Source organism: Dromiciops gliroides, chromosome 1, assembly GCF_019393635.1.
Source record: "Dromiciops gliroides isolate mDroGli1 chromosome 1, mDroGli1.pri, whole genome shotgun sequence".
NCBI lineage: Eukaryota > Metazoa > Chordata > Mammalia > Microbiotheria > Microbiotheriidae > Dromiciops > Dromiciops gliroides.
Window position 1 is genome coordinate 419,684,373 of NC_057861.1, and position 248,688 is coordinate 419,933,060.

Below are 248,688 nucleotides of genomic sequence, written 5' to 3' on the forward strand. Positions count from 1 at the left end.
ATCCTGGAGAGTGGCTCGTACAGATAGTGACAGAGCCACGGCCCGAACCCGGGTCCTTCTGCTTCCAAATCCAGGGTTCTTTCCATTCTACCACACTGCCCAATACCTCCCAAATCAGTCCTTTCAGGACTCTGACTCACACATTAGTCTCATCTTGTGTTTTTATACTTATTTACTTAATATTTAATGAATAATTTATTTCTCTATATCTAAATAATTTTATATCTATTCTCTCTCTCTCACCCTGAAAAAGTATTACAAAGGAAAATGGAAGAAATACCATGGATTACATTTTCTATTACTGCCTTAGATGGTCCTCTTACTCTTCTAGCCAGTTGTTTATCTTTTCTTTCCCAGTCAATTTCTCACTATGATTCCTTAACAACATTTCAAGGGGGTAAAATCCTTCCCCTTAGAATTCCTTCTAATCTCCCTCTGAGATCTGTGATCTTACTTTATATTAAAACCTCTGCCCAGGGGGCAGCTAGGTGGTGCAGTGGATAGAGTACCAGCCCTGGATTCAGAAGGACCTGAGTTCAAATCTGGTCTCAGACACTTGACACTTACTAGCTGTGTGACCCTGGGCAAGTCACTTAACCCTCATTGCCCTTCAAAAACAAACAAACAAACAACCTCTGCCCAAAGGACACCCAAGTCCATCATTCTTTTCTTTTCTTTTTTTCGGGGCATATGTGTATATGTGTGTATATAGGTGTAAAACCATACTATGCATATTTCCATTTATCAGTTCTTTCTCTGGAAATGGATAGCATCTTCCTTTATAGGTCCTTTGTAATTGATTTGAATATTTAAAATATTCAAAATACCTTAGTTATTCAATTATTCTTTGAAAAATATTGCTGTTGGTGCAGCTAGGTCATGCAGTGGATAGAGCACCAGCCCTGGATTCAGGAGGACCTGAGTTCAAATCTGGCCTCAGACACTTGACACTTACTAGCTGTGTGACCTTGGGCAAGTCACTTAATGCCAATTGCCTCACCAAAAAAAAAAAAAAGAAAAAAGAAAAAGATTGCTGTTAGCATATCGTGTTCTTTTGGCTCTGTTCATTTCACTCTTCGTTATTCCATGTGAGTCTATCCATGTTTTTTCCAAAATCAACCTGCTCGTCATTTCTTACAGCACAGTAGTATTCCATCACAATCAAAAACCATGACTTGTTCATCCATTGCCCAATTGATGGGCATCCACTCAATTTCCAGTTCTGTGCCACCATTTGGTATATAACAGAAGGCACCTTACTATATACATGCTGGAGTATGGCTACAAGGTGGCATGAAATGGATTATGGACAGGGGTAGGGGGATTGGGGATGAGGAAACTCAAGTCTGAATGAACTTGAGAATACTAGAACTGGGAGAGGGAAGTGCCTCTTTTTTCCTGGATACCCTCTGAATCATCTTAAGAGTGAAACCTATGGTTCAAGCTCCTAAAAAGAAAGGATATGTGTGGTTCTGAAATGCTTTTGTTTCTAGAAGGGTACATTATTAACTAAGATAAACTTGATCATAGCCTCAAAGTATACTATTTGAGAAGCAGGAACAAAAAGGTTTCCAACTTTTTGATTTAGAAGTTATATGACCTAGTAATGAAGGTGTATACTAATGCCCACGCTGCAAGTAAATGTCCATGAAAGAATGAAGAATCAACTTAGCCATTAATTTCCCATTGTATAATCATCATTCTCTGATGAGAGAGATTTTTCCAAATGACTGTGGCAATGTGAATTTGGTCTAAGGTGGGGGAAAGGAGAAGTTGGTTGGAAGGGAATAAAGTTGGAATCACTCCATAACCCGATTGACTTACTGGGAAACAGTATCTAAAAGAAAGTAAAAAGGAAGAATGGCTAGGACTTGGCAAGAGTCTGATTTGGAAAAGCAAAGCACATAGGAATGAAACCTCAAGGTTAGAAGCATGGATGACTAGGAGAATTGTGTTACAGATAGACATAAGAAAGTCAGAAAAAGAGTAAGTTTTGGGAGGGAAAGCTGATAAGTTCAGATTAAGTAAGACTTACTAACTTGAAGATGACAATTGGAAATACAGGTATAAATGTCCAGCAGGCAACTGAAAATAAGGAACAGTGATTGTGGTTGGAAGCATATTGTTGAAACCTACATAAGAGCCAAAGGTTAAGAGTCATGAGATCCTTGACCATATAAAGGAGGCTTTAGGGAAGGGGAGGGAGCTAGACCTATGATTTTGATGATATAGGAAACTCTAGATGAGAAAAACACTTTTCCCACCATCTGATTAGTATCTATTCTAATTACTGTCTTAGAGAAAAGTGTAAGGCGTGTTCAGAGAGAACTAGAACCTCTGGTGTGAGGGCTTGCCAAGTTCTTTTTTGGGCTGCTCATCCACTTTTGGTGTCCATCTTTACTAGCATTCACCTGTGGCTCCAAGATGCTGTAGCATGTGTGGCTACACCCCATAAATTGTCTCAACAAATGGGCTAAACCAGGTTGAGGATAACTGACAGGTATTAAACATGTCAGTGAGTTAGGGGGATAATGAAGTTCCAAGCAAGTACCGGAGCTTGAGGGGAGAGCAGAATTGAGTTTTTAGTGGACGAGTTAGGATTGTTTGGGAAGGTGCTCATAATGAAGTATTTAGCATAGTGCCTGGCACATAGTAGATACTTAATAAATATTTATTGACTGACTGACTGAAGGAGAAACTAAAGATTCAAGAAAGAGAAGAAACAATCAAGTCCCAGGAAAGAAAGGAAGGAATGAGGTCAATAACACTGGTGGAGAGATTATAGATAGGAAGAACTATGTCTCATCTGCAGTTTGTGAGGACCACAAAATATTAAGAAGGGGAAGAAGATATTATAAGGTTGACAGGGTAGACTTCGTATTAATTAAAAAGGAGGTAAAATAATTTCTGCTAGAAGATACCATGAGTGGGGCTAAAGGGGAGAAGAAAAGGTTTTGAATAGCCACCATGTGAAATTTGACAAGGAATGCTAAAAAATATCATTGAGCATCAACAAGGGTCCAAGTGAAATTGGATAGCACAAGTTCATCAGACATTGAATGAATTGGCTTTTGTCATTTTCTTCCACAAAAATCAGTGACCTAAAAGAAGGAGCAGACAAAAGCAAATGGTTGTGGTGACCCAACATTTAGGACAAGTATGAGAGGCAGAAATATTATTCGGCAAACATTTTAAACACCTTTCATGTATACTTTGCTGACAATGGAAGAAATATAAAATCATATAAGACGTGGTTCCTTCTCAGGGAATAAACTTAATTTTTTTAAATTTTAAATTGGGGGGGGTAGGCAATTGGGGTTAAGTGACTTGCCTAGGGTCACGCAGCTAGTAAGTGTTAAGTGTCTGAGGCCAGATTTGAACTCAGGTCCTCCTGACTCCAGGGCCAGTACTCTATCCACTGTGCCACCTAGCTGCCCCAGGGAATCAACTTAGAAATGGGGCAGTCCACAAATAACTATAATGCAAAATCAGAGAGAGTACGTACATTAGAGAAATAAAAACCAATTAGTCAGGTTTCATAGATTTAGAACTGAAAGGGACCTGAGAGACCATCTACTCTAACTTTACAGATAAGGAAACTGAAGTCTAGAGAGATGAAGTGACCTGCCTAATATTACACAGATGGCTTGAATTAGAATCCCAATTCTCTGAGTCCAAATGCAATATACTTTTCACTGCTCTGTTGCTATTACCATAGGACAGGATCAGGGCAAGCAAGCTTCATGAAGGTGATGGCATTTGAGTTGGACTTTAAAAGATGGGTAAAATTGGAACAGCACAGACTTGGGTGGAGGAAGAGGGCAGCAAGAGAGGGGTGTTCCAAACATATGGAGCAATGTTAGAAAAGGTACCAAGGTTGAAAAGAATTGAGGATTATGTACAATGGCATGGAGTTCAGTTTGGCTGAAGGGAAGAGTGTTTGAAGGGGAGTGGTATGAGGGGTGTCTAGAAAGGTCAGGCAGTGTCTGTCAGGCAGTGGAGAGCCTTGGATGCCAAGCAAAAGGGTTGGAATTTTATAGGAAATCACTGAAGGTTTTTTGAGCAGAAGGGTAATATGATAGGCCTAGGCTATATAGGTTTATAAAGGATTTTCTCATCCATCAAATACCCTTTTCACCTCAGAACAATCATGGAATGTAGGCTCTATGGTTATTATCATTCCCACTTTTCAAAAAAGACAAAGCTTCAGAGAGGTTAAGAGACTTGTTCATAGTCAGACAGCTCGTTTCAGAAGCAGGGTTTGAACCTGGGTCTCTCCTGACTCCAAGTCCTGTGCTAACACAAATGAAAGGACAGTGTTCAATAATGGCAGTGAATCAACCATCTGGGGAGGGCAATGGACATTAGTGCCTACTCCTTTTTTCCCTAGAAAATGGAGAGGAATCATTCACCGATGAATATTTAGGAGCTTCCCCAAGTGAAAAAATATTGTAGGGATGTTGTAGGGAATGCAAAGAAACTTAGGACTTGGACACAAGCCTTAAAGAATCACCATTCTATTACTTTCGATAGATAGATAGATAGATAGATAGATAGATAGATAGATAGATAGATAGATAGATAGATAGATAGATAGATAGATGGATGGATGGATGGATGGATGGATGGATGGATGGATGGATGGATGGATGGATGGATGGATAGATAGATAGATAGATAGATAGATAGATAGATAGATAGATAGATAGATAGATAGATGGATGGATGGATGGGTAGATGGATGGGTAGATGGATGGGTGGACAGACAGCAAATAGTTTGATAGATGGATGATATATTAGATAGAGAGATAGATCATAAGCTGTTTTAAGCTGTTTCATTTTGCCCATATCTAAATACACCTATTTCAGTACCTCAGAGGCTCTGCAATCTTGTTGATATAGGTACTTTCCAAGTCTAAGCTGTGCAGACAGCAATCCACCTTCTATCATTTCCATTCATGTCCTCCACGGCCTCTCTCCCTCCTGCACTGGAAGCCTTGCTCAGACCTAGTTACAGTATGTGTATCCCAATATAGCACTCAGTCTCTCCATTTTATCTCTTGTTTTTGCAACATGACTGACCCAGCATTTTTTTTCTAATTGTACATTTTCTAAATGAATATCTTTTAGGTTAAGTATTATTTGTAAGTTGTCCATGGTAATATGATAAAGCCTACTTATGCCTATCATGCTTCATCTCTCCATTGCTTTTTGACTGACCCAACATTTTGGTTCTTTTTAGAGATTGTGGTGCTCCATAATTCACAGATATGTGATATCCCTGGGACAATGTTTATGTTAAAAAGATAGCTTGTGTTAGGGGGCAGTTGAAAGCCCTGCTGTTTCCCAGATTCAAACCACTGTACTCCATTTTCCTTGCTTAATTATGAGCCCAGTCCATTGGTAGTACTACAAATGCTGAAAAATAGGAAATGGATAAAAGCAAAGACAAGGATCAAAACTTAATGACCATTAAATTACATAAAACAGTCACCGTAAAGAGGAGATTTTTCTCAGTCAGCAATTGTTTTTTCTGCATGGTAGAGATGTGGTATCCAAGGAGAAATGCAGTTGAGATTACAAAATCCTTTGTAGAACACAATGGAGGTAAAGATTACAATCAGTATATCCTAACAAAAACAGTGAAAAGCAGTGAAGGGGAAAATGAGTTTGCAGAAAGATCGGCAGGAGGCCCAGCTAAACCAGATCATCTGAAGAGCAATTATAGATGAAACTAGAAGTTTTTTTTTAGGAATATAGAAAATGGAGCAGATTTGCCAGAATTTATAGTCATTTATTCTCATCACTGGTAACACCAGAACCACCATATTTGGACTCATTACCTAATGTGTTATGGGCCCAGTAGGAACCACTACCCTTACCATTTATTATATTTTGTGTGCAGCATTGTGTTGTAGTGGATAGAGGCCTTGCCTAGGCATTAGAAAGACATGGGATCAAATCCTATTCCTGTGAACTCTGGGAAGTTATTTCATTTCTCAGTACCCAAGACAACACTAAGAAAACCATAAGTCTCAAGGCACCAAATGACACAGTGAAGAGATCACTGGATCTGGAGTCAGAAAGACCTGAGTTCAAATCCATCCTCTGATACTTAGTATCCATGTGACCTGGGCAAATCACTTAACTTCTATCTCACTTTTCTAAACTGTCAAATGAGGATCATAATAGCACCCACCTCCCAGGTTGTGTGAAGATCTAAATGAGATAGTATTTGTAAAACACTTAGCACAGTGCCTAGCTCATAAAAGGTACTTAATACTTATTCCCTTCTTCTCCCATAAGGAATAGAGAATGTTCATTCACCAGGCACAGGTCAGATTACAAGTATAATAAAAATGCATATGTGTATCACAACCCCCTGTTAAACTGTAAACTGAAGAGAGAAGGTACCACATCTTCCCTAAGTTTTGCATCTTCCCCAAAACACAGTAAGTTCTTTGTGTTTCCCTTCTATGATTTCAGAATCTATTATCTTTGTCTGTGTGGGTAACCCCTTTCTCAGTGAAGATTTCAATGCCCCTTTGACTTAGCAGATGATACATAACTTTTCATCACCCTGCAGCCAACTTAGTAGGAAATCTTTGCAAACTTAGCTAGGCTAGTTATCAGAGAGCAGACACAAAGCCCATCCCTGAGCTTGTGTCTCTTGCTCTTCCAGCTTGGTAGACCCAGCCAAAGCTTGTGCCTGTCCATCATAACCTTTGAAAACTCAGATGAGAAAATTAACCTAAAGTAGAAAAGTACTTCCCAGGGTCATGCAAGCATGACAACAGGCTCGTTATGTCACTCAGAATCTTCCCATCCGGTGGTTTCTGACAGGCTAGGGACACTACTTCCTGCCCAGTTGAGCCAAGTATAGTCTAGGTAGAGGGCATGGACATTACATGAACAGGTTATGCCTCTACGGCTGCCCCTGGGCTTCTGGCACAGAAAGTTCCCCTATCTCCACAGCATTAGACACTCAATGCATTATGGGATTTTTTTATTGCCTCCCTGAGTGTTGAACAGTGAGTGGCCCCTGCCAGGGAAACTTGCCAGCCGTGCCCCAGAAGCAATTGATTCAAAATGGCAAATCTTGCCATTCTTATAATTTTCTTAAAACCCAGTATCCTTATTTGAAATAACTTTGGGGTGTGCTTCACTAGTATGTAACAATCAGATACAATATGAAATAAATGGCATCAGACAGACACTGGCAACTTTAAGTATGGAAAGAAAAATATTTGCCTCCGGCAACTCCCTCTTTTGTGTTGTCCTTGTTCTTAAGTTAAAAAAAAATCATGAAGCTCTTTTTGAAAAAACTACTCTTCAGATCTTTGGAAAAACCAAGAGCATCTTTACACCAAAACAGAGAACACTTGTTGTTGTGCTGTCTTCTAGCTATTGTCCCTGTTATGCACACAGCAAACCCTACACTCTGAATGCTGTTCATGGGTCCCTGTGAGACAAAAATGCTCTTTGAGCCCTTGTCTGGTTTCTTTTTTACCCCTACTTTTTCTTTCAATACCACTTCATTAGGGTTCCAGGAGAGCTGACTCCCCGTTTTTCCCCTCAGACAGAGACATTCATGGCAGCCCACAAATCACTCTATAAGAAAGAAGACAATTTGACACCCTACTGCTCTGAGTCTTGGCTGCCTAAAGAAAATGCCTCTTAGAGCTTATTAGGTTTATTAGGAAACGAATGAGGAATATATATGTGTGTTTGTGTTTGTGTGAGTATGTGTGTGTGCGTGCGTGCCTGTGTGTGTGTGTGTGTGTGTGTGTGTGTGTGTGTGTGTGTTTTCCCAGGACAGACTTTAGGGACAATCCATGGTATTAAAGATATGAAGCTGATTTGGGGAGAATCAGTTATTTCTCCTCTGTGTCTGCTGCATTCCTCCTCTCCTAACTACCTCCGTAACCTTGTAAATCTGGCAGGCTCTGGACATTTTGCATGGTGAAGAAAATCAGTGTTTTGCCTCAAGCAAGGAACATAAATGTTGCAACACTGACTCCTCCTCTAATGGAGAAAGAGTGAACAAGTGCATGAGAGTAGTATTTCTCACAGAGCTGTCAGGCTGGATACAGTGTAGTCAGCACTGTAGTACATAGATATATTCTCATTCTCTCTCTCTCTCTCTCTCTCTCTCTCTCTCTCTCTCTCTCTCTCTCTCTCTCTCTCCTCTCTCTTCTCTCTCTCTCTCATCTTCTCTCAAGATCTGCCAACTCTTCGTGAAACAGTTTTTACCCACAATGGATTTTCACGTCCTTTTTCAGGAAGTGTCCCTGGATTGATATGTCTCCTGCCCGACTTGGTTCTCTGGCAAAAGTGAGTACCGTGTGGCTAAACCTGTTTGGAAAGCTGTGTTGACCTGTCTTGGTGCTGCTAGAATGTGTCGGGCTGTAAATCAGGCTATAGGTTTTGCCGTCTGCATGTGTGTAGGGTGGGAAAAGGACTGGAAGGTGGTAATGGGTCAAGGGCTACTGAAGAAGGAAAAAAAGCCAAAAGGGATTAAGGTCTTAGCGAATGAATGCATGCCTGATGCAATTAATTCTCCAAAGAGCATGTGGGGAAAACAAGTGCTCTGACCACAGGCTGGGCATCATCCCTTATGCTAAGGCACTAAAAATAACCTGTAACTGAGAAGGTTTGGTTCCCCCTCACATACACATATGGCTTTACTACTGCACACAGCTGCATTTTAAAAAGGTATCTTCAGATGCACCCGGAGAAGGAATTTCTGTTGCATTGTGAGCTTTTCAGGGTATAAATGATTTTGTCAAAATGAAAAGGATGAGGGGGAACAGAAGGGGTCCAATGGTTTAAGGCTGATTGACAGTGACAGACTGACTTCCAGGACCACTACATTCCCAAGCATCACAGGGCAGGTAGTGACTGCAGAGTACCTACCTGTAGGAAGTCACATCATTTGACTAACTACAAAAAGTTTAGTTACCTGGGCTCACGTACCTGAGGAGTGCTACTTGAGAAAGACAATGTGTGGGGGGAGAGCGGGGAGAGAGAATATCAAGTGAGTATCTTGCAAATGCTAAGGAGAAGACTGTCTAAGTAAAAAAAAAAGCTGGAGAGGGAATGTGAGGGAATGGGGAAGAGGTAAAGAAAGAGGGAGGGGGAAAAGGGAAAACAAACTCACTTAGCTAGACAGCTAGACAGCAGCAGCAGCAATAGCAGGAGAAGAGATACTGGAGTAGCAGTTCTCTCCTTAGGAAAATATCCTTTTACTGACCTCTACCTGTATCCAGGGGAAGCAGTCTGTGCTGCTTAAATAACAGTCTCAACTTAGGGTTTTCTGTCAGGGCCTGAAAGTGTGTAGCAAAACAATAATTCATAGAAAAACTGTGCGAGGTGACTGCAGATGGATTCATTCATCTCCATTCATCTGGCTGTCTGGCAGAGAGCCCTGTTCTCATTCTCACTGTAATACTCCCTGGGGATTCATTATAGCCCTAGTGCTGCTACTCCATGACTTGTGTAACCTTAGACAAGTTGCTTTACCTCCCTTGGTCTCAGTTTCCACCTCTGCAAAATGAGGGGGGGTAGACCATATGATTTTCAAGGGCTTTACGAATTTTTAATTATGTGATTCTTTGTGGAGCAAAAAGAGTGAGTAGAGATGGAGAAGCTGTCCAAAACTTCAGCCTTCCATTGGAAGACCTACATGAGACATACCACTCTAGCCATCCAGTGGATGACTTCATTTTTTCAATTGGCTCATTGCTCTCTTGGCTATTCAAGGCAGTACTGGAGGTGGGGAGGAAGACAGGGGTGGGGAGGGAGAAAAATGGGCAAGATGTGCTATCTCTAATACCTAAGCCTGTTGAGAGTAAGTGATTTGCTCCTGAAGGAACCATAGTAATTTTTGCCTACTAATAATCAAATGAGATAAGGTATATAAAGTTGCTTAAAGCTCTGTATCGATGCTAGCTATTTTTAAAAATGGATTTCTAAGTTCATTGGCAAAGGGAACTCCTAGTTTAGAAACTCCTTTCACCAGAGCAGATCCGCACCCATTGTCCCATTTACAGAGACCTACCAAAGGCCCTAAGAGGTTGTTCTAGTCCATTCGTGTGAAAGACATTTTTCTGGGTCTTTCTGACTTGGAAGCCAGCTCTTTCTCCCCCAAACCACTCTGCCTCTGACATAGCTAAGGCTGGCTGAGTTTTAAACAGCTCCTTGAGGTCTTTCTACCACATCCTGGTATTTCTCTTTAGTTTAGTTCAACAAACACATCTTAACTCTGTGTACTTAGGCATCTATACTGTTCTAGGCACTGGGAATACAAAGATGAAAACAAACTCCAATCTCAAGGAGGGGAAATAAGACATACACTCAATTGTCATACATCTCCTGGGATCAAATGAGATAATAATTGTAAAGCACATGGGACAACGCCTGGCACATAGTAAATGCTATATAAATGTTAGTTATTATTATTTTCATCATTAAAGACAGAACATGATAGACAGAGGCACCATGGTACAATGGAAAGAGAACTATCTATGAATTTCAAGGACCTAGGTTCAAATCTTCCCTTTGCCACTTATTTCCTGTGTGATCTTGATCAAGTCACTTAATCTCCTGGGACTCAGTTTCCATATCTATAAAATGAGTGAATTATACTTAGATGGCTTCTTGCACCGCTTTCAGACCTATGACCTATAAAGGCAAACTGTCAAAAAGAAATACCGTGAGAAGACTGGGGAAGGAGAAGTCTCTTCTAGCTGAAATGCTTCCAAGAGGAAGTGGGACCCAAGAAGTCCCTGAAGGAAGAGATGCATTTCAACAAGAAGAGTTGCTGGGAATAAGTCCATTCTAGGCAAGGAAGCCAGAAAACCACCAATGTAACTAGGGAGAGGAGCAGAAGAGCTGCCAGTCACCTAGATTAACGTATTTGACAGCATTAACAAAGACTGAAAGATAGGAAGGAGAGAAAATGAGTAGTCTACTAGGTAGATAGATGGCCTACTTGCCCTGGAGTCAGGAAGACCTGAGTTCAAATCTGGTCTCAGGTACTTACTAGGTATGTGACCCTAGGTAAGTCATTTAACTCTGTTTGCCTCAGTTTCCTCATCTATAAAATGAACTGGAAAAGGAAATGGCAAACCACTCCTATATCTTTACTAAGAAAACCCCAAATGGGTTCATGAAGAGTCAGACAACTGAAAAACAACCAAACAACGTTCTGGTTCACTTTGCCACATGCTAGAGCAGGAGCCAGGGTCTAGCTGCTGGAGGGTAGGGTTTACACAGATAACAGTATCCTTTTGGAACTCTATAAGCTGTCTGCAGGTAATCTCTGGGACTCTGTTTAGTGGGTCCCTGCTCTGCAATCAGTTATACCACTATTGTATACTATAAATAAATACCAAATAATGATTATTTTATAATTTTTTATCAACCTGCCCTGCCCATGGAGACTACACTGAAAGCAGAATGAATCAAATTAGCATCCTGAACAATTTCCTTAGCATATATTATTATTATTATTCCTGAGCAAGTAGGTAGGCATGTGGAAAATAGTGAAGCTGATGCTGTCTCAATTGTACCATGTCCCCTTTGCCATGAAAATGGGAATTTGTTATTGTGCGTCATTAAAATGAGCCTCAATTGTCATCAATGATCTGACTTCTCACCACATTTGCAGTCCTATTTTCTGGTGTCTCAAACCCAGATACCAGTTCAGGGAATTGGGATTAGAGAAGAAGGCCCCAACTCAAAGCTAAATTTGTAAACATCCAATGGCTGCCACTACAAATGTATCTATAGCTTGGCTTCAAGTTTCACCATCTTGGGATGGAATCTAGTGCTAAATTCTCCCTTGCTCCTTCTGGCTCTGTCTCCCTCACCACTCTACTCTTTTGAATTCTACCCCCAAAAAATGAAGCACTGACAATTTAAGCAAAGTGTTTTGCAAACCTATACACAGATGTAGTGTATAACAATCTGGTCTTGGAGTCAGGAAGAACTGGGTTTAGATTCTGCCTGTAATATTAATTCCCTGCCTAACCACAGATAAGTCATTTGCCTTCTTGGTGCCCCAGACAATGCTCTAAATTTCTAGGTTACACAGCAGGTAGCAATCTGCATTGTAGTTTCTTCACTGAGAGTTCCCTATAACAATGAAATCACAAGTCTGGACTCTCACTCTCTCCTCCAAAAAAAAATGCTACATAAATATCATTGGTATTATTGTAAGTAATAGTAATAACTGATATTTAAGTAGTGCTCTAAAGCTTACAAAGTAATTTCCTAGGAATCAATGTAAATTAACTGTATTATTATCACCCACCCACCCCACCACCAATTTACAGAAGAGGAAACAGAGAGGAATGTTAAGTAATGCCCATATAGCAAAGTTCAACAGAGCCCAGGTCTGATGTTCTTTCCACTATACCATGAAACTCTCAGTCATACCACCCTTACCAAATAACCATTAGCACCCCTCCCTGACCTTTGTGACTTTTGATGGTATTAACCATCCTTCACTTCCTAGATAATCTCTCCTTCTGGGTTTTAACTTTCAGGGCACTACTTCTCCTATTTCTTCACTTATCTGCCTGACCACCCCTCCTCATATTCTTTTGATGGATCATCATCCATCTCCTACCCCCTAACCATAGGTGCCCACCAAGGTTCTCTCCTGAACATTATTATCTCTACAATTTGCTCTCTTGGTGTCCCCGTCAGTGTCCAGAAATTCAATTATAATTTTATGCAAATTATGCCTGCATCTACATAACCAATAATAATTCTCCTGAAGCGATATCATCAAATATCCACTTAGTATTTCCACTGGATTTCATATAAACATCTCAAATTCCAAACATCCAAAATCAAACTCATTGGCATTCTCTAAACCTTCCCCTCCTCCAAACTGTTCTATTTTCATTGAGGATACCACCATTTTGCTGATCACCCAGGTTTTTAACCTCCACTCTTCCCTCTCTCTTGACTACCAAGTCCAATTAATTATCAAATCTTACTGATTTTTACTCCACAACACCCCTTACATCTGTCTCCTCTTCATTTCTTAAACTACTCGCCTAATACTGGCCATCATGTCTCACCCAAACTACTATAACCTCTTAATTGGGCTCCAGTTTTCCACTCTCCTTCCTCTAATCCATCTACCACACAGATGTCTAATGTCTAATTAACACTTCTAACAAAAGTCTAACGATGCTACTCTACTGATCAAAACTCTCAATTTGGTTCTCCATTGTACTTATAATAAAACATAAATTCCCACATCCATCCACAATCTGACTTGTATTGATCTTTCCAGCCTTATTGTAAACTGCTCCCTTTCATAAACTCTTCATTCCAGTCAAACTGAAATCCTAAATGTCTCCTGAGCTCAACATTCTATCTTCTTCTGGCTCTATCCCTTTACTCACCCTGGCTCCCAAATCTCTGGGTGTTCCTTTCTCACTTTCACCTTCAAGACTCAGCTGAGAATGCTTTTCCTGTGTAAACTCTTCCAATTGACAGGCACTCTCCCTCCTCAATCTGTCTGGTACCAATTTATCTGTTTATATGTTCTACCCACACCTCCTGCCCCTATACAATTCAAATGCCTTAGAGGCAGGGACTAATTTTGCTTTTAGTTTTATATTTTTCAGTGCCTTAAACATAGTTGCCGCTTATTAAATGGTTGTTGAAGTGAGAACTATCTTACTTACGAATCCTGAATTCCCCCACATACATCCTGGGCTTTTTACTCAATTTAGCTACTCACTTGATTTCCTATGCCTAAAATGCCTTCCTTCTCTCCCTTTGTTATATTTCTATTCAGTGCAACAACTGTGATAACTAGGGCTTTTTGCACCTAGAACAAAAGTCAGGAAAGAAAGGTGCTTTATGTTGGATAGGGGGAAGATGGATAAAAGGAAGGAGTATTGAGGGAAAATATGGACTTCCCACCTGAGATCAATCTGGTAGTTTCTAGTTAGACCATGAATGGCAAATCCAAGGATCCTGAGATGATGGGCACAGAGATAGTGGGAAGTCTAACATCCTTATCTACCCACCTGCCTTTCCTTTTTATCACCACCATCAGTACACAGTTGTGATCCCAGTTACCCACTTCTTCCTTTTTGTGCTGGTGAGATCAGACCCAAGCATTAGGTAGCAAAAAGCAAGAACTCTCATCTTTCCTTGTCCCCCATGTGCAGATGTGACTCTATGTACCTCTTCCCTCCTTTCGACCTTCAGAGAAGCCCAATTATAGGAGTAATGGGAACTGAAGTTTGGTAGGGTCCAAGCTTTCTCTTGCCCTACCTTGTGGTAGTTTGGCACTGAGGAACCACTGTTCTGAGGATTCTCTGGTCATGGCCTCACCACCCTGACTAGGCACCCTAGCACTAGAGAAGCTCTTGGAATTGTCTGGGGTCAGAAAGGACAGATTCTACCCAAATCTAAAGTTTAATCTCTAATGGGTAACTTATGCTTGCTCTCCACTCCCATGCCCAGGTAAATAGCCCAGCCTTAGCTTGAAAATTGGGACCTCCCATTATTTCCATTCTTCTCCAAGCTTTACTTGGGTGGGAAGATGCCTGACTCTAACTTCCATAAACCTTGGTGAAGGGAAATTATATCCTACAATAGGGTCAATTCAGTGGCTAGGTAAACTGAACTCTCCTGAGAAACTTAATTGGTGGTCTGATCCTACCATCACCTTCTATGGACTGTTGTGAGTGCATGTCAGGGAGGAGATAAGACATTGAATTAACTATTAGAGAGCTCCTTAAATTCAATAGTGCCTGGGGAAAAGCCCCAACTGTCCTACCCTGGTTAGAGTTCTGTTCCTATAGAACACACATGCTACTTCTTCCAGGAAGATTTTCTTTTTGTCAATAACAAAAAAGAACTTTGGTTTATAGTGTTATACTTATCATGTAATATTTTTAATTATAGTTATCTGCATTTGGGTCTTATTCTTGTACTAAACTGTTAAGTTCCATAGAATCAGAGACTATGTCTTATGTAAACTTTATGTTATAGTGATTTGGAATTTAGCTGTGATTAAATCCTTGTGCTAAAGGTAGGATGGTTCCTGCTACAACTGGAAGTCTTGGTCTTGAACCCAAAGATCAAGCTACAAGGTTGCCTTGGGCCAAGGATTGCCTTTGAAATGTTATTATTACTATGCCTTCTATCTCTCCTGTGTTTTGAAGGATATTTAGACCTAGTTGTTGAGGGAAAGTACTTTGTAAATAAACTATTAAAGTTCTATAAAATGAGTTCTTACATGACTCCTTTTCATGGATTCCTCATAAATCAGTGTTTCAAGCTTCACAAACACATGGCATCATTAGAACATTGGGGTTTGGGTTTGTTTTGGGGGGAGTTTGTTTTTTGTGGGGTTTTTGCAGGGCAAGGAGGGTTAAGTGACATGCCCAGGGTCACACAGCTAGTGTCAAGTGTCTGAGGTCAAATTTGAACCCAGGTCCTCCTGAATCCATGGCTGGTGCTTTATCTACTGTGCCACCTAACTGCCCCCATGGTATTTTTAATGGATTTGTACATAATAGGAGGCAATTTGGACTTATAGAAGGCAATTACAGAATTCTCAAATGCAATTTCTGGACGTAACTCCTTGCTGATATGCAATCAGAAGAGATCTGTTGATCTGGGATCCATATATCCCAGGTGTAGTTATAGCTGAACAATTCCAACAAACTGGCCATCCAATTATACAACATAGTCTAAACCATTTGGTTTTTCTTGAGGAATGAATCTTGGAAACCAACAATCCCTGAAAGACAATGGAGAGATATAGTAGGTGCAAGTATGCTGAAGCACATAGCCAACAATGATCCAAAAGGATGAAGTGGTTTGGTGTTAGGGATTTTTATTTTGGTTCAGACATGTGATTAATTGGTGTGGAGACTTTCCATAATAGAAATTTCCTCCTTGTATACGTTGTAATCTTCGAGCATTACCTGAGGCACTGAGGTGTTAAGAGACTTGCCCAGGGTCACATAACTAATATATGTCAGAGGCAAGAAGAATCCAGGTTTTCCTGACTCTAAGACTATTATTCTTGGCGCAGTGCAATGATACATGTAAGTATAAGGGATATCATAAAGGAAATCTATTATTGGAAAAGGAAGTTGGCTAATCATGTAACAGAAGTGAAAGATAACAGATGGATCAATCAATCAATCTACAAGCACTTATTAAGCACTTACTATACGCCAAGCACTCTGCTAAGCACTGGGAACACAAAGAAATTTAAAAAAACAAAAACATAAGCAACCTGGATGGTACACTGGTCACCAGAAACTATAAAAAGGGCTAGAAGAGTCTCTCCAGTTTATTGGACAGCTTTTCTGATGAGATTCTATCGACAATAATTACATAGCATAAGCTAATGTAAACAGGTTGCAGTCCATACTGAAGGGGGCAAATACCCATATCAAGAAAATCATAGATCTATTTAAGTAATAACATGGAAATAAATACAAATGACATTTAACATTTTATCATTAGATGAAGTCATAAATTTCTGGCGGGGAAATGTGTTAAACATGGGAAAGAGGAAAAAGTCTTAGCTTAAGTCTGATCTGAATTTAGACTGTAGGTTTAAATAAACCTTCCTAGGAGTCAGATTGGTAGGTAATTAGTTAAAACAGGAGTACTTACTTTTTTTATATGAATGGCCTTTGTCAGTCCAGTGAAGCCTATGGAATCCTAAGAATAGTGTTTTTAAGTGCATAAAATACATAGGATTATGAAGGAATTCAGTTATGTTGAACTAAAATCATCAAAACACTTTCTTTAAAAAGCAGGTTCACAGACCCTAAGTTAAAGCAAAGACAGCACTGAATTGTCAGGAAATGATGAGGTAATAAGTATTAGGTCAGTCTTATCACAAGATAATTTAAAGACTTTGAGAGCTGTTCAGAATATCTATATCTCATGCTAAATCAGGGCTTGGCGATCATAATTATATAACAATAACAACAGCAACAATAGCATTTATAAAGAGCTTTAAGGTTTGCAAAGGACTTTACATGTGTTATCTCATTTCAGTCTCACAACAGTCCTATGAGTTAAGTGTTATTACTATCCCCATTTTACAGATGAGGAAACTGAGGCTGAGGAAGGTTAAGTGACTTACCTGGGGCCACACATCTAGAAACTGGAGAAGGCAAGATTCAAACTCAGTCTTCTTGAGTCCAAGGCCAATACTCTATCCACTGTGCCATCTAGCTGTCTAATAGGCAAAAAAGTAACATCAATGGCATAATAGGCCCTAAAGAAAGTGAAGTATTATTCATTCTAGATTATATAGATATGAATTATTCACTTTCCAGATTACCAACTTGCATTTCTAACTAACCTGGCTTCCCCACGATGTCTACTCATGCATTACTCAACTCAGTAAATAAATGATAGCATGGAGTTTCATCATCATATGATTAAAATGTATATTCATTGAGAGAATTTTTTTTTGTTTTTGTATACCAGGCATCTAGCACAGTGTATGGAATGTAATAAGTACTCAATAAATGCTTGTTGACTAACTGCTCCTTTCTTTCTCCCCTCCCTCCTCCTTGAGAAGACAAACATTTTGATTTAGATTATACATGTGTAGTCATGCATATTTCCAAGTTAGCCATGTTGCAAAAGAAAACACAGACCAAAAACAAAATAAAATTCCCCCCAAAATAAAGTTTTTTAAAGTTTTTTTTTTCAATACACATTTAGATTCCATCAGTTCTTTCTCTGGAGGTAGATAGCATTTTTCATTATAAGTCCTTTTGGATCACTGTATTGCTGAGAATAGCTGTCATTCACAGTTGATCATTCTATAATATTGCGGATACCGTGTACATTGTTCTTCTGGTTCTGCTCAATTCACTTCACATCAGTTCATTTAAGTCTTGCCAGGTTTTTCTGAAATAATATTGCTCATCCTTTATTACAGTTCAATAGTATTCATTCACAATCACATACACCAGCTTTTTCAGCCATTCCCCAATTGATGGGCATTCCTTTGATTTCCAATTCTTTGCCACAACAAAAAGAGGGGCTATAAATATTTTCATACATATCAAAATTTTCTTTTTCTTTGTCTCTTTGTAATACAGACATAGTGGCGATATTCTTAGGTCAAATATTATACACAGATTTATAGCTCTTTGGGTATAGTTCCAAATTGCTTTCCAGAATGGCTGGATCATTTCATAATCCCACCAACAGTGCATTAGTGTCCCAATTTTTCTACATCCTCTCCAGCATTTGTCATTTTCCTTTTCGTTCATGTTGACCAATCTAACAGTTGTGAGGTGAAACCAAAGAGTTGTTTTAATGTGCCTTTCTCTAACCAATAGTGATTTAGAGCATGTCTTCATATAATATGGGCATTATTTCTTATTCCAAAAACTGCCTGTTCATATCCTTTGACCATTTATCAATTGGAGAATGACTCCATCTCTTTCATTTTGTTGATGAGGAAAGTGAGGCTCAGGAGACAACACTGATAGAGTTAAGATCAAAATCCAGTATTCTTTTCACTATATTACACTACCTCTCCCTCCTATAGGTGAACCTTTCCAGGAGGGTAACTCTTTGAACACTTCAATAAAAAGGTCCCTTGAATAGGGTCCAAGGAGGATCCATGTCACATTGCATCCCTCTCTTCAGCATATAGCTTCACAACAAGGAGGTGACCATGTAACTTTAATGTGTTAAGCTAAAGAGTGAAGTAAAACTGTCTAGCAAGCAGTTTGGGTTTTTACCTCAAAGCCAAATATGTAGCTTTTGGATTAGTCAATAATAGCTCTTCTCCATTATCTGTAATAATTGGATGTAAGTACATCCTCAAATTTTCTGTTTCCTGGAATCTCAGACTTAGAAGGGTCGTCTAATAATCCAAGCTGCCTATCAAGGCAGAAATCCTGTTTACAAAATCTGAGCATAGTATGGTTTGTAGGCTTTGCTCAAATATTTCTCTTAACAGGGTGTTCACCCTTTTACTAGTCAACCTATTGAATTTTTAGGTAACTTTAAAATTTGGCTCTGTATTGAGCCAAAATCTGCCTTCATGTAATTTCCGCTCGTTTGACAAAGATCTGCCCTCTACATGTTCATAGAATAAATGAAGTCCTTCTTTAACTTGACAATCTTTCCTTCAAATATTTGAAGAAAGCTATCACATCCTCCCTGTCTTCTTTTCTACAGGCTAAAGATCCCTAAGGGCAGCTGGGCAGCTCAAGCTCAGTGGATAGAGTACCAAACCTAGAGTTAGGAAGACTCAACTTTCTGAGTTCAAATCTGACCTCAAACACTTACTAGCTGTGTGACCTGGAGCAAGTCACTTAACCCTGTTTGCTTCAGTTTTCTCATCTGTAAAATGAGCTGGAAAAGGAAGTGACAAAGTACTCCAGTATCTTTGCCAAGAAAACCCCAAACTGGGTCACAAAGAGTCAGATATGACTGGACAACAACATTCCAAGTTCCTTCAGCCACTCTTCACATTTGATGCTTCCAAGTACCCTTCCCTTTCTAGTTGCCCCCTCCCCCAATTCTGTATGAACTCTATCTTATCAATGTCCCAGGGTCCCACAATTACTAAGTGTCTAAGACTGGACTCGAACTCAGGTGAGGCTGATTCCAGGCCCGGTGCTTGATCTACTGTGCCACCTACCTGCCCATATTGATAATTATTTACATTTAAATTAATTTTGACACGTAAAGTATAACAAAATTTTAGTTAATCCAAGTCTCTAAAAGAATATTTTGTTTGTTCAACCCCACTTTTCCTTTTATGTAGTCTTCATGCTTCTGCCTTTTAAAAATTTGCATTATTAGGGGCAGCTAGGTGGCACAGTGGATAGAGCACTGGCACTGGAGTCAGGAGGACCTGAGTTCAAATCCGACCTCAAGCACTTAACACTTACTAGCTGTGTGACCCTGGGCAAATCACTTAACCCCAATTGCCTCACTAAAACAAAACAAAACAAAACAAAATTTTGCATTATTTCTTATAGATGTTTCCAGATTTCTTTGTTTTTGTCAAACTTGTTCTTCTACATTGTATTTTTACATTCCATTCCACAAAAGATCGTGAGTTATCTAACTATCCCCCATCAATATTTTAGGTCGTTTGTAGGGTTTTTTTTTAAATTACATATAAAACTGTTATAAAAATCTTTGAACAGAAACCTTTCTATTCTTGATATAATTTTAAGTTTCTATTATTAGCAATGGAATCATTGGGTTAAATGAAATGATTGTTTTCATGGGAAAGGAAGGAAATAAATATTTATATGATGCCTTCTATGTTCCAGGCACTGTGCTAAGTACTTTTTGACAAATATCATCTTATTTGATCTTCATAACAATTCTGGGGGGTCTGTGCTTTTATCCCCATTTTATAGTTAAGGAAACTGAGGCAAACAGAGGCTAAGTGACTTGCCTCTGGTCACACAAATAGTGTCTATGGGGATCTGAATTTCAGGGTGTCTTCCTGACTCCAGGGTCAGCCTTCCATCCACTTCACTGCCAGCCTCCTCCATTTTTATATCTTCTGCAAGATTTTAGAAGGTTGTTCTCCAAAAAATTCCTCCAGTTCATAATTCACCAGCAATGAGTGAAGGTATCTATTTCTCCATAACCCCATCACCAATGAATTTTATTGTTTTTAGCTATTTTTGCCAATTTGATGGGTAAAGCCTCAACGTTGCTTTAATTGACCTTCCTTTGTTAGTAATTTGAGCATTTTAAAGTGATTATTAATAATTTGTGATTCTTCTTTTAAAAACAGTCTGTTCAGTGGATAAAGCACCGGCCCTGGATTCAGGAGCACTTGAGTTCAAATGTTGCCTTAGACACTTGCCACTTACTAGCTGTGTGACACTGGGCAAGTCACTTAACCTTCATTGCCCCGCAAAATTAATTAACTAGTTAATTAATTAATTGAAAACAGTCTGTTCATAGCAAGGCTGGCATTTAAATGATGGAAGGCAGTGAAAAGCAGAGTCAGAGTTCTCTATGCAAGGTTGAAAAACATTGAAGTTTCTCACCAACCCTGTGAGGCCAGTGTGAGCATCTGTGATGCCAAGATGAGACTTGAATTGCCTACTTCACAGATTTAGAGTAAGGAAAATCATTACATAAATATGAGTCATTATTCTTCCCCTGTTTACATAGAGGAAATTAAGGTTCCATGGGGTTAAGCATCTTGCCACGGGTCTCATGGCTCCTAAGTAGAAGAACCAGTGTTGGAACTCAGGCCCACGGACACAAAGGCTAGACTTCTTCCTATCACCACACACTTCTCTTGCTCTGGATCCTATACTTTTCTTGTTCTGCTTACTTTTGTTCTACTCACGCAGCCTAAAACTGTAGCAGTTTTTCTTTAACCAGACCCAAGTATTAAGGTTTATATTGAACTTCTAGTCTGCTCAAATTGTTTCCAAAAGAAGTCCTACTAAATCAGGCTTTTTCCATATCTTGTCATTATAATTAGACTTTTTAAACCTAAGTGAAGAGCTGTATAATTATTTGCATATGTACAAACACATATTCACTTTGGATATGACTGAACAGCAACATGTACTGTAGATGTGTGTGTGTATTGTTTATATATATATATATATTTTCTGTAGATGTGTGTATTGTGTGTATATATAGATGTTCTATAGATATATGTTTATATATACATGTTCTATTGATGTATAATATTGTGTATGATATATATCATAGATGCATGAATATATGTACATGTGATACATGAGTGTATAGAGATTGTTGAAGCTATATGTGTTATATATATAATTGTAGATGTATGTGCCGGCATATATATGTTACTGTAGATGTGTGTGTGCATATATAAACATCTACTATAGGTATATGTGTGCACATCGATGTGTTATAGATATATGTGTATATTCATGTATAGTATGTATGTGTATATATAAATATACATGTATATTGTATATGTACATATGGAGACTTGCCGTGGAGAGCTCCACCATGAGGAAAATGCCTCAGAGGCATTGTGGCTTTTCCTTGGCGTCAGGAAATGACGTTTGCTCATGGGTGCTGTCTATCAAGTCTACCAGCCAATCAACTGGAGGAGCCTCCTATGGTCTGGGAGGAGACAGGAAGGAGGAAAGGGAGCCTGCGCAGAGAGCGCTGGCCCTTTTTGGCTTCCTGACTTGATGGTGGTGGCGGCAGAGGACTTCACAGGAAATTTGAGGAAAGATAGGAATGCCAGGCTGTTAGAATTCTGTTCTCAATCTTTTTCTTTCTATTTTCCAATAAACCCTTAAAAACCTAAACTCGTTTTATCAGTGATTTTTAGTCAGTTTCCCCCAAACTGGGGGAACACATTAGAATCCACATTTAGAATCTTAAATTACACAGTATGTATGTATTTGTTATAGAGCAGGGCTGGGATCTCCCAGCGAGCAAGCCTCTTCTACTAATACAAATTGGCACCTTGCCCTGCAGCTTAAAGTCTCAGAGAGGTACTTGAGACCCTGAGACCCCATCTGGTGACTTGCCTAAGATCACCCTGCCAGCATGTGTCAGAAATAGACCTTGAATTTAGGCCTCCTCGACCCCAAGCCTGGCTGTCCATCCACTCTGGCACATGGCCTTTCTTCCTCCACAGCCCTAACTAATTTCATCTTATTAGATTTGATTCAAGATTCTGGCCTTTTGTGGTTATTTTAAACTCTGGATGTATCAGCTAATAGATTTACCATCTCTTCCAGCTGTGGTTCATCTTCAAATTAGATAAGCATGTCATCTATGTCTTTGATTTTCATGGAAATTTGAGTTTGCAAGAGAATTCTTTATTCTATTTACTGCAGATTTGTTGCATCTCCTATGACCTAGGAAATGAAGTGGCCTTGGGTGGTACAAATGATCAGAGGGAGAATATTTTTTTAAGTTCCTCAAGACAGAATCTCGGACCTGAGGGGACGAGAAACTTTCAAGGTCCTACCCCCTCAGTTTGCAAATAAGAAAACACAGACCCTGAAAGGTGGTATTACTTCCTCATTGTCAGTCACGTAGATTTGGTTCTAATTTCAATTATTTTATTTACTAAAATAGGATATATCGCAAGTTTTTCCCTTTCCTATAGACTTAGAGCCATTTAATGATGAATTTACTTCAAGCCAAGCATATTTTTTTCTTCCATTACTGGCCTTTGGCGATCAAATGCGAAAATGTATATGGAAGCATTGGGTGACCATAAAATGCTCTCTAAAACATGTTTTCATCAGCAATTATCATAAATAACAATAAAATAAATTCAAAGAAGAGCCTAGAATGGCCCTGGCCAAATATAAACAGAAACAAACTGGTTAGCACCCTTTTTACTCTGGGCCTTCTTGCTGTTTTCTGCACTTTTCCTTGCTACGTGTAAGATAATAAATTTCAGAGGGCCCTCAAAATTCAAGGCACTATTATCATTTCAGCTAGATAGAACACAGCATCTGCTTCATTTTTGTTGAGGAGGATTCAACAATATTGCCAGAGGTCAATGTGTCCTAGGAGATTTCTAAAGGGTCCAGAAACCAATCCCAGACGAAAAATCCCCCCACCCTCCATGACCCAAAGCTGCCCCTTTGTCCAATCAAGAAATCTCAGGTCCAACTGCTTGGAGGCACCAAAAGGAATTTAATTATAAACTCTATTTATTTTCAAAGGTCAGTGCGCATTTCAATTGTGTACATGAGGCCTTGGGCATTTGGTGCATGCTAAAAAAATGTTGTGGGGAGGGTCAATAAATTTAAGCAAACACTGCTAGGTCCTTTCTAAACCTCAAACAAATAACAGCTCACATTCATATACTACCTTAGAAGTATTTTTCTCCCTACAACCCTGAGAAAGCAGTAGCAAAGCATTATTTTTCTTATTCATGATAATTGTATATCACTGAGGAATAATATGGTACAGTAGATAGAGTATGGTTTGAGGTCAGGAAGACCCAAGTTCAAGTGTAGCCTCTGACATATACTGACTATCCCATCCTAGGTAAGTTCCTTAACTTCTTGTTGCCACCAGGAAACTGTCTAAAACTATAAGTACATATAATTATGGGGACCTGTGATTTCATTACCATAGGGAAACTCCCAAATGAAGAAACTCCCTGTACTAATGCAGATTGGCACTGTCTCTGCAACTAAGAGAGACAGAGACAGAGAGAGAGGAGAGACAGAGAGGAGAGAGAGAGAGAGAGAGAGAGAGAGAGAGAGAGAGAGAGAGAGAGAGAGAGAGAGAGAATCATAACAGAAAAGCAGTGTGCAGTGGTGAATAGAGAGACTCAGGCTTGGAATTAGTTGAGCCCTTAGCATTAAATCCCTGACTGATATAAGAATACAAATAATAATAGCTAACCTTTATATAGCACTTTGAGATTTGCAAAGTGCTCAACACACATTATCTCATTTGATCCTTAAAATTACCCTGTTAGGTGGATGCTATTATTTTCCCTATTTAACAGATGCTGAAACCCTGACAGAGATTAAGTGACTTGCCCAGGGTCACATTGCTAGTAAGTGTCTGAGTCAGTATTTGAACCCAGGTTTTTCCGACTCTAGTCCCAGGTGTTCTATCCACTCTGTCCCCAGCTTCCCCCCATATGTCACATCTATCAATAACTTAGCCTTGACACTGTAGAAAAAGAGAGAAACAGAACACTCTTGTTTTCCTGGCTTAAACATTTACTTCTTGATCCTAAATCCATGGTGGTCATTAGTAGTTATGGAAACAAAGGTTTCCATAACTACTTGTTAGCTACTTGAACTGATCTTCAGTTAGGAATGACCAGCAGCCACACAAAGAATAAGAAAGAACAGCAAAGAATGAGCCCAGAATGTGTGCAGTCTATACCAACCGGAAACTGAGGTCCAAAGTCAACAACCCAGTCAGGAGAACTAGCAAGTACCCCATCTTAGGAGGTCAAATACTTATAAATGTGGCCTCAGGGACAATATCCTGGCTGGTTATATTCCTGCCATTGGGACCTAATAATTTAATTTAGTTACTTGGTTTAAGAAGCTCTTTTCTCCCAACAGTCTTCTGAGGTAAATAGCCCTTACCTCACAGAGTTGAGGGTTACATTGGTCCCTGTCCTCCAGAATAAATGCTCACTAAAAAATGAGGTCAGCAGCTCTGTTCTTTTTCACTAGGAAAGGGCAAAGTCAAGCCTTGCAAAGTACAGAGTAATACATATTCACTTCCTCCCATGTTCAATATAACATCAATGAAATGAGTTAACAGAGGTAAAGTGCTTTGAGAACCTCTAAGCTCTATATTGGTGCTAACTATATGCTATTGTTAATCAATGAACATTTACAAAGCACCTACTATGTACCAGGCACTGTGCTAGGTGCCAGAAACTCAAAGATAAAAACAGCAACAAAAACAGGAATAATCACCTTATACAAAAATAAGGTCAAAATGGGTTCAAGATTTAGACATATAGGGTGATAACATAGATAAATTAGGAGAGGAAGGAATAGTTTACCTCTCAGATCTATGGAGAAGAAAACAATTTATGTTCAAACAAGAGATAGAGAATATTATTGTAACGATTGGAATGACGCCACCTGCTGGAGACTTACTGAAGAAGAGTTCCGCCCATGAAACAAAGGTCTTTGAGGACAAGACCAGGAGTCTTTTCTTTGGCGTCAGGAAGTGACGCGGACTAGTGGGAGGAGGAAGGAAGAGACTGGCGCTCGCTCTGGGGCTCTTTCCTGAGGACTCTGGTGGAGAGCGGAGCTAGAAATGTGCTCTCCCTTTAATAGATAGGAATCTAGGCCTTTCTCTCTCTTTACCAAATTCTTATTCTCCTTAATAAATGCTTAAAAGTCTAACTCTTGCTAAAGCTTATAATTTATTGGCGACCACTCATTAGATATTTTAGACAGTTTAGCTAGAATTTTAACCCTTAACATTATGAAATGCAAGATGGAAGACTTTGATTACATATTGTCATATTAAAAAAAATGCTCTAGATCACTATTGATCAGAGAATTACACATTAAAACAACTCTGAGGTACCACCTCATACCTATCAGATTGGCTAATATGACAAAAAAGGAAAATAAGAAATGTTGGAGAAGTTGTGGAAAAATTGGAACACTAATGTATTGTTGGTGGAGCTGTGAGCTGATCCAACCATTCTGGGGAGCAGTTTAGAACTATGCCCAAAAGGCTATGAGAGTGTTCATACCCTTGGACCCAGTGGTACCACTGCTGGGTCTTCTTCCCCAAGAGACAATAGAAAAAGGAAAAGGACCCATATGTACAAAGATATTCATAGCAGCTCTCTTTGTGGTGTCAAAGAATTAGAAATCAAGGGAATGCCCATCAATAGGGAAATGGCTAAACAAGGTGTGGTATATGAATGTAATGGAATACTATTGTGCTGTAAGAAACAATGAGCAGGAGGAGTTCAGAGAAAACTGGAAGGACTTACATGAACTGATGCTGACTGAGAGGAGCAGAGGCAGGAGAATATTGTACACAGTGACAGCAACATTTTTTGATGAACAATGGGGATAGAGTTGGCTCTTCTCAGCAGTGCAATGATCCAAGACAATTCCAAAGAACTCATGATGGAAAATGTTCTCAACATCAAGAAAAAAGAACTGTGGATTCTGAATGCAGATTGAACCAAAAAAAAAAAAAAAACCAGGAGCAGTTCCTGTCCTCGAGGAGCTTGCATTAAGGGGAACAACCTGTGCTTATGTACATGCCTTTGAAAACAATACATAAACACAAGATAATGAGAAAGGGCACGATTTTGCCAAAATAAAGGGGAGAATGTGGGAAGGTGACAAAGGGTCATTCCTCTTCTCTGCTTATACAGGAGGTTGTGTGGGGGCCAAATTTTAATTGGGAAGTATTAGCTAGGTAGCTCACCACAATATTGGGGTATGGAAGGAGACCAACAGCCTCCCTCAAAAACAGAACAGGGTTTATTAACAAGAACAAACTTAAAAACACAAGCAAGATCAGTAGAATTAAGGGAAAGGAAAAAAATGGGGGAAGGGAAACAATAAAACCTGAATAACACCACCACCCAGGAATCAGCTGAGAATACACGACTGCATCCTGTCACTTTCCAGCTTCAAGCTAGAATGGCAAAACTTCTCCCTTCTCCTTCCCAGCAAACCCCAGTTTGACCAAACACAGCCCCAAGCCAATTGGCCGGCAGCCCTGACTGACAGTCACATGACTGCCCTCACTAGGCTTCCAGTCATTATAATTTTGCCAGGCCCATGTAGGTATCAGCAAGTGATGATGATATGAGGTGCTAGCACCATGATGATGGCTACAACCAGTGGGTGGAGCACCATGCCATTGTGGAGGCACAGCACCTGAGCCCCAGGCCAGTGCCTACCAAGGTTTTTTAAATTCTAGCCAAAAGAGGGGGTCATAAAAACCTCAAATAACAATTAATTCTTTATATTCCCCCCTTTGTTTCGTCAAGAAACATGGGGTGTTTCCTTGATGGAACAGTTGACAGGAGTTAGCAGTGTATTTAATTTAAAGGAAAGAGCCCAGTTCAATTGGAGCCTGTAACATGAAAACAGTCTCTTTAACAATCAAGTTACTTAAGTGCTTTGAGATCATCACATAGGAGGAGCAATGAAAGAAACATTATTAGGAAAGAACCAAGTCTATATTAGCTAGTTGAATGCTGACAGTGATTAGTTTCTGCTATCCACAATTCCAACATATTTAAATGAAGGCTAATCAGGTAGTAGAGAAAATAGCAGTATCCCAATGTTCAATGCATCCACAGGTCCTCACATGATTGCTTCCTGGCCCTAACTCCCTTTGGGCTCAGTTTCAGGACACAGATGGATCAGGAGAGAAGAAAGGAGGAAAGCCTCCTTCCTTTCTCATGGTGTCTACAGATGACTGGGGGCTAATTATACTATCTCACCACATTTTCCCTACCTGAGAGAATATATCCTTTCCCAGGAAAAAGGCCCTCAGTCTACATGACCTAATGACTAATTCTTAGAGAAGTGCTCAAAGGGTATAGAGTTCAAATGGTTTGCCCAAGGATACAGAGCTAGTAGATATCAGAGGTGGGATTTGAACCCAGATCTTTCAGACTCCAAGTTCAGTACTATACACTATGCATTGCTGACAATGCCTTTCTCTCCATATGATGTCTATGTATGTGTGTATATAAGTAAAGAGAAAGGAGGAGGGAATCAGAGGTGGGGAAGGGAGAGGAAGAGAAGGGAGAGAGGGGAGGGAGGGAGAGAGAGAAAGAAAGAAAGAGAGAGCTACATAAAGAGATAGAAAGATATGGGTAGACTGTGTCTGTCAGATCAACAAACACTTAATATCCATGTAACACATAACAATCCATGTTTTCAAGGAATGGATTTACTGGAAGTGAAGGCAGTAAGCCTCATGTAAATAAATAGGAACCTACATGATAGATGCAGAATACAATGATGGTCATCTTGAAGGGGAGGGCTCAAGTGAAGGGCATAGGGCATGGAGGGGTAAAGACTGGGAAGGTTTCCCAAAGAAAGTGGCATTTGAAATGAGTCTTGAAAGAAGCCAGAGATGTCAAGGTGTAAACGTGAGGAGTGAAAGCATTCCAGGCATGGGGAACATCTAGTCCAAAAGCAAGAGGGTAGAGATGAGTGTAATGTACAAGGAAAAGCACATGGGTTAGTATCACTGGAGTGTCTACAAAGGAATAAAACATGAGAAGACAAGACTAGGGATAGATGTAAAGAGCTTTATGCCAAAGAGAAGCCTCAGTATTGGTTTCTGGTGGCAGGTAGCCATCAGATTTATTGAATAGGGTGATGCTAAAGTCAAACATACATTTTCAAAAGTCAGTTTGTCAGCTGTGCAGAGGATGGGTTGAAATAAGGAGAGATAGGAAGATGAATTAGTTACAATGGTCCAGGGAAGAGGTCATGATGGAGGGACTCCTCCAGAGTTCTGACTGGGGAGGAAAAGAAAAGGGATATATGCTAGATATGCTGTGAAGGTAGAAATAGTAAGACTCATCAACTTGCTGAATCTGTGGCTTAGTCACGCTTTACCATATATTACACTGAAGAGGCAGTATGAGGTAGTGAAGAAAGCAGTGTCTGAATTCAGGAAGATCCAGTGTCATCTGTCTTATTTACTGATCTGTGCATTTGACCTCTTTTCTTACCTCTCCCCAGCACAATGTAAGCTTCTTGAGGGTAGGGACTACTTCATTATTTTTTGCCTTCCTGTGTTCTGTTTGTATTCCAGTGATGGGTGCAGAATTGTCATTGTTGTTCATTCATTTTGGTTGTGTCTATCTCTTCCTGACCCTGTTTGGGGGTTTTCTTGGCAAAGATACAGAATTGGGTTGCCATTTCCTTCTCCACCTCATTTTACAGATTAGGAAACTGAGGCAAACAGGGTTAAGTGACTTGCCCAGGGTCACACAGCTAGTAAAAAAAAGTAGGGTCTGAGAAAATGGGGAATAGGATAGATTACAGAGTAATAATGGTTATTAAATGATCTAGCATAATATTAATTTCTCTCACAGCTCTAGCTTTGTGGTTCTAAGAGGACCTTGTGAGATAAGTACAATAAATTGATTATCTATATTTCACAGGAGAGAAAATGGTGGTTCAGAAAAATTAAGTGTTTTATGTAGGCTCTAGAGGTAGTAAGTACCCGTGGAAAGAGTTGAACCACCACATTTTCGTGAATTCATATACAGTGCTCCATCCGCAATCTTATATTGCCTCTCAAGTGAAATATATGGGAAGGTGTGATAAGAGGAAAGAAGGGATTCAGATAAAGAATGATAAAAATTTAGAGGTAGGCAGCTAGGTTTTGCAGTGAAGACAGCACCAGCATGTATTCAGGAGGACCTAAGTTCAAAACCCCCCTCATATACTTATATGACCTTGGGTAAGTCACTTAACCCTGTTGGCCTCAATTTCACCATCTGTAAAATGAGCTGGACAAAGAAATGACAAACCACTCCAGTATCTTTGGCAAGAAAACCCCAAATGGAGTTACAAATGAACAACAAAAATAATACATAAAAAGAGTAAAGTAAAATAGTGCTTGCAATGTTTTGAATGCCAAGTTAAAGAGTTTATGTTTCATCTTAGAGATGATGGGAACAACTATCTTACTCTTTGTCATTTTCTCCTCTCTAGGCCTATTTCCTCATCTATAAATGAGGTGTTTGGACCCAAATGACAGCTAAGGTCCCTTACATATTTAAATTTAGGAATTTTTATATCTTATTGCTGTGTTGCCTTAAACCTCAGCTCCTTCCAATCCTTCACCCCACGATGTGGGGAGGGTTAGAGAGATGGTGTGTCTTTAGACTCAGGTAGAGAAGGTGGCCCATTCATGCAAGTTTTGATTGTCTATGCCATTCATGTTGAGAGTTTCTATAGGCATTTGCCTACAAGTGTAAATTTTACTTGATACAGCAATGACCCATGTGAAATGCCCAGCCATAAGTACAAGTGGTGATGGTTATGATATTTGTACAATCTTGGTCATTTCCATGAAGAGTTTGACTCTAGAAGAGATAGAATAAAAACACTGGACCCAGTGATGCATCACTGTGCCTACATTATCATCATTGTCATTATTGCATTAACCAAACTTTGTTGAGATCTTGGTATATGCAGGATGTGGTGCTAGGCCTGAGGGATTATCCTGGAGAGGCTTACAATGTACATAAAAAGAGAAATAAGAGTACAAGGAAGCATGTGCTTAGTGCCAAGGGAGTGATACTGACAATAAGGATTAAAAGTTTAGAGAAGAATATGAGCATCCAGGGCAGGTGGGCCAGTGAAGGCTTTATGGAGGGCCTTCAGAAAGGAAGAAGCATGCCTTTCTTTTTTGTTTATTTGTTTGTTTCATTTTTGTGAAGCAATGAGTGTTAAGTGACTTGCCCAGAGTCACACAACTAGTAATTGTCAAGTGTCTGAGGTTGGATTTGAACTCAGGTACTCCTGAATTCAGGACTGGTGCTTTATCCACTGCACCACCTAGCTGCCCCCAGAAGCATGACTTTGAAGGCAGGGGACAGAGAGGGAAAGGGTGAGTCACAAGCAAATACATGGAAGCAGGAAATACATGTGGTGTTTCTGGAAAACAAGTCTCAGCAATTTCGTCCAAGCAGAGATTTGTGAAAAGATGTAGCAGGAGATAAGGTTAGCAAGAACTGCAGGCAAGGAGATCCAGAATCTGGATTTCTGATCCCAACTCTGTTACTTACCACCTTGTCAGTTCAGAAAGTCACTTTAAAAAATCTATGCCTCAGTTTCCTCATATGCAGCATGAAAGAACTAGAGTAGATAAGGCAGCTGTGACATTTAAAAAGTTTAAGAGACATAGTTTCTGAGTGATTTAATCATTTTATTAATAAGGCTAGCATGTTTATTAAGAAAAAAGGGTCACTGGCACTCCAAAATGCCAAAGACCCCTCATGGCTGTGGGCTCAGAGTTTATATGGCCTTGGAAGAACAGTTGTTCTTGGGGGTGGCAATCAACTCTGATTGGTTAACAATTAATAAGAAAATAAATATTACAGTGAGGGGCTGGGCTATATTCCAATGAGAGTCTTAAGGGACTTGGATCACTCAAGTATTCATCAAAAGACTTATCAATTTCCATTCCTCCTGTCTGACAAAAGGGAGAATCCACATTTTCCCAGACCTGTCTGTGAAAGATTCCCCATATGGGTTGATTTCTGTGTGTATGTGTGTGTGTGTGAATTGGGGTTAAGTGACTTGCCTAGGGTCACACAGCCAGTAAATGTTAAGTGTCTGAGGCTGGATTTGAACTCAGATCCTCCTGACTCCAGGGCCGGTGATCTATCCACTGTGCCACCTAGCTGCCTCCATATGGGTTGATTTCTAGGTGAGAAAGTAGGAAAATGGAAAACCCTTGGTCCTGATTCAATAATTAGTTAGGGTTTTGGTTTTTTTTAATACGAGAGAGAAATAATCATTTCTCTCATAGCCATGGAGGAGCAATGGATAAAGAACTGGACCCTGGAATCAAGAAGACCTGAGTTCAAAGCTAGACTCAGGCACCAGCTGTGTGACCCTGAGCAAGTCACTTTACCACTATTTGCATCAGTTTCCTCATCTCTAAAATGCTAATAATTGTAGTATCTGCCTCTTGGGGTTGTCTTGGGAATAAAATGAGTTCATATTTATAAAATGCTTTACAAACCTTTAAGAGCTCTATAAATGCTAGGAATGTGATGTAACAAATGCCAAATCTAGGTGTCAAGGTAAGGTAGAGCCCGGTACTGGGGAGTCCTGTAACTGTAATAACAAACTTTTAGATTTTATTCTGAGGGCAGTGAGGATCACTTGAAGGTTTATAGAATATATACACTTATATATCATAATTCAAAGGCAGTTGCTGCTGATGAACAGATGTAACTGAAAGGACATATAACCTCTTCCATGCCCTCAATACATGCAAAAGCAAAGGGACTTTACAATCATTTCTACCAGACCCAGCAACTCAAGTTTTATAACAACCTGTATTCTGCACCCCACCATCACCCTTCACTGCCCTCCCCACCCCCTCCCAACACACTTTTTAAATTAGTAAGCCAAAGGGAGTTTAATATTTTCTGTCTGTGAAGCAAGTTCGTGGCTAAAATGGAATTAAGAGTTAGAACTCTCAGTTACTGATTGATGCCCTTGGTCTAACTGATTGTTTATAACTTAATACCACATTCCCTATGTGGATTGCCACATAAGGAATCCTGGAGAAAATCAATAGATGGGATGAGCATTTTGTAGTCTGGTTGCGTCCTGGGCATTTAGCATGGGACCTAGCTATGGTAAGCACTTCAAAAATACTTGTTGATTGATTGATTGGTTGGTGTGTTGATGGTCTCTATGATTGATGTTACTAATGTCCATAAGCTACCTAAATCAGCACGGTGTGTGTTCTACATGAACCTGGCCTCAGGCTTTCATTTGAAAAAGATCTTAATGTGGCATAAAAACAAATAGATAAGGGGGTAGCTAGGTGGCACAGTGATAAAGCACTGGCCCTGGATTCAGGAGAACCTGAGTTCAAATCCAACCTCAGACATTTGACACTTACTAGCTGGGTGACCCTGGGCAAGTCACTTAACCCTCATTACCCTGCAAAAAAAAAAAAAACAGTAGATAAGAAAAAAGTCACACAAAATCATACCTTCACTTTCAGGGTGTGAATAGCTCTTATTCCTATTGATATATCCCAAGCCAGTCCCTTTCTGATTCTGGCTATGGTCTGACATTCCAAATCAGACTAAGCCAAGAGTCACAATGAAAGACATCTTCTGGAGTCATTTGGACAAGTGACTAAGCGCCTTTGGATCTCAGTACTCTCCTCTATAATATTGGAACTTGGGGAGAGAATAGATGTCTTCTAAGGTCCCTTCCAGATTTAAATCCATGCTCCTACAAGTCATAAGCATGAAGTTATAGCTTTCAGAAGTCTCTTCTGCACAGATGAGGAGAAAACAAAGTGATGTGTGTTTGTTTTGCAACTACATTATAAAATAAATTGTTTGCTTGGTTTATTAGGGAAGATCTATATCCCTTCCAGGGGTAGAGTGGGTGAGTTTTATGAGACTCTAGGAAAAAGGGGACACCATGATCAGTTATGCTTTTATACTGAGACAGAGTATGTCACTTTCATCCCACCTCCACATGGTTACTCCAGTTCCTCAGTCTCTGAGTCAACTATTTACTTGAAGAGCAGGTTCCCCCCCCCCCAGAGGTTTTATAGTGGCTGAAAAGTGACTCTCTATTCAGGTCCAGCTAAGCTCCTGATTTACCTTTATGTCTTCTTGCCTCTTTTTCTCCTTGATTTGGGCACAGGACCAAAGAAAATAATCCAAAGCACTCATGACACTATTTGTGTCTAACATCAAATAGATTTTAGCTAAGATGGAAGCTTGGTAGCTTGGTCAGAAATGTCCCAGACACTCCATGCTTCTGCCATTTTGCTCCTAAAATCTCAATTTGGACAGTAGGAAAGCAGGTTGCCAAGAGCTTGTATAGTTATGAGATGAAAAGATAAAGGTTAAGCTTCACTGCCATCCCTGTCTTAAATTTCCCAATTATACCACACATCTTTTGGTTAGCCAACACATTGCTTTCCTGTCTCACTGATTTCAAAAGCAATTAGTTCTGTTCCTATTCATATACCCTTATAAAAATGTATGTGTGTGTACATATACATACATACATGTACATGTGTACATATATATACATACACATACACATACACACACATATATAATTACAATTATATTCTATAGGGGCCAACATCAGGTAAAATGTTACTAAGGCAACTTGACTGAGAGTTTACCCATACTATTGGGAACTCTCTCAACCTCAAGGAGCCATTTTGATTATAGGATAGCTAAGGTGGTAAGAGCCCAGAAGGAACTGAGCTATGAGAGGTTGCTCTGTTTTGGAAAAGAGCCACCATTAAACAGGATCCAAGAACTTAGGTGGTAGGCATAGACTATGGATGATCTGGGTGAGGCCCAGACCCTAATCAGCATATAATCAGAGATCCATAGGATTTAGAGTTGAAAGGGGTCTTAGAAATGTAGTCCAACTCCAGCAGACCCAGAATATTTAAGAGAATTCCCCCAGATCACACAGGTATTTAGTGGAAGAACCAGAAATTGAACCTACACCCTACTTGATATGGTAGAATCTTAGGGAACCACGGTGGTTCTGTCTTGAGATACCTACAATGCAAATTGGTTTAAGTTCCCTAATCTAATATATTCATGTATATATATATATATATATATATATATATATATATATGTGTGTGTGTGTGTGTGTGTGTGTGTGTGTGTGTACATATATATGTATGTGTGTATATGTGTGTACATATATATTTATATATGTATGTACATATGTATAGTGATATTTAAAATCTAATGTGTGTCCTTACCTGCCCCCCCAGTTTGGGGGGGGGGTGGAACTAGCTAAGATTTACTGATAAATTCAGCAACAGTTTAGGCTTTTAAGTATTTATTAAAGTGTATTAGAAGTCAGTGAAGAGAGAGAGTAAGCACAGGTCTCTGAAAGAATGGAAAAACCTAGCTCAGATCTATGTGGGATGGACAGAGAGAAAACCCACCTTCACCTAGAAGCTCATGCTTCCCAAGAGAGAGAGTGCTAGCCAATTCTCCCAAAAGCCCCCTGTGGAACAGGAAGCAGGGCAGTCCCCACACATAGCTCCAAGCTAATTGGCTGACATGACATAAAGGCAGTTCTATGAATAGAGGCAAGTTCCAGTATGCCAGGCAACTTCCGGGATGCTAGTCACATGCTTTCTCAGCAGGGAGTAGCACCCTGGTTCTCACAATATATATACATACACATACACATACACATACACATACACATACACATACACATACACATACACATACACATACACATACACATACACATACACATATACATACACATACACATACACATACATATACACATGACCTCATGGCACTTGGGTATTTTTCTCAGAGCCTATTGAGTAACCTCTATTTCTTCCATGCTTGTGGAGCACAGAATTGGGAGAAAGATCACAGGCAGATGGAAGAAAGGAACATGGTGACCAATTATGACAGAGCCATCTAGCATATATTGCCCATATTGGGGCCATCATTAAACAGGATCCAAGCATTTAGGTGGTAGGCATAGACTATGGATGATCTGATTAGACTGGTTAGAACATCCACGTGTAAACCTGATTCAACTCTACCCTTCACAAAGCCAACCTAGACCTGAGTCAGCTTCTGTAGGCAGCCAGGTGGCACAATAGATAGAGAAATTGATCTAGCCACAGGAAGATCTGAGTTCAAATCTAGCCTCAAACACTTATTAGTTATGTGACTGAGTACATTACTTAAACTTTTTCTGCTTCAATTTCCTTATCTGTGAAATAGGGATAATATTTATAAAATACTTTACAAATTTTAAAGAGATGTATAAATGCTCATGATGATGATGATGATATAATTACAATGAAGAAAGTAGGAAGGGTCTACTAGAAATCCAGCAGACTGACTAGCCTTAGTTCTATCTACTGAAGAATCAGTATATCAGAGGCTTGCCAACTGAGCACATTCTAAATTGTTTTCATAGAGATTAAGGTTCTAAGTGGCCTGAGGAAAGTAGATCACTCCATTCTCTAGCAGTGAAACTGATTGTTTGCCTAAGTATTATTACTTCTGTGTAAACTGAGAGCTTATCTGGCCTAGTACATAGAGTACAGAGTTAGGGAAGAGATCTCAGAAGTGTGGAAAACCTGGGATCCATTACTGCTTCTGATACGTACTGGCTATGCAAGTCCCCTCACTTCTCCAGACACCAGACAGTTCTCTTTAAGACTTAGTTATAGGGGGGTGGCTAGGTGGCACAGTGGATAAAGCACTGGCCCTGGGTTCAGGAGTATCTGAGTTCAAATCCAGACTCAGAAACTTGACACTTACTAGCTGTGTGACCCTGGGCAAGTCACTTAACCCCCATTGCCCCCCCCCCAAAAAAGACTTAGTTATACACAAGTTGATTAAAGAAAACAAAACAAAACCAAACAAGACAAGACAAAGCACCCCAGGGATAAAGAGATCTCTCCATTGAATTACAAATGACATGGAAATATTTCTTGACTTCCTAGTTCAAGCACCATAAAAGGAAGAGATGCTGCTGCTCCTTTCACTCCATCCTCCAAACCAGATCCTATCTATGTACTTCACACCCCTGTGCCTCCTCTCCATTCCACTCAACTACTTTCTCTGAGAACTGTCATTGTATTTGCCTTAAACATCCCAGGTCATCTCCAGCCATCCTGATATAGATCTGTCCACTGGACCCAACTGGCTCTGGAAGAGAGAGTGACCTTGCACAGCCCTCCCTCACTTAAATCCAATTCACTGCAAGTCATGACATCACCCCAATATCATGGTCCTCTTCAACAACAAAGGACAAACAACAACAATCACATTAACACTAACACTACCATTGTCTCTAGGAGGGATATGTTAATGGATTGCTCTGTTGGTCCACTCTTCATCTTTGTGATTTCCCAGACCATAAATACATGATTTCTAAGGTCCCTTCCAGGTCATGCTGGCTCCTCTTCTTGGCCATCACTCTCCTCTTTGAGGTGTCTCTTCCATTGGAATCTAAGCTCTTTGAGGACAGAGATTGTCTTGTTTTTCTATTTGTATCACCAGCACATAGCACAGTGCTTGAGACATCGTAAGAGATTAGAAAATGCTTTTCATCCATCGATTCATTCGCTCATGCATCCATCCATTATCAAATCATTTATTCTGGTCAGTAGTTTTCTCACCTATACATGAGGTGACCTCATCTTCAACCAGACCCACTATTTCTAACCAAATGTGGAGGAGTACAGAGGCCAATTTGTTTGTGTCAGATTGCCCTTTGGCAGTGATGGGGCCTATGGACCCCTTTTCAGAATAATATTTACTTTCATTTATAATTAAAAGAAATGCTAAATTTCAGGTGAGGGTTAGTGAAAATAAAGATGCTTTTGTTTCCCCTATCCAAGTTCATTAACCTCCTGAAATTTATCCATAGACCTTTTGGGTGTCCATAGAACCCAGGTTAGGAACCCCCAATTTAAGTTCATCCAAAACAACTTTGGACTTGAGGCTTTGAAATAAACATAATCCACCAATCTCTGCAGGAAGAATATGTTCTGCTGTCTTTTTCTATCTAACTCATCAAGTTCTATAAGTTGGTACTAGATAGATCTTTTGTTATTTTATCTCTTGTGCTTTTTCCAAGTGCAGGCAGCCTCACATTTTTAATACTAGTTGAGATTTTTCTCAGAGTTTATGACACTTCAGTTAGATTTGAATAGCCCTTAATGCTTTTATTAATTTAGAGCAGAATTTATGTGTCATGTCTATTTGTAGAGATATTTGTGAAGAGGTTTGTTCCTACTAGAGATACTTTTCATCCTCCCAAGTATCATTTCTATCCTCATTTTCAGAATTAAACCCACTCTTTTGAGTAAACTCCCATTATTCCAAGTAAATATGTAGGGCAAGACATCCAGGGGACAAGGTTTCCAGGCCAGACATTGGAATTCAAAGAAATAGAATGATCTCGTAGCCACAAAGAAGACTTAAATGAGCTTTCTCTTTCTATTTCAATGCTGAAGATCTAGGACCAATGCCAATCAAATCATTCAATTATAACAGGGGTCTCCAACCATCTGATCATGACCAACTTCTTGCTTTATAAAGGTTAGAACTGACTGGTTGTGCCACACATTACTGCTAACAAAACCTTTCTCTTTAACTCATGGACATTTTCTGAAAAATTCATGGGTATTATCTACAGCCCCTTTTGACCCCTGTCAAAAGCTATCTTCCTCCCTCTAAAATTATTGACATATTTCAACTTCATTCTATCAGCAATGCACTCCCAAATCTAACCCATAGGGGAATTATTTGTATAGGCTGTACCTTGACAATCTTTATCCCCATCATATGAATTATCTTTGGGAATAAGCAGAGAGACTAGTTTATGGAAATATGATGATGATGATGATGATGAAAATAACTAAGTAATCATAATATCACATCATTTGAGAATTTGAAGGAATTTCAGTGATTGTCTAAGCCAACTCATACATGAAAGGAATTCCCACCGAAGCATACTAGCTTTTAATTGAAGACCTTCAAAAAGGGGTCACACCCTCCATGGAGGCAGGCCATTCCATTTTTTTACATCTCTAATTGTTAGAAAGTTTTTCTTGATATCAAACCAAAATTGACCTCTTTGCAACTTTTACCCATTTCTCCCAGTTCATACTACTAGGGCTAAACCAGATCAATCTAATCCCTTCTCCGCATAATACCTTTTCGTATATTTTAAGACAACTTCCATGTCCCCTCTGAGTCTCCTCTTTTCCTTAAACATCTCCATTTCCTTCCATTGATCCTGTTATTACATAGACACTTTGAATTCCATATTGCCCTCCTCTTAACACTATTTGGCTTCACAATGCCATTCTTAAACTATGTTGACTTGAAAGGAAAACAATCATCACTTCTCTATTCCTGAGGATTTGCTATGCCTCTCTTAATGCATCCCAAGATGACTGCTATGCCACCCTGCTAACTCATATTGAGTTTGTAGCCCACTAAAAAAAAAAAACAATCTTCTTTCAGAATAAATCCTTACTACCTATACCTCCCTTATCTTGTACTAGAATAGTTGATTCTGTTTCTTACCCAAGCATAAGACTTTACTCTATTGAATTTCATCTTATTAAATTAAATCCTATGTACCTGTTAATATCATTTTGGATCTTTTCTCTATCAACCAGTGTATTAGCTATCCCTCCTAGCTATGTGTCATTTGCAAAATTTATGGGCATGTCTACCATACTTTGGGCCAAGGAACTGATAAAATGTTAAGTGGCAAAGGGCCAAGCATAGACCTTAGGAATACTTCACTGGAATATTGAAACTGAACCATTACTAGCTAATCTTTTAGTCCAACCATCCAATCAGTCCTGAATCCCTCTAATTCTTTATTATTGTCTAATCTACTTCTCTTCATCTTTTCCATAGGAATAGTATGGGACACATTACCAAAAGTTTTGCTAGCCTAGGTAAACTATATCCATGGTATCCTTTTTATCTTCTACCTTAGTAAACCTGTCAAAAAAGAAAGTCAAACTCACTGACTGGAGACTCTCTTCCCCCCACCCCCTTTTTTTTAAAAAAAAATCACAACAATACTTGCTATTCTCTAATCTTATAAGCACATTTTCGATGATTATTTAAATATCATTGAAAGTAATTCAGCCATCACAGCTGACAGATCCAAGGATGGAGTTCATCTTGGCCAGGTAACCTGAATTCATCAAGGGCACCCAGAACCTCCCTTGTCATCTTGTTATGTCATATCCAGTACAAAAATAACTTCTTGGGACAAAAATCCAAAGCAAACAAAGAATTAAGCAACTTTGCCTTCTATCTTTTGTCAATTATTATCATCCCATATGCTCCTCCCCCTCCCAAAAGATCTTGTACCAACTTTGATACTCCTTTTTACTCTCAATATTGCTTTTAGGGGGCAGCTAGGTGGCACAGTGGATAGAGCACTGGCCCTGGAGTCAGGAGTACCTGAGTTCAAATCCAGCCTGAGACACTTGACACTTACTAGCCATGTGACCCTGGGCAAGTCACTTAACCCTGATTGCCTCACACACACACACAAAAAAAACCCAAACAACAAACCAAAAATAATATTGCTTTTAGAAAGTGCCCTTTTTGTTGGCCTTAATTCCCTTTGACAGCCTCAGCTGATCCCCTCAACTGCTATTACCCTCCCTTCCAAACTGCCTTAGATAAAAAGCATTTTTATTTGTCTGTATTTATTCTACTTATACAGATGTTGTATGTCTTTATATATGTACTTAACGTCTCCTCCACTAGAATGAGAGTTCCTTGGGAATAGTCATTGTTCCATTCTTGTATCTGCATTCCCAGCACTTACCACAGTCCCTTGCACATAAGAGGTGTTCGATAAATACTTCTTGATTGATGGATGTAAAGATGGAATGGGAGCAAAAGTGATTCTGCCATATTGGAGATTTTCAAGGAGATATTATATGAACATGTGTGTCTCTTATAGTGGGGATTCCTTTTGGGTAGGGGTTCAACTAAAAGGCTGCTGAGGCCCCTTCCAACTCCAACATTCCTAAATATTCAAATAAAATAAGAGCTACTATTTATATGAAGGCAGCTAGGTAGTAGATAGAGCGCTGAGCCTGGAGGAAGGAAGGAAGGAAGGAAGGAAGGAAGGAAGGAAGGAAGGAAGGAAGGAAGGAAGGAAGGAAGGAAGGAAGGAAGGAAGGAAGACCTGAGTTCAAATCCAGCCTCAGACATTTCAATAGTTGTGTGACCCTGGGCAAGTTATTTAACTTCTATTTGCCTTAATCCAGTAGTGAAGGAAATGACAAACTACTAAGATCTTTGCCAAGAAAACCCCATGGACATTATGGTCCATGGGGTCAAAAGAATCAGATATGACTAATCTATAGAACACTACAACATTTATAAAGCACTTTAACCTTTGCAAAGTATTATATAAATTATATAAATAGGTGCTACTGTCATCCCCATTTTATAGATGGGGAAATTTATGCTGACAGAGGTTAAGTAACTTGCCCATGGTCACACAGCTTGTGTCTAAGTCCAAATTTGAACTTAGGACTTCCTGACTCCAGGTGCTGTACCCTATCTACTTCATAACCTGGCTACTAGGAAAGAATCAAGAGACCTCAACAGAGTTTGAAGGCTCCATTGAGTAGGATGAACAAGTCCCCAGGGCAGGAAAGACTTTCTAGGGCGAAATGAGAACTCCACTCTTTTTTCTTGAGTCTTTTCATCTCTCCTACCACTCCCACCTTCTCATCTTGGAAAATCACTGAAAACTGCTGCCCAAGTCACAGGTTAAACTCCAGTTTACTCAGCTTCTCCAGCCCTGGTCTTTAGAAAACAGGTCTGTTCTTTCCTATAGAGAGAGCTAGAAGCAAGGCAACAGACCAGAAAAGAGGCATTGTTTGATTTGTCATTCCAATTACATGGAGAAATAGTTTTAAAGTTTCTTTTTAACCTAATTACTCAAAGTAACCTAATAATTCCAACAGACCCTTGTGTACTAGAGTTCTCATTAGTGTCTAAAAATAGTATCAAGATACGTTGGATTTAAATTATAAACATCTCATAAAAATAAAATGAGTCAAACTGAACTTCCTCCACCTACATTCTTTAGTTACACCAATGACAATGATCAATTTAAGAGAAGTGACATTTATGCTAAGAAAAGGTGTCTCTTTTTCTTTTATTTCATACATATAGTGTTCAGCCATGGGAGTTTAAAACTTGAAATGGAATTGATTAATTGCCCAATTGCAGGTTTTAAAGTTGGGGTGCATTATGCCCAAATGAAGGAAAGTGTTTTATTTTTTTATCCTTTACTCTTTTATAGGTAATTCTCTATGGAGATTGGTTTAGATTAATTGAAAGAAGTTAATTCATTTCCTGGATCTGGCCAAATCATTTATTTAGTAATTGATTTTCCAGGAAAGTATTCATTTCCTACATGGAAATGTGAATTAGGTGCCTCTTGTCAATTTCTAAACTAAAAATTTAAGAAGGAAAACATGAAGAAATTACTGCTGCCAGAATATAACTTGCATCTATTGACTGAAGCAACTTTGATAGCATTAGTTAATCAAGACAAGTGGAAAAACCAACTTCTTTCTCCAGATGGTGTACAAATAGCTCAAAACAGCATTCTCTTCCCTCTCCCCCAAGAAAAACAAAAACCCACCTCAAAATTATGCCCAACTCAAAAATACAAGTTCTTCATGGGATAGATTTGGTTAAATATTCAATAAGTAAGAAAATTCCAGCTGAATTTGGTGGTAGGTCCTATCTTAAAACATCTAAGACTCTGAGTAGCATGGCCAAACAATGCGTACTCCCAAACACGTTTCACATAGCGTTGCCTTGGTAACATATGGTCCTGGGCACTCACTGCTCTGATCTTTTGGCTCCCACAGAGCTTCACAAGCCCCAGAAGCTGCCAATCAGCTTAGTGGTCAGAATGCTGGTTAGACAGATACGTGGCAGTAAGACAAAGGAGCAGAACATGGCAGAATCAGCTGCCAGTGACAGAAAAAGAAATGAAAGGAAAGGGAGATGCTAAACCCAGGGGAAAGAAAACTAACAGGGGGTACATATGTCAGAAATTGTGCATTTGTGCTCTCAGGAAATGGATTTTTATGCCGTCCTTATACTTAGCAAGATAGGCACTATCAAATCATAACAGGCCAGGGCTCCATTCCTCCTCCTTCAAGGGCACCAGATCATGCAGGAATATATAGCAGAGCACACTGTCACTGAAAGCTGCCTCGAACCACTTCTTTCTAGAGGCAAGAAAAGCAATTGGCCCCTCCAAACAATAGCAGCCTACTTCGAGTCACTAAGCAGAGGCAAGAAATACTCAACCCACAGGAGCCAAAGGCAGCCAACAAGTAGCCAGATTATCTGATTGTCAGTTTCACTTCCATGGCTCCTGTGGAAAGGAAGGGGTGAGTCAAAAATGTAAATGAGAAGTCTAAATGTGGCTTCACTTGAAATTTTGTTGTATATAGGATCTCCCTATGCCTAATGGTTACAAATACCTCAAAGTAGGTAGTACACACCTGTCAACTTCTGTCCTAAACAAAGGCTATATCAACATGACCTAAAGGTAATGCAATCAATTAATTTCTTTCCTTATTAAGTATAGTCAGACATACTGGATAATTATTTCCACCACAAGTTGATGTAGGCATCAACTCTAAGCCCTTAAAAAATGAGTTCTCTTAGTTTCACTCAGTGCCAAGAACTGTTCTTGAGCATTCCTGAAAGATGCTGAAAGAAACAGGATCATGAGGAGCTAGAAAATTTAGCAACTCTATAGAACAATTCATTCTTAAATACAGACTTGAATAGGGATGGCTCTAGCAAAAAATCCAAGTAAAAGTAATTAATTTTCAGAGTCCCTGACTCTCTTTGTTTAATGTGTCCCTGAGGAGAAGGGGTAGCCCAGTAAGGGAGAAAGAATATGAGAAGTAGAGTCAAAGGACCTGGGTTCAAATCCCAGCTCTGCCAATTACCACTTGTATGACTCTGGGCAAATTGCTTAACCTCTCTGGGACCCAGTTTCTTCAAATGTAAAATGAAGAGGTTGGACAAGATGACTATGAAAGTCTCTTCCAGCTCTAAACTATGACCTCATGATACCAAATTACTCTCAAGTTAGTAGAAGTTACTAACATCTTCTCACTATAGTGCTTCAGAATTTTGTTTTTACTTAACCTCATCTCCTTTTCTCAGGCACCTATCAGCATAACATTTACTTAAGAACCTTTTAAGTGACTAGCTAATTGAGGTGATAAACCAATTCATACTAGAGTATCATAGGGCACTGATCACATGCCATATGGCCTCATACAGGTAGGCATAAACAAGTAGTCCCAACATAGGTATATGTGTTTTGTTTTGACTTTTTTGAGTGATTATAGACCTTATATTTATTATTATATTAGAGAGAGGGAGAAAGTTTCCTCTTTAACCCACTCCCAAGGAGAGTAAGTTTCCAGTACTACCGGTTTCCCCCCCTTGTTTCTTCTATATCAACTTTTCCTTTTATGCCTCATTTGTATGAGATAATTATTCCTTTTTCTCTCTCCCTACCTAGTTTTTTAGAATTATTCCATCATATTCAGTTCAGTTCAAGCCTTTCATTCTAACTACCCAAATAATCACAGTTATGAGTACTGATAATATTTTCACATATAAGAAGTAAACACTTTGTCCTTATTGAGTCCCTTATAATTGATCTTTTCTCTTTACCTTATATTTCTCCTGGATGTTATATGTAGAATTTTCCCTTAAGTTCTGAGGTTTTTTGTCACAAAAACCTGAAAATCTTTCAATTCACTAAATGTCCTTTTTTTCCATTCAGGATTATACTTAACTTTGCTGGGTAAGTTACCCTTGATAACCCCAACTCTTTTGCTCTATGGAATACAGTATTCTAAGACTTACAGTCCTTCAATATAGTAGCTGCTAGGTCTTGTGTAACTCTTATTGTAGCCCCATAATATTTAAATTGGGTTTTTTCTTGTTGCTTCCTATATTTTCTCCTTAACCTCAGAGCTTTGAAACTTGACTATGATATTCCTATAAGTTTTCCTCAGAACTTATGCATCTAAATGAACATTGCCCCCTCCCAAATAGTGACACTGGAAGGTCATGCACTTATTGTAGCTACGTTGTCATAAATCAGAGAACTCACTTCTGGAATGCCACTTTGGAAATTGCTTTCAGAGCCATTTTATGAGTCACATAAGAAAACCAGTCTTATTACTTTGATTTCCAACTATATTACAGTTAAAGGATGTCCACCGTGGCATAGAATTGAATCACTGTTAGCACCCCTATAACTCAGATCCCCATCTTGGCCTGTGTCAATGTTGCCAGTATTTCTATGAGCTACTTTGCAGATCGAGATGTGGCAGAAGGCTGAATGTTTCTGTATACCCCAGAAAAGACTCTAGGTTTCCAACAAAGGGTTTCTTCATTTGGAGGGTTATAAAAGAAGACACCAGTAGTAGCACATACCACGGGTTACCACCCTTGCCAGATACCGATCAGAAGAGCTGAGTAGGTGAACATACTAGAATCCCAAATTGGAGAAATAGGCAGGGAAGCTCTCTAAAGGTGACTGAGCCAAAAAATGAACCACATCTTTCACTACCACTTGCCCCATATTCAAAGCCTGCAGGTGAGCTAGTACTGGTTGGATAATCTGCTATTTGCAGGAGGGAGGAGTTGGGAGGAGAAATTCCTGTTTCTCCTAAACCAAAGCCAAGGTAAATGGCTCAATGATAGTTAAGTATCAGTGACAAAAGTCAGCGATGGTGAATGAGATCCTGTTCCATGAAGAAACATTCCTATTAGCTTCTAGGACCGGAGACATAGGCCTAGGTAAACCAAGTAACTATCTAGATCCAGATAATAAAATGGAAAGAAAAAAATGATGATGATTTTAAATGAGAAGAGAAGGGAGGGAAGGAAAGAAGGAAGGAAGGAAGGAAGGAAGGAAGGAAGGAAGGAAGGAAGGAAGGAAGGAAGGAAGGAAGGAAGGAAGGAAGGAAGAAAGAAAGAAAGAAAGAAAGAAAGAAAGAAAGAAAGAAAGAAAGAAAGAAAGAAAGGAAGGAAGGAAGAAAGAAAGAAAGAAAGAAAGAAAGAAAGAAATTAAGAAGGGGAAGAAAGAAAGAAAGAAAGAAAGAAAGAAAGAAAGAAAGAAAGAAAGAAAGAAAGAAAGAAAGAAAGAAAAGAAAGAAAGAAAGAAATTAAGAAGGGGGAAGGAAGGAAGGAAGGAAGAAAGAAAGAAAGAAAGAAAGAAAGAAAGAAAGAAAGAAAGAAAGAAAGAAAGAAAGAAAGAAAGAAAGAAAGAAAGAAAGAAAGAAATTAAGAAGGGGAGGGAAGGAAGGAAGGAAGGAAGGAAGGAAGGAAGGAAGGAAGAAAGAAAGAAAGAAAGAAAGAAAGAAAGAAAGAAAGAAAGAAAGAAAAGAAAGAAAGAAAGAAATTAAGAAGGGGGAAGGAAGGAAGGAAGGAAGAAAGAAAGAAAGAAAGAAAGAAAGAAAGAAAGAAAGAAAGAAAGAAAGAAAGAAAGAAAGAAAGAAATTAAGAAGGGGAGGGAAGGAAGGAAGGAAGGAAGAAAGAAAGAAAGAAAGAAAGAAAGAAAGAAAGAAAGAAAGAAAGAAAGAAAGAAAGAAAGAAAGAAAGGAAAGAAAGAAAGAAATTAAGAAGGGGAGGGAAGGAAGGAAGGAAGAAAGAAAGAAAGAAAGAAAGAAAGAAAGAAAGAAAGAAAGAAAGAAAGAAAGAAAGAAAGAAAGAAAGAAAGAAAGAAAGAAAGAAAGAAAGAAATTAAGAAGGGGGAAGGAAGGAAGGAAAGAAGGAAAGGAAAGAAAGACATGTGCAAAGACAGACCTGTGCTGGAAACCAAAAACAGAATAGAGGATGCTTTCTTTCATTGGGGCTAACAATGCATTAGTGGAAAAAATGCTTACACAAATTGCAGTAATATACAATAAATCATTTGTGCATAAGAGAGGTAAAAAATTATGTCTTTCTGCTATAACAGTAGTTGCAAACAGTCTGAGATGTTGTGGGGTCGGAGGAATGGGTAAAGGGAAGCCATAGAAAATCTCATCTAAATCTCTCATCTTGTAGATGATAAAGCATGACACATAGAAATGAAGGGATTGAGCAAGGTCACCCAGCTTGTAAATATCCTGTCCTGTGACTTGAGCTCAAGCCCCTGACTCCTAGTTCAGGGCTCTTCCTACCCTACCACACCATCATGAATATGCTTGCATGAAGCCATAAGCAGAGCTATTCACACTAATTGATTGTACCCAATATGGAAGCTGTGTTTCGACTTTAGATGTTGATTTTCTATCTTGTAGTTTGGGGTCACTTTGACCACACTCAAATTCAACTCCATCAGATCATTTCTGATTCAGAAAGGCCTCGGTGATTTGGATGAGTACCAGCAAATGTTTTTGAGTTTAGTGATGGCAAAGGGCAACATGTAAAGTTTTGTTTTGTGTTTTGTTTTGTTTTTTGGTGGGGAGAGTAATATATAAATCAAGTCCCAGCACTAGTCAGTGGCCCACTAGAATCCATGTTTCTTCCCGCTTTCCAGGGCAGTGTCTTTTTCTACCTTCATCCTTAGGAAAATTTCTTCTGCCTTGAAGAAAAGTCAACTGTGAACAGAGTAAGACATTGGAGCTCAATATTAAAGGAGTACCAGGACTGATACAGGTAGAATAAGCTGTCTTCAGAGGTAATGAATTCCCTGTCACTAGAGATATTCAAACAGAAGCTGCATGGCCATTTGTCAGCAATGTAACCAGGAGGCACAATGGATAGAGCACAAGACCTGAAGTTAAGAAGATCTGAATTCAAATTCAGATTAAGACACTTACTAGCTGGATGACCCTGGGCAAGTCACACAACTTTTGTCTGCTTCAGTTTTCTCATCTGTAAAATTGGAATAATAATAATAGCCCCTTCCTCCCAGGGTTGCTGTAAAGATCAAATTAATAAATATTTGTGAAGTACTCTTCAAATCTTAAAGTACTATGTGAATGGTAGCATTTGTATTCCCAATGTGATAGAAGGGGAGCTTCTTGGTCAGGTACAGGTTGGACTAGATGGCTTCTGAGGTCCCTTTTACTGTTAGGTCATGTAATCCTGTGAAAGTGTGGTTATAGCTCCAGGTCCTTATTATCCTGTATCCCATGCTTGGAGTGAGAATTCAATCAATGCGTGTCATACCTAGAAATCTAAGCTACAGGAAAATCACAGTCACTTCAAAGGCTTGTGGATTTCTCTTTGGACAGAAAGGTTGATTTCCAATGTTCTGGATGCTGACAGATTCCCACCAAGGCAATCCCTAGAAGAATGGTCTTGGAAATATCAGGGCTTTTATAAAGACCTGTTGAATGTCATCCTTCCACTCCTCACAGTTACCCCTCTCAGAGAAAAGACAACCAGATTCCCCTTTCTAAAGTATAGCTGGACTGGACTCTTCTCACTAGCCAGACTTTGGCAGGAGGTCCAGGATTTCAGAGAGTCTGATATTGCACCAAGTGAGGGCTGTGTCTAGTATCATGAGGCCATCAAATCAGTCCCCCAGTGGCATCAGCAAGTAGTAGGTAGCCAGGAAATGAGAAGCATTGTCAAGGCAGGTGGTCTTTCTCCTCCAAAGGTTAGCATTGGCAACTGAGACTTTGCCTTTATGAAATAAGTTCCCCCATAAATAGCAAATACTGTGTTTTGAGGATCTGGCACAAATTAGGGTTGACAACAGGGAAAATAAAATGCTCCAATAAATCTCCTATTTTGACTTTGGGACTGAGTCACAGCGCCTCTCTGGTGAGAGAGTCATCTCAATGTTATGAAATTCAGAGCCTGACCATTAGCTGTGGCTCATTTCTTAATGCATTTTTATCTAGTTTTGACATGGAAGGAAAATTGGGTCTCCTGGAGCTTGGGATGATATAAAAATTAAATAACAATAGCTGTGCTGCCAGTATATAGGACAGAGACTCTATGCTTCCACTATTTGGGAGAGATTTGTTCAATCTGAACTCTAGTGAGCTAGCAGCCTTATTCACATCTCTATATGTCTATTTCTGTGGATAGTTGCTGCCGCTGAGCTTTCCCACCAGAAGAGTCATCTGGGTACTTGTCCATGATAGAAAATTCTACTGGGAACATGGATTTTATTATGTAGAATAAAAATATGTCCAGCAATGGGACATTTTACCCAATTAATCACTTGTAAACTCATTTAGGAGATAGAATCATGCTCTTTTTACTGAAGATAAAAGGAAAGGAAAGGAGGTGTAGAGGAAGGAGCTATAGTCTAAGAGTCAGGAGGACTAGAATTCAAATCCTCCCTCTCTGGTAGTTACTAGCAAAGTGACCCAAGGCAATTCATTCAAATTCTCCTGAGCCTCAATGTCTTCATTTGCAAAACAGGAATTATAATACCATCTATAGTACCTGCTTCATGGTTTATAGTTCTGAGGCACAATTAATTATATAAATAAAGGTCTTTCAGAGTTTGGAAGCACCATATAAATATTAGCTACTAAAGGGTATGTTTTCATGTAGGCTTAGGAATTGTTGGAGTTGGTTGGGAGGAGGTTAATTAAGAAGCCATGTCAAATCAACAAACATTTATTAAATGCCTACTATGTGTCAGGCAACATGCCAAGCACTGGGGATACAAAGAAAGGAAAAATTTTTAAAGTCCTACTATCAAGGAACTCACAGTCTAATTGGGGATAGAAAACTATACACAAACAAGTTATACACAGGGTAAATTAGAGATAATCTTAGGAGGAGGCCACTAGCAGAAAGGGGAATATGGAAAGGCTTCTTGGAAAAGAGAAAGAGATGATCATTTCTGAATTCTTTCATACTACTTGTATTTGACTATGAGGAATGTGCCTTGTTATTGTTTGTTTTTTCAGACATGTGTGACTCTTTGTGACCCCATTTGGGATTGTCCTGGCAAAGAGACTGGAGTGGTTTGCCACTTCCTTTTCCAATTCACTTTACAGATAAGGAAACTGAGGCAAATAGGGTTAAGTGATTTGCCCTGGGTCATACAGCGAGTGAATGTCTGAGACTAGATTTGGACTCAGGTCTTCCTGATTCCAGGCCTGGCACTTTATGCCCTGAACTACCTACCTGCCTTTTGAAACACATAGTACACCTGAAAAAGCCATGATCTAGGAGACAGGACAGATGAATCTTCATCATAGCTATGTTGCTACCTAGTCAACCAGCCTTCATGGGTTTCATATTTCTCATCTTTAAAATAAGGGGATTAGGGAGTTGCTCTCTTCTAACTCTTTTTTTTTTTTTTTGGTGAGGCAGTTGGGGTTAAGTGACTTGCCCAGGGTCACACAGCTAGTGAATGTAAAGTGTCTGAGGCTGGATTTGAACTCAGGTCCTCCTGAATCCAGGGCTGTTGCTCTATCCACTGCACCACCTACCTGCCCCTCTCTTCTAAATCTTAACAGTTTTTGATCCTATGATCCTTAATCCAGGAGAAGAATGCCTCCAGAGGGACATTAAAAGTATACTCTGAAGCCTTATTTGCCTAGAATCTCAGAATGTTAAAGTTGGGAGGGAGCTTAAAAGCTATTCAGTTCAACCTGCTCATCTTGTATAGAAGAAAGAAAAAAATTACTTCCCTACAATCACACATTGAGTTAATAGCAGAAAACTAAAGCCTGTCTCCTACCTCCCAGTCCAAAGCTCTTTCCATTATGTCTGTTTCTGGAATCCATAGAAAAGCCAAGCCTTACACATGTTGACAAAGTTCCAGAGGTGCATGGATAGTCTGTGCCCCAAGAAATACTTTATGGAGGTCATGTTAATTCTCTCTGATGTCAACCTCAAAAATTATTGGACTGTGGATAAAATACTGGCCCTGGATTCAGGAGGACCTGAGTTCAAATCCAGCTTCAGACATTTGACACTTACTAGCTGTGTGATGCTGGGCAAGTCACTTAACCCTCATTGCCCCACAAAAAAAAAAAAAAAATGGAGTCCTCAAACATCCTAGGTTCCTTAGAACTCCATTATGTTACCTGTTTTTTATTAATTTCTCTACCCCTTCCTATTGAAAAGAAATGTATTGATAACTTTCATTTTTATGTCACCTTTATTTCCAAACATGTTCCTCCCTACTGCAGAAAGTCTTCCTTTGAAACACAGAATTTTTTAAAAAAGAAAAAATTCATGAAATTACTCAATGTGTCAACTGAGTAAATCTCTGCAAGAAAGGAAGGTACATTTCTCATCTCTTCTTTTTTTTTCCTCATATCTTCTTCAAGGCTAAACTTGATCATTATAATTTTATAGAGCCTATTTTTAAGCATATATTTTTAGCCTGTAATAGATAAAGCAAATTCTAGATATTTACTTTCCATTGAGTAAAGTCAATGTGCTTCCTTTAACTACTCTTCAGTTGTATATAACTCTTTGAGACCTTTTTTGGGGAGGTTTTCTTGACAAAGATACCACAATGTTTTGTCATTTCCTTCTGCAGCTCATTTGACAGATGAGGAACTCAGGCAAACAGGGTCAAGTGACTTGCCCAGGGTCACACAGCTAGTAAGTATGTGAGACCAGATTTGAAATCATGAAGATGAATCTTCCAGATTCTAAGCCCAGTGCTCTATCCACTGAGCCACCTAGCTGTCTGTGCTTCATTTAATCTATCTGAAAGTTACCTCTTCAACTTCAGGAGGTTTCACCTAATGAATAAGTTTTATAACAAGTCTTTATTTAATCTATCCTTTTTGGAGGTTTTGATCAAAGTTCCTCTCAGTTTGTGTCTTTCAAATTTGGAGTTCCAATCCTTTTGGTTTCCAGTCCTTTGTGTCTCTTTTTTTTTTTTTTTTAGTGAGGCAATTGGGGTTAAGTGACTTGCCCAGGGTCACACAGCTAGTAAGTGTTAAGTGTCTGAGGCCAGACTTGAACTCAGGTACTCCTGAATCCAGGGCTGGTGCTTTATCCACTTCGCCACCTAGTCGCCCCCTTTGTGTCTCTCTTACATAAGACAATGCCAAAAGCTCCCATGTCTTGCACTACACCCCTCTGTTTAAATTCACTTCTCTGAACCTTCTCCAATTCTATCATGACTTTCTTAAGATATAGCATCCTGAGATATTCATGGCATCCTAAATTTAGGTATGACACAATTTAGCAAAAAGAATTTTCCCCACTATTATGATCTCAATTCTCTTCCTCAATGATATCCAGAATGGTGCTGACCTTTTGGGATGCAACATGCAACAGTGCTGAGCCAAAAGGGTGAAAGTGATGAGGGAAAAGGGTAGGATCAAAGAGCTGTTGGAATTAGGAAAATCACTTTGTGAAAGGGAAACTTTGACTTCCACAATAGCCCATGGTGCTGGCAGCTCATGTTTCTAATAACTCCTTAAAACTTTGGCTGTGACCACAAGAGAGGACAGTAGAGTGTTGACATGCAAAAGAACAAAAACAACATCCTGCTTCACTTAGGAATTCCTATACAGTGCAACACCCAAGAGCTATGACTGGGATGTAGTCAGAGAAAGAATCAGAAGGGATCTTAGAAGTCATTTTTTCCAACGTTCATTCTGATACATATGAATCTCTCCTACAACCAGACCAGCAAGCAAGTCTTGACTTTTGATGAATTCCATGAGGAGCATTTAATTAAACATACCAATAGGAAATCCCTTAGGTGCCTAGGATTAAGCCAACTGCAAATTCTGATCTAAGTATAGCCGGAAGAGGTGAATGACTGTGAAATAATCAATCAGCTGAGAATATTCAGCATGAAGAAGAGAAAACTTAGGGGGACTATGATAGCTGCCTTCATGTATCTGAAGTACTATCTTATAGAAGAGGAATCTGGCTTTTTCTGTTTGGTTCTGAGAGTAAAGAACTAGGAACAATGGGTGAAAGTTACAAAGAGATAGATCCAGGCTTAATGTAAGGGAAAATCTCCTAACAACTTGGTATTCAAATACAGAATAGCCTTTCTCAGGAGGGAATGGAATTTGACTCCAAAGCCAGAGTTCTTTCTTTCTAGTACATACTACTGGATGCCAGTGAAAACAAAAAAGAGGGACATTAATTCTAAGACAATAAAAAAGAATAGTCGATAGGTCTTGATAACAGACTTATTATAGAGAAGGGGTCAAATATAACTGCAAGATTTTGACTTGCATGGCAGTGCCATCACAATGAGTAAGAGGGGAGTTTTTTGTGGAGCAATGAGGGTTAAGTGACTTGCCCAGCATCACACAGCTAGTAAGTGTCAAGTGTCTGAGGCCAGATTTTAACTCAGGTCCTCCTGAATCCAGGGCCAGTGCTTTATCCACTGCACCACCTAAATGCCACCTAGGGAGAGAAGCTAATTTGGAAAAAGGAAAAGATCAGATCATTGAATCTTAGGGCTGGAAAAAACCCTTTGACACAAAACACACACACACACATACACTCACACACACAAACACACACAAATCCCATCTATAATATAGCAGGAAAGTGGGGATCCAGCCTTTCTTTTGGTGATGAAGGAGAACTCACATTTCAACATCAAAAGGTTATTGCATCATATACTTAAAAGGCTGATGAAGCAGCCAATAAAGTCATCCTACATGACTTGCACATGCTTCGCAGATTTTCTTTTACTAATCTCTATTAATCTCTGTTAATCACACGTCAGTAAACCTACTGATATTCTTGCCTTGCTTCTTTGCCTCAGGATCAGCCTATTCAGAATAATACATTGCAAGGTCCCTATTGACCCTCACAGATCATTTCAGCTAACTATAGTCATTTTACAACATGGAAGCATCCTCATTGTCATCAGCAGGGTGTGTGTGTGTCTGTGTGTGTCTGTGTGTGTGTGTTTAAATGCTGGATTAAAGCTGGCATTGTGAAAAGGTGAATAAAAATCGCTGTGTGTGTGAGAGTAGCCAGCAGGAGCCCTGGCTGAGCCCCTCCAGTTTAAAGGACCAATTTATAGAGCAGATAAAGCATGACTTTATAGACAGAAGGGAAGGAAAAGCACCTTTTTGTTGATGTTTATAGCAGGATATATTGTTCTGACAAGTCATACTAATACATTCCTTTCATCATGTCCTAGTTAATCAGTCAACAGACAGATATTAAGCACTAACTATGTAGGAGACACTGTGTGGGATGCAAAGAAAGACATAACCATCTCTGACCTCAAGGAGTTCACATTCTGATATGCTAGAAAGCATGTTAAATAACCAGGTACATACAAGATTTATACAGAGTAGATGGAAGGGAATATGAAGGTAGAAGGCATTAACAGCTGCGTTACCCAGGAAAAGCCTCTTTCAGAAGGTAGGATTTGAACTCAAAGATACTTAGACACTTAGAGGTACATTTTCAGGCATGGCAGACGACCAGTGGAAAGGTCCAGAAATGAGAGAGGGAATGTTGTGTTTGAGGAACAGTGTGCTGGATTGTAGGGTCCCTAAAGAGAAGGGAAGTGTAGAAAGATGGGAAAGGTATGACAGGTCAGATTATGAAGAACTATAAATGCCAGAGCCCTACTGATCCTAAAGGTAATAGGGAGGCAAAAGAGCTCATTGATCAGGGCAGTGACGTGGTCAGACCTTCACTTTTGGAAAATCCTCTCAGTAGCTGAGTGAGGGGTGGATTAGGCTGCCTAGGAGAGACATAGTGATCAGGATTAGGAAGGTAAGAATTGTTCTGTACTTTTCTTTTGTCAGAGCATAGCTGGGGCATGGTGTTCAGTCGTCCAGGCAGCACATTTTAGGAAGGACGTTGATAAGTTGGAGAGTATTCATAAGCTGGCAACCAAGATACTGACAGACCTTGATTTCGTTCCATATTAGGAACAGCTGAAGGAACTTTGCCAGTGCCCTGTGTTTATCCTCTTTAGCACTTTCTCTCTTGGTTAGAAGAAGGGAAAGAGAGGTGACAATGGAAGAACAGATCTTCACAGGCAGGAGACAATTGCTGGTAAGTCAGCTCCAGACAGGCCAAATGATCCTACTGCTTCTAAAAGACAATATCAACTCTGTTTTGCCTTTTAAAGCTTTTAGCAACCTGACCGCTATCTATCTTTCCATCTTTGCAATGTGTTACTCCCTGAACTCTATAATCCAAACAAACTGGCCTTCTATCTTCTTCATACATAGAGCTCGATTTCTTATTGCCAGATCTTTGCCTTGGCTGTGCCACTAGCTTGGAGTCCACAACCTTCTCTACCTCTACTTCAAAGAATAGGTCACTTTCTTCAAGACATTGCTCAAGCACCTCCTTCTATATGAGGTCATTTGCAATTCTGCCAACACAACCCTTTCCTAAAATGCCTTGTATTTGACTGCTTTGTGTTCATTTTGTGTTTAATACCTATATGTTTGCTCTGAACATACTTATATATGTACATGCTGTTGCTTCATTAGCCCCTTGTGAGTAGAAATTATTCTATTCTTTGTAGTTGTATCTCCAGTGGCTAGCCCATTGTCCAGAGCAGAGTATGCACTTAATAAATGTTTGTTGATTGGGTAAGTGAAGCATTTGCTGGATTGGGGTGGGGGGACGCACTGGAGGCAGAAAAATCAATTAGAAAGTGAGTGCTGTAGTCTAAGCAATAGGTGAAAAGTACCTGAACTAGGGTCGTGACTGAGAGAAGGTTACAAAGCTTTTTTGACAGTGGGAAAGATAATAAGTTCTGTCTTAGATATGATGAATCTGAAAAGCCTACTTCAAGCTCTTATTTCATTTTGTTTTGTTTTAAACTAGTTGGCCCATAGTCATCGTGTTCATTTATCAAAGTGGGCATGGAGCTAAGTCACTTTTTTTTTGCTGAAAAAGGTCAACCGTAGTTCTCTAGTAACTAGTGGGCACTAGAGCGGTAGTACCTAGTAATCCACCTCGGAGTTCCTCTATTCTCCTCTCTCCAATTTCTGGCTCTATGCTTCACAGGAGTAAGGTAAGCTCCATGATTTTCATAGAATAAAAGGAAATCTCCCAGAATCATCGGATTTTTTTTTCTTTGACGTGCATTCTCTTCCTCCATTCCAATTACCCCAAATTCTCTTCAAATTCTCCAGAAAATAATTATGTTGAATTATCATTTGGGATGATGCCTTCAGCACAAGCACCAGTTGATCCAGAACAGGGCTGCAGCAAGTCCAAGCAGCCCTTCAAATCATTGTTTCCTGTGAGAAATCACAGAACCTATCCATACCTTGAATAAATTATATAATGCTAGCATTTTTAATAATAATAATAATGCTTCCTGAGGCCAACATTTTTTTCTTCAGTGAAGGAATATGGGCCAAGAACCAAATTCCAGTCCTCACTTGAAGGGTCAATGTCATACCACAACAGCCTTTGAAATATGTATTCCCCAAGGGACGATGAATCAAAGTTGCCCCATACAACATTTCCAAGAAACACATTTGTCCTTCTAACTGGTGATTTTACTTATCAACAAAATACAAATAATAGCTGTGTTTTTCTCTTTGGTGAGATGCAACCAATCATCATGGCCCTCAAAAGCACAATGGCCTTGGCTTTCTCATTCTGAATTCACAACAGTGAGTGAGTAAAGAAATGAATAGTTGAAGGGAAAAAAAGAGCAGCCACCTGTTTGAGACATCACAGTATATCATCTTCTGACTTCTGGAAATAGCTCATATACTTACACAAGCAATTATAGGAAAAGGCAGAGTTATATTAAAGCACTTATTTTCATTATAGTCTTCCCTATTTGCCTCTTACGAACTGTTACTCTCTTCAGACAAATAAAATAATGTGGGACTTAGACATAATACAAGAGACAAAAGCCTAGTAACTAGGACGGGGTACAGGGCTCCATCCCTGATGCCTTGATTTTTTTTTTCCTTTACAGAATCAATGGTTGGGTTTTTTTGGTTTTGTTTTGTTTTTGTTTTTTATCTTGAGTAATTCAATGGGTCAGTCTTCCTGAAGAAGTCATTTCTCCCACAGGGATGTGCATAAATTAATGTATACGATTCAGTGCCTCCATCTTGCACATGACATAAGAAGCACATGCCTAATGGAAGGAAGTGGCTGTCTTCAAGCTTTCCACAGCAATATTGCCCTTTGGAAACCCAACCACCAGGGAGATACAGGCTTAGAAAAGCTTTTGAAAACCTATCACATGAGTGATAATAAAATCAAGAATGTGCTCATTGAGCAATACTTCCCATCCAAATATTTGAGGAGGAATTAAGTCTAATCTCTTTGGGGTCACTTAAATCATTAATCTTTCTGAAATTGAAGGAAGGCATAGATGAGGCCTTTGCCTTTATCTGTAGTCAGCAGCTTTTTAACCTGCTTACATCCTTTATTTCCCACATTCTATACATTGTTTTATCTTCATAAAATCACTACAAGGCAGAGAGTGAAGGGTTTTATTATCCCTCTTACTCCTGAATCTTTAAAGTCTAGAATATTTAGGGATTTAGGATTTGCCTAACTTAGTGGCTTCGTCCTTGGTCATGTTGGGCCCACTTTTTAACATTGCAAAATTTCATAGACCTCTACAGGACATTAGTTTTACTATTAGCATTCTCTAGTTGAGAAAATAAAGAATGGTAAAACAATATTATGGACTGAGTCAGTACTTCAAGACTATGTGATTTCAATTGTCTAAAACTTAGTAGAAAAGTCTAATCTAGTTCCTGGAAGCTCAGAGACATTAAATGACTTATGTCACTAAGTGGAAGGGGCAGGATGTGAACCCTGGTCTTTCTTCATCCAGGTTCACCCTTTATAGCAGGAAAAGCCCAGAATTTGGGATCAGAGGACCTGGGCTCTGAGCCCAGCCCTGCCACTTGATACTTGTGTAATCTTGGACATATATATCACTTCATGTGTCTAGGCCTTGGTTTCTTCATCATTACAAAATAAGTAGGTTGAACCAGATGACCTCCAAGATTCTTTATCTATGATGTTCTGCCTCTCTTTGACTCAATATTGCTTTTAAGTGGATTTGTATTCTATAAACAATACAAATACTTTTGTTCCAAGGCGATGTTGTACTTGCCAGTCATTTCCAAACCATGCTGCCATGTGTACCCCCATTCTAGAACCCCTTTTTGTGTAGTTTTCACCCATTACAATATAAGATCCTTGAAAACAGCTTGCATTTTCAGCACTTCAGTCCAGTCTCTGTCATGCTGTTGTTGTTATTGTTGTTGCTGTTTGTCCTTTGGTCTCAAAGAGGACCATGACATAGGGAAGTGATGTCATGACTTGCAGTGAATTGGATTTAAGTGAGGGAGGGCTGTGTCACCAACCTCATTCTCTCCTCCAGAGCCATCTGGATCCAGTGGCAAGATAGATAGATATCAAAATGACTGGAGATGACCCAGGATGTATAAGGCAATTGGGGTTAAGTGACTTGCCCAGGGTCCCACAGCTAGTAGGTGTCTGAGAGTGAGATTGAATTCAGGTCCTCCCAACTTCAAGGCCAGTACTCTATCCACTGGGCCACATTGCTGCCCATCTGTCATGTAATAAGTGCTTAATACTTTTTCACTCACATACATACATACATACATACATACATCAAAACAGCATCTAAATACGTTTTTAAATTATTTCACGAAGTTTTTGATATGCATAAGAACTCCAAGACACCTATAGTAGAACTTGAAGTCCAAGGGCTTAGATTTGAATATTGATTCTGCCATAGGCTACCTTTTATGATGTTAGGAAAATTATAATTTCCATGAGCCTCGATTTCCTCATTTATAAAATAAAGGGTAGAACTAGATCAGATCTAAATGTGTAATCCCATGACTTTGTCAACTCTGAATTCCTCCCTCTTAGCCCATAGGTTGGAAACTCCTGTCCTAGGCTATTCAGCTAGTTACACAGTGACTTTCCTAAGTTCACACAGATAATTAGGGACTAAAGATCTTGGTCGGGGCAGCTAGGTGGCACAGTGGATAGAGCACCAGCCCTGGAGTCAGGAGTACCTGAGTTCAAATCTGGCCTCAGACACTTAACACTTACTAGCTGTGTGACCCTGGGCAAGTCACTTAACCCCAATTGCCTCACTAAAAAAAAAAAAAAAGATCTTGGTCTACAGATTCCTTGTCCAGTCGTCTTCCTCCCACTCAGTGTTAGTACTATGAGAGGAAGGTTCTGAAGCCCCTGTGGTGTGATGATATGTGAAGTTAGGAAAGACATTGGTTTCAAATCCTGCCTTGGACATTTGGTATTTGTATGACCATATATAAGCCTCAGTTTATTCATCTGTAAAATGAGGATAACAATAATACCCCTTTAAAAATCTTTCTAGTATTTTTTAGCAATAAATGGCAAGATAACCAGCCTTTAGTTTGAAGAATCCACCTTATTCCCCTTCCTGAAGATTGAGACTTTTTAGCTATCATAAGTGCTTTATGGCACCTCTCTGAATTTCTACAATCAGAAAATAAACTACAATCTTGTTGTTATTCAATCATGTCCAATTCTTTTTGACCCCATTTGGGGTTTTCTTGGAAAAGATAGTGAAGTGGTTTGCCATTGTGGTTTCATCACCATGAGGAACATGGTGTATGGAAACTCCTTCTACCAAAGAAGATCACGGTTTTGATTTACTGAATAAGTCCTAGGGAGTCCTAGGTAGGGACTGAGAGTTTAAATGACCTGCACAGAGTTGGACAGCTAAGTGTCCTAGGTGTGATCTGAACCCAGGCTTTTCTGATGTCAAGTCCAGCACTCTGTCTGCTAGGCCATTCAACTACATAATAAAGATAATATCAAATAATAACATCTCAGATTTATCTTTTTTTTCTGCACCCCTCTCCCACCTGGGCTACCACCACTTAAGGTTTCTTCCTAGTTTCCAGCAGGGGTAAAACAACTGAGTTCCACCTCAGTGCCAGCAGAGACGCCTATAATCTCCCCCTGGCCAACCACTGAGCCCTCTCACCAAAGTGTGAGCTTAGTTCCAGAAGATGCTGGTGCAGCAGCTGATTCAGAGTCTCTGAAGTTCTCTTTCTCTGGCCCAGCCTTCCTGGGGCTAGATCTGTGTTGGTGCAACCTTGGGATTGGGTTCCACTCCCACCCCAGCACAGCAGGCCCATCATGCTGACCTTCTAAACTGTTTTTGGCTGGAAAATAATCTCACCCCATCCTTTTGTGGGTTCTGCTGCTCCAGGAGTTGTCTTTTGGCATTAGTTGAAGGGATTTGGAGGGATTTGGGGAAGAGCTCCAACAAATCACTTCCTGACCTCTATCATCTTGGCTCTGCCTCAATGAACACCCACTAACACTTTCAACCTATTCATGGGATCAATAAGGAGAAGATATTATTGGGCTCATTTTCTAGATGAGGAAATGGGGAAACATGGTATTCCCATGATGTTTGATCATATACTTGCTGATAATGGATCATTGAAATTTATTTCAAGTGTGAATAATCCTGTAACCCCAAGTAGACTGGAAGTTCACCAAGGACAAAGACAAGGACAGGGACAGTGGTTCCTATTCTATAAATCCTGAGTTGGTATTGTAGGGACCAATTTTTAATATCTAATAATTTCCAGTAGAATTTAATTCTTGACAGTAGGTTCTGTTTCATTTTGGTTTTGTGTCTCTAGGGCCTCAAACATGGAAGGTGATAAATAAATATTTCTTGAAATAAATTTAATTAATCTAATTATTAACTTGAATCCTAACACAGTAGAATTGTCCCAACCTCTTAGGCAATAGAAGAAAGAAAGCATCTATACCTTCTGATAGCTCAGTTCTGAAAACTTTCAATCATCAAGCACATTACAGACAATGTGCTTTTGCCAGTACTGACATGATAGGAACAGGACATGTCCAAATGACAAAAGGAAAGAGCTGAGTTCAATTCTCTGGTGCATACTGGCTGTGTGACAGTAAGGACAAGTCCCTTAACTTCTCAGTTTCCTAAGCAACTCTGTAACATAATAAATGACAAATACAGTTTAAGAATTGAGCTTCCTTCACCTAGTGCTCCCTACACCTTGAAAATCACAGGTCTTATTTAAAAAACAAAACCTTGACAGCAAGCAGGGTTTCTGTAAGGAAATTGCCACTTAGAGTGTGATAAATGTGAATGCTCATTCATTTTACTCTCCTGCATGGCCCACTGACTGGCCATTGTCCCTAACTGCTTTGCATTGCTCTCCACTAAATGACTATGACAGCTCAGCAGTATAGCTACCCTGACATTATATGGTGGAACCAAAATCAAGAATTATCCAGGAACCACTTTATCTTAGAAAATCACTTCAGACCTGGAATTCAGATCTCATCAGTACCCTTTGCCCCACCCCAGGTCCTCTCCCTCTGATTGAAGGGTGGAGGGGCCTTCCCAGAACCAAGAGTACACCAAAACCAGCCATCTCTTCATTTCCCATCCAGCCACATTCCTCTCTACTTTCCATCAGCTATCCACCACCTGTCTTCCATTTTACCTCTCCCCTTTTCTCAGCTTCCTTTTGTATGTTGTCTTTTCCTATTAAAATGTAAGCTCCTTGAGAGCAAGACTGTTTTTTGCCTTTCTTTGTATCCCCAGCCCTTAGCAGAGTGCCTAGCAGATGAAATGAGGAAGACCTGAGTTCAAATCCAGACTCAGAATTGGGCAAGTGACTTAAGCTCTCTTAGCCTCAATTCCTTCATCTGTCAAATGGAGATAATAGCACCTACTTCACAGGGTTGCAGTGATGATCAAATGAGATAATAATTGTAAAGCACTTAGCACAGTGCCTGGCAGGCAGATAGATAGATAGATAGATAGATAGATAGATAGATAGATAGATAGATAGATAGATAGATAGATAGATGGATAGATGGATAGATGGATGGATAGATGGATAGATAGATTAGATATAGAAATGGATATAGTGATATTGATAGAGACAGAGACAGGGACAGAGACAGAGACAGAGATAGAGATACAAACAGAGACAAAGACAGATAGAGAGATAGAGATAGAGATAGAGATAGAGATAGAGATAGAGATAGAGATAGAGATGGAGATGGAGATGGAGATGGAGATGGAGATGGAGATGGAGATGGAGATGGAGATGGAGATGGAGATGGAGATGGAGATGGAGATGGAGATGGAGATGGAGATGGAGATGGAGATGGAGATGGAGATGGAGATGGAGATGGAGATGGATATGGAGATGGAGATAGAGATAGATAGAGATAGAGATAGAGATAGAGAAATTCTTCTTTGCAAACCTTTAGGTTACCTCATCCCCATTTAATAGGAGAGGTAGCCAAAGCTCAAGGAGATAAACAGACTTGCCCACAGTCACACAGTATTTAAACTTGAACTTGGCCCTCGGTTTTTTTTATCTAACCCTCTTTATCCAGGGCTGGCATTGACCCAATACTTGTAAAATCAGAACTTCCCCCCATCTGTCCACACCCAGGATGACTTTGTTAAAATAACATTTGGATTAGTTAATTGAGGTTTCAATAGCCTTCTCTGTGGTCTAGGAGCCCATTAAATGAAATTAAATGTTCTCTTCCAAAGAGTACATACAGAACAGAGGGTACTCTTGGTAGGTGTTGGGCAAGACAATATGTAGACACCAAACCAAAAGCGCATCCCTTATCCTTAGGGTTTTAATATGCTGAGAATGACAAACATTTTCCTACTAACACAACAAATGTGGTTGTCAGAGGAGACTGAATGCTCAAAGCAGCTCATGACCAGTGCTGAATTGAGGACCTCCTGTGGCCCAAGCATCACCTCTCTTCCCATGGCCTGCCCTCCACTGTTAGCTGATTACAGTGATGCACTTGGCTAAGATGGCATTATCTCCCAGTCTTCCCCCTTCAAACTTGGAGATTTAATACATGAATTTAGTCATATTAGAACTTTCTAGGATTATATGCATATGTACCCTCATTCTCTTATGATGTCCTCTTTATTTCTTTTCAACCTCCTTGGGGAATTCCCTACTGTCTTAGATCTCTTCTTCCAATCATCTTCCTATAGTCTTTTACTCAACAGAAACCTGCCTCTCTACAGTTATTTTGCTTGCTCAACCACCATATTCACTGCTAGTTACTCTGCATCTCCTAGTGTCTAACCAACTGAGCTAGATGAGGAATCAGCATGTAACTTACTCCTCAATGTCACTTTTTTTTAAAGTACTTTTTTTTTCTTTTCTTTGTGTGTGTGTGTGTGTGTGTGTGAGAGAGAGAGAGAGAGAGAGAGAGAGAGAGAGAGAGAGAGAGAGAGAGAGAGAGAGAGAGAGAGGCAATTGGGGTTAAGTGACTTGCCCAGGGTCACACAGCTACTAAGTATCAAGTGTCTGAGGCCGGATTTGAACTCAGGTCCTCCTGAATCCAGGACCGGTGCTTTATCCACTGTACCACCTAGCTGCCCCCTTTTTCTCTATATCAAAAGAAGGGTCTGTCCACTTTTAGTGTTTTAGGCACAGCATCCATTGTGCCCCTAGGCATGTTTAGAACAAAGGTTAACTGTGCAATTAATAAGAATCCATAGACATCTTGCCTGTCTTATTTTTTGTTTAATTTAATTTTTTGTTACATTTTAAGTTCCATACTGTCTCCCTCCCTCCCTCCCCATCCTGCACTAGAGAAGGCCACCATTTGACTCAGATGTGTGTATATGTGAATATATATATACATATATGTATGTGTGTATGTACATATCTATGTAAAACAATACTATGCACACTTCTATTTATCAGTTCTTTTTCTTGAAGTAGATAACATTTTCCTTCATAGGTCCTTTGTAGTTGATTTGAATATTCATAATACTAGTAATCACTTAGTTGTTCAGTTATTCTTCTAACACTATTGCTGTTAGAAGTTGTATACAATATTACCTTGTTTGTGTTCATTTCAATCTTCATTATCTCATACAAGTCTTTCCATTTTCCCCCAAAATCAATCAACTCATCATTTCTTTGTCTGCCTCTTAAACTGACTTCCTTCTTCTACCAGAATCAACATCTGTGTCCCAACCCCCTCTCTTGCTTAGGGTTAGAAAATCCCCCTTTTAATCATAATTGTCGCCTTGAATGCTATATTCCAAAGAGCTGCAAAGAACTTCATGTGTCTGATGCCCGTTGGCTTCCCTCAACCCTCAACATCTTCTGGACCTGCTGTGCAAATGAATGTGTATAGTAAGACAAATAGTTTGTCAACAAACATTTATTAAGGTCCTACTACATGCCAACTGCTGTGTTAATCTCTGGGGACACAGAGAAAGGCTGTCCTCACAAAGCTCATATTCTCATGGGGGAAATAATATGCCTATAACTGTGGATATGTAAGATATATACAGTATAAAGGACAATGACCTAGAAATGAAGGTACTATCAGCTAGAGGACAGAGAAAGGCATCTTATAAGGTGGGATTTAGACTGAAACTTGAGGCAAGCCAGGGAAACTGGAAGGTGGAAGTGAGGAAGGAAAATATTCCAGACATGGGAGATAGCCCGTGCAAAACATGGGAGGTGGTAGGGGAGATGGAGCGTCAAGGGTGACAAACAGTAAATCAGTCAGTGTAACTATATAGCAGAGTGCCTGGTTGTTGTTGCTATTCAGTCCAGTCAGACTCTTTATGACCCTGTGAACTATATTGTCCATGAGGTTTTCTGGCAAAGATACTGGAATGGTTTGCCATTTCCTTCTCCAGTGGATTAAGGCAAACAGAGGTTAGGTCACTTGCCCAGGGTCACATAACTAGTGAGTATCTGAGGCCAGATTTTAACTCAGGTCTTCCTGACTCCAAGTCCAGCACTCTGTCCACTGAGCTACCTAGCTGCATCAGAGTGCCTGGAGAGGGTAGTAAAGTGTAATACAAAAGAGTAAAAAGTAAGAGGTTATGAGGGACTTTAAAAGACAGAGAATTTGATTTTTGATCCTGGAGGTAACTAGGAGACACTGGGAGGGGAGGGGTTGGAGGTTGGAGGTGGAAAGGTCAAATCTGCATTTTAGAAAAATCATCTTGACAGTTGTATGGAGAATGGATTCAATGGGAAGAGACAAGGCAGGGAGACCAACCAGAAAGTTATTAAGTAGATGACAACCAAATACTGGCTCTTGGCTATTAAGAAAACTCAATTCTCTTATTACTACTTGTTGAATAACCTTAATAATGTTCACAGTAATCATAATGACTTAAAAGAACAACTCTTTAACCACATGCCCTTAATGCTGAGGCTTAGAGTAGAAATTCTGTTCAAGGCCATAACAAGTACTTTGTCAGTACGAAGCCCCATATCATGAATTACCTTAGCTCTTCAAGTCCTGCTACTTTATCTATAAGCCAAGTTCTCCTGCAGCCTCTACAACTCATAAGCAAGCAGATGTAGAAGCTCTTTCAAAGCCCTGCCCACCCCTTCCTCTCTAGGATACTGTTTTGGTCATATTACAGTGGAAAGAGCAGGCGCTGGTTTCAAATCTCACCCTTGGGCCCAGTCATCCCTGGGAGAGGAGGCTTCCATTTCCTCATCTTTATAATGTGGATTAAATGACCCCTTAGGCCTCTTCCAGTTTTAGATATATATATGTGTGTGTGTATGAACTTCCTAGAGGATGAGAAGAGTTGACATAAATTCTGAAGGTTCCTCACAACTGGAGAAGTCATTTAGATACCACACAAAGTTTGCAATTGAATATGCGTGCCTTGCTTTGTGTAATGGATGCCCAGCTAAAGTGCCACTCTCAACCTAAAGCCAGTTGTAATCATGCCAGGTCATCAGATTGTAGCAAAATCTTTTCCTTCTAAACTATCTTATGTATGTATATGTTTGTATGTACACGCAGAGCTGTGATTTCATCAGGAATAGGGAGCTCTGGGCAAGGGGGGAATCTCTACCAATGAAAGGTCTGTAACTGTTTTATAATTTATAGTCTTAGAGAAGGTTACCTGGTCCATTACTGGGGTATGTGCCAGAGGCTGACTTAGACTTGGGTCTTTCTGAGTTCTCTGAGAACAGGCTCTCTACACCTAACTGAAAGTAGAAGGGGCATCAGAGATTATCTACTCCAGCTCTCTCATAGATAAGGAAACTGAGTCTCAAGCAAGGTAAGTGATTTGTCAAGCTATACTATCTAAAATCTATTGAGTGGTTTCCAATAAATTATAAGCTTTAGCAAGAGTATTTAAGTGTTTAAGTATTTATTAAAGAGCATTAGGATCAGAGAGAAAGGTAAAAATCTAACTATTTCTAAGAGACCCCATCATCCGACCTGCCATGGGGACGTCAGGAACAAAAAGGACACAATGCCTCCTGTGAAGCTGGGAACATCTCCCCCCCCCCAAATTGCACTCACAGCTCCAAGCTCATTGGCTGGTAGCTTTGATAGATAGTACCCACAAGCAAATGTCACTTCCTGACACCAAGGAACTGACCACATGGCTTGCCCTCAGACATCTTCTCCTCATGGCGGAGCTTTCCTACATTAACTCTCCAGCAGGTGGCGTCATTCCAATTGTTACATAAGTGATTTATTTGCCAAATGCCACAAAGATAGTAAGTAGTAAAGTCTAGGCTCAAATTAATTTCCATTGACTCTAAATTAAGCATATTTTTTCATTGTATCAGACTTCCTCCCACATAATTTAGAACTTAATTTAGGTCAAAATTTGGGGGAGGCATGTCCTTTCCCCCATCCAAATTATAAGTTTTTCAAGGTCAAAGATCACACTTTATAATTCCCTTACGTATCTATTGCCATGAACCCATTCATTTACTCGCTAGCAGTTAATATTTTGCCACTGATTTCACTAATGCCCCCAAGTTCTGGAAATTCTTTTCCCAATGGGGAAAAATTATAGAAGGCTAAAAAATATACCAGTAAAATAAAAAATCTGATTGTCCTCTCATCACTATCCCCAAAACTGGCATTACTACATAGCAAGGGAATAGGGGCCAAAATTTGCACAGTCTTTCAGGACTCAACCTTCGTGCTATCTCTAATCTTCACATTTTCTGCCCTCTAGTCCATTATTAATTTACACACAAATTCCCAAGGTCCTGGAGACACACTGACTCACTTTCTTCTATTCACAGAGTCACAACTGGGGCTCCAAGTTCCTAGACAGCCTCATTCTTGCCACATAGGGATGCTCTGTTCTCCCACTCCCTCTCATTCACAATGCTGTGCTCCACATCTACCCTAAGCTCCTCCTCAAAAACCACAACTCTCTCTTCCCATACATAAATTTCACATGCACAGATACTAGCATCTACCCCCCAACCCACATAGTTACAAGTATCAAGAGAAATTTACTAAACATGGCTGCAAAGTTGGAGACAAATGTATTCTGGCACAAACTATGGGGCACAGATAGTTTGTCCTTCAGTCTGGGTGTCCCCAGGTCTGACATCCATAGTTCCACAGAATCCAGTGAATACCCAACAATTGGTTCTTGAGAAGTTTTGTGTTCATCAGTTTGGGTACAGGAAGGGGGAAGGAGGGAAAAGGGAAATTGAATTCTATTTTAAAAGTCCTAAGGGATCTCACAAGACAAATTCTTTCATAAAGGATTATCCTTTGTGGTCAAAGAATCTTTCTCCCTTTTGTATTTTCATTCCCTACTTTTAACACAACCCAGAGTACACAATGAGGTTGATCCTTTACCATGTAAGTTTTGTAAGTATGAATTTTCTTTAAAACATGACCAACTTGTTATCTCAAAATATTTGCTCAGAGTTAGGGTCAATGCTTACTAGAAGAAAGAAACCTGTTGATTGGAGGAAAGAAGTCTAGATCTTGTTTCAACTCTTTTTTTTTTTTTTTTTTTTTTTTTTGCTGGGCAATGAGGGTTAAGTGACTTGCCCAGGGTCACACAGCTAGTAAGTGTCAAGGTATGATATCAGATTTGAACTCAGGTCCTCCTGAATCCAAGGCCAGTGCCTTATCCACTGCGCCACCTAGCTGCCCCCTTGTTTGGGTATCATTCCAAGTACACTGACTTAATCTCCCAGGGAACTTAAACACAGGGCTGGTTTTTGTTGTCATAGAGAAAGGAGAGAAAGTGAGTTATTATCCTTTACTAGAAATACAAAGTTTTTTGGGGTTTTTTGGTTTGGTTTTTGTTTTGGGATGTGTGTGTGTGTGTGTGTGTGTGTGTGTGTGTGCGCCTACATATGTGTGCGCATGCATCCAGCAGACTAAATTGTGTTGTGCTAAATCCTGATCTGGGGAAATATGATGAAGAGAAGGCTAATGAATATTCAGTCACTGATTTTGTTGGGGAGAATTCTTCTAACAGCCTTTTCAAATAGGACTCCTTTTTTAATATAAAACCATTCACAGATCTCAGGTGGTTGAAGTTATAGCAGTAGCAGTAGCAGTAGCAGTAGTAGTAGTAGTAGTAGTAGTAGTAGTAGTAGTAGTAGTAGTAGTAGTAACAATAATAATAACTAGAGGTTATAGAGTGCTGTAAGATTTACAAAGCAATTTACATATATTATCTCATTCTATTATCAAGAGGTAGATGCTATTATTATTATCCCCATTCTACAGATGAGGAAACAAGTTAACTGACATCTATTGATTGAGAAAATATGAGATGACCAAAAAAGGCATGGTGACTTTAGTAATGCTTTAAAATGAAATTGCCTTACTGTTAATAACAACAGCATCTACACACATTTGGGAAAAAGCAGCACATACAGACATGAAAGAAAGACGAATAAGAGGCAGGAACCGACGGGCAACAGAGAGCGCAGTTTTCTGATGTCCTCGTTGCAGCAGGAGCTGCGGCTCCTGTATCAGACTGCACAACCACACTGTGGCCTGTGGCTCTTCAAGGAGCTGATCCATGGTCATTAGAGACTGGTAGAAGCCTACTACTACTACTACTACTACTACTACTACTACTACTACTACTACTACTACTACAGAAATGAGTTACCAGCAAACTACTGTTGGGACTTTTATTCAGCCTGTTGATAATTTATTTGCACCTGTATCATAATCTGTATCCTTATCCATTCAAGAGGAAAGATTTGAAGGAAGCTGAGGTACAAAGAAGACATGAACACTGACATAAGGATGAAATGGAAGAAGTTACCAAGTCAGAAGTAGGGAAGAAATAGCTGCCACAAATATGAATGGTGGAACTCCTTGGGATATTGTCAGAAGCCCTAGCCATCTTCCCCTCACCCCCTCCCTCCCTCACCCCCTCCCTCCCTCCCTCTCTCTCAGCCTGCTAGTGGGGGAAAACCCTATAAGTTAGTACCAAACCAGCATCATATGCTCTTAAGCAGGTAAAATTATGAAGCAAACAAGGTTATCTAGAGGGTCTCCAAACTCTGAGGACCTTCCTCTCCCAGAATTCTTTCTTTCTTTCTTTTTTCTTTCTTCTTTCCTTCCTTCCTTTTCTTCTTTTCCTCTTTCTTTCTTTCCTTCTTTCCCTCTTTCCCTTTTCCTTTCTTTCTTTCTTTCTTTCTTTCTTTCTTTCTTTCTTTCTTTCTTTCTTTCTTTCTTTCTTTCTTTCTTTCTTTCTTTCTTTCTTTCCATTCAGTCACTCATTCATTTGTTTGACTAGCTTAAAAAGGCCAAGGTTTCCTACTGCATCAAGAGCCATTTCCAGTCATCCAAATGTGTATCTTGCCACTGGACCCAGAGGGCTCTGGAGGAGAGATAGAGACTGGTGACTTTGCACAGCCCTCCCTCACTTAAATCCAATTCACAGCAAGTCATGACATCACCTCCCGATGTCATGGTCCTCTTCAAGAATGAAACAACAAACAACAACAATCTAGGGGGTCCCCAGCCTTTCTGTTTCATGCCCTTCAGTCCTCTCTCCAGAAGTCTCCTCATCTACTGGTTTCCCAATATCTTCAAGTTCTCCTCTCTGTTCTCTCTCAAAACTAGCTTTTAGGAAAGTGTCATAAGTGCATTCATACTGAGATGTGTATTACTCTTTTTTTTTCTCCCAAAGTTCTTTTCAATAGGACTTAAGGGGCAAAGGGATTGGAAAAACAAGTGGTGGAGGTCCTTAGGTATTCCTCTTTAAAGAATTACACCCTCTGGCACACAATTTAATTAGAATAAAATAGTCTTTTATTTGGGTGCTTAGAGAAAGTGACCAAGAGGGAAATCTAAATTTCCCTTGAGGGGAGGAGATATTTTAGAGACATCTTGATCCCCCCCACAGAAGAAAGGTAAAAGCTTTTATAGAGGATAGATGGTCGGGGGTGGAGGGGGACGCATGGGGTAACCACCTGACTATGGAAAGTTGCCTTTGAGGGTGGGGGAAACTGGAATGAGGGGAGCTGGTCTTGATTTCTGGAGTTATCTCTGTCTCCTGGCACTGATCAGGCAGCAGTCATGCCTAATGGGCTCATATACCTTACTTCTCAAGTATGTCCATCCTGATAGCTTAGCTTCTTTCTCAAGGAGTGTTATCCCAGGCCCATATCCTTAGTTTAGCTTCCCAAGGAGAGTTACCCCATATCTATATCAGGAATAAAGCCCTAATTGCGGCATCGCATTTGAAATTGCATTTCAGACAGTAGCGAGATGAGTAGGGTACATGTGTCTGAGTGGATAAAAAGGAGAAGGAAGCCATCCTTGTAACTCTGAAACCACTTCACAACATTGACTGCCGGCTGTTGCACTATAAAGACCTCCAGGTGTTGTGTAAGCCCAGCTTCTAGGCAGGGTTAAAATAAGCTTCACAATCATTTGATATTTTCTGGGCAAGTTTCTATATCAGCCATATGTAAGACTCAGTACTGGCCAGAACCACTAGGATTTCTCTACTTTGCCCAAGGTGATTTTGAAAAAGAAGAAAGGCTGTGGGACATGGGGAAGAGAGGGTGGGAAGGAGTGGGGAAAGAGAGGGAAGAAACTGAGCAAAGGGATGTGAAGATAAAGCAGGAGAACTTTGCAAATTTTAAGTGGAGCAGCAACCACTACTAACAACTCTGAAGCTGTTTCTTTAATTCAGTTACCTTTAGGGGAATAGAAATGATGTACCCTAAGAATTCTGCCTATATGCCTTGCAGAGCGATGGGTTTGAAGTGCACTGGGGAAGAAGGGAGGAGGCAAGGACAAGAACTTTGTTGATGCAGGGTGGCATGAAAGGGCTTTCTCTTGTTTTCACCTCTGCTGTTAGTATGAGGAAGAGAAGATGGGGTAAGGAATCAGCATTGATCCTAAGCTCAGAAACAAGATCTTCCTTAGAAATGACTGCTTGAAAGCCAGACCCTCAATAGGAACAGCTCCAGACTTGCAGAGAAAACATCTTAACAGACAGCAGCCATATGTTTGTCTCACTTATGCACATGTGACTTTTTTTTTACCCCCGATGTTGAAGGAAACAAGTTTTGAAAAGGGACAAGATGGTTTCAGTGCCTGCCTGAGCTGCAAATCTGGTGAAAGGCTTCCCTTAGAGGGGGCTAGTCATCTGTTTTTCCTTCTGTAATTGGGTCACTGGGCCTTCAAATTGCTGCAAAAGTTTTCAGAACTCAGTAAGTCCACATGTCTGACTCTGGACCAGAGTTGCTCTGAGAACCTACTCCAAGTGACCCAATTTATAAGTTAAATCAAGCAGTTATGCTTCCTCCCCCTCCCCCCCACAGTGGCTGAGGGGGATGTGATGAACACAAAGAGGAGGTGGGATTTATTAATGAAAACAAAACAGGAAATGAAAGCAAGTGTTCTTTTATCAGTCAAAATGCTTTCCCATTTAGAAAATGGGTGTCTCCAAATCAACCACAATTAACAAGTTTAAAAAAATAAATAAATAAAGGGCAGGCCCCTAGACAAAGGTTGCAGGGAAACTGGGGACAAGGATCAAAACTGACTTAATTAAGAGAAGAAAAAGAGGGACTGAAGATGCAATGGAATATGACCTTGATATTCAGGGCAGTTGGATGAAGAGGCTTCTCTGTCTGTAAGTGTCACACAGGAGCAGAGCTCGATTCTAATGTCCAGGAAAACCCCTATAAGTTATCACCTTTCCAGCTGTACAAGTAAGTGGGGGAAAGGTCCCATTCAATCAACAACACCAAATGGCAAAGGTCTCTGGGTATTTGTGTTGGCAGGTCAAGCTGATCTTAATAGTTGACAATATTTTCCCTTGGACAAATTACTTCCTGCACTGGGTGGGAAAAAAGGGTAGAGTCATGAGGAGCAAAGTCCCTAATTAATCCATGCTAAGAAACAAGGTCCCCTATAAGGAGTGGACTTATATTAAATTTAATTCAACAAATATTTATTTTTTTAAATTTTTTTTTATTTTTTCAGGGCAATGGGGGTTAAGTGACTTGCCCAGGGTCACACAGCTAGTAAGTGTCAAGTATCTGAGGCTGGATTTGAACTCAGGTACTCCTGAATCCAGGGCTGGTGCTTTATCCACTGTGCCACCTAGCTGCCCCTCAACAAATATTTATTAAGCACTAACTATATGACAGGCATTGTGCCAAGCACTGAGGATACAAAAATCAAAATGAGATAAGAAGTTTGCATTATCTTAGGAAAACAGTGGGGCACTGATGGACAAGTGAAAAATATATAAAGAATAAATACAAAGAAATGAGGGGTGAGAGGGGAGGATTAACAACTGGACCATTGAGAAAAGGCCTTTTCTAAGAGTTGACACTAGAACCAAACCTTGAAGGAAGTGGTAGGTTCCAAGGGGTAGAAGTGAGAAAGGAGAGTGCATTCCAGGCACGGAATTAAATTAATTAAATGCCTCATGTTGACTTTCATAGATAAAGATGATAGCACAAACTCTCCATCATTAAGGCAGGTAATTGTATACAGAGCCTTTTTCTGCAGGATAGACCCTACCAGACTTCAGACCTTTCTGACCTTGCTTCCTAGAACCTGAGGTCATGCCAACATGGGCTGTCAGAGTAGTATTTTAGTGGAGGCTTACTTGAACTAATTACTTGAAAGAGAGAGAGAGAGAGAGAGAGAGAGAGAGAGAGAGAGAGAGAGAGAGAGAGAGAGAAAGATCAACTTTTATAAACCTCAGGAGACCATTTCCTGAAAGCCTTTTTTATCCAATATATATTAAGGAATGGGACTAACCAATAGCAACTACCTGCATGTTTTTTGTGTGATTAAGGACCAAAGTCAATAAGTAACATAAATGACATTTAAATTCTTCTTAAGGCATCTGAAATGTTAGTTTATATGAAGAGCAATGATTTTGACATTCTAACCATCCTATTTAAATAATTCCATTCAATAAGAAATTATTAATTGCCCCCTTTGTACAAGGGGGCTTTATTAAGTGCTAGGAATACAAAGACAAAAAAGAAATAGTCCCAGCAGTCAAGCAGCTTAAGTGAAAGAAGTATCCATATAGTGGCAGAAGGAAATGGCAAACCATTCTACTTTATTGTTAAGGAAACCCCAAATGGAGTCACAGAGAGTCAGTCAGCCATGAGTGAAGTGACTCAACAACAAAAATTCATGGAATCCCTCAAACATCCAGTCTACCTAAAAGCCTGCCTCTAAAATTCTTAGCTCTATTCTTTGGGCCTTTCTTCATTTTTTTACAACTATGAATTCTATTTAAAATTATATAATTTTTGGTTTAATTCACATAGTAAAATATGGTTTATCAGATAAAATGTATCATAAAGTTGATTTTTATTAAAAAGTAAAAGTGGATTTTATATATGTATGTATGTATGTGTTTGTGTGTATGTATGTATATATATATAAAACACATTAAGGCAGGCATTATGAATAGTGTTCCATAGTATTCATCATTCTATACCCATCCATCCACCCTCTTCAACTCCTTCTTGAGGCAAAAAGCCTGCCTTTACAAAATGGTCAGCCAAGGTCGTGGGGTATATGTCACTCTAGAGCAGAATTGTGCTAGATTCGAGGCTTGAACCTTGGCTCTGCTACTTACTACTATGTCATTTATTGCATATCACTTCACCTAACTGGGCCTCAGTTTTTTCATCTGTAAAATTGATGGGGTGGGGGTGGAGTGGATAAAGTAATATCCAAGAGTCCTTCTATTTCTTTTCTTTTTTTTTTTTTTTTAGTGAGGCAATTGGGGTTAAGCGACTTGCCCAGGGTCACACAGCTAGTAAGTGTTAAGTGTCTGAGGCCAGATTTGAACTCAGGTACTCCTGACTCCAGGGCCAGTGCTCTATCCACTGTGCCATCTAGCTGCCCCAAGTTCTTCTATTTCTAAACCTGTGCTTCTAGGAACTAGGTTATAGTGTCAATAGGGACTTTAGAAGAGAGATTGGACCCATGACCTCAGCTTCTTAGAGCATCCTTTAATAAGCAGAGCAAAAATACAGTCACAGATCTAGCAGTATTTTCTAAGGAATTAAAACAAGGTGCCTTTAAAAATAGATATCCTGGGGGCAGCTAGGTGGTGCAGTGGATAAAGCACCGTCCCTGGATTCAGGAGGACTTGAGTTCAAATCCGGCCTCAGACACTTGACACTTAACTAGCTGTGTGACCCTGGGCAAGTCACTTAACCCCCATTGCCCCGCAAAAAAAAAAAAAATAGATATCCTTCCTCTCCTATGAAACATTAGGCCTTAGCCCTTCATGCCTTCATCTTCAAACAACAGAGAGGGTGAGGAAAAGGGATGGACTACAGGCTGGATTAGCTAGACTGACCAGATCATAGGAATTAGCAGTTAAGTGAGAATCTTAACAGTTATACAAAAACCAACCTCCTTATTTTCCATATAACACCTTCATGCAAAGAGCTGTTGGGGATAAGTGAGCAGAGGAGAGAAAATGGAAACATCAACTAGAAGAATCATGCCTTGATGGAAAATTCAAGCCACACCATAAGGTACTACAATTCATGGGATCCAGGCAAAGTTAGGACTCAGGAAGCCTGGTAGTGATTCAGGGAGGCAGCTTTAGGATTAGATGGGAGGTGCCCCAAAGCTGAACCTCAGAAAAAATGGTTGTCTTATATGATCAGCCCACAGTTTTCCTACGTTTTTGGCTAAGGCTAAGTATATTGGACAGATCCTTCTTGTTTCCATAGAATGTAAACTCCTTGAGGGTTTTTATATCAGCCCTTAGGAAGCCCAGTAGCTAGTTGTTGTTTAGTGGTTTCAGTCATGTCCAACTCTTCGTGATCCCATTTGGGGTTATCTTGGCAGAGATCCTGGAGTAGTTTGCCATTTCCTTTACCAGCTCATTTTACAGATGAGGAAACTGAGGCAAACAGGGAGAAGTGACTTGCCCAGGGTCACATGGCTAGTAAGTGTCTGAGGTGAGATAGAGGCCCAGCACACTATCTAGCTGTCCCTAACAGTTAGTAGGTGCTTAATAAATGCTTATAGATGAACTGATCAAATCCACTCACACCCTTCAGCCTATCGAAGAGCCCCTTTTCCCCATACAAGATCATAGATTTAGAACTAAAAGGAACCTCAACAGTCATCTCAGCTCTGACAGGGTCATTTGTCCTAAAGATGAGGCCATTCAGCCTAGAATCGTTTGAGTGACTTTCTCAGCCACCTAGGTCTCTAATGGCAGAGCCAGGATTTGAGCACAGGTCCTTTGAGTGGAGGCCTAGATCATGTGGGATGTTCATTTTAACCCAACCACCAATATTTGAAACATGAAGGTGAGAGAGTATTACAGAAACCACATACTGCTAAAGAATATTACTGGGGCCTCTCCCCTCCAGCCCCTAGGGATGGGCATGTGGAGCGATGAACAAGGTTCAGAGCACTAATGAGAAAGAGGTTTATAAACATGCTGGAGTGATTGCCTCAGCGGCTGCTGGCAGCTGGCCAGCTGCCTGTGGGAGTTCCTGGCCTATGCTCTGTGTATCAACATTGGCATTCTGATCTGAGAGATTCAGAGTTTCAGTAGAGCCAGGGAGAAGTATTCCAGAGGAAATGGAAACTTATTTGATAAGTTTCCTGTTCTACTTTTTTCTTATAGTAGCCCCTGTCTTCCTCTTGCCCTGTATTCCCTTTCTTATTCAACCCCAAACTCCTGGCTAATTAACAAAAGAATGATGTTGTTCTCCTCCTGAGCAGAGAGAGCTTTACCAATAGGGTATTGGATGAATCAATGCCAAGTCCGGTTCATGTTTCAAAATATGATTTTGCAAGGGCCTCTAACTATGTCTGTCTCAGATAACCTTCCATAAGAAGAAATGGGATCTAATTGCTTGCCACCTCGGGGAGGAGGGAAGGGAGGGAGGGAAGGAGGGATAAAAATTGGAACTCAAAATTATAAATACAAATGTTTATTACATTAAAAAAAGAAGAAGAAACAGGGTCCTCTGTGTACAAATTGCATTGTACCACTATGTTATTCTGCAAGAGGTAAGGGCAGCCACAATCATCCTTTTACTGCCACTCTGGCCAGCAAAAAAACAAAAACAAAAACAAAACAAACAAAAGCAAATCTAAGTTTTGTTATTTTTACTAGAAAATAAAGTAGGGTAAAATGTGCCACCAAAACCTGCACAGGCTCCTTCAAGCATCTTTGAGGGAGGCTATACCTTAAGCATCCTTTGTGCAGATATAGGTTATATTTGAGGAAATTAGGGAGGGAGAGGGCACAAAGGAGATGAAGATGAGCAGGTAGGTGGAAGAGAAAAAGAATGCCTACTATTCTCAATCAACCAGCAAATGATTACTGCATCCTCACCTGCTGGTCTTGGAATCAGGAAGGCTTGGCTTCATAGACCATATCTGACACCTGTGTCACTATGCACAATGTCCTCCCAGTTCTGCTCACTTCACTATATATCAGCTTATGAGCCTTCCCAGGTTTTTCTGGGATCATCCTTTTGTCATTTCCTATAGCACAATACTATTTCACTGCAATCATATACCCACAGCTTCTTCAGTCATTCCTCAATTGATGGACATTCCCTTGATTCTCAATTCTTAGCCACCACAAAAGAGTTGCTATAAACACTTTTTGTACAATTTTTCCCCCTTTTCTCTTTTTCATGATTACTATTGTTAACTGTTCCCCTTCCATCCTATTCCCTTCCTCATGATATTTATTCTCTTATCCATCTTCTTTCATCCTATCCCTCTTCAAAAGGGATTTGCTTCTGTCTGTCCCCTCCCCCACTCTGCCCTTCCTTCTTTTGCTCCTCTCTCTTTAACCCCTTCCCCTCCAATTTTCCTGCAGGGTTAGAGAGAGTACTCCACCCAATTGAGTGTGTATGTTATTCCCTCCTTGAGCCAATTCTAATGAGATTGAGGTCTTTGAGCCAATTCTGATGAGTGTTAGGCTCATTTACTGCTCAGATTAAATAGATTACTCTATCCAGTTGGGTGTGTGTGTGTGTGTGTGTGTGTGTGTGTGTGTGTGTGTGTGTGTGTGTGTTAATCCCTCCTTGAGGCAACTCTGATGAGTTTAAGGTCTTTGAGCCTTTACTGATGAGTGTAAAATTCAATTACTGCCCTGCTCCTCCCCCATCTCTTCCCCCACTCCATAACCCCTTCCCTGTTTCTTTCATGTAGGATTTCACCTCATGCTAAGTCTGCCCTTCGCCCTCCCCCAGTGCATTCCCCTCACCCCTCAATTTAACCCTAAAGGTGTCATCATGGGGCAGCTAAGTGACACAGTGGACAAAGCATCCACCCTGAACCCATGTGGATCTGGCCTGGGCACCTTAAATGCAGGTCCTGGGAGGAACTAAGCCAAGAAGAGGAAGGGGATGTATAGTATAAAATGGTATCTGTTTGTTCCAGACATGATTCTGCAAGGTTCCAAATGATTTATCATGTGCTCTGAGAACATCATTCAATCCTTTCCTCCTTTTTGACTAAGATGTACACATCTTTTTACAGCTGCCTTGGGGTGATGGGCCCTGTGTTTCATTCATATCATAGGGGAATTTGCTTAAATGCTTTCTGAATCCATTATCATCCATTTTACTGTTCCAGGAGCATATGTCGGCTGGTATTACAAAGGTGTCAATCCCTCTAAGCAAGTTTTTCCCATTGAACATTAATTTAAGAATGCCAGTCTCCTGACATGTATGGCCTTAGCTTTCTTGACAGCTTTATGCTTCTTACATCTTGTCTGGAGGTAGGATAATGATAGTGATGATGATGGATGATTGGGAGATGCAACATAGCAGCTTAGTGAATAAATACCTACCTCATAGTCAAGAAGACCTGGATTCGAATCTTGCCTCTTCAAACACATACTGCATTGTCCAGTCATTTAACCCCTCTCAGTGCCCTGAGCCATTCTCTGAGACTATAAATTGCAAATCAGTTGCTGATCTGCATTAGTAAATGGAATTTCCTCAACCAGGAATTCTCTCCATCTCTGAAAACACAGGTCTAGACACTAAGGAAAAATGTTTTTTTCTTAATATTGCTGGGAAGAGGGCAGGCTTTTGTCAGGAGGAGCTGACTGTCTTTGGGAGCCCAGAGGAGCTGGTGCCCAAGGCTAGAGGAGTGGTCCCCTGTGAGTGGATGTTTCCCAGCCCCTGCTGTCTCCTGGACTGCTACAGATCCTCTCTGTGTCACCTACCTGCTAGACTTGGAGGAGGCATCTGAAACCGTGCCAAGCAGTCCAGGGACTTAGCTGTGTCTGCTACCAGGGACTTAGGAGGGGAGAGACAGGCAAAAGGCAAATAGGTGCTGTTCTCTGAGGGCTCCAGATCTCGGTTTCAAATGCTTCAGGTCCCCTTCCATCTGCATTCTGATAGGTCCCAGGGGAAAGGGCTGTCTGTCATGTAATCTTCACTATAAATGCAGTTTCTATCTCATAGGCTCATGGCTGTCCCTATGCTGACAGCCCATAGAATACTTTAGTCATGCATTAAAAAACATGTTCTTGATCAAATGATGTAGCATGTAATGTGCTTTGCAAATCTTAAAGCACTATATTAGTGCCAGCTATCATTCTTTCTTTTAATTGCTTGGGTTTTCTTCTTTTTGCCCGACCTTTTTTTGTCCTTGTGCAGTGCAGAGTTCATTCCCTTGCCCTAAAACCTCAATAGCTCCCTACTACCTCCAGGTTGAAGTATGAACTCTATAACCCAGACTTCAAGGCCTCTCGATGTAGCTTTCTTTTCCCCCACTCTCACCCCCAAATACATTTCCCACCTCTCTCTAGCACACACCTCAGTCCAGCCAACACCTTTCTTTGCTGTCATTGAGCAGGTCGATTCCCACCTCCCTACTGATCTTCATGACCCTCCCCCGCAATGTCCTCTCCTGATTTCTCCCACCCTTCAAGTATTCTGCACCCTTTGGAAGTTCCACCTCCTACCTAGTGACATCCCTGACTTCTCTAGACCAGTGATCACTCCCTCCTCCAGTTCCTATAATAAGAACTGGCATTTAGATAGGCTTTCAAATGTGCAAAAAGCTCTGCATGTATTAGCTCATTTCAGTTCAATTAAATTAAACAAGGATTTATTAAGTATCCATTATTTCAAGGCACTGTGCACTGTGCTAGGGATAAAAGGACAAACATGAAAAACAGTATCTGACAGCATATTATCCAGGGGGCAGGAGTGGATATACATGAAGTAAACACCAAGTCCTTTGGGAGGGAAGAAAGTGCCAGTAATTAGAGGGATCAGAAGAGCTTTATGGGGGGGCAGCTAGGTGGTGCAGTGGATAGAACACCGGCCCTGGATTCAGGAGGACCTGAGTTCAAATCCGGCCTCAGACACTTAACACTTATTAGCTGTGTGACCCTGGGCAAGTCACTTAACCCCAACTGCCTCACACACACAAAAAAGAGAGAGATTTATGGAAGAGGAGGGGCTTAAGCTCAGCTCTGAAAGGAGCTAGGGATTCAAGGGGGCCAAGACAAGGGTAGAGAACATTCCTATCATGGAGGATGGAGGGGTGAAAGAGAGTATAACATATAGGCAACAGCCAAGAGGCCAGTGTGCTGGGGAGGTAGGGTATACGATCAAGAGTCATGAAAATGTGTGGAAAGACAGGCTGAAGCCAGACCCTGAAGGACTTTAAATGCCCAGGAGAGGAGTTTCTAATGTATGTACTGAAGCCACTGAAGTCAGACCTGGACACTTGGAATGTCGTTTCCCAGATGAGGAATTCCACACAAGTACCTTTGTGGAAGATGCATCACAGAGGGAAGAGATTGGAGGAAAGATGACCAGCTAGGAGGTCATTACAATAATCCAGGTGAGAGATGATAAAGCACTGGACCTGGAGTGGAGAAGAGGAGATTAATATAAAAAGTGGTATGGAGATAGAATACATAAAAGTGTGCTACAGAAATGTCAGTAACAATAATTTACGCAGTCACAGAACTAGTATTAGAAGTGTGACTTTAGGGGGCAGTGGATAAAACACTAGTCCTGGATTCAGGAGGACCTGAGTTCAAATCCCACCTCAGACACCTGACACTTACTAGTTGTATGACCCTGGACAAGTCACTTACCCCTCACTGCCCCCCCCAAGAAAAGTGTGACTTTAACCCAATATTTCCTATCTTCCAGCATTCTATCTGCTATATCAGTATGTCTTTTGTGCCTGTTTCTCTGACATTTATCATCTGTACCAATCATATGGATATTTACCACATACTACCTTACAGTGTCATTTAATTGTTTCTTGTGAGTTTGTCTTGTTTTCTCGAAATAGATTGTGACATTTCTTGAGAGAAGGGATTGTGTCTTAATCTTTTTGTTTTTGTAATCCCTGCATAGTACCCAAAGTATACTCAGTAAACAACATGCACTGAATCAAACATCAGGATGAATAATTTTCTCAGTGTCTTTGTCTCTGTACTCTTCAATAGCTATTTTCCAGGAAGCCTAAGGGTTAGTACCATTATTTTGCCAAAGGGAACTGTGATTTAATTTTAGTCTTTCTCTTAAATTACTGTAGTTATGTGTGGCAGTGCTTTTAGAACAGGGTTAGTCCCAAGAAGAGTTGAAGAGTGTCTTACTGCCTTGATGAGTCATCTGCTTCCTTAATGATTCATTACAGCTCCCTTTCTATAACATCTTCTGGTGGTAAGGATGTCATTTAATACAACTTTCCATGATGAAACCTGAGAAAAGTTGTGATGATCATTTCTACATGAAATGACTACTATGGGGAATGTCTGGGAATCGTGTGCAGAGAAGACTTCCCTTCCTGTTTTGAGGCAAATATAACAAAGAAGCCTGAACTAACCACATGTGTAATATTCATGATGAGAGACTTTTAATGAAGTGGGAGTAATCTGTAAATGTAATGTAAAAACAAAACACATCAGTAAAGGTGAAAAATTTTTAAAAAGAAGTCTGTGGGGGCAGTTAGGTGGCACAGAGGATAAAGCATTGGCCCTGGATTCAGGAGGACCTGAGTTCAAATCCGACCTCAGACACTTGACACTTACTAGCTGTGTGACCCTGGGCAAGTCACTTAACCCCAATTGCCTCACCAAAAAAGAAGTCTGTGGATGTGCATAAACATCACAATAAGCTCTCTCACAACCTCTGTTTCACCTTGGACTGAGATGTCTTGTGAACTTGAGAGCTTATTGAAAGAATGAAAGCAGGGATCATCAAATGTTGTTTTTTAAAATGTATGTTTCCCAAAATGAGTCAACAACCAGATGAAGGCATTGCTATTCATTTTTCTGAGCTGGACCATCTGTTTCAGCAGAATTTTTCAGATGATATTGTAGGACCACTTTTTGTGTGAAGTGTCGCATCTTAACCAGATTCTCTTTGATTTTTAAAACAACCCAAGAATAAGCCCTAGCTACTGAAAGGAGCAGCAAGACTTAGTGGAAAGACACTATACTCCAAAGTCAGGAAGAACTAGGTTTGAATCCAACCTCAGATACTTGCTAACTTTGTGATCCTAGAGCAAAGTCACGTAAATCTAGATCCCCAGTTCCTTCACCTGTAAAACTGGGACGATAATAGCACCAACCTCACAAGGCTGTTGTGAAGATCAAATGAGATAATGTTATGAAAAACACTCTGCAGACTTTAAAATGCTATTTCTGAGCTATTAAAATGCCCAGAAATTTTTTTTCTTTTTTTTCTTTTAATTTTGTTGAGGCAATTGGGGTTAAGTGACTTGCCCGGGGTCACACAGCTAGTAAGTCTCAAGTGTCTGAGGCTGGATTTGAACTCAGGTCCTCCTGAATCCAGGGCTGGTGCTCTATCCACTGCACCACTTAGCTGCCCCACCCCAAGTAATGTTTTCTAATACCAATGAGGGTAAAGTACTCTTGCCAAGAGGGTCAACAGAACACGGTGATTAAATATCCCCACAATCCATCAATTCCTTCTGGATTCACAAGGTTTTGCATGGGCACAACAATACTCTGCAGATCTGAGGAATGCTATGCACAGATACTGCATGGCAAAGTTCCACCCTGAGAGATGTAATGATTGGAGTGACGCCACCTGCTGGAGAGTTACTGTAGGAAAGCTCCACCATGAGGAGAAGACATCTGAGGGCAATCCATGTGGTCAGGTCCTTGGGGTCAGAAAGTGACATTTGCTCATCGGTACTGTCTATCAAAGCTACCTGACAATTAGCTTGGAGCTGTGTGCGTGTGGACAGGATGTTCCCAGTTTCACAGGAGGCTTGTGGGAGGAAGAAGGGGCGAGGCTGGCTCTCTTGCTCTCTTTCATCAGGACTCTCATGCAGAGTGGTGCAGAGATGTGGGCTTCCTGAGATAGATAGCTGAATCTAGTCCTCTTTCTCTCTCTCTTCACCAAATTCTTATTCTCCTTAATAAATGCTTAAAAGTCTAACTCTTGCTAAAGCTTCTAATTTAATGGCAACCACTCATTAGATATTTTAGACAGGCTAGCTAGAATTTTAGCCCCTTACAGAGAATATGCTGGTCATATTACATCCAAATGAAACCCAAGAACTTTCATTGCAGTTCATATCACTTAGTGTAAGGCAATCTTGACGTGACAGCAAAACTCGGGGATTTTGCATTTAAAATTCCTCAAAAATTGAAGTATTTTCCAAAATGCTCATAAATAGACCAAAGTACAAGACAGAGGTCAGCTCTGACTATGGTAGATCAACAATAAGGAGAAATATCTTTCTCTTTCTTTCTTTTTTTTAGTATGACAAAAGTCTTTTATTGCATTCTCATGAGGTTGGACACCCACAGGTAAAAACAATAGATGAGTGTGAGCACTAAGAGTGCACACCCTGTATTTATCCCTAAGCTCTAGCGGTAAGTCCTTCCACTGAGTCATCATAGGCTGATTAGCTTAGCTTCACAAGAGAGATATCTTTGGTAGTAGTTTCCCAAGGGATCCTTTCTCAAGGACTTTCAGGCCACCATGCAAGGTTGTACCCAACTGATATTGCTGAAAGTTGTACTGAAAATGGACAGTATGGTTCTTTCCTGGAGAAGTTTCCGTTTATTATGACAAGGGGGAGGGGAGGTATAACCAAAAAGATTTGGGGGAAGGAACTGATTCAATTCACCAGTGGTTTATAACCGAGGCACTAATGCTGCAAGAACAGCCTGAGGAAAGAGTATCATCAACAAACGTCCCCCATATTTTTCAGACAATGGGAGTTTTCAAGCACATGAAAGTAAATAAAATCTTACACTTGGGTTAAAAAAAGTCACAAGTACACATTGAAAGTAGGCATGGTTAGGTAGCAGTTTGTCTGAAAAAGGTCTAGGAGTTTCAGTGAACCACAAGCTTAGCATGAATCAACATGGCAACCAAAAAGAGCTAGTATGATTTTGGACTACATTGAGAGGCAAAGTGACCAGGAATAAAGAGGCCATCATCCCTCCAGATTCTACCCTGGTCAGCAACATCTGGAGTAATAGGTTAAGTTCTTGCTTGATATTACACCTTTAAAAAGGATTTTGGTCCCCTGAAAAGCACCTAAAGGAGGGAAGCAGAACAGTGAAAGGCTTCAGATCCAAGCCATATGAAGATCAGTTGGAGCAACTGGGTATGTTCAGCCTAATCTGGGGGAAGGAGGAAGGAAAGGGAGAGGACATATAAGAGTAATCTCCAGGTATCTGGAGGGTTATCTAAGTTACCACTCCCCTCCATCCCCCAGTAACCAAGCTTCTTGGATTTTAAGTATGAAAAGATTGACCTTGGAACCTAGTTTTCAAGCTTAATTAGACCAGATAATATGTTTCTTCTCCTCCTGAGACACAGCCTGTCCTCCCCAGCAGAGACCTTGTCGAGGGCAGTTTCCTGGGGTCTCTATCTCCCTTTCATGGAGTGGTGTCTGCACCCCTTCCCAACTCAGAATAGCTTTGATGCCCTCTGTCCAAGTCCTAAGGAGACATCTTGTTCAAAGATTATAAATATATTCTTGCCTACAAGTCTAGAAGAATAATATTAAACAAGGGACTGCTAGGTGGTACAGTGGATAGAGCACTGGCCCTGGATTCAGGAGGATATGAGTTCAAATCCGGCCTCAGGCACTTAACACTTACTAGCTGTGTGACCCTGGGCAAGTCACTTAACCTCCATTGCCTTGCCAAAAAAAAAATCTCTTTGAACTTTGGGGCAGCTAGGTTGCACAGTGGATAGAGCACTGGCCCTGGAGTCAGGAGGACCTGAGTTCAAATCCGGCCTCAGACACTTAACGCTTACTAGCTGTGTGACCCTGGGCAAGTCAACCCCAACTGCCACACTAAAAAAAAAAAGAATAATATTAAACACTGATCACAAGGTTGAGTTGGCATAGTAGGTAGGGCACTAGGCCTGGAGTCAGGAAGACCTGAGTTCACATCCAGTCTTAGACCTTTACTAGCTTTGTGACTCTGGGCAAGTTATTCAGCAGCTGTTTGCCTCTTTCCTCAACTGTTAGATGGGCATGATAACAGTGCCTACTGTTGTGAAGATCAAATGAGGAAATAATTCATAAAGTGCATAGCTCAGTGCATGCCTAGCAGACAGCAGGCACTTAATACTTATTCCCTTACCTTCCTTCATAAAATTTAGAAGTGAATGGAACCTTGGGGATAATTTAGTTTGGTCCTTTCATTTTGGAGATGAGTCTTTTTGTTTGCCTCATCACCTTATAGATCAGATTGTAGCACCTCCACTGAAAATATTAACATGAGAAGCGTCCCTAGACTCATCTCTTTAGGCAAATGGTAACTTACCTGTTACTTTAGGCTAATTGTTTTATGGTTAACTACATGGAATCTGACATTGGCCTAGATTTTGAACTGAATATGGAGGAGGTGTCAAGAAGAGAAATTGCTTGAGGATTTCAGGTTTTCCAAAGCTGTCAACATGAGTTCTCATCCAATAAAGGATGCCTTTTCTAGGTAAATATTTTTGCTCCAGAAAGCAGTCTTCACATATCTTGGCCATAATGCATGTAGTACATCTGTAAATCGTGTATATGCAAACACTGCCTAGGAGCAATGCCTGGTGGCCTGCAATCAATTCTAATTTTGAAATTCTGTAAAGTGATATGACATATGCCAGGCCCCACAGTATAACCCAGCAAAGCTGCCTACCTCTTTTTTCCATGAGAAATAACCAAGAAGTTTTGGTCAAACGTCCATGTTAATCTTACAAAGCCTTTTCAAGGGAAGAATTTCTTGATCCTAATAGAGTCCTTCACAATCCTTTTTCCACATTGGGCCACTAGGTGGCACAGTGGATAGATAGAGCACTGACCCTAAAGTTGGGAGGATCAAACTTCACATCTCACCTCATACACTTTGTAGCCGTGTGACCCTGGGCAAGTCACTTAGATCCAATTGCCTTAAACATCCAGGACCATCTCCAGTCATCTTGATAATCTATCTTGCCACAGGACCCAGATGGCTCTGGAGGAGAGAGTGAGGCTGGTGACTTTGCACAGCCCTTCCTCACTTAAATCCAATACATTGCAAGTCATGACATCTGTCATGATCCTCTTCAAGAACAAAGGACAAACCTTATTCCACCTCTGTTGTTTGCTACCCATGTGATGTTGGACAGGTCACTTAATCTCCCTAGGTCTTAGTTTCCTCATCTTTAAAATAACAGATTTCAATGAGGTCATTACCTCTGAGGCTCCTTTCATATCTAGATCTGTAATGGCATGATCCTAAATTGACTCGATGGCAACCTAGTTCTATCTCAACCATCTACTGCAAGAATCACAGGTCTGTGTCATTGTTTGCAAGACTATATTTTCTGAAAATGAGTCTGCATTTAAAGAAATTTGTGATAGGGCAGCAAGTGGTACAGTAGATAGAGCATTCATCTTCCTGAGTTCAAATCCAGTCTCAGATACTTACTAGTTGTATGACCCTGGGTAAGTCACTTAACATTGTTTGCCTCAGTTTCCTCCTCTGTAAAATGAGCTGGAGAAGGAAATGGCAACTCCCTATGGAGTCATGAGGAGTCAGACACAACTGAAACGACTGAACAACAATTTGTGGATAGGAACATTATCCAAACTGGCAACATCCCATTTCGATATCCTCAAGCATACTGGTAAAAAAAATAGATGTGAGGCATCTTCTTACCAATGTAACTGTTAAAGTGGAAATGTGGATTTTGACTCCTATTTGTCAAAGACAGAATCAGTCCCATAAAAGTAAATTCCATTGCTGATTATAGGGTTGCATTAAGTAAGGGGCACCATAGAGTGTTATGTTTATTTGTCAGAAATCATGGTTGCTTTGAGTATATTTGAGGTTTTTGTTTAACAGTCTGAGTTTCTATAGTCAGATGCCACTGTGATTTTTGGTTTGGAATAGCTGAGTGATTTTGGAGCAATGGTGTATTACTCTCTCTGTTAAAGCCTATTCACTCCTTGCCCTTTTATTGCTAGTACATAACACAAGGTAGCCTGTTCTTTTGGATATGGGACCAGTCTTGGAGTAAGGAAGACCCAGGTTGAAGGCCTGCTTCCACACCTAGTTCCCCAGCCACCTCTAAAATGGACTTACTGATCATTTGTCAATATGCATATATGGAGGGAATTTACACACTGGGAGTTCCCTGTACAATAGATGACTTTGATAGCACAAATACTTTCTATCAAAACCATACTTCCTTTCTCCCTCTTATCTTATTCAAAATAAAAACCTTATAAAGATACTTCTTTCACACATATTCCCCCTTCTCCCACCCCCCCCCCACAAAATTCTGCATTAATTTGCATTCTTCACTTTCCAGACTTGTATGAAAGTGATACTTGTGCTAAAAACATCACTGTACACTCTAACCCTATACATGTGAGATGGCTTCATTTTTATACATAGAGAGCCGGAAGAGACCCCAGAGGCTGTCTCACCTAGCCCCCCTTCCTTTTATCAATGAAGAAACTGAGGCTCAGAGGGGTTCAGTGATTTATCCAAGGTCAAACAGGAAATAAATGGCATATTTGGGATTTGAACCCTGCTTCTCTAACTCTAAACTCAGCAGTCATTCCAGAACTTGAGGTAAGATGAATAATTAACAAAGGTTGTGCCTGTTATCAGGTTGTAAAGGGATGACGTTAGAGTTAGAGCATTCTGAATCTCACTGCACAAAGTGTAGAAAAGTGAGCCTTCTAAACACAGGTAAAAGTGCCTTCTAAGCACTCAGGTAAAAGTGATGTGGCAATCCGGGACCAGAGAAACTGGAGAGGTGACAAAATGCAAGAGCCCCTCAGGTGAGAAAAGGTTTTCCTCATTTCGCTTTTTTTTGTGAGTTCCTCCCCTCCTCTTTTCCTCTTCCTTCTCTGAGCTTGGGAAAAGGTGGGGGCGGGGAAGGGTGAGACTGTAGACTATAAGGCTGTGCTTAGGAACGTCTTTAGGGAAGTCAAAGATTTTAAGAAGGGATTTTCCAATGAAGCTTGGATGACCTGACCTGGGACCCTATTCCCAGGCATTGGGAGTTTAGGAAAGAAAATGTTATAGCCCAACATTTGTACTGAAGACCAAAAGGGCAGCCTGATAAGCAGCAACTGTGGCATAATCGATCGATGCAGAACAAAGAGTGAGTTGGGAGATAAAGCTAAGGAAGCATGGATATAGGAAAATCTCTGGAATCAAATGAGAAGAGAAGCCAGACAGAGGAAGTGAGAGAAGCAGTGCAGCTCACTCCCCCACCCTCACCCCAGTCATGGGAGGAGAGGAGGGAGTGTTTTGAATGGGCAGGGAAGCAGAAAGATGAAGAAATGCGGGTTATGGTCAGAGACCAAGGCTGAGGGCATTCCAGGCCATCCTCAAGGCAAGTGGGAGGATGAGAGCTTGGAGAATCAGGACAAGCACTAAAGAGTATAGAACGGGGGAAACCCTAAGCAAGGGAAGCAAACCTCTTCCCTTGGCACCGCTTGTGGCCAATGGAAGCACTCAACTCCTTGAAATTGTGTTCATCTGAGAGCTGCTGAAACTATCTTGTTCCCTTCTGTCCGCTGACATGGCATGGTGCCCACCATGCTGATTTCTTTTCCTGCCCATGCTTCCTTTTAGAGTAAGGGAAGAGGGGACCATTTCCAGGAAGAGCACTTAGCAAAGACCCACTTAAAAACTTTATAAATTGCCATTCTTCCACTCTCCCCTCAGTGGTTGCCTTGGGCAGTCTGTTCCTCCAGATGCAGCCCTCCAGGTCCCTGTTAATCCTCCTTCTCCTACCTACCTTCATCCTGTGGGGAATATACATGATGCAGTTTATCTCTCTTGCAATGCTCAGCATTTACTCTGGATGTCTCAATGTGGATGGGTTCAGAGTCAGGAGCCAAGTCATAAAGAGCCCAAAAGGGAGAGAAAAATCCATTCTGAAACAAGGGAGGTAGTAAACAGAGACTTCAGCCTCAACAATGAAAGCTGTCTTTCCCCTCAGTTAACTAGGAAACCGTTTTGGTAAAGACAAAGATTAAGGGCCTTGTACACAGTAGGTACTTAATGTTTGTTGAATTGGATTTAGTTTGTTCTCCCTTCCTCTCCCACCACTCCCCTCATGTCCCACAACATGCCATTGCAAATGACTTTATTCTTTGCTCTCATTTTAAAAGTAACCAGGAAGGACTGTGTACAGATGATGGGTATGTACCTTGTAGAAATGGGTCCTAGACCAAGGTCAAGTGGCAATGTTCTTTAGAGTCAGCATATATATTACTCCAGGCCTTCAGTGATTCTATAATCACCCTGATGTGGGTTCTTCCACCAATGGGGTTCATCACAGCCCATCAAGATCTTTTCTATTTGGCTGACTCTTGTCTATGTCTTCCTATCAATCCTCCACACAAGTCCAACAGACACATCAGGAAGCTTCCTTGATCTCCCAATAACTGGTGGCTACCAAAGCCACCCAAGGGGTCCATATGTTGTTCCCTCATTGTTCTTATGTGAAAAACGCATCTCTTTTTACTCTTATGTTTATATACTCTCATATTTACTCACAATACATTGTGTTATTTCACACAACTTTCTCTTTGTAATATACAATTCATAGTCACTGTAAATCACTCCATTGCCCTTTGGGTCCTGCAATTTGCACTTGCTCTGGATTCTGAGGTCCAGGTTCAAATCCCATCTATGCTACTTACTACCTGTGGAACTGTTAGCAAATTAATTAATCTTCTTGGCCCTCAGTTTCCTCTTCTGCAAAGGAAGGGGAGTTGACCACATGACTTTTGAGGTAGCTTCCAGCTCAAGATCTATGATACTTGGACCTATGATTTATCTGAGATTCCATATTCCTTGATTCACAGTCATATAACAACAGCAGAACACTGCTCTTAAAAATATAGGGTTTGGGGGAACAGCTAGGTGGCACAGTGGATAAAGCACCAGCCCTGGATTCAGGAAGACCTGAGTTCAAATCTGACCTCAGACACTTGACACTTACTAGTTGTGTGACCCTGGGCAAGTCACTTAACCCTCATTGCCCCACAAAAAAAGAGAAGCATCTCTCTATTCATATATATTTCCTCTCAAGCACAAAAATATAGGGTTTGGTTTCAGGGAGAAGTTTGAGTTCATTAGCAACACTATGCATGTCCTAAATGTAATTCATTCCAATTGCTTTCTTCTATTCAATCTGGAGCCCAATTTGTCAACCATCTGAGCATCTGGATTAATCTTATGGATGATCCACCCAACTGGACAAGAGGCATTCTCCATCTACCTGACTTTTTTTTTAATGTAGATAAGCCATAATCTTTTAAGTATTCTGGTTCTCATTAGGAGACTCTGTAATGATCCAAGATTTGATGCGATCATCATGATGTCATCCTCAAACAGGATCCTGTAGAGGGCCTCACTTCCTTGTGTGTTTGGATTATGTATCAAACATCCTACATGACAGTCATGACAATTAACCTACAGCAAGCATTTGTCTCCCTGTTTTCTGCCTCACTTGTTGTTAATAATTAGGAAATCATCCAAGTTATCTTCACATTTATATCAGTCGAGGAACTTCATATGACCTCAACATCATGTTGGGAAATGTCTTCTAAGACAACGCTTTGCTCTATTGAAGCAAATACATTTTTATAATCAGCATACAAAAAGCAATTAATTGTGTAACTGTTCAAATGTTATAGAATATTTACACATGCCTCCTTGTTCTTTTTGATGTTTTTATTAAGTGTGAGAGACCCCCTAAGAGAGAGGACATCCTTAAGAAGCTATGGATTCAAGTCATAATTTCTGTATGACCCTGGACAAGTCATTATATTTCTCAATGCACTCAAACAACTTTTTAAGACTTGAAATTATAAAACAGTTGCTGATTTACATGGGTAGAGGATTTTCTTCACTGGAGATCCCCTACACCAATGAAAACATAGGACCTTTGCCTCACCCAAAACAAAACAAAATATTTTTAATGGCTTCCCTATGTATAAGCTATTCTCATGAAGATTTTATAAGAATGAAAAATCAGGAGGCAGCTAGGTGGTGCATTTGATAAAGCACCAGCCTTGGGTTCAGGAGGACTTGAGTTCAAATTTGACCTCAGACACTTGACACTTACTAGCTGTATGATCCTGGGCAAGTCACTTAACCCTCATTGCCCCGCAAAAAAAAAAAAAAAAGCAGGCCTATTGTTAGGTAGTTATTGGTACCTTTGCAATATCCCATTTCTGGGCAATAATAATTTCCATGATTTTTCAAATAATTCTGTTTATTCTCTTTCAAATGTCTTGAGAATTCATTCCTTAACACCTTCAAAATGGTGTTACTTACAGTGCAGCTCTGCTCTTTTTATGCTCTGTGTAGTCCAGCTACTCTTCCCATATTGGTTCTCCTTAATGCCATTTATATTTCTATAAGTAGCACATTGGGAATGTTAGAGTTTAAATAGATGGGTTCCACCATCTGTACTGGAGAAAAACATGTAACAGAAAGCTGCAGAGATCTTCTTCACTTTTTATTCATTGTCTTCCTTCCAGTTTCAGACTTAATGGATCTTGAGATGATTTACCCCATTATCTATAAAATGAGTTGGGTTTTTTTACTCCACCTCTTCTGTTTTATGATATAGTAGTCTCTACACATACACACCTTACACACATACATACACTCTTCTTTCTCCTTAAGATTTTACTTATCAGACCAGTGCCACCCGTTCTCTTCACTTGGTAAATTATAATGACTATCTTATCATGGAAGTTGTTAAATGTCTATAGAAAAAAGCAAGAGTTAATATTGATGTCTATTACTTTAGCCATTTCACATTTTTTCCGAGTGGTTAGCTTGTTTAAATAGGTAAACTTGGGTTGTTTTGAGCGCAGGCCAAATCTTATCATTTGTACTCTTTTTTCCCCCTAATTCAGTGTTGATTTTAATTTGAAGAATTCCTTTTGTCTTAAAAATAAATCAGTGGTTTGACTTTACAGAGCCATCTGATTTGGAAATGACTCCCACATTGATAACCAGTTATTTCCTATTTGCTAAGGTATATTCTATAATTTTGAGTGGGGGGGGGGGAAATGGTGTGGGTGTGGATGTGGGATTGGGTGTGAGTGTGCACGTGATGTTATTTGGTGTCTTCCACATCCAGTGTCTCCTGATGTTCTACTTGAAGTATTCATTCTATATAGAAAAGACTTCTGGGTAGTCTATAAGCTTCTTTCATTTCTTAACCCTGAATAATATTTTCAAACTTTTTTTTTTGCTGCTCTCACGATTTACATTGCATTTGCCTTTGCACTGCATTAAAATATATAACTATAATTTATAAAGCACTTTAAGATTTACAAAGCATTTTACTAGCATAAATGGATTTGTTATTTTAATTACAAGAATCTTAGTGAAGTCTTTATAAAATTTCTATATTTGATCCTCTGCAAGAGACATTGGTACATAAGTGGCACTTTTTGGTTTTGCTCATCATCACAAGGGAAACTAACCAGCTGACCCATGAAGATGCTTGTTGCCATTGGACTCAAAAATAAAACCAACTTCACCAATTCCTTTATTTGTATCTTCATAGAAAACCTGTCAGTCTTCCTTCTGCTTCTCTACAATTTACTTTTGTCTTAATTTCTAGCAAGAATGTCAACCTTATATGACTCATTTCCTCCAATGGGATGCTGACTTGTTGGCCATTCAACAAAGGTCTCACATGTTAGCAAACCAAGAGTTAATTCATGATCATAGACAACTATAACAACTGAGTGAATTGTAACACTTTCTGTATCCTTTCCTGACATTCTCCACTATTTTGCCAAAGATATTTGATGGGGTTTTTTTGTTTTGTTTTATGAATTACCATGACCAAAGGATTCATCATTTAGTGTTCAGCCTAGAAATCATTAAAAAAAAAATCCTCTTAGTACTTAGCTACAAATGGTCCTCAGAAAGAAACCACAGTCTGTCATTGGGATTATACTTAAAACCTTTCCAACATGGTACACTATAGCAGACTTTGTATTTCATCTGACATAGTCTTCCAGGGTTGTTGTGATGATCAAATGAGCTAATATTTGTGAAGCATTCAACACAGTATCTAGTAAGTAGCCCTTAATAAATTGTTCTTTCCTTTCTTCCTTTTTTTCTACCTTCCTTCCTTTCCTTCTTCCTACTTTTATCCCCAACTCTGGGCACAGTACAATAACAACATTCAATGTCTGTCCACAATTGACCAGATTGTACAGATAATCCATACAACTCTCCCTCATGGTCTAGAGAAATGGAACTTTCTGATAGTTACATAGCAGATTTTCTGAGGCACCTACCCCATTGTTCTACTGTTCATTAGGGGCAACTCCCAAGTATTGGAACATTTCAGGATGCTGCTCTGCACCTAGCCAAAGGCATCCCCAGAATAAAAGGGTCAGACACAAACCGTGGCCCTCAGTGCTAAGGAGATAGCTGGTCTTTCACAATACAGTTAGCATCAGACTACTTCTACTGCAACATGCTTGTTTTTAGGATATTTCAGGCCATAAAAAGAGCCCAAAGAGGAAAGAACTCCTTCCACACTGTTTTCTGAGTTCAAAACTTTGGGAGAAAGATTTTGTCCCTCTGCCCTCACAAGAAAGCAGCCTGACTAATTCCCAGTGGATTTGCTATTTGGGTGCTGTGCAGATTAGAATTTCCATCTCATTTCCTTATTCATTAGTTTTTTTGTTTTGGTTTGGTTTGGGTTTTTTTGCTTTATGCATGAGGTTGCCTATGAAAATTAAGAGCATCATTTTGCATTTGGGAAAGGTAGTTCAAGGGAAAGTATGGAAGGATAGTTTGAAAAAAGACCTATTTTGACCTGGGATTCCTGTCCTTATACCCTACACACCCCAACACTATTTTCCTCTTACTTTTTAGGCTTGCTATTTATTTTCTTCTTTTCTCTCTTTTTTTTCAATGTCTACATACTTTTTTCTTCTGTCTTTCTCAAACCCAGGTAATCAGCACAAAGGCATCCTGGGCAACTTAATGCCAGGCTACCAGGGGAGCAGCTGTTGACTTAGAGAAAGGATTTAGTTCACCTTGATTCACCTTTGTATCAAGTCCTTTAAAAAATAAATATGCAATGTTGATCTTGAGCCTGGCTGGTTAAACAGACCAGGTGGCTGAGGATGAATTCCAGGTAAACTATAAGGAGTGGAAATAACAGAAGGCACATTGATGATATTTACAGAAGTGGGTATTGAAAAGCTAAGCAGGGTCTCAGCAGGGCACACCATGCTGGGCTGACACAGCTTCTTTTTCACTTGGCTGGGCAACTGATGGCTTTTGGTGGCCGGCCCAAGAGACTACAGTGGCATTCACCTAAGGGGCAAACAGGGCCATCTTTTGTGCTGCATGTGATACTTAGCTGAGATGGTAAACCATGAGCCAATGGAGAAGAGATGGCCAAGAGAATGCTTTATCGAAGATGAGGTTTTCATTGGGCTGCAATCTCTTTAGGTACATTTATTTACCATCCAATGCGGAAGTTCTAAAAGTCAATTACAAGGGTGATACAGATTGGTATCTGGCACTTCTGCCTCAGGCTGAAGTCTACTTGCACACTGCTCAGATTCCAAATGGCTATCAGAAATCCCTACTTTCCAAGAGAGGCTGATGCTGGGGAGTAGCTTTATATTCTAATGAGGGATGGAAGTCTAAGAAAAGGTGAGCTCCTAGAGATTGGGAGAGTTTTCATTTTGTCTTTGTATCTTCTGTGTCTAGCCTAGTGTGTAACTGAGTAATATCATGGAAGGAACACTGCCTCTGGAGTCAGAGAATCTAGCTTCAAATCCTGTTGTTGATAATTACTATCTGTGTGACCTTAGGCAAGTCATTTAATCTTCCTAGGCCTTAGTTACCTCATCTTTAAGTGGAAAGAGTTAGACAAGTGGCCTCTGAGGTCCCTTTCAGCTCAAGATCTAGAGTCCTCTGTAACTTTTCTCCCAAGGGCAGTTAGGTGATGCATTGGGTAGAGTGCCTGGCCTGGAGTCGGGAAGACCTGAGTTCAAATCTGACCTCAGAAAAAAAAAATCTGACCTCATACACTTACTAGCTGGGTGACCCTGAGCAAGTCACTTTAACCCTGTTTGTCTCCATTTCCTCATCTGTAAAATGAGTTGTAGAAGTAAATTGCAAACCACTCCAAGTATCTTTGCCAAGAAAACCCCAAATGGGGTCATAATGAGTTGGACTTAATTGAAAATGACTAAACAATAACAATAACAACTTATCTCCAGGTTCTAAAGATTCATTAATCCAAGCTCTCCATTTTATTGACCCTGAGAGATGAATTAATTTGCCTAAGGTCACATACCAAACTTAAGTCAAGCCCAGAACTAGAGCCCAATGAGTAGAGCTAATGCCTAGACTAATATGTCTACCACATTCTGATATTTGTGTGTGTTTGTGTGTGTATGTGTGTGTGTGTGTGTGTGTGTGTGCATGTGCTGATTTTACCATAATCCTTTTACTTGCTCTATATAGGTTAGATTTGGGTTATACCCAGTTTCAATCTAGCACCATCACCAGTTTAGGGGTGGGGAGATTGGGTGACTGGTTGTTAGCTGAGTTTTTAACATAGGATGCATGAATATTTTTTAAATTTATTTTGATAACTATTTCAATATAAATGGTTTCCTTGGCAATTCTATTTTAAAAACATTATTCTAAGAAGGGGTCAGTAGGCTTCACTGAACTTCCAAATGAGTCCAAGACCAAAAAAGTGAGGAGCTTGTGTTCCAGAGTCTTCACTTCTTTTTTTCCACATCTGGGAAGATGGAAAATGTTCCTCCCCACTCCAGGTCCTAACTCATTCCCAAGCAGTGGACATGATAGTAATTGGGGAGAGGCCTGGAGATAAGGGTATAATGGATTCTGTCCCAACTTATTGTTAAATTTTCAGTGTAAGAATTTACACCTCAGAAACCAGCAAATTGTTTTATTGATTGCCTAGGCTTACAAAAGTGATGGCAAAAATGTAAATAGTGAACATTAAACTTAAAAGTATGTCTTGCACACAATCCCGCCCCCCAGCCAGTTATTAAACATTTGCCTGCATCTCCTGGTTTCTTTCCCTCCACCCTACCTAATCTGAAGGTGCACATGCATATATATGTGAGACCTTGGGCAACTCACTTAATGTCTGGATTTCAGCTTCCTCAGATAAAAAAAGAGAAAGCTGGACTCAATGACCCTGAAATATAAGCTCCTGGGGTCCTTTGATGGGTTATACAAGCCTCCTTGTAACTGGCATTTTTGCTATCACCAGATGACTGAGATTTTAATTATTAACTACCAAGCGCACCAGGATTACATCTTACCTAGAAGGCTAGACAAAACCAGAGACATATTTCTAAAAGGATTTTGAAAACCAGAAATGTCACTCCTTAGCAGGTAGGATAGATCAAGTACTGCTGGGTCTGTAAGAGAAGCCCCTGCCTAAAGAGGTAGAGCAGGGCAGAGGAAACAATGGTTTGGGAGCTGACAGTGGTTCCTTTGGAATTTCTTCCCCTGTTGCCACTTTGGACTTTGACCTCTCCTGTAACTCTGCATAAACTTAGCAAATGTCGTTGGAAGGGTTTCTCACTACAGAGGACATTTCCAGTTTACTTTACCCTCCAGGTTCAGGAAGACTTCACCAAATTGGACTAAGTGGGAGAAAGGTAGCCTGGAAATAAATTACCTGATCACCTTCAAACCAATGAAATAACCTTTAAATAGATAACAATATTCATCTATTTTAATGAATAGATAACTGTGAGTTTTACCATTAAAGAAAATGAGGTTCAGGAAAGTGAAATGACTTGCCCACGGTTACACAGCTAGTAAGTGTCTGAGGCCAGATTTGAACTCGGGCCTTCCTAACTTTCAGGCCAGACTCTCTATCCATCTTGTCACTTAGTGGCTCTAATAAATGGTGTTTTCATTCATTCATGGCACTTTATGCTTCTTCACATGTCCCTGTATCTGAAATTATTTGAACAGGAAGGGGGAGGGGAGGGAGGAAGTTTAAATTTTGCTAGCATTATTAATTTACTTTGCAAATCTTTTCTTCAAGAGGCAATGTGCTACAGTGACTAGAAAGTTTCACTTGAATTGAGGAACACATGGTTCAAGACCCACCTGGCACACACTGGCTGAGTGACTCTAGACAAGTCACTTAACTTCTCAGTACTCTTGGGAACTCTATCAGACCATGAATTACAGAGAAGGTTCTGACCTGCATTGGTAGAAGGAGTTTCATCATCCCTAGATTTCCTTATACCATTGAAATCACAAGTCCAGCCCCTGTATTCTCTTCACAGAAAGTACAAAAGAAAACTTCAGCTCAGTCCTTGCCAGAATCACCACAAATTCGGAAATAGTGAAGTCTTCTTTAATGAAGTTTTCCTGTATGCTGTGCTAGGAAGATGGTTTCATCATTGAGACCCCAAAAGGACTAGTTTTCCCAGGAGGAAAAGAAAAAGAATGGGAGTCATTCTGCAGTATTCCACCATAGAAACCCCAGAGACAAGATAATGTGAAAAAAAAAACTATAGGATGGGAGACAAAGAACTTGGGTTTAAATCAGGCATCATTAGATACAATTTGCATAACCCTGAACAGTTACTTAACTTTTCTGGGCCTCAGTTTCCTCATCTGAAGATGAGGAAGATGAACTAAGTAATCACTAAGGTTTCATTTAGCTTTCAATAATAAGTTCATAGTTCCATTTTTGGAAGATTCCTTAGGGGTCATCTAATCCAACCCCCTCATGAAGATATAGAAACCCACAGAAGTGGGTGGGAGAATGTGCCATACAAAGGGAAAAGGGCTAGCTCTAGAATTTGAGGCTCTGGGTTCAAAAACCAGCTCTGCTTCTTGCCATCTAGAGGACCTTGGACAATAGCTTAAACCTCTTTGGGCCTCAGTTTCTTCTACCTCCAAGTCCCTTCCATCTCTAAGTCTATGACCTTAAGATTAATTTAGTAAAACTGTCTAGAATGGGAGCAACTAAGAATCCACTGGGGGGGGCGTGGCTAGGTGGCACGGTGGATTAAGCACCGGCCCTGGATTCAGGAGTACCTGAGTTCAAATCCGGCCTCAGACACTTGACACTTACTAGCTGTGTGATCCTGGGCAAGTCACTTAACCCCCATTGCCCCGCAAAAAAAAAAAAAAAAAAAAAAAATGAATCCACTGGTGACAGGGGGAAAGTGAGTGAGGTACACATTCCTCATCTCCCTCACGCTGTGTTTCCATGGAGAACACTTGTTTGAAGTTTGAAATTAGTTCCTGACTGATTTAACATTCTGGACATTTCCCAGTCTCTATACTTCAACCATGAAAGAAGTGTTAGTGGCAGGGAAAGAGGGAGGAGGGAAGAAAGCTTGGAACATCCCACTTAGAACAACTTGGAGACATGTTAGCAAGTTTGTCCCAATGAAACCTTATTGCTTGGGAAACCATAGACATAAAATCACTTGCTTATTGAGCAAAACCTTTCCTAAACATCCAATGGAATTGCATCATCTCCTTTTCTAAGTGAAATGAAAACGCAAAATGATCCATTTTCATATGACAAGATGAGCTTATTCTTCACATTCCCAATATCTGTGGCAACGAGAAAGCAGGCAACTGCCTATGGTCTCTCTGGAGACTTGGGGATGTCAAGCATGAGCATTTAAATTGTTTTCTGTCCTCTTGGATCCTCTATAAAACCCGATTTTTTTTTTTAGAAAAATGCTAAGAAATGTCCTGGTTCAGTTCTGTGCTTCAGGGCATAATTCAGTTGCTTGGGCAATATGTACTAAGAGGACTCTTCTAATCATCCTCATATGGTTTTCTCTGAGGACACTTCCAATTTGTGCCTCTTTCCTACCCAGAAATTCAAAGTGGGTGGAAAACATGGACCAAGAACTTTCAAGTATGAGACAGGATTTTGCTGCTCTGGGTTACTGTTTGTTTCTTCTCTTTTAAAATTTTCTTTATTTTCTTTTCCAATGTTGTCTTGCAACACTTGCAGCTATATCTGTCTATAAAGACATCTAGTCTCTAGCATTAACATGAAACAAAGGGCGGGGGGGGGCGGAGGGCGGGGAGGGAAGAATGAGCACATGGTTTTAATATTCAGAGGCACTATTTCCTGGATAGAACTTGTGCTGCTGTGTATCTTTAAATTGGTGATATCTTTACTTCTGTTTCCCTAGCTCTATTTCTTTTCTTTTCTTTTCTTTTTTGTGGGGCAATTGGGGTTAAGTGATTTGCCCAGGGTCACACAGCCAGTAAATGTTAAGTGTCTGAGGTCAAATTTGAACTCAGGTCCTCCTGAATCCAGGGCCAGTGCTCTATCCACTATCACCTAGCTGCCCCAGTTTTCGTAGCTCTAAATTGTAAAGTTAACACTTCTCTTAAGCCTATAGATAGCAAGTGGTTAGTGCTTTGGGTCTGGAGTCAGAAAAACCTGTATTCTATCCCTGCCTCAGACTTACTAACTGTGGGACACTGGGCAAGTCATTTAACTTCCGCCTGCTTCAGTTTCTTCATCTATAAAATGAGGATAATAATAGCACCTACCTTGCAGGGTTACTGGGGGGATCAAATAAGGTAATATTTGGAAAGCACTTAGTATGGTGCCTGGCAAATAGTTGGTGCTTAATAAATGTTTCTTTCCTTCCTTCCTTCCTTCCTTCCTTCCTTCCTTCCTTCCTTCCTTCCTTCCTTCCTTCCTTCCTTCCTTCCTTCCTTCCTTTCCTATCCTTTCCTTTCCTTTCCTTTCTTCCATGGACTGAAGGCTTGATACAACAAGGGCTGAAGTTTCTAGGACCAGGGAACAAGTAAAGCCCAAGACTAGAACATCCCCACATGAAGACGATTAGAAGTGGGTGGCTGGTCATACAGAGGTGGATTCAGTGGTGAGAGAGAAGGGATTAAGATAGAAGTTTGCAGGGCAGCTAGGTGGCGCAGTGGATAGAGCACTGGCCCTGGATTCAGGAAAACCTGAGTTCAAATTCGGACTCAGACACTTGACACTTAACTAGCTGTGTGACCTTGGGCAAATCACTTAACCCCAATTTCCACCCCCCCCAAAAAAAAAGATAGAAGTTTGCAAGTGGATCAGAAATAGGAATGAATATGGATATCAAACAGAATCCTAGGACTGAGTAAAGATTTTTAGTTTGGGGGTCAGGATAAAAGGCTTTGATGCTAAAAAAAAAAATTTACAAGGCTTTTTGTTCTAGCAAGTTGAACACCTTTTAGAAATGAATAAACAATAAACCTGATGGAACATTATACTGTTTATACCTCTCTCTAGTTATATGACTATAACATTGTGGCATGTTTTCAAAAACATGACATCCAGCCGATTTCCTTCTCATATTTTCATCAAGAATATCTCAATGTATTCCTAGGATATTCTCATAAAGATTTTTATACACCTGAGAAAACAGCCATATAAGTACATATTTACTGTATGTTCTTAGACCATTTAAAAATTTGGTAAAAACATAATCTATGTTCTTTTCCATCTCTATTATTTTCATGAAGGATATCTCACTGTATTTCTAGGACATTCCCATAAATATTTTTATATAGATGAAAAAGAAGTTATGTAAATATATACTTGCTGGTATGTTCTTAGACTATATTTTTTTTAATTTGATTTAAAAACAACATAATCTATAATCTTTTCCATTTGTTTTGACTCTTTGAGAAAATATAAAAAGTGTCCCCAGATACTTTTAAAAGCCCTCCAACATGCTTTTCTTCAAGTCCAGCCATTTTATGTGACTTCATCTTCTTAAGCATCATTGCTACTTTCTCACATGATACACTGAGTATCAAAGAGGTCCAAATGTAACAGTTTCATTGAAGGGACTTTGTAGTTTTCTATACCACAATGATATGAATACCATGTGATGTACAAATAGGAGTCTTTGAAAAACCTCACCATCAGTAGGGAGTCCTCCTTCTGTTTGAACTTTGTTGCACCATCACTATAGATTGGATCCATTTTGCATCCATTTGGTACCCTCTTTTTCTTTGGATCTGTAAATACTCTTGAATTGCCCTGGCCAAACTCTCTTCAGGCTCATTCTGTTCTCAACTATTTTGCCTTTTTTTTTTTTTTTTTTTGCTGAGTCAACACACTGTATCCTCCATCATCCTTCTACAGGATGTTTTGGAAATGACCATGTATTCTAAAATCACATTGCCCTTGGCTGTCATAGCTGGCCTTGCTACTTGACAAAGACATAAAATGTTTGCTTCCTGAGTCTGTTTCTGTGCTCTTTCCATCTCCTTCTTGTGGCTGCTATTTTGTTATAGTTAAAACTTCTCTAAGAAATTGTGATGGTCAATGCTTCTTCATCTCCCACTTTGTGGAGTAGATCATTTGCTTATATTAGTACATAGCTGTCCTTTTGTACTACATGTAGGCTGTAAAGAGGTGAAGTTCTGACTACACATAGTCAGGAGAAGCCACAATGACTGCTGCTAGATGCATAATCAGCCATTTCCCATGTGTTAAGATAAAACCAATTTCATTTTTTATCCATGTCATTGGATACTCACCACATCCTGTGCCTTTTAATTCTCTTACTGATTAAAGTATCCTTGATGGAGAGGCATAAATCTTCTAAAGCAGACTACTTGCATTTGTTCTATCATTAATAATCCCGAACCATATTTCCCAAGTTATTTTCAACTTTCCTTCCTCATATCCATCATTACCCTAATCACCAAGCATGAAGGTAAAGGGTGATTTAGGTTCATCATGGAATTTTTTTCTCTTTCATCCTTCATGCAAAGCATGTTGGTGTGTCAGTCACATTTATCATTATGACTGTATCTCTGCTTATATACATTATGGATACTGCATCATGAGATGACCAAGATTTCCATAAAACGCTGTTTCTTGGCACCTTTGGCACAGAATAAAACCAACTCTACCAATTCCCTTTTCATTTCTTTAGAGCTAATCTGTAAGCCTTCCTCTTGTCCACTGTTTCAGTTAAAGTCACAACATAAGAATGGGTAGTTCAATTCCTTAAGTTATGCTGTTACCTCACTGGTCTTTAGACAAAGATTGAACATTGAGTGTCTGCAATTTAATGTATTTCTCTAGATGATCTAAGAAGCTTGTGACTCCTAGAAGCTGTTGCTCTTTTCCTCACTATTCTATAAATCTGTGACTACATATTTAAAAGAGCTCTGCATAGGACTGAGTGTCGTTTTGTATTTTAGTTGATTTCACGGCTTACCATGGCCAAAACAAATTTCATCTGTTTATCAAACCTCAGGTAATGAGCTTCTCTGCACTTATCTGGGCTGGCCCTGGGACAACAGATACTGTCTATGACCCGGCCCATACCTGAAGCCTTAACAGGCCAGTAGAATCTATCGATGCTTGTATTCTACTAATAGAGTTCCAAGCCTGGGCTTGGAAGACGCTTTCATAATTGATACAAGAGGACTTTTTAATGCATTACTGTTCTAAGGCACAAACAAAAAAAGGTGAGGAAGGAGAATTATTCCACACTATTCTACCATTTCAAACCCCAGAGACAAGGCAGTGTGAGAATGTGTTGAACTTGGAGTCAAAGAAGCTAGATTCATTGCTGGCATTACTAAATCCTATCTCTTGACTCCAAGTCCAGCCCTATTTTCCCTTCATCATGCTGCATATGACCCTGATGGGATAACAGCTCCAGCCAAGGACAATAGCCATCAGTTAAATAAACAGAACTGCCGGCATAAGCATCATTTTAATTGTCTGATTGTAATCAAATACCAACTGGTTTCTGGATGTCCAGCAAACAGTTTCCATTGGTAAATAACAATTGGATGTTTCAGGTCTTTAAGTATATATAGGCTGTTCTTTCTTCCCACCAAGCAGACCATCCGCAGCTGTCATGTGTTATTGGCTAAGATGTTCAATTCATTGCAGCAAGTGTTTGCTGAAAGTCTACTGAGTGTTCAGCACTAAGCTACCCTGATAGAAAGAAAGAAATTGAAGATAATCCCTCCTCTCAAGTAATTTATGATTCTTAGCTGGAGAAACAGAATAGACATTCAAGACTACAGCCATAACAACAGTTGTCAAATAATGATATAAGGCAACATGGAAAAAGTACCAAATTAAGTGACCCATGTTTTGAATTTGAATCAGGGATTAGATTGGGGGGAGTAATGTGAACTTTAGTAGCTGGGGGGCAGCTTCCTTGAGGAGGTATCTAAGTAGTCTAAATAGTTGTATCTAAAAGAGTTGTATCTAAATAGAGCAAGGTGATGTGGAAGCAGGTCAAGCATCAATGCAAGAGCCATATGATGACCTCAGTGGTAGCTTTGTAAATGTTTAACAACTGGCTCTCCGAGGGGAAAGATATGCCCACCACACACTTTTTTTTCATTTCTTTTTTTTTTTTTTTTTGGTGAGGCAATTGGGGTTAAGCAACTTGCCCAGGGTCACACAGCTAGTGTTAAATGTCTGAGGCCGGATTCGAACTCAGGTATTCCTGAATCCAGGGCCGGTGCTCTATCCACTGCGCCATCTAGCTGCCCCCCACCACACACTTTTAAAGCTTATTCTTTATTATTAACATTTTCTGTATCACTTTCTTAAGTCTAGACAATCAACAAAATACTAAATGAAGCCCTAATGTGTAGTAAGCTAATTTCAGAGGTGTAAATACCCACACTGGTGGCTAGGTGGCACCATGGATATAGTTCTGAGTTTAGAATCAGGAAGACTTTATCCTCCTGAGTTCAAATCCAACCTCAGACATTTACTAGCTGAGTGACCCTGAGCAAGTCATTTAACCCTGTTTGCCTCAGTTTCCTCATCTGTAAAATGAGCTGGAAAAGGAAATGATTGCAAACCACTCCAGTATCTTTGCCAAGAAAACCCCAAAATGGGGTCACAGAAAGTGACTCACACAAAGTCAGATGCAACTGAAATGATTGAACAACAAATGCTCACACTTAAAATTTAACAATTGGTTCTCATGAGCCAGTTTGAGCTAGTTCTAGGACACCACTGCATATATGAAACAAAGAAGAGATTTCCCAGATTGAAGCAGAGGGTTTACATTAGGGAAAAATAAGGGATAAGACTGAAGAAGTATGGAGGGCTTTGAAGTCAGGGCTAAGATGTTTGGACTTTATCCTGAAGGCAAATATGGCCCAGTGAAAGGTTTTGAGCAGAGATTGTTCAACAGTGAGGCGACAAAAAGAGAGAAAGGATTACCTTGAACAAAAAGCCAGAGCTGTTCAAGTGATCTGAATCTGATAAAAAAAAAAATAGGCCTATTGCTAAAGTGTTAGGGATTGCTAGCTCAAGAGAAGGATAAATATTTGGCAAACACGGTCTCACAGCTGGTTTCCAACATGAGATTAGAATTCACTGTCAGCATTTTTATTTTGCAGCTGAATGTAAGAACAATACAACCCAGTCCCGTTGTTGATATTGTGGTTGTTATTATCAATATTCAAATCAGAAATACATAACTTTTCCCTTAAACTTGATTATTAAAAAAGTGTAGCTATATTCTCATGTGTTAATCTTACTATAACCATTAACCAAAATATATTCTACATGAACACACTTCCAACTTCATAAAGTTAATAGGAAAATAGGATTCATTAGATAAAAATTCATCATGCAATCTCTGACACATAATGGTTGTGTGATGCTGGGGAAATCATCTAAACCTCTCAGGAGGCAGAGTAAGCAACTTCTTTTGTTTGTTTGTTTGTTTTTGTTTTTCAGGGCAATGAGGGTTAAGTGACTCGCCCAGGGTCACACAGCTAGTTAAGTGTCAAGTGCCTGAGGCTGGATTTGAACTCAGGTCCTCCTGAATCCAAGGCCAGTGTTTTATCCACTGCTCCACCTAGCTGCCCCGTAAGCAACTTCTTAAGGCTCTAACTTGCAGAGAGTAAAGACCTGCACTGGGAGAAGAAATCTCTTCATCTGGGAGTTCCCTATACTAATGAAACCAGAATTCCGGCCCCTAGCCTCTTCCCTATCACCTTATAGCAAATTTTGTCAGAATGTATCTCTTCATATTACATGAGGTGTACCACTAAGGGCAAAACATTCTATGAGTTCTCCTTGAGAGAGCGAAAGGCATTTCTTATACTAGAACAAGGAACTAGACTTTCCTGGAGACTACATTAAGTTTTTCAAGCCATGGAGGCAGAACACAAGGCCCTGAACTTTTTAAAAGAAAGGGATGGAGGTAGAGAATAAGCTACAGAGAATTTACATATTTGTGTTAACACCTGTAATCCCCATCTTCCCTGAGCATCTTCCCAAATTTTAAGAAAGGGGAATGTGTTTTTGGAAGGGCTTTGCTTTGATTACGTGGTGATTCGAGAGAGCAAGAAACAACAGGACAAGGGGCAGCTAGATGGCACAGTGGTTAAAGCACCGGCCCTGGATTCAGGAGTACCTGAGTTCAAATCCGGCCTCAGACACTTGACATTTACTAGCTGTGTGACCCTGGGCAAGTCACTTAACCCCCATTGCCTTTAAAAAAAAAAGAAACAACAGGACAGATGAAGGACATGGTGCTTGGTAGGAGAGTTGGAGGAGGCATCAAAACAGAGAGAAGAAACAGGCTGGAATAGGAAGGAATGAGAAGATAAGAGATAAACAGCAGAAGGAAGGGCCAAGGGAGTAGATAAGAAAAATGAGTTATAATTCATTTAATATGTTGAAACAGTAATTTGGAACTTGGAACTTGTGAAGGAAGACTGTCATCATGGAAGAGAGCAAGGAAGGTGATTTGGAAGTTCTGATAACATACAATGTTGGCTTGAGAAGAATTGAGGACTGATGGAAGGAGCCAGAGATATATTTATGGTAACATAGGTATTATATTCTGAAAGGGTTAGCATTTCCTCTTCCCTATAACACTGGCACTCAGAAGTCTTAGAATTTACAAGTCCAAAAGGATGTGTTCTAAAAGGTGGCATTCTGGCTCTCCTTATCTGAGAAGACTACACATTCAAAATATGCAAATAAGACCAAATAATCTACATAGCATAAAACCAGATACTTTTCTCAGATATCTCTGAACTGCAAATTCTTAGCTTTTGAGAATGAGAGAAAATCAACCAGACTCAAAATGCAATAATAATAGGTCATAGAATAAACTTCAAACTTCCCTGGAATTTTTCAAGAGCAAACAAAGGTATTTTATGCTAATATCCTTTTTCTGTATTTATTTCTTTATCTGTTTTCTGAGCAATCTTTCTTTTGTCTTGGGTATTTATTAATTACTTTAGTTAAAAAGGCAAGATACAGAAGAGGAATAAAGTAACAAAAATTGCTAAGAGGAACTGTTTGGTTTAGTAAATTGGTTTAGTAAATTTATCATCAAGATCTCAGACGTTGCACTTTGTATTTGTGAATGGCAAAGTCCTCCTTTCTGTTTCCCTCATTCCTTTTTCCCCCAGCTCATGATTTATATTGCTCAGGCCAGGCCTGTCACCTCAGCTTCTGAATGAGCCTCTCATCTGACTTAAGATGGGCCCCCATCCTGTTCTATGTGGAGCCCAGAGTAGGCTCCTTCAACTTCCTGTCATATCTCAGGGTATCTGTGTCCCTGACCCTCTACTGAAATATGTCACTCATTGCCTCATCCTTTCCTTCCTATCTAAAAGATATTTTGTTCTTCAAGAGTTTCCTACTCAAACTAACAACCAGATGGGAATGAGATGCAGTAGGAATAAGTCCCCAGGGGATTGGAGTAGGAGAGGGCAGATGAAAGATAGGAAAAAGATACAGACCATGAAGATGAGTAATGGGATACTAAAGACAAATTTTGCCTACCTCATAATTTTTCTGATAGAAAAACAGAGACAGAGAGAGAAGGATGAGGAGAAGGAGGAGAAGGAGAAAGAGAAAGAGGAGGAGAGAAGGAAGGAAGGAAGGAGGGGAGAAGGGGGAGGGAAGAAGGGAGAGAGGAAAGAAAGCAAGAAAACAGTTTATTTCTAGTTCCTACAATATGGCACCCAGTAACATCCTTAATTTGAAAGTAAAAATATATTCAGCAACCCTTAATTTCACTGTGCCCTAGACAACAAAGCATGTTTCCCCTCTTTCATGATAAAACTCAAGTTCACCTTAGAAATCCAGCATCTGGAACACCCCCTTCTTACACACAAGGCTTAAAGAATAGCTATTCCTGAACAAGCAGTTTTCTGATGAAGAAATCAAAGCTATCTATTGTCATAAGAAAAAAATGCTCTAAATCACTATTGATTAGAGAAATGCAAATCAAAACAACTCTGAGGGGGCAGCTAGGTGGCGCAGTGAATAAAGCACCAACTCTGGATTCAGGAGGACCTGAGTTCAAATCCGACCTCAGAGACTTGACACTAGCTGTGTGACTCCGGGCAAGTCATTTAACCCTCATTGTGCCACAAAAATAAATAAAATAAAACAACTCTGAGGTACCACCTGACACCTATCAGATTGGCTAATATGACAAAAAAGGAAAATAATAAATGTTGGAGAAGTTGTGGAAAAATTGGAACACTAATGCATTGTTGGTGGAGCTGTGAACTGATTCAACCATTCTGGAGAACAATTTGAAATTATGTCCAAAGTGCTATAAAGCTGTGCATACCCTTTGACCCAGAAATACCAGTATTAGGTCTTTTTCCTAAAGAGATCACATAAAAGGGAAAAGGACCCACATGTACAAAAATATTTATAGCTGCTCTTTTTGTGGTGGTAAGGAATTGGAAATTGAGGGGTTGCTCATCAATTGGGGAATGGCTAAACAAGTTGTGGCATATTAATGTAATGGAATACTATTGTGCTGTAAGAAACAATGAGCAGGCAGATTTCAGAGAAACATGGAAGAACTTGCATGAACTGATGATGAGTGAGATGAACAGAACTAGGAGAACATTGTATACAGAGTATCATCAACATTATATGTTGATCAACTGTAATAGGCTTGATTCTTCTCAGCAATACAACAGTACAAGATAGTTCCAAAGGACTCATGATGAGAGTATTTTTATACTCTCCAAATCCAGGAAAAAAAGAACTGTGGAATATGGATGCAGATTGAACCATACAATTTCTTTTGTTTTTGGTGCTATTGTTTTTCTTTTTTGAGGTTTTTCCTTTTTGCTCTGATTCTTCTTTCACAGCAAGACTAATGCAGAAATATGTTTAATGTGATTGTACATATATAATCTTTATCAGATTACTTGTTATCTTGGGGAGGGGGAGGGAAGGAGAGAAATTAGAACTAGAAATCTTATAAAAACAAATGTTGAAAATTTTAAAAAAAGAAATATAAGGCAAACACACACACACACACACACACACAAAGAATAGCTATCCCAAGTTCAGGGTATTCTATGGCTACCTACCCTCTCCAATCACAATACTCACTAGCCCTTTTGGGGGCAGGGCAATTGGGGTTAAGTGACTTGCCCAGGGTCACACAGCTAGTAAGTGTCAAGTGTCTGAGGCCACATTTGAACTCAGGCCCTCCTGACTCTAGGGCCAGTGCTCTATCCACTGTGCCACCTAGTTGCCCCTCACTAACCTTTCAGACTTAATTTTTTTCTCTAGTCACTTTGAAGACATTAGCAGTCTAAAGTAAAATCACTTAATGAAATAGCCCAGTAAGAAGATTTGCAACAGCACATCTCACTTCTCCCCTTCCTCCATTAACCAACCTTTTGTCTCACTCTCTGACCAATCTACAATCAGGGCCCATACATGTAGAATATGAGTGGATACATGTGAAGCAGGCAAGGGCAGGGGGGAGATAAGGGGATATCACAGCAGGTATCTTGATTGGGGTCTTTTTGAAACCAGACAAATGGCAAAGGTGCTTGTTCTCTTAACATCAGGGGCCCAATTCACAGAGCTGCCTATGCTCTTCATTTTAAAGTGTTTGAACAGGGGAAAAGCCAGTTCTGTTTTCACCACATTACTGTTATTATCTTAGGAAATGCTTTAGCAAAACCCTGAGGAGAAAAACACAAGAGTAAAGAAGAGTTAAAGTAGGACCATCTTTGTATTACAAAAAATAAATTCTTCGCTTGACAGAAAGACTCCCTTCTCCTCTGATTCCTTTAAGTAGTAGTTCCTATAGAAGGGGTTTCTTTACAGACAATGACATAACTAGGGTATCTTGATCTTCAGATAAAATTTCAAAAAGTTCCTCCAACCTCCCCTTTTATAATGCAGAACAAATAGTTCTCTTGTCCTCACTCTACTCCCACAGTGTAGAGGATACTTGGATATTATTTGTATTTATAGAGGAAGGAAAAAGAAGGACTCACCAGAGACTTTCTTTCTAGGGAAGACTCTTGCTTGTTCTCCACTGCATTAGGCATAGTTCTCATAGAGCCCAGAGTCACTGGCCTAATTAACCCTCTAGGTATGAATATCGGATCTTCAGTTTATGTGTACCCCCTCCTAAATTAGGGAGTTTAACTGTAAGATAGTATTTGGTAGAGCTTCCGATGCCTTTTTTCTGTAAAATAACCTTTCAGCAAGATGGGGGCAGGGAGCTTTTTGTCAAAGGTCTAAACTGTGTTAGTTCCCTGTGCCTCCTCTAGTCTCCCAGCCCTCAGACCTTGTAAGGTTGCTTGGATAGAAGCTACAATGATGTTTATAAGTCATTTCCTACTTGGTAGATAGACAAGAGGCAGAGAAATTCGAGGCTAATGCAAGGTCGATTCAAGCTCTAAATCTATGATTTTCTGCTCAGATTGGAATACACTGCACATGGAAAGTCAGTGAGAAATAAGGATAAAATGTTCTTGAATTTCTAATGAAAGTCAATGGGAATAAAGGATTGAATCTACAAAAAAAAATCAGGAACACATCTATTGTATAAATATTCAGAGCAACAGAGTATCTACTGAGCAATATCACTGCCCCTCTCCTTTGAGAGTTTCCTTTGTATAAATATAAGATAACCAACAAGTGACCAGAACCAATGAAAAGGGAAAGGAAAATGGGGACAAGAATTTCTGCCTTCATTCTATTCTGGTCACCACATACCAAGTGAAGTCCTTCTTTTAAGAGGCCAAAAGAATAAATAGCCCAGGACCATAAGAATTTGGTCTTATCTAAATTTTGTATCTCACCTAGTACCTGATATAATTCTCTGCACACAGTAGGTGCTTAACATAGTGAATTGAATGAATAAATGAAGACTGACATCAACCCCAACGCATTATTTCATTAGGTATTCTCTAAATTCTTTGCTAGAAGTTGGCAGTAACAAAGGGCATCCAATCCCCATGGGCCCCAGGCCACTGTAAAGAGCTTTCAGAGAGAGCAGCCCCTCATGATTCCTTCCTTATCTATCTATCTATCTATCTATCTATCTATCTATCTATCTATCTATCTATCTATCTATGTTTGTTTGTTTATTCATTTATTCATTCATTCACTTGTTTGTTTGTTTTGCTTATTTATTTACTTAGAGTTTTGAGTTCCAAATTCTATCCCTCTCTCATTCCCTTCCACCCTACTCTCCCCACTCCCTGAGGTGATGAGCAGTCAGCTATAGGTTTTATTTATTTATTTATTTAAAGTTTTTAAATGGCTCCTTCCTTAATAGAAAAGTACAAAAAGAGCATGATGCTTCCCAGACAAAAAGGCCCCCTTATCTTCCTGATCCCAGTGAGCACAAGGGGCAGAAGAAATGACATCCCTAGGTCTGGCCCTGAAGTTCTGGATGGGTTGATGTTTTAGCAGGCTCACTGCTTCCCCCATACTTATGATTCTAAAAATAATTCAATCACATGTAATGTGTAATTTAGAAGTTAGCAGACTGTCGGAGGGAAACACTAGAACGGGGAAGTGGATTGAGATGATGGGTTATAGTTGTGGTACTTCTTCCCCTCTGGGTGTGTTTCATCATTTGTAAAGTGGGATTGATGAGATGGCCTCTGAAGGCTCTTCCAATCTTTCCAATCATTCTAGGTAGTGTTTTTGTTTTGGTTTGTTTTTTTGGTTTTTTTAGTGAGGCAATTGGGGTTAAGTGACTTGCCCAGGGTCACACAGCTAGTAAGTGTTAAGTGTCTGAGGCCAGATTTGAACTCAGGTACTCCTGACTCCAGGGCTGGTGCTCTATCCACTGCGCCACCTAGCTGCCCCATAGGTAGTGGGTTTTGAGGTTCAGTGAACAGGGCAAGAGTCAGTTCACAGTATTATGACTAGCTAAATATTGAGTTGTCTCAAGTTTCTTAAAGTTTGCTGCTATATATATGGGTGTATGTATATATATATATGTATGCATATACACATAGTATATATTATATGTGTATTATTTATTATATGATATATAATATAATGTATATATAATACACAGAAATATAACTAAGAGAATATATACATACATATACATTTGCATATACACACATATGTGTGTGTGTATATTTGCTTCCAGTGGGAGAAACCCAATGTAATAAAGTCTCTAGAACATGAAAGGTATGAAGAATGGGTACACCTGAATGGTGGGCTCCTTTGGTTGAAGCCAAACCTGTGGTTTTGTGGTTTGTTGTTGAAGCCCATATTGGATTTTAGACCCTACAAGATTTAGGGAAAGATAAGAAAATTCTTAAAATCATGATACTCTTACTAGCAAAAATAATAATTATTTTACGTATTTGAAACACACATGCATATATAACACATATATCATCCTTAAATTTTGTCCAATTTTGTTCCTTGAAGTCATTAACAAGACTGACATAATGGATAGAGGGCTAGAAAACATAGATAAAAGTAAGTGAGTTCAGGGGCGGCTAGGTGGCGCAGTGGTTAAAGCACCGGCCTTGGATTCAGGATTACCTGAGTTCAAATCCGGCCTCAGACACTTGACACTTACTAGCTATGTGACCCTGGGCAAGTCACTTAACCCTCATTGCCCCGCAAAAAAAAAAAAAAAAAAAAAGTAAGTGAGTTCAAATCCTGACTCTAACATTTAGTAATTCTGTCACCCTGAACAAGTCACTTAACTTCAGTTTCCTCATCTGTAAAATGGAAATAATAGCACATGTCTCCGAGGGTTATTGTTAGGATCAAGTGAGATAATATGTATAAAGTACCTTACGACCTTAAAGTACTATAGAAAGCATAACCTATTGAATTTGGAGACATATTAAATTCAAGTTCACAGGAATTCTCTGGGCACATCCTTCAGTGGGTGAGTGACACACATTAATTGCAACCACCAGTTTCCCATGCCAAATCTGAAACAACTGCTGGTTTTTAAAATGGAGCCATGAAAAAAAAAAATGAAGCATTTAGCCAATTTCTGAGATTTACCTCTTTTTGCCTACATTTTGGAGAAAAACTTGGATACAACAAAATATTCAGGCATTCACAGTATCTATCATTTCCGAAATTGTCATCATTTGGAAAGTTTCAAAGGCTTTGAAAAGAGCATCCTTTACCCATGCCAAACATTTTGACTGTGGCCTGCTTTTCACTAGTCAAGCCAAGCCGAGTGTTGAGGCATTTATTCACATAAGTCCAGCCAACTCTCCCCTCACCATGAACAAAGAGACAAATTTCAAAACAAGAAGCTTAAGCCTCAGGGACTTGAGCATTTACAGGAATGAATCATTCAGATAATTGCTTCAATTCTCTACTTGAATTTGATAGTGTAAATCTAGTCAAGGGTGCTAAAATAAAATGCTAACTAATAATGTAGGTGAGAAACTGAATGTGAGTATTAAAGATGAGCAAAATGTGTTAAGAAAACTGGGGGATGAGTAGAACACTGGGCTGTTAAGGGTTAAAATTCTAGCTAAACTGTCTAAAATATCTAATGAGTGGTCGCCAATCAATTACAAGCTTTAGCAAGAGTTAGACTTTTAAGCATTTATTAAGGAGAATAAGAATTTGGTAAAGAGAGAGAAAAAGGCCTAGATTCCTATCTATTAAAGGGAGAGCACATTTCTAGCTCCGCTCTCCACCAGAGTCCAAAGGAAAGAGCGCGAGAGTGAGCGCCAGTCTCTTCCTTCCTCCTCCCACTAGTCCGCATCACTTCCTGATGCCAAAGAAAAGACTCCTGGTCTTGCCCTCAAAGACCTTCACTTCATGGGCAGAACTCTTCTACAGTAAGTATCCAGCAGGTGGCGTTATTCCAATCATTACAGGGCTTCACATGTATGACCTTCCATCAGCAGGCTAACTACTTTGACATGTTATTGTCAGGGCTGATAGATTTGTACCCAGACATCTGTGCTTTACTGCCCTATTCCCTTCTGGCGAACAATATGGATTTTCAAGGTCATTGAATGTTCTGGCTGGAAGGGAACTTGCATATTATCAAAGACAACCTCCATATTGTACAGATAAGGGAACTAAAGCCCAGAGCAGAGACTAAACACAGCTAACTTAGTCACCTAACTGGTTAATAGAAGTAGAGGAATAAAGGAAAGAAATAAACATTTGTTAAGTGTGCTAAGTACATTAAAATATTATCTCATTTGATCTTTGCAACAACCCTCTGAAGTAAGTGCTATTATTATCTTCATTTTACACTTGAGGAAAATGAGGCAAGCAAAATTTAAGTGACTTGCCCACAGTCACACAGTTATGAAGTGCCTGATTCTGGATTTGAACTCATCATCCTGACTCCAGTCTCAGTGCTCTATCCACTGTGCCACCTAGCTGCCCCATGGAATAGAACCCATCTTTTTGTTCTTTCTTTATATCATAATGTCTTCCTCAAATAGCCTCCAGGTTTAGTGATTCATAGAAATGTTCTAAGAGTAAAACTAACTAGCCCATAAAAGATGAAGTGAGCCTGCAACTTTGACTTTATTAAGAGACCATGCTGGAAAACAATGATCCAACTAGCCCAGATAAAATACTAAGTACATTTACCTACACATGCATCCATTGGAACAGGCATGACCAGTTATCCTACCTTGTAACTGATTGTAAATGTCCATATGTACTTATAGACTTACCTCTGTGGATAGGTTGACTCATCAGAATAGAATAAATGCCTAGACATCAGGAGTCCCAAATGTCCTTCCTGTTTCTGCCACCAACACACTCCATGATGTTAATACTGTGAGCTCATTTGCCTACTGGTAAAGGAGGAGGATTATGATTTGTATGTTAATCCCAATAAAATCCTATGATTATAAAGGTGCTATGGAAATATTCATTCGTCAGGTGAGCAAACATCTTCCATTAAAAAGGATTAAGAACGATAATCCCAGGTTTCAGCTCCCTGCTCCTTTGGATGATGTATGTTTCAAAGTGTTCATTACTGACATATTTTGTCTCACCATGTCCCGTTCCCTTCCCTCTTCTAATTCAAGAGCTGTTGACATTTTTTACATTATGGCTGCCTTTGGCAGTCTCGTGAAAATTATGGTTCCCTTCTCAGAATTATATTTTTAAATGCATCACAAAATATACAGGATACACAGGAAATTGATTACATTGAAATCCAGTTATCAAAAATATTTTTTAAAAGTTCACAGGCTTCACATCAAGAACCTCTGCTTTAATTGTTTCTCTCTTTCCCTAGTCACTGAAAATAACAATTACTTGTCAACTACAGCCCTTTCCTTCTATCTTTCTAAAGGCAATTTTATGGGTGACTCCATTTTCTGGTTAGTCCTCCCTTCCTTGGCCACATGTCAATCACCATGCGAACTCAGAACTCATCAATGGTCACCCTTAATCTCACCGATGTACATCTGAGTTTCATGCCAGCTGGAGATTCAATCCTTATTCTGTCTGCCCATTCTGTCTTGTATCAGTGCTTGTGAAATGAGGTCACTTTTGCAATGCAACCTGAATGGATCCATTCAATATGGGTCATCCCAGTCCCAGTTTAAGTGATCTTTGAAAATGACTAAGTAAGAAATGCCTTGCTGGTAAACTCAGACATAACCCTGGGTTGAATTTCTAGCATCTCTGTGTTGTGGTGGCTTCAGTTGCCTTCAGTTACAATAGGTGAGAGAGTGAATGTTGCTTGTTAACATGGTTTAAGTGGAAAACACTAAGAATGCCAAAACCTCCATGCTAAGATCACTGACTGTATTGTTACAATGAAAGGAAATACTTGGATCTGTATATAAATAACTTCACATTCATGTGGTGAAAAATACACCACATTCCTTGGGTTGCAGCTCTGATGGGCCTGTTCTTTAGACAAGCCTGATTTGTTTTCTCACTGGAGATAACAGCCAAGAGTTCCCTTAAGAACCAAGGGCTTCCTCTCCTGCTACCATTGTTTATTTGTGTCTGGAGGCCAGAAGCAGTCCTTCCATGTCCTAATTTTAATGCAAGCAGATGCAGTTTTGATGTTTTCTTACTTGGATGACAATAGGGACAAACCACCAGAAAAAAAAAGATAGATTTGGGTTTTTTTGTTTGTTTATTTTTTTGTTGTTCTCTCTTGAATGAAGTACACACCCAAGAGAAAGGGTTCAGTCTTTCAGAAGCCAGGGTCATAAAGCTCTCTTTCATGTTGGTGGAAGGCTTGCTTCACCTTCAAGGCCTCCAGGAGGACCAGAATGAAGGCAACCCAAACACCAACAGAGATGATGGTTCTACATAAAATCATGAAGTAGGATTTGGGTGTCTCTAGCACTCTTTTATAGGAACCCCTTATTCTTTTCTAGTTTCCGACCTCACTCAACTTTTGTAAACTTTTGTAAACTGTCACCCCTATTAAGCCTACCAATCCTGAGGCCTCTCAGGAACCTATTAGATAACTGAAGGGTTAAACTGATAAACTAGTGTTTAATATTCATATTAAAACATTAATGGTTGCTGGTGACTTACTATTACATTTTCTGAATAATTCAGTTTCCTTTTTAAAGAGATCATCAGGGGCAGCTAGGTGGCCCTGGATTCAGGAGGACCTGAGTTCAAATCCAGCCTCAGACACTTGATACTTAGTAGCTGTGTGACCCTGGGCAAGTCACTTAACACCCATTGTCCTGCCAAAAAACAAAACAAAACAACAAAAAAAGAGATCATCAATATGATTACTAAAAATGCTAATTCAATCTTGAGGCAGCATGGTGTAGTGGAAAGAGTGGTAGGTTGGGGATTGGAGGGTCAGGATTCAAATTCTGATTCTGCCTCTTCTTATTGCTTTTAATCCTTTAGCTAGTTATTTAACCAATCTGAGGACCAAGTCCCTTATCTGTAAAAGGAAGGGGTTATTATTTTAGGTCTACATGGTTCATACCCCTTCCCTAAATAATGGCAAGAATTTTAAGACACCTGAACTTTATATAGTGTCCTCATTGAACTTAAAGGAAGTTCCTAAAATTATGATACCTTATGCACTTAAATTAATTTTAAATTAATTTTTTCCTAAGCAAGTTTAGTTGGTTGTATTGATGTTCAATATCAAACTTTCAATAAATTTTTTTTCAAGTCTCTTAATAATAGAAGAGCTATGGGGCAGCTAGGTAGTACAGTGGATAAAGCACCAGCCCTGGATTCAGGAGGACCTGAGTTCAAATCCAGCCTCAGACACTTGACACTTGTGTGTCCCTGGGCAAGTCACTTAACCCTCATTGCCCTGCAAAAGAAAGAAACAAAGAAATAGCAGAAGAGCTATGTGGAGGCAGGGAGAGGCCTAGTAAAACCTCTCAGTAACTCATATTTTTATAACAATTCATGGTTAAACAAAGCAATTTCAGTACAACAACCCTCACAAAACAACAGAATGATTATCAATTCCTCCCAGGTGTCAAGATGGGACTCATTTGGTAGGTCCATTGACCATCCCCACCTTTTACTTCCATAACCTCTTTTCAGAACCACACAAACTAACCAATTCAGGCCCCTAATCAACTTATTTTTCTCCATGGAAGATATTTTCTTTTTTGTTCTTATCTTTTATGGCCCCAGAAAGGGCATACTATTGACCCAACTTAATTATTTAGAAATCAACCAGGGGCAAGAGTGGTTTATATAGTAGATTGTTTGTCTCATTACTTAGTAAGATCAACGGCAGCTGCCATTGATCTCCGGGTTTAAACATTGTCAAGTTGTGGGCAGCTAGGTGGTACAGTGGATAGAACACTGGCCCTGGAGTCAGGAGTACCTGGGTTCAAATCCAGCCTCAGACACTTAACACTTACTAGCTGTGTGACCCTGGGCAAGTCACTTAACCCCAATTGCCTCACAAAAAAAAAAAAACACATTGTCAAGCCGCATCACAATCAGTAGGCCATCCTAAGTCCTTCCACATTAGATACTCTGTCCATAATTGAGGCCTTCTTCAACAATAATATTACCAACGATGATGATGATGATGATGATAACATTTAAATAGTAACCAAGGTTTGCACATCACTTCACAATATGTTTTCAAAGGTACTGATAGTTACTCTCTTTGTAATACTGTTGGTCACTTAATCTCTTGGAGCCCCTCTTTCTCCATCCAGAAAGTGGGGCTACCTAACTCACAGCACTACAGCAGTAGGGGGGAAATACTTTGTAAAGTGAAATAAATTTAAATTATTATTATTATTAATTGTTATCATTTAAAAAGGGGGTTGTCTTGGGATAAAATGAAGGACTGGCAGAGACATAGTAAGATGGTTAAGTAGAGACAAGATGGCCATTTGTCAAGAACAGTGTAGATAAGAGCCATGATTTGGGTAATGTCTATACTAGATATTCTCTAATTCTGAAATTTTATGAAATTATAATTAAGTAGGTAGAAACATATTAGGAGATCTCAGTTAGGATGCAACTCCTAGGAGAAATAGGAGGAGGAAAAAAAAGAACAAAAATAGCAATTCTCAGGGGCAGCTAGGTGGCACAGTGGATAGAGCACCGGTCCTGGAGTCAGGAGTACCTGAGTTCAAATCTGGCCTCAGACACATAACACTTACTAGCTATGTGACCCTGGGCACACCCCAATTGCCTCACTAAAAAAAATAAAATAAAATAACAATTCTCATCCTTTTTACTGTTACTATAGTGACTAACTGGTTAGCTCTTTGAGTTAGAACATTGTGCTAAAGAACCTAAGTCTTTGCTTCAGTCTCTATATAGGCTTTTTTAGTCTCTACAGATGGTAGGTTTAACCTTGACCGCTTTTTCTCTGGTCTATATTAAACCTTACGAATGTACTCTGATGATAGTTAAAAGTATAATTATTACTCCTCTAAGTCAAGACCATCATCTCTTATCCAATCTCTGCCAGGAGCAAAAATGCCAGTGCATGGGGCAGTATGATATAGTATAAAAGAAAATATACTTTGAGTAAGAAAACCTGAGCTTAAGTCTTGTTTCCAACAGTTATTATTTTTGTGATACTGGGCAGGTCACTTAATTTCTTGGAGCCTCAGTTTCCCCATCTGTAAGATGTAAACAATATTTTCACTAATTTACTACATTATTACAAATAAAGTGCTTTTGTCATGTGAGATAAATATGAATTATTCATTGTTATTCAGGAGAAAGTTAGATTGTAGAATTGTTGGAGACATTCTTACCTCACCATTCTACAGAGAGCTTAAGAAATCTGAGGATTTAGCTAAGAATAAAGAAAACCTCCAAGGTCTGGTTACCTCACATCTTCCTTTAAGAACAAATACTAGCCACTGGTGCTTAGGTATGAAAGTCAGAGGCTATTTCTGCTACATCCTACTTGTTTTTTGCAAATAAAAAGTTGCAAATGTAAAGTTTTTAAATAATAATTTTTAATCTTAGGGAAGCTGAAAATCTAAGGAGAACCTACGTTGTTTTTTTTTTTTTAATCACCATTACAGAAGGATAATTAATGAATGAATGCTATAGATGATAAAGATGATGGTTAAGGTTGAGTAGAGTCGGAAAAAAGACTACTTTAACATTTTTAGTGCCCTCCCAAATCCAACATAAAGTTCCTTCAAATGAGGACAAATGACTTTCAAAATAACACCAAGGTTGAGAACACCTTCAAAACCAATGGATTTGGATGAGGCCAACCAATCAGCTTGAAGCAGTCAATCACTCTCACTTGATTCAATCAGTCTAGATTAATCTCCAGGTGGGTCTTTGAGTATCTGCTAAATCCCATTATTTCATCACAATTGCAATATGAATCAATGAATTGGGTATTTTTGTTTAATTGTTTTTCTTTGTTACAAAGAAGGTATTTTGGGGCGGCTAGGTGGCACAGTGGATAGAGCACTGGCCCTGGATTCAGGAGGACCTGAGTTCAAATCCAGCCTCAGACACTTAACACTTACTAGCTGTGTGATCCTGGGCAAGTCACTTAACCCCAATTGCCTCACTAAAAAAAAAAAAAAAAAAAGAAGGTATTTTGTGGGACAGGGAGGGTAAGAAGAGGTTTCCCCACCATTGCTGGAATAGGATCCTATAGGACAGTAGGGTTAGAACTGAAAGGGTTGGGGGGCAGCTAGGTGGTGCAGTGGATAGAGCACCAGCCCTGGAGTCAGGAGTACCTGAGTTCAAATCCGACCTCAGACACTTAACACTTACTAGCTGTGTGACCCTGGGCAAGTCACTTAACCCCAATTGCCTCACTAAAAAAAGAAAAAGAACTGAAAGGGTCTTTGAATCCAAGTCCTTCATTTTAAAAATGAGGAAACCAAGTCACAGAAAGAGAAAATGTCCTACATTCAAACAGCTAGAAAATGACAGAGCTGGGCTTTGAACTGATATCTTTTGACTTCCAAAATCCAATGTTTTTTCCACTAAACCATGTTGCTAAAGACATCAATGAAATATACATTATATATATATGCATATGCATGTGAGTGAGTGAGTGTGTGTGTGTGTGTGTGTGTGTGTGTGTGTGTGTGTGTGTGTGTGTGTGTGTGTGTAAGAAAGAGCACCAGGGAATATGAGATTCCGGGGAAAAAGCTCACAGTCAACAGAATGTAATCTTTTGGTGGTAAAATATAGTAAGGGAGAAGGGGCGCTTGACTGTCACAATTTTATCTCAACTAGTCCACATTTAATATCAGTTTCCTCACTTTGTTAGGGCATTTCAATATTTGTTAGTAGCATTTCAATATTCTAAAAGCTACTTTGTGCTTCTGATACCTATGCAGTGATATACATCAAAGCTGAGATTCTATATCTGGTACTTCTGGGGAGCAAGAAACTTTCTCTTTGGTTGTTGTTGGTGGTGGTGGAGGTAGTGGTGGTGGTGGTGGTGGTAATCTGTCATTCTCAAAGAGGACCAATGACATCAGTAGGGTGATGTCTTGACTTGCAAGTGAATTGGATTTAAGTGAGGCAGGGCTGTGCAAAATCATCAGCCTCATTCTCTCCTCCAATCCAAGACACAGGTAATGACTATTGACAATGGCCCTGGGTGCAGCAGGAGATCTTGGCCTTTTTAAGCTCAGTTTGTCTTAGGCCACACTCATTCAGTAGTTAAAGGCTAGGTAAGAATTGAGGCAAAAGATAACCTAGTTTGCCTTTATGAAAGAATCAGTCTGGGAGGGGAAGACCCTCAGAATTTCTGGCCAGAACAGAAACAATTGCTTTTTACAACTGGGACAATTAACTCTTTTTGTCTCTTGTAGCTTTCATTTATGATTTCTTGAAACATCGCTCTGAAAAAAAATAGGCTTTGATAAAGCACATTGGGATTCACATGGAGCTACTACACTATGCCTTTAAATACAAATCACTGGCTCTCACTGTTTGACCAATAATAGGTCCCAGCCCAAGCCTCACTTGCTCATTGTTTGGGTTTTGATGGCTCAGCATGAGTGTAAATAGCAATTCTATTTGGAAAAATGAGCCTGAGTTCAGCTCTAACCGAGACAGGGAAAGCCTCCCTTAACCCTAGGGCACACTCAAAGAGATAATTATTCAGGATTGGCTCGACACTGGACTCCTCAGTTTCCCAGAGTTCCAAGTGGCACCTAGCAAGCAGAAGGCAAGGTGGTCAGTCAGGATCCTAGAGGACTCGATGTAGTTAAAAATTGGGTCTCTCAGGGGGTTCCGTTCCAGGCACTGATAAGAAAGACTGATTCTAGACCCCAGACCTTGAATTTGTAAGCTTTTAAGTTCACAGAGGCTGAGCCAACCATACAGAGCTCAACTTTACAGATTTCAGAAGAACAATGGGATTAATTAGCCCTGACAATTTCAGGGAAAATATGAGACTGAATTACCTCAAGTATCAAGCCTATGGAACTACAAGATCAGGCAATGAGCTTCCTCTGCCACCATCATACTCCCAGAACCATCTTCCCTAGGTCAAAGGAGAGAGAGGGCTTCTCCAAGGTGTGCCCTTGTCTCACCTACAACCAAGGGACTGAGGCAAGATGAAAGTGCTTAAGGGAGAGTTTGAAATGTGCTCTATGGTATAAGAAGCACATATGGTTGGCCCAACAAATGTAAATTTATCCCAGAAAGGGACACCTAGAAGCTGAGCAGTGGGATTTCTTTCAAATCTATAAGATTGAGGGCTTTATACCAGCATCAGTCAAAATAAAAAGGAAATAATCTCAAAGCTAGTTAAGTCAGAGTAGCCATGAGCTAAGCTTTGCTCTGCCCCTAGTCCTGAACTGCACTAGGGAATGTGGCCAGCCTTTTCTTTAGGCAGTATTTTGGGGGAGGTTTTGTGTTTTGTTTTATTTTTGTTTGTTTTTTGGAGCATGAACCACAGCGGCCCACTAGATGATGGCAGCAAAGAGGAGCTGGCATAGTTTCGATGGGAATAGCCTAGGAGAAAAGGAGAAGTTCTTTGTCTTGATCATGCTTGAGTCACTCTCTAATGACAAGTGGAAAGACCTAGACAACTGTAACTCTTACATGACTATAATAAAATATACTAGGAGGATTAAAACAACTAGGTTTGTTCCCAATTACTATGGCAACACAGGAATGATATTTTGGAAGGGTAACTATAGTCATACAGTGATGCTGATAGAAAATTGGAAAAAAAAAAGATGGGTTGAGTGTGGTGGCAAATGTCTATAATCCCTGCTATTGGGGGAGGCTGAGGCTAGTGGATCTCTTGAACTCAAAAGTTCTGAGCTGCACTGGGCTAAGCAGCTCAGGGTAAACTGAGATAATATGTGTAAAGTATTTGGCAAACCTTAAAGGAAAATATAGCTGACCACTGCTGGTTTTATTATTATTATTATTATTAGCATTATTAGCATTAGCATTATGGTCTTTAAAAGCCCACTAGGGTGCTGAGAGATTAAATTACTACTCAGAATTACCCAGTCAAAATGAGTCAAGACAGGATTAGGTCTTTCTGGTCACCCTTGTCTCTTATGCCATGTTGGCCTATGAAATAGAGTGTGGAATTTTTTTAAAACTATTTTAATTCAGAAGGAAACTTTTACAGAAAGAAGAAACTAGTATTTTTTCAGATACATCTGTGTTTTAATCTCCTGTAAAATTTTTAATATGTAATATTTTATTTTTCTCAAATTACATGCTAAAACAATCTTTCAACGTTTTTTTTAAGTTTTGAGTTCCAAATTTTATCCCTCCTTTCTTTCTTTCCCTCTCCCTTCCCTGAGATTAAGCAATCAAATATAGGTTATACATGTGCAACCATGTAAAACATTTTCATATGAGTCATTTTGTACAAGAAAACTCAAATAGAGGGAGAGAGAAGATTAGCATGTTTCAGTATGTATTCAGACAATATCAGTTCTTTCTCTGGAGGTAGATAGTATGCTTCATCATTATTCCTTTGAGACTGTCTTGAACAGATCATTGTATTACTGAGAATATCTAAGTCATTCACAGTTCTTCATCATACAATATTTCGGTTACTGTATACAAACATTCTCCTGGTTCTGCTTGCTTCACTTTGCATCAAATGATGTAGTCTTTCCAGGTTTTTCTGAAATCATCCTGCTTGTCATTTCTTATAGCACAATAATATTCCATCACAATCATATACCACATCTTGTTTAGCCATTCCCCAATTGATGGGCATCCCTTCAATTTACAATTCTTAGAACCACAAAAAGAACTGCTATAAATATTTTTCTACAACTAGGTCCTTTCTCCTTTTTTATGTCTTTGGGATATGAATCTAATAGTGATACTTGCTCAATCAAAGTTTATGTACAGTTTTATGGCCCATTGGGCATAGTTCCAAATCACTAAGAAAAAACTAGTATTAACAGCTGTGAAAATATCTTAACTGACTAGGCCTAAATCTGACTGGGGGGCCTAATCTGACTGACTTTTGACTGGCTGGCTATCTGACTGCTATTAATTTAGTATGGGCCATTTAAAAAAATTCTCCACACTGCTCCGCTCCCAAATTGATAAGCAAAAGATTAAGAAGCCTCTTAACTAAATAATCAAATCAGGGTTTATTTATAAAAATAAATGTAAGAGATAAGAGTAAAGAAATGCAAATTATACAACCTGTCTGCTTTTAATATAATAAAAGCCGTTGCCACCTCTTGTCTATGGGTATACTGGCCGCTACCGCCTCTCTCTCTCACTTTCTCCAACCTCTTTGTACCATCCCCCTTTTCAGTCTCCTTAGCATCTTTGTAGCAGCCTCCCTGTCTATCTTCTCCAACCTCCCTGTGCTGACCGCCCCCTAGTATATATCTTCCTTCTCTCCCCTCAAACCTCGGGCTCCCTGCGCACCCACACATGCCAAGTTAATCTGCTGGCCGTGCTAGCACTGTGACCATGTGGGGCTCAAGTGTCCCATGCGTACCACACCCAGGGCTCCAGGGGCCCATGCCCCCTGCTGCACATCTGGGACCTCTGCATGGGCTATGAGCCTGGGATCTCTGGGATAGATCCCCTCAGGGTAGTGGGAGCTGGGGATTTCTCCCCCAGTCATCTGACCTGGCATCCAGTAAAGCCCATGGGGCTTTTTGGCTCAGCTGAAGTGGAGGGGGAGGGGCACCAGCCCCTCTTACACAGAAAAAACCCCTGAGGGCCTAAGGCTTTTTAATCTCAGCCCAAAGGCATGGTACCCAAATCAAAATAAATTCCTACACAACTGAAGTATAAGCATAACTTTAATTCACTAATTCAGTCATTGTTGTTCCTTTGTGAATATTGTGAAAGTGGTTTTGCTTTATTTTTTACTTATGTGAATTTATGACTATAGATGTGAGGCCAGTTGTATGAATCAGAGCTTCATGCTCTCATCTAAGGACTCTATGAATGGGCCAGTTAGTTTTACTAACTTCCACTGGACTTCACATGAAAAAATATTGGCACCAGTCACAAGGATCAGCAGATATGTGGGTGAATCAGTGTAAATCTATCACATTATTTGAAAACCACAGTAAACCACAGAAACTCAGTTGAAAAAGACCTCAGATATTATCTAGGCTAACCCATAACTAAACAGGACTTCTCTCTAAAAAGTACTCTTGCAAGCTGTCCTTTAGCCTCCATTTGGAGACCTCCTTTGAGCAGAAATACCCTTCATATGTGTTGTATGTAGCTGTGCTCTGGAAGGCTTATTGATGATGTTTTTTTCTAGCTAAGAGATAGAGAATGGTATACAATAATCGGATAACTCAATCCATTTCTAGTTAGAATTCATTGTAAGGAAGTTGTTTTTTTCTTAGATTTGGTAATGATAAAATAATAATAATAATAACAAAACCAGCCATCTGTATATCCCTTTAAGATTTGCAAAGTACTTCACACATTGTACACATATTATTTTCTTACATTGGACCTAGAAAAACCTACCTCCAGATTTTTCTGAGATCAGCCTGCTCATCATTTCTTACAGCACAATAGTACTCTATTACATCTATATAATGCAACTTGTTCAGCCATTCCCCAATTGATGGTCATCCTCTTAATTTCCAGTTCTTTGCTACCACAAAAAGAGCTGCTATAAATATTTTAGAACATGAAGGTCGTCTTCTCTTTTTTATAATCTCTTTGGGATATAGAAATAATAGTGTTATTGCTGGGTCAAAGGGTATTCACTGTTTTATAGTGATGCCAAACTGTTGACAGGAAACCACACTGATTCCTTTCTATGTTTGTAAGGATCAGTAACATTTGAACCATTTGGGTCTCCATTTTTGTTATCTTTCTTTTCAAGAACTATTGCTTTCACCCAGTCTGGGCAACATGGTATTGTTTTTATCATCCTAGACTTGGAGCTAAAACTTTTGTCTTTTCCTTCAGGAAGTCTGAGTGCAACAACATGTCCCAAGGGACCCTCAAAAGATGTCACCAAAACCAATAAAAAATATCGCCGGCTCTTCTGTGGACTCTTTCTGGAAGCTAAGGATCTCATTATCAGTTGACTTTCCTGTGAATAGAGCAAGCCAGCAGGGAAGACTAGGAATACTGGACACAGAAGATGGCATTAGCCACCCATTGGGACAAGGTGTCTGCTGTGCCATAAAACACTGGCTAACAATACCCAGAGCAACATAGGCAGGAAAATAGAGAAAAGAAAAAGAAAAATATCACTAAGCCACAATCTATCCTCCAAAGAACAGAGAAATTCCCAGGATGCAACATAAATGGCAAATGTCAAAATTAAGCCATGTGAATGGAATGAAAATCATACCTCTTTTTTGGCTTGTTATGTAATTAGAATCTTATCCTTGAGATCACCTGGTGGTAAATTCTGTATCTTCTGGCTGGGCAGTTTTGTATTCACTGCTTTCTCTTAAGCCTAATTTTCTTCAGAGATTCCCTTAATCTCTCATAAGAGAAGCAGTGAGGCTAGGTGATAGATACCGCCAGTGGAGAAAATCCTGACAGGCCACGCTCTGGAGTTGTGGTTCTATGAGATGAAAGAATGTTCCACAGGAAGTCCCCTTTAAAGCCCCTTATCTCGACTTGAATTACAGCTCTTCCATAAAATTACCAAGTAACAAATCAGTTGCTTGGTTATCCACCCCATCAGAGATTGGATCAGAGTAGCTGTGCCCTGGAAAGCTATTGATTTTGTTTTTCTAGCTAGAACAGAAAATAATATTAGACTCTTTCAGAAAGATGGTAGTTGGTTACTCATGGAGACTTATTTGTTTTGCCTCCTCTGTAAACAAATAAGTTGAAAACTGTTTCTGGCTGAGTTCTCTCAGCAAGTTGGTGCTTGGTTCTGTGAATCTATCAGTACAGCCTTTCTCCTCTCCATAAATGCAAATTGCAATCTATTCTCACTGTGTATTTCTTATCTCTGTTTTCCTCATAGAGAATCTATCCAGGGATCGGTCTTTTTTTTTTTCAGGGCAATGAGGGTTCAGTGACTTGCCCAGGGTCACACAGCTAGTTAAGTGTCAAAAGTCTGAGGCTGGATTTGAACTCACATCCTCCTGAATCCAAGGCCAGTGTTTACCCACTGCGCCACCTAGCTGCCCCGATCAGTCTTTTTTTTATGTTGTTATCCATCATTTTATGTAGCTGGTCTTTTCCAGTTATACATGTCTTTGATAATGTCTTTTGTAATAATAACTGATTTGTATATATTATGTACAAAATTTGTAATTACTTATAAAATACACACATAATGTATTCTATATTGCATATATAGTATTCATACATATTATATGTTATATTAAAGGAAGGCAGGCAGGCAGAAAGGAAGGAAGGAAGGAAGGAAGGAAGGAAAGAAAGAAGGAAAGGAGGAAGGGAGGAAAGAAGGAAGAAGGAAGGAAAGAAAGAAGGAAGGAAAGAAGGAAGGAAGGAAGGAAGGAAGGAAGGAAGGAAGGAAGGAAGGAAGGAAGGAAGGAAGGAAGGAAGGAAGGAAGGAAGGAAGGAAGGAAGGAAGGAAGGAAGGAAGGAAGGAAGGAAGGAAGGAAGGAAGAAAAGATAGTGAAACAAACCAAGGAACAGAAATGCTATTTCTGGACAGTTCCCATTTCATTAGAAATACTATTGGAACATTATATTTCAGTTTGAAACAGAACAATCATCAGTCCCTGCTGAGAAGGAAAGAATGAACTAGCTGAAAAGAACAAATGGTGATGACAATAAACAGACTCCAGGTCAGGGTGTTAGACTTGGCAATATGCTTAATGGGTAACTTTGGCCATGAAGTAATTCTTTGGCTTATCCATTCAGAAAATGGCACATTACTCTCCAGGGCATTTGCTAAATAGGGCTAAGAGTTAGGAGCACTTCAGTGTTTGAAAGCAGTCCTAGGACAAGTAAAAGGAAACCCATGGAATACATTGAAAAAATATGAAAATAGCTTTAAGTCTATAGAAAAAAGCAGCAGCATATGCTAAAAGAATCATCATCACCCCCATCCCAAAACTTTTTAGGTGACATCACAGAGGGCAAAATTACCTTCCTTGAGATGATCATCAAACACAGTCTATTGAGCAGGATGGAACTGATATGTATGCCTTTTTTAGATCAAATGTAAATGCTAGGAAATCAATCAACAAACATTTGGTAAAATCAAAATATCAAGTCCCTTTGCCAGGCTCTGTTCTAGGTGCTGGAAATAAAAATACCAAAATAAAATAATCTCTACCCTCACAGAGTTTATATTCCACTGGTAGAAAAAAAACATAAACAAAAATGTATACAAAGCAAATGTATGGTAAATTCAGGAGAAGGAATCACATTCATATCATTGTTATCACTGTTTTTAGTGAGACCTTTGCCAAAAGGAGGCCAAAAAATACACTTTTCTAAAACTACAAGTAAATATGTCAGTAGACCCAGAAGAGATAACTCAAAATCCAAAAGTATGAGTATCTGAGCCTTTTGAGACAAAAACATAAACTAACCAGTATGCAAAATGTCAAGACAAAGTTCTGTTTCCTAAAAATTATAGTTGTTTTGTAGCCAGTTGATTTTACATACTCAGTCTGATTCAGTGTTGGTCTTTTAACAAGCACCTGGGGGCAGGTAGGTGGCACAGTGAATAAAGCACTGTCCTTTGATTCAGGAGGACCTGAGTTCAAATAAGGCTTGACACTTATTAGCTGTGTGACCCTGGGCAAGTCACTTAACCCTCATTGCCCCACCAAAAAAACAAACAAAAGCAAAAAAACAAACAAACAAAAGCACCTGTCTGGAAAAGTCCTAAACATTACCCATAGAGTCACCTTCATAAATGCAGGCCAAATAAGTATGCACATATGTGCATTTTTACACATGTATGCATGTATATTGTATATATATTTCATATATTTACATAAATGTACATGTATAAACATTTGTAACTTGCATTGGAATATCCATTTTGGCTTTCTGAATCTGATATTTTTATTATGATTTTAAAATAAGAATATTTCCACATCACAGTTTCAGCATTAGAAGTCACCTTAGCAGCCATCTAGTACAAACTATACCCCAAAAGTAGTCCCCATTACAACATTCATAACATATCGCCATCCTGTCAATTCTTGACTACCTCCAATGAGGGAGAACTGAATGCATCACAGAGCAGTTCATTCTACTTTTGGATAGCTCCAATTGTTTGGAAGTTTTACCTAAATTGAACCCCAAATTTGTGTTTTTACAGACAAGCTGAAACATCCAGAAAATGGTTATGATGAAATGAAAATTAATACAACATCTTCTTTTGTTCTATTATCAGTAATGATGTTTGGGGAATCAGCCTACCTTATCCCAAAGAATATTCAATCATTATCATGGCAACCTGTAGAATAGCCCACACTATTCCATATATAAAACAAAGAGACAAATCATCTAGCTTTTTAGTGACAATATATGCACATATTATATTATATACATATATAATCAAAGGAAAGAAGGAAGGAAGGAAGGAAGGAAGGAAGGAAGGAAGGAAGGAAGGAAGGAAGGAAGGAAGGAAACCATATAGGATAATATCAATTCCCAAATATTCTTTAAGAGCCCCGCTCCTTAGCTTAGCACCATGGGCACATGGTCTTGTCAACTGGGAAATCATTGAGAGATTGTGTTACATGATGTAAAGCAGAAAGTTGGACCAATGCTCCATTTCATTAAAAGTCAGAATAATTGCTCAACAGAAAATAATTTATAGGAGGCTCCAAATGGCCTATGATGAATATCAGTGTTCGTTAGATTTGCTGGATTATTGTTCCATTGACCACTTAATTTACATAGTACTTAACCAAAACATCTGGAACCTTTAGAACTGAAACCTCAACCCCCCCCCAAAAAAAAAGATCCTTAAACTGCCATTAATCTAGTGAATTCTCCCTTGTTTCCCCAGTCTTCCTCTATATTGCAAATATAACTATATTTGTCATATGGTTCCTATGAGACTCTGGGAACAATTCTGTCCTTCCTCTGCCATAATGAGTTCATAGACAGGTCATATTATGTGATCATCTCATTATTATTTAATTCATCTTAAAAGAAGCACAATATGTTGGGGTTTTATATTTTCTACCCAATCCTAAGTAATGAGATACATTTGGTTTTCTGGTTTTTCTTAATAACTAATATATGTTGAAACATAAACCAAGCCTCCTTTTCAGAAAGTCACATAATAATTTTAATTTCTTCTGTGTTGTGCTTGCAAAAAAGCATGTTATAATTTTTTCCATCCCAATTTTTGGTTTTATCACTCTGTTTTGGTAACCATTTGAAGAAAACTACTTTCCTCAGTTGACCTTGAATACACCTTATAGACAAAAGCACTCAACTAATTTGAGTTTTGAGTCCATTTGAGAAAAAGACTGCTAAAACATAGCTTCTCTGGTCGTCAACATCCCCACAAAGTGAAAAATGGATGAAGTTTGTCTGAATTCAATTTTGGCTTACAAAAGAACATTCTTTTTCAAATTATGGCTCATTTAAACATAAACATCCCCCCCACAAAAAAGGGGGGGAAGAACAGATTATGTTGAACCTACAGACAATAGGACTCTGAGGTGCATGAGGGCATAGACTGTGTTCTTGCCTAGAACAGAAGCATAGATTTTCAGAAATCAAAGGAGCCTCAGAGGTCATCTAGTAATGGCAATCCATACCTGAAAATGAAGCTCAAGAAGGTTCAATGGCTCCCTGCTGCCTCTAGAATAAAATCTGTTTGGCATTTAAAGTCCTACACATTCTGGCTCCCATCTCTCTTCCTAAGCTGATTTCACATAACTCCCACCCACACGTTCAACATACCAGCCAAACTGGCCTGCCAGTTTTTAATCCCTATGACATTCCAAGTCCCACTTCCTTGCCTTTGTACAGGCTGTTCCCTATGCCTGGAATTCTCTCCTTCCTCACCCCCAGGCTCTTGGAATCCCTTGCTTTCTTCAAGGCATTGCTCAAGCACCAGGACGTGCAGGAACCCTTCCCTGAACCCACATCCTAAAGTCATTAGTGTTCCCTCCTCACCAAAATAACAATAACTATTATTACTACTACTATTATTATTCTACATACACATACACATACACATATATGTATGTACATGTTCATGTGCACACACACACAATATACATACCTGTAGATATATAGACATATATGTGGATGTGGATATAGACATAGACATAGACATAGATATATCTCCCTTCATATTCATTTTATGTTTACTTATTGGTGTCCATACTATTCCCCCTGACCCCAAGTAAAAGGAGGTTTCTCAGATTATTGGGTTGCTTCTACCTTCTGCACAATACAAAGCGTCAGATTGAGTGATAAGTAATATTTCTGTAGTATGGTAAGTGAGCACAACTTAATACATATGCCAGGGTGGCATAGTGGGGAGAAAGCTGGCCTTGGGATCAAAAAGGCCTGAGTTCGAAATCCTGCCTCTGACACATACTGGCTGGGTGACTGGACAAGTCATTTCTCAGTGCTCTAGGAAATTCTCTAAGACTATTAGTTTCAAAGAAGGTGCTGAATGAATGGGCAATTACAGGTACAATCCAAAAAGAATGTTTGGACATGATAGACTTACAGTTAGAAGGAGCATTAGAGATGACCTAGTCCCACTGCCCTATTTTACAAATAAGCCCAGAGAGTTTATTGACTTGTCCAGGGTCACATAGATAGTAAGCGACAGAACCAAGTTTTGAACCCACGTCCTCTGTCTCAAAATCGAGTGCGGTTTCCACCATGCCAAAAGAACTTGGATTATTATACTATTTTATTATTTTAAAAGCACCTCAAACCATAGGCAACATAGCATTTGTCTCAAATTTGCTCTATCCCCCAATTCTTCTCAAATGTATATACAATGTTTGGCCAGGGGCCTTATTATACTGTCCAAGTCTATATACTATTTTCCTGAGTAATTTAGGTGCCTAGAGGTAAGGAACCATGTCTTCCCAAAGCTATAAAAGGTTTACATTGTTTGGGACTCTGGCCTACATTGGACAATCAGAGCTCTGTGAGCTGGAAGCGATTTCAGGAAACCTCATTCAGTCCCATTCAATCTGATTTAAACAGCAATGTTCTTGGACAGAAACAGAGACCCATTTTTTGGAACATATCTTTCAATTTAACAGACTTCAAAGAGTCATATGAAGTGGTTATGTAGTCAAGAAAATAAAAATGAGCTTTATTTGGGATCTGCAGGTGTAATTTGATGGAGTAGATGGGGTAAACTGAGTACCGGGCCTGAAGTCCAAAAGACTTCAAATCTAGCTAGGGACACATAGCACTGTATGATCTTGGGCAAGTCACTTAATCTCCATCAGTCTCTTGTTTCCTCCTATAAAAAAGGCACACAATAACCCCACCCCCCAGGGTTGCTGTGAGGTTCAAACGAGATACTATTTGTAAACACTTTGGAAACATCAAAGTGCCATACAACCAACTGCTAGCTATTGTCATTGTTAATATCTCTTCATCATCTCTCACTCTAATAGCAAGTTTTATAGTTCGCAAAATTTTTAATATGTGATTTCATTTTCTTCTCACACCAAGCCAGTGAGGTGTGGAGTATAAGTACCATTACTTCCATTCTAAAGATAAAGCAGCTAAGGCTCTGTGAGACTAAGATCACACAGCTAGTTAAGAGCTGAAACTGCGATTCAAACCAAGGCCTTTTGACTCTGCACCCAATGTTTTTCTAGTGCGCCATCACATCTCACATCATCATTATCACATACTTACTGAGCATGGACAAAATTCAGGGCTCTTGATTCACCCTGAAAACTGTGGTTGGGGGAAGAAACTAAGCAATAAAATGACTTTCCCAATGATGCCTGCTGCCCTTCCACTTTTTAAAATGTTCAGTTCATTACAGAAAGTTTCTATCCACTTTTGGTAAGCATGTTGTCCAAAATTAGAATCTAGTCTCAGCCCTGGCTACCAGGCTACAAACCTTGATTGCCAGTTTTCCTGGCAGATCCTGGCTTCCAAGTCCCTTGTAGGAGGGGCAAAGAGTAGATACTCAAAACAATAATGTGCTTAGGGTCTAGAGACCACACAAACATACACTAAACAAAGAAACCAGTTTGCTTTAGCCAAAACACTAACCTCTTCCATTGAAAAAGGGCCCCTTCCATTCAATCTTTATTCATCAGCTGTTATCATTTAATGAAGGAAATATTAATACCATTGATGCCTCAACTAAGGAAGCACAAACAGAAGCCTTCTCTAACTCTGGGAGCTGTAAGGAGGATATATTGCATCTGGCCTTTGCTCTCTATAGTTAGATAATTAAACACTGTTATATATCTGGGAGGGACAAGATTTGACCTGGGGCTTGCCCATATCCATACAAATTGTAAGCCTTGTTACTGTAGAATACTACTGCATGCTTTCTTATCTCTTAACCAATTGCTTGTGTTGTTAACAAAAATAAGTATTAAATGGGAGAGATAAATACATTAGATACATACATAATTTTAACCTGAAAATAAGACTGTAATCCAATATTGTAATTTACTTAAATGAGATACTTCCAGCTTGGGCCACACTGTGGTAGTGGAAGAGGAGCTAAGGAAGAAAATTCCTCTTTTCTTCCCAATTTTGTTTCTTCTCTTCTTGAAAGACTCTTGGGTCAGCTGGATACTCCAGTACCTGGTATTGGAAAAATAGACAGACATACTATGAGGTGTCAGATAAAGAAGCTCTCTGTAGAATAGCCCACACTATTCCACATGTAAGAGGAAGAGACAAATCATCAACTCCTTTAGTGACAATATATGCATATATTATGTTATATATTATATAAGAAGGAAGGGCATCACAAAATCGTAAAACAATTAGCATCAAATGTTTATGATATCAATTTTATATGACTATTAAATAAGGCTCTAGTAGCTGGTGGGTATTTTCATCCAGAGCTCCTGACTGTAATCAAGAGATTTGACATGCTGCATATTTTATTGTGAATCCAAAAGGGAAGAAGGATGTTCTTCTAATATATTCATTAGTTTCCCTGCTGGGTTAGTAAAGAATATACCTCTGTAATTTGAGAGATTTGATGTTCCTATTGCTCTTTTTTTGTTTGTTCTTGGAACTCTATTTCCTCTTTTGTGGCTTCTGAAAAACAAAGAGAAAATTACTTCTACTTAATTTCATATTCCTCGTATTTCTTATTCCTGGGCCCTAAACCCTGTCATAAACATATACTGTATTCACTTCAGTTTGGGCTTGGGAAGTGAAGTAAATATAAGGCCCATTGAGCTCACATCTTTTATCATAACACATTCTAGAACTGAATAGATGGAAGTTGTCCCTACCAGATGCTGGATAAAACTGAAGGGGAACAAACTCTAGTCAAACATACCAAATGTTCTGTATGGCATAGGCTTAAGCATTTGGAATTTCGAAGCATCTTGATAATTGAGTGATGGGCCAGGGGCTTCATCTGGGTGTGCAGCATTTGAAATCAGTTGAGAACAAAGCACTAGTGCAATACCATGGACAGCCTGGAATAGAAGTGGGCTGTTCATGGGCACAGAAGGACTGAAAGACTCACTAGATGCTACTGGTATGTTTCTGTCAATGGAGAAGGATAACATATTGGCAACAGGCAAGCCTTTTTTTGAGCAAATGAATAAATAAATACATTGTGTCTGGATAAATATATATTTATAGAAATAAAAATATTTAAAATATATTATTAATTTTAAAACTATCAACAAAAATAAACAAATATTCAAAACAGAAAATAAAATTTTTCATAAAATCTTAGGTATCTAACAAAGTAGAACCAATGAATGGCCAAACAACAAATGAAAAAAAAATGCTTCTATTCCCTTCTGTGTATACTTGAAGTTTTACTTTTTCTGGGCTATTTTGCTTGCTAGCTTTCTCTTTCTTTGAATAGATGTGTAGGTATGTGTACTACTAGATGTGTATTATGCACGAGCAGTGTGTGTGTGTGTGTGTGTGTGTGTGTGTGTGTGTGTGTGTGTGCTACTCAATCTATATATAGCTCTGGTTGTACTGACTTGTCATTAATTCATAATTTCCTTGTGTGCACTGTATTGATTGTTTTTATTACACCATATTATTCTACTGCATTAATATATTCTGATATTCCTGTTGATCTGTGGGGATTCCTTCCGTGAAATAGTTCCCAACTGATGTGTGCCTATTCATACTGTGTAGCTCTCATCTGTATGCTTCCATAAGTTCTCTGCAGGGGAAAGGAGTTTCCTCAACATGCTAGAGGTCTTTCTCTAGAACTCTTGACATTGTGTAGACAGCAATGGAGAACAGGGGCTGTCCATTTGTCATGTCCTGACTTCACCTCCTTTTCTGCCATGCATCTGCCTCCTAATATCCTTCATACAGTTTCTCCTGTGTGATTCAGCCCCGGTGATATGGTATGACCTTCTCATGCCCACCATACACTTCAAATGTTTTGTGGGTGACCCACCATGTGAATTCTTTGGCCTCTGTGCTATTTCATCTAATTAACATAATTAAATCAAGCAATTTTTGAACAATATTATTGTGGTATGTTACTAGAAAACAGCAGTGGATTTTTTTTTCTTAGAGATCAGTTTCCGCCCCCTCCCACCCCACACAACCTTTCCTAAAAATGTTTTGAGGATATAGTCCTAGTAATGGGATTTGTGGATTGAAAGGTATGAACACTTTTTCTGACTCATTGCATATTACCATAGCATTCTCTTTTTTTCTTGATAAAAGTATTTTATTTTTTTCCAGTTACATGTAAAGATAGTTCTCAACATTTGTTTATATAAACTTTCCAATTTCAGATTTTTCTCCCTCCCTAGACAGCAGGTAATCTGATATAGGTTACATATATATATATATATATATATATATATAACATTAAACATATTTCTGTATTAGTCATGTTATAAGAGAAGAATCAGAGCATTGAGGAAAAACCTCAAAATAGAAAACCAACAGCACCAAAAATAAAAGAAATAGTATGGTTCAATCAGCATCCATATTCCACAGTTCTTTTTTTTCTGGATTTGGAGATCCCCTTCCATCATGAGTCCCCTGGAACTCTCCTGTACCATTGAATTGGTGAGAAGAATCTAGTCCATCACAGTTGATCAACACACAATGTTGATGATACTGTGTACAATTGTGCACCAATCTGTAGTATCAGCAAAAATGCACTAAATTCCTTTTCCCCAAGTTCCCACCTACATTAGATCTAAACATTTGGGTTTATTTGTGGCAGTAATGTGGTATCTCAAGATGGCTCTGATTGACCTATTGATTAGAGAATTTGAGCATCTCTTTATGTAGTTATTTATTAAGAGTTTATAACTATTTCCTCCTTTCATAAATATATTTTTCATAAATAGCCTTTTTGACTATCTCAAACACTCTTTTCCATCAACTATTCTTGATCTGTTGAAGATAAGGCTCAGGGATGTTGCAGGGGGGAATCTTTTTTAGGATCTTAATGTATTAAAGAAAATGCATAGGCAGTCTTCTCTAAAAATAAATCAATTTGAGTTTTTATTGATAAGAGAATTCCAATTAAAAATAGTTTTAGGAAGGCAGCATGATATGGGGGATTAGAAAGCCATCTTTAGAATCAGGAAAAAACTGAGTTTCTGCCCTGCTTTTCATACATTCTGACAATGTGATCCTGGAAAAACCACTTAATCTCTCAATGCCCCAGGTAATCCTCTAAGGCTCTCAGTTACAAATGGTATACAAATCTGTATTTGTGGGATTTGTTTCCACATAAGGAGATCCTTACACTAGTGAGATCATAATTCCAGACCAAGAGATTGATGATAGATCGACAGATCGACAGATGAGATAATAGTTGTTTCTATTTCCATAGTTTTAGATATGTTTTGAAACCATCAGGGTTTTAATGGAGACAATAATAGCATATGTTTCCAAGTAAAACCCAAAATGTCCTCTATCTCCAAAAAAGATGGGTCAACATAAAATGAAAAACAAGATCTGGTAGTCACCAACTTGAATTTCACCAATCATATTACTTCCCATCATTTTATCGTGTTCCTTATATGCCCCAAGGACCTTCCAGGCACTTAAGACTTCATGGTTCTCTGAGACATTTGGTTGAAATCCACTCAATGCTAATTTCACCACAGTAATAGGTGGTATAATAGTAGCCCCAGAGGACCCAAGTGATTGGCTGAGTTTGCCTCTCAGACACATAGTGCTTGCCCAGGGCCTCATTTCACCATTTTCTTCCATCCAAAAAGGCCTTTCCATCAGGAATGAAGGCCCACAGGAAGTTTTCTCTTCTGGCCACAAGCTGAGGAGGAAAGAATGCTGCTTTTTGGATCTTTCTGCCCATTTGGCATATTTAGATTTTTTTTTAAATTTAAATACTAATGTCGCATTAACCGTATAACTTTGGCTATAAGAGAAAACACTAGAGCAGCTAGGTGGCACAACGGATAAAGCACCAGCCCTGAATTCAGAAGAATCTGAGTTCAAAATTGGCCTCAGATACTTGACACTTACTAGCTGTGTGACCCTGGGCAAATCACTTAACCCTCATTGCCCTAAAGAGAGAGTGAGAGTGAGAATGAGAGTGAGAACAGGCGAGCAAGAGAGAAAGAGAGAAAGAGGGAGAAAACACTAAAGGAAAGAGACTTCATTTCAACTTTTTTGGGTAGACATGCTATTTTTTCAGTGTCCTTAGCACTACAATTCTCCCAAGAAATCCCACTTACTAAGAAGTCTTTTTTACCCCCACTAGGACTGATCTTTTCCAGGCCTGATAGGCTTGCCAGGGGTTGGACTAAGTTCCCAAAAAACATCTGAACTTGATCACTTACCAAAAATGAAAGAACTGAACAGTAGAGAACTGGCATTTAGTATTTCCACCCCTAATCACTCTCTTGAACCCTAGTCCCATGTGGCCAGCTGCCTGATGGGCACATGTACCCAGATGTCCTGCTGGCACCTTAAAGCCAATATTTCCCAAGCTGAATTCATTTTGTATTCCTATTGCCCAACCTGTGCCCGCCAAGTCTGGTCAATTCTATCTCCACAACACTTCTTGCATCTGTCCTATGCTCTACACTCTAAGAGCCATCATCCTTGTTCAGGTCCTCAACAGTTCTCACTTAGACTACTATGATAGCCTCCTATTTTTCTTCCAACTTCTACTTTCTCTCTTCTCCAATCCATCTTCCATATTTTTGTCAAGATAATATTTCTAGAGCTTGGGTCTGACGTGCTTACTCTCCTCCTCAAAAAACGTCAGTGCCTCTCAATTGCCTCTTGGATGAAATACAAACTGTTCAGCATGACATTTAAAGACCTCTACAATCTGGCTCCCATTGACCTTTCCAGATTTATTGTATATTACTCCCCTTTATGTAGTCCATTTTCCAGCCAAATTGGACTACTAATTTTGTTCCAAATACAGCCTTCTATCTCTCATCTTTGTGCTCTCAAACATGCTGACCCCCATGCCTGAAAAGACTCCTTCTATCTACCTCCAAAAGGTCTTTGCTCCTTTCAAGACAGTTCAGATGTCACTTTCTAAGACTTCCTGGTCCCTTTAGCTGTAAAGTTCTCTCTCTCCTTCCACAAATTACCTTGTACTTATTTACGTACATATATTTATGTTATCACTCTTCCCTCTAAGGAGAAATCACTTAGCACAGTGACTTGCACATGGTAGGTATTTTATAGTTAAATTTTATAATTAAATTGAACTGAATTTCAGATTATTCACATTTTAAATATGAACATGTATTAGTAGTAGTAGTATTGATTCTGTGTACTATTCTATACCTTCCTCAATGTAATAACTAGGGCAATAACTAGCACTTTAACTATCATTTACCTGCATAGCTCTGTCACTATCCACCAACCAAACCTCACTGAAATCCATTAAATGTTTACAAAAAGCTTTATCTTCTAGAATTTTGAAAGGCCATCATTTTGTTTTCAAATGCTCTGAATCATAAAAGTGAACTCAGGGCACAGCTTGATAGATCTTAGTAGCATGCACAATTTTGTCCAAATCAGTAAACCCATTTAAAAGTAATATAAAACAAATAGAAAAATGTGAAATCCTGAAAAATGAGGTCGAAAGAGACCTTTCCATTCAATTATAATAGATGTAGCTAGTATTATCCACCGATGATTCAGATGGCTGGAGGAACTGCTCAATCCATTAGGTAGACTGTTTCCTTGGGGATGACTGGCCCTTTGGAATAACTGCATCATCCCAAATTCCATTGCAAACTCATAGTAATACTGACAAATTGGTATTAGACTTAGAAGGCCATTCATACTTCTCGTAACTGTTTAAAAGGATCATTCTAGGCTGAGCAGTAAGAGGATCATGAATCGAAGCTAAAAGCATTTGGAGTAATAGAGATTCAGGATAATTCTTCCTGTTTATTTGATTCAATCAGAAGATTAATGAACCAGTTTCTCCCCAGTGCTATAGTGAATCATAAAGGATTATCTCTGGAATGTGCTTATGTAGTCCCCTAGTGGTCAGAGGGAGTAAATGCACCTACACATCTACAATCAAACTGTCATTAATAGGTACCCTTCAGAATGGGAAGGAAGGGGACAAGAGGATAAAATATTCTTCTTAATTTTGTTTTGTGGGTTGTCCCAAAAACTTTTAGAAGACACTTTGGAAACCATCTAGTTCATCTCTCCCCCATTTCAACAGATAAAGAAACTGAGGCCCAAAGAGGTAAGACACCATGCCAAAGTTTCCCCAGATAGCATCAGAAGTAGAATCTGAACCCAGGTCTTCTTGTTTCAAGTGGAGCGCCATTTCTATTATATCTACTTTAATGCTTTAGTCAATAGGGTATTTATAATTGATTTTTGTCATTACTGATGATCTAACTATCTATGGTCTATCCAGGGTCATTATTCAGAATGGTGTTTTTGTTTTTCACAGAACTGTCTTTCTCTGCCTATTTCTCTGTCTTACTTTGTTTAGTTATCTCTACCTCAATAGCCCATAGGCAACCAACAGCCCTAGATGTCAGATACTTTGGCCAATGTAGCCACAATAGGAGGCTAGTGGCATGCCTGAATTCCAGGATCCTTTGGAGGACTGGAAATCAGTAACATAGTGTTCAATACTTGTAGATGCCTGCTTCAGAGCAAACAAGACCAGCAACAAGTCAGGGCCAGGTGAGTCCCTTGGCTGCCTGCAGATGTAACCACAGAGTCACCTGAGCAGAATTATCTAAGATCCACGCAAGTGTTAAAAGTCAGGAGATTGGCAGGTAGGACAGAAACAAAGCATTAGAACTAAGCCAGCCTTAATAGTTAAGGCTTTGAGCTATGGCAACTTCAGCTTCCTTTAATTCTTTTGTGTTCCTGTGACAACCAAATCCTAGGTGAGACCAGTCTGGAGAGTTGGCAACCACATTTGGGGTGAGGACTATAGGAAACAAGAGAAGTTAGTTCCTGGTGGCAAACTTTGTCAATTTCTTTGTCCCTCTCATGCTCTTTTTGCTTTTCCTTCTTTTTTTTCCTTTTTCCCCCTTACTTTTCTTTATTCCTCAGCTGACTCTAATAAAACACTGAAGTTGTTTGTTGTTTTTATTGAATAGAATGGTATTGTAAGGGGTTAAAATTCTAGCTAGTCTGTCTAAAATATCTAATGAGTGGTCGCCAATAAATTATAAGCTTTAGCAAGAGTTAGGCTTTTAAGCATTTATTAAGGAGAATAAGAATTTGGTAAAGAGAGAAAGTCCTAGATTCATCTATCTGCTAAAGGGAGAGTGCATTTTTAGCTCCACTCTCCACCAGAGTCCTGATGAAAGAGAGCGAGAGCACCAGCCTCGACCCCTCTTCCTCCCACAAGCAAACATCACTTCCTGACACCAAAGAAAAGCCACATCTTGCCCTCAGGCGCCTTCTCCTCATGGCGGAGCTTTCCTACAGTAAGTCTCCAGCAGGTGGCATCATTCCAATTGTTACAGTATATTCTCTATTATGAATTGAAAAGCAAAAGAGTAACAATTTTGCATATCTTAAACTCCTCTCTTAACTAAGAAGAAATTGCATTTCCTCTTTACTAATAATAGCAATAAAAGTACTCAGTAATTCCTAGGAAAAAATGACGAGGATGAAGAAACAATACTTGTGATCTTACATGTTACCTGGAGTACAGGTAATAAAGTGAGATAGATGTGATAGATATCTTATCATGGTGAGGTAAGTGTGTTTTTATGGGTATCTCTAGCTGTTGTAGAATATAAATCATGACTGGAGTTCCATAATGGAAGAGTATACCAAGTTCAAAAGGAAGAATTTTAAAAGTGGCAGGATTATCATTGCACATCAAGAAGTTATTCACTCGAGGGCAGCTAGGTGGCGCAGTGAATAAAGCACCAGCCCTGGATTCAGGAGTACCTGAGTTCAAATTTGACCTCAGAAACTTGACACTTACTAGCTGTGTGACTCTGGACAAGTCACTTAACCCTCATTCCCCTGCCCCACCCCAAAAAGAAGTTATTCACTCCCCAGTACAAACATCTATGGAACTAGAAAAAGGGGAAGAAAGAGAGAAATGTAGTACTTAGCACTTACTGAGAGTTAGAAGATGGAAAAACCAGAAGGTATACTGTTGGAAGAGCATTCTCTAGGCCACCAGGTCAGCCAGAGATATTGGATAATACTTTCCTAACATAGATCTCATATCTGTCACAGACATATAACTACCTGTACATTTATTGAAGGTGTCTTTGAAAAAAAGTCAGAAAAGATGATGAATTGTGGCTTTCCTTGCTGATAATTTCATTTTTCAAGGAGTGAAAGAAGTAAAAAGGTAGACTTGCTAATTCTGACCACCAAGGAAAAATTGTTTACTATTGTGAAAAAGACCTTTGAAGGCAGAATCGTGGCAATTTAGGATTTGTGGTAGTTAATGCCTGGAATAGTCTGACATGTAACTATACTTTAGAAGAGTGAATTTCAAAAAGTTTTGAGATAGATTGGACACACTTGAGACTCTAAAAAGGAAGTTGGCTCAAGAGTCATGAGAGGCTCTCAAGAATAAAATTCTGGTAAGGTAATCACAATTAAGTAGAAGGAGGAAGAAAAGTGACTAGATGCCTGATACACAGTAGGCACTTAATAAATGTTTGCTGATTGATTGTCCAGGGAGTTCACAGAGAAACTCAAATTTGAAAAGACCATATACAAGAGACAAAAGGGAGGACAGGAAGCTGAGAATGAATACAAGAAAATGACATGGTTTTATAAAAAGTGTCCAAAAAGGCTTTAAATAATTAAAAGGTTTTGTAAAGTTATGATGGGAGTAAGAGGAAGATCAAAAAGGTTGACTCCTGGTTGGTATGAATAGGAAGAGGTATGAATAGGGAAAAGAGAAAGTAGAACTATTCAATTTGTTTTTGTTTTCTCTACCAAAGGATAAAGATCTTCAGGTTGTGAAGGGTAGAAAAAAATAACTACCAGACAACACAAACTCAAGAAAACACTTAGCTGCCCTGTTCCTAGACCCAAATAAACTACAACTAAATTATGGATGCTATAGCTGAGCCACAGTCACTGATTTTTTAAATAATTTTGGAGAATGGTAGTGGTGTGACAATGGTAGTGGACTGGAAAAGAGAAAATGTCATGTGATTCTTTTAAAAGGAACAAAGGTAAATTGTTCTAACAATAGACTGGTGAGCTTAACTTCAATTCCTGGCAAAATTCTAGAATGCATTATTGAAAGGATGGTTTGTGAAAGTTTAGACAAGGAAGCAAAGATTGCAGTGATTGCAAAGAGCCAGCACACTTTCATCAAAAACAGGTCATGCCAGACTAACCTCATTTCCATTTTTTAAAGCAAGGTTTTGGATTATTAGATCAAGGGAAATACAACAAGACTTCAGTGAGGCATTTGACAAAGGCTTTTACAATAACGTTAGGTACAGGATAAAGATGTATAAACTGGATTACAGTAAAATTAGATTTAATTAGAATTAACTGAATAAATGGTCCCCAAAGTGGCAATTAATTGTTTGATATCAACCTCGAGGAGTCTTTAGTGGAGGGATGTGGTTCTTTCCTTAGCCTTGTTCTGTTCAAGTTTTTATCAATAACTTAGATAAATCTATCAATGACAAACTCAAAAGAGAATCTAAGATGTTGGATGACAGAAATGGGATCCAAAAAGATCTTGACTGAATAGAAGGACAGACTGAATCTAATAAGATGAAATTCAATTGGGATGGGGGAGAGAGTTCTGCGGGAACAGGGGAGGAAAGGAGAGTGAAGGACTCGCCCCCCAAAAATGAAAAGGGTGTCAGTGAAATGTTTTTAAAATATACTACAGAGAAGAGAACAGAAGGAAATTTGAGAGGGAACACAGACTTGCAGAGAAGTATTGGTAGTAAGTTTAATATATATTTTAAAAACAAGTTGCATGTTAACAGAGATTCATGGCTTCATATTCTTTTTTTGTGGGGCAATGAGGGTTAAGTGACTTGCCCAGGGTCACACAGCTAGTAAGTGTCAAGTGTCTGAGGCCGGATTTGAACTCAGGTCCTCCTGAGTCCAGGGCCAGTGCTTTATCCACTGTACCACTTACCTGCCCCAGCTTCATATTCTTTTATATGTGAAAATGATCATCTTGTTGATGTCTGTCAAGTTTCTAATTTTAAAAAATAGAAAAAACACAGAAATGTAATAGGGAGTAAAGTCTTACATTTGGGTTTAAAGAACAAGTTCAAGGAGGATACAACTAGACAACAGTTTACAGAAAAATGCCTGAGACTCATGAGCTGCAAAATTTCAGAGGAATCTGCAATGTGAGGTAGGAGCCAAAAGCGCTCATGGGCTATCACCCTCCCTTAAGAGCAATGTAGTAGACAGGACTGCTAAAAGGTGACAATCTTGCCATACTCTTCCCAACTTTGACTTTGCAGCTAGTGGATAGAGTATTGTATTCATTTTTAGGTGCCACATTTTTGGAAGCATAGTAATAAACTGGCTTGTGACTAGAGAAAGGTTTGCCAGGATGATGAAGAAACAGAGGATGTTTAGCTTGAAGAATTAAAGGTAATGGAGAGACATGTCTTCTTGAGTTGAAAGAATTATTATACAGAACAGAGATTAGACATGATCCCAAGTGAGACAAATTAGAACTGAGAAGTATTAAGTTACAGAGGCAAGTTTTGACTTGATATATGGAAGGAAACAAAAATTCCCAGCAGTTAGACGAGTTCTAAAGTGTAAATGGTCAATATGGAGGTCTTCAGGTGGAAGCTAAATGACCCTTTCTCTGAGTTTTGTAATGAGTGTTGGATCTGGGTCAGACTAGATCATCTTCAAGGACCTGGCAGTCTAATATACTGAGATTGGAATACCAGGTGTGAGTTCATAAGGAGTAGGAAAGAAGGAACAGAACTAGGTAGTTAAATGACTTTGTTATCTCAGTTTATATCAGCAAAGCCAGTTCTGGAATTAGAATCAGTCACCACAAAACAGGCCATGTCAACTCCCAGAATTCCCAGCCAATCAATCTCTCCCACCCAACAGAAGAACACTAAGGTACAGCTCCCCTTGACTGCCCTTACATTGTCTGAGACCAATTATTTTCCTTCTCACTCCTCTTGCTCAATATTTTTTTCTTAGGTCAAAAACAAAGAAATTCTATATTAATGTGTTTCACAAGAGACATTTCTTCCCATGTCCATTTACCTTGAGATGTAATGATTACCACCATATTTCAAGAGGCAGCCCTATGGTACAAAATCAGAACAGCCCAGTCCTATGAATAAGGTGGTTTTCTACTACCACCATTAGAGGCATTTACCTTTATTTAAGTATGGAACATTCCATAGTCGCATGTCTGTAAGCTTTTGAATGGAATGTCCTAATATTTAATTAGGATGCCTGCTTCGATGGTTACTATTGGTTTTTTGTTTGTTTGTTTCTTTAGTGAGGCAATTGGGGTTAAGTGACTTGCCCAGAGTCACACAGCTAGTAAGTATTAAGTGTCTGAGGCCGGATTTGAACTCAGGTCCTCCTGACTCCAGGGCCAGTGCTCTATCACTGCGCCACCTAGCTGCCCCAACTATTGTTTTTGAATAGTCAACAACCTGACCACATGGATATCAGTTGTTTTGTTTGGCCTTGATATTGGGGGGACAGGAAGAAGGAACCATAGTGCTTAGAAAAATTGTATGTTCTAGTTTGTATGTTGTATGTAGTATTGTATGTTTGAGAATTCCCAGTGAGAAAGCTCCGTCCATCAATGCAGATGACTCTGAAACTCATAGTCTTAGAGTTGCCTCAAGCACCAAAAGGTTAGATTGACTTACCACAAGTCACTTTGCCAGTATATGGCAGAGTCAGGTCTTGAACCTAGATCTTCCTGGCCCTGAGACCAGCTCTCTAACTACACTGTCTCTCTTGGGAAAATTAGAAAGGAATTTACATGTTTGGTACAGGTGTTGAGAAATGATCGAATATATTTTGTCCTCTGACACTTGTGGGAACTCCAGATGTCATCAAATGGTGCTTTATGAGCACTTTTGGGAGATGACTTTGGCTTTGCAGCTAGTGAATAGAGAACTGGGCCTGGAGTCAAGAAGATCTGATTTCAAATCCAGCCCCAGATACTTCCAAGCCATATGACCCTGGGGAAGTCACTTACCCTGTGTTTGTCTAAGTTTCGTCATCTGTAAAATAAGCATGATAATAGCACCTACCTCCCAGGACTGTTGTGAAGATCAAATGAGGCAATTGTAAAGCACTTAGCATAGTATCTGACACATGGTAAGCCTTACATAAATATTAGCTATTATTGTTATTAAACAGTTGAATATAACAAATCAGCTTGTCTCATCACGTTTCAGGACTCATTTAAATTTTTCCAATTGGAAGGATAATACTGTGTTCCCTGCAGTTCCCAGGGATTAGAAAGACAGAGAAAGTCGGGGGGTCACAGTAGGAGGGACAGTAGATAGGTAAATTACCAAAGCCCAGAAATATAAATGATATATTATTTTTCTTAATAAATGAGTATATATAATGTCTGTGAGTACATATATATATATATATATATATATACATACACATACCCATGATCACATAAATGAGAGAATATATATACATATATATACATATATATATAAACATATACATGTCTATATGTAGTTATATATACCTATAATCTTGTATGTGGGTACATACATCTATACATACATACAAACATATACATATATACATGGGCACATATTCATCATCATCATCTCATGGACGTGGGCAGCTCCCTTATGTGGAAGCTCCTCCCATGATAGAGATTGGCAACTTTTCTGTAATTTATCATCTTGGGATAATGACTGAGGCCCTGAAAAGTGGAATGACTTCTACATTTGTGTAAGGTATGATTTGAATCCAGGTCTTTCTGACTTCTAGTCCAGACGTTTATCAACTACACTATGCTATAAAATTATACAACCAAATTGATTCAAAAACTTTTTTAACAATTTTTAAACAAACCAAACCAACCAAACAACCAACCAAAGACATAGATATTTTGAAAACTCAGGCACAGAATCTCAGTTTTGGAAGTGATCACAAAGTCCATATATCTAACTCAACCTTAAGAACATCATCTAAAATACCTGCCCTCCTACCCCAACAAGTTGTCATTTAACCTTCAGGCAAAGCTCTCCAATGAGGAGGAATCCCCTCCCAAGGTGGCTTCTGTTCTTTCACATAACTCTAACTGTTAGGAAATTTTCCCTTATATCAGGCTGAAATCTGCCTCACCAAAGCTTCTACTACGCACTTCTCCCAGTTCTTCCTTTTTGAGCCAAAGAGAAAAAGTTGAATCCCTGCTCTACATGAAAGCTTTTCAAATACAAATCCACTATCATGCTCCCCTCCCCAAGCCCATACACAAGTCTCCTCTTCTTGGGGCTAAACATCTCCAATGCCAACCAATCTTCATGGGACTTGATCCCAAGGACCTTCCCTGATTCTGGTCACTTTCTTCTGTAACTCTCCAGATTTCAAAGGTCCAGTCATCATTGCAAAACAGGTGCAGCTTGAAAGTAGAAAGTTTTCCATTCTGTAGTAACCTTAGGAGCTCACTGAAGACCAGTTCCTTCTATTCTTCTTTTCTTTCTCCAGTGTGAGAACCAGGAAAGCATTTCTTATTTTCTGTGATGTATGGAGAGTATGTGTGGATTGGAAAGGGGGCAAGAAGAATAGGAATGAAGTTACTCACCCCATTCCGCCCCCCCCAAAAAAAAAACAAGTTCAGGGACAAATCCGCAATCCACACTGAACTGAAGAAAGTCCCACTAACTTTGCCTTGATACTGGAACCAGATTTCTCATCCTAAAGAACTTTTGAGGTTCAAATTTGTTCCCTTGAATTTGTGTAGGATATATAAAAGCAGGAGGGAGCCTACAGCAGAAGTGATGACTTTCTTCCCTGACTCCTTCAAAGAGAAAGATGCTGGCCAAGGGTGGTGAGGGGATGGAAGGCATATTATCCAGCTTAATGAGGTGCTGGAGTCCCAGCAAGTATGAAGCTATGGGTTCAGCAAGAACATATGGTCATCATACATGACACTCACTAAGCAAGGAATACAGACTCCTGGGCTCCCTTCCCCACACCTGCTTCTCCTCTGTCCCATAGTTTCTGCTTTACTGAAAGCACAGCTGTTTCCAACCTGGTTGTTTGCTTGTTTCAGGTGAGGTGCAAAACAAAACACAAAACAAAACCCACAAACAAGCAACCCCTACAACCGCAAAGTACACCCCCCACCCTCCACGGATGTGGTTTAGCAGCTGGGGGGAAATGAAGTGTACATATGTGCTTTTGTTTTGTTTTGTTTTGTTTTGTTCTTGAGAGGGTCTTATATATCACAAGGCAAATATTAGTCTGCCTGAAGAGTCAGCTTGCCAAGGGATAATCAGCAAACACGTCGGTACTCATTAGAGCTGCACAAACTAGCCACTGACGATGTTCAGAGCCAAGCAAGATCCCCACCAGGCACAGACAAAGAGCCTGGCAAACTCAGCCCCCTGCCCTTCTCAGTGCGGGCTACAGCACAGGTGGCATAGCTGCCCTGGGCTTCCTATCTGCCCCAGAGGAAATCATCATGGTTTTGTGTGTCCTGACTTGAAACTGAGCAAGACTTCCCTGGATCACAGGTCCAGCACCTTTCTGGGTGAGTGCCAGGCCCTGGTTGGGAAGGATTTCTTTAAGAGGAGCAGTGCTATATTTTATCCAGCCCCAAGTTCCATCCCTTGCATTTTGGGTGCCTCTTACCTTCCTGACCCAAAGTCATGTTTGGATGGATAAAAGGAGGTAGGGTTGGGGGGAGAAAGGAGGAACAGATTTCTTTACTAGAGTTTGCATGTTTTAGAAGGCACTGATCCTGGTCTCCAGAAAACGTGGTTCAAATCCAGCTTTAGACACTTACCAACTGTGTGACTGGGTAAGCCACTAATCTTCAGTGCCTCATTCTATGAAATAAAGGGTTTTTAACTGATAGCCTTTAACATTCTTTTCAACTCTAAGTCTATGACCGGGCACCTAGAAAATAGAGGCACATCTCACTGACTGATTCTCTGTAAGAGTCACACTTGCCTCTGAATGACAGAGGCTTCAACTGTGGCCAATTTGCCTGGAAATTTAGGCTTCATCTCTTCCCAGTTCCAAATGCTCCTATCCTTTCCTGAAATAAATTGAACTCCCAAGTCCTCACATTTGTCAGTGGCCACAGCCCAGGTCCTATTAACTTCATACCATTCCTCTTTAACTCTCCTGGGCTGAAGACAAGGATAACTGAGTAAGAGTTCTAAGGATTCTGCCCACGTGGCTTCCTGATGACAAAACAAATCCTTTGGCACTTAATTTGGGGAATAGCAAATGACAGATGAGATGCAGAAAAGTTGAGTTAAGAATGAGGCTCACTCTCTAAGTTCAGAATCCAAATTGTGATTTCAGTTCATTGATCTAAGCTCTGTATCTGCTAGCTGTCCACATTTCAGTCTGGTTGCTTAGCAGTCTTTATTCATTAAAAAATAAGATCTATGATCAGAAAATAAATGAATATTATCTATTAATTCTTCGGCCCCCACAATAAATGCACTTATTGACATTTGGCCATGGCTTTCTTCAAAGCATGATGACATGATGTGCAAAAAGGATAATTCCATACATCCATACTCTGATGCATGGCTATCCATTCTCCTCTGTCATTTTTTTCCGAGGCAAATGGGCCAAAGATTAAAACTGTCTTGGATGATATGTCCATGGTGCTTCTATTCGAAGCTACAGGGAATTACACACCAAAGAACACATGAAAAACACACATTGCCAAGTTGTCAAATATTTTGTGAATAGGAATCTAGGGAAGTAAGTTTAAGATGATCAAATCAGACCTATTGAAAAAGAGAGAAAACAAAAGGAAAAGAACAAAATGGAGAGAGAAGAGGATTTGTGGGAGAGTAAAGGAAAGGGAAAGAAGAAAGAGAATGGAGGAAAAGTATGTCTTGGCTATTATTATTTCCTCAAATAGTGAAGCTAATGATGGGGTATTGCTGGCAATGTAACAGTTTGTATTATTGTCATAATTACTGATTGGGATGAATAATGATGATGATAACAATACTTAGTGCTTATATAATACTTTTTCGATTTCAAAGCATTCTTTCTCTAGTTTCTTTTAAAAGTACAAAGGATAAGAACTCCCTCCCTTCCCCACTATCATTCTTCCCTCTAGTTTATTACCTGCTTCAAAATGTAGAAGAAGCAAAATCAGAATGATGATAGAAAAGCCACAGAACTGGATTTTAATCAAGAGGTTACTCATAGTGGAAAGAGGGTTGGACTTGGAATCAGAAGAGATCTGGGTTTGAAACTTGATTCCAATTCTCACTATTATCTAAAGCTGAGCAAGTCACTTGCCTTGCTCAAGCCTTAATTACATCATTGTTTAATGGAGGGATCAGATATAGTTGTATTACCCACCTCAAAGGGCCATTGTAAAGAAAGCACTTTGCAAATCTTCAATAGCCATAAAAAATCTTGAATTGTTATGACAAGTACAAAGAATGCAATCTCTGAATTTCATTTAGAGAACACGGATCTCCACAGCTAATATGCAAATAATTTCCATTGAATGAACCTTCTAATCAAAGGACCATGCCCCATGGCTTCAGCATCCTTACTGACTCATAGCTTCTCATTCAGGCCTTTGATTAAGAGTATTCATGTACCTACCTCAAAGGGTTATTGTGAAGAAAGCACTTTGGCAAATCTTGAATAGCCACAGAAAGCCAAGTTATTATTGTTGTTGCTGTTATGGTTATTATTATCATCATTATTATCATGAAAAAGGACCAAGAATGCAATCTCTGAATTTCTAAAGAGCAACAGTTTAGAGAAGCAAGCAGGGTGGAGAACATAGCTCTCCACAGCTAATAGGCAATGGTTACCATTGAGTGAGACTTCTAATCAAAGAGCCATGCCCCACTGCTTCAGCATCCTTACTGATTCATGGCTCCTCATTCAGGTCTTTGATTCAGAGTATTCACATATGATTTCATGGGGTGGAAAACAGCAGGGCAGTAGGGAAAGGGAAAAGAACTGGAAGGATGGCTATGTGGGTCACGGAATATGGCCTGGGGCTAGCTCCTACTCAGGGTAGCAAAACCAGTTCCAATCTTGGCTAACTGTGAACCTAAAACTGTTTTCAAGTAGTGTTTCCCCTACTGTGTTCTGAGAAACCTGGGACTCCATTCCCTATGAGAAAAAGCCTTCATGGGAAAATGTACATGCTAGTGAACCTCCTAATACACATGAAACAATGAAGGTGATGGTGATGGTAGTGGTGGTGGTGATAACAATGATGACTGTGATGATGATGACATTTATATAGCACCTTTGATGTGTCTGGCACTGTGCTAAGTGCTTTGTAAAAATTATCTCATTTGATAACAATCCATCTCCAACCTTAGTGCTTTAGTAAAAGCTGTTTCCGCCATGACTGGAATATGAGCCCTCCTCAGCTCTACCTGGTAGCATCCCTAGCTTCCACAGCTGAATTGCTGCCTTATTTAAGAGCCCATGTGCACATGTGCACATGCACGCACGCATACGCGCGCACACATAACACAGGTACTAATCTATATTGGTAGAGGAAGTTCACATGAAATCACAAGTCTGGTTCCCCAAATACATATATATGTACATACATACACACTTGCCTGAGAAGGTTTCCATCCTGAAGGATGTAATAAACTTACTGATGTCAGGGACTGCTTTGTTTTTGTCTTTGTATTCCAAGGACTTAGCATAGCTCCTGGTTCATAGAAGACTATAAGAAAATTCCTTGTTGAAATTAATTGAAAATTATTAAATATTAAATTAGTCTGTTTAGTCTATGTAACAGGTTTCTATATGAAAATAACTTTCATTTTCTTTGAAATTTCCCCCAGCCCTCTGTTGAGATCTAGAAATCTTCTCTAAAGAAATAAATGTTGCCTCAGACACTTACTAGCTGTGTGGCTGTGGCCTAGTCACTTAACCCGGATTGCCAAGGAAGGGAGGGAGAGAGGAAGGAAGGGAGGGAGGGAGGAAAGAAGGAAGGAAGGAAAGAAGGAAGGAAGGAAGGAAGGAAGGAAGGAAGGAAGGAAGGAAGGAAGGAAGGAAGGAAGGAAGGAAGGAAGGAAGGAAGGAGGGAGGATGAGTGGGAGGATGAGCTGGGGGGGGGTGAGGAGGAAGAGAAGGAGGAGGAAAAGAAAGAAATGTTGGTTTAGTGGTCTGGTTTTGACCAATTTATTCCAAGCCCTAAGGACCTATTCTAAGCCCTATAACCAAATTAGTTTGCTATTTTTTAGAAGCATCACTATACAAGGTACTGTATGGGATAGAGACCTAATGGTCAACAGACCAAAAATTGGGCTATTTGGTACATGTTAGCAATTGATTTTAACTTGGCTCTTTATTTGAAATGTGACCAGAACAAATGCCAAAAAAAAAGCCCAAAACAAAAGAGTACATGACAAGCAAAGCTGATAAAATAAATGAGGAGAGTGAGGAACATTAAAGTAAAATCATTCATCATCTGGCTGTGGGTGGAATACTCTGGATGTTTCAAGGTCCAGAAGAAACTGTGACTGTGTTACCTCAAGCTAAAGACTGAATTGGCTAATTTTCATCAATCAGACATTTAGTATGTTGAATCCCAAGAGAGCCTTTAAGCTGTTTGTAATGTAAGGGTTTAGCTGTCTTCATAGCACATCCAAGGCAGGCATATTGGGTGATTTTAAATTATCTTTGGGAACTAAAGAATAAACAAAGGCAAAAGGAATCAATCCACCAGGCTGTTGTTCCTAATGTAAATAGCTGCTATTAAATAAGCAAATATGTGGGACACTAGGTTGAGAACACAGATGATTATCACTATAGCTCCTTCTACTCATTTGCTGAGCATTGATAGGTGGAAGTGGTGCTTTTTCCAAAGAATAAGCAAGAGCAGTTGTAGGTCCAAGAAAAAGTACATCTAACTTTTAGAAGATGACTAACTAGATGCAGGAAGGGGATAAGTTAACAGAATCTTTAGCCTTCAATATTTGTCTATGTTCTGTGATATTTTTTTTACTTCAAGTTAGACAAATGTTCACCTATTATAGTTTATAATCACTTTAAATTAGTCTCCTAGCCAGTAACATAACTCATAGGTTATCTACATTTTCTCATTTTTCTTGGAATATGAGTATTTTTAAACTTGATACATTAATTAGCCTTGAACTCTGTATACTAAGACCAGGAACTATGCTGTTTTTCCATTTTCACATCTTGAAAAGTATTCTTGGCTTCAGATTACTGAGATCATAATAATCTGCTATTTTAATTAAAGCTATGTTATTTTACTTTCTTATGGCATTAGCGACCTCATATGCTTAATCATATGCTTTTATTGAAGCTGTTTTATGAGGAATTGAGGATCAGTGTTAGGGTAGCTTTAAAGAAAGTACTTGCTACTGCAATCAACTGGGAATTACTTTTAAAAAAAACACACCTTAAGAATCAGGTTCAGATCCTTTCTTGGGAGAAAAGAGTTTTCTCCTAAACAATTAAAGTACTTCTTGTTTCCATGTCTCCTGGTCTCTCTTGTGAAGCAGAGCTGAGTTCATAGCAGCAATGCCAGCATAACCAAAAAGTATGAGTGTTCGGGACCATTGGCAAGAACCAGCTTGCTGCCATATTTGGCTAAGACTGCCAGAGCCAACAGACATATGTATCTTTTGATGACCAGTAGGCCCACGGCTGTAGCAATAGACCAGAATGACCTTGCTATTTGATCATTCCTTTCTGCTTCCTAGCATGGAAAATCCAGCCTGGAAAGATTCTCATGCTTTTTCGTGATTGGGAATACATTTCCTTTCCAAATGTCCCAACTGTTACCAGGCAAATGTGGAGATGGGCTACTGCTTACAGAGGAGATAGAGGGCCATATATTGAGATGAAAAAGAAACCCTTTTTCCCAACTGGAGGAGTATAAACAAGACCCCTGCCCCAGCTACAGAGAGTAACTTTCAGGCAGCCTATTTGAGCCAAAAGAATACCGAGGAGTTGGGAATTATAAGAACTGGGCTCTAGTGCTGGCTCTGACAGTAAGTGCCTTGTCTCCCTGGAAATGCCCTACCTGTTTCTCCCTATTGTTGAGAGTTCTAGAATGATATGGCTATCAGGAACTATACAGACCATTTTATAACTAAGAAAACTAAGGCCCAAAGACACAAAATGACACACTGACTTACAGTGAGTTATACTGGCAATAGAGGTGGCTGGGTGGTATAGTGGACAGAGCTCCAGTCCTGGAGTCAGGAAGACCTGAGATCAAAACCGGCCTCAGACACTTACTATATTGAGCTGTGTGACTCTGGGCAAGTCAATTCTGTTTGCCTCAGTTTTCTCAACTGTAAAATGGGGGAAGTAATAGCATCAACTTCCCAGGATTACTGTGAGGATCAAGTAAGATATTTGTAAAGCACTTAGCACAATATCTAGCATATAGTAGGTTCTATATAAATGCTTATTCCCTACTCTCCTCCCACACATATCCATACATAAATATAAAATTGTGCTGTGAAAATCCAAATGCAAGATCAACAGTTGCTCTTAATCAACCAGCTAATTCAAATAAGCATATCATGTAGTGGAAGAGACACTTGCAGCCAGAATTAGAAGAGACCTATGTTTGAATTCTGACATTAACACTAATTAGCTGTGTGACCAGGGGTGTGACTTAGAATAGAAAATCCTATAAAACAGGCATAATAATAGCCCCAACCTCTCAGGAGTGCCATGAAGACCAAAGGAGTTAATGTGTGCAAAATGATTTGCAAATCTTAAAGTGCTCTGTAAATGTTGGTGATGATCAGTAACTATTGAAGTTTTCAGTCCTCTGATCCAACCTTGGTTTCAACTCTCTGCTCCAAAGAATTCCCCAAGCTGTATATTTGTCAAGAATGGGCCAGAAATGCCACAGACCCAAGGATGGATGATGTATCTTATTGTGGGTTGGAGGATTTGGGGGTTGAACATTAATAATAGCATGAGATTCCCAGATTTTCTCAGTAGATTCCTATAGAAATGAATTAAGTTGGAAGTGGTGGCTCAGCATTTAAATGTAAATGTTAACTCATCAGCCTTTCATCTCTACATCCAGATACTTTAAACAAAGCATTTGTACTTTTGTCTTAACAAATCAGGCATACAAGCACCAAGTGAGGCTATTTCTTCCGCTATCATGTCTCCAAGGTTTCATTTTTCCTCCCCATTCCTACATTCTGAACTATATAGTCTTTCAAGGTCTAGCTCAAGTTTCATCTCCTAATCTGGGGTCCATGAATTTGTTCCTCTTCTGGGGCCCTGTACCTAGACAGCTAAAAACTTCCTTTTATTTTTTCCCTACTCTTTCCACGCCCAAAGGAAAGTCTCAGTATCAAATATGTACCATTCACTCATGGTTTTAAAGCTTTACCACAGTCCAATACTATCCATGCTAACTCATTCTCTCTCCTAGTTCCTCTTTTGTTCCTTGTGTTTATATCCAGTGAAGCTCCTGTTGTCTTGCTTCCACAGATTTCGTTTATTGCCTTCCCCTTGATTAGAAAAATCGTTCTCTCTATTCATGTCCATCCATCTCTTCCTTCACTTACAACATTAGGCAGGACTTCTTGAGAAGATGGGAAGTGTCATTTGCCCACACTGGCTTTTTAAAGACATCAGTGGTACATCATCTGTTCTATACTAGCCGACCCTTTACAGGCCAGTGCCCATCAACTATCAAAATGATCCAATTATAATTGATCTTCTTCTACAATTCCTAATACTTTTCAGTGCAGCACATAAAACATTCACTTCTTCTCCCTCACTCTCACTACTGATAAGCCCACCCCCTTTTTCCATCATACATCTTTTTTATATTAACAGTAAACTGATTCCTATTTGCCCCTACCATATGTCTCTCCAAAGCTCTTGGGGTAACATACCATTTGGGTTCTTTTGACATGCATGGCAGCATATTATGATTCACAACTTCATAATCTCCCTCAATGAATATTGGTATTTTCAAGAAAAGCTTTTATTTTAGAGAAACTTGCCTAGGGGCATAGAGATAATCAAAAGTACTAAAACATAAAGGAAAAGAATTCTCAAATGCAAAAAAAAAGTGATTGATATTGTCATTCTACAAAAAGTCATTTGGGATACTATGCTACACTTCAAAGATCTGGGATTTCATCTATATTGGCATTTATATTTCCTCTAGCAAACCAGATCTCATAAGTTCTTGGACACAGTATTTATTAGCCTGAAGCCAGCCTATGATCCTTTGTTCACTAGACTAGAACTCAGTGAACAAATACACAGTTCATGAAAGGTCCTCTCCTGGCATAGAAGCCATCCCATCAGCAACAGGACCTGTCAAAGTGTTCTACTTGCATAGCCCCTGAAAACTCACAATCACTTCCATACACCAATGAAACATTAGAGCAGGATTGACGATACATGCAATGCTTATTTTATAAAGTATGACTTATAACCGCTTCCCTTCTACCATTTTAGCAAATAGAATATTGTCAAATTTCCCATAAATTCAGTTCTGTGAGATTTAAAATTGGATATTATATCATAAATCTCCCCTACTTAACCTTTCCCTTAATTTATCTCCCAGACTAGTAAATGGAAGAAGCTTCTGTTTTTCTAGTTAGAGCTTTTGTTGTATGGTGGTCACAAGGTGATGTTGATTAGAAGGATAGGAAAGTAGAAATACAATACAAATCGTCTTAAGTCTAAGCTTAGTCTATATTTCATATAAAACTCACCAAAAGCCGAAGGCCACCTTTGGGGAGAGAGAGAGAGACCGTGTCAAGCGCGTGCTGCTGCTAACTGCGAGCCGGAGCCAGTCGAACTCTCGTCAGCATCAGCCTGTGCAGCACAGTCAGGAGAACAGCAGAGCAGGAAAAAAGTTCCCACTTCCTTTCTCTCCTTGCCTTTTAAGCTCGCACCCCGGAAGTCAAGTGCTCAGCAGGCAATCTGGCGTGCGTCACAGGCGGACTGGTGTGCGTAGCTCATGCTGTTGGTCTCCTCCCTAAAAGGGTGGTCCTAAAAAAAAAACTGGCATCTCTCTATTATCTAAGTGACTGTTAAAACTTTTTACCACAGTTCAACAAGCATTTTCCCCAAATTTAATTTTCTAATCTTTTCTAATTATCATGCATTTATTTTCTCTCCCTCAAACCCCACTATGTAATAAAAAGAAAAGAAAAACCTCACATCAAACATGTAATCAAACAGAACAAATTCTCTCATTGGCTATGTCCCAAAATGTATGTCTCATTCTACATTTTTAGTCCATTACCTTTCTATCAGGAGGTGAGTAACAAGCTTCATCTTCAGGTCTCTGTAATTATGGTTCATCATTGCATTAAACAGAGTTCTGAAGTCTTTCAATGTGATATTTCTTTATAATGTTGTCACTGTATAAATTATTCTCCTGGTTTTGCTCATTTCAATCTGTATCAGTTCATAGAGGTCTTTCAAGTTTCCTTTGAAACTGTACATTTTGCCATTTCTTATGTTATAGTAAATTCACATAATGTATTTAGTCATCCCCCAATAGAATGGCATCCCCACTGGTTTTTGCTACTATAAAAAAATTGTTGCAAATATTTGGGGGCATTTGGGTCCCTTTCCTCTTTCTTTGATCTCTTCGGAGTATAGGTCTAGTGGTATTAGTGGTGAGTCAAAGGGAATGCACAATTTAGTGACTTTGGGGACTTAGTTCCAAATTGTTTTCTAGAATGGTTTAACTAATCCACAGTTCCACCACCAAGACCTTGTCCCAATCCTAGCTCTGCCACGTGAGCAAGGCATGTCATGGTCCTGTCTTCACCATGGGCAGTTGGATGAAATCGTCTCTAGGATCCTCTCCAGCTCTGAATCTATAATTTGGTGTTTTTTTTTTCCCTTTCTACCCTGCCAAATACTTTAGTTAAAGCCACTGATTAATCAGTCAATAAATAAGTATATGGGAAGGCATCTGCTGTGTGACTTCCTTATCATATTGAACAGTGGTGTCAAACTCAAATAGAAATGGTGGCCACTCAACCATACATAAAGATCCCTGCAGCCACATATTGACTTAGAAAACCATTTTAGTGTGGTTCAGGCTCCACTCCAGAGTGCTGCAAGCTAGGGTCTGGCAGAGTGTTTGTCGGCCCTGTATAAAGAATACAAAAGATACTAAAGATGCCATCTTTGGTTGAAAGCAAGCCAGTGGCTCATTGTACGTTCCTACTATGGCGTACCGCAGCCAGGTCCAGAAGGTGAGGAAGGTGATGGTGCAGCCCATCAACCTCATCTTCAGGTATCTCCAGAACTGGTCCTGACTGCAAGTGTGGCTATATGAGCAAGTAAATATGGGAATAGAGAACTGCATAATTGGTTTTGATGAGTATATGAATCTTGTATGATGCAGAGGAGATTCACTCTAAATCAAAGTCAAGGAAACAACTTGGTCGGATCATGCTAAAAGGAGACAACATTACTCTACTACAAAGTGTCTCTAACTAGAAGTCTGTGGTCAGAGGACACACAGGAATGGATGTTTTGTTTTGTTTTTCTTGGTTGTGCTTGGTGGGCAGTAATAGTGGCACATCTTTTTCCATGTTATTTCACTCTTCTATGGCATTATGACAATAAATGGGATGGTCAGGGAATTGTTTCTATTTTTTTAAAAAAGAGCAAGGCAGCATATAATCAAGCGTTAAACTGTTTTTAATAAGTTCATGGGAGCCCAGCTTAAACAGAGAGTTAAAATAATCCTAGTTAATGAATTTGCTATGGGAACTCTTGTCCTGTTTAATGACTCTCAGTTTAAAGGAGCTATATGTTCATTCCAAATGCATATTTAAGGACAACCATGTATAGCTACAGTACCTTGGTGTTGACTTTTTAAATGAACAGTTTTAGACACATTTAAATGCAGAATGGAAAAAATGGCATTGCTGGATAACAGTATATTATCTTGCTTGCTGGTGTTATGGCTAAAATATTGAACTTTGATTCAGAAAAGACCTTGGTTGGAATCTCAATTCTGACATCTTCAATTCAATTCAACAAGTATTATTAGCTGCCTATTATGTGCTAGCACTATGCTAACAATAGAAGCAAAAATCAAACAATCCCTGCCATCAAGGAGTTTGCATTGGAGATAACATGCACTTGTATAAATATAAACTATATACAAAGGGATTTAGGGGACAGGAACTACCTACTGAAAGGATAGGGAAAGACCTAACATAGGAGGTTGTGCTAAAAAGCTGAGCCTGGAAAGATGCCCAGGGTTCTGAATCAGAGGTAAGGAAGGCATGAATTCTAGGCATTGAGGGTCAAATCTTTACACAGACAAGGAGGTGGGGAATGAATGGGGAACAGTAAGTAGGTCAGTTTGGCTAGACTACTGAGTATATGGAAAAGAATATGTAATAAGCTTGTAAAAGTGGGTTGGATCCAGATTATGAAGGACTTTAGTATAAAACAGAAGAATTTGTATTTTATCCTAGAGGGAAAGGGAGTTTGTAAAGCAGTAAAGTGTCAAGTAAGACTTCTGCTTTAGAAATATCTATTTGACAGCTGAGGATGAATTGAAGAAAGGCAAGACTTAAAGCAGGGAGCCCAATTAGATAGCTATTACAAGAGCTATAATCTAGTCCAAAGTCAGTGAGGAAGACATCCCAAATAAGAGAAAAAGACCTATTTGTATGTAGTGGCTAAGAATTAGAAATCAAAGGAATACCCATCAATTGGGTAATGGTTAAACCAGCTGTGATATATGATTGTAATGGAATATTAGTGTGCTATAAGAAATGACAAACAGGACAATTTCAGAAAGGTCTGGAAAAACTTATATGAACTGGTGTATAGTGAAGTGAGCAAAACCAGGAGAACTTTGTACACAGTGACAGCAATATTATTTGATGAAGGACTGTGAGTGACTTAACTATTCTCAGCAATACAACAATCTAAGAAGATCCCAAAGGACTAATTATAAAGCATACTATCCACCTCCAAAGAAAGAATTGATATTGATTGAACACAGACTAAAGCATGCTATTTTTCAGTTTCTTTCATTTTTTTTCTTTTATTCAAGTTCTCTTATTTTTTTTTCTCCAGCAGCAAGAGATAGAATGAGAAATTCCATTTAACATAATGGTAGATAATATAAAATACTTGGGAGTCTACTTGCCAAGACAAACCCAGGAACTCTATGAACACAACCACAAGACACATCTAAATAATTGGAAAGATATCAATTGCTCATGGATAGGCCAAGCTAATATAATAAAAATGACAGTTCTACCTAAACTAATGTCCTTATTCAATGCCATACCAATCAGACTACCTAAAAATGATTTTATAGAGCTAGAAAAAATAATAATAAAATTCATCTGGAAAAACAAAAAGTCAAGAATATCAAAGGAAATAATTTTTAAAATGCACAGGAAGGTAGGTTAACTGTACCAAATCTGAAGCTCTGCTATAAAGCGATAGTCATCAAAACGATCTGGTACTGGCTAAGAAATAGTGGAGGATCAATGGAATAGGCTAGGCACAGGAGACACAGTAGTAAATGACATTAGTAATTTATAGTTTGATAAACCCAAAGACTCCAGCTTCTGGGATAGGAATTCAGTATTTGACAAAAATCTGCTGGGAAAATTGGAAGGTAGTATGGCAGAAATTAGGCGTAGACCAACATCTTACACCTTATACTAAAATAAGGCCAAAATGGGTACATGATTTAGACATAAGAGGTGATACCATAGGTAAATTAGGAGAAGGAATAGTCTACCTTTCAGATCTTTGGAAAGGAGAACAGTTTATGGCCAAATAAGAGATAGAGAATATTATGAAATGCAAAATGGATGATTTTGATTACATTAAATTAAAAAGGGTTTGTACAAACAAAAGCAATGCATCCAAAATTAGAAGGGATGCAGAAAGCTGGGAAACAATTTTTACGGCCAGTACTTCTGATAAAGGCCTCATTTCTAAAATATATAGGGAACTAAATCAAATTGATAAGAATCCAAGTCATTCCCCAATTGAGAAATGGTCAAAGGATATAAACAGGCAGTTTTCTGATCAAGTTCTCTTATACAAAATGACTAATATGGAAATATTTTACATAATTGCACATGCATAAACTATATCTTATTGCTTACTGCCTCAGGGAGGGGGGAAGGGAGGGAGGGAGGGAAGGAGAAATAGAATTTGGAACTCAAAACCTTAAATGAAAATATTACTTATTTTTTTAAAGTCAATGAGGATCTGAATCAGACTACTACCCATGTATTCAGAGAGAAGAGATAGAGAGATTCAGGATAGAGAGCGCACAGTAGACAAGACATACATAGCAATTGATAGGATGTAGTTCTTGAAAGAGGAGAAGAATAAATATGCATTTGGGAGTAGAAGTCTTAGAGCAGATATGAAGCACTCTTTGACACCATGAAAAATGATAAGCTCAAAGAAAGCAGTGAATATTTAACTATTGAATGAATAAAAAGATTAAACCTTCCTGAGAGGAGGAGGCTGAGAGCAGCTGAAAAAAAAAACAAAACCAATATTCAGCACTCCAGAAGGTCAGCTCCAGATAACAGCCAGTTCCTCCCCCACCCATATTTACAATTTGGAAATTGTTTTGCCAAGAAGGACAATAATAATACAGTAGCATCAAAGTAGAGGTCTCTTGTAAAATGACGAACCTTCTGGAACATAGCACCAAATTTCTTTCAAATCTATTCAGCAAGATTATTGTTAAACCCTATGAGGGGGCAGCTAGGTGGCATAGTGGCTAAAGCACTGACCCTGGATTCAGGAATACCTGATTTCAAATGTGACCTCAGATACTTGCCACTTGCTAGCTGTGTGACCCTGGGCAAGTCACTTAACCCTCATTGCCCAGAAAAAAAAAAAGAAAAAAAAATCATGACTGAACCCAGGCTTCTTTTCAACAAGCATCTATTAAGTACTTCTTTTGTGCCAGGCAGTGTGTTAAGAACCCAAAGATATAAGCACAAAAACAATTCTAGTCCTCTAAGAGTTCTTACACCCTTCTCATGAGTGAGAGATCTGGCAAAAGCACAATGTGCCTAGCTCCCTCCACAATGCTGCAGAGACCAAATGGCATTGCTACTGATGCAAAGGTTTTCTGTCTGTGCTAAAACCAGCCCTTTCCTCTTATAGCTAATCGACTGATCTGTTCATGGAGGAAAACACCAAGGATGCTACACAAGCCAACCCAGAAGGTAAGGTGTCCTTGTCCATCTGCCTGGTAGGCTGCTTTTCTACCCAGGCTATAGACTGGCAATAACACTACTATTTGCGTTTACCTATAGTCCCCCAAACATTCTCTATTGTCCTTCTTGCAGTTCCCCAGGATGTTCCCAATCTTCACAGCCTGTTTCACTTCAGAAAATCTGAACTGTGTACCCCTTCTCTGGCCTTCAAAACATCCTCCTATCCCTTTCTCAGGGAACTTCCAGTAAACCCCTGCAGTTGCTCCCTGTGATCTGCCTTTGTCTTTCATTTCAATTCATGGAATAATAGAAACACAAGCTCTCAGGGTAGAAAGGGGCTCAGAGGCCATCCCATCTAATCCATACCTGAACAACAGCCCTCTAAGACAAACTCAAGTGATCATTCAGTTCAAAAAACATTGGGGGGGGGTAACTTTAATTTTATTTGTTCCATCAGTGAAAATCTACTTTCTCTCCACCTCCTTCCCTGCCCCAACTAAAACAAAAACCAAACCCTTGTAACAAATATGCATAGTCAAGAAAAGCAGATTCCCACACCATCCATGTCCAAGTAGTAAAGTCTCAGCCAATACCATGAGTCCATCACCATTCTACCAAATGCATAGCACAGTTCATCATCAGTCCTCCGGAATTGTGCTTGGTCACTGTGTTGATCAGAGTTCTTCCAAAGCTTTTTTCAACGTTGGTTAAGGCCCTCCTATGTGTAAAATACTCTGCTAAGCAATGGAGAGAGAGAGAGAGAGAGAGAGAGAGAGAGAGAGAGAGACAAAGGGAGAGACAGAGACAGAGACAAAGAGAGAGACAGAGACAGAGGGAGACAGAGAGACACAGAAGACACAGAGACAGACAGAGACAGACAGACAGACAGACAGACAGACAGACAGACACAGAGACTGCCCCTGACTTGAAGGCGTTTACATTTCTGGGAGAGGGGAGTTGAGAGGGAAGAAAGTGGGGTGCTGATACTATGGATAATACAAATGTATAATACAAAGAAGTGAATAATAGCAGGTACACAGGAGAGGTCCAGAGCAGATGGTCTAGGAAAACTTGAGGAAAAATCACCATAACCTCTGTCCACTTCCTCTCAATCAGATAAGGAAGCCTGAACTTAAGACTATGGTCTTTGGTCCCACTATGAAATCTAAGTACTTTCTCCCTCTCTTTTTAAAAAATTTCCTTTTTGTTATGAATTTCAAGAAACACCACTATTTAAATATACAAAGAATTGAAAAGCAAATTGTATATGAAAACATGAACTTCTATTGTGTATCCTCTTCTTCATCTGGTATCAGCCCCAACAGTCATTTCTATCACTTCCAACAGGCATTTGACCAAAAACTACTTACTACCCACAACCTCCTTGTCTCATGGTTATGAAATTCATTTAATTCAAAGGGCCAGCTGTGTGACAGGCACTGTGCTGATGACACAGAGGCAAAGGTGAAATAGCCCCTGCCCTCAAGCAGCTTTCATTGCATTGAGACAGGGGAGGGGGCATGTATACAGATATGTAAATACAAAATATATACAAAATAAATACATATACAAAGTAATTTCACAAGGCACTAACAACTGGAGGAATCAAGCAAAGCCTCTTGTACAAGGTGGCATTAAACTAAGCCTTGAAGAGAAAAAAGGGTTCCAAGGACTGAGGTAAAAAGGGAAAAATTTCAGATTCCAGTCTGGATGCCATCTCCAACGAACTGCACCCTGAACTCTCTCAGTTAATTTCTTTTGTCCCACCCCACCCCTAAAAATCCCACTGTTTCCTAAGATAGATGTGTGGACATTCACGCCCTCCCCTAGTCAGCTACAATGTAAGTCACAAGTGCTATTCTCATTTTACAGGTAGAGAAAGTAAGACCCATAGCTTTTCTATCTGTTATCCAATGACATGAAATTTATAACTTTTAACCATGGAGTAACATCTATAATCATAAAGCCACACTTCTCATTTGGAAATCATGAAAAGTAATGGGGAAGTGAGACAAATCAAGGAGTCAAAGTTAAGGAATGGTCCAGCTGAAATAAAGCCCTTTGAGTCTTTTATTGATTGATTGATTGATTGATTGATTGATTGATTGATTGATTTAGAATTTTCCCCAAGTTACATGTAAAAACAAATTTTCACATCAATTTTTAAAACTTTGTGTTCCAAATTCTCTTCTTCCCTCCTCCCACCCCCTTAAGAACTCAAGCAATTCAATATAAGTTATATATGTGCAGTCATGCAAAACATTTCCACATTAGTCAGGTTATGAAAGAAAACAGGCAAAAAAAACAACTTTAGAAAGAGGAACTAAGAAAAAAATTATACTTCAATCTGTATTGAGATACTATCAGTTCTTTCTCTGTAGATGGATAGCATTTTTCATAAGTCCTTCTGATAGCATCTTGCTTATCATTTCCTATAGCACAATAGCATTACATCCTAATCTCATCCTATAATTTGTTCAGCCTTTCCCCAAGTGATGGGCATCACCCCAATTTCAAATTCAACTTTTTTTCAATCTCTCTTTGAGTCTTTAAAAGGATCCCCAGATACTAACTAAATGACCTCTGGTGGTGGTGTACTATGTGGGCATTCAGAACTAAAGCATAGGTAAACTTCCTGGGTCTTAGCCACCCCTGGCCCAAAGTTATCTTGAAGCAACATCTCTATTTGAAATCATTAAGTCTCAGTGGGCTGAGATGGACAAAGATTTAACTGAACATTAGCAGGAATAGTACATCCTGTCTGAAATATGGGATGAAATGCTGAGGAGCAAGATGGGCACAGGAGAGGAAACAGCACCCTCCAGATGTACAATATCTGGATCCTGAAACAGTAATAATGGAACTCATGAGTGAGACATTGTCCCTGCCTTTTACTTCCTTTATGTACTTCCCATCTCAGTGCTCCATGTCCAGTGTTATGTGGTTGAAGGAAAAGTGAAAATTAGAGAGCTGAATAATGATGAAAGCTGTAAGTGCTACCTTTGGTGTGCCAGCCTTTACACAAGGGGCATGTTCCTAAAAGGTGGAATGAAAAGTAGAATGGTATTTTCAAAGGTCTCAACACTAAGAGCCAGAAGGAAGCTCAGAAATCAACTGGTCCAAGCTGTATTGCCTGCTTTGACATTCCTAAGAATTAGTCATTGAGCCTCAGCTTAAAAAGAATGTGAATAAACGAACACAAGCAACTACATACAATCAAGTTATATACAAAATATTTTGGAAATATTGCAATAGAGGGAAGGCCCTGCAATTAAGAGGGATGGAGAAAAGCTTCCTATAAAACACAGAATTTTAGCTAGGACCTGAAAGAAGCCAGGAGGCAGAAATAAGGAGGGAGAGTATCCCAGACATGGGGAACAGCCAGGGAAAATTCTCTGTATCAGGAGATGAGTGTCTTATTCAAGCAATGGCAAGGAGGTCATTGTCATTGGTTCAACCAGAATGGGACACATTCCAGCTTATCTGTTTCTTTGCTAAAATCAGGTACCTAGTCTTACACACAATACTCCAGAGGCTAGGGACTTGGAAAGGAGAGTATCAGATTTACCAGCTCCATTGTTTGAGACATCATGTCTCTCTCTCTCTCTCTCTCTCTCTCTCTCTCTCTCTCTCTCTCTCTCTCTCTTTATTTGCAGGGCAATGAGGGTTAAGTGACTTGCCCAGGGTCACACAGCTAGTAAGTGTCAAGTGTCTGAGGCTGGATTTGAACTCAGGCCCTCCTGAATCCAGGGCCAGTGCTTTATCCATTGTGCCGCCTAGCTGCCCTAAAGACATCATCTCTTAGTACAGTCTAGGACAACTTTTAGCTTTGGGGGTTGCCATGGCATTTGGCTAACTCCTATTCAGCTGGTATTTCACTAACTATTCCAGATATTTTTCAGCTACACCTCACTCATCCTGGATTTTTAAGATGGAATTTTTTAATTTTACAGAGATCAGCTCCAAAATGAGGATAGAATAATAGGACAAAAATGGTAGGATTACATTTAACAATAAATTTTATTTGATTGAAGACATGTCACCTGTAATATGATTTCTACAATGATATTAAATACCTTTTCCAATGCTCCATCATGGTGTAAAAGTGACCAGCATTCAATTTTTTTTTTTTTTTTGCGGGGCAATGGGGGTTAAGTAACTTGCCCATGGTCACACAGCTAGTAAGTGTCAAGTGTCTGAGGCTGAATTTGAACTCAGGTACTCCTGAATCCAGGGCCGGTGCTTTATCCACTGCACCATCTAGCTGCCCCCAGCATTCAATTTAATGAACAAATATTTATTAATCACCTTCTATGTCTATGACACTGTGTGAGACACCAGGAATACAAAGAAAGTAAATAGATACTCCCTGCCTTCAAGTAGCTCACAATCTAATGGAGGAGACAATATGCAAAAAAACCCTATATATAAACAATGTGTGTTTGTATACACACACACACACACACACACACACAGGAGAAATTGGAGAAAGAAGAGTCTAGATGCAAGGAAACGACTTAAGCCTAGTCAAGACCAGAGATGATAAAGTGGCAGCTGTGTGAGTAGAGAAAAATAAATTCAAGAGATATGGAGGCAGAAACAAGTAAACTTGGTAAAAAGTTCAATATAGTTTGTGAGGGAGAGGGAGAAGCTAACAATGACTCCAAAATTGCAAAAATGGGTGAGTGGAAGGAGGTTGGTGACCTTAACCCAAATAGGTAAGATTGAAGAAGAGACAGGTTTCACTCAGGAAAATGAGTATTATTTGGAACTTGAGTTTGAGGTGTCTATGGGGCATCCAAGAAGAGACATTCAGCTTGCAGTTGATGGGGAAAGACCAGAATTCTGAAGAAAGATTAAGGCTGAATACATAGATTTGGGAGTGAACAGCATAGAAATGATACTTGAACTTATGGGAACTAAGGAGCTAGTCAAAGCAGAGATATTTGTACAAACAAAAGATTCCCCATGAGAGAATACTGGAGAATTACCATATTAAGGCAATTCTAGCGGGACTATGAACAGAGATATGCTGAAATTTACTCTACTGGCTCTAGAGTAAATTATTAATTTTTTAATGCAACCCTTGCATTTAATTCTAATTTTTTTTGGGGGGGGGCAAGGTAATGAGGGTTAAGTGATTTGCCCAAGGTCACACAGCTAGTAAGTGTCAAGTGTCTGAGGCTGGATTTTAACTCAGGTCCTCCTGAATCCAGGGCCAGTGCTTTATCCCCTGTGCCACCTCGCTGCTCCAAAATGTTAAATTTTTATTGTGAACATTTACACCTGAGAAATGAACATCTGCTACAAATCAGGGCTCAATTCATTGTTCTGTTGATTGTCTACACTTCAGACAAAGAAATTAAAGCTATCTATAATCATATGAAAAAATGCTCTAGATCACTATTGAGCAAAGAAATGCAAATTAAAACAACTCTGAGGTATCACCTCACACCTATCAGAGTGGAAAATATAACAAAAACAGAAAATATTGGGTATTAGAGGGGATGTGGGAAAGCACTAATCCACTGCTGATGGAGTTGTGAAAAGATCTGACCATTCTGGAGATTGATTTGGAACTATGCCCAAAGGGCTATAGAACTGTGCATATGCTTTGATCCAACAATATCCCAAAGACATCCCCAAAAAGAGGAAAAGAGCTATTTGTACACAAATATTTATAGCAACTCTTTTTGTGGTGGCTAAAAATTGGAAATCAAAGAAATGCCCATCAATTGGGGAATGGCTTGAAGAAGCTGTGGTATATGATGGTGGTGGAATATTATTGTGCTATAAAAAATGACAAGCAGGATGACTTCAGAAAGGCCTGGAAAGACTTGTATGAACTGATGCATAGTGAAGTGAGCAGAACCAAGAGAACATTGTACACAGAGACAACAATATTGTTTGATCAAGAACTGTGAATGACTTAAATATTCTCAACAATATGATGATCCAAGACAAACCCAAAGGACTATTAATGAAACATACTATCCAACTCCAAAGAAAGAACTGATATTGATGGAACAGACTGAAGCATGCTATTTTTCACTATCTTTCATTGTTTTCTTTTATCCAAGTTTTCTTATAAAAAATAACTAATATGGTAATGTTTTACATTAAAAAAAGAAAGTGATGAATAAAACATCAGTAATACAGGTTAAATTTAAAAGTGTGTCATGATTATAAACCAGGGGAAAAAAAGCAAGACTCCAAAGGAGGGGTCAAACTGATAAGAAATCCAGAAGAGAGCAGTGTCATGGAAACTGAGGGAGGAAAGAGTATCCAGGAGGTGAAGATGGTCAACAGTATCTAAAGCTACCAAGAGATTAAGGAGGATGAAGTCTGAGTGAAGATCATCATATTTAGCTATTATGAGATTGCTGGTAACCAGAGAGAGAAAAAGAGAGAGAGAAATTTAAGATATTCAAGTGAGATGTAAGGTTATAGAGGTAGAATATAGAAGACTAGATATGGGGTGACAATTTGAGGGGATAAAAGGGTTAATTGAAGAGGGGTTGGCATTGTTTTTTGGTTTGGGGTTTTTGTTTTTGTTTTTTGAATCTAGAGGACCTAATCACATTTGTAGGCATTAGGAATAGAACCAGGAATAGGGAGAGGCTGGAGATGAGGCTTGGGCAGCTAGGTAGCACAGTGGTTAGGGTGCCAGGCCTGAAGTTAAGAAGACTTGAGTTCAAATCCAGCCTCAGACACTTACCAGCTGTGTGACTCTGGGCAAGTCACATAACCCTGTTTACTTCAGTTCTTCATCTGTCAAATGAGCTGGAGAAGGAAATGGAAAGACACTCCAATATTTCTACCAAGGCAACCTCAAATGGGATCATGGAGAATCAGACAGGACTAAAACAAATGAATAAGAAGATGAGAATGAAAGAGAAAAAGAAAGAGACTGAACTATGGGCAAATTCCTGGAGAAGACAGTAGAGGATTGGATTGAAAGCACAAGTAAAGAGGTTTGCCTTGTCAGGGAGAAGAGCCACTTCTTCCTTGAAGGTTTTTGAAAGCTCTGAGAGTGGAGCACAAGCTCTTAGAGGTTCTTTAAGTTGGGAAGGCTTAAAGTATGGAAGCCACGGACTCTGAGTCTGTAATCTCGGGGACAAGCTTATATAAATTATAAGAGGCTCATCACCAGGCAGGTGATGTAGAATGAGTTTATTTGTCCACAGCAACCCTCTAAATTTACCAAGTCACAGAAGGGTGGTAAATTGTGTGGAGACAGGGAGCATCTATGATGGGGAAACCCCAGACCTGTGAAGAATTAAAGTGTAGTGGAACTCTCTAAAGGCAAATGTTTCTAAAAACAAAGAATCTTCTTGTAATGGGCTCATTGAGTTGTCTTTAAGTGGCTCCACCAGTGATGTGGCCATTGGCTTAGCTCAGAATCACTACCTAGTGCTTTATAAAGGTTTCGAGAAAGTAGGACCAGAAGTGCAGAGTGAAACAGTATGAGGGAACCAATGGTGAAATCAAAGCACCTGGCCTCACATCCCAACTCTGCCACTTACCACCTGTGTGACCTTGGACAAGTCATTTAACCTTCACGGGCTTCACTTTCTTCATCTGTAAAATAAGGAGATGGGACTAGGTGGATTTTTGAGCCGGTAACAAGCATTTATTAAGCACCTACCTTGTGATAGGTAATATGCTAAGCTCTGGGTATACAAAGAATGGCAAAAGATGGTCCCTAGTATCAAGGAACTCACATCCTAATGAGGGAGAGAGCATGCAAACAAGACCTATACAGGATAACTTGAAAATAATCAAGAGAGGAAAGGCACTAGCATTAAGGGGGATTGAGAAAGGTTTCTTGTAGAAGGTGAGACTTTAGCTGGATTTGAAGGGGGCTAGGGAGGCCAGGAGACAGAGATGAGGTTGAAGAGAATTTTTACATCCCTCCCATCTCTCCATTACAGTCTTCTATGAGTGTCCAAAAAGGTCCAGGCCTGGGACTGAGCACCTCCTAATGGATACTAGCTGTCACATGCCATTGGTGTCAACTTGCCCATTTCCAGGTCAGCCTGGAGGCCCTTTCCTTCTGCCCTCAGGCTGCTTGGGTCAACTTGCATTCCCTTCCCCCACCCCCAAGGCTGAGCTTCATTTTTCAGGGATGATTCTAGTACCAATGATGGTTGCAGACACTCAGGCAGTTGAATTATGTGTCTTTCCAAGATAAACAACTCCAACTGAGTCCCAGGATTAAACAAAAGTCCCAGGGGGAAGCAATTAACCATATAAGAAATCAATGTAAGGGGCATGTTGGAAAAGAATTAAAAGAAAATGAAAAGGGAAAAAGTATAAGACATGGCTAGTTCCCATTCCTAAGTAGTACATAGCAGTTTTCTAAGGCCTTTGATGACTAATTTCCTGGTCCTGAGGGCTAACTCTGCTAAACAATCCAATGATAATAATAATAATAGACCTATAGTTAACAGTATAATAGCAGCAAAAATAATGAAATGAAGATGTAGCAGAGGTACAGGAATAACTGGCATCCATGCCCAAGGGCAGAACCCTCAATCCCCCTCAGTAGCATTGCCAACCTCTGACTAACTTTGAGCTTTCTCTACTCATCCAAATACTGCCATGTCCCCATAACTCTTCTCATTTCTATGTCTTGAAGGATTTAAGTTTAGATGTGACAGTCTGGCTCTATCTCTTACTACTGACGTGATCTTGTACTCTCTGGGTCTGAGTTTCCTCATCTATAAAATGGTTGCATTGGACTTTAAGAGCCCTTCTACCTTGGCACTTTATGACATCATGACTTCTCTACCCTATAAACCATAGCATCGTAGATTGAGAGCTGAAACGGACTTTAAAGTGATCTGGTCAACCCTATGTTTTACAGATGAGGACACTCAGACTTAGAAAAAGTTAGTAACTTGTCCAAGGTTGCAGAGTTAATAACTGGAAAAGCTAAAAATCAAACTCAGGTCATTTGACTCTCTCAGGAGTTCTTTACCAGGGATCCGTGAACTTTTTTTTAATGAGGGAATTGGGGTTAAGTGACTTGCCCAGGGTCACACAGCTAGTAAGTGCCATGTGTCTGAGGCAGGATTTGAACTCAGGTCCTCCTGAATCCAAGGCCAGTGCTCTATCCACTGTGCCACCTAGCTACCCCATCCACGAACTTTTAAAAATATTTTAATATCTGTATTTCAGTGGAATTTGTTTCCTTTATAATCCTGTGCATTTTATTTTAAACACTTAAAAGCATTATTCTGAGAAAGGGTCAATAGGATTTAGCAGACTGCCAAAGGGTTCTATGACCCAAAGAAAAGTCAAGAACCCCTACTCTAGATCTGTTTTTCTTTCTACTATACCCCGTGGAGTGAAAGCTCTTTGATGAACAGGAACTATTTCATTCTTGTCTTTGTATGCTTACTCCCCAACAAGTTGCTTGACACATAGCAGGTGCTATTTAATAAATGTTTGTTGGTTGGTTGATTAAGATACCATGCTGCCTTCCGAATAGGATAGAAGGGGAGCATGCTAGGCTTTGGGAGATATCTTCTACATGGCTCCTGATGGAAGGTGAGATGTTTCTTTTTTTAGGAAATGAGTAAAAATCAATTCCCAGACAGCAGTTGCCTACTCCTTGAGAGCAGGGATGCCGCATGGTAAATTATGTAATCAATCACAGGCTATGTGAATTTTGGTGGAGATGGAGAAGGGACAGAGTTGTAGAGCATGGAATACTGCCCAAGCTGAGGATACCTGGATGGGTTGCTGGAGATAGAAGCCCTGAACACCAAGAAGGCTGCATGGTGACCCAGGCCCCAGAAGGCAAGGGAAGAGGGTGCTAGAAGTGACTTTTTGCTGTCTTTCACAGAGGATACCCTTATCTTCTGTCTCCATGCCCTTGCATTGGTTTTTCACATTCCTCATAGCTGGAATGAACTCTCTCCTGACCTGCAGCTCGTAGAATCTCTTGTTTCCTTCACCTCTTAGCTTAGGCACTACCTTTTATCTGAAGCTTTTCCTGATGTCCACTTCCCTCCCAAGTCCTTGTGCCCTTCTTCCCAAAATTACCTTCTATTAATTTTGTATACATTCTATACATACTTATTTCTGTACATGTTGTCTTCCATGATGGTCCTTGAGGGCAGAGCCTCTTTCATTATTGTGTTTGTTTCTCTAGCAGTTAGCACAAAGTTTGACACATTGTCAGTGCTTAATAAATACTTGTTGAAGGGGCAGCTAGGTGGCGCAGTGGATAAAGCACCAGCCCTCGAATCAGGAGGATCTGAGTTCAAATTCAGCCTCAGACACTTGAGACACTCACTAGCTGTGTGACCCTGGGGAAGTCACTTAGCCTTCATTGTCCCACCAAAAAAAAAAAACTAAATAAATAAAAACTTGTTAAGGGGGCAGCTAGGTGGCATAGTGGATAAAGCACCAGTCCTGGATTCAGGAGGATCTGAGTTCAAATCCGGCCTCAGACACTCAACACCCTGAGCAAATCACTTAACACTCATTGCCCCGCAAAATAAATGAATTAATGAATGAATGAATAAATAAATAAATACTTGTTGATTTTTGATTAAAGAAAAACTTCACCTCCTCTTCAAATTTGCCTAAAGCTAGCCCTTTAAAGCACAGAAATTTCAGTCACCAATGCCCCAATGTGAACCACTTTATATGCAACCTGGTACCTTAAAGTGGTGCTGAGACCTCAAAAGATTAATACCATAGCCATATTTCCTCCATAAAACAGGAACTGTACAGCAAAGGGGACTATTGTGCTTTATATAAAGCCCCAATGCAGCAGGTCCCAAAGTACTCCTCAAACACAAGAATGACAGCCTTGTTCTCTCTGTGGCAGTTGGATTACATTTGTTTACCTTGGCCCCAGGGGGTAGAACTAGGACCTGTGGATGGGAAGGACTGAAGGGCAGATTTTGGCTCTGACAGTCAAGGCTGTCCCTCAGTGGAATGGGCTGCCTCTGAGAGTAGTAAATCCCCTATCATTAGAAGTTTTCCAGCATAGGCTGAATGACCACTTATCCAAAATGCCATAGGTCAGGCTTCTGCCTCAGGTACAGAATGGACAAATTAATCTCTGAGGTCTTTCTTCCCACTCTGAGATGGAATGATTTCTCATTGAAGCAAAACCTGCACTATAGGGGGCAGCTAGGTTGCACAGTAGATAAAGCATCGGCCCTGGATTCAGGAGGACCTGAGTTCAAATCTAGCCTTAGACACTTGATGCATACTAGCTGTGTGACCCTGGGCAAGTCACTTAGCCCTCACTGCCCTGCCAAAAAACAAACAACAACAAAAAAACCCTGCACTATGTTGGTCCAGGGCAGGTGTTTGTTAGCTGTGTGGTATTCAGAAGAGACCACTGAGAACAAGGTGAGCAAACCTACAAGTCTTTGAAACCAGAGGGAATTTTGTGATGGACAAAGTACAATTACTCCATTTGGAATTGGACCTGAATCCAGGGCTTTTTGTTTTGTTTTGTTTATGACCATGAAAAGCCTCAAATGGTGGCAGGATTGAAAAGAAATAAAACAAGTAAGGAGATTGGTATCTATAAGTCTTTCCTTAAGTCTTACAGTCATGTCTGTTGAAAACAGTGAGACTTGAATTCAGTTTGAGCCCAATGCCACTTACTGAGTCCTTCATGGTAGTGTCTTTCCTCAGAAGGTGACTCACTGAAGCCTGAGAGGGAGGGAGGCTAGAATCTGGCAGGTATTGTTCAGGATATGAATTTTCTCTGAAAATTACGCTGGCTTCTGAGGATCTTTGTTCTAGACAAATGCTCATATCCTGAAAATGGGGGAGAGAGGCAAGGGAGCTCATAACAGTGTTTACATGGAAACCTGTTGACGGCTCCTCCTGTGAGATGGCCACCAGGGGAGATCGACTTCAGCTCCCTCTCCCAGCATTGGCTCAGATATGAGTGGATGACCCAGAAACATGCAGGCAACTTTTGTCATTGCTTAGGTGATTCAGAAAATCCTTAGTTTGATCAGCCAATTGGGATGTCCAAACCATTTTGGGCTAAGTGCTTCCTCCTTGCTTTGATAGTCAACCCAAGCATTTGCAGACAATTTTTAAATTTGAAAATTATTTTTAATGTAGGTACTTAATATACTTAGTTACATATGGAGCATACAGAATATTTCCTTACTTGCACTTGGCATATATCATATATGATATATATATCTATATGATATATAGATATTTATGAAAGACAGAGACAGAGACTGATTCAATTTTAGGCTTTCTTGGTGAGCTCCCAATATAAATTACCCAGCTCTACCTTTAACATGAGGCTTTTCTTGATCCCCCAGTTATTAGTGCTTCCCCCAACCCTAGAATTAATTTTCCTACCTTGTACATATTTTGTATAGGAAACATAGCATAATAGAGTTGGCCTCAGAGTCAGAAAGAGCTTGGTCAAGCCCCACTTCGGGTGCAAACTTACCATGTGACCTCTCAGTGTTCTAAGTGACTTTCCAAGACTTGAAATTGCAGAGAAGGTGCTGGCCTGTGGGATAGGGGAGTGCCCCCTTTGGAGACTTCCCTATGTCAATAAAACCAGAGGTCCAGGCTACATATACATATATAAATATGCATGTGTATGTATGTACAAATCTAGGTTCATGTGGAATGTTTATTTATCTTATCTGGGTTTATATTGTTTCTGCCCTCACCTCCTAATATAATGTAAGTTGCTTTAGGGCAGAGACTATTTGGTTTTATCTTTGTATACATAATACCTGGTACACATTAGGTGCTTAATAAATGCTTGTTGAATGGAATTGAGACAAAACTATTAGGATTGAGATATAAAGGGCTATAAGAAGAGATTTACCAGCATTCCTATAATGTTCACTCTTACCTGTCATTATTGTGGCATCTCAACATTCTTAAATAAATTTCCACCTTTACAAGTAGCTGGGAGGTGGGAATCAAGAAAGTCTTTTAGCAGGATGTGGCTCTTGAGCAGAACTTTGAAGGTAATTGGGGATTTCATCAGGCACAGGCATGAAGAAAGTGCCTTCCCAGTTCTGGGGGTGGATGAAATTTTGTGTGGGAGGGACTAGGGCCAGTAATTCTGACCCCTAGAGTCTTATTCTGCTCCTTCATAGGGAGCAGGTACACCATTGGCCATTCCTGAGATGCAGGGAAGGCTTTGAAGGCTAGGAAGGCAAATGAGTCTGGTGCAGGATGAACACTGTGGGGATGGCTCCCCTCTCCTAAAAGGGGCTGCTATTTGTCTCAGTAGAAGGAATACTCAACCTGAAGAAGTCGCAGGTCTTTTCAAAGCATATCCTGATATCATCCTAAAAACCCTGACCAGTACATCTTCTATTGGTGGGGAGTTTTTCTACATTAAGGGCTTCTGAGGAGAGAAAGAGGAAGAAAGGGGAAAAAAATGAAAGGAAAAAAAGAGTGGGTTTAAGCCAGTACTTGAAAAAGAGAAGCAATTATCTTCCTAGATAAGTAGGCTGAGATGCTTTTGAATTCAGGGACCAGCTCGAAAGAACACACTGTGCTTGAGTGGGAAAGGGAACTGAACTGGTCAGACACAAGATGTGTCTGTACTGAGAAAAAGGAGCAAGGTAAGGAGGTGAAAGGGTTTTCCGGATGTTTTCCACTCAACTGCCAGTGGTGGAGTCTTAGGCTTCGATGCACCTTGGGGCCATCAGCCCATCCTGGCTGCCTTTATTTCAATTTCCTCTACCATCCTCACCTCCACCCACCCCCACCCCCAGCACGTGCGCGCACACACACACACACACACACACACACACACACACACACACACACACACACACACACGGGCGTTTTGTACATCACAGAAGCAGACCACCTCAGGACCAGAGGGGTGAAAGGACAATAAGCAGGCCTACATGGAGCACGTGTAACTGCTAACATTGCAGCATTAAACAGTCCGTGAAACTTATTATTTATTAAACTCTTTCCTACTCAGGCAGGACCAACCCATTCTTCTCTGAGGATTTACTTTCCCTGAAAAGGAGTCTTTTCTATGAAATTGGCTTTTTGGCTTGATGTTACAAACTAAATGTCAAATAATGGGTCACAGTGCCCAGGGTGTTTTAAACAAGGCTAAGAAGGCAGCAGTATTAGAATTCAAAGAACTGGGGTGACGATTATTTTTCCCCCAACATGTTACTACTCTGTGGAACATAAAACTCTTGAAATAGTTTGGCTCAATGTTTCTATAGAGAACAATTCCAAACCACCATCCACCCCAGGCTGATTAGCTCAAGGTCTATTGGTGGTCTCTGAAGGGCCCATCTGCACATTTTTAAGGCAATTTTCAGTTTCCTTCCTAGGTGGGAACCACTTTCATAGATTTCAGCCTCTAGCATATTAGATTTTGACATTCAGATTTGAAATGAGACATTTAAAAAAAGAAAAACTAATGTGCTATAGCCAGAAATTTTAGAAACTTATATCTCTATCCAAAATATCTATTGGGGGCAGCTAGGTGGCTCAGTGGATAAAGCCACCAGCCCTGGATTCAAGAGGACCTGAGTTCAAATCCGGCCTCAGGCACTTAACATTTACTAGCTGTGTGACCCTGGGCAAGTCACTTAACCCTCATTGCCCTGAAAAAAAAAAAACAATATTGTTGTTACTGTATACAACCTTCTCTTAGCTCTGCTCATTTTGCCCTTCATTATTTCATGCAAGTCTTTCAAAATAATATTCAAATACCTTTCAAAGTTATAATTGTTATTAATGAATTTCCCTCCATCATATCTGTACTATCTTCCTTCTCAGCCTCTTTTCATCCTATCCCTATTACCTTATCTTTTCCCCTTACCCTCTTATTCCTTATTTTACCCTCCTCTCTAAAAGTCCCTCCCCTCACCCCACCCTCCTAAGTTTAATCAATATACCCTTTTAAAAGTTCCTCTCCACCCTATCCCCCAGTTTTCTCACCTCTCTCTCTCTAGAAGTTCAGAAGACTTCTAAATCTCTTCAGATAGATACAGATACAGATACAGAGATTTTTATGTATATATATTGTTTCCTCTTTAACCCAGATGAGAGTAAGGTTCCAATATTGCCAGCCCTCTAGCCCTGTCCTTACTAGTTTTGAAGGCAGGAAATAGCATTAATATCTACCAGTACTGACATAGTTAAGAACCACATTGATATCAGTATTAGCCTCACCCAGATATGATCCTCACCCTTAAAATGAGATCTTTCAAAAATAGCATTGTATATGTACACACTGAAAATCAACACCGATTACCCCTGTGTTGTATATTAGCCAGACTGAGGGAGAAAATTCCAGTGAGCATTCATTCAATCCAGGTAAGGCCAGCTAAGAGCAATAGGAGCAAGATAATTTACCTCAGTGCAAAGAGAATTGTGGAAGAACAAAATGGGAGGAAAGCGAAGGGAATAGTCAGTGGAAAAAAAAGCAAGGAAGGACAGGGAGGATACAATGCTGGTGTCTCACAGAAAAGGATGGACTTACAGCCTATGAAATATCCTCTATGTGAATAAGCACAGAGTTAATATTTTAAGGATGCATTTATATGGTTTTATGAATTTATTCATGTCCTTTTTGGAAGTAATTAAATGTAGAATAAGATTATCATGCTCTTTATTCAAAGGGACATTTTGGTTCATTCATTTAGGGGAGTAGCTGAGTATCATTCTATGCTTGTATTAGCCTGGGTACCATTACCTGTACTCAGGATTTGAGAAATGGTTCAAGCTTTCCTCCCTGGACTATGTCTCCCCCACCTCCCACTCTACCTTCTACTCTCCCTTCACCCAGATATAGACACAGATGAAGGAGGTAAGAAACTTGCTTCTGTATTTCCATAGCATCTGGTAAAAGGGCTATCCATCCCCTGAGAGAGTCAGCACTCTGCACAGGGAATAAGACATCCTGCAGAACATAGAACTGATTGCTCCCAGGCCTCTTAGGGTTGAGAAGGACCCTACAGTCAATCTTATCCAATGATTATTGTTGTCATTTCAGTCATGTCCAACTCTATAATCCATTTGGGGTTTTCTTGGCAGGGATACAGGAGTTGTTTGCCATTTCCTTCTCCAGTCCATTTTACATATGAGGAAACTGAGGCAAACAGGCTTAAGTGACTAGCCCAGGGTCACACAGCTAGTAAGTATCTGAGGCTGGATTTGAACTCACAAAAATGAGTCTTCCAGATTCCAGGTCTGGTGCTCTATCTACTGTACCACTTAGTTGCCTTCATCTTATCCAACTCTATATCTGAAGTATGAAGGCCCTCAACAGCATCCTATTCCCAGCCCTAAGTGGTCTTCCAGCTTCTGCTTGTAGGCCTCTAGTGATACAATACTCATGATGACAAGAAACCACCTCATTGCATTTTAATAGCTCTAATTATTGGGAAATTCTTCATACTGGACCAACATTTCTTTCTCTTTAACTTTTGCCCATTGTTTGGTTGTGGTTTTATTCTTATTGCCACAATAAATAAACATGCTTCCTCTTCTGCATAACCCCCTGCAATTACTTGAAGATAACAATCACATCTCTTCTCCATGTCAGACATCCCTAGTTCATAACTAGCATTTCTATAGTGCTTTAAGGTCTACAAAGTGCTTTACATATATTAGCTCATTTAACCCTCAACAATTCCATATTGTTGTTATTATCTTCATTTTGCATATGAGGAAACTGAGGCTGAGAGAGGTTGAATGAGGAATAGAAGGGAAAGGAAATAAGCATTTTTATAGTACTTACTATGTGCCAGGCATTTTTACAATTATTATCCCATTTGATCCTCAACAACCCCATGAGGTAGATGCTATTAATATCTCCATTTTACAGTTGAAGAAAATGGGGAAAACAGAGGTTAAATGGTATATGCCGAGTCATACAGCTACTAAGTGTCTGCCATAAGATTCGAACCCAAGTCTTCCTGATTTCAAGCCCAGAATTTTATGCATTATACCATCTAGCTGCTTCTACAATAATAGGATAATCATGCCAAAGCTGAAAGAGACCTAACAAACCATTGTATGCAATCCTGTCATTTTACAGTGAGGAAGCTGATGTCTTGGGGGAGGTAAGTGACTTGCCCACAGTCACATTAGTAGTTATTGTGGAAAGTAGGATTTCAACCCAGAGCCTCTGACTCCAGAGTCTCTAGCTCTATCCACTATAACATGCTGTATTAAATGATGCGGCTTTGCATCTCATAACTATTCTTGTCACTCTCTTGGATACACTCTCATTTTTCAATGTCTATCCTAAAACATGGTACTTAGAACTGTAAATGAAATTCTAGGTCTAGTTTATACAGGGTATAGTAGAGTAGCACAGTGGATTGAGCACCAGGCCTGGAGTCAGGAAGATTCATCTTCCTGCCTTCAAATCTGGCCTCAGACACTTACTAGCTGTGTGACCCTGGGCAAATCACTTAACCCTTTTTGCCTCAGTTTCCTCATCTGTAAAATGAGCTGGAGAAGGAAATGGCAAACCACTCCAGGATCTTTACCAAGAAAACCCAAAAAGGGATCATGAAGAATCATACATGATGGAAAACTATTGAACAACAGCAAATAAATTTACTTATTGAGCCTATTTGCATCTGTTTCAGGAGGGATTCAGGAGAAATGAGTAGGAAGGGCATCCAGGATGGAAAAAAGGCCAAGAAGGAGGTCACAGTGAAGGAAAAAAATAAGTTGAATAGGGAAGTTATAGGCTCTGTTCAAAAGACCTTTTATAGGAAAAGATGGAGTTGGAAATTTCCCCATAGAATAAATTTTCTGATAATCCATAGATAAACTCTATCAACATCACACTGTTGATTCATATTGAGTCAACTAAATTTCCTTAATCTTCTTTATATGAACTGCTGTTAAACTGTATTTCTCCTATCTTGTTATCTTGCAGCATTGCTGATGGGTTTTGAAACCAAATGCAGAATTAAATATTTATCTCTATTAAATTTCACCTGGTTAAATTTTACTCTTATTCCAATTTGTCAAAAATCTTTTGGGGATCCTGATGCTTTCATTCAATATATCGGCATTACTATCAAATTTGTGTCAATCATAATTTTACAAATATTTCATCTATATCCTCATCCAAGCCACTGATAAAAATATTGAAAAGGATAAGACCAAGTTTAGAACCCTGCAGCTTGACACTAGAGACTTCCTACTAGGTCAACACTGAGTTATTAATCAGTACTCTTTGGGCAGAGTTGTTAAAGTAGAATTTACCTAATCGGTCTACTATTTGGCCCACTTTTCTGCCCTAAGGAACTACTTGCCTTAAAACTATTTGCCCCAAGGATATAGATTTAGAGTTGAAAGATACATCAGAGGTCATTTAGTACAACCCCCTTAATTTTGCAGATGAAGAAACTGAGCCACAAAGAAATTAAGTGACTTGCTGGCCCAAGGTCACACAGATGGTAAGTGGTAGAAGCAAGATTTAAACCCAGGCCCAACTATTCCCAATCCTCAATTCATTGCATAGTAGTGAATGTTTAGGACTGTGCATTAAATGCATTTCATAACTGAGGCAATTTTTTTCTGTATTTATGTCTCTGTAAAAAACCTGCTGGAATTGTTATTCTATATCCACATTTCTGTGATCAACCTGTCTAGTAATGCAAAGGGAAGAGAAAAGGGAAAGGGAAGATAAAGGGGATTCATTCTGATTCCTATTGAACACTTCCCTTTCTACAAGTTACTAACAGTAGTTCTATGATCACACTTACGTGTTCTTTCTGTACCGTGGAAAATAATTTGTCTGGGCCAGGACACTTGAAATCATTTCAAGCAGCTAGGTGTTTCTCTTATTATGTGTCTTGATCTTCAATTCCCACTTAGTCGTCTTTATTTCTTCCACCCTTCTCAGTCTGAAGAAGACTTTTTCTTTGACAAAAAAAGACAGAACCAAAATAACAGCTGAATAGTTCTATTATTGTTATGCTGTATCTCCCAAGCACACTCCCTCTTCACAAGACCCTATAGTTGATCATAATAAACTAGCAAGTAAATAGTAAACTTTTCACAAATAATTTAGATTGATTAATTGGTTCATTAATACACTTGTAAGGAGAGAATTCATATAATCTAAATCCATCCATTCAACTAAAAAATATTTAATAAACCTGCAAAGAAAGCACTATTCTAGGTGCAGGGGAAAAGCAAAGTTTAGAGTAGACACAGTCTTTGGCCAAGTGGAGCTCAGAATCAAGTAAGGGTCAAGACACAAACACAGATAACTAATATAATAGTAATACAATCTACTTTGTCGTTTAAGATTTGCAAAACCCTTTACAGGTGTAATTTTATTTGATTCTTTTTTTTTTTTAATTTTTTTTTTCTTTAGTGAGGCAATTGGGGTTAAGTGACTTGCCCAGGGTCACACAGCTAGTAAGTGTTAAGTGTCTGAGGCTGGATTTGAACTCAGGTATTCCTAACTCCAGGGCTGGTGCTCTATCCACTGTGCCACCTAGCTGCCCCAATTTTATTTGATTCTTACAACTACCCTGATACATACATTAGAATTATACTATATGTGGAATCCCAGAGTTTAAAAAAAAAATTACCAACCCAGGGAAAAGGCTTCGTAAAGAAAAGGCAGCATTTAAATTCAGCTTTCAAGCAAGGATAGATGGAAATTTGATAAATTCAGAGGACATTCTTAATATAAGAAGAGGCATAAAGGCAGGAAAGCACGGGCCATGTTTCTGCGCAGAAAGTAGTGCAACTGGACTAGAATGTCTAATGTGTGGAGGGGATCAGTTGGACAGAAGGCTCGAAAGCTAAAGGAGTGGCAGATTATAGAAGGTTTGAGGCTTCCTCTGTAGGTGTCTCTGTAGGAAACCACAGAAAATTTTTGACCCAAGTGACAAGACCAGACCTATATGTTAACAGAGTTTCTACTGGAACTGATGGAAGTGATATGAAGAATGGATTAGAAGGGCTGGGAGAAAGGGTTTAGTAAGTACAGAAAGACTTATGAAGAGGCTGTGCAAATAATCCAGGGAGTTTGTAACAAGGGCCTCTACCAAACAGGTGATGGTAGAAGCAAAAAGGGGATGGATGTCAGAGATATTATGGAGATAACTCCTCAAGGACTTAAAAACTGATTGAACATTGGACACAGAAGAATCACAAATAACCCCAAGGTTTGGGATATCTAGCAGATTGTCCCCAATTATCTCCATTTCATGCTAAATCTTCAACCTTTTCCTATCTACTGATTCCTTCCTCTCGACCTACAATATTCACCTACTCTTTTATTTACCATGAGGTTTTTTGTTTGTTTTATTGATATGTTTTGGGTTTTCCATTACAAAGATTTAAAGATCACTCCCGGGGGTAGCTAGGTGGTACAGGGGTTAAAGCGTTGGCCCTGGATTCAGGAGGACCTGAGTTCAAATTCAGCCTCAGACACTTGACACTTACTAGCTGTGTGACCCTGGGCAAGTCACTTAACCCTCATTGCCCTGCAAAAAAAAATCACTCCCTCTTTATGAGAGGTCTTTTGTAACAAAGTAAAACTAACAATACAGTGACCTCATCTGAAAATATATGGCACATTTAACATCTATGGCATCCCCTGACCTCCCTGTTTTTTTAACAGAAATCTTTTTTTTTCTTCTTCTCACTACCCCAACCCATAGAAAAAGAAAAGGAAACAAATTCCTTTAAAAAAAAATGGAAGATCAAACAAAACAAATTCCCTCAATGGCTAAATACAAAGTATGTATATATGTATGCATGCATGCATGTATGTATGTATGTATGCATATAAATATATAGATTTTATGTGTAGATTTGGGCTGCAGAATGAGAAAAGAGGAAAGAAGAAAAGCTTTAAAACAGTAGGGTAAGAGAATAAGAAAGGAGTCAATAAGGGTAGAGGAGAATGATTGCTGAGCAGCTGCAAAGGCTCAGCTAAAGTTGTGCAGCTTAAATTTGCAGCATGTGAAATCTATCTCGTTGTTTCCCCAGGGACCCCAGAACATCTCCACAGCTCCGGGAATTCTTAACCTGGAATATGGGATTCTTAACCTGAAATTTGATGACAGATTTCAAAGAGTCTATGAACTTGGATGGAAAAAAATACATCTTTTTTTCCATTAACCTCTAACTGAAATTGAGCATTTTGTTCTATTATTAAAAAGCAATTTTCTAAGAGTACACAAGCTTCATGAGACTGCCAACGAGTTCCATGACACCCCTGGATTATGAGGTCAAGGTTTAATATGGAAGGAAGTGAATCCAAAGGTAGAAAAATTGACTTGCAGAACAAAGTTTTCAGCTCCTTGGATTTCAACTCCCTTGTTTCAAGAGGCAATTGAAATTCAGCAGAATTGACAAAATTTTAAGAAAGTACATAGTTGGGTTCAAGTTACCAAATACAAATAAGTTATGTGTTGGAATACAAAAGTGGAAAATATTTGTTGAACTACTGTTAGTGATCTTTGAATGAGTATGGAGAATAGTACAAGTGTTATAGGACTGGAGAAAGATAAATGTGTCCACAATTTCCAGAAAGGGAGAGGGAGGAAGAGAGAAAGGGAGGGAGGGAGGGATCGAGTAAGGGAAGAAAGGAGGGGGGATCAAGAGAAAGGAGAGAGAAAGGGAGGGGGAGGGGGAGGGAGAGAGAGAGAGAGAGAGAGAGAGAGAGATGGAGGGAGAGAGGGAGAGAGATACAGAGCGAGATAGAGAGACAGAGACAGACAGAGACAGAGAAAGAAGCTACAAGGTACAGGCTAGTGAATTTGACATTGATTCCTGGCAAAATTCTAGAACATATTATTAAAGTGTTTTGTGAGCATTTAGAAAGGGAAGCAGTGATGACTAAGAACATGACTACAGCAAGAACAAGTAATGCTAGACTAAGCTCATGTTCTCTGCCCCACCCCCACCCCCAGCTCTGCTAGACGGACAGATCAGGGGGATGCTGGAGGCACAGTGTACTCAGATTTCAGCAGAGAATTTGACAGAATTTTTCATGCTAGTCTTATGGGTGAGATCAAGAGAACAAGTGTACTGTCTGCTGGTTTTGGAACTTGTTGAATGGCTGGGCCCTAGGAGTAGTCAGTCATTAACAGGTCAATGTCACCTGGAAGGATGTTTGGATCTCCCCAAAGATCTGTCCTTTACTCTATGGTGCTTAAGAGTTTTATCCTTGGCTTACATAACAGGAATATGCCACAGCACTTGAGTCATTCCTTCCTTCCCCTCACCCTAGCCTTTGCATGGGATAAAGAGAGAGAGAGAGAGAGAGAGAGCCTGCCTAAAAGCATATGCACAAACAACATAGACCATGAGCTTTGGGGGAAGAGAGGTGGGGGGGGGCAGGAAGAGAAGGTCAGGGACCACAAAGGGTGATAAGGAATTTACTGTCAGTAACATGCTGAGAGATCGAAAGCTGTTCCAAACCAGTGTGAGGGACCAGACCCAAACTGGACTGAGGATGCTGTCCCTGAATGTTCTGAGAGATATCAAGGACAAGGGAGCTGCTGTTGATTGCAAGGACCACAAAGACCCATCTGAGGGAAGAACTTGTTCTATGCTTAATGCCTTTGTTAGATTGTGTTTATATTGGAGCTAAGTGGCATAGTGGACAGAATGATGAGCTTGGAGTTAGGAAGACTCATCTTCCTGAGTTCAAATTCAGCCTCAGAAACTTACTAGCTGTATGACCCTGGGCTAGTCACTTAACCCTGTTTGCCTCAGTTTCCTCATCTGTAAAATGAGCTAGAGAAGGAAATGGCAAATCACTATAGTATCTTTGACATAAAAACCCTAAATGGGGTCACGAAGAGTCAGACATGACTGAACAACAACAACAATGTATCAGGCACTGTGCTAAGCATTAGGTATACAAATACAAACAAAAAGCCCTCCAAGAGCTTGCCTTCTAATGGGAGAAGACAACATGTCAAGTCAATCATTAAGCGTTGTTTTTTTTAATGTGCCAGGCACTGTGCTAAAGACTGGGTATAGAAAAAGAAGCAAAAGGTAGTCCTTGCCCTCAAGGGGCTGACAATATAACACATACAAAAGGGACATGCAAAGCTAGAAGTGGAAGGGAGGGAAAGAGAAGGTAACCCACACAGAGCCATAGTATTGAAGTCCAGGAGGTCAGAAACAGAATCAAGAGGAGAATGAAGATTCGCTAGCCTGGGCCTCTCCCCAAAATTGAGACTCCAGGAGTAACTTACCAAAGGGAGGAGGAGGCCAGCATGGAAAAGGGATGTTCCAGAGTGAGAAGGCAATGGGAAAAGATGGATGTTCCAGGATAAGAAGGCCCCCATTACTGAGAGAACTTAGAGGTGAGACAGTAGCTGATTCATGGTGTGTGATGACCAGGGAAAGTTTGATTCCAGAGCTAGCAGGATACAGGGAAGCATGACTTGGCAGCAATCAATCTGGAGAAGATTTATGGACTTTAGTGCACTACAAGCTCAATGAGTCAGCAGTAAGACACAATAGCTAATGCAATCTTCAACCATAGCACAGCAGTAATAGCATCCAGGTGCCTACCTAACTGTGCTCTGTAATCTGCCTTGGTCAATCTACATATCAAGCATCCATCCTGTTTGGTTCTGGATGCCACTTTTTAAGATGAACATTGGCAAGTTGGAGAATGATGGAAGGAAGGCAATAAGGATATCAAGGTGCCTTGAAGTCATGCCGTGTGAGAACTGCATGAAGCAACTAGCTAGTGTTAACCTTGAGAAGTGAAGGCTTAGAAGAAATGGAACAGCTTTCTTCAAGATGAAGAGCTATCATGCAAAAGTAGGATTAGGCTTGTTCTACTCAACTCCAGAGAGACAGCAAGTTCCCTAAAAATCCAAGCTTTCCAAGAGTAGAATGGGCTGCCTCAGGAGCTAGTGGGTTCCCCCTCAAGGAAGGTCTTCAAGCAAAGACTGGATGACTACTTTGGGAGCATGTTGTAAAGGAGAGTCTTGTTCAAATATTGACCAGTAGTGGCATATGCCCATAATCCTTGCTGCTAGAGAGGGTGCAGCTGGGGGATCCCTTGAGTATGGGAGTTTTAAACTAGAGTAGGGTTAAATCCTACTGGATGTCTATGGTAAATTTCACACCAATTTGTTGAATCCCTGGGATCAAAGAGCCACCAGGCTTCCTAAGGAGGAGCAAACTGAACTAAGTTCTTGGGCGGGGGAGCAGGTTAAAGTTTCCATGCCAGTCAGTAGTGAGATTGAGCCCATTCATGGCTGCCACACTTCCAGCCTGCTTGAGAAACCGAGACTCTCAAAAAAAAAAAAAAAAAAAGATGGTCTCTGAGATCCCTTTCAAAGCCAAGATTCTTCGAATCTGGGAGGAAATAAACCACCCTTAGCTAAAAGATACTGATAAGATGATATGATAAGCGAATGATGCTCTATGGCTCAAGCATCAAACAAGCAAAAAAAGATAAGACATTTCTATAGCACTTGAAAGTTTACAAAATACTTCTCCCATATCTCTGTGACATAGGTAGTAGAAATATAATTATATTTCCTTTTCAGATGAAGATGCTAAAGCACACACAAGTAAAATTACTTGCCTAAAATCATAGGTAGTGGCAGAACCCAAATTCAAACTCAGTTGGGAGACTCAACTTCAAGTCTATTGTTCTTTCCATTATATTTCATACTACTTCAGGAGCCTGAAAAGAAAAAAGCAGAGTGAATATTAATGGTATCTTGTGCCTTCTAAAAGCCCCAGGAATTCATTAATTATCAAAAAGATAGTTTACTGCATCAGCTTGCTTTCTGAAGATGGAGGACAAGTATTCATGACCAGAAGGATTCCTTTCTTTAAAAATAATGGTTTTTATAACACAAGGACTAGAACCCTGGAAAGACATGGAGTACCTTTATTTAAAAAATACTTTCTCTCCTCCCATGTTGAGTACCTATACAAAAACTTAAAAAAAAAAAAAAAGATGTACCTTGGCCTAGAAAATTTTTGCTTAAGAAACGCCAGTAAGATTACACTACCATTTATTCTAATGAGTTTAGACTCCAATGGACATTTTATTTCTCCTTAAGTTTTCCTATGTTGATTCAAAGTAGGAGGAGATAATCTGACGTCCATTCTTAATTTTGTGTGTGTGTGTGTGTGTGTGTGTGTGTGTGTGTGTGTATGTGTGTGGGGGGGGGGTGAGGCAATTGGGATTAAGTGACTTGCCCAGAGTCACACAGCTAGTAAGTGTTAAGTGTCTGAGGCCAGATTTGAACTCAGGTCCTCCTGAATCCAGGGCCGGTGCTCTATCCACTGCGCCACCTAGCTGCCCCTGACGTCCATTCTTTTGACCAGTGACAGTGATTTTCAAAGTTACATAACACAGCCCATGTGTGATACTATTAGCCTGCCAACCACTAATGGGATAATAAAATTCTGGAGAAGCATGTAAACCACACTGGATTGAATGTCAGGTGATCAAGCTTGTAGTAGACTCATCTCTACCCTCATTTCTACCACTAAACTTGGACAAGTTACTTCAATTCTCTGGCTCTGGGTCTGTTTCCTCATCTGTAAAAATGAATTGGACTAGATAATCCCAAAAGTTTCTTCCAGATCCAACATTCTTTATCTTGGTGATGGATGCTATTGAAGAAATGTGGCCTAATGGACAAAAGTGCTAGATTTGGAGTATGACCTCATTTCAAAATTAGCTTCAAACACTTACTAGGTGTGTAACCATGAGAAGGTTGTTTAACTTCTTGGAGCTCCATATTCCCCATCTGAAAAACTGGAACAATACAACATAATGTATGTAAAGTGTTTTATAAAACTTAAAGTGCTATATAAATATTATTGTTATTATTACAAATAGTTTTCCTCATGGGAATATCCAGGGGTTTCCCAACAAAAAGCATTTGAAGTCAATAAAACTGAAAAGATTTAGTGAGCAATTTTTGAATGAAAAATTGACAAATGTGACCCCAGTGAATGGTTAAGGAAGCAAAAAGTTTTCCCTAAGAAAACATAGAGGTTTTCTTTCACAAATACCCATGGTCATGAGTAAACATGTTTCCATTAATAGGACATGAAAGTACAGGTGTCCAGGCAACAATTGAAGATGCAAGACTGTAGTTTAGGAAAAAAAATCTGGGATATATCTGTATACTTATGTATACATACATACATATATGTATTGTGGATATATATGTATTAGGGAGTCACTTGGATTAAGATTACAACTATAGAATGTAAGCTTCTTGAGGGTACAGTCTTTTATGTATGTGTGTATGTATCCCCAGCACTTGATAGCATAGTAGACACTTTAATAAATGATGGATGAATGAATGAATGAATGAACGAATGAATGAAGACGCTGATAAGAGCAGAACTCAGCAACCACGGGCTGAGAAAATGAGGGCTCTTTATTCTATCTGGAAAAATGTAGATGAAAAAAGATAGGTTTAACATCAGTGATAAAGCAATAGCAAATAAAGAGAAGAGAGATGTTGACTTATTCACAAAACATATTGGCCTCCTTTGAAACTCCAAAAGGGCAGTTTTAGGACAAATGAATGGAAGCAAGAACGTGTCTTATGGTGAGTGGGTTGTCAGCTAATGGAATTTGTTGTTCTAAAAGAAGGTACAGGCTGGAAATATGAATTTGTTCAAGACTTAGGGAAGGCAAATCCATATTGGTTTACTAATTTGTTTTTAATATTTAAAGAATCATAATAGTTTAGGGTTATAAGAAGACCGAGAAACCATCAGTCTAAACAAATCAACCCCCAATACCTCATATTCACTTTGAATGTATTTTGTATAAATATATTATGTATGTGTGTATGTATGTATAAATATGGACAATAGAATATGAGCTCCTTAAGACCAGGAATAATTTCTTTTTTTGTCTTTGTATCCCAGAGGTTAGAGGGACCCACTGGAGCTTATTAAATAAAGGAGTGACATGGTTAGAGCTGTGCCTTAGGAACATTATTTTGACTGCTGAGTATAGGATGGACTAGAATGGAGAGAGTTGAGGCAGGGATACAAACCAGCAAACTATTGCAATAGTTTAGGTATGAGATGATGTAGGCCTGCACCAGCATGGTGGCAGCATCAGGGGAGAGAAGATGGTATATGCAAGAGATGATACCAAGATAAGATTGACAGGACTTGACAGCCAATTGGATGGGACTGGGGTGGGGCAGGGGGAGGAGAGTGAGGAGTCAAGGGTGACAAGTAAGGTGTGATCCTGGGTGACTAGGAGGATGGAGATGCTCTTGGCAGTAATAGGGAATTTCCAATGAAGGGCAGTTTGGGAGGAAAGATAACAAGTTCAGTTTTGGTCATGTCCAGTTTTAGATGTCTGATAAGCAGTTATAGATGTCACCCAGCTATTAAGGGTCTAAGGCAGGATTCACATTCAAGTCTTCCTTACTCTAAGTCCAACACTCTATCTACTGTGCTACATACATGTATTCTCCTAACTTAAAAACAACAGTGCTATGCTAGAGAGAAAGGCTTATAGCTCAAAGCAAAGTGGTATAATGCTAGTCTACCTCAGTCAGCTGCAGCCTCAAACCACAGGTTGGTGTAACTTAAGAGAACAGGGTGGATGAGGAGAAATGATAAACTCATCCCTTCCCCTGTTACTTCATCAATCAATAAGTATCCATTAAGCACCTACTCCGTGCTATACACTGTTAGAAGGCACAAAACAAACAGCAAAAGTGCCTGCCTTCAAGGAGCATACAGTCCATGGGAGGAAGGGGAAAAACATGTACATATATGAGTTAATACAAAATAATACAAGATAATTTCAGAGGAGGGAGGCAATAGCAAATCAGGTAAGGTTTCACGTAGGAGGCTGTACTTGAGATGAGATCTGAAGGAAGCTATGGATTCTAAAAGATAAAGGTGACAGTGTATCCTAAACTAGGGGGTGGAGGAAGTCAGGGGCAAGATCTGCAGAAATGTGTGGTTTTTTTTTCTTGTGGGAAGCATAGGAATAAGGTAACCAAAAGAAAAAAGGAGAGGAGGGGAAGGGAGGGGAGGGGAGGAGAGAGGGGAGGGGAGAGGAGGGGAGAGGAGGGGAGAGGAGGGGAGAGGAGAGGAGAAGAAGGTCATTGAGAATCTTTTAATATGAAAAAAGAGAACAAAAACCCAAAAAAGAGCACAAAGATAGCTTTGAAAGCTATAAGTTATACTTTTTACATAATTAAAAGAAAAAATTATACATAATTGAAATCTGCAATGTCACATACAATCTTTTTTCTGTAATACTATGTATATGGAAATGCCTATTTTATTTGGTGTTTGTTAAGTTCAGAATTTGAAAAATAGAAAAAGACGGGGAACACACACACACACACCCTGGAAAGGCAGTTAGGGGGCATCTTGTGCAGGGCTTTCAATACAAAACAGAAGAGTTTCTGTTTTATCCTAGACATAATAAGAAGTCAAGTAACATGGTAGCTAGCTAGGCAGCTAGATGGCATAATGGATAGAATTCTGAGCTTGGAGTAAGAAGAAACCTGAGTTTGAATCCTGCCTTAGATTTTTACTAGCTGTGTTATGTCACTTAACCTTTCTGCACCTCACTTTCTCCATTTGTAAAATGAGGGATCTGGACTCAATGACCTTTAAGGTCACTTCTAGCTCTAAACCTAATGTTCTATGATCCTATAATTTAGCAGTATCCTTTTGGCAGCTTATGTGGAGGATAGATTAGAGAGGGAAGAGACTTGAGTCTGGGAGACCAATTTTAAGTATTTTAGTAGTCCAGGTGAGAGAATTATGAGAGTCTAAAATTAGGATGGTGGCCATGTGAGTGGAAAGAAGAAATGGATTACCTGCTGTCTAGGGGAGGGGGGAGGGAGGGGAGGGAGGGAGAAAAATCTGAAATTGTAAAGCATGTATAAACAAAAGTTGAGAACTATCTTTACATGTAACGGAAAAAATAAAAAACCTCATAAATTTCCAAAAAGAAAAAAAAAGAAGAAATGGAGAAAGCTCTCCAGGAGCTTACATTCTAATGGAGGAGACAACAAGTACTCACATAAATATATATGGAATGGGGCAGCTAGGTGGCACAGTGGATAGAGCACTGGCCCTGGAGTCAAGAGGACCTGAGTTCAAATCCAGCCTCAGACACTTGGCACTTACTAGCTGTGTGACCCTGGGCAAGTCACTTAACCCTCATTGCCCTGCAAAAAAATTTTTTTAAGTTTAAAAAAAGAGAGAATATGTTCTAAGTTGTTAAATACAAGTTAGTTTGGAGGGAGGGCGCTAGCAATGGAGGATATCATGAGAGGCTTCATGTAAAAGGATGTGCTTGAGCTGCAGACTGAAGGAAGAAAGGGATTCAGTGAAGTAGAGATGAGGGAGCAGTGCAGCCCAGGTGTGAAGAATGACCAGCAGAAAGGTATTGAGAGGGGACATGCAAGATGCAGTGCTGCATATGAGGAAGAGAGAGAAGACTGGTTTGGCCAGATTGTAGCATGTGGAAAAAGAATAACCAGTGAGAAGGGACGGTTGGCAGGAGGGCAGGAATCAAATCAAAAGCTCAAGTAGAACTGGCCTTGGGGTAGAGAAACATCGTCTCTTCATTAGAAACTAGAATAAAGGAGAAAATGGAGGTTAAGACAAGTTTTCTGATGTGCATTATGGAAGAAGCAGGAGCTCACAGGGAATGGTCTCTGTTGTCTTAGTAAAGGATGAGGCCTGGTCCTCTGCTGTGAGGGTGTGAGAGGCTTGGCTTGGACAGTTAGATGTATAGGTCCCAAACAAAGTTATGGAGGCTGGAGAGGTTAGCTAGCACTTAACTGTGAAACATTTCACATCCGCTTCAGGCATGGGGCACTATACTAGGCTTTTGAGTTGGGGCATTTCTAGGGCAATGCCCCAAACTGGTCATGTTCCAGCCTTCACCACCAGCCTAGTCAAAAACTTATCTGAGACCACATCCTAGTTTGAAAGCTAGCTAGTCACCTAGCCCACTCCCCTTCTGCCAGCTCAAAGCTACAGCTTTAACACCGCCCCCTCCCAAACTGACCATCACAGAGTTAAATTGGAATTGGAGGTGAAAATGTAGACCAATAGGCAAGTTATCCCTCTACCAGCAGTGTCATCCTTAGGGGGTGAAATATTTAAGGCAAATTAAATTATGCCTTCCATTTCTCTCTCTAGATGGTTTTATCCCAAGGAAGGCTTCTTAAAATTATCAAGGTAAGCCTTGAAAGGGAGAAGAAATCATAAAGGGCAGTGGGAGATGAAGTTTGTCATGAAAGGTAAAAGACATTCCTACCCTTTTGCCTTGGTGGAGAGAGCTCTAAAGGCTGATTGGATTGTAAGTCTTTACACATTATGTAAATGTCATCTTTTGTTACTGTCATCCTGATTTCATCACTTTCAATGGCATGTGGTTAACCAGTCTTGGGAAAAGTTACTATCCTGCTATTATTCTTTTATATTTAATGTCCTACTAAATATAGCACAGGTAGATAAAAATAACTTCTTTTTGTAGTTGAAAAAAAGCATTAGGATGGAAGTTTATCCTCCATAGAATCAACAAAAGCATCTTCAGGATACCTCTAGTAGCAGACAGGACAATTGGGATGAAGTGTACTTAGCATAAAGCCTGGTAGATAGTAGATATATACAAATGCTTCTTCACTTCCCCTATCTCCTTCCTTCTCCCATGTTCTAACATGATTTTGATTTCTTCTGCTGGACTTCTATATTTTGAAAACATTTCACTCTGTATGACTTGGGGATTATGTATATTTCATGCAGAGACAACTATTAAAAACATACTTGAGTGTTTATGGTCCAAAGTCTATGTAGTTGTGAGTAGCATTTGTCCCTAATGATGCTCCAGTTCCAGCATAGTTTATTTGCTTAATTTGAAAGGATATTGAGAGGCCTACATTTGTACTGTGCGATTATTATCAAGTCTAGGAGATAGCATTGAAGAGGAGCTAGGGAACTGGCCAAAAAGCCAGAAAGACCTGGCTTCTACCCCTGCCCTCCCTGACACCCTGGTTCCCTACCTCTGGTCAAGTCAGTTCATCTTTCAGTCTGCTAGGGCAGAGGAGTCCAACACTCAGCCCACTGGCCACTAATAGTGAGTTTGGCAGAAGCAGATTAAAATATAATTGGAAAATATTTAGCAAAATTGATCAAAATACAACATAACATAGACAATGTTTAAAATGTGGTTTTTGAAGTCAATATGCAGTCTGCAGGGATGCTTATGTATGGTTTAATGGCTTGCATTTCTATTTGAGTTTGATACCACTGTCGGCTAGGCAACTCTGTAAGACTTCATTGTAGAGAAGGTGCCAACATGAATCAGTAGAGGGAGTTTCCTCACTTTGGAAATTCCCTTTAATCAGTGAAATCACAGGCACAGCCCCTATCATTATTTCATAGAAATAGATACATTCTATTTAGTAGCACTAATATATCCTGTATCCATTTGTAGCTATATGTAGATAGAATGAACTATAGCTATCCAGTACTTAGTGTGATGTCTGGTATGTATTTTGTTGATTATATTTATAATATCCAAGCACCAGTTCTTTGCTCCAGCTTGCCTCGCCCTCTCCTTCTCCTCATGCCATACCAGGTGCATCTCCTCAGTCAATGACCAGTTAACTGCTTCTAGAATCTTGGGGAGTAGGAGAACAGAGGAATGCAAGGACTATCTTTTAAAGCACAGAAGTGGGGACAATCACCTTGATTCGCTATTCCCTAAAGATAGCTTTGTCAGTCATGACACTCAACCTAGCCACATCCCACTTGTTTGCCTTTAGAGAAGTGTCTTTCAGTATTGAACTGTGGAGTGAGATGCAATGGGAGAGAGCTCAGTAGTGTTATTTTTTGGAAAAATGGGGAACATAATGGGGATGTAGCCAGGTACATGTTGAGGATCCAAGAGTGGGGTTACAAGAAGGGTATGGAAGAACCAACAGTTGCTGGAAAGGCCTGGGAGAGGATATGACAAGAAAGAATAATGAGGGGAAAATTCTGAAAGGGAAGTGACTCTGAAAGCCCTTTGAGAAGACTGGGGCAAGGAAGCAATCTTTAGCCATAGTCTCAAGGAAGGGGTAAAAGTTGGTGACATGTTGCAATCTTGGCATTCAATAAATAGTCTTGAGTTCTTAACCACAGCCACACCCAGGTGCTGCTGAGCAGAAAAGTTTGGCATAATTGCCTCTGAGCTGGGGGTGGAGTTGATCTATTTTTCTTGTTATGTTTAGTTACAATTAAATTGCTTAGAACCACTTATAGCCTTGATTATAATCCTAAACAATCTGTGGCCCAGTCACTTTGAAAGTCCAGATATGATGAATCAGGAAGTGTTTCTCTTCCGGCTGCCTAGAAGCATCCACATCCAGCTGGGGATAGGGCTCTTAGAGGCACAAAGCAAACTTAGCATGACCAAGAATATCCAGGACCATGAAGTATTAGCTGAGAATCACAATCTGGTTTCAAGGATCGATAGAGAACGGCATCTGTGTTTCCATGGACAATAACCGTCCTTTCTTTAAGAAGCACTAAGAACCCACACCTTTTCAACCTTTGCCATATTGGGCAGAGAGAGACAGGGTAAGGGAAGCAACTGCTAATGAAAGCATCAGTAATTGACAAGGAAAATTACTTATGGATGGGCCTTTTAAAAGAAAGGACCTGGGGCAGCTAGGTGATAGTGGATAAAGCACTGGCCCTGGATTCAGGAGGACCTGAGTTTGAATCTGGCCTCAGACACTTGACACTAGTTGTGTGACCCTGGGCAAGTCACTTAACCCCAATTGCCCCACAAAAATAAATAAATAAATAAAAATAATAAATAAAACAAAGGGCCTTTGTCACAGGTTGGTTGCCTTGTATGTTAGGATGTAAGGCCAAACAAAATCCAGGATGAATCTTAAGAGATCAAAAGAGGATCCCTGTTTTTCTTTTGTTCTGAGTTGAAAACATGTTCCCTAAAAATATTTTTCTAAGTTGACTAAATATACAAGGGAAGGTTCTTTTTTTCTGATCCAAAATGTTATGGGGGATAACCAGATACTACTACCTCCTCTCCCTCTCTACCATTCTCTCTCCCTATCCTACTCCCTAAAGCCTCAAATTTCCTCTTAGAAAACAATTCCATCCTGGGTTTGTCACAGTCCTCTCTGGGCATCAGGCTGACATCAGAAAGGTGTGATTTATAGAGCATTCATCTGGAGATTTTTAAAAGATGCCCAGGAGAAAGAATAGGGAAGAAAATATAAAGGATCTTGCTGAAATCAGCCAGCAAAAGGGAAGAGGCAAATCCCCAAGGGAGGCTGAGATCACCACAATGAGCATTTATGGGACAAATTATTAAGTGAGAAAACTTATAAAAGTGATTAATAGCTTTTAAGGAGCCAGTGGTAAAGAGTTAGTGAGCATTTAAGGACATAACAGGCAGATAGACTTGTCAGTTGTTATCCGTCCTCATCTTTGCCTGTTAAATTTCTATGTGTCCATCCTTGAAGATACAAGTCACGTGCCACTTCCTTCTTCCCTGATCCCTTGGCCTCTATGATCTTCCCACACACAACACTTTATATTGCATCCTTCTGATGCACTTATCACATCAGTGTGATTGTGTAAATCATTGCTATCAGTGTTTACGTCTTAGCCCTCCCCCACAGACCTGTAAGCTCCAAGACAGTGCTCAAGTATTATCTAAACTTTATATTCTCCCACAGCACTTTACCCAGTATGCAGTTAATAAATGTTGCTGAATTAAATTACATTATGTCTCGTAATTTGCTACTTAGTCTATCCCTATGTTGGTTTGAATTGTACTCAAAACAACTACTCACATGTTTCACCTACATAAGGTGAAACAAGGTTTTTGTTTTTAAATATGCACTATTAAATATGCACTATTTAGGGCGTCCCAAAAATTTTAATGCAGTTTTAAGCTATTAAAGCTTAAATTTCTCTAAGACTTTTGGGGTACCTAGTGCTCTCAGGTCTTGTCTTATCCATGAACTGGTGTGTCTAAATGCTGCTAAAGGGTCCCCTGCCCAATGCTGTCTCCCAACTGACTTTGCCCTAGTGCCTGATTTACAGAGTTGATTGAACTAGTTGATCCATCTAGTCAAACCTATACCCCAAAAAGCACACCCCACTACAACTTAGTCAACCAACAGGCCTCCAGCACTGGCTTTAAAATCTCCAGTGAAGAGGAATAGACTACCTCTGATAGCAATTTGTTCCACTCTGGGGCATTTCTCATTGTTGGGGAGGTTTTTTCTTATTTGAAAAAGTTGTCCCTTTACAACTTCTACCCACCACTCCTAGTTCTGCCCTCTGGAAAGTCTAATCCCTCTTCAGATAACAGTTTTAAGTTCATGAAGGCCAACTCTCACATCCCACAGTGAGTGTCCCTTCACCAAGTTGAACATCCCAAGTTTCTTCCATCCATCCTCATTTGCAGTCTCAAATGGCATGGACAGGAAGCCCTCTGTCATTCTGGTTATTCTCACCCAGAGCTCTCCAGCTTGTCTCCAACCTGGCATTCCCATATCCCTTATTCCTTTGAGATGAAGCAATGAATGTCTCTATGAGAATGCAAATTAAGTAATCCAGTGACACATTAGCTCAAATGAAGGTAGGGAAAGGTGGAGGGAACAGGCTAAGAGAACAGGCCACCCCTGGCTACTTCAGCCCATTTGCCCTGGGATCTGGGGCTAGTACCACAGGGAAGTTTGAGTGATTGGTGCAATCTATAACTCAAACCCCAAAGATTATTTTCCCCAAGATTTGCATTACTGAGTCCTGCTAGGAGGGAGCTATCCTGGGAAGACAAAAACCTTCTGAATGTTCCCAGCTGTTTGATGTCCAGCAGGTACATAGACACTGTCACCCTGCCTGGTCAATAGGTATGTACAAAGCATAAAGAGTATTTTAGCAATGCATCAAACAATACTTAAGCATTGCATTCTGGGCAGTCTTGCTCCTTCCTTGACTTTAAAAATCCATGGTGTAGTAGTAGTAGTAGTAGTAGTAGTAGTAGTAGTAGTAGTAGTAGTAGTAGTAGTAGTAGTAGTAGTAGTAATAGTAGTAGTAGTCTACTTATTTATTTAAGGGAAATTTAAGCCATGTATTTCTGAGAATTACTAAATTTGAGTTCACCAAATCTATTGTTTTCTAAGAGCTGTTATAAGTCCAGTGATATTAATGAATCTTTTTCAAATAAGGCTTTAAAAGTTTTGGGGGGGGTGTATTTTAGAGGCTTTGGGAATAGTATACCAAGAACCAAAAAAAAAAAAAAAAGATTCACATCCTGAAAGGCTACAATTTAACAAGATTGAGACACAGATGTGAGCCAGGCCTGTAGGGATGGGCATCTAATATTAAGACTTTAGGGGAGAATAAACCAAAGGGGAGGGAGACTGATGGAGGTTTGCGTGGGAGCTGTCTGACCCACAGAAGGAGGAGGGTCCCTCCACGGCACCATGACCTTCCTCTTGAATCCAGGACCATCAGCTCATTGCCTGCACGAAGTGGGATGAGTCCAAGCCCAGGCCTCAGGCCCCAGGCCTCAGGCCCCAGCCTTTCCAATGGCTCCCACCTGTGCTGCTGATAATAGAACAGGGCTGGTCACACTGGTATATAGTAAACACTTAACAAATACTTGTTCCCTTGACTTCTGACTAAAGTTACAGTCAGACAGAGGCAGTTCCTGCCCCCATGGTCGGGCACTTGGACACAGTCTGACACCAAAGGGCTTTAGAGGCTGTGCAGAGAGTGCAGGAAAAGCAAAAAGGAAAGAGTAGGGAGGATAGCCTGTTCTAAAGCTGCTAACTCAGGCCCTGTCTATTGTCTTTGGGTGACCTCTGGTGGCCAAATTTCCCATATGCCTCGGAGTCCGTGTTCCCCAGCTCAGACAGCTAACCATGGTATATTCTCTTACATTCCTACCCTCTCTTTTTGTCATGCACTTCAAGCACGAAACAATATTCAGGTACAAATTCATTGAGGAAAGGGGCCTCTGTGCCTGACTAGTCTTCTCGATTAATCAGAGCTTCCTGCTGCCCTCTCTTTCAGTGAACCGCTGATACCTTTCCTGTTGAAAGAGAAGGAAGCAAACATGAAGGAAAATGTGACATCAGCAACTGTCTTTCTTTTGCTTCTTTTTCTCCACACCAGCCTCCTGAATGGTAAGTAAGAGCTTCTTCTTTCTTTATATTATTTCTGGAACAGTGGAGGGGAATGGGGGTGGGGGGGGTGATTTGAAAATCCACCAAATACCTCTTGGAATTTATTTGTGGTAATTAAAATTATTGACCCTGTTTGCATTGCTATTCAATCATCTGCCTGCTAGGAAATTAGAAGGAAATTTTGCAACTGATATTTGTTCATTTGCATATGTAAATTCTGGAGTTGTACCCAGATAGTCTACCTTCATCTTAGTGCTAGAGTAGAAAGAGTCCTAGATTGGAACTTAAATGACTTACATTTCCAACCCTGGTCCACGGCTCATTAGCCATGTGGTCTTGGACGTGTCACTTAACTTCTTGAGCTTTAGTTTCCACATCTGCAAAATGAGGACAATGATACCCATTTTACCTACCTACAAAGATGTTATGAGAATAGTTCATGTTTTAAACCACAAAGTATTAGACAAATATGAGGTACTATATTAACTGACAGAAAACAAAGCAGATTGATGGGCGGAGAAAGAACTATGGATTGTGAATCAAAGGCTTTGAGATCTGGCTCTACTGTGGTATGACCATGGGATTTTAGACAAGTTATTTAATCAGTCTCAGCCCTTATTTCTTCATCTGTAAAATGCGCATGCTGATACTTGAACTACCTAAATTCACAGGATTATTGATTGCTATAGAAATACAAGCTTGCTCTGAGCTCACTCTCTGTTCTAACCAGGCATAGACAGAATGGAATCTGCACCTGAATCAGATGGTGAGAGGGAGAAAGTCTATTAGTTTCAACTTCTTTCAACATTTAGAAGAAACTTTGGGTGACTTTGAATTTTACAATTTCCGTTTTCTTGTGGAGGTGTTAATGAGCAATGAAATGCTTTTTTTTAAAAAGCTGGCAAAAGAGAGAAGAAAGAAGAACCTGAATGATTCATAAAGTAGATGTGTGTATTGGGGGAGATTCCTCCCCCCTGCCTGCCTTAATTGATGTAATCACAGAAAGTAAGAAGAAGATAACATAGGTATTAATGTGCTAACAATGTACCATTTTCTATTATCACATTATCACATTACAAAGTCTGAAGGAGTTCTCTCTGACTGACAGAAAGCCATTGGATGAAAAAAAAATATCCGCCATGACCCCAGAGATCTTTAGAAGCTAAGCCTACCAAGCTCTGGACACTAATACTTAATAAAACATACAGATTCAGAAAGGCAGCCTGTAAGGCAGAAAGCAGCCACAGGGAGAAAAAAATATATTCAACTGTGGATTGAAATAGCCCTGGTCATTGGTGGACTGCCCTTCAGGAGAGGAGTCCCAGGATACAAGAGTTGGGTGACCCATCCAGAGGAGAGGCTGTACCCAGCAGAGAGTGACGTGAGGACTCCACAAGAAGAGGAAAGGTCACTGGCGTCCTGCAGTACCAGATACCTCAGCTGTTATGGCCACATGTCCCCTAAGCACATGTGCCTCAGTACTATTGTACCCCTCCCATGACCTGTCTTCTGCATTTGGTTCTATTAACCAGACCCTTCTCCTAGACCCTCTCCTTGATCCTCAGCTTCAGAGATACTATCTATTCCTGGTTTTCTTATCCCCTATCTAACTTCTCTTTCTCTGGCTCCTTCTAAGTTCTTATACTCATCCATTTCCTTTCTCTTCATAGTGTTCTTCCCCAATGCTACATGCCATTTGTCTTTTTTTTCTCCTCTTCTCTCTTCTTTGTGTGCACTCATTTACTTGTTAATCTCATTGCCAAGTATGGTTTCAACAAGATGACAGTAACATTTATATCTCTAACCCTGAAATCTCTTGAATTTCAGACCCACATCTCTAACTGACATCTTTACATAGCTGCGCTAACAGCACTTCAGTAATGTATTCTAAACCAAGCTTATCATTTTTCCTCAAAAACCAACTTCTCCTTCTCACTTTAAATCTCTCTGCGGCACCACCATTTACCTAACTTCCCATGTAAGGAACCTTCATGTTAGCTCTGATTCTTGCCCTTTCTTCACTTCTCATGCATAAACACAATCCCATAGATGATACCATGCATGTCATTTGTATACATCTTCATCTCTATTCCCACAGGTATGATGGGAATTTAGAGGTTTGGGTCATAAATATTAAGATGTTAGTAGTTTCATATTACTAGTGATACAATAATAATAGCTGCATTAGTAGAAATATAAGCCATACTTTCCCTTCCAAGTCTGATTTATATAAAACCTAAGCACAACCCATAATTACATTCTTATCCAATTCAATTCACAAAAATTTATTAAGTATCTATTATATAAAGGCCTAGCTACTTTGAGGCATCATCATGGTGTGGAAAGGACCCTGGAATTTTGAAGGGTGTGGTAGCAGAGAACAAAATATGGCAGATCCAATAGGATGGCAAGATTTTAAGGAAAGGTTGTATTTAGAGTATTGTGTTAAGTTCTGAGTGCCACATTTTAGGAAGTGTAGTAATGATGAGCTGGAATGTATCCAAAAGATGTCAACCAGGATGGTAAAGGACCTCAAGATTATGCCAAATGAGGATCAAAGGCAGGAACTAAATATATTTTGTTATAAATACTAGCTACATTTCTATATCAAATCTTTTAAAGACAAATGTTCCTCCAGGGTATTTTTAACAATGGACATGACACCTACCTAAACTCCACTGTATAAAGAGTTATTGTTGGGGGCAGCTAGATGGCACAGTGGATAGAGCACCGGCCCTGGCTTCAGGAGTACCTGAGTTCAAATCTGGCCTCAGACACTTAGCTGTGTGACCCTGGGCAAGTCACTTAACCCCAATTGCCTTACTTAAAAAAAAAAGAGTTATTGTTCGAGAATGAGGGAAAGATATTTGATGAGAACTAGCAGACATATGGATTTTTCAGGGACATTTCTAGCTCAGCATAAACAGAAATCCATCAACATTTCTTCTCTAGCTAAGGAATATAATTCTTAAGAGTAACCTTAAAGATATAAGATTCTCAAGTATTCCCCAAATAGGAAAAATTTGAATTAACTCCCTTCGGCCTAGTGAGTGTTCCTTGACACAGTCAGGTGGGCTTCCCTTGGAGAAGATGAATGAGAGAGACAGAAAAAGACTTCTGTGTCTGGGTTCTCCTCTGCCCTTCATAGGAGATCTGCTGCCAACTATGGGCCAAGAGCAAAACTGCAAGGTCATGGAAATCGAGAATGAGAGACTCCCCAGAAGACCTCTCATAATTAATTTGCACCCTGTCTCTTCAACTACCTCTAATTCTTTTCAGTCTAATCAAGTAATGGTTGGATTCAAAGTTGTTACTTCTTTCCAGAATCTATATTTTCTCCTCTGCTGCGTAGAGGATTGGAGGTGCTAAGACTTTCTCTTCAAGGAACAAGATCATATTTTTTTATTTTTTTTAAAAGCATAATTTTTTTTCAAAAAGCAGAAATTTTTTTTCAAAAGACAGTACTATTGTTTTCAAAAGGCAGAATTTTTTAAGATCATATTTTTTATAAGAGAAAGAGGTGTTCTTGTAACAACAAAAAGCTTTCTCTTTAACCTTTCATATAGCTTATTGGGTTCCACTTTCCTAAGACCTGTTGTTCAGGCTAAAGATGAGTTGTAGACAGGGTTAAGTATTGTTCCCCAGCCCCATTCCAAACAGAAGGTGTCAACTGAGAGTTCTGGCAAGTCTGGCCCATCTCAGAATGAGAGTCACATGACTTCAGGGTTTGAAAGATCCTCTGAGCGCATATCTAGTCCAGTGTGTATCTTTCTTACTGAGAACCCTCCCAGCTCCAGAGTCAGTGCTCTTAAGGAAGTAGCAGCCTAATAAAAGACAAATATAGAGAATATGACAAGGAAGAGCATGGTAAAAGAAGCTAAGGAACTTCCAAGCAAAGCATTATAATAATTGGAGGAGGAATGATTCCTCACACTCCTTCACCCCACCATATTCCCAGTCTCCAAACCTTATTTATTGTTTCTGAGTCTTGCACCCATGTCCTCTCAAATCACACAACTACAATACCCTAGCTATTCTAATTCAAGTCCTTATACTGTCTCTCTTGGACTACTGCAAGAACCTGTTCATGCCTCTAGTCCTCTCCATTCCAATTCATTCTCCATACAGTTGCCAAAGTAACAAAGTGCATTTAAACACAAATTGGACCATCTTGTTCTCCTATTTAGTAAATCCAGTGGTTCCCTATTACCTCCAGGATCCATCCATTTAACCAATTTATTAAGCACCTGGATATACAAGTACAAAGAATGAAATAATCCTTAACTCTCCAGAAACTTAGGGAAAAAATATAAATGCCTCTGGCTTTTAAAGTCCCTCACAACCTGTCCCCAACCTACTTTTTCAAGCTTTAATATGCATTACTTTGTCTTTCTATACTATACAGTGCAACCAAATTGACCACCTTGCTGTCCTTATACATAGTGTGGCCTTACCACATCTTTTTACCTTTTAAAATCGTCAGATTCCTACAAGGTTTATTCTAAGGACTATCATTTACAAGAAGTCTTTCCTGAATCCTGACATATCCACCCCACCCCCAGCTGTTAGTGTTCTCAAAAAATCATCTCCTGTCTATTTTGGGGTAGGAAAGGGAAGAGGCCTTTGATCAGTTGGTTTTTACCCCAGTTCAGTTGATATTAAGGACTAAGTACTAATGTGTTAACAAGGTATTAATGCCCTACTCTCTCTTTACTAAGTATGAATTTTTTTCCCTGGTTGAATAAAAAGGTACAAGGCCTCTGGTGACTTAGTCTTGTGAAAATTGTCTCTCCTTCCCCCAGGCCTTTAGATAGCTTGCACTTGGAGTCAGTTCAAGAATTCAACATAGGGGCAGCTAGGTGGCACAGTGAATAAAGCACCCGCCCTGGATTCAGGAGGACCAGAGTTCAAATTTGACCTCAGACACTTGACACTTACTAGCTGTGTGACCTTGGGCAAGTCACTTAACCCTTGCCCTGCACCAAAAAAAAAAAAGAATTCAAGATAGTCCTGGCTGGAAGCAGCATTGTGGAGGAGTCACTCACACACACACACACACACACACACACACACACACACACACACACACACACACACACACAAGCTTGTTTTGGATGTTCCTGTTGCTAGTGCTATAATATAAGCAGATACCTTCTTTAAGTACCCTCTGAATTACTCCCTATATCTAAGTCCCCTTAGAGACTTGCTCCCATTACAAAAGCCACTGATTTTCCTTCCCTCACTCACATCTTCAAGACTGGAAAAGATATTTAAGGGTATGCAATTAAAGGGTTCACCGCCCCCTTCTCTCTCACCCCACAGAGGTTGCATTTTATTGTGTCCTCCACTTATAGATAACTGACCTCAGAGCTGTGCTCGCCATTTGTAGATGAAGCTCCATGGATCTTATGGCCACATGTAATAAAAGTAGGCTGTAGAAGAGGGAAGAGGAGTTTTTAGAATCTACACCTAATGGCTTAGCATGCTGGAGCTCCAAACTCCCGAGTTCAAGAGATCCTCTAGCCCCAAGCTCCCTGATAGCTGGAATACAGCACCACCATGGCAGGCTGATCCATATTCATTTGCCATTTTAAGTTGCCCTACTTTCTTATATCTCCTTTAAAGTCATTTGAGGTCTTATCTTTTGTATAGCAGAAACTTATTTACTTCTAGGAAAAAAAAGTTTTTTTCCCAAATAGTTTGGTGATTTACTTATATGGTAATTTTATATAATTATTTTTCAGGGTCTGAATATACAAATATTTTTTTTCCTTTCTAAGAGATATAATTTTAAGAGATACAGCCTATGTTCACAGAATCACAGTCTCAGATTTGGAAGGAACTTGAAAGCCATCTCATTCAACCCATATCTGAAAAGAATTCTACTTGCAACATACCCAATGAGTGCTTGCCTAGGTTTTGCTTGAAGACTTCCACTAATGAGCAATCCACCATCTTCTGAGGCAGCAAAGGCCACCCTGGGACAGTTTGTGTGAAGCTTTTTTTTTACACCAAGCCTAAACTTACATCTTTGCAATCTTTGCAATCTTTGCAATTCCTAGTTCTTCCCTCTGAGATCAAGTAAATCAACTCTCCTCTCTCTTCCCTATGACAACTCTTCAAATAGTTGGAGGCAGCTACTTCCCTAAGTCTTCTCTTCTCCAAGTTTTAATATCCCCTATTCTTTCTACCAAAACTCATGTGGCATGATCTCAAAGCCATTCACTATTCTAGCTGCCCTCCTCAGGGTACACTGATAGCTTAGCGCTGCCCTCTTCACCCCAAACTGTGGTACCTGGAAGTGAACACAATAGCAGAGATGTGGCCCTACAGGGACTGTATTTATAGACTCAGCCTCAAAACTAGAAAGAACTCAAGGTTATCTAATCCAACTAATGTCTGAAAAAGAATTGTGTGATACACCCAACAAGTGGCTGTATAGCTCATTTGAATACCCCAAGTAATAGGGAACCAGCTGTACTGGCTCTCCAGGCTTCTTCACCTCCTTGCCAGCATCTTCCTCCTCTCCACCCAACCCCAGCTTTATTTTATATTTTGTCTTTCCCCATTACAGTGTAAGCTACTTGAGTGAGTTGACTTGTTTCCTTATATTTGTACTACCAGTACTTAGCACGGTGCCCAGTACATAATAAATGGTTTCTCTATCTGCTCTATCCTTCTTCAAAGGCACTATATCTCTCTAATACAATCCTAAAACCAAATTAACATCTCTTGGCTGCTGTGTAAGAATGTTGATTCCTTGTTAATAATCTACAATCTATGAAAACTACTAAAATGAATCTAGCCATGATGGTGGTGGCCACGATGCTAGTAACAGCTCATGTGAATCTAGCACTAGGTAGCTTCAAAAGCACTTTTGCTTCCAATAATCCTGACCTGGGTAATGCTGTGTATTTTACAGATGGGGAAACTGAAGCTCAGAGATGTGATGTGACTTGCTCACAACCCCGAGCTAATAAAGAGAAGACCTAGCACTTTAAAATCTAATCCACTAATTTGAGGATTTTCAAAATATCCACAGGGAATTTATATTCTACTGGAGAAGAAGTCCTGAAATAGCAAGTGTTAGACCCTATAACTAGTACTGAAATAGCATTTTAAATGTTAATGGTTTAGAGTATTTGCAAAGTTCTTCACATATATTATCTTGTTTAAATCCTCCTAACAACCCCATGAAGTATGTGCTAATATTATCCTCATTTTACAGATGGAGAGAACTGATAACTGAGGCTAAGAGATTAGGCAACTTGCCCAGGGTCATACATCTAGTAAGCAATGTCTGAAAGAGAATTCAAGCTCAAGTCTTCTATCTCTAAGCCCAAAATTCTAACCAGTACATACCTAGAATACATACTAGGGTGATCTAGATGAAAAAATAACCCTTTCTATTATAACTCACTACCTCCCAATGGAGGTACTTGGAACACGATAATAATTTGTGAAACACACTTATATGATACATATTAGATTGTGAAGTACTCAAGGATAAAATCACAGTTGGATTTTCTGAGCCAGGGTATAAATATGGTGAGTATGGGAGAAAACAGAAAGGGGAGAGCTGAGATGAGAACCAAGAATGTATTACAGTCCCTGATTCCCTGATCTAAGCTTCAGATGGGACACTTCCTGGTAAAAGTTCGATTCTGTCAAGTTACTTGAATATGTGTCATTGAACTGAAGTAACCCAACCAATAACTTACCAGCCACCTGGACTACTCTGCATGAAGAGAGGATGGAGTCAATCCTCAGACATACCAACTCTTGGGATTTGACCAAGGAATTCAGGAATCACGAAGTCCCAAAGATCTTCACCATCTAAGAGGGTTTCCATACTTTATTTCAAAAGAGTTTAATTTTTTTAGTTTGCAGAGACTTCTTTGGAATGATTTGGAATGCCATTTATCATTACAGAATTTTCTGATTTCCCAAAATTATTAGCTCCATTATGTTCAACTTCATCATCCATGACAAATAAGGGGATATTGGATTTCAAACACTTGTTATGTTCAAGGAAGAATGGGAATCATAAGGAAAATAATTCAATACCTCAGTGGATTTGTGTTCTCAGTGATGAAGGCTTTGGCAGAGGGAAGTTTGGGTATTTTGTGCCTCAAGAATGTCAGAGGTCCCAAACCACTTTTTCTTTACTTAATTGTATATTCAACTCAGATGGGGGATGGAACAGAAAGGAGTATGTATCATCAGCAAAACAAGGGAATCAGAAAAGACAGGAGAAAAAGGGACAAGAAACTGAAGAAAGTGACCAGGAAGAAGAACCAGATGGGAAGGAGAACAAAGGGGACAAAATAGTAGGAAGGGAAAGGAGTAAAAGAGGGAAGGAAAAGTCAAGAGAAAGAAGAAAGTTTCAGAGAAGCAGTTCGAAGAGGAGGAGTCAGAGATGAAGAAGTAAGAGATCAGAACTATTTGGAAGGAGGTCAGTAAGTGCTGGAGGAGGGGTGTGGTAGCTGGGCAGACTAATGTTGAAGAAAGGAAAGTTGGAATTAATTAGCCAAACATAGTAGGGTGCTTAATATCCAAGGAATTTTTATTTTAATCACACTTGTGCGACTGGGGATTTTAGGGTTTATGTGCTCTATATAACCAAATATTAGAACTGCAAGTGACTTATGCTATCCTCATTTATAGAAAATGATACTGGAATCCAGAGATGTGAAGTAGATCACCCACAGGCACAATGGGAATGGTGGTGGCCTTCCAACTGGCATCCCAATTCTTTAAAGGCTAATTCAGTGCTCTTCTTTCTACTTCCTCCATGTTGCCTCTCAAGAACCTGACTCCTTATGAGCATTCTCCCTTTCAACAAATAACCATGTCTTCATTTTTATCACCATTTATTCATTTTTCAGTGTTTTACATTTAATTACTGAGCCTCACAGGATTTCTGTAGGCCATCACTATCACCCCAGTTTGAGAAGTGCCATGCCTTAGCTAGAATTCTACCTGTGGGATTCCTGTCCAACTAACTGAAAGCCTGTCTGCTCTGGAGTTAGAGATCATCACTGCAGATGAGTCCTTGAACTCTGGCCTCCAAAGTCTCTCCATTAACTCCATAGTCCCCTTGATCTACAACACTGAGGTAGTGTCACCCATAGAACTGTGTCTATTTGGTAGAATACAAATCACCCATACTTATATAACACACATTAGATTGTGAGCTCCTTGAGAGTAAGACTGTTTACCTCTTTTCTTTTTTGTTTTGTTTTTTAACACATTCCTAGCAGCGTAACACAGTACTGGAACCAGAGTTAGGTGCTTAATAAAGGCTTGTCAACTTGATTTACCTTAAGGTTTAAAGCACCTCTTTCACAACTGCCCTGTCGAGTTGATGATGTGAATGTTATTATTTTACATGTGAGCAATCTAAGGCTCTAAGACAGAGGTTCTTAACTTTTTGTGTGTTGTGGACCCCTTTGGCACTCTGAAAAAGTCTATAAGCCCCCCATCAAAATAATGTTTTTAAATGCATAAAGTACATAAATTGTAAAGAAAACCAATTATGTTGCAACATTGTTATCAGAGTATTTTTTTTTAATTTTGTGATATACAGTTATCCATTCCACATCTCAACTTTCCCTATGGTGGTTTCAATATATCATTAGTCGACATAAAAAATTAAATGGGAATTTTTGAGTTTTATAGAAGCTACAGATGACACATGAAGACCAGCAGATTATGCAGAAAAAGTATTTTTAATTAACATTGATCTACATATAGCCTATGACCAAATATTCAATCCAAATTTTGTAATATGGTACTATAAACACCACATAAAAGAAAAAGAAAAAATCAGACTTCTCTGGTGTGAAGGGAGGATCAAAACTTTTACATGGATTTTCTAGATCATGTGGAAAAGATAACTGTAGTTCATGGACTCCACAAAATCTCCCCACAGACCCTTTGGGGAGTCTGCTCTGAGAGGTTAAGTTCACAGTTACATAGCTAGCAAATACCACAGCCAGGTATTCAAACCCAGATCTCCTGATTCCAAATGCAGTGAGTGCTCTTTCCATGTTCTTACATAGGCCATTAAGAGCTACTAGAGATAGAAGTGGTCTGAAGAGTTGCATAGGGCATAATAATGACCCCAGTTGGTCTCTGACTTTCTCTAGGACAATCAGCCCCCGGAAAGGCTGAGATCGAAAAATGTCGTTCTCCTGAAAAGGAAACATTCACTTGCTGGTGGAAACCAGGATCAGATGGAGGAATACCTACCAACTACACTTTATTTTACAGAAAAGAAGGGTAAAAAAGTTCCATTTTCTCCTCATTTATTCTAATTAGACTTTATCATCCTCAATTCAAATATGGTCTGGTGGTGGTGGGATTGCGAGAGCCAGCCTTCCTACTATTTCCTGGATTCACAGGTGTCCTACATCCACATGTTCCTGCCCAAGTTCTTGTGACTTAGATGTATATTAAGGAAGACTATTATTAGTAATAATGCTTCAAGTATGATTCTCCCAGATACCACCATTGCAGTACCTCTCTGGACTTCTTTGAGGTGTCCATGCCATCTACCAATACAGAACTTTCTCATTTCCAAAAATTATTAGTTTCACATTGCTAAGGTATATGGAACTCAATTGCATTATCTATGATAATAAGGGGAGTTTGGATTTTCAAAGTGGTTTTATATTCAGGAACAGAAAGGAGGCTATGGAGAAGATAATTTGATATTTTGATGGATTTGTAATCTGGGGGATGCTTAATTTTTTAAAAATAGAACAAAAAAAAAGTTCCAATTTCAACCCATCCACATCTTCTTATCCTGTGGAACTTTTGTCCACATTCTCACTCTACAGGCAGTGAGTCCATTTTACCATATGGGGGACCTTCCTCTATCTCTCCTAATATGATAGAGGTACCCATGGAATTCGAGTGCTATCTACCATTTGTCCCTCTTCCAGCTCACTCCATGATCTGCCTACCTCATAAGATCTTTGTTTTCTGAAAGGAAATACTTTATAAAGGAGGATATAAGGGTCTTTTTGCAAGTAAATAAGAAATTCATATAATGGAAAGAATTTGGTAGAGAAGGTAGATTCAGGGATAACCAACAAATACATTTTTTAAGGATCTAAACATTCCCATGGAGAAAGCACAGCCTACCTGAGAGCCAAACATTCTACTGAGCCTTAAGTCCAGTTTTCCCATTTCAATAATCTATTCAGCTAATTGTGTTTAGCTGAAAAAAATCTGTCACCTATATCATAGGTACCTAAGTTTAAGTATGAACAGCCAGGGGCAGCTAGGTGGCACAGTGGATAGAGCACCGGCCCTGGAGTCAGGAGTACCTGAGTTCAAATCCGGCCTCAGACACTTAACACTTACTAGCTGTGTGACCCTGGGCAAGTCACTTAACCCCAATTGCCTCACTAAAAAAAAAAAAAAAAAAAAAAAAAAAAGAAGTATGAACAGCCAAATGAGGAACTTGAGTTTATGAACAAGGTTCTGAGGTCACCTCACCATGATGGTGACTAATACAACCTTAAGTATACTGAGGTGAGAAAAGGTTGGAGAAAAAACGTTTGAAATTTTGTTATTTTAAAATCTAGGAGACCCTATTATATGTCTATAACACATTCTCCAAACTTATTGCCATCCTGGTTTCTTACCTTCTTCTGGATTCTTTAGCTTGCTTAAGTCCTTCCTAAAATGCAGTGATCAATATTTAACACAGAGCCACAAATGTGGCTTGTCTAAGGCAGAATGAAGAAAAACTAGTAGCTCCTTTGTTCTAATCATTATGTCTCCCTTAATGCAGCCTTGGATGGCATTAGCTTTTTTGATCACCACTTCACACAACTGCCTATCCTAAGCTTGCAGTCCACTGAAACCCCCAGATTTTTTTTTTAGCAATCCATTGTCTAGTCCAAAGCTTCTTAAACTGTGAGTCACAACCCCATATGGAGTCACATAACTGAATGTGAGGTCACAAAAAATTTGGCAACAACAAAAGGTAATGTATACCTATTTAATATATCTATACACTTGGGATCATGTAAAAATTTTTCAAACAAAAAGGGGTCATGAGTGAAAAAAGTTTAAGAAGGCCTGATCTAGCCAGGCCTGCCCAATATTTTTTTTTCTTTTTTTTAGTGAGGCAGTTGGGGTTAAGTGACTTGCCCAGGGTCATACAGCTAGTAAGTGTTAAGTCTCTGAGGCCGGATTTGAACTCAGGTACTCCTGACTGCAGGGCCGGTGCTCTATCCACTGCGCCACCTAGCTGCCCCAGACCTGCCCAATCTTGTACTTGTGAAGTTCACTTTTTAATACAAGTTTAAGACTTTGCATTTATGTTAATTAAATTTCATTTTATTTTGATCATCTCATTATTCTAACCCATCACTCTCTTTTTGGATCCAAATAGTAGCTATCTCTCCAAACTTTGTGTCATCTGTAAACTTGACTTCTATACATTAATCCATAAGCTATATGCCTTCGATGCCTTAATCCAAATCACTGGGGAAAAACATGTTGATCAGCACCAGTTCAGTACTGATCCCTTGGGCACTGAACTAAAGACCTCCCTCCAAATTAATTTCAGTCTATTAATGAGCACTCTTTAAGCCTAGTCATCCAGCCGGTTTAAAATTCAGCTATCTATATTATCATGTAGTATATATCTCTCTATATTATTCACTACCTCAGATTAAGAAACTGCATCAAATGTCTTTCTACATTCTTAAGTATCCAATGTCTATAGCATCCCCTAATCTGCAGTTTAATTATCTTATCAAAAAAAGTAAATAAGATTAGTCTGGCATGACCTACTCTTGCTGGAGCAGATAAAATGAGATAATAGTTTTGAAAGCCTTAAAGCACTATATAAATACTAGCTATTATTATTACTACTACTATTATTATGAAGCTATACTGGCTTTTGGTGCTCATTGCCTAAATGCTTACAAACCATCCTCTTAATAATATGTTCCAGAATTTTGCCAGGAATAAAAATCAGATTTGCCTATTAACTGCAGGGTATAACTTCTTACCATTTTTTGATAAGTGAAACAATATCTGCCCTTCCCCAGTCCTGTGGCACTTCTCTCATTCCCTAGGATCTTCCAGAGATCACCAATACTCACTCAACAATCACACCTGTGCAATTCTTTTTATACCTTATGAAACGGTTTGTCTAGGCATGACAATTTGAACTCAATGCCTAACCATCTCTTCTCTTATTTTGGGTTTCTACTCCCTGCTAACCATTATTGTTCTCTCTTTTCCAATCTAACCTTCATCTACCTTAGAAGTACAAAAAAAGAGAGAAAATATGAGTCACAATTCACATTTCTCACTATAATTCCTTATTGTCATCCCATCTACCCCAAGAAGAAATTCTTTCCCTTTTTTGGTCCTTCTCTTGCCACCAATATGACTTTAACGAAATAATAACCAGTTTTTATTCTCTTTAATATTTATCATCAGCTTCTCCTCATTCTGGTCTTTATCATTTCTAATACAACTCTTACCATTCTTTTGTACTCATTCCTTTGTTTCCTTCTCTACTTCTCCATCTTCTTCCTTAAATCTGGATTCATCATTGAGTTTCCAATCTTTGAGTTTCGCATCAGTATCTGCAGGCAGATCTCCTTTATCTTTCTCATCACACTCATTTCTACTTGTGTCAACTTGGTCATTTCCATAAGGTGCTCCCCCACCCCACTTCCACTCTTCCAAAATCTCTTCTGTAGAACTTTGCTATTACTTGCAACTCTCATTCTTTATCCCTTCCTCCCCAGTCCAAAAAGCACAGCTTTTACTATGGCTTTTCCTTTAGGACACTTGATTCCCCAAAGACAGTTAACACTTTTCTAATGAAAAAGTTGGAAACAGCATTCCAGGAATATTTTCTTAACGTTTTTTGTTATTCCTTTCAGAGGGTCACTCACCCATGAATGTCCTGACTACACAACTGGAGGTCCTAATTCCTGTTATTTTAACAAGAGGCACACCTCTATATGGATGGTCTACATCATCTGGGTCAATGCCACTAACCAGATGGGAAAGAGTATGTCAGAGCCACATTATGTGGATGTGACTTACATAGGTAAGAGGGGAAATGCTTTTCAAATCACTAACAAACAAAACCTGATTTGAGTTCTCTTGGCTTCTATAAATGTCCCTAAATAGTAAGATCAGAATATATATATATATATATATATATATATATATATATATATATATATATATATATATATATATATGTACATACTTGTCATCTGAACATGATTATCCTATTTTCATTTAGTTATTTTCTTGCTGTGCAAGCGCACACACACACACACACACACACACACACACACACACACAGCCAGAACAGTTTCCAAGGGTATTTTACTTCAAAGTCTATTGCTCCCATAGTTCGTGAATTAGTAGTTACCACTGCTCAAATTAAATATGTGTAGGTAAGTGAGGTCTTAATAAATTTAGGTAACTGGTGGCTGGGAGAAGGAAATGAAGATAAAGATTTTCAGCAATGGATCTCACTAGGTTATTGGAACAGATGGAGACATAATATTTAGCAAGTATGATTTAGCAATGAATGATTCAACTGAATCATAGAGTGGAGAGATGCAACAAGGGTCAGAGTTTTGCCAGACAGTTCTGAAGTTAGACAGAAAAGAAACAAGGAACTCTGGGGACCAACTCAACTGGAAGCTAATCCATAAGCCTCTGTCACTCAGGCTGTGAAAATATCAAACATGACACAAATTTGTTTTGCCTCTGGGAAGAACCAGGGAAGGATAACACACACACACACACACACACACACACACACACACACACACACACAGGAAATTGACTGGCAATGTGGCAGGATTTATCAGCTAGTGGAGCACAATCTGCCAATAATTGGGAAGGAAACTTGAGAGATATCAGGGGAAACTAGCCTGCCATGGGGACAATCTTCATAAAGATACTTTGGGTCCTAGGGAGGAACTGGGTAGACAAAGTTAGCAAGGTTCTGCTAGACTCTGGGGTAGCAGGAAGTAATATTGGTAAGAGTTTGGTTAAAAAAATATATAAGGAATGCCTATCAGGTAAAAGAGTATAGCAGAGCATGTACTGACCATTAATGGTTTGCCTTTTGGGGTACATCTAGTATAGTTTATAACCATTCCTTTCCCTTGGCAGTAAGGAAACAGTAGAGGACAGTTAGTTCTTGTAGTAACTAATATAAAGGCAGCTTGGGTACTGGACTAGTTACCATCCTTATGATACCCTCCCATATGGAATGGGACCTGGGTTTGTGTCATTTTCCAAAGCAAGAATATCTTCAATTGGGAATGAAGATGCCCTAAGAAATTCCCCTAAGGGCTACTCACTATAACTAAGAGCTACAATTAATAGCCAAAGTGTATTTATTCTGTAGCATAGACCTAGAGGTACCTGGAACAGAAGGAAGGCAAAGATAATATGCAGTTGTATTTTAAATGTCAGAGAAAGTCAAGATTTTGATAGCTCATCAGTCAAGTGGCCTCCCTAATAATGTCAAGAGGAGACCAAATAGATACATAGTGATGTTCTTTTAATGGGCTTCTATGGAAGACCAGGTAAGAGAATTGATCTACTTGCATATTACTACTAGATTGAGCCTATGGTATCAGATATTAATGTGAGAGGGGCCAGTGTACCAAAAAGCCAGCAGACCTGCTATGACCTTGAGTTGCTCCTCTACAACCTTGGTTCCAAGGAAGAGTTGAACTCATGATATAGAGCTGCCACCATCTTGGATTTATACAATGACCCTCACTGCTATAGACCATTTCTTGCAAATGGGATGCCTGGCTCCATGTCTGAAGCTCCTTTCTGTATACCAAACAGTATGGTGCTTTTGGAAATATTAATGTGGTTAAATTAAGTGGTTTTCTGATATAAAGAGCATCAGATAGGGATCTCATTTATGACAAAATTCTGGAGGTGTCACCAGAAGAAATGAGTAGTTTGCTTACTCCCTATAGCAGCGTGCCTCCCATAAACTAGCAATAAAGTAAAGAGGGGAAATCAAGAAATTAATTCGTTCCTGCATTGTTGCCAATGATCTACAGCAGGATTGGCCCCAAAATTTACCCATGGTTGAATTTGCCCATGTAAAGACAACTGAGCAAAGGTTCAGTGTTTGAATTTTCCCCTTTCCAGGTCACATCAGGGTATGCTCCCACATTAATCAATCAGCAAACATTTATTAAGAGGTAACAGAGTGTAGACCATATGGATCTGGTCTGGCAGGCAGGAAGAGCTTAGTGGGTTCAAGTCCTTCCTCCAACACTTCTTGGCTGTGTATGCTTGGGCAAGTAACTTAATCTGTCAATATGCTATACCAGTTAGGTCAAACTCAAATAGAAAATAGAGCCACTAATCCATGCTTAAGGATCTCTGCCAGGAGTATACTTAGTTTTCATGTGTAATGTTATCTATGTCTTATATTATTTTTATTTATTGTGTTTTAAATTGCCTAATTACATTTTAATCTGATTTTGTCCACATGCTGCCTACCTGCCCATCTTTGACATCTCAAATCTAAAAAACTCTCTAAGACTATAAATTATAGATAAGGTGCCAACTCGTACTAGTAGGAGCTTTCTAATCTGAGAATCGCTTATCCTGTTGAAATCACAGATATAGCACTTATCATTATCCCTTTGTGCCAGGGCTTATGCTAGGTGCTGAAGAGGAAAAAAAGTGAAACAAATAGTCCCTAGCCTCAAGAAGCTTATTATATCTTACAGGGAGGAATACAGCATACACAAATATAGACATATACAAAATCAATACAGAGTTATCTTGGTGGGGAGGGGGAAGCTTTGGGAATCAGGAAAACATTTCATGCCAAAGGTGGCTTTGGAGCTGATTTTTAAAAGAAGCAAGGGGTTCTAAGAGACAGAGGTAAGGAGGGGGTATATTCTAGACATGGGGAGCAGCTAGTACAAAGAGACAAATAGAAGAGATAGCATTAGCATGTCATATATAATAGAAGGCCTGTATAACTGGATCACAGAGTGTGGGAAGGAAAATAATGCATGGCAAGGTTGGAAAGGAGAAACATCCCCATCTGGGAGGTATTCCAGAGATAACGCAGATACCTAATGGACAACTAGTATACACCCTTTACAGGTGGAATTCTGAGGGATCACTGAAGCAAATTGGAGACAGAATGGTCTTGGCATAAAGAATATTCTCCCACAGTGTCAGGGGAAGGCCAAGCCTGGATGAACAATTCAAATTTACCAGCATGAAAGCCTTCAGTGAGTGTTCCTTATAGACCTTTACCTTTACCCAGACTTTTAATCTGGCGGCATTATAAAATCAGGTTACACCAAGGGCCTGGAAAATTCAAAAGAAAGAGGAAGGAAGGAAGGAAGGAAGGAAGGAAGGAAGGAAGGAAGGAAGGAAGGAAGGAAGGAAGGAAGGAAGGAAGGAAGGAAGGAAGGAAGGAAGGAAGGAAGGAAGGAAGGAAGGAAGGAAGGAAGGAAGGAAGGAAGGAAGGAAGGGAGGGAGGGAGGGAGGGAGGGAGGGAGGGAGGGAGGGAGGGGTGTAGTAGAGCAAATAGAACACTGGTCCTGGAATCAGAAGGATTTCCTTGACATTTCCTCCTCGTGATGCTTTCTAGGTGTGATCACACACAACTCACTTCATCTCAGGATTATGAGCCAGGATTTAATCTGCATCAGTGGAGGGAGTTCCCACACTCATGAAACAGCAGAGCCTTGTTATATTAATAATATATTGACATAAATCTGCTGAGAAAATAAACAGCAGAAAGTCTTTGAATGATCTGTGTCCTCATTGACTGCAATCATAGAGAGCTGGCTATTAAACTGTCTAGATTCTCTTTCAATTGAGAGCTCATCTGCTACTGTCTTCATTGAGGAACAGTCTGACAAGGAGTAATAAGGATTCATAGCTAGTATAAGGCAGACCTGTAAATCCACTTGTAATTTTTCCCTCATAAATAATCTTTGAATCTTCTCCCTCCTTTAAGATGGTATAGTTTAAAGGCTATTTTCTCACTTTAAAATAACTTCCCTTTCCCACTCAGCTCCTTTCTTAAAATGTTCTTTAGTTACAACTTGACTTTTTTCCATTCTAGTTCTGGTCCTTGCCTAAACTGCTATACTCTATCATGTGATCATGGTTCTGTTGAGTCTACTTGGTAGCTGCAGCTGCCACTTACTTTAATACTTCCATGAAACTGTGATCTCATTGATATGGATTCTGCCTCCCAACCTGTAGGACTACTGCCTGTGTCCTCTAAATCCTCCAAAGGAAGTCCATCCTCCATACTAGGGGCCCTCCTCTAATTCTCTTGGCATTGTATGGATACCAGTTGACACACAAGCTGACCATTGGCTATTCCTTACTCTTACCCCATGGCCAGTACCCATCTTTTCTGGCTATGTATCTTTCTCCTTTACAGTTCCTCCTGTGTAATTCTTGGTCACTAATGCATCATATTGTCATTATACCTGTCACCTGCCCTTCTATCACCCTCTGAGTCAGCATCCACTTTAATTCTTCAAAGACTATGGTATTCCCTGATTCCATTTAGGGCATTTCAACATGAGTTTCAAGACTTTAGTGTTCTCCCTATTATCCAACATGGTTGAAGATAGAACCATTTTGGTTAGCCTATCTAGTTAATAGAGAAGAGCTACCAATGCCCCATGTGTACTCTCCATGGATGACTGATTTCCAAATAATTACCATGCAGCTTTATAATTATCAATTGTCAATAGAAAGCTATATATCTATCATTAAAGGGCCAACCACAAGAAGTTGATTACTACTGTAAGTTGATGATAAAGTTTAATGGTTCATTGGCCACCGGCTACTAGAGGTTGGTGGCTCATTGGCCACTAGACAGTGAATGATTTGGCTATGACAACTCACAAAGGTATCTACTAAAGATATAGAAGTGCTATGTCAGTGGAGGGAATTCACCGATAATAAAATGTTGAATCTGGGAAGTATTAATATAAGTATAAGATAATCAAATATATTTGACATTAAAACTGTACTGCACATAATTTCATTCTCCAATGATGATTCAGGAGGCACTTCAGAAATTGGTGGTACTCCATAGTCATCTGAACATCAGTTACTATGGTAAGTATCATCATTCTCATTACAAGAGATCTACTTGATGCAATGACAAATAACAAGACCATTTTCCAAAATCATAATAGTCAATGTTTCATAAAGGTCACTGAGACCCAGTGCTGTCCTTAAAATGGATTGCCACTAGCCAATCTGGATCAATCCATTGTGCACTGGAGGCAATATCTTATGGTCCTTTTAGGGGTATAGGAGGTACCTGGATGGTAGCTACAGTGGCAACAAGCTTCTGAATTGTGATACTACTCAAAATGCTATCACTTGCCCTTCCATATAATGATATTAAGTGACACAAAGACACCATGCACCCTACCACCTGCCCTTTGAATATCATTCGGAGTCCACATGCAATTTTATGTACCTGGACCATATTCTCTCTTGTCCCTGTGTACAATAAGACAAGATCACTCAGCAATAAAGTAACACACTGGTTGGGATGAAGGCAAAAGTAGGTGGGCAAGAGCAGAATGAAGAAGGGCCCTGCTTTCTTAAATTCAGAGTCAGTAAGACCTGACTAATACTATAGAGCCATAGACAAGTCACTTAACATGATAATGACTGCTTTCTCATCTCTAAAATGGAGATAATACCTGTGGTAACAGCCTCACAGAATTATAGTGAGAAACAAATGAGATAATGTAGTTAAAGTGATTTGCAAACTTTGTAGCACTATTACAACATACATCACTATTGTTGATGTTGTTGTTGTTAGCATATGGTAAGTTAAAGAGAGTAAAAGTAACTCAAGGTGCATGAAGGATAGAACCTCTACTGTCAGAACACTGAATGCCAAGTACAAGTCACCAAGGCTGACTTCTTTATATTATCCATCTTAGTACATCTTTGGCTGGAACAAGTTAAAATGGAAAAAATTCAATTCTAGATGGATGATGTTCAACAAATAGCTCTAGTAAAGAAATATTCCAATAGCAAAGAATTTTAATAGTGGCAAGTTTGAGCAAGGAAATTAATTCACCACTGTGTATTACTCCAACTCTTACTGACTGTAGGAAGGTAGATACATGGGTACAAGAACATGTTGATTCTATAAAAGCCAGAGAATAATTTCAAAAGTGGTTAACATGTAATTCAATAATCCAATCAATATAAACTATGTTTCTGAAAGTATGTGAAAGACTATCAAGAATTCAGTGATGATGATTTGTCAAAAGCTGGCTTATTTTCCTTTCAACTTGATACTATTCAAGACAAATATAACTAATTGAATCTTTCTATATGTGAAATAATCTTTTTGTTTTGTTTTGTTTTTTGTTGTTTTTTTTTTAAGTGAGGCAATTGGGGTTAAGTGACTTGCCCAGGATCACACAGCTAGTAAGTGTTAAGTGTCTGAGGCCGGATTTGAACTCAGGTACTCCTGACTCCAAGGACGGTGCTCTATCCACTGCGCCACCTAGCTGCCCCAAAATAATCTTTTTTAAGTTGCTATTTTAATAACCCTCAGACTACTATTAAATAATGTATGGAAAAAATCATTGTTTGAACATCCTAACTCAGTTTTCAGGGGACTATTGTTTGATTCATTGATTCAACAATCATTAAGTTCAATATACTGTGGCAAGGTCACTGGAAGATAAACAAACTGAATTAAGAGGTGGTATCTGCTCTCATCATCTAAAATATTTCCCAGCAGTATCCTTCCATTTTGTACTGTGACCAATGTTTATTCATTAATATAGTGTGTCAGAGAATCTTTTAGACTTAATATCTCTCATCTTGTCTCATCACATGATAAATGAAGGTGTTAGACTAGCTGACCTCTGGGTCTCTTCTGGCTCTATATCTATGATCTTATGATATTAACTAAATAATTGTTCATACATTGCCAACAAATTTGAAAAGAGGTGTGTTATAAATAATTGGTTTTCACACTAGAGAGCAGCTTGTGATTGTTTCCCCAAAATCACTGCATGATTTTACATATACAACCTAGTTTGCTCTCTTAAAACTTTAAACTGCACTAAGACTTTTGAGACAGCCTGTCTTAGTCCTAGAGAAGATCATAGACATACTTAACATAACTCTTCAACAGGTCAATAGATTTGTGATCTCATCCATCTGAATATCCCCTCTACTGGTACAGTTTCCATCTTATCTTGTGACAACATTCTCCATGATCCTCCACAGAAGTAAGGATGTACCCAATGTGTTGGAAACCTTTCTCTGGGTCCTTTTACTGTTCAACTCTTACCTCTTACTCATGCCACATGACAAACCCACCTGATCACATATTTCTCTTCTGTCATTTTTGTGGTATGGAGAGTAAAGAAATTATCTCAATGCCAGGAAGACATGAGTTTAAATACTGCCTCTGACACACATTGCCTGTGTCACACTGGAGAAGTCACAACTTCTCAGTTCTCTAAAGAACTCTATACAACTATAAGTTGCATAGACATTTCCAACCTACATTGGTAAAGGGAGTTTCCTTACCTGAGATTTCCAAAGGCCAATGAAATCAACGAGCCAATCCCTATCCTCTATCACTTCTTATGCACAGTTCATAGGAAATATGTTGCAACCTCCTTGAACCATCTACTCCCCCCACTATGCATCTCTCCATTGCTCTCTGGATCACCAACAACTTTCATTTTCCAGAGACTGTGGTATTCTAAGAGCCATAACCATCCAGCATCATCAGAGTATTTGTATTATAAATGATGGGTTCTCACACTAAGGAGCAGCTTGTAATTGTTTCCTAAAAATCGCTACATAACCACAAATAAAATCTAGTAATTCTCTTTTTCCTCATTATAAGACCTCACTGAGATCTATGATTTCTCAGAACAGTTTGACATGACTTCTCTTTGGGACACTGAGCCCAACTTATTTTCAGTCTGCAGTGTCCCAAACAGAAGTACTAAGGTACTAGCAGAATAGAATAGCCGTCCAACTGCACATCAAAATCTGGATGATAAGCATTTTTTCATTCACTTAGTTTTTTTTCTATGTGAATTGTCATGTCAATCTCTTCTGAGAAATCACAGATCTCAGTGAGGTCTTATAACGTTCAGTAACTGCAGCATAATGTCATTCACAAATGGGAATATCTAGAGAATCTCATCACCTACAGAGAATCCCTCTTCCATTTGGATCTTATACAGGATAGCCTCTGGGAAAACAGTAAACACTTTTGATGAGCTATACCATGCCCCATGTTATGCTTTTTAGATACCAATAAGAAAAGGGGAATAAAATAGTTATCTCTTTAGTAGCCTCTATCAAGGAATCTTATCTGATCCTAGGCTGCATTTTGCTCTATCCATGCTTTCTTAAAAAAAAATTTAACAAACAAAAATGGAAAGGTTTTGTGTTCTCTGTACTTTTCAGTCAAGTACTTGACTCTAAAGATGTAGTCTGCTATAGAAAATCCTTCGCAAAAATCCTGTGTGTTCCCTTCTCATATTTTCATTACAAATAAGCTTGGGACATATGTAAATAATTCTCAAAGCTATGTATAAATGTGAATATATACCTAGGTACTTTAGTAGGATTGATATTCTTTCAGTCACCTTTTGGGGGTAACAATATCATGTGTAATTTTTTCCCTCTTCTTTTAGCATTTTCTCTCTTTGCTTTAAAAATGTCACCTCCAGGGGCAGCTAGGTGGCGCAGTGGATAGAGCACTGGCCCTGGAGTCAGGAGTACCTGAGTTCAAATCTGGCCTCAGACACTTAACACTTACTAGCTGTGTGACCCTGGGCAAGTCACGTAACCCCAATTGCCTCACTAAAAAAAAAAAAATGTCACCTCCAAATTTCTTTGGTTTATACTAGGTCTGTCATAACCATTCTTCTCAACTTTTTCTCCTTAAGGGCCATTTCAACTTTTTTCCATAATGCATTGGAAACTTTCTTTTATCACTACTTTTATCATAACCAATGATGAAAATAAATTGTTATAGAAATGCTGAAATAGCCATTCCATTTTCTATTTCTTGTCATCTTATTAGTGACATTGAGGAAGAGTCTTGGGATAATGTTGCTTATCGGGCTTCACATCAAATTTTCTCTAAACTAGTCCACTAGTGTATGTGTATGTATGTATGTATATATATATATGTATATATATACACATATATATACTAGTATCACATATACTATGTATGTGTATATGTATATATATATATATATATATCCACTATAGTCACATATATATACTGCTTTTCATTTTTATGAGGTGATACTCTTCATAGTATTTTATCTTAGTACTTTACAAGTAAATTTGCACTCTAAACCAGCATTGTCTTTGATTTCTATATCTCTGACCTTAACGACAAAATCAATCTTTGCTAGCCAAGATGGTTTCTGGGCTATTTTTGCCATTTCTTTGTGGACATTGATTTATGTCCATTAAACTTTTCTAGGAAATGGTGAAAATCAAAATCAACAGCTTTGTAGGAGGGTTTTTTTCTGTCTCCAATTTTTACAGCAACAACATCTCATTTGAATAATTCAGGTTGAAGAAGATGCAACTGTTCTCAGTATCTTTATCTTTTCTTCTAATTTCATGTGGATTTTGGCTTTTGCTCTAACCAACTGATGGTCACATTGATTTTGATATGAATATTTTATCAGTACCCTGTCATTTCATGTTTATGAAGGTACAATCAACTTTATTTTTTGTGATAATGACCAGTATCCCCCAAGTCTGGTACCTTACCAATTCTATTCTCACACAAAGTATTCATGATAGAATCATAGGAGTATTCTGCATAGGCTATATTGAAGTTACTAAAAATAAAAAAATATGTATTATTGGTTTAAAGGGTCTTGTCAAATGTTTTGTGGAAAATTCCTTTACTTCTTCATGCTCAGCAGTAGATGTTACAGCATAAGTACAATTATCTTTATTATGTTTTTAGAGTAGCTGGGTGACAGAGTAGGTAGAGTGTTGGACTTGGAGTCAAAAAGATTTGAGTGCAAATCTTGCCTCAGACACTTAACTAGTTGTACATCCAGAGCAAGTCACTTCACACTCTCAACCTCAATTTCCTCATTTTTAAAATAGGGATGATAATAGCATCTCCCTCCCAAGGTTGTAGTGGTGATTCATTGAGATAATAAATGTATGGCTCTCTACAACCCTTAAAAGGCTATATCAATGTATTTTTATATACATGCTATTTTTACTTCTCATAATGAGCACTGAAAGATGAGATGATCAAGTGTCCCATAAAAGGATAGGATTTTTTTTTCCCTCAATACATGATTGAACCGACTACCTCTACCAGTCCCTTTATTTGCATCACAAAAGAGAACCTATGAAATATGCTTCCATGTAGTGATAATTTCCTTTGACTATACGATTTTGTTTGTCACAAGAATATTCAATATTTTTCCCTTTTTTCCCCTGAGGCAATGAGGGTTAAGTGACTTGTCCAAGGTCACACAGCTAGTAAGTGTCAAGTGTCTGAGGTCATATCTGAACTCAGGTCCTCCTGAATCCAGGGCCAGTGCTTTAGCTGTCCCCAAGAATATCAATATTAATGTGATTTCATTCTTCCAATAATATGTCAATTCTTTGGTCTTTAGATAGTGATCTCACATTTACAGTACCTACAATTAAGTTAATGTCTATACAGTATAAAAGCACATAATATTCAGCAACCTCTGCCTCCTTTTCCACTGTAGTCATTACCAAGGCAGAGGAAGTGACACATGACTGAAAATAATGTACTCTTCTTTGTTTCATGGTTTGCCAACAAATTCACTAGTGATCAGACAATCCCTGGTGATAAGCTTCTCTATATTTAGCTAAATCGGCTCTACCAGAACTAATTCAATCAGACACTGGAACCACTCTTGGAGACTTTTCTGCATGAGAGAACCTCCTAGAGCTTATATTCTACTCATTTAGCCTTTGAGAACTCAGGACAACCCCCACACCACAGTGAGATATATGTTTACTATTCACATGTCAAAAATTCTAGTGAAGTGAACTGGTCATTTACCCTGTTGCATCCAAAAAAAAACCATAGATAGATAGACAGAGATACACATATTCATATGTACACACAAAAACACATACAAAAACAGACATATCCCCAAACACACACATATCTAACATGCAAATTATATATATATGTGTGTGTGTGTGTGTATGTATGTATAAACATGCAAATTTTATATTGGTAAATTACTTTGAGATGTTCAGCTTTGGGAAATCCCATCATGAGTTACCACAGCAAGAGAGGGGTCCAAGCAGTGGTGAAACATAAGGATGACCCAAACAGGTAAGTTAAGTCTGAGCTTTTTTTCATCCACAGTAACATATCACACTCATGATGGGTCAGTCAGTCAATAAATATGTATTAAACAACTCCTATGCCATGGATTGTGCTAACTGCTGTGGTTGCAAAGGAAGGCAAAAGATAACCCCTGCCTTAAAGGAGCTCATAATCTAACAGTGAAAGACACCACACAAAAAAGAAGCTGAAAAGGGTGTGGTGGAGGAGGAAGATGAAGCCCTACAGCTGACTGAGAAATTATAAGATGACTTCCATGGTCTCCTTCCTTCAATGGAGCATCTGGGAGGAGCTCTCCACTATTTCCCCTCCACTATCTCCAAGCAGAGGGAGAGAGAGGCCCCAAAGGCAGAGGGTATAATGAGGTAGGAGTTTCATATTCAACAGATAAATACTGTGTGTTGATCACTTTGCTAAGCATTAGTATTGGGAACAGGTGCCAAACACTGTCCCTGGCTTCCATGGGTTTACAATCCTAAATACTGAAGAGCTTCTGTGCACAAAGAAGATCGCTAACAATATGAGGGGGAGTAAACAAAATGCCAAATGTTCTGACCAGCAAGTATTAAAGGAGTTCTTTTAATGTCCACAGTTGAACCGGACCCTCCTTTGAACCTAACTTTAGAAGTTAAACAACCAGAAGATGGAAAACCATATCTGTGGCTGAAATGGTCTCCACCTGCCCTGGTTGATGTTAGGTCTGGTTGGCTAACACTTCAGTATGAATTGCGACTAAAACCTGAGAAAGCAGCAGAGTGGGAGGTGAGTCATCTTTTCCCAGGGCCTTCCTGCTTTAGCATTTGAGCAGCTACCCATAAACACTAACTAGGTTTAGCACCCTCATGAACATTGAGTTTGGATGACAATGTGGATCTTGGCGTTACCATCAGCATGAGCAAATACCACTCAAAATTCCTAGAGGTTTTTCTCCTATGGGCATTTCTTAATCTGCCCAGTCTTCCCCATTAGCTTCTAAACCCTGCCTCCCCATGGGACTCAGAATGGCATAGGTCAGTAACATATTTGTGTCTTCAGAATCCCAGTTGTATTTATCCACTATCAACACTGATGTAAGAATCTTAGGTCAAAATGGGAGGAAGGGGAAGGTTGAGTACCAAAGACAGATAAGGGTGACAGGAAAGGCTGAATCTAGCACTTACAATATAAGGCCTTTCCTGACACCAGTTCCCAGGATTAACTCCTCAGAAAGTCAAGAACACTTCAGACTCTTGCCAGCAAAAATCTGAAGTAACTCCTATTTACCATGTTCCTCCCTAGACCCATTTTGCTGGTCAACAGACACAGTTTAAAATCTTCAGCTTGTACCCGGGACAGAAATACCTTGTAGAGGTTCGCTGTAAACCAGATCATGGCTCTTGGAGTCAGTGGAGCCCCGAAAGTTCGATTCTGATGCCCAGCGGTAAGTGATCTTGGAGCTTTTTGTGGATAATCCCAATTCAAATAAAGTAGAATCTGGAGGTTCCAGCACCAAGGGAAAAATGAGTGGAGAAGGGGACTAAAATTCTCAGTACTCAATGTAGGGACAACCTTCAGGGCATCACGGCTACCCGTGTGATCACACCTGAGCCCTGGTTTCTCTGGCAAAGCTACCTCTAAGCATTAATTGTGTTTAGGAGAGGCGGTAGCAGACCTTCATGTCCCAGTGCAGGCCTGTTATGCCGTCATCCCTGAAGAGTCTGGACAAGAGCATTTCTCAAGTCCTACAGCCCTAACAGAAGATGCCACAAGGTATAGAGCAGCTGCCCAATTAAGTAGGACACCCATTTCCAGAGCTAGAGTTATGGACAAAGGGCTATGGAAGGCAGATGTTTTCACTCCTTTGAATGCCTTCTTTGGGGTTACTGAGTCCAACATGTACAAATCTTCATGTCTCCACTTGAGGTTTTCTTGGCACAGATACAGGAGGGGTTTGCCTTTTCCTTCTCCATCTCACTTTACAGATGAGAAAACTGAGGCAAACAGGGTTAAGTAACTTGCCCAGGGTCACACAGCTAGTAAGTGTCTAAGACTGGATTTGAACTCAGGAAGATGAGTCTTCCTGATTTCAAGCCCAGCTCTCTGTTAATGGTAGAGCCACCTAGCTGCTGTCTTTTTTTTTTTTTTTTGCGGGGCAATGGGGGTTAAGTGACTTGCCCAGGGTCACACAGCTAGTAAGTGTTAAGTGTCTGAGGCCGGATTTGAACTCAGGTACTCCTGACTCCAGGGCCGGTGCTCTATCCACTGCACCATCTAGCTGCCCCAGCTGCTATCTTAATAGTCCCCCAAAAAAGCAGTGTGAAAACAGAAACCAAGATAATGTTATAACCAGTTTTGTGTAGTGAAAAGAGCATTGGATCAGAGGTAAAAGAATGTGAGATCTCACCCTGCCTCTACCATTAAACTTTGTGTTCTTGGCAAAGTCATTTTATCTCTCTGAGACTTAATTTCCTCATCTGGAAAATGAGAGGATTAAACTAGATGACCTCACAGGTCCCCTATAATGCTAATATCCAATGATTTTAAAATTCCATTGGAATCAAAATCCTATAAAAATCAAAAGCTGTAACAATTTACAGTACTTTTATATTTCCCATCTTTGCCTTTAAGGAAAAAAAATAATAGAATTTCTGAACATTGTTTCATCCAATTTGCCCCATTTCTATGTCTCCCATTCAAAGTATCAGGTAAAAAAAGAGGAATAAATATATCCCCAATGTTTAGAGGGAGTCTCTCTCATTGGTTTGGAGGATGATTTGTGTGGCCTTTCTCCTGTTTGTTTCTAGATGTCAAAATGAAAGACACAACAGTGTGGATCTTCGTGGCTGTTCTCTCATCTATTGTTTGTCTGATCATAGTCTGGACAATGGCTCTGAAGGGTTACAGGTGTGTCACTGTCTCTTAAAACCCTGCCAGGTCTTGATTACCTGAGATAATTGGGATAAAGAGGGCAGAGATAACTCACAGATAATCCAAACACCTCCTTTTAGGCACTAGCTCTATTTCTCCTTCCCACATCAAATATCTATTTTTTTTAATCAAAACTACCAACAAAGTAGCAAAATGGACTTAGTTGAATCTGACCCTTTCTCTCTCTAAGGAGGCTGCAAAGTGTGGAAATGGTCAAACAGCAGGTAGAAATGGGATAAAGCTGGAGAAATAAGTGATCTGAGGAACCCAGAGACTCACTCATCAGGCCCCTGAGCAATTCAGGGCCTGCTAATACTGTAATAACCTGCCATAGTCTGCTCTCACATTGTCTCCAGACCCTACATTTTTGCTCACAGGCCTTTAAGGTAGATATATTTGGAAATGAATTGAATACTGTGGGGAGGGAAAGATGATGATGTTTGTCTAACCTCACAAATTTTCTGCTGTTTTTAAAGCATGATCACCTGCCTCCTGCCACCTGTCCCAGGCCCTAAAATAAAAGGATTTGATACACATCTGCTGGAAGTGAGTGCCAACAAATGAGAACATAACTCACTCATGTGTAAAGTATATAATTGTAGTAAGCTTTTCCTCTGCCAAAAAAAAAAACTCTGTGAATATAGACTTCATCTTATAATTGCCCTTTAGCAATAGAGTCTTTCACAAACCTAAAACCTGAGGTAGTAGCAATCAGTCAATGAGCAAATATTTATTAAGTCCTTTTTAAATGTTAGGTCCTGGGGTACAAATACAAAGAATGAAGCAATCCCTACTGAGCAAGAGCTAATATTCTAATGTGCCTAATATGGAAATATGTTTTGTGTGATGGCACATGTACAATCTATATCAAACTGTTGCCTTCTCAAGAAACAGTGAAGGAAGAAGATAGGGAGAAAATTGGAGCCCAAATTTTTTAAAAATTAATGTTAAAAATTGTCTTTAAGGGGCAGCTGGGTGGTGTAGTGAATAAAGCACCGGCCCTGGATTCAGGAGGACCTGAGTTCAAATTCGGCCTCAGACACTTGACACTAACTAGCTGTGTGACCCTGGGCAAGTCACTTAATCCTCATTGCCCCACAAAAAAAAAAAAGAAAAGAAAAGAGAGACTAGCAAATGAAGATTCAATAAGCAAATGTCTGCCCTACCTTAGGAAGCCAAATGGAGCATTTAGAGGTTCCTTAGTGCCCCTGACACTCTTGCTGCCCAGCAGGGATGTGTATATGAGAAGGCACAAGGACGAGTCAACATTGCAAAAGTGGCAAGAGAGCTGGGGAGAGAGGAAATAGAGCAACCACGGTGAGAGCAGGGGAGAAGAATGGGTTAGCCCAGGAAGAACTTCCAAAAATGTAGTTTTATATGCAAGATTCTTTCAGTCTGCTACTGACCAGACACCGTGGGCATTTAGAAAGTATGATAAAGTCAAAGGAAGGACAGAAACTCTCCCCATCCAGAAGGTCCCCACTGCCACACCTCAGTTTCTGTTGTACAAAGTGGCACAAAATGGACCCCTGCAAGCAGTATTATGGTTACCAGTTGCTTAGTTTTAACAAAAATATGTGACTTGCATCAGCTTCATGGGAAATGAAGACACTTGAGGTAAAATAGAATCACTTGGGGGGAAGAATAGTTAATGAAAACACCACTTCGGAGAGGTTTTGGCTGTTCTTCAGATAAAAAAAAAAAGCTTTAAATTTATGCTTCAGTAGAATAATGAAAAAAAATCTTACATTGATACAGTGTTTTTGGTAAATCTTTATAGGGCTTCGTTCACAAAGCACTTTCTGGTACATTATTTTCTCACCAAAATTCTATGAGGGAAACAGAGCAGATTTGAAGGTTTCAGGGTTTTTGTGCATGTATATATGGTCTGGGCCATGTGGAATTCTGGGTATGGAAACTCTCTATACCAGTGCAGAGCAGCAGTTCAAGTGTAATTAGAGTAAATTAGAGAGTTTTCCTGTGGCACTGAGAGGTTTAGACCTTGCCTAGGATGGCACAACTAATATGTATCAGAGGCAGGCCTCAAGCCCAGATCTTTATGACATCAAGGATATCCCTTTAGCCATTATACCACACTGCTTCTCAAAGCAGACATTATTAGATCCACATTGTAGCTGAGGAATCTAAGACTTATAAAGGTTAAGGGACTTGTCCACAGTCACATTGTTCAAAGGTGGACCTGGATCTTCCAACCTCTAGTCCAGTACCCTTTGCATTATACCACCATATTGCCTCTGGTATGCCCCTTTACATGGACTTGGAATAAAACTAGCCAGCAGTGCCACTTGCCCTGCCCTACTGACCCTGTCTATTAGAGAAAAAACAGGGGGCAGCTAGGTAGTGCAGTGGATAAAGCACTGGCCTTGGATTCAGAAGGACCTGACTTCAAATCCAGCCTTAGACACATGACACTTATTAGTTGTGTGACCCTGGGGAAGTCACTTAACCCTCATTTCCCCACAAAAAAAAAATCCTAGATTATCCTTTATCACTGATGTTCCAACCCAGTGACTCCCAGACCATGTAAGAAAGGAAAAACAAAATATGCCATTAAGATCAATACAAAAGGAACAATTCTAATGCCAATTGTTGTTGCTGTTTGTTGTTTTAATAGAAAGGGAAATCTGAAGAACTCTTAAGTGCCCTGGGGTGCCAGGGCTTCCCTCCCACTTCAGATTGTGAAGATCTTCTGGTAGAGTTTCTAGAAGTGGACGACAGTGAGGACCAGCAGCTGATGCCCACCCATGAGAAAGATCATCCTAGACAAGTCATGAAGCCCACACACCTTGACCCAGACAATGACTCTGGCAGGGGGAGCTGTGACAGTCCTTCTCTCTTGTCTGAGAAATGTGAAGAGCCCCGGGTTCCTCCACCAACCTTCACCATTCCAGAGGTCATTGAGAAGCCAGATGATACTGAACCAAAAGTAACCCACAACTGGGAACCACAGGGCATAAACTTGGAAGGCAAAATCCCCTATTTCAATGCCATTGGGTCTAAATCTTCAACATGGCCTATACCACAGCAATCCAGTAACCCCACCTTGAGATCCTCTTACCACAACATTGCTGACATCTGTAAGGTGGCCCTGGGCACTGTGAATGTTCCAACTGTTTCACTGAAGAAAGAAGAGAATCATGCTTTAAATTACTCAACAACCATTGACACTGTGGGTGAAGAAACAACAGATAAGCAGAATGAGTTGGAACACTTCCATTCCAAGGCTGACCAAGATACAACATGGCTGCTATCCAATGAGAAAATGCCTTTTATGTCTCCCAGGCCCATGGATTATGTGGAGATTCACAAAGTCAACAAAGATGGCGCATTATCATTGCTACCAAAACAGAAGGAAAGCAATGCCAATACAGAACAGTCCAGCACTCCTGACACCAACAAGGAGTATGCTAAGGTATCGAGGGTTATGGATAATAACATCCTGGTGCTGATGCAAGACCCAAGAGCTCAGGCCATGGTGACTTTTGAAGAATCTGCTAAGGAAATGCCTCAGCCCCTACAACACAACCAAGCTGAGAAAAACCTGTCCTATTGCACCTCTCCACCAGGTGACTGCAGACTCCAGACTGGTGGGTTGGATTACCTGGATCCGACTTGTTTTATGCACTCCTTTAATTAATTGATTGATTCATTACAATGTGATTTTTCTTCAGGTAACACTACAGAATACGTTAAATGCAATCAAACATAGAATGTTCAAGAATGTGGTTTAGAAATGGCACTAATTAAAGCTCATCTGCAGCTCACACTTTCTTATGCTTCACTTTCAGCCAGTCATCTACTTTCAAACAGTTGATGCCAGAACAAATTATCTTGTTTTCTAATTGTAATTTGTAGTTTTAATTTCTGCTAGTAGGTATACAACAATATGTACAATAAAATAAAAGCACATCACTTAGTTTTATTGTTGGGGGATTGCCAAAGAGATACATTATTTTGATAGGGAATTCATGGCTCAGTATATAACTAAAGTAAACTGAATAGACAAAATTGTTTAATGCCATAAGAAAGGAGCAAAGGCATGCATAGATAATGGGCCATGGGTTTCCAGGTGTGCTGGCACACCTAGTCCTTAATCCATGCACTCCTATAGAAGGGAGGAAGGAGAAAGGAGAATATGTACCATGAAAACCCAAATTGCAAGTCAACTCCTTAAGCTTTGCATTCCTCTATCATTTTGTTAGGATTACCCAAATAGAATTCACTAAAAGAAAATATAACCCAGAAATATATCTCAAAAAATATAACCTATTTGTTGATTTTCTATGGTGCACCCCGCTCCTTACACATGGATTGCTGATGTGCTAGGAAAAAAACAATGCCTTGGCTTGTTGGTTTTTCTTTAAAGATAGTTTGAACACTATCATAAAATTCTTCCTAAATTTCATAGTATCCCAAAACCTCCAAAAATATTTAATTCCTTCTTTTATGGGAGCTAATCCTCTCAATGTTTTCCTGTTTCATTTCAGCACAATGGATATATCTTGTGCACCCAAGATACTTGTGAGGAAGGAAGGAAGGAAGGAAGGAAGGAAGGAAGGAAGGAAGGAAGGAAGGAAGGAAGGAAGGAAGGAAGGAAGGAAGGACGGAAGGAAGGAAGGAAGGAAGGAAGGAAGGAAGGAAGGAAGGAAGGAAGGAAAGAAAGAGGAAGGAAGGAAGGAAAGAAAGAGGAAGTAAGGTAGGAAGAAAAAGAGAAAGAAAGAAAGAAAGGAAGAAAGAAAGAAAGAAAGAATCTGGCAATGTTCATTTTAATTTAAAAGACAACCACGGAAGGATGCTATTTGATATATTGCCTTACTGTAAATAATACAAATTCTACTTTAATATACCCACAAGCTTAACAATGTATTTTTGAAGACTATTTTTCTATCACTACATGAAATAAAAGAAAATATTTTCTATCCTCCCAGTACAACTGTTTACGTATTCAATAGGTACAGTGTTTTCCACTCCAAAGTTATCATAAGAATTTAAAGTAGGAAGTAGTATATGCAGACACCATTTCAAGAATAAAATACTGTACCAGAACAAGACTAGAGTTTAATGAAGAACAGGAATTAAGGGTTGTAATAGTGTAATAACAAGGGGTCATGCGTTGTTCTTAGTTCTTTTTGTCACTATGATACTTCTAAAGAAGTGAAATGAAACAGAGATTTTAAGGACTCTCCCCAGACCAAAAATCACATCCACCCAGAGTTTTCAAGGCTACACAGAGGATGCCCTGGGCAAGATGCCCTCCATTAGATGGGGCTTCCTACAATAAATATGGGGGGAAATCTAGGGAGTCAATTATTTGTTTCCTGGGTAAAAAACAAAGAAGCAAGTTCATTTTTAATGCTTCAAGCTGGAAATCTCAGAGTCAAGTCAAGGTGCCGGCCTTCTCAGACTTATCAAAAGTCATTGACCTTATTATTCTAGATTCCTCCCCTGCTCATCCTGGCACCTCCTATTCACCTCTTCACATGATGATGTCCCCTCTGTGCATGTAAAAGCTGAGTTTAGTCCACCAAGCCTACTCTTAGCAGCTCAAGGGTAATATTAACTCACAGAGCTGAACAGCTCCCTCCAATATAGCACTTAGAATGGGAGATATGGTTCAGATACCTGCTCCATTGTTCTCTACCAGAGGTCACATATTGATGATGCTTAAAGAAATACTAAATATTCATTGATATGAGGTTGTATTCTCCCTCTCCATCAACTCCTTGGGAATACGATAAGCACTTTGGAATGTTTCATGAACTTATCCAGTTTCCTTAATTTACTACATGAAAACAATTTAGGAGTGGGAGAGAGATCCATGATTTCATCAGTGCTAGAAATTCCCTCCACTGATAGAGATCAGCAGCTCATCTGCCACTTATAGCCTTAGAAGATGAGCTGGGGGAGACACAGAGGAAAGCCACATAACTATAATGAGTCAGATGAAGGACTTATAAGTATGTCTTCCTGACTCCAAGGCCACCCCTCTAACTACTACAACATGTTGCCTCTTGCCTGAAAACAATGACCTGCCTCAAATTCTCAACTCCAGGATGACAAGAGTCATATTCATTTGACTAATTTGCTACAGTGCAGCAGCACCATATGCAAGAACAAAGTTGATTAGAAATAATTTTGATGGCATGAACTTCCACATTGGCACCCTAATGACTTGAAAGAGGTCCTATGACTTTGGAAAGTACCATGGAGTTTCTTTTCCCCTAAATGATACAACCTCAAAAGAAAGGTGACCGTCAGAACTAATCTGGACTAAATTTGTCCCAAATTCATAACATTAAGGTGAGGAGACATGCTTTACAAGTTGTAAGCCAGATTTTTCAACAACTTAATTTGCATTATGGTATGTGTGTGAGCTAATGACCCAACTTGGACTACTGCAACTAAAAAGGATCATTAGAAAAGGCATAAGTTAGGGTTCAGTTTCCACATTTTGTCAACCATAATAACTTTTTAAAAAGTTTTTCCTCATGCCTTGGCAGAGTCCAGGACTCCCTCTATATAGTCTAGTAATGATAATTAAAACCAAGGTATAGTTTTATACTTACATTAACTAATCATTATTATTATTATTCATAAAACAATTATAAAGAGGATCTTAATGAACATATTGACTAATCGTTATTTCTGCTTTATGTCATTAGCTCCTGCTGTTCTTCAGCTATGACAAATATATATATACATATACACACACACACATACATACATACATACCATGTTATAGATATGTGAACATCCACAGATATACATTCTAAGTGCCATGAATATGTATATTTGTAGGGATAAATATGAGACATTGAGAGAGGGAAGAACAAACACTGAAAAGGATTATCTTACCCTAGATTAAATGATGAACATCCTCCATGAAAGTCACCCCCAAATTTCTTATTTTGGTCAGTCATTCAATAAATATTAAGCACCTACTATGTGCCAGGTATTGTGATAAGCACAGGAGACACAAAGAAAGGCAAAATATAGTCCCTGCTCTCATGTTCACAGTCTAATTGAGGAAAAACATGCAAATTATTATGTACAACAAGCTATCTATGATAAATTGAAGATAATCAACAGAAGGAAGTCACTCAAATTAGGGAATGTGGAAAAGGTGATTTTTTTTTAGCTGTGACTTGAAGAAAGCCATGGAAGCTGGGAAGTAGAAATGAGGAGTGAAGAGTATTCCAGGCATGGAGGACAGCCAGTGAAAATGCCCGGAGTCTTGAAGTAGAAGGTCTTATGAGAGGAACAGCTGAGAAGTTTCTTCTGGTTTTCACTGGCTTGCCACACATTATGAACCAGCATTTCATAGTTGACGTAAGAGAGCCCTCAGCTCTAAAGTAGAAAAGATCAGTTGTGTGTTGTTGTTTTCAAAATACCCAAGGTACATCCTTCAGCTTCAAAGTCTTATTCCAAACAAAGTGCCACATATGACCAACAAGTACTTCATTGAGAGCTCATACAAACCCTTCCAAATTACAGTTTGTTTCCACTAAGTAGAGAAGATGATAGTTTGAGGCAGTCCATGGGACAGTGGAAAGCACCACCCTACACTTGGCGTTAGATGATTCCCCACACAGCCACTGACTTCACATATGACTTTGACAAATTATTCCACCTCTCTGAGTCTTGTTTTCCTCATCTGGAAAGGAAAGGGTTTGGACTAGATAACCTTAAAAGGGCCCTTCTGGCTCTAAAATCTATGATCTTATGAACATTTTGATATGAGCACAAACTTTTATCCATCCATGATGTTTGAGGGACTCTATTCTCCCAAGTGCCTAAGTCCCTTTCTAATAGTAAATCATTCCTGAGGGAGATACAGTCACAATTTTGGGTCACTTGAGGGATTATTTACTCTGCACTATCCTTTGTTACTGATGGAAAATACCTCTCCCCATATAGCCTAATAAAATAAAAGACCTGGGCATCTGCCTTCTGGGGATAACTGAGCCTGTAGAGAGAAGCTGGTTGGGAAAATACCAGCACCTATCTGTCCATCATTTATCATAAGGCCCTCCCTTTCAAAACTTTCCAATCTACTTATATATGGCAAGGATGGGACTGATATGTGAACCATTGATAAAGTGCCCTTTTTTCTTTCTTTTTAAAGAACTATTGGAGGTGTGCAGAGAAAAGGGTAAGGGTGGAAAATTGAATGTACCTTAAATATACTTAACTATTTATAGAAACCTTTGGGAAGACAAAGAAGCCAGAAAATATAAGAGGACAGAGAAGTAGCCAGAATGACTGAAAATCATAAAAGTTAAAAGACATCCCCACAACTTCTGTAGGAGTTTGCAATTGATTGAATAATTATAGTTACTATGAAGATATTATGAGGAAATATCATCCCACTTTCCACCATATTTTAAGGAATTATTTCTGGATAGAACTTGTCTCCTTTGAGATGAGGCTCCAATTCTGTGTTTCAATGTGAAAGGTGTGGTGCACTTTGGAATGGCCTTGAATAGAGTAGTTTGGCCTAAATAAAAAGGGTAGTACAAAGTCATTTGAATTTTTCATACTGTCATAGGTATACAAATGATTTCTCCATTATTCCCCCTTCTTTGAGAGCCATACAGGTGACTCAATGAACACGTTCCTTCTTTTGCCCTATGTTAGGATCATGAATCTAGAGCTGGATAGGACCTCTGAGACCATCTAATCCAATCCCCCCTCCCATTTTACAGGCAAAGAAACTGAGGCCCACAGCCCCTAAGGAGTGACCTGCCTAAGGCTACATGGATGGTAACTGTCAGAGCCAGGATTGGAACCCAATCCCTCTGACTTCAAATTCAGCACCCTTTTCAATGCCCCATGCTTCCTCCTTTGTTGAAGCACAGCACTGGAGAGGTAGAGGTTGCAAACAATAGTTTAGACAGTAGAGTGAACTAGAAGTCAGGAGCCCTCAATCTGTGTGTTTGGACAAGTCATTATCCTTCCCTGGACCTCAGTTAACACCCCTGGAAAATGAGGAGGATTGGTCTAAATCATCTAAGAGGCTCCTTTCAGCTCTAATATTCCCGATTTCTTTAAGCTTAGCAATGTGCAGAGGTTCAAGTAAAGAAGCAAGAAGTCAGGGCATTTGTCAACATCTCTTCAATCCAGAGTGCTCAGTACCTGAAACATGACAGGTGACAGGAACGTTCCCCAAGGGAAAACTAAGAAACCATTCTCCAGAGTCACATTTGTGTAAACTATTTAGAGAGCTTTCGGGTTATTTATTCTTTTTCTTTGCTGTTCTCTCCAGTGTTTAAATTGATCCCTTGGAATAAAAGAGGTGTTCCTGCAGGGTATCAAGAAGCCTATAGGAGTTAATGAGCTCCTGTATCCAACTTTCTCCTACTAAGTGACTGGCCCTATAGAGAACTGAGCCATTGGTTAACTTGGCGATGCCAGTTATAACACACACCAGTCAATCTAGGTTAAGTGCCACAAGTACATGCCCTCGAGCTTGCTGAGAGATCTTACCCATCATTTGTTTCCTTCTTCTAAGAAATCCAAGATATGACAGTAATTAAGAAAGGATAAGAAATCTTTAATACAAGGTTAAAAACACAGAATCCCTGTCTTGGGGCTTCTGACCTAACAAAGAATTTTACTTTTAATTCTATCATGAATATGTTCCATGAGAATTGGCATCAAGATTATACTCCCAGTAATATGGGAGTTTGGGATGTCACCATTCTCTGTGATAGAGCCCAGTCTAGATTAAAAGACAGGGCTACCACTACTCGTCTCACAGTTTTCCAAGTCAAGTAGGAGTTTCCTCTGCTCAGTGAATCAAAGCATAAGGAGGAACAACTGCTAAATTAGTGGAAAGCTGATTTTTGGTCTGGGACACTCATAGCATCCATTTCAACAAAGAGAACATAAACTATAAGACATTTTCCATGGTGAGATTCCCATCTCCCAGTACTCCACAGAGTGAGCCTATGTTACACAGAATTGCCCTTTAGCCTCAAGTTCGATAGGACAAATGTTGTCGACATCTAGTTAGTCCTAGCACATTTTCTAAATTTGGGTGGAAGCAAGATATTGTTGTTGTTTCTATCTATATTATCTTCTTTGATTCAAACGCTGATTCAAAGTGAAGATCATCACTACATGTAGTGAATGGAAAAATGAAATTGACTCATCTGATAATTATAGATGTTTTCAGAGAGTGTTAATTTATACTAATCAATCAACAGCCTATCATTTCAAATTCATTTTCTACCTGCTGTAAAGTGATCAACTCTATAGCACTGCTTCTACATATTTCAGTTTCTGAGAGCATGATATAAGCAGATCCAGAAAAAAAAAATGGTCAAACTAACTTCCACCTGTATAAACTGTTCAAGATCTATTCTGTGGGGCTTTTTTCTGTGTAACATCCACAAGAACTGAAATAACAATTTTTAAATCACATGTAATCTGAAAAATCTAAAAGGCAAAAATACCTCTGAAAAGAATAATAATTTGTTTCATAAAATATATTAAAATAACTTTAAATTTTTTAAAGGAACTACCTCCCCTTTGTGTCCTAATGTCTTTATTTCTGATTAAGCTGCTTACATTAGGCATTGAAAGGTAACATTTTTATGCTTTGACCTTTCTTAGTGATGTATTTGCTGTATTTGCTGTATTTGCTGTATACAACTCTTGGCTTTAAAAACACAATTACGGGCAGCTAGGTGGCGCAGTGGATAAAGCACCGGCCCTGGATTCAGGAGGACCTGAGTTCAAATCCAGCCTTAGACACTTGACAATAACTAGCTGTGTGACCTTGGGCAAGTCACTTAACCCTCATTGCCCTGCAAAAAAAAAATCACAATTATATTAGATTTAAATTGCTTCAAGTGGTCCCAAGTTGTGAATGTCCTTAAAATGTTGCCAACTTTTTCTTGCACAGCTCATCTTGAAACATGGCAGAAACTAATCATTTAATAACTATATCATGCTAGTCATCTATAGTTTCAATATCAAAGTGTTTGTGTGTATGTAGAGGAAATCTTCCCAAAAAAGGAAATGTAATCATCATATATTTCTGTTGAAACAGTGAATGTAGTAAATGTTTTTATTTTGTCTACAGTAGTTGAAAATGCAATTGTATCGCTGATTTTAAAGCATTGTTAAAAGTATAATCCAGCAATTGTTTAAAAGCTAACACAGCTTTGCCTTCTGGGCCTCTGATGATGTGTAGACATTTTTCACGCTATGAGGTCCTGCTTCTGTGTTGATCATTCATTTGAAACAATTTAAGAGTCTTATGTGGAAACCAAAGCAACCTAGAACCAGCTTGTTGGATAATGCATGTCCTCTGTGAAGCCATACTGAGATGAAGAATATGTAATAGCATAAGGTTCCATTTTTTCAAAGCTACCACTCACTACCTCTGCTTTTTTTTCTTTCCCTAGAAAATGTCAAGCAATGGTCTCCTGTGTTCAGTAGCAAATGAGAATGAATCGTTGCAATAGTTTGTTTGGTCCTTTTTTTTGTAATGCACAAACATCCTTCCAACTCACTCCTTATAGTTTGACATTGTGATAATGAAAGTCTGGCCAACTGATGAGAGCAGGAAGGAATATATGGTGATTCTGCTGACTTAGAAAAAAATAATTGGGGGTAAAATTCATTAGGGTCACCTTCAGTTGGTTATTGACTATTAAGCCATGGTGTTACTCCAATAATGCCCATATTTTGAGTTCCATTTATTTAGGAAAGTAGGCTCCTCCTTTATAATCATTACTATGACTACTTTTCCCTTTTTGTCCTCTTTAACACCTCACTTGTGCTTTCTCCTTCCCACCTCCCCACCCACTACACTTCACTTATAAGCAGACTCGATGTGGCCTTCTCCAATTTAGAGCCATTACAAGAACACAGAGGTCATTTATCATCATTATTTTTTCACCAATTACTTGAATATCCCGAATATAGTGATAACTGTAAAGAAAATAAGTCACTCCTGGCAGTATAATAACTCTGTTTTCTTCAGCTTAACTACTCTTGGCAAAATAAAGATAGAATAGATGGTAACTCCCCAAACCCCCAGCCCAAAATGACTACCTGAAGATAATTCTGAGGACAGAGAGTATACATGGGATAAAGTTAATATTCTTATAAGCCTCCCTCTTCTCCCCATCATTTTTCTGAAGGAAGGTGCTAAAGAAAAATCAAGGTGTGAACCTAGCTTGTTAAGGTCTATTGAGGGGGGCAGGGATGTGTGCATGGATGTGTATGGATGTGTGTGTATTTAAAATAAAACCAAGAACAAAGGCTAAAAGAGGAAAGTAATCCATTTGGACAACATGGCACATCTATAGTATTAACTTGCTGCTCTCTGACAAACCAATTTGTAAACCCACTCTAAGTACTCACTAGAAGGCTTGATCTTCTTACCTTTGAGGGCTGTTAATGTTAAACTTCCTTTACCATCCTTTGATTTCCTTGTTATTGCTACAGATCCTAAAAATAGGCTAATAGAGTTGGCCCACAAATCCTGGTTGGTCTCCTTTTAATTCTCCATTTTTGCATCTCATAGAAAATCAGAAAACTTCCTTGTGCAAATACAACTGGCTGAAGCTTTGTCTCTCTCAAGTGAATTCTGGTTCTCAAATGCTTACCCCTTTGCTTTAAGTTTCACAGCTGTCTGGGCTCCCTTCTTTTTAACCTAGCAATATTTGCAGCTCCATTGACAAATCATGAATGATGGATGAACAGTGGTTCAGTCAGTCACCCAGATTATGGCATGCAATCCTTTAAAAAAATGGCCTGCTGCCATCTTGCTAGAAGCCTATGTGAATTTTAGTCCAAACCAATCTCTCCAAATCTTGTGATTGAGGTTCCTCTTAATTCATTTATTTCTATGAGAATACTCCAAGCCTTTTGTGTGAGATTGAGTTATATTTTTCCTTACCCTGAAGGCTTGAAATCACCCAGGAAAGGATATCAAGGAGGGAGGGGAAAGGGTAATAGGAGGTATGCTGATAGCAAAGGCCACGGAACAGGTAGGGGAGAAGACCAAAGGTGGAAAATAAATGGAGGTACGGGAGAGAAAAAGGGTAGGAATCATTGTTTGAAAAGTTCAAGAGAATATTCCAAGCCTGAAAAGTACAATCAATTACTACTAATTATACTCCCCTCTCCCCTGGGAATCCCAACAAGCATCAAGGATTGGAGAGGTATGACAGAAAAAAACAATTTAGAGATCCACCAGCCTTAGAAAGGTTTCGGTATCTACTAGTAGATCCCGGTCTGCTAGTTGGAAAGCCCTTGCCCTATTCTTCCTGCAAGTTACAGTGGACATTCCTAAGCATAACTTGGAATTCTACCAACAATCATCAAATATTAAATGTTTTTTTTCTTTTTCAGTCAGGTCTGCATTTTGAAAAACATATGCTAACAAACTGACGTGAAGCACAGACTTTTTTATGAATGGGATACTTTTTTATGAAAAGGCTAGGGGACGTCAAATAAAAATATATATGTATATTGGTTGATGAACACTGGTATAAGAAAATGGGTGCTCAGGAATCTTTGTTACTGTATTTCTAAATGTGTTTGAAAAGAAACCTGTTTATTCCACAGTTATATTTTTAAGGTGACACATCTACTCCATTTAAAAATTATTAAGATGACAGCAGTAGCTTTAATGACATTTGTCAATAGTCTTATTCACATGATCAATATTGTTCCTCGATGATGTAATGATGCATTTTCCAATCCTTTTACAGTGGAGCTGCTTTTGCAATGGTAGCAATGCTTAGTCAGATTGATTTAATAAATTATTTCCTGGGCAAAGATTTTTTTCAGGAGAGTTTTATTTTCTTTGGGTTTTGCCTATTGCAAAATCTGATATTGTGTTGCTGTTCATTCCTCAACCAGCTTATTAGAAAACATGTCTAAAATAATATTCTTTAAAACTTAATATTCTAAGCATCTTTTTTAAAAGAAAATGCATAAAAACAGGTCAGAGGGGCAGCTAGGTGGCGCAGTGGATAAAGCACCGGCCCTGGATTCAGGAGTACCTGAGTTCAAATCCGGCCTCAGACACTTGACATTTACTAGCTGTGTGACCCTGGGCAAGTCACTTAACCCCCATTGCCCAGCAAAAAAAAAAACCATTTCAGGTTAAGTCATCATTTATTAAGCACCTACTATGTGCCAATGCATTGTACTAGTGGCTGGGGGTAAAACGAAAGGCAAAAATATTCTCTGCCCTCAAGGAGCTCATATGCTAATGGGGGAAGCAGAATGCAAATAACTATGTACAAATAAGGTACATACAGGATAAATTGAAGATAATATCACAAGGGTGACACTGGATTAAGGGGACCTGAGGAAGGCTTCTTGCAAAAGGTGGGATTTTAGTTGAGATGTGAAGGATTCTAAAGAAGCGAGGAGGCAAAAAAGAGAATAATTCAGAAACAGGTGACAGACTGAACATGCACAGAGTCAGGAGATGTAGTATCTTCTGAAAGAAACAAGTGGGGGGGGCAGCAATTATTGCATCATAGAGTACATGAAAAGGAGTAAGGTGTGAGAAGACTAGAAAGGTAGCAGTGGCCAGATTGTGGAGAGCTTTAAAATCCAGAGGATTTCATATTTTATCCTGAATATAATGGCCACTGTAGTTGCTTAATAAGGGACTGATATTGTCAGACCTGAGTTTAAGGAGGATCAACTTGATATCTGAGTGGAGGATGGGCTGGAATGGGGAGAGACAAGACAGGGAAACAACCAGGAGGCTACTATAAAGTCAAATCATGATGTGATGAGAGCGTCAGAAGAGAGAAGGGGGATAGATATAGATATAGATATAGATATAGATATAGATATAGATATATAGATATACACACATATATACATATATATATATATATATATATATATATATATATATATGAGAGAGAGATGTTTAGAAGGTAGATTAAATACTACTTACTGGCTGATTAGATAAGGGAAGGTGAAAGAGAGTGTGAGTAATGCAGGTATTCACCTAAGTTCCAAGCCTAGATGACTGGGAAGATGGCAGTGTCTTCAACAGAGAAGCTGAGAAGGGAGGGTGGAAAGAGGGTGCGTGTACAAAAGATATGTTGAAGGTATAAATGACAGAACTTGGCAATAGATTACATATAGAGGTTGAGAAAGAAAAGTGTTGAGGATGACACCTAAATTGCAAGCCTGGATGACTTGGGAGAATGATGATGCCCCCAGTAGTAAGAAGGAAATTAGGATGAAGAGATAATAAGTCCATTTTGGACATGCTGAGTTTAAGGTGTCACACAAACATATCTATCTATCTATCTGCATGCACCATTTGTGCTATGGAACCCAGCCAAAGCCTGAGCTGTTTGGGTATCCCTTACTCCCAATCTTGATGTTTCCTTGATTTTATCTCTGTACATGCATCCTAACTCCAAGATTTCCTCCTGCTTTTCAAAATTCAAAACCAGTTTACCCAGCTGACCTTTTTAACACAGTCAAACTCTTTCACCTTCCCACTCATCATCCATTTGACAGAACCAAATCCTCAACAATTACAAACTCTCAATAGCCATCTAGTCTAACTCTTGCCTGACTCAGAATCCCTTCTACAATTTAGGTAACTAGTTATCACCCAAGTTTTTCTTAAAGATGTCTGAACACCTATTGGCCATGGCTACATTCCACTCTTTCTCAGTCTCATCTCTCTGGATAAATTGAAAGGGAAATCCCCCAGCCTAAGATCTGGGGAAGTCCCCTTTTGAAGTCCCCACTTAGAATACCCAGTGGTGAAAGTTTGACTTTCTTCTGTTCACTCTCCATTCTTAGAGCTCTCCTTCCTCAAACTTAAAACTCTGTGTAAAGTTAAACTTTCTTCTTCTTTTCTTTTCTTTCTTTCTTTCTTTTTTTTGGTTTTGTTTCATCTTGCTTTAGATCCATTCAATAAACATTTACTGAGTGCCTACTAGGGACAATGTGTCAAGATAAGCAGTGAGGGAGTAGTGGTATTCCAAGATGAACTAGGATAATAGCCTACATTTAGAGAGCACCTCACATATACAAAATTTTCACTTACATTGTCCCATTGAGTCCTCAGAAAAACCCTTAGATAAGTAGTGAAAGTTTTATTATTCCCTTTTTGGCAGACACATGAGGCTCAGTAAAAACAGCTGCTCTGCTGCTCTTTTCCTTCTGACACACACTTAGTCCCTGGCCTTCAAAGAACTTAGGAATCCAGTGCTTCCAGGAACCATCATTCCATTGGGAGAGGGGAGGGAAGGATCAGGGAGAGAAAACAATCCCTTCCCCATAGAACTCCTCTGTACCTTGAGTCACTGTGGTTGAAAAATTCATTAGCCAGCAGCAAACTTGTGGATGAACCTCCTTGAATGAATCTTCCAGGCCTCCAGGGATAAGCCTACAATCCATTGCTGGTCCTACACTGACACCTGTCCAGCTTACTAGAGCCAGTTCTCTATCAGCATCGCCTTCAAGATGTACCAGCTCCACCAGCATTACCTCTATGCCATGTGAAGCATCAAAACAGGGCTCTAGTAAATGTGAAATCTGGTCAAAGGGCTGGGAGTGGAAAATAACAGCAGAAACATTTGTATAGTACCTGTGCTAAGTGCTTTACAAATATTATCTCCTTTGATACTCATAGTAGTCTTGGGAAGTAGGTGCTATTCTTATTCCCCTTTTATATTTGAGAAAACTTAGACAAATAGAGATTAACTGACTTGCCCAAGATCCCATAGATAGTAAACATCTGAATGTGGATTTGAACTCGGATCTTCCTAATCCCAAATCTGGCACTACCTACTCAGCCACCAAGCTACTAATAAAATAATTTTTTTTAAATGTATTCAACTCAACAATTCTGTATATGGTATCTATTATGTGCACATGGGTGAACATTTAGAGAGGGACAGAAATGAATGATAGAACCTTCTGTCATTCTCCTTTTTTCAAATCTGAATAAGGGTCAAGTAGCTCAAATCAATCATGTTTTGGATTTGTAACTTAAAGGCAATGGTTATCATGGCGATGGCATCAGTGGGCATATCAAGAAATTCTGTTGCTCTGAATCCCCTGCATTGGGGACCCATTTTGTTTAGTTTAATTTAATGCTATTCAGTAATCATTTATTAAAAACCTATTCAGGGCACTGCTAGGGGGCGCAGTAGAAAAAGCACCAGCCCTGGATTCAGAAGGACCTGAGTTCAAATCCAGCCTCAGACACTTGGCACTTACTAGCTGCGTAACCCTGGGCAAAGTCACTTAACCCTAATTGCCCCACACACACAAAAAAAGAGAAGAACCTATTCATAAATACTGCCTCAGACACTACCTGTGTAATCCTGGACAAGTCACAACTTCTCTATGTCTCAGTGTCATCGTATGATAACTTTGGTTGCTTCCAGTTGTTGACCCCTTTCTTAGACCTTCATGTACAAGGTGTCCTACTAATCCAGAAAGATTTCCCACCAAAGACTTTTCCTAAAGAGAATTTAGTTCATCTTTTTAACTCAACTCCTATTTGCACTGATATCCTTCAAATAATGACAGCCCACATTTATGAAGTGCTTTATTTATTTATTTTTTTGGTGAGGCAGTTGGGGTCAAGTGACTTGCCCAAGGTCACATAGCTAGTAAGTGTCAAGTGTCTGAGGCCAGATTTGAACTCAGGTCCTCCTGACTCCAGGGCCGGTGCTCTATCTACTGCGCCACCTAGCTGCCCCCTGAAGTGCTTTATTTAATGCAGTACCTGAGGACCCCCAACCCTTTCTGGTGAGTGGCCCTGAAAAGAAACCCCAGGTCTGAAGTACTCTGTAAGTCAACACCTACTCAAAACCAAAACTCATGGGGTTTCATTAATTTATTTAATTTTACCAAACAACCAGGGGTATGTATTAGTTTAAAATAAAAGATAAAAACAAATAGATGGATAAATAGATAGATGGACCGATGAATGAAAATGAATGAATGAATGAATGAGTATTAGGTGCTTTCTAAGTGCCAGACGCTATTGTAAGTATTGGAATATAAATACAATCCAAAACACTGTCCTTGCCTTCAAGAAACTTACATACCAACAGGGGAAGACAACACACAAAGTGGAGAGGTGGCCACAGGGCTATTCTGGAGAATAAATCAGAGGAAGTGTGGATTAGCATAGAGGAGAAATGATTGGCACATCCTTTCCACAAATGATAATATTTATTTGATTACTAGTAACATTTAATCAAACAAAAGAGTGAATAAAGTGATCATTTTTAAATCCTTGATGCATCCATAGGATATATTCTCTTCTAGGTAATCACAGCATTAGTGGGATAGGGCACTCACATAGAGAACAAGTATGACCAGGGAATACACATGGAAAACATATATGGAAATAAATGTGTAGCCACAGAATATGTATGAAAGGACAGACATATGCCAGGGACCAATGTAGACAGGGCATACCTGGACATACCTGGAGAATCATGTGTCCAGGACATGCAGACAACAAAGTCTTTGAATTTCATACTGTGTTCTGTCTAGTGCAAAACCTTGCTGTGCCCTGACACACAACACTTTCTTTACAACCTTTTCCAGATAGGGGGTGCAAATATCATTTTCTCCATTTTATAGATGAAAAAACTAAGATTTAGGATTTGCCTGGTGTTGTACAGCTAGCAAATATTAGAATTTAAACCCAAGCTCTCCTGTTTCTAAAACCAATTTTCTTTCCACCATATCACACCACTGGATAATGCTCATGGAGGTTGTACAGATAATATGGTATTATCTTTGTTTTACAGGGGAGAAAATTGAGTAAGTTCAAGCCATGTACCTATAGATACACAGCTAATAAACAGCAGAATAGCCCCTGAAACCCAGGGCTTCTGACCCCAATTCCAATGACTCTTCCTATATTAGTTTTTCTGTCCAAGTAAATAAGTGACTTCTTTTCTGTTCAAGCTCTTTCCTTCCCTTTTTGAGCTCAGCTGGCTGTCAAAGCCTTTTGATGTCTAAAGTCCCCTTTAGCAAAAGGCACTAGAATCAAAAGAACCCAAACTACCATTTGCTCCAGCAACCGTGACCACTTCAACCTTTCATCTCACTCCCTTTAGCAGCTGGGAGGAAGAGGAGAGACTGAAAAGTGGTAGAGGGAGGTAGGAGGAGCCTGGGACTTGGAGACAGATAGGTTAGACTCTGGTTACTGATCAAACAACTCCATACCTTTGTACCTTATTCCTCAAGCTTTCTTCCTTCATTGCTTTTTACTGCTTCTAAAGTAAAATAATGTATCTTCTTACCATCTCTCAATGAAATTAAAGGCAGAACATTTTTGGTTCCTCACTCAAAAAAGGCAGGAAAATTCAAGTAATCCCCCAAATTCTAAGAAGAACTCCTGGCAGGTATGGCAGAGAGTATTATTACAGTATAGCTGGGGTAATTCTGGCATATCAGAAAATTTTAAAATCTCTATATTGGAATTTAGCAATAAATTCTGTCTCCTTTTAATCCTGGAGCATTGATTTATTGTCCACATACAAAGAAGTTGATATTGCTGGCTACCTATGCACCCTCATGTGGTTAAACATACCAAAACATGACCAATAGGCAGCCTTTTCCACACTATGTGCATGTGTACCCCACCTTTTGAGCCCTGTCCAAAAGGCTTGACATGGAGCAATGAGAGGGGATTGTCTATTAGTGAGAAGTTTTTTCCAGCAGTTCCTAACTTCCCAAGGACCTCATACCTGACCTGGGGGCAAACTGCACATACAGTGTAATTACATTGACCTTGACCTTGGGAAAGGACATGTGGGTAGGAGAATCAGGAAAGGCAAGCAGGAAGAGGGACGAAGCAGAGGTCAAAGAGCAGGTGGCTAGCAGGTTTGGTAGTGATGAGTCCTGACATGAGACAGTGTCCATCTAAGCTCCCAGCATGAATTTTGCCTTTGGTGAAATCTGCACAAACTGATCAAGCCTAGGGGCAAGGAGATATGGTAACATGCCTCTCTCTTTACCCTTTTTAATGTATTATAGTTTCTCTCCTCACTTTAAATTGGTTTTAAAAGTTTAATTTCATGAGCCATGATAAAATTATGAATCAACCAAAACCAAAAATGTTTGCAGTAACTTTACTTAAGGTCTACATATATAGAGTTAAGAAAGACAGAAGGATCTCTTGTTTTTAAAATGAGATATTTGGTTTTGAATGAACATGAGGTGAAACCATTAGGGAAGACAATATTGGGTTGTTAAGGTACTGGCAAAAATAAATCTGAATCCTTTAAAGACTAAAGGATAACCTTAGTTTAAAAAACAGGAGCTAATAGTAACCTCAGTCTGCAAGTGAGCAAAGAGCAGGCATTATCTTTTCCCTTTTTCTTTTTTTCTGGAAAGAGCCATTTAGTGCTGCAGATTTCAAGGGACTGGGATGGTTTGCTTGAAAAGAGAACTTCTGAGGGGGCCATGAGCTGATGGGGAAGCTCCCATCATGCACAGGTGGAGAGCAGAGGTTGGGGTGGAAGGAAGGTACTAGTTGTATAGGCATGCTCAAGAAGTTTCTCTAGACCAGGGAATAATTTATATCTCAACCTGCTTTCCCACCAGCATGAACTAGTGGGTTATACATGTATAAACTATGTTTTTTTGAAATCTGTATGATACAGTTTTTTTCAAAAATTGAGTTTCTGCAGGCAGCTAGGTGTCACAGTGGATGTGACTGGCCCTGGATTCAGGAGGACCTGAGTTCAAATATGACCCCAGACACTTGACACTTACTAGGTGTGTGACCTTGGGCAAGTCACTTAACCCTCATTGTCCCACAAAAAAAAAAGAAAGAAAAGAAAAGAAATATCATTGTATTTGATAGAGCATAGCATCATCTTAAAGGTTCTTTTAGGGGCAGCTAGCTGGTGCAATAGATAAAGCACCAGCTCTGGATTCAGGAGGATCTGAGTTCAAATCCAGCCTCAGACACTTGACACTTTCTAGCTGTGTGACTTTGGGCAAGTCACTTAACCTTCATTGTGCCACGGGGTGGAGGGGGGAGTTTCTGAACATGCCTGAATGGGAACTGTTAGGAGCCTCTGTGGCTATCTTTAATAATATATTTATCAACTGACCACTCCTTATATTCTATCTATTTGGACTGAAGAAATAGAAGCATAACAACCCCATCTCTTCTGTACTCCACTGAATCTGGTATAGGTCTTGGGAAGGTGGATAGTAATGAATGAGTCATTTCACTGGATGTAGGAGGCCACTCTCCATTATTAATAGTCCTGAACCTCCTTAATTCAAAATTGACTTGTCCCTTATAAAGAAGTATTACCTCCACTGAGCCTCAGCATAGTTTAGAGTCTAGATGGGATTTGTTCTCAGACCACAGAGGAGTACTAAGGAGCAGCTATCCTGAGGGATTATTCTGGCAAGAAGAAAGAAAATTATATATGACCTGACTACAACAAAATTCAAGTTCTGAGATCTGTAGAAGTCTTCAGGGCTTGCTCCCTTTTTGAACTCTTATCAGTAGGCAAAGTAGCAGGAAGAAACTCTCTTTACTCTTTTTCACAAACAGGGAAATAAACTTCAACATATCTCCTTTTCCCTCTTCTTGTTCCTCCTGTTCTTTGTTGTTTGGAAGGTTATGTCCTCATGTCACAGAAAGCCAACTGGTCCCAAGAGAAGTAACCCAATTCCATTGTGTGCTTATGTACTGTAATATTTTAGACTTGTTTGAAAGAATTATATCTACAATTTACAGAAGTCCGTTTTTATGGGTTTACATGTTTGTACTGAGCTAGAAATTTAATGTACTTGCTATTCCTCTTTAAAAATCTCTCTCCAGGCAGCTAAGTGGCACAGTGGATAAAGCACTGGCCTTGGATTCAGGAGGACCTGAGTTCAAATCCGGCCTCAGACACTTGACAGTTACTAGCTGTGTGACCCTGGGCAAGTCACTTAACCCTCATTGCCCCTCAAAAAAACCAAAACAAAACAAAACAAATAAAAATCTCTCTCCCTCTTTCTTTCTTTCTTTTTTTTTTTTTGCTGGGCAATGAGGGTTAAGTGACTTGCCCAGGGTCACACAGCTAGTGTCAAGTGTCTGAGGCCATACTTGAACTCAGGTCCTCTTGAATCCAGGGCTGGTGGCTTTATCCACTGCGCCACCTAGCTGCCCCTCTCTCTCCCTCTTTCTTGAAAAAGTGTTTCTGCTTAATCAGTGGAGTTCAGCCATCCAAGTACCCAACTATCCACTGAGTAAAGATCCCAAATTACTGATTGTGAAGGGAAGGCTGTCCCCTTCCTTCAGGGATAGTCTTACTAGTGACATGAAGATCAAAACAAGAAATGTATCTGAGACTTGGGAAAGGGGGTGGTAAGAAGAGCACTAGATTTAGCACAGGATCTAGTTTAGAATCCCAGTTCTACTACTTACTCCCTGTGCAATCTCAGGCAAGCCATCTCTCTGAGCCTCAGGTGTCCTCAGGTGTAAAATAAAGGTGGTTGAACTGGATGGCCCTGAAGATTGCTTCTGGCTGTAATCTATGACCTTATGACCTGTGAGCCTGTAAGACTGAAGACCAACCAAACCATGTGGAGTAAGCACCAGGTTCAATCCATAACACTCAGGATCACACACGGATGACTGTAACATTGGTGAAAGTTTAAATAATTGTGTCTACATCATAAACAGAAGAGGAACCATAAGGAAATGGAATTAGGACTTCAGTAACTGGACAAACTGTGATGCTAGAATTTTTATTAAGACCTTCAGCATCTCAGAGGCTTTTGGGTAATATGTTAATTTGTAGGAATCTTTGGTCGAGGCTGACCCCTGTAAGCCCTGTTCCATTCCAGTGGTTAATTCCATTTGGCTCCTGCTCCTGACACAGTTTCTTGGGACCTCAAAAAGCATGTTTCCTTTTTCATGCCTGAATTCACTAGGATTTGTCTATATGGCAGAACAGCTCAACAAAAACAATTCATCAGCAAGATCTTAAGGCTTTCTTAGGATTGCTTTTTACATTTTAATGGACTTGGTTTGGATTATCTGAATTTGACATGTATCAGAACTCTAGATCTTTGCTTTGTACACTGCTCCTTATAATGTGAGCTTTCCTCTCCTTAATCATATTCAAATGGGGTAGCTAGATAGCACAGTAGATAGAACATTGTCCCTAGAGTTAGAAGGGCCCAATTTCAAATCCTGACCTCAAACACTTCACACTACTAGGTGTGGGACCCTGGGCAAGTCATTTAACCCTGATTGCCTCAAAACATTGGGGACCCTCTCCAGTTGCCTTGATGTATAGCTTTCCACTGGACAGACCCAGATGGTTTCCAAGGAGAGAGTGAGGCTGGTGACTTTGCACAGCCCTGCCTCTCTTAAATCCAATTCACTGAAAGTGATGACATCACTTCCCCATGTCATGGTCTTCTTCTAGAACAAAGGGCAAACAACAACAATATATTCAAATGGTTGACTTTAGACTCTTTGAATTAGTATTCCTGATTTTGAAATCTACTAGCTAACCCTGCCCATTGTTTT

General features: G+C 39.5%; 1 protein-coding gene and 1 pseudogene across 2 annotated transcripts; both read left to right on the forward strand.

The window, feature by feature from the left end:
* Positions 1–87,195: 87,195 nt before the first annotated feature.
* PRLR (prolactin receptor) lies at positions 87,196–229,731 on the forward strand. Of its 2 annotated transcripts, XM_043967610.1 has the most exons (10): positions 87,196–87,322; positions 160,567–160,628; positions 196,680–196,792; positions 206,944–207,076; positions 210,718–210,887; positions 222,814–222,983; positions 223,500–223,641; positions 225,005–225,104; positions 225,605–225,674; positions 227,764–229,731. In XM_043967610.1, exons 3-10 carry the CDS (start codon positions 196,723–196,725, stop codon positions 228,784–228,786), a joined length of 1,878 nt encoding a protein of 625 aa, XP_043823545.1. In that variant the 5' UTR covers positions 87,196–87,322; positions 160,567–160,628; positions 196,680–196,722; the 3' UTR covers positions 228,787–229,731. The 2 variants fall into 2 exon arrangements, with proteins under 2 accessions (XP_043823545.1, XP_043823518.1); XM_043967583.1 differs by lacking the exon at positions 160,567–160,628 and having other exon boundaries at positions 87,210–87,322.
* On the forward strand, positions 156,615–156,888 carry LOC122728971 (annotated as a pseudogene).
* Positions 229,732–248,688: the final 18,957 nt, after the last annotated feature.

Bases quoted from the DNA above. Each gene is read 5' to 3' on its own strand.
- PRLR (XM_043967583.1), top strand. The intron at 223,642-225,004 runs GTAAGTGATCTT...GTTTGTTTCTAG, and splicing joins TTCGATTCTGATGCCCAGCG to ATGTCAAAATGAAAGACACA. The intron at 225,105-225,604 runs GTGTGTCACTGT...CTGTTTTTAAAG, and splicing joins ATGGCTCTGAAGGGTTACAG to CATGATCACCTGCCTCCTGC.